Source organism: Podarcis melisellensis (genome assembly GCF_964234715.1).
Source record: "Podarcis melisellensis genome assembly, chromosome: 1".
Classification (NCBI taxonomy): domain Eukaryota; kingdom Metazoa; phylum Chordata; class Lepidosauria; order Squamata; family Lacertidae; genus Podarcis; species Podarcis melisellensis.
This window is the reverse complement of record NC_138528.1, coordinates 85014326-85296984: the sequence shown is the minus strand read 5'-3', so window position 1 is coordinate 85296984 and position 282659 is coordinate 85014326. Positions and strand designations below refer to the sequence as shown.

Genomic DNA, 282659 nt, shown 5'->3' with positions numbered 1-282659 from the left:
GGAGGAAACAGGGCTCTCTGGAATCAAAGATAACGCTCTTGTACAGATGGAATGGATACTTGTGGTTTAAGAAAATTAACACCCCCGAACCTCAATTATAGTTATTCAACAAAAAGGAATTCATTTCAATAGAGGTTATTGCCATGTGATCTTTAGGTTTGCATCAGTGAAGGCCTTGTGTAATATGAGAACAAAGAAAAGGGGTCAGTGACTGCCTAGGGCCTGTCAAATCCTATCAATGTTTGTGTTTATTTGAGCTATAAAAGTATATGTGCATTTACATACAGCCATATGCTGAAGCTTAGCGTAGCTGTACATAGTTGGTAGCCTGCCTGCAGCCAAAGAACTGTCTAAATTGTGAATTTTAAAAAATCATAAGAATACTTTAAAAATTATATTTATTATTTATACCCACTTTTCTGTAGCATGCATCCAAAGTAGCTTGCAAAAATTGAAGCAATCAGTAATACAAGACAATCTTTTGCACAATAAAAATGCAGCACTGAAGTCATTATATGAACAGCAAGCAGCTGTTACCATAACCCACTATCATCACTCCCATCAGTGTACATGGTGCTTTACAGAGAACCAAAAAAAGGCTGGTCTCTTCCCCAAGGAACTTGACATTCACTTTATGTCATGGTCCTCACTGCCCCTCTGCTAGGAATTCATTGTCTTCAGAAGAGTCTTCCTGGATCTTGTACAGCATCCTGCTTCCCAGAGGGCCAACCAGATGCCTCTCAGAAGCTCACGGAGAGGACATGAGGGGGTGGGTCCAGTGGTGTTCCTAAGTGACTGGTATTTTGAGGCATGCTGCCTGTGATACTAGATGTAGTATACAGCCATAATTACTAATAGTCATGGTTAGCCTTCCACAAATTTGTCTGATCTCCTTCTGAAGCCATATAAATTTATAGCCAATGTCACACTGAGTAGAAGTGAAATCTGCATTGTTTAACTGCACTGTATGAAGAAGTACTCAGTTTTGTCTGTTCTGAATCTCCCATCATTCAACTTTATTGGATAACTTTTCATTCTAGCTTTATGAGCGAAGGAGAAAAACTACTCTTCATCCACCTTCTCACCATGCATCATTTTTATAAACCTCTACAGTGTCCACCCCTTGCTCAACTTTTTCTGAACTAAGAATCCCAAAACTTTATAGCCTCCCCAGAGTTACACCTGCTTCTTAATCAGCCTTTTCTGAACCTTTTTGAGCTTTTTCACCACCGGAAGAAGTCTCCTATGCCTAAAAGTATAGGACTCCTTTTTGTTATACCTCCAGAATTTCCCAGACATATCCGGAATACTGCAGTCAGCAGCAGTGTCTGGGCGGAAATCAGCAAAATATCCGGGAAAATCCAGACATATGGCAGTATGGCAGCTCATGTTGGCAGTGCCATTTTTGTCAATTTCCATAAAAATACAGTTATACCTTGGATCGTGAAGTGAGTGTTCTGGTTTTCAAATGATTTTTTGGGAGCCAAATATCCGTTGGGGCTTCTGCAGCTTCTGATTGGCTGCAGGAGCTTCCTGCAGCCAATCAGAAGCCGCACTGTAGTTTTCAAATGTTTTGGAAGTCAAATGAACTTCTGGAACGGATACTGTTTAACTTCCAAGGTACAAATGACTATAGCTCAAAAACTGCAATTTTTACTGCAATTTTAAAGCTCAACAACTTTTCTGTCTGGATTTTCACTGCTTGAAATATGGCACCCCTATTTTAGGACCTAGAGTTGGTAATAATGTCTTTTGGCTTTCTGCCCCATAATCCACAGCCTTCAAAAGATCCCTTGCTAATCCACTTCTTCCCAGCCTATTGCACACAGCCTTTCAGTCCCACTGTCACTGGGAACTATGCAACCTTTGGGGCACATCTCACATTCTCCACTCAACCTCTTTTTCCTCCAGCTCATCAACCCACCATTTTCCTAGCCCAATATCTATTTCATCCTCCCTTCTTTAACCATCCTCTCAATCATTCCTAGAATTTTAAGGTTGTGCCTGGGCCTTTTAACACCTGTGAGACAAGCAGTAATTCAATAGGTAAATGTTTCCCCACTTATATCTGCATACAGGGATCTCTCTCTCTCTCTCTCTCTCTCTCTCTCTCTCTCTCTCTCTCTCTCTCCACAAACAGGAAAAACACAAGTACAAAGATAATGATTTAATTATGGGGACTGCTTGCTTTCAATTTGGCCTGGTGACTTAATGGAGAGTAGTGGCATGGCAGCGAAAGTTTGCTTTCAAACAAAGAAGCGACTGTTACTATTGAAGTGAGCACACATGAGTGCCAGGAATATGCGGTTTGTTCATGGATGACTAATGCAGTTGTGTGTCTCAAAGTGCGGCGAAATCTGGATAATTCCTCTACCACACAAACACCATAAAATCCCTCAGTTCTTCAGCTTGGAAATCACATGACTTAGTCTACCGACAAACGTTATCAGCCGGCCAGGGAGGAAAGCACCTCCTTGGTGAACTCTCTGTCTTTTCTGTGAACAGCTTTATGGGCAAAAAATAAATCAGGTAAAACTTTTCATTGTGCAGAGGTAAATGCCAACAGCTCCAAACGTCCACAAATCAAGCTGCTTGGAAAGTTACAGGAGCAGGATCCTGGAATCGTAGAATTGGAAGGGAACCTGAGGGGCATCTAGTCCAATCCCCTGCAATCCAATAATCTCAACGAATTGCACATGACAGATGGCCATCCAACCTCTGCTTAGAAAGAGGTTGAAGAAAAGTCCACTACCTTCTGAGAGACTGCATTCTACTCCATTGAACAGCTCTTACTGTCAGAAAGTTCTTCCTTTTGTTCAGTTGGAATCTCCTTTCTTGTAACTTGAAGCCATTGGTTTGGGTTCTAGCTTCTGGAGCAGAAGAAAAGCTTGTTCCATCTTCCATGTAACAAAATAATTCCTCTTTTGCAAACAAAGCACTATTCTATGTTGTCAGATTTACCTTCCAACCAAGCTTTCCGAGTGGTTTACAAAACCCATAGAATGCAAAATGCAAGCAATGATCACACGAAGATCAAAAGAATAGGATAACTTCAATCACCAAGGCCGGTTACGTTACTGAACATTCATGTTCTATTTTCATGTGCATTTCTATTTGTGTCATTGTGTTACCCTCACGCCTCTGTGGGAAAGAGGACCACAACAAGAGGGACCCCCTCTGCAAGACTGGTTTGCAAAAATGTGAAAGCCAAATGCAGGCAGCCTAAATTTTCCACCAGATGGCACAACTCCCATGTGAGGAGAAGTTGCAGCATTTGCGGCTTTTTAATTTAGAGAATAGACAAGTAAGAGGTGACATGATAAAAGTTAGCACAATTTGTGAGTCACGGGGGAAAGAGGTTAAAGATTTTTTTCCTCCCTCTCTCATAAAGCTATAACTCATGGACATGACGCTGAAAGTTGGAAGGTTCAGGACAGCTCAGTGGAGTAGGTGAAGTTAAATCTTTATTAGAAAAACAGAATTTGCACAGGAATGCTAGGACTAATGATAGATGAGCACACAACACTTTTTCTGTAGGTCTTGCCCCTATAAGGCAGTGGCAGAGACAAAAATCTCCCACAGCCTTCCCACAGCTGCCTAAATTCCCCTCCTTTCCAGGGATTTTCCCAATCTGAGCAATCTGAGACTACACCAGCATGCCTGCCTTTGCTCCTCCCACTTCATGCCTCTCCTGGTCCTGGGAAACTTGGGGGATGGGGAGCTTTATGCAGCAGGAGGGGGAGACACCCTGGCTTCTTCACCAGCCTGACTCATCTCTGCCTCTTGGCCTTCCTCCTCTCCTGCTTCCACTTCTGACTTTGTACTTCTCTCTGCCCCAGACTCTCCCGTCTCACTAAATCCTGTTGCCTCTTCAGCTTCCAATGCCTGCTCCTCCCAGTCTTCTCCCTCTTCTCCTTCATCGTCGTCCCACCACCACTCTGAGCCTTCTTCCCTTGGGGGTTCCCCAGCTGATGCCTTCCACTATTCCTGTGCATTCAGCCAGTTGATGACAGTTGCAAGGCATAGTTCAAACCTAGAGAAAAATGATGACAAAGCAAGTAGCGCAAAGGGATGGATGAAACCAACAGAGTCTTCCCACACACACACACTTCTTCAAAAGATCGTGCAGAATCTTGGAGTTGATTCATTGCACAGTGGGAAGTAAAGTAGCTAAATAAGGATGACAGAATAAGGATTTTGTTTCAGAATGCAGAAGCTGTTCACAGTTTCAACACTGGAGCATAGGCCACAGGGGGTGGGCAGGAGACCTCACTTCCTACACTAGTGTGGGAAAGCACTGTGACCTTGCTGATGTTGTAGAACTACAATTCCCATCAGCCCCCAGCCAGTGTGACTAAAGGGCAGGGGTGATGGTAGCTGACATTCAGTGACCTCTGGAAGGCCACAGGTTCTTTATCCCCATCTTAGACATTCTCTGTTTTATGACGTCTCTCAACCCCCTGCAACACAGAAATAGGCTGCTGTCCCACATAGGGATCAAACCTGAAACCTTGGCATTAGGAGCACCATGTTCTAACCAACTGAGCTAGGTTGTGCTGCCCTAAATCCACCTCTGCTCCTTTGGCTGGTAGTGCAAACAACAATAACCAGAGTTGAAAGTATGTGAGCTGGGCTAGAAGCAGACAGAAGCCAGAGAGTCATGCTTGATTTCTGCTAGAATCCAAGGCGCTGGCTACGAGAGAAGCAAGACCTTCTAGGGGTGTTAATGCTGTGAGCCCCCCATTGTGGGCTCAGATTTTATATATGTGTAAATAAACCATATATCATAAAGACACCACAGTCTCCGCTGTCCCTCATTTCAAGAAAACCAGACCCTGGAATCTTGCACCACTCAGAGGCTGGGGTGGCCTGCAACAATATGTATGTGTGACAAACTACCAAATGTATAATCTTCCAAATACACTAACTAAAAAAAAGGATCATTGGCGCATCTTTGGTTTTACAATGCTGGCCTCGGTTTCTTGCCATTGGAGTGCAGAGCAGGCAACAGAAGTTGATGCTTGGTTCTGTGTTGTGTGACTGAGTGGTTTCAGACATGCTAGCACAGCTCAGGAGGTGGGCTGGGTGGGCTGCTTTGTGTTAGCAGGAAATGCAGGTTTCCAGGGGGACTCTGCAAGTTACTAAATATTTATAGCAAGGTGTCCTTGAAACTATTCAATATACCACAACCAGGTCAGGTTATAAAGCTCACAGCTTTTGTTTGTATTGGACTGTGGGGTGTATGGAGGAGCAATTCAAATAGGGTTGTGTCAGGTGCTGCTGGTGCTTGCTCGTGAGTAACCAGGCAGGACTCCAACCTGTCTTTAACAGGTTTTATTGGTGCAAACTATTTACTATTGGGACGCGGGTGGCGCTGTGGATAAAACCTCAACGCCCAGAACTTGCTGATTATATGGTCGGCGGTTCGAATCCCCGTGGCGGGGTGAGCTCCCATCGTTTGGTCCCAGCTCCTGCCCACCTAGCAGTTCGAAAGCACCTCTAAGTGCAAGTAGATAAATAGGTACCGCTTTATAGCGGGAAGGTAAACGGCGTTTCCGTGTGCTGTGCTGGTGCTGGCTCGCCAGAGCAGCTTCGTCACACTGGCCAAGTGACCCGGAAGTGTCTGCGGACAGCGCTGGCTCCCGGCCTCTTAAGTGAGATGAGCATGCAACCCCAGAGTCGGACACGACTGGCCTGTACGGGGAGGGGTACCTTTACCTTTACCTTTATTTACAGTGCAGAACCATAAAGTTCATGTCCGTCTTAGTCACTTGCAGATTCTGGGAGTGGTCCCTTCCAGTTTCTCCCCCAACATAAGAACTTAGACACCCCAAATTTCGACCTCCCCTCCTTATGTTTCACCCCTCTGTGCAAGCTGGGTGACGGAAATGGCGTGTCTGCCTCCTGGCCAGCCGGGCTAGGTGAGGCACTTGAGCTCTCAGTAGCATCTTCAAGCCCTCCCCTTGCTTGACTATCCCCTTGCCCCTCTGCTCCACTGGAGGTGTGGCTTTTCCCACCGCTGGACAAGGAGCTGCTCCTCAGGGAGGCTCTCTGTATCCCCCTGCCTCCCTCTCTTGTCCCAATGGCAGTCCCCTGACAGGTTGTTAGAACTTCGATGGGAAACAAGAGAGCCAGCATAAACTGAGGATAAATGCTGCAATATAATAGTATATTTAGCTGAATAACTATGAAAGCTGCACTTGATGGAGCTCTTGATGATGTCATGCAGCTATTAGAATCCCAGTTGCAAAAGCGGTGTGTGTGTGTGTGTGTGTGGCAGAGAGAGAGAGAGAGAGAGAGAGAGAGAGGGAGAGAGAGAGAGAGAGAAAGAAAGAAAGAAAGAAAGAAAGAAAGAAAGAAAGAAAGAAAGAAAGAGGAGTGTGGGTGTTTGCATACTTTCAGATTTAATCAAGGGCAGCACAAACTGGCTCTAAAAATTAATGAACCTTCTTCAGGTTACTTAGTTTCTCAAATTTATCAGATTATCCACGATTATAGGATGCACTTGCTTTAGGATGACCACATTTTCAGCTGGTCCTTTTAAAAGCAGCCCGATACACAAACATGTAAGAAACCAAGCTTTTGCTGATACAAAGTGTTAAAATGTGGAACTCTGCCTGGAAAGAGTGGAGCAAAATGTAAGTGTGGATAAGCCCTAGACTCTGGCATTGTGTGCCAACCTTCCCTCCCCACATCCACTACATTTTTCAGAAAGGTTTCTTTGTGGTACTAAAACCAGAAGTGTATCTAACATAACTTCGTCCTTGGATAGGTGGCTAGGAGAAAGGGGCAGAGATTTGTAGTGCCATTATTACTTTTTACGGTCAGGGGAGGACTTCCTTCTTTTGCTTCCTTATGAAAATCCCGGACTGACTAAACTGAGTTCACTCTCAAGAATTGCCTTCCTCTGATCACTCTGTGTTCTTTAGACATGTGGACTGCTTTAATTTGGTGCTCATAATCTGTGGATACCCAGTTTTGCATCAGTTCTGAAGAAAGAAAGAAAGAAAGAAAGAAAGAAAGAAAGAAAGAAAGAAAGAAAGAAAGAAAGAAAGAAAGAAAGAAAGAAAGAAATTCTCGATGGGATCACAGGGACCAGGTAAGTTTCGTTCTACTTCTTCCCTCTGTTGTGATGATAACATTTTTTTTAAAGCATGGATCTTTTTTGACACTGCCTGTCCTCATCTGATTTACTCCCCCTTTTTTCAAATCCATGTGACTTTAACAAAAAGGACTTTAACAACAAGGACATATGAAAATATAAATATTCCTTACCATGGTAGCTTACATTGTTTGTCCATGAGATGGCTAAGTACTGTTGGTGCTGCAGTCCTGCAACTTTGTTTTTTTCTGTGCCTCCAACTGGCTGCTTAATGGAAAAGAAAAAGCACAACTTTCCTCATCACTGCATCTCCAGCCAAGGAAATATATGTATCTTTTAGTGTCTGCCTATCACAAGGGCTCTGCTAAAAACAACTGTGACAACTGTAAATGAATGCAATTACTGTTATATACAGTACAGTAAATAGCAGAGATTGCTATAACATTGTGTAAACATTCCAGGAACTTGACAGTGTGGGGAAATCTTGCCTTTTTCTACATGTTAACCACACTGCTTTGTGTCAGCAACCTAATCCTTCATGGCAGGCTTTCAGGTGGTTCGTCTGAAGTCTGTGACACCCTCTGTGGAGTTGTGATCCACATGTAGGGGCATGATTGATGTCTATGTTTATTCTGGATTATTTATGAATCCAGAACTGAAACTTCTGAGGGCAGAAGTTGAGTGCTAAGGCTGGCCAGTTGAAAAAGAGGACAGAGAACTTTTCCCCCATAATAGTTGTGTGGAAAAAGAGAATATCAGCATGCATAAAGCTAAAGGGACCCCTGACCATTAGGTCCAGTCGTGACCGACTCTGGGGTTGTGGCGCTCATCTTGCTTTATTGGCCGAGGGAGCCAGCATACAGCTTCCAGGTCATGTGGCCAGCATGACTAAGCCGCTTCTGGCGAACCAGAGCAGCGCACAGAAACGCCGTTTACCTTCCCGCCAGAGCGGTACCTATTTATCTACTTGCACTTTGAGGTGCTTTTGAACTGCTAGGTTGGCAGGAGCAGGGACCGAGTAACAGGAGCTCACCCCGTCGCGGGGATTCGAACCACTGACCTTCTGATCGGCAAGTCCTAGACTCTGCGGTTTAACCCACAGTGCCACCCGCGTCCCTATCAGCATGCATAGCTTAGGCTAAAGATGTAACATCAAGTCTATGTTGGTCTTTCATTCAAAGGATGCTGAATTGGCTCTGCCATATGCAAAGCCTGGGCAAACTATCTGGTTAGTACCGTAAGAGAGGGAAACGGGTTGGTAAATCATGCAAGAAACAGGATAGGCTGTGAAGGGATAAAATAGGAGAAAAGTATATACAGTGGTACCTCGGGTTACAGATGCTTCAGGTTGCAGGCGCTTCAAGTTACAGACTCCGCTAACCCAGAAATATTACCTCGGGTTAAGAACTTTGCTTCAGGATGAGAACAGAAATTGTGCAGCAGCGGCACAGCGGCAATGGGAGGCCCCATTAGCTAGAGTGGTACCTCAGGTTAAGAACAGTTTCAGGTTAAGAACAGACCTCCAGAACGAATTAAGTTCTTAACCCGAGGTACCACTGTAATGGTTTTTGGAGAGCTGTTACTGAACTTCAGCAAAGGTGCTACTGCACCACTGTCTGAATGAGAGCCTATAAAATGAAGTTGATACCACTCTAAAATGTATGGTTATATCAAGGGTGGTTTATAATTAAATAAATGCTGATGAATCACACAAAAGACAGGAAATTCCTCAGCAAGAAAGGGATGGGGGGGGGGAGAACAAATTTGCTTAAGACTTTCAGTTTGTAATTGGGGAACTCCCTGCCTTTGATATCAGGCTGGCACCTTCACAGTTCTCTCTCTGGCACATGCTAAAAATTTGCTTAGGCAAACCCTAGCCAGAGATGTAGAATGCTGATGTGTGTTTTAATCTGGTTTTTAGCTTATTGTGGATTTTAATTATTTTTGGAAGTTTTAAATAGTCGTTTCTAACTGGGTTTTTATTTTAATGATAATTTCCCTGTTTTATTCTTTTTGTAAACCTCTTTGAGGTTTGTTTGGGTTTTTTTACAATCAAGAAATAAAATAATTTTGTGAAATAAATAAAAATGAATAAGGTATTTGTATAAGTGCAAATTTAGAAATAATTACTATAGTTTAGTTAGTAATGGGGAAGACTGTGGCCCCTTCATTTTTCTGCACTTAACGCTTTTTTGTATCTGAATGCCATGTACCAAATATTCAGGGCCAGCCCTATCATTAGGCAGAGTGAGGCAGCTGCCTCAGTCAGCTGATTTGGGGCATCATGGAAGGACAGCAGATGGTTAGTCTTTTATTTTAATTGTAAAATTAAAGGGAAAGTTTGAAAAAGTTTAGTACCTCCTGCAGTTTTGAGTCTGCGTACATACCAGGGATGCCATCTTCTAGGGGACAAGACCTTTGGGGCCTCCCAATAATTTTGGGGAGGGGGTTGCCCCCACAATGTTCAAAAGGGACAGAGGAGGCCAAGCACAGAGCTGAATGCGGCATGGCTTCAGTGGCCAGTTCCTTCTCCTCCTTCTGCCATGGACAGGAAGCAGCCCCTGGGCGCTGAGGAGGAAGAGAAGGAGCTGCCAGTCATTGAAGCCACACTGCCTCTGTGTTCAGCTCTGCCTCCAGCTCCTCCGACATCCCAACATCATATGTGCAAAGCCACACACCATGTGACCTCAAAACACCACTACCCCATTCTCCCTTGGAAGCTGGCGCCTCTGATACACGCCATACATTCAAAACCCAGTCAAAGCACATGACTTCCCCAAAGAATCCTGGGAACTGTAGTTTGTTGAGGGTGCTGCGAAACGTAGCTCTGTGATGAGTAAGCTACAGTATCCAAGATTCTTAGGGGGAAGCAATGTGCTTTAAACGTATGCTGTGCATGCTGTCTTTGATGCTGAGAGGAATTTAGATTTCCAGGCATCATCATAGTCCATATACAGTGGTACCTCAGGTTACATACACTTCAGGTTACATACGCTTCAGGTTACAGACTCCGCTAACCCAGAAATAGTGCTTCAGGTTAAGAACTTTGTTTCAGGATGAGAACAGAAACCGGGCTCCGGCGGCACAGCGGCAGCAGGAGGCCCCATTAGCTAAAGTGATGCTTCAGGTTAAGAACAGTTTCAGTTTAAGAACGGACCTCCGGAATGAATTAAGTACTTAACCTGAGGTACCTCTGTATAAGTAAACGCATGCAGGGATTTGTTTGTTTTGCCTTGATACATAATCTACCAACACCTGCAAAAGCAAGATTCAAATTGCCTCATTTAACATTTGCCCATACATTTTATTTTTTTGTCCTGAAGAAATTAGCAGGGCCATAGCTCAATGGTAGAGCATCTGCTTTGCATGTAGAAGGTTGCAGATTCATAGGAATACAGACAGCTGCTTTATTTTGTCAGCAATTTTAAGAAGTTTCTTGGAATGGTGCAAGAATGACTGGAAATCTACTCATTTTAAAATAGGTTTTGTTTTTTTGTTCATTCATTTATTCATTAAATTTGGCAGTCTTGCCCAGGGTAACCCAAAGCACAGCCAACAAAGAGACAACAAATCTCACATGGATACATTAAAACCAAGAAGAAAGAGAACTACATTCAAAAGCACCTCACCCACTTCTAAAAGGCCACAGATAGTTAAAGGTCAAAGGCCTGGTTACAGAGGAAAGTTTTTGCCTGGTGCCTAAAAATATATAATGATGTCGCCAGATAAGCCTCCGTGGGAAGAGCATTCCACAAACAGGGAGCCATTGCAGAAAAGGCCACTCTTGTGGGCTGCCCTCCAGACCTCTTCTGGAGAAGGCACACGAAGATTGGCCTCCGATGATGAGTATAAGCCTAGATCCAGCACAGAGTAAGTGCAAGCCCTGTGTCAGGGTAGGGGCGTTTTTTTCCATCTTAGATCTGGCAGTAGGACCTGCTGGTATGTATCCCTAGCTGAATATGCAAATGAGATTTCGCCTCATGGAGCAGTGAAAAAGGGAGTGAGGACTCACTAGACTGGTTTCTCCAGATTGTTCAGCCTCATCAGAAAACAGAACTTTGGCTTATGTGCATTTGAGCGGCAAGCAGAGCATCTCATCTGGGCTGCGCAGGAACTCAGCTTGGAAAGCACATGCAGGACAGATAGACGGCATGGGTAAGATTGTGGCAGGATATTGACATTTGCCAAAGTATTTTCTAGCATAGAACAGACTTTAGAAACATCAGCATTGTTACAGCGTCACCTGCAAATCTATTGTATGCTCCTCTGAACCTGTGAGTTATGAATTATTTCCTGTTTCTGTTTAAAGCAATTCTGCGTGTCTCTCTTCTCAGCAGAACTGGCATCCGTAAACACAACTTCATAAAAGCAGTGGTCCCAGAATGACAGAGAGCTTCTGCCTCAAGTTTCTTTTACCACACAGCTCCAAGAGATAGGCTGTTGGGTGTATAATAGCTGTGACAGGCACTGCAGGCATTCATGCAGGTAGCAGCTCCTATAGAGTCGCTGTAGCATCACTTTTTCCTCCAAGAGCATGGTTGCACTTGTATGGGCCTGTCCCTTGAGAACATGGATGAGAAGACTGCAAGCCGAGTCACTGAGCCAAACGGGGCTGTGAGCTTGAGTCCCAATGGTGGCGACTCATTGGTACAGTATAGTGGTTTGGGTTGTAATCTGAACCTCAACATACCTGGGAGTAAGCCCCATTGAATTTGGGCTGGAATTGTACCCTTAGACAGAACCCCCTTGTTCAATTTTCACCTTTGTCAGATATCCTTAGGGCAAAAACCACTGTTATCTCAGGAGTAGGTAAGAGTTATAATATAATGATGGGACAGTGCTGCCTTGTGATGGAATTAAACAAAGAGGATATAGTCATGATGGCATTATATGAGTGAAAAAGGACCGTTCTTCTTCTTCTTCTTTTCTTCTTCTACCTCTTCTTTTCTTCTTCTTCTTCTTTTCTTCTTTGGCGATCACTCGTAGCTGAGTAAGATTGTCTTCCATAAACACGGTTTTAACCATGAGTCTGTAAGTGACTGTGGAGGCCAATTCTGGACCCACACGACCTTCCACAGTGGGAATATTGGTTCCCGGGTGGGAGTTGATCACAGTGTGGATTTGCCAGGTGTGCCTTCCTCTTAGCACATTTTTCCCTTGTGTTCCCTTGTGTTCGAGTGTCTTCAAAGTCCATGACACCTTTGGTAAAGGCTGTTCTCCAGCTGGAGCACTCGCAGGCCAGTGTTTCCCAGTTGTCGGTGTTTATACTACATTTTTTTAGATTTGCCTTGAGACAGTCTTTAAACCTCTTTTGTTGACCACCAGCATTACGCTTTCCATTTTTAAGTTCGGAATAGAGTAGTTGCTTTGGAAGACGATCATCAAATATCCACACAACATGACCAGTCCAATGAAGTTGATGTTGAAGAATCATTGCTTCAACACTAGTGATCTTTGCTTTATCCAGTACACTGATCATCACCTTGTCGTGGTGAGTGGGCTTGCACGTTCCTATGACCCTTGAGAAGGACCATAGCTCAGTAGTAGAGCATCTGCCTTGCGTGCAGAACATCCCAGGTTCAATCCCTGGCACCTCCAGGTAGGACTGGGAATATCTACTGTCTGGAGAGACACTGGCAGTCAGTGTGGACAATACTGAGTTAGATGGGTCAGAAGTCCAACTCAGCATATGGCAGCTTCCTATATTACCTCCAGGATCAGAATCGGCATGCATCTGAATGCCAGTCACTGGGAACAACAGCTGGAGAGGGATATTGTCCTCGCATCCTACTTGTGGGCTTCCCAGAGGAATGTGGTTGGATCCCGTGGGAAGCAGCTTACTGGATTGGATTGTTCTTTGAGTCTGATCCACCAGGGCTCTTCTAATGGTTACCTTGTTGCAAGTGGCTCCACCTCCCTTTCAAATCATTGGCTGTGGCTGCTGGCAGGGTCAGTGAAATTTGCAGTGTAATGATATTACATCATCAGGTAAGTGCTCTTAGATGTAACGGTGAGTGCGGAGAGGTTTCAGCAGCATCATGGACAATATAGGGCTCCCATCTCAGTCCCATCATTTGCAGTGTGAGAAGAATAATACTGGCCTTCCTTGCAAAGTTTTTTTGAGGACTACTCAAGGCACTTCAAATGTGTTGCAAGATGCGAAGTATTATTTTCACTGATTATCATAATAATGCTGTATCATTTCAGTCACTAAGTTTCCCTTCTTCTTTTAATGCCTGCTACAAGCTCCCTCTCTTTTCCTTGGGCTCTTCACAGACGGTGAAATCAGAAGGAAACCAAGATATGGCGCCACTAATTCACTGGTACCGAATAATCAGCAGGAGGCTGGAGATCAAACCTACTTGGATGAAAAGATTGCCATTCCAGATGTTGCAGGAGTAAGTGGGGTTGGAGAAGGAATTTGACTTTGTTTGTATTTTAATGAGAAATGTCCCAATTTTCATGCAAACCAAAACACAGCCACCCCTTTGAAATTCACACTTCTAATTTCTCCAGCCAACGTGTACAAACATGCATATATTAGGTGGAAGTATATGCAGAATGCATATATTAGTAAAAATAACACACACAAATGCATTCTATGGGGGAAATGGCTTGCAGAAATGTGTGTATAAGTCAAAATTGCATGCAAAATGTGTGTTTATTAGGTGAAATTCGCATTAAAGTGCTGGTGAATTTTCATGAAGATTTTAAAAAACAGCGCCTTCTCCCCCACTGGAAATTTCTGGGAAAATGTGGACAGCTGAATTTAAGACTGGAAAAATCAGGAGCTAAGGGAAGCTGAAATTGAGAGATTTATCCATCCTGACGAGTGGAGTAAATCATTGGTCAGATGGTTAACACATGGCTCGTTCTCTTGGGGTTGGACTGTTGGCCTGTTATGGGGAACTGATAGATGGATCCTTTTAATAAATATCAATGCCGTGTAAAATGGTCTAGTGCAGTGGTTTTCAACCAGTGTGCTGTGGCACCCTGGGGTGCCTTGAATGATGGTTAGGGGTGCAGCAGTCAACACTGACCTCTGTCCCTCTTTCCTTCCCTCCATTCCTCTAATGCCCTCTTGCATCTCTGCCTCCCAAAGGCTTGTGCAGCTGTTTATTGCAACAGCCTTGGTGCCTCTGGGGCTGGTCAGGGGACATTAGTTGCCAGGAGCTGAGGCAGCCTCAGAGTAAGCAAGCAAGCAAGCAAGCAGGCAGGCACGCAGGCAGGCAAGGGAGCCCAGCCAGCCAGTCCACCAGCCCTTGCTGTTGGGAATGGACACACAAGTCCCAGGCCCCTGTGGGGCAGTGTGAGAAGACACCCCTCTCTTTGGGGCTGGGGGGGACAGCTCAGAGACTGGGCTGCTGGCGGTGACTGCCCGGAGGACTCCCAAGAAGAGAAGAGAGGCTGAGGGAACACTCCAGAAGGGAGGGTGTTCTGCAGGCAAGTGGTGACATAACTGGGCTCCTGAGCCCCACAGGAGTGCCGCAGAAAAAATGTAGCTGGTCAAAGGAGCCATGGACTCAAAAGAGTTGAAAATCTCTGGTCTAGTGTGTTCATGTGGAGTGTGGGTGTCCCTGTGAGTTCATTGGCCTGTTCCATGCAGACAGCACCAGCAGAGTTTCAAGGGATCCTGTGAGCATCTCTATTGCTTTCCTGCCATTTTGTATTTTCTGTGATGTGGTTTCCTCCTTCTGGGCTGAGCACACATTGGAGACAGTGGACATTCAGCAGGCAAGGTATCTCCAGTCCCAGCATAATGTGGATATAGTATAGTGGAAGTTTGCTTTGCCCATCATCTGACGTCGGTACACTCTTCCACTCCAGTGCTGGAGCATGCATCTTCCATGATGATTTTTTTAAAAGCATGGTAAATGGCTATTCCCCTGCTGTAAGGCTACTCTCCTTCCATGGTGGGGGAAGAGGATAGAGGGCTACTGGAATTGAATGAATTGCTGAAGGAATAGAAAGAGGAGTCATTATCTGGGGTGAACAGTAGGACATTTCAGTTCCTTTCTCACACTGAGGAAGTAGTTTTGCAACAAGTTTTTAGTTCCAATGCAATCATGTGTTTTCTGTGACATACAAGGGTTAAGCAAGACAGAATTTCTGTGATGTTATCAGCCAGCTCCCCTAAGAGTGATTGTTCAGCAGGAAAATGTGTGGCATTGCAACCTTACAGCTCAGTTGTGCAATCATCACAGATGAACTATGGCAACCAATTCTGCATATGATTGCAGCCATTACCATGCAATCCTTTGCATCTTCACTCAAAATTAAGTCCCATTAAGTTTACTCCTCAGTGGGGTTTACTCCTCAGAAAGAGGCTACAAATTGCAGCCTCAAATCCCCAACGTTAATTCAGCCTCATTTAACAGGTTGTTTGAGAAGAACAGAGCTTCCATATTTACAAAAACTAAACAGGAATGCTGAGTACAGCTTGTTCCAAAATGTTACTTTCAGAAAGAATTGTGTGGATTTTATATATTTGCACGATAGAATTATTTTGAATATATTATTATTTGTTCATCTTACCTCCAGCTTTTGCTTTCTAACTTTCTTTATAAATGTCTAATTAATTTACTTATTTTTTTTAAAGCAAGCTCAGAGGTCAGGGCTCATGTTGGCTCAGAGCATGGTCCATGTGTGCCCCTTGTGCCCCCCTATCAGTGGCCCTGCCCTGCTCTGGCTGGTTGAAAGCAATGATGTCTATGGTACTTGCTCTCCTAAACTGTGTGAAAAATAGCAGCACTCAGAGCAGCTGCCCGTAAATAAAGACCTGATACAGAATGAAAAGCTAAGTGTGAATTAGTGTAGTAGAGATAAGATGACCTCCAATCTCTCTCTCTTCTCTCCTGTCCCTTTTCATTGACTCTCCTACACCTTTTCCTCCCCAGTATGGTTTCAGTTTTAGGAAGCTCTGGGCATTCACCGGGCCTGGCTTCCTCATGAGCATTGCCTTCCTGGACCCAGGAAACATTGAATCAGACCTGCAGTGTGGAGCTGTGGCTGGATTTCAGGTGAGCACAGGAGACAGCAGGCATTTGTTGTAGGGTGTGCCTGGACAATATAAGGCCCTTGGGCTTCACACACCCCTCTTCTTGTTTTCTTGGGGTTCTACTGGGGCAATTCTAAGTACTCAGTGTTTGCAGCCTTTTCCCACCCCATTTTAGGAACATCATCGCTCAGCCAAGAGTGGGGGTGGGATAGGACCTGCACTGCTGCAATCTGCAATGGTCCTCTTCTTGGTTCAGCAGGGGTTAGTAGAGTTGGCACTATTCCATCCACCCCATGCTGCATGGCCAACTAGCATCTGAGTATTATGCACCACTGAATTATAGGCCTGAGGCTAATCAAAAGCTTTGAGGTTGGGCTTATGCTCTTGCTGCATTGCTGCAGAAGCCCCCAAATGCCTAGTGACGCCATGTGCCCTTGCTCCCTGCACAGCTGCTCTGGGTTCTGCTCTGGTCCACAATCCTGGGCTTGCTCTGCCAAAGACTGGCCATCCGGCTCGGGGTCGTTACAGGCAAAGATTTGGGAGAGATATGCCATTTCTACTATCCCAAGGTGAGTATGAATGGAGAATCAGGCTGTGAACTGCATGATTAGGTACTAAACACTGGCTGCAACATCCCCCTTTCCTGTGAGTTGGTGGAAGGGACTCTGGTCTGCCATGCCACTGTGTTTAGAGGCATAACTAAATCTCCTCCATGTCTCTGATTACCTCAAAGTCAAGAATGAATGAATGAATGAATGAATGAATGAATGAATGAATGAAATATCTAGTATGAATTAGTCAGCTAGGAAAGGAGGGCTTTGTGAATTGAACCAAACAGCCCAGTCATTTCTCAATCTGAATGTGTAATCAGCTTTACCTCTATCTGAAGGCATACTCTGACTGAGGACTGTCTGACTTTAAAGATGCCCATTTCTCCACTGAAAAGGGTTGAACAAGTGGTACGATATCGAGCGGTGTACATGCCACATGTGAAGCTTCTGGAGTTGTGATCATTGTTAGAGGCATAGGGAGCTTCTGCTTAAACCTCGCCATAGAGCAGTTTTGGGGTACCAGCTCCTGTCCATGCTGTATCTGACAGACTCCCATTCTGTTTGGTGCAGGTTCCTCGTGTGCTGCTCTGGATCATGATAGAAATTGCCATCATTGGCTCTGACATGCAGGAAGTGATAGGCACAGCCATTGCCTTCAACCTTCTGTCAGCTGGACGGTACGTTCCCCATTCTTCTGCGGCCACGTGTGAGTGGGCAGGTCTCCAAATTGTTGCTGACCAGTTTTGCACCACAACCATATTGCGCTGGGTTAAGCAATTAGATTCCTCAGACAAGAAGATGCTGACAGATACTGAAATACACACAATAACAGCAGTTTTGACTTTTCTCTTATTCTTTTTACATCGGGTATAATCTTTCCCCAGTTAATAGTGAACAACCTTCCTCATAAACTGGTTGGGATAAGGTACCAATACTGCAGATGCCTGCTTCCTTTAACTGATTATTAGATGTCTCTCTGAGTCGCTAAAGGAAAATTATAGAAACAAGGGATCCTATAAAGCAAGGTTTCCCAACCTTGGGTCTCCAGCTGTTTTTGGACTACATTTCCCATCACCTCTGACCACTGGTCCTTCTAGCTAGGGGTGATGGGAGTTGTAGTCCAAAAACAGCTGGAGACCCATGTTTGGGAAACCCTGCTGTAAAGCTATACTGACCTTGAATAAGGGATAATCCTTGGGGGAAAGAAAATAACTCAGTGAAACAGCTCATGCTCTGCATGTGAAAAGTCCCAGGTTTGACCACTGGCATCACCAAGGCTTCTTTCAGAGAGCCAGTGGCAGTCAGTGCAGACAGCCTTTCCCAACATGTTACCCTACAGATGTTTTGGACTACAAATCCCATCAACCCCAGATGACGCGACTAAAGCTCAGGAATGATGGGAGATGTAGTTCAAAACACCAGGGAGAGCAGCAAGTCGAGGGCTTGTGTAGACAATACAGAGCTAGGTGGATCAACAATCTGGTTCCACAGCCTCCAATGATATCTTAAATGTAAGAATTTACTACAGGAAGCCTAGACGCTTTTCTCTGCTCTTGGGATACCTTGGTAAGGTTGCCATCTCTTTTCTTACAAAACAGAACCTTTTAACAGACATGCATCTATTAGATTTCTGCCCATTGTAGAACTACTAACAATCAGAGAACGCCCATCAGATAAGAAATGAATTGGTAACCCAGAGTCTGCCCCCCCCCAAAGCACAGGTCTCCTCTTCCCTTCAGACAGAGATATTGCGTGTGGCAGCAAGATGTTGAGTAGTCATTGTGTCCTAAAAAGCTAACCGTGTTTATGGGAAAGAGGGCTTAGTGTCCCCTCTCCCTCTATCAGGTTGGTAACTTCTGGTTTTCCTTTGCAGTATCCCTTTGTGGGGTGGAGTCCTGATCACCATTGTGGACACTTTCTTCTTCCTCTTCTTAGATAAATATGGTATGTATCCTGTACAGGGGGAAATAGTTGAATGTGTGACTCAGTCAGCTAGTGAAGTGTTTCAAAGGTTACGAGGGGATTTCTTGAGGAAATGTGCTTGTTACATGACAAAGAGCACTCAAGCTAAAAGTTAATGATTTCTGAAGCAGGTTTGAGTCCCAACACCTCCCCTAATAAGCTTGCTTTGGCCTCTTCTGTTCCTTCCCAGGTCTCAGAAAGCTGGAAGCCTTTTTTGGTCTCCTCATCACAATCATGGCACTGACATTTGGCTATGAGGTAAGCCCACACATCCCCCAGGCTCCACTGCAAACAATGCTTTCATCCACTCTCCTCCATTCTGGCCAGGCCCTGACCCTTTAGATCTGAGAAGAGCACTGCCAGGTCACCTCAGGGATCCATCTAACTCTCCCCAAACTGTTGCCCTCAAGATATTTTGAACTGCAGTTCCCATCAGTCCCAGCTACCAAGGCTATTTTGGCTGGGGCTGATGGGAGTTGTAGCCCAAAACATCTCAAGACTGATCTAATTGGTGGTTTTTAAAAACTGGATTCCTCCAAGAAGCTCATAAGAACAATATGAAGGCAGCAACACACCCTTACACTGCAGCCAATATTATTTGTCCACAGTATTTGGTATTCTGAGGTACTCTAGTGTTGTCTCTGAATGTGGAGGTTCCAATTACCTTTCATGGCTACACAAACATTTACATAGTTATGCTCTATGGATTTGTCTAGTGCTATTTTTCTAGAAAAAGAGTTACCAGAATGCAAATGAACACAATGGCGTCCACCTTAGAGTTCCAGCTGGAAAAAAGCCCTGGATTTGTTTAATAATTTTTAAAAAAATCAATCCAGGGTAATGTACACACCAACAATGAGTAGCGATGAATACCTAAGTTAATAGTACGCTCAAACTATAAGTGTTGGAAAAGATTTTTGTGTGTACTCTGATATCAAAGTAGCACACAAACAGTGGAGCTAAGTTAAAACTGAGCATGTTTGCCTGGACTTTGCTCCGCATTCAAAGGGGATTTTCCCAGGAACCTGTGCATGGCTCTGCCCCCTCCTGTTCCTTGAGTGACTCCCATTTTAAACATGCAAGAATTACAGGCTGGAGTGTAAAAGGAAACCTAACCCCATTGCAATTAGGGATGAGAGGGTGGGATTTTCACACTTCCCGAAATAATACACAATCTGAAATACAGTACACTGATCCCTGGAAATTCGCACCTCTCTGAATTTTGCGGTGCCATTCTGCAACAAAACAATTACTTATAACAATGGGTGAAAATGTGCATATATTAGTGAAAGTGAGCTACAAAAATATACTGGGTGAAATTGCTTGCAAAATTAAGTATATTGTGCAAAATTACAAATAAAAATTAGGAAAAGTGTACACTAAAACACTGATAAATCTTCATGATGAAAAAGAATAATTGCAAATTGGTGCAGAAATGTGGTGAAATAAACAAGGCTGGGAAACAGAGAAACCCCCAAAGTGAGAGATTTGCCCCACGCCTCATCAACCTTGCTGTTTTAGCTTTGCAGACTGCCTTCAGAGCGCGCGGCCTGACCCTTCCTTCCTTTTCCCTTCTGCAGTATGTGGTAGTGCATCCTGACCAGGGAAAGGTGATGAAGGGGATGTTTCTCCCCATTTGCAAGGGCTGTGGACACAACGAACTTCTACAGGCTGTGGGACTGGTTGGAGCCATCATCATGCCCCATAACATCTACTTGCACTCCTCCCTCGTGAAGGTCAGTCGTAGGAAACTCCTAGTCTTGGATAAGAAGGTTTCTTGGCTGTCTTCAGACCTGTCTTCCCATTCATTCATGGGGGAGGCATGTGCTCAGTCTCAACAAACATGTACTCCCAAACTCACAACAATGATTACAAATACAGAGGAAGGGAGACCTTGCAGGGAAGAATTGACAAATGAGAAGGGAAAGTGGCCAGTCCTTCCCTTGGTCACCCATTCTTCCCTTGAAGGGCCTTCTGGTGGTACCCTCACTGCAAGAAGTGAAGTTACAAGGAACCAGGCAGAGGGCCTTCTTGCCAGTGGACCCTCTCTGTGGAATGCCCTCCAAGCAGATGCCAAAGAGATAAAGAACTATATAAGTTTTAGAAGGCGTCTGAAAGCAGCTCTGTATTGGGAAGTTTTTGGTGTTTGATGTTTGATTATGTTTTTATATGTGTTGAAAGGTACACAGAGTAGCTGGGGTGACCCAGCCAGATGGGTGGGGTATAAATAACAATGTTGCTGTTGCAGTTGCCGCTGCTGTTAAGGCTGTCCCCTCATCTTATTTTACTTGGAATTTGGTGCTTTTCCTGGGGGGAAAGGCTAAATATTACTATCTGTAAAGGAACATTTGCAAGAAAGAATCAGTTGGTAACGTATGTGGAACTAAGTAAGAGAGTGGGGTAGCTGACAGAAAGTGTAACTCCACAGCACAGAGCAAAAGCACAGATTGAGAAGATCTGATTCAGTAAACAGCACATAGACACAGAGCATGAGGAAGTCCATTTGTTTCATAAAAGACATCATTATAAGTGATTGCAAACACTATTTCTGACATGGTGGCAGAGGTTTAGAAGTGGGTCCTGGCTGAAGCAGTGCAGCACAAACAAATAAAACAGCAAGGACATTTGCATCTTGGAGCAAGCAAGCCCTGCCCCACTGGCCAAAGCTACTAATCTATCCCAGCCATGGAAGCACAGGAGAGAAGAGTCTGAACTGTACCTACATCTCGCATTAGAAAGAAAGGGAGGGAAGGGAAAGAATTCTGCACCGACCTGCTGATCCTCCCCTGCAAATGCCCCTCCTATTAACTATGGAAGGGCCATTGTGGAAGAGCATCTTCCCAGATAAGGCTGGGGAGAGCTCCTGCCAGAAATCCTGTAGAGCTGATGCCAGTCCATGTGGACAGTACTAAGCTAGAGGGATCAATGGTCTGGCGAAGGCAGCTGGCTATGTTTCTAAGCATGAGATTGGAATCCTGTGTTTGCCTTGTAACATGTAGTACCTTAATTAGGTTTCGGTTTTTGGTTTTTTAAAAATAATAATTTAGGGATGGTTTATTCCATTTCTTCTGTGTTGGAATAAATACCGGACAATATTTTTAAGCGGAACAAGCAAACAGTTGTTTCGAAAGTACCTTGCCTCTGCTGAAGGGAGGTCTTGAATGTTGCCCAATGAGGGAATTTTGAGCCAGCCCATAATAATGGAAAGGGGAAAACAAATGTCATCTGAAGGGAGGGTTCTCCTTATTTCTCTTATTAAGGTGAGCTCACAGCCTGAGGTTATATGACCATCCATGCAGCCACAAGAACAGCCCCAACCACAATGTTTCCTGGCTCCAGTACCTTTGGGAATGGGGGAGGTAAGGAGTACTCATGTGATAGAGCTCTGAGACACTGTCTGCTTTCTCCACAGACCCGAGACATTGACCGCGCTGACAAAAAGGCAGTGAAGGAGGCCAACATGTACTTTCTGGTTGAGTCGACCATTGCTCTCTTCGTTTCCTTCCTCATAAACCTTTTCGTTATGTCTGTGTTTGGAGAGGCCTTCTTTCGTAAACAGAACCATGATGTGGTGAGTGACATAGCGTTGTGTTGCCCCCACGCCCTACTCACTTGAGAGTGGTTGGGACTTAAGGTCCCATAGTTCCTCCTCTATCACTTCAGAGTTCTTCTTTCACTACATTACCAATGAGTGGACGATGTGTAGTTGGAAAGGAAGAGTGATGTTTCCCTTTAGCCAGTCAGGGATTGGCCAACTTCTTCCTCTTTGCTCATTCCATCAAACTTCCAAGGGTGGAGCTGACTTTCTTAGCTGTGATACTACTATGGCGACAAATTAGGGCAGCAGTGGGGAACCTCTGAGCTGCAGACTGAACAAGGCTAGGCACAGGTCCCAATTTGGCCTGAGAGGCTATTCCACAAAAACCACAGCTGCCTAGTGTCAGGTGTGGGGCAGGTACAGACAAAGCTGCAGAGGAACAATTGGGAACTTAAGTGGAGTTTTTGATTGTTCCTTTGCACGTGGGGCTCCTTGTCAACGCTAGGAAACAACTGCACTAATCAGTTTCCCTTTGGAAACTTCTTAGGGCAACCAAAGGGGCTTGCTTTCTCCATTTGGAGGAAACAGACGAGGTCTGTAAATGGGTAGGAATGCCCCATTTGGACTGCCACTCTTCTCCTAATTGAGGCAGTGGCCTTGTGGCCCAGCTAGTCTCATTCGTAATTGCCTGTGAGTAACACAGTGCAAAATGAATACTGTCACTAAAAATGACGCGTGCCTTTATTTTAAGGGATATACACTTTGTATTACATGCAGCATTGTCCTAGTGTTTCCCTCTTGTGGACTTTTGATTTGGAAACTCCTGCTATGAACCAGCTGGGATTATTCTTCCAGAGTTAAGAGACCTCCCGGTTTGTGTCTCTGAGTTGTCATCTGCTCTGGGGCAGTGCATTCATTCAAGAAAGAGGGGAATAGCTTTGAATAAAGAGGGACAGGACCCAAGTGTTTAGCTGTTTAAGGCATATTTGGCTGCATACACACCATATATTTAAAGCACATTCCTCCTTCCTCCCAAAGAATCCTGGGAACTGTCATTTACCCCGCAGAGTTAAAATTCACAGTACACTTAACAAACTACACTTCCCATTATTGGTCTTTCAGGGGAGAGATGTGCTTTAAATTTATGGTGTATATGCAGCCATTCCTGGTGGCTGTGCTCTGAGTCTGAGGCATTCTTCCTTGTAGACTTGTCTCTATGGGCCATCAGCGCGTGGGAATATTTTGCCCTGACCTTCTAGTGCAAAGGATGTGACCTTTCTGAGGCCCCAATGGATGTCCTTTAAAAAATTATCTTCATTTTATTCTGCCCATGTATTCCAGCATGAAACCTGTGCCAATGCCAGCATTTTTGCCAATGGCAGCCTCTTCCCAAACTTTCCTGACAACAATGAAACTGTCTCCGTGGACATCTTCCAGGGGGTAAGTTTTTGGCGGAATGATGCCCATTTCCCCAGCTTGAAAGAAGTTGAAAGAAGATTAGCTTGCACATAAATACAGGAAAACAATGGTGTCTAGCTTTTAAGAGTATCAGTGCTTCACTTAGGGTAGTCACTTACCGCCATCCCAAAACAAGAAGGCAAACCAATGTGCATCAGATTTGCACATGCTATTTAATATATGGAGGTCCCAATGCAAAAATAATTACTACAGTTTAGATGGAAATATCATGCATATCACTGCAGTGGGGAAGACTGGCCAGGTAACCTGTGCCCAGCCTGCTGTCCGGCTGCTCAGTGTGGATTGGCTACTTCTAGGCCCCCTTTGCTGCTCTCCCATCTTAGGGTTTTTTACTGGACTTTAAACTGGACTTGGACTGGGCAGCCCTTCAGACAGAGAACACCTTCCCAAAACAAAATGAACTGTCTTCCAAATAAAGAACTGTACTCTGTAATGTAGGACACCTGGTCACCCTGGCTTAACTACCCGCGTCCCCATTTATCTGTGTCTTTTCCTGCCCAGGGACTCATCCTGGGATGCTACTTTGGCTCCATTGCTCTCTACATTTGGGCCATTGGGATCCTTGCCGCAGGCCAAAGTTCAACCATGACGGGGACATACGCCGGGCAGTTTGTGATGGAGGTAAGAAACTATGTGGGGCTGTCTTCTGTGGGGCTGGTTAATCCTGATTCTGATAGAACCTCGCAGGCAAGTTCAAAGGTGTGGTTCTGCTACGTGCTGCTCAAATGGAAAAAAACAGTTGTCGATATTATTGTGGCGTGTGCTGAAAAAGAAAAGCAATAGTTATTGTTAGTATTATTTGTGTTGTTATTAGGATGGTGATGTGATGCAATCCTACAGCCAACATTTGGCTCACTTGGAAGCAGGGCTCCAGGAAGCAGTGTGAGTGCTGCTTCCCTGGTTTGGGCGGGGTGGGGTGGCTTAAAGTCTCAGCTGATTGGCACTGAAAAGCACCTGAAGTCCTGATGGTCATCACCTGATGTCATAGTGGCACCAGTTGATTGACAGGTGGGCAACCATGCTCAACTGTCAAATTTGACATGTGGGGGCTGGAGTGAGGATCTCACTTGCTGGGCTTAGAGCCTGAGTATTCAGCTGCAGTACCACTGCTTAGTCCAAGAAAGTAACAAGCAATGATAAAGACAAGACTTCTCTGTGAACGTACAGAGTAACTTTTCCTCACCAGAACTGACCACATCCTGTCAGTACGGTTTGTCTGCATCTGTGTGCCTTGTCAAGGGAGCCGTTATAGTGCAGGATCAGGACCCTCTGCTTGAGCAGCAAAGCTTTGAGCCATAACTAATCTGTTTTTTGCTGTCCCACTATTCATGAAAGGCCAGAAACGCTATGTTTCCAAAAGGCTTTCTGTATGATGGTTAAGAAAATGTGCCTCTTTTGCAAGGCAGGGCAGGACCTTATTGCAAAACTGTAGTCTCTAAGTCAAGCCACAGCAGGCTGAAGGCATAGCTGCATTTTTATTGTGAAACAACCCACACTCATGTGGTAAATAGGTTGTGGGTCATGCACTCTACAGTTGTAGTGCTGACATCTAGCGGGAAGCTGTTCCACCTGCAAGTCTACCCATAGGAAGAGGCCTCCTGGATCCGATGGCTGAGGCTGTTTTGAGGCAGGTGGGTCCTAGAGCTAGCCAATTACAATTTCACATTCTAAACCACAAGCAGAAGTGCAGGAGTATTTTACTTTTTTCTTTGTGTACATACCTCCTCTCAGTGGGTCAGAACTTGAATCTGAAGCTCAGCACACATTCACAATGATCCAGTGAATGCCATTGGATGATTCTCCTTAATATTTAATACTAGTCTTCTAATTTTTGCCAAGATGCCATAATTTTTAAGTGAAAAAGTTATAGTGATACACAACCATAAAACAATTTATTTAAACAGAATGTTCCTTTAAAAAAAAATCAGCAGCATTGCAGCATGATGGTTAATGGCAGCGAGCAAAAGTGTTGTTTTTAAAAATCATTTTAAAAAGAGAACATTGTAGCAGAAGGGTGTTATGGTGCTATACATAAATTTCATTATATCATGGAAAAACATTTCATTCATAATTAAAATATTTATATATATATATAAAGGCAGGGTTGTAGAATGGTATGCACAGTGTCTGCTGAACTGTGGCAAGTTCACTTTCCTAATAGATTATGGCCTATTTTAAAATCCTGTCCTTTAAAAAAAATAAAAATATGCAAGAGTCATGCTAAAGGCACTTGTAGACACTGTACTACTCTCTCTCTCTCTCTCTCTCTCTCTCTCTCTCTCTCTCTCTCTCTCTCTCTCTCTAAGTGTCTTTCTGTGATTTGAGAAAAGATGGGAAAAGTACAGAGAAAATGCATGACAATGATTGGATCACAGTGTTGTGTGGATGAGTGGACAAAGCATGGCAATTCCACACTAAATGCCTGGACTGGAAGCACCCCTAAGGTCCAACCAGTCCAGACTTCTGCATCCGCAATAGCCAACCAGATGCCTCCAGGAAGCTCACCAAAATCAAGGCACGAAGCCAACGGTCTCTTTGTTCCCCAGGAAGTGGTATTTAGAGGCATGCTGCTTTTTTTACATGGAGGCTTGCCCATCGCATCCACCATCATCTTCATCTATCACGTGATAGTTAATTTCTTCTACGTAACTGCTCTGGTCCAGCACAAATGTGTGGTTGCACTATGGGCACCAGACAGAAGTGAGGGAATGCATTTTTCCCCTCAACTTAGAAGTTCAGAAAGATAGCAGTGGGGGCCACCACCTTAAAAAATATTAGCCCATGCTTTCAGAGTGCAGATGATTCAGTATACTAGTAACGTCAAGTTTTACCGTTACTGTTCAGGGGGTACGTTTGTTCAAAGGGAGGTCATCTTCCCCAGTAGAGAGGCATGTAGAGACTGGATCCGTTTCCCCCTTGTTATTTCCTCAGCTCTTCATCTTTTTCTGGTGACTTAAATTGGCCACCAGGTGGCAGCCTTTTTCAAGACCAATGTGTCAAGCAGAGGGGAGAGGATCTTTGATGAATAGCATGTGCTTCAATGGGTGATGGTGTGTTGACTTCTGTAAACCCAGGAGCTGCTTTTTTTCCTCCCTTCTCAGGGCTTCTTGAAGCTTCGCTGGTCTCGCTTTGCCCGGGTGGTCTTCACTCGCGCCTTCGCTATCCTTCCCACGGTCTTCGTTGCTGCTTTCAGGAGGATAGAAGATTTGACGAGCCTGAATGATGTTCTCAATGTGCTGCAGAGCATCCTGGTGAGATGTCCGAAACACACACACACTGCAGTGCTCTGTAAGCAGTGGGTTGCAGGAGACATGACCAGCTGTGGAGCCCCATGTCAATTGCCCATACCTCTCTTCCTTACTATGGCTGAAACTGCCATTAGGCAGTGAGGCAGGGGCCTCAGGAATCTGCCCTGTGAAACCCCCTCCATCTCTGTCATTCTGGAAATCTATTCTTTCATACTGGCCTGTTGAGTAGCTCCTGTGCATGTAGAAGTGTCACAGGGAAAGGCAAGATACCTTCAGGTTCCAAGGGCTGGGCTAGTCTTTACAGCATGGTATGGTGGTTAGAATGTGGGCCCAGGGGACTTCCGGAGGCGGCGCAAAACGGCAATGGCGGTCCTCTTTACTCAGTGAAGAGGGGCTCCGCGAAAAAGGGTCGTCCGCTACGGCGAAGCGGAGACCCATTCAGATAAACCGCAGGCAGAGCGAGCCTGTGGCCGTGGGACTCGGCGGGTGCCAGAAGCCCCCCCAGAAGCGAGGAAGGGACCTCGTAAGAGGCTCCGGATCGTGAACGGGGGAGCGGCGCTGTGAGTTCATCGCTCTTTTCGCGGAAGTGAAGCCGCGCTGCTGTTGCTGATGAGCGCCGACCTTTCTTCTTGAAAAACATCGAAATTGGCTGCAATCTACCCGTGAGTAAGGGGTATCAAAGAACTGATTAAGGATTAATTTAAATTTGTCTATTTCGGCTGAAAACGGGAGGCGAGTAACAGGAAGTCCGCCTTCCGGTCCTGCTAATCAGAGCAAAGCAAAAGAACCCGATGCGGGCTGAAGTGCTAAAAAGAGACTTTGAAAGAAGTAAGAAGGGGCATTAATAGACTGTGTGTTTCTAGAAATTGAAAAGAGTGAAGAAGTAAATTTTTTGGTTCATTGTGTTAGAGAATCCTCCTCCTACTGTGAAGAGATGTGGAATTGAAGGGGATAACCGAGTTATTGGACTGCCAGTGTTGTAAAGGAGTACTGTCAGGCTGCTGAAACTTTTTTCTTAACATAAACTGTTGCATTGATGGATACACTATCGCTTTAATACTGTCATTGAAACCTCTCCGTTACCTTGTGGCACTAATTTGAAACAGAACTTTCTGAAAGCCTCCTTTTTGAACTTGGGGACTTCAGTTGAAATAGGAGCTTTGATGGTGGAAAAGAAACTTTCTTTCCTATGAAAACCCCCCCTAGTGGATTTGCGGAGGCATTGAGGTCTGGGAACTGTATCTTATTGGGATTTTTTGTGGTTTAATTGTTTATACTCTGGGCTTGCCTTTCTCATGGATTGAAAGACTATTTGACCTTGAACAGCAGCTGGGGAATGAGTGGCCCAGCGAAAACAAGAGCAGCTAAAGCTAAGGAAGCTTTAGCTGAGGAAGCTAAAGAAAAGAAAAAAGATAAGAGAGCTGGGCAGCTTGTCCAAACAACCTTGATTCATCATCGTAGATCCTCGGTGCCAACTGTGCTGACGGCGCAGGAGGAAGAAGTTGAAACGCCTGCTACAGAAGAAATGGCAGCTGGAGGAACTGATCCAGTCTTGAAACAAATTTTGGAACAACTGGCACTTCTGAATAAGAAGGTGGACGATCAGTCATCTAAAATTGATAGAGCTACATCTACTATCAGCAAGTTAACAGATCAGGTTTCGCAGCACACTCAGGCTATTGAGAAACTGCAAGGAGCTACGGCGGAGAACTACAAACTAGCTGCGGAAGCCAATCAAAAAGCTGAGCAAGCGTGCAAGAAGGTGGAAGAGATCAAAGGGGAAGTAAGACCTTTGAAAAGACAGGTAGGAGAACAGCAAGCCTACCTGTCAATGGTGGAACTGAAAAGTAAGGAATGTAATCTTAGGCTGAGGGCTGTCCCAGAGTTGGAACAGGGCAACCTAGAGAAATTCTTGACGGAGTTGTTTTCTAAATTTTGGGGGGTTGAAGAAGATAAAGATTTCAGGATTGTGACGGCCTTCAGACTGGGAAGATCGGTTAAGAAAGATAAGTCCAGAGACTGTTTGGTTTGTTTGAGAACAAGAGAGGAAAGAGACAAGATATTAGGCCAACATTTTAAAAAATCCCTGGAAGTTGAAGGCAAAAGGGCAGAAATTTATAGAGACATTCCTAAATATTTGTTGGACCTTAGAGCCACATACACAGACTTGGCCAAATTGTTAAGATACAACGCAATCCCTTATAGGTGGGAATTTCCTCAAGGTCTGTCATTCACCTATAGAGGAAAGAAGGTAAGAATTAAAACACCAGAAGATCACCAGAAGTTCCTACACGACAACGAGGAGGACCTCCAAAAGAGAGCTGCAGATTCCTGGCCTCCACCACCGGGATTACCACCAGGATCCATACCATCTGGAGGCGGCCCGGCACCACAGCTTCCGGAAAAGGACGACAAATTAGATACCCAACTGTGATACCCAAGAAGTAGGCCGGGATGTCTCTACAGCTTCTTAGTTGGAATATAAATGGCGGGAATTCTCCAGAAAAACGCAGAAAAGTATTTCATATTTTGAAAAAAGAACAATTGGACATTATTTGCCTGCAAGAAACGCATGTGACAAGACTCCACAGAAAAGTGTTAATCAATAAAAGGCTAGGCCAAGAATTTATTTCATCGGATAAAGTTAAGAAAAGAGGAGTGGTGATTTATGCAAAGGAGAACTTGTCTCCAAAATTTGTATTTAAAGATGAACAGGGCAGAATTTTGGCAATTGAAATCCAGACACAAGGAGAAAAGTTTTTAATTCTAGGAATCTACGCCCCAAATGATGGAAAATCGGAATTTTTTAAGAAGCTGCACGAGATTATGCTGGACTATTTGGACTATAACAACATTATTATGTTGGGAGATATGAACGGTGTCGCCTCAGTGAATATGGATAAGTCACAAAGTGCTAATATAACGAAAGATGGCAGACTACCAAAAACCTTTTTTGAAATGACTGACAATTTGGATTTGATTGACATATGGAGGATCAAGAACCCTCTAGGGAAAGAAGGAACTTTTTTTTCTGAGGCCCATATGACATGGACGCGAATCGACCAAATATGGATAACTAGAGGGCTGGCACCTAAGACTAGAAAAGTGGAAATCTGCCCAAAAACCTGCTCCGACCACAACGCCTTGAGAATGGAATTGAGACTAAATACAACCGGATCGTTCAGATGGAGAATGAATGACGCTTTGTTAAGAGATCAGGAGATTGTTAAGAAGGCCCAAAAAGTTTTAAAGGACTATTTTGAAATAAACTTAAAGACAAATGTGGAAAAAAGAATAATCTGGGACGCAAGCAAAGCAGTTATAAGAGGGTTTCTAATACAACAGAACACGATTAAAAAAAGACTCTGGAATGAAAAGAAGGAGAAGATCTTGGAGAAAATAAGAGAAGGAGAGAGAAAACTGAGATCCAGGCCTAAATCAAAGGAAGTATTGAGAGAAGTGAAGTTTTTCCAGGCACAATATTCGAAACTGATAAATCAAGAGGTGGAATGGAAAATTAAACAAATGAAACAAAGATCCTTTGAATCTGCTAACAAATGTGGAAAATTGTTGGCTTGGCAGTTGAAAAAGAGACAAAAACTTAACACAGTTACAAATCTAGAGATTGAAGGGAGAATGGTTCAGAAACCCGACGAAATTAGAAAGTCCTTCCAGAGATATTTCAAAGAACTTTATTCTCAAAGGCCACAAAAAAGCTCAGAGGTGGACCAATTTGTTATAACTAATGGATTACAAAAAATACCCCAGGAAATGAGAGCAATCCTGAACTGTAATATTACAACTCAAGAAATTGAATGCGCCATTCAGAACCTTCAACTGGGCAAATCTCCGGGACCTGATGGGCTTACTTCCAAATATTATAAGGTACTGAAGGATTCATTGATACAACCATTGCTGGAAGTTTGCAACCAGATTATGGAGGGGAGGAAGGCACCGGAAACGTGGAAAGAAGCTTTCATCACGTTGATCCCAAAACTAGAATCTGAAAAAACTCAACTTAAAAACTACCGTCCTATCTCACTCCTAAATGTGGATTACAAAATTTTTGCAGACATTTTGGCAAGTAGGTTTAAGAAAGTCTTAAATGAAGTGATTCATAAGGACCAAGCAGCCTTTCTCCCTGGTAGGCACTTATTTGACAACACAAGAAACATCATTGACATTTTGGAGTTTTTACAGATTAATTCAAACACAAGAGCGGTGTTGATTTTTATTGATGCGGAGAAGGCCTTTGACAACATTTCTTGGCTGTTTATGAAGAAAAATTTGGAAAGGATGGGAGTAGGGCGGGGGTTTGAAAATGGAATAGAAGCAATTTATTCAGAACAAAAAGCTAAATTGATAGTAAACAACGTGGTGACAGAGGAGTTCAAAATTGAAAAAGGGACACGACAGGGGTGCCCTCTATCTCCTCTGTTGTTTATTTCAGTCCTGGAGGTGCTATTGAACATGATTAGAAATGACCGGTTGACACAGGGAATTGTGGTCGGAGAGAAACAATATAAACTGAAAGCTTTTGCAGATGACTTGGTATTAACATTACAGGAGCCAGCCTCTAGTACTAAAAGAGCGTTAGAATTAATTTCTGACTTTGGTCGGGTGGCGGGATTCAAGCTGAATAAACAAAAAACTAAAGTTTTAGCAAAAAACTTGACAACTACTGAAATAGAGGAGTTCAGAAAAGAAACAGAACTAAATGTGGTCAAAAAAGTAAAGTACCTAGGGGTCCATTTGACCTCCAAAAATTTGAATTTATTTAAGGACAACTATGAGAAATGTTGGTCAGAGATCAAAAGAGATCTGGAAATATGGTCAAGATTAAAACTTTCCTTGCTGGGCAGAATAGCTGCTATAAAGATGAATGTATTGCCGAAAATGCTATTTTTGTTTCAGGCCCTCCAGATCGTGGATAAGGTGGAATGTTTTGGAAAATGGCAGAGGGATTTATCTAAATTTGTCTGGCAGGGCAAAAAGCCCCGAATAAAGTTTAAAATACTAACAGATGCGAAAGAAAGAGGGGGGTTTGCCCTGCCGGACTTGAGGTTATATTATGAAGCTGCAGCCCTCTGCTGGTTGAAGGATTGGATTTTATTGGAGAACACCGATGTCCTTGACCTGGAGGGATTTGATAATGCTTTTGGGTGGCATGCATATTTGTGGTATGACAAGGTTAAAGTTCATAAATTGTTCAAAAACCATATTGTCAGAAGGGCAATTTTCATGGTCTGGTCAAAATATAAAGACTTATTGGAGAGTAAAACTCCGAGGTGGCTCTCACCGATGGAGGCCAAAGCACGTAAAAGACTCAATATGGAGGCCCACTGGCCTAAATATTGGGAAATAATTGAAAAAATTGGAGATAAATGGAGGTTACAGAGTATGGAAAAGTTAAAAAACAAGGTGCGAGATTGGTTGCATTATGCTCAAATCCAGGAAGTTTTTAAAGCAGACAAAAAAGTGGGTTTTCAGGAGGAAAAATCGAAACTAGAAACAGAGTTGCTTGAGCCAAAATCTAAGCTAATTTCGAGAATGTATAACTTGCTGCTTAAATGGAACACACAGGATGAGATTGTCAAATCCTCTATGATAAAGTGGGCACAGGACTTGGGGCATAACATTATGTTTGAAGACTGGGAAAGGTTATGGAACACCGGAATGAAATTCACGGCATGTACTGCCTTGAAGGAAAACATTATGAAAATGATATACCGGTGGTACATGACCCCAGTCAAGCTTGCAAAGATATATCACCTGTCCGATAATAAATGTTGGAAATGTAAGGAAGAGGATGGGACATTTTTACACCTCTGGTGGACCTGCCCGAAAGTGAAGGCCTTCTGGGAAATGATACATAATGAACTAAAAAAGGTGCTGAGATTCACCTTACCTAAGAAACCGGAGGCCTTCCTTCTGGGCATGGTAGACCAGAGGATGGTCAAGAAAGATAGAACTTTCTTTATGTACGCTACTACAGCAGCGAGGATTTTGTTGGCAAAGCACTGGAAGACACAAAATCTACCCACATTGGAAGAATGGCAGACGCAGCTGATGGACTATATGGAGTTGGCTGAAATGACTGGCAGAATTCGAGACTCGGGAGAAGAAGAAACGGAGGAAGTTTGGGAAAATTTTAAGGGCTATTTGAAAAAGCATTATAAGTTGTATGAATGTTAAAAAATGCTCCTTTCTAGGAAGGTATAGCTTCAGTATCGGCAAATTTCTGAATTGATAAATAAGACACTATAAGACAGAAGTGAAATAATGAAATATTTTTATTGTGTGGAAATTAAAAATTAATGTAATTGTACTGAAATGTTTACATCAGATAACACGATAAAATGGAAGATATATTGTTATGTATAAAATAAGTTAACAAATTGCTGAGGTTTTGGTTACACAGGGAATGCAGTGCTCGGGAGATGGGGGGAGTCCATTGGATCTATGGAAGTATGTATTTGAAAGTGGAAATTTGTTTATTAAAAACCTAATAAAATATTTATAAAAAAAAAAAAAAAGAATGTGGGCCCAGGACCTGGGAGGCCAGAGTTCGAATCCCCACTCAGCCATGAAACTCATTGGGTGATTTGGGGGGCTGTCACCGCCTCTCAGCCTCACAAGGTTGTTGTGGGGATTAAATGAGGAGGGGGAGAACCACGTACACCACCTTGGAGAAGAAGCTGGGATATTAATGGAATAAAATGAATATAGAACCAGCATGAGTTGGAAAGGAGTAGGAATGACCAAACAGGCAGCAAACATTTTTGTGGTCCTCGAGTGAAAATAAGTGGTGAAAAGATAAATGGCAAAGAAAGGAGAATAGACAACAGTATTCAATTTGAAAATATGCCTCCACACTCACCCGTTTCTCCTTCCGTTTCCAGCTACCTTTTGCTGTCATACCTGTTCTCACCTTCACCAGCATGCAGCCTCTCATGCAGGACTTCGTCAATGGGATGTAAGTTGCTCCACAGAGAAGCTTGTTTTGTGAGGAGTTATTTCCCTAAGGAAGGATGTATATGCTCCCATTGCCAATGTTTGATTTGGAACGTTCTTGGTACACGCAATGCACTCTACAATATCCATGCCTTGATTTTGCTGCATCTGCCACCCAGGGCACTTCCAGACTAATGTTAGTTGGGATTCAATGTCATACTGGCAAATGCAGGTCAGACAGTTATAATTGCCCGGAAGGTCTTGCACAACAAACCTGCTTCCCCCAAAAGATAGTTTTTGCAGTAAGGAAAGTGAGGAGCAAACGTACCGGGAAGTGGCATCAGGACCCTCCCAGGTGTCCTTTTCATTGTGCATAAATGATGATTTGTGCTCATGATGCTATCGGGGTGGTCACACAATCCGGCTTTCAATCTTATTTGTGCCTGCAAATGTTTTGGCACAGTCATACTGCTGCTGCTTCACTCAGTGCCTACTCTGTAACTTTCCAATGAACTCCCGTAACTTTTCATATGAGAAATGTGGTTTGTACATACATACATACTTACATACTATAAAAACCTACACAAGCAGAGGGAGGACTGCAACGCTACTCATATTCGTTTAGTTCGTTAAACAGGACCATCTGCCCCCCAGACAACGATTGGGGCAGATGTGGATGTAAAAATCTGTGGATTGACCACCAGGATTGTTCCATCTTTATAGTCATGATCTTGAATATTCTTCTTCTTTTTTAACTCCCTCTCCCTCTCTGGTCTTCTTAGCATTAGCAAGATCATTATGATCCTCATCACTGGACTGATCTGTGCAATCAACCTGTACTTTGTGGTGACAGCTATAATGGGCCTGAATCACCTGGCATACTACATCGTCATATCATTGGCGCTAGCTGCATACGTGGCCTTCGTCTGCTACCTGGTATGAAGATCATAGATAAAACGGGGCACCATCTGTAGGGCTGGGCTGGAGGCCCCTCCCCAATTACGGCTGATGATACAAGGACTAGTAGATCATTGATCTGATAAGGTTGCTCCTCATTCTTAGCTTTAAAGGGGAAGAAACTGAAAACAATTGAAGAAAAATCCCCAAAGAGGATATTCATCATTTCCCATATCCTAGCCCTAGGATTATATTGCAAGCTTGTTATGAGGAACACCTGCAGAACTAGGTCTGGGCTAGATCCTTATCTCCCCAATCCTACGCATGGGTGGGTGGGGCTGCCTGTCAATTGACATCATAGTGACACTGTGTGACCCATTTTTGCCTGTGCATGGTGCTTTGCAAGCCCTGACGATCCACTGAATAGCATAGAAAATGCTGTTTCCCTTCTCCCTGATAATAACCATCAACGGTGGAGCCACATGAGGGTTGGGAAGGTAAGTATAAAGCATAGCGCTGCCATAGCATCCGGTGCACAGACCATTAGCCCCTGGATAGTGAAGGGGCAGCCCTTGAAGTGAGTGTCTCCCGAAGGACAGTGAGGAACCACTGCTGGATGACTTAACAGAGTCATGAAAAAACATGGGGGGGGGTCTGTTTGAGGCAGATCAGGGAGAATGGTTGGGCTGTTATTGCAGGTAGGGGGAAAACCTGAAAGCTCTTTGGTATGGTTGTGAAGACCCAAAGTTTGATGCTAGATCCTCGTCTTGCTCTTTCTCCATTCTAGATTTGGACGTGTCTCATCTCGCATGGAGCTCGTTTCCTGGCCCGTGGGGCCCACACTCGATTCAGTTATGGGCTGCAGTGATAGGCCATCCCTCTCTCACACACGCCAGAGGCTGCTAAATCTTCCTCCTCCTTCCTGGACTGGAAGCAGCTGCCCCTCTGGATCTGCTGAAAGGCAGAGGCTCCAGGACACTGGTGTCCACCAGCAAGAGATGGACTTAAGCACTGGTAGCTGGCAATCCATGGTGGAGCACCTGCTTTGCGTGCATAAGTTTCCAGGGTTCATCTCTGGTATCCTGCAAGGAATATTCAGACTCTGTGAAAGAGCTGTGGTCAGTGCCCCCATGTAGGTGGGCCTGGACTTCACAGGCCATTGTCCAGATTCAGCACAAGATGGTTGTTTGTATTTTAGCTGGAATAAACTCTCTTGGGAAGACAGTCCAACGAATAAACTCTTCTGTTGGCTCCCTACGCTACCCCCTACTTCAAGCTACATATAGTGATGGGAGCAGGGAAGTGCTGTGGCGCTGACCTCCAACAGGGGCATCACTGCTGCTTACTGAGACAGTAAGCACCAGCTGCAAGGTGGTGGTGGCATCGGGCCCGGTTGGTATGCACACCCTGCCCCAACCTCACTGCCCCACTCCTGCATTGCCATAAGAACATGAGAAGAGCCCAGCGGGATCCGGCCAGTGGCCCATATGGTCCAGTATCCTGCTCTCTCCATGGCCAGCCAGATACCCAGGGAAAGCCCACACCTGAGTGCAACAGCATTCTCCCCCCCCCCCTGCAGTTTCCGGCAACGTCCATTCAGTAGTGTTCCTCCTCTGAAAGTGTCCCAGCAAGGACACTGCCAGGAAGTTGGGCCCTGCCCCTGCTTGCCGGCTGCTCCTGCACAGTGGCCTATTCGACGTTCTTTGAAGGAGCAGCTGATACAGCTGCAACCCTCCTTGCAGGGTTTTTTGAGGCCTCTTGCCCTTCATGGGCTGCCGCATTAAGTCTGCCATAGCAAGCAAAAGCAGTCTTTGTGGCACCTCTAACAAATGGTGTTTGTTAAAGGCGCCACAAGACTCTGCGTTATTTTTGCATCATGCAATGGCAGCAGGACACAGGTAGGTTGCCCGTGGTGTTACAGAAGAGAGGAAATGGGGAATTAGACACAAAAAGTTGTCATTTGGGGCAAAAGCTGAACGTTTCATGACCTGAAAAGCAGAATTACTAGGTTGAAAGGCTGGTGGAGCTCGTGTGCCTTTAATAATTGCACAGAAGAGGAAAATCTGGCAAAGTACAAGTTGTCATTGTCCTAGGATACAAAAAACTACACTTGCTGAAATTATCTGTACGGCTGTTAAAGGTCCCTTTGCACATTTGTGAGAGAGCAGAATGCCAGCACCTAAAGTTGTCACCATCTAGGATTGCCAGCTTTTATACTTGACTCTGCTCTTGTGCCTCTAACAGCAGCTTTATGTGCCGATATTAGTAGGTGGTAGATTTTATCTCCTACTGCAAATAACTTTCATCTGCTGATTTTGACTGACAGAGGCATAAGAGCCAATTAAATTTGGGGGAGGGGTCTAGGCGGATAGCTGTCCCTTTGATACCTGCTGAAGACAACTGCCGTTCACCAGAAAGTTAGTCTATAGCAGTCTTCCCCAAAGGCTGTGGTGGCTGGCGGCTGATGGGAGTTGTGGTCCAAAACATCTAGAGGGAACCAGGTTGGGGAAGGCTGATTTAACGAGCCTAAGCATATTCATGTTTCCCTGCACTTCTGGTTTTATCTCTGGGCTGCTGAACTGATTACATCTTGTCTTCAGTTCTGTTAACTGCCTCACTCTTTAACTGATGGGTGAAGTAATGGAAATAAATATGACCATTTCAGTGCAAGAAGGATTTTATAGCTACTTAGGGCGGGGGGGGGTGAGTTTCTTCTTAAACTGAAGAAGATAAATAAATAGTTGGTTGTTTGGAGGAAAAGACAATAAAATGCTTTGCTCATACCAAAAGAGATTGGATTGTGTATTCTGTGCTAATGGGTCTGCTGAAAACAATTGCATAAATGAAACATTCAGAGGGAGCACCCTTTAATTAAAGTCAAATTAAAGATTGGTTATAAATTCTACGGAAAGTTCCAGTATACTAAGTGCCTTGTAGTTACTTCCCTTCATCTTTACAACAGGTTAAGTAAGTACAGTGGTACCTTGGTTCTCAAATTTAATCCGTTCCGGAAGTCCGGTCCAAAACCAAAGCGTTCCAAAACCAAGGTGTGCTTTCCCTTAGAAAATAATGCAAAATGGATTAATCTGTTCCAGACTTTTAAAAACAACCCCTAAAACAGCAATTTAACATGAATTTTACTATCTAATGAGACCACTGATCCATAAAATAAAAGCAGTAAACAATGTACTGCAGTCACACAATCAATCAATCAGTAGCTGAACTGGGTTCCACACAGTCACAAAAACAAAACAAAAAAGCCGCAAAAAAAAACCCCAACACAAAATAAATAACAAAAACAGACAGACCTCAGTGTAACACTCAAAAAAGAAGTGTGGCACTCAAAACGGAGGAGTGGCACTTAAATCAGAAGCGTAACACTCAAAGCGGAGCAGGTTCGGCTTCTGAAAAAAGTTCACAAACCAGAACACTTCCAGTTTTGTTTGGGTTCCAAGTTGTTTCAGTACCAAGGCGTTTGAGAACCAAGGTACCACTGTACAGGCAGCCTACCTTAAGGAAATCAAAACTTAATTAACTGAGTAGAGAGTTGAACCTGATAAGGCTTGTCATGCCCAAATTCAGCATTCTGTTTACAAGGCTTGCATTGTCAATCAACAATAATGTGACCAGCACTTTACAGAGCAGTCCTAATCCCCATAGCCACTGCCTGGAGGAGGTTAGGGTAGGGCAGAAGTGGCCCCTCAGCTGGAGGAAACAGGCTCTACCTGTAACACTCCCATAAACAGCTTTGCAGGAATGAATTTACTGCCTATGCTTCTTTTCACCAGCTGTAGGGTCTGAAATGGGCTGGGTGGGACGGAGTTGGATTAGGATCCACTGTCTCCAGAGCTCCCCAGGTAGGCCCCAGGATTGGGCCCATCAACTGTACCTGAAAGTTGGCAGTGTAAATTATCCCCCACACTGGAAACAAGTTGGGAATGAGAACCAACCCCCCCCCCACACACATACCTCATGCCCATGCCAATGTGAGCCACCTCTGAAGTGGCAGGCTGTCCATCACGTCGTTCGCTCCCAAATTTGGATTGCTTTACCCACCGATACCTATACGTTGCATTTCAAGGGAATCGCCAACTAGCATCTTTGGAGGGAAAGTGAAGCTCTCCTCCCAGAGGTGCTCAGCCTACTCCTATTTACAGTAGGGGGGGGGGAATGTGCCTGTTAATTGCTTTCACAGGATTCCCTTCCTGTCTATTGGCCCTAAGACCACATACACACCCCCTATCTGGACACTTTCCTAGCCTTTTCTGGCAAGAACAATGCTCATTCTTAAGTGTCCTCCAGGCAAGCAACTTGTGAATCCCTCTTGGCCCTCACCATAGCTACTCCAGCTCAGGTCTAAGTGAATTAGCCGCCTCCAGAGATGATCCCGTCCCAATTAGTTTGTGTCTCAGAGTCTCTCTAAGGGCTAAACTTTCCACTCTGAGTACTAAACCTGCTGTCTACCCTCCTTAGCTGAACGGGCACCAAATTACAGTTGCTACTCCTCGCTCCCAGTGGTAAATGTAGTCGTATAAATAAACACAGTTAAGGGATACAGTAACTCCAGCCTCAGTCCACTCCTTGTGAAAGTCCCCAACACGTTTGAATGGATGGTCTTTTCCTGACAATCCTCTCCAGGCTGCAGTCATCCCTGCTGCTTGTGCACAGCAGCCGTGTAAAGTCAAGTATCACCAGCCCCACATTGCAGATGGTCATCAGGGAAATTGAGCTGAAGCTGGGAAAGTGACACAACTACCTGCCAGGAAATATCTTCTTTAAAGGATAAGTTTAGCCATTATTAATATTAATATTTGGGGTGGGAGTGGTTTCATATGGAAAATCATTTAAATATATGATTGGCACACTTATAGCCTAAAGTGATGCTAAAGTTCAGGGAAAGCTTTACCACTTGGTTCTATTGAATGTATAAAATGATTTTTCCAGGCGTAGGGAAAATGTGCAGATTGTTTCATGTGTTTGGACTGTTTCAAAAGTATTCAGACCCAACACAGTACAATTACGACAACTTAAACAGAACAGAGACAGGTGTCAATATAGATATTGTAAGAACTAAGAAGCAGCAAAAGCTGAATAAGGCAAGCAAAAAAGTCTAGAATTTGCTAAGAGGTCATGAGCAAGCTATTCAACGTTTTCATTAGTAGTGAAATAAGGTGGTGGATGAAATCAGCTGATTGCGAGAAGCAGAGAGGCATTGTTAGCGTTGGAAAGAATCAGGAAGTTGTGCAGGACAACCCAGCTGACCTCACAAACAATGGAAGTGATAGAAACAAAATGGAATCTAATCGCACAAAGTATCACTTGCAGGCTGTGTCCTGAGGTCCTGTAAACCACAGTTTTGCTGTCTGCTGGAGCTCCAAAGAGGGAAAGATAGCTAGCAATTGTGTTCAATCAAAAGGTGTCTTCATGAATAGTACTGGGTAGCAGACTGTGGCCGGAGTACAGTGGAACACTGTTCAGCAGCTACAGTTAACTGTGACAGAATTCTTAAAACTGTGTTTTATTATACTGTGTTAAATCAATGCCCTTCAATAACCAAAACATAAAAGAGGGTGTGTTGTATCCAGACTAAGTTAATTACACTTAACGCTTGTCCACATTTGAGCATTAATCCACTCCCCCTCCATATTCCAATTAGACCTAAGTAGTCCACAGCTGTGCATATTTGAATTCGTATATGAAGAGCAACTTGATATTTCCCATTCATACCAGTAGGAGTTCCCTTTGGTGTTTGTCTCTGCCTCCTAATTTGTTTATTCCATTATGCCAATCAAGAACTAGCAAGGGATACATGCAGGTAGCTGCATGCACATGTTGTTATTTTTGTTTAAATCTCATACAAGAAGTGTGCAAAAGCACATAGTCAGGCAATTGTAAACTAGCTTGTGCGGTTTTCTGGTTTTGTGCAAATCTGAGGAATCAAAAGAACAGGCAGGAATTCCTTCAGGAGTGCACTGAAAAGTTACAAGCACAGCCAGGAAAGAAATGAAAGCACGAAGGAAGTAGTGGGCATGGAAAGGGAAGCAGTAGAAACTGACCATTGATCCACCCACCCCAAACCACCAAATAGTCTGCAACCTGAGTGGAGCAGTTTGGAGCCTGATTTTCCCCCATTTAGATTTTAGATGATAAAGAATAACAACAACAAATAAGAATGCATTCTGAAGGGGGGAGGGGGCACCGATTTTTCTTTAAATACCAGCTTGGCTCCCATTTATCCTGCCAATTTCTGCTGTAGCTAGACCATCTGCTTTGCATGTAAAATGCGGCTCCCAGGATCTCTGGGTTGGGGTGGGAAAGTTTCCTGTTTGAAAATTATCATTATTATTAATACCCCGCCCGTCTGGGTGGGTTTCCGGACCCTGGAGAGCCACTGCCAGTCAGTGCAAGCAATATCAGCTACAAGGGTGATGGGCTGACTCAGTATAAAGCAGCGTTCCTACAATAGCCCGCTGAACCGTTTAGAAGAAAACTGCTCCTTAAGACGCGCGTGGGATGTGCTCGCTATAAGAGACAATCATGCAAGCGGTTTGGGAAAAGCAGCGCTAGAATTAAGCGTGGGCGCAATTAAAGCTGCAAAGTCCCTGGGGACATCCGCAACAGCCCAATTATGCCCCACCCAGGGGCGTGTTTCTCTGCCTTGGGTCACAACCGGAGCAGGAGCGGCCATGTGCAGCGTAACCCTGATATTCAGGGACCGGCTGCTGGAGGCCTTCTTTGATCATAGCCGAAGTGAGGAGCCCAGACTTTCCGGGTTAGCGCTGCGAACAGCCATAGAAGCTTATTGGATTGGATGGGTTGTAAACACAGGCTAGTCCCCGCTCGCCCACACATGGAATCCTTCCAAGTGCCTCTGGGTTTCGGGGAAACGGGGATCTCGAAAAGGAAAAATTAAAAACGTATCACCCTCTAGCGGGGCAGTGACAGCTAACCCGGCAAGCTAGCACTTCTGCGCTCCACAATCAGGAAAGGAACTTTTATCCGGTCTCTTACGGCGGGGAAAAAAAACCCTACGTGGAGACAAGCAGGATGGGATACTACCAAGTAAACTCCAGGCAAAATGAAGCGCGGGCCCCGCGAGGGACCTTGCTGTACCTGGACTCGCCGGTAGAGGGCGCCAGCAAGGCATAATAGGGAACTTTGATAAGATTGCGAGGTCTCTCTCCCTCCTCCCCCCACCCACTTTCCCTTTTTTCAAAAGACGTCATTCCTGTGGTTGTAAAAACCTTCCCTCCTGTTCCTGCTTTTTGCTAACGCCGGGACATCAAGGCTTCCAAAGGGCGCAAAGGGATTCTTGTTTTTCCACCCTCGATCACGTCGGGGCGAAATCTGCCTTTTTCTTTCGAGCGGGGAAACTTGAGCGAGACCCGCGCCTGGCGCCTTCCCAAGAGAAAAGGGAGCGGAGGCGCGCGGGACTGGCGCCAGCTGGGCGCGGAGGAAAGGCCTTTCGGGTTTCGTAGGGACCGTCTGGCTGAGAAACGCGCTCTTGGGCCCAGGGGCGTCCCACTTTCCCGGCCTGGGCCGTTGCTCCTCCCCACCCAAAAGAGCCGCTTCGCCCCTGGCCGGGGTTCGCTCTTGCCCGACGCTCCCTTGCCCGTTTCAAGTCTTCCCCTGCGCCCCCCTCCTGCTCCCTCCCCTTCCCGATCAACTTCCAAAGGCGCCCCGGATTTGCTCCTCGTACGCCGCCGGCTCTCTCGGGGAAGATAGTTTCCCGCGCTCCTAGCACCCAGCGACCCCCGCACCGCTGCCTTCCCCATCGCTCCGGAATCTTGCGAGGACGGGGCACCCAGCTTCCAGGCCCAAAAGCTTGTTTATGCGAAGAATTTCTTCCTTAAAAGGGCAATGGCTCTGTTGCGCTAGGGGCCAGTCGGCGGCGAGGTCGAACTCGGCAAAAGCGTCTCTGGTGTGTCCTCGCGTGGGCGCCACCGCAAAAAGGAGATAAGAAAAAAAAGAAAAACCCATAGTAGGGCCATACCTTTATTCAGACAAACACAATGTCACAAAATAGTGAGCAAGCTTCAGAGTCCTACAGAGCCCTTCATCAGGCTACAAGATGGCAAACGAAACGGAATTCTTTTGGCAGGAGGGAAATCTGGCTTGATGTTGAAGCTTGCCTTGGTCTTAGTCTTTAGATAAAGCGAGGCAAGAGGTGTCAAATTTAATAGACTGGTGCATGGGTGTAGCCAGGGGGGGAGCAGTAAATAATGCAAAACAGGTGCGCTGCCCTGAGCAGCATCCCTCTGGGTACCAGTAAACAACAGCAGGTGTGCACTCTTGCCCTTGTGCCACTGTGGCAAGCTGGATGCTGGACTAGATGTTTTTTTTGGCTTGTTCCAAGGGGTCTTCCTAACATGAAACAGCAGAGCCAATCTCTGAGCACTGGCTCTTATATGTGTGGGAGATCAGCAGCCAAACCAAACAAATACATATTCTTGCTAGTCAGCATGAGAAGGGGCCAAGTCCACAGAGCTGTATTGCTAATGGGCAGATACTCAGACCATAGAAGTACAATTAGTAGAGGGGGCTCTGTGTGATGTCATTTCTGCTGCTTTCCTGGAGAGGAAGGAGCCTACAGTGGTACCTCGGGTTAAGTACTTAATTCATTCCGGAGGTCCGTTCTTAACCTGAAACTGTTCTTAACCTGAAGCACCACTTTAGCTAATGGGGCCTCCTGCTGCTGCTGCACCGCCAGAGCACGATTTCTGTTCTCAGCCTGAAGCAAAGTTCTTAACCTGAAGCACTATTTCTGGGTTAGCGAAGTCTGTAACCTGAAGCGTATGTCACCTGAGGTACCACTGTATAGTGTTTCTTGTTCTCCTCTCTCTTACTTTGACCAGTGTGGGATGTAGACATGCCTTCACTTCCTCCAGCTTTAGGCACATACCTGAAGCTGGTTATACTGTAAATATAAGTATTTTGCTTCCATCGTTTTTACTGGTGCCATTGCTGTGAGTCAATGCATGAGAACAAAGTAAGTAAATCTTGTTTTCAAATTTACAAGTTGTTGCCTCATTCTCTGTTAAGTGAAGGAAGAAGGGGGATGCCAGCTTACTTCATAGCTGGCCTTGCTCAAAACAAGGTTTTGCAGCGTAATTCCTATGCTTTAAATTTTGCTGGATGGAATTGTGAAACAGTCCAACCTACACAACCTGGAGGGAAGGCTGGTTGCAAGACTGCTATGAAACCACCTAACTTCACCACAGCAGCAAAACAGTTCTCTCAACCCCAGAAATGAGCACACATGTGAGGACGCAGAAGGATCTCCTGGGTTGTATACACTGTGCAATACACAATTCTATCTACCCTCTATTATGTGTGTTGTGGGGTGCCTGGACCCCCTCTTCTAATTCCTGGGTGCCAGGTACTGGATTTTGCATGTTAAAAAACAAGCCAGGCTGGCTTCCCATGTTCAGGTAATTATGTTCTTAGGAAGGGGTTAGGCTGAATGTCTTGTCCTTCTTCTAATTCCTGGATTCTGCACCTCATTTCCCAAGGAAACACAGCCCCTAGGTGAGTGCTGGGGCCCTGGGATCTCACACTGCTCAGACATTGGGGTGACTAGTAACAATATCTAGATACCTGTTTCAGGTATCACGTGATGTAAGCACCTGTTATGAAAGCTCCTGCTATGACAAACCTCTCTGAGCTTTTAAGGGTCAGACTCAAGTAAAGTTTGTCCTGGACTGTACACTTCAGGTTCCTGTTGGTTGGTTTCAATCTTCCCTCCCCAGGGAGGATTTTGAGGCTCTGTCTCTGGTTCCAGGAATTCCAATTTGATAATCTGAAAACATTGCCTGGTAGAGGGTCTCACCCAAATATCAGGGCTCCCACAGACTAACATGACTATTCTTCTGGAGCCCATCTTTGCAGAGGATTACGGATCTCTATAGGGATAACCAGCTTTATGCCTCCCTGCCCCCGCCTTAGACACGCAGGGTCCTTCATGGGTCTCATATTATCTGAGCAGGAGTGAGAAAAGAGGGAAAGGCTGCATCACTTCACAACTGCATCCCTCTCTGGTGCATCTGGTCCAGAGTGACCCTGATCTATACGGGGCAAGGGGTTTGTGTTTTCAACTGGATCGATGGCTTCCATCCAGTGTCTCTTTCATTAAAACAACCCCCTCTCAAAAGGGAGGCGGCGGGTCTCTTTACAGAGGCGCAGAAGTGGCGGCGTCACAGCGACGAGGGCAAGGAAAGATCATTGGAGAAATCAGCGGTTTTTACTACGACGACTAATCCCGGTGGCGGGGCCCGCGAGCGTCGCCTTGCAGAACGGGAACGGACGAAACACCAGGATGAAAGCGGCTTTGTGGTCCGATCCGGGGCGATCTCAAACTCGGATCAAACGGATCCCTCCCACCGCCCCAGAACCGGAGGGGGACAAAATCCCTCCCCTCCCCTCGGATGGTGGCCAAGAGGGGTCGCTCCGGAGGCCGCCGCCGCCGGCTATCCCGGGCGGCCCTCAGCCATTGCCCTTTTAAGGGGTAGCTTGAAACCGCGCCTGGGCTCCATGTTTGTATCAGAAAATCGTGAAGAGGGAACTCCATGTTGTAACAAAGTTTCCTCCGCCGCTGCCTTTTTCTTTTCCCCCCTTTTTTGTTTTGTTTTTCCCCTTTCCCCATCTCCCCCCGCCCCTCCCCCACCCTTTTATTTTCCCCTTCCGTTTTCATTTCCTTTTCTTTTTTAAAAAAGCTCCCCGCCACCAAAAAAAAAACACCCCACCACCTCAACAACAATCTGTTAACTCCTGGAAAATTCCTCAAAGCGGCGGAGACACAATTGGAAGGAGGGAAGAGAGAGGAAGAGAGAGAGCGCCCTGCCCTTCTGGTCTAATGGACAGCGGGTCCATTATCACCCAGGTTAGCAAGGAAGAGGTGAACACGCCTCTGCAGGAGAAAGGTAAAGAGACCCGCGCGCACTGCCCTCCCCGAGGGGCAGAGGTCAAAGACGGGGCCGGGAGGGCATCTTCTCGGTGCCCACCTCCAGATCGCCAAGAAACGGGGCTTGGGGCCACTTGTTCCCATAACGCGCCACCTCTTCAGCTTGACAGATCGGTGACAAGGGAGCTTAGGATCGCCTTGCGCGCGTCAATAAGCGGGTGTAGCGGGGTGTTGAGGGAGCCTGCGCGCCCTTCTCGGACGCGCAAATCAATCCACGCCGGCTTCAGGTTCCGGTGGCAAGTGGCCAAGCCGCTTTTCTGGCGACGCGCGCTTCCTCCGGGTGCCCCCCCCCGTCTCCCCATTCTCTTGCGCGGATATATCGATCCACGATGCAACGCCCTGGTGCGTGGTCGGCCCAAGAGGCAGGAAACCTGTCCGATTTGTTGCGCCCAGTCCACCTCTGCGCCCTGGACACGGAGGCACCGAGGTAGCGAACGCGGCGCGTTGCACACGTGTATGTGTTGTCTGTGTGTATTGGCTCTCGAAATAACCGCCTTGCCCCGTGGGGTTGGAGAGTGCCCTGAAATGCTAGCTTGGCGCAGTAGCTCCTTCGAGCTTTTATTTCCTTAAGGGCTTTGTGGGGTGAGGAGAAAAACTGGGTGGGTTTTTTTGGCGGGGTCCTACTTCCCTTCCCGTCTATATTCTGGATCCTATAGCTTTCCTGCCCCCCACCCCGATTTCATCACTGTGTGTGGCATTATTGAGCGAAGAGGAAGCTGTGCTTCGGCAACAGGCTTCATTAGGGAGGCGTATAAGGAATCCTCTTATTGATTTTTACAAACCAAAGAAACCCCCACACCCCATATCCTGGATGCATCTCCCTCCATCTTTCCCTTTGCGTGTTATGGGGCAGTTGTTGTTGCTTTAGAGCATTTTAAAGCGAAAGTGCGAGGGTTTTTTTGTTGAGCTGTTTCTGCTATGGGAGATTGGGAGCAGGGGGAAGCCCCCTTTGAGCAGGTGTGGGGCGGGCTGCACCCAGACTTGTGCCAGGTATTAGTAAACACACGTCTGTAGGAGGAGTCTTGTTTGATGGCGCCAGAGATGTTAGATAGGGAGCTGTTCCCAATTCAACATTATTTCAGGACTGAGACTCAGGGTGGCTCTCTCTTAACGTCCTAGAGATCCAGAGATTTTGCCTGACTTACTAGCAAGAGCAGCATTTTCTTGCCCCTGGGTGTTAGCTTACACCTCCCTTTTTTCCATTCTAGGTGAGGCACACGTGGGCTCACTAGATAGGCGATTATGAAGGAGTTGCTCTGATAGGACTGAGGAAAGATGCCATTCCTAGCACCCTCTCTCGGTGCTGGGTGAGTTGTAAACATTGCTGGTGGAAGGTGGGGGGAGTGGACTAGCCCAAGATGGTGTGAGTGTGGTGTGGTGTTTTGCTAGCTGCTTTTAGCTTTTCTCCCACTGCTTCCTGGTGATCTTGGCTCTGTCGGAAAGGAAGCTGGCTGGCAAGGTTAAGAAATCCTGAGGCCTTTTCACTACGAAATTGGGGCATTTCTTGGGTCAGATGTGTCGGTGGCGGGTGAGAAAGGGGATGCTGCTCCCCCATGCTCATGTGCCCACTTGGACCCATCTGCTTTCGGCCATCTTTAAAAACACAACAACAACAACACCTTCTGGCTGAAGGCAGGTGGGGTGAGTTGGGCAGAGCCAATGCCATTTAGTAGAGAGTGCTGAGAGAGATGGGCCAGTGAGCTGACCTTGGTGCAAGACAATATTTGTTCTGAATTGGGGAGGCACAGGAATTTCTCTTGGGCTACTAAGATATTTGACAGCGGGTAGTGGTGGTGCAGAAAAGGGTCTGCAGCAAACTTTTGACCCAAACAATCACACATTATAGCCCCACCAGGGGGTCAGTAAACGTCCTGTTTATGCTGCCTGCCTGCAGCTCCCAAAATGAGGTGGCAGATGTCATCATGTACTTGGTAAAGGTAAAGGGACCCCTGACCATTAGGTACAGTCGTGACTGACTCGGGTTGCGGCGCTCATCTCGCTTTATTGGCCAAGGGAGCCGGCGTACAACTTCCGGGTCATGTGGCCAGCATGCCTAAGCTGCTTCTGGTGAACCAGAGCAGCGCACGGAAATGCCATTTACCTTCCCAACGGAGCGGTACCTATTTATCTACTTGCACCTTGACGTCCTTTCAAACTGCTAGGTTGGCAGGAGCAGGGACTGATGATAAACGGCTGGTGTTGTGTGTATGGTTTGATGGGTGAGAGGTTGGGCATGAGCAGGCCTGTGTGACAGGGTTCTGGAGTGCTATCAGCCTTCCTTTTCATTGGTGATATTTTGCAAACGCTCTGTCTGAAGCAAGAAGGTAGAGCCTAAAGCTGGCGGTTTAGGCACAACAGGGATGGAACAGAAAAATGCATCCTGGCAGACATGTATTTGTGGGACAGTTTATGGTAATTGCAGGTTGGGAGACTGCTGTGGTGCTCAGGTCTTATTTGCAAGCTTCCTATAGGTTTCTGGCTGGCCACTGGGAGAAGATGAGATGGGCTTTTGGCCTGATGCACCTAGGCTCTTCTTGTGTTAACTGTTCTGAGCAGGCAACCAAAATGAGGGCTTTATCTTGCCACTGTATGTGGCTGGCCAGTTGTGTTTAGCTTGTGCCACACTACAATCTGTGGGGTACTGAGTCCTAGCACTACAGCTGCCATATACTGAGTTAAACCACTGGTACATTTGGCTCAATGATGTGTTTACAGGGATGGTCAACATGGTCCCCTCTGAATATTGGTGGGTCCTTAAGCATTCATCAGCACCAGCCTGCATGGCCATTGGTCAGGGCTGATGGGAGTTGTAGTCCAAAAACATATGGAGGGCATCATGTTGGCTACCATAGCTCTACACTGTCTAGCAACAGTCCCAGAATTTCAGAAACAGATTTTCTCCAGCCTTTTTTTTTGAGAGGTCAAGGGTTGAATCTGAAATCTCTCTGATGCAAAACATGTCCTCTGCCCTTGAGCTATTTTTCTTCCCTAAAAGATTGCCCATGAACCTGATGTGGAACAAAACAAAGAGAGGGAAGAGGCTGTAGCTCAGTGGTAGAGCATCTGCTTTGCATAGAGAAGGTTCCAGGTTCAATCCCCAGCATCTCCACGTAGGGCTGGGAATCCCCACAAGGCTGGGAGAGCCACTGCCAGTCAGTGTAGGCAATGCTGAGCTAGATGGGTCAAAGGTCTAACTCAGTATAGGGCAATTTCCTAGATTCAATTCCTGGCATAGAATCAGAGAACCATAGAATTATAAGGTTGGGACACCGAGTTCTGAATCTCAGCTAAAGCATCCTTGACAAACGGCCACTCAGCCTCTGCTTAAAAGCCTCCAGTGAAGGGGAGTCCACCACTTTCTGAGGGAGTCCACTGCACTGTAAAACATTTCTTACTGTCAGAAAGTTCTTCCTGGTGTTTAGTTCAAATCTCCTTTCTTGAAACTTGAAGCCATTGGTTCAGGTTCTACCCTCCAGAGCAGGAGAAAACAAGTTTACTCCATCTTCCAAGTGGAAGACTTTTAGATATTTGAAGATGGCTGCCATATATCCTCTCGGTTTCTTCTTATCCAGCCTAAACATACCCAGCTCCCTCAACTGTTCCTTATAAGGCTTCTTTCCAGACTCTTGATCATCTTGGTCACCCTCCTCTGCACATGTTCCAGCTTGTCAATATATCCTTCCTAAACGTGGTGCCCAGAACTGGACACAGTATTCCAGGTGTGGTTTGATCAAGGCAGAATGGAGTGATACTATTACTTCCCTTGATCTGGATGCTATACATCCGTTGATCCAGCCTGGAATTGCATTAGCTTTCTTTGCTGCTGCATCACAATGTTGACTCCTGTTAAGCTTGTGGTCTACTAAGACCACATGTACTACTGGCAAGCCAAGTGTCCCCCATCTTATATTTCTGCAGCTGGTTTTTCCTGCCCAAGTGTAGAAGCTTACATTTGTTCTTACTCAAATTCATTTTTATTAGTTTTGGCCTAGTTCTCCAATCTGTTAAGATCATACTGAATCATGATTCTGTCTTTTGCAACATTAGCTAACCCCAGTTTGGTGTCGTCTGCAAATTTGATGAGCATCCCCTCAATTCCTTCATCCAAGTCATTGATAAAGATGTTGAACAACAACCGGTTCAGGACAAAACCCTGCAGCACCCCACTTGTCACTTTTTCCAGGATGATGAGGAACCATTAGTGAGCAGTATTTGGGTTTGGTCAGTCAACCAGCTACAAATCCACCTAACAGTTACCTCATCCAGCCCACATTTTACCAGCTTCTCCAGTTAAAAGAGCAGCGGGGAGCAGGTGGTTCCTGGGGCTCTGGAGAGCTGTTCCCAGTTAAAGTGTGCAGTACTGGTCCTGTATGAAGCAGTGACCTGCAGAGTCATGTCTAGACACAGGATCTTCAGTAAAGGGCTCAAAGGATGGTTCTGCTTCCAGTGCAGACACTGACAGTGGCAGATGGTATGTGTGTTAATTCACCTCCAGATAGCCCAAACGTTCTTTATTTAAAAGCTTTGCCCTATTTTAGAGGATTGGCTGTAAATCTAAATGTCACATGAACACAGAATATAGCAGACTTCTCTTATTTCCCACATACAGCCCCCTTGTTCTTGAATCTGGACCTGCCAATGCGATTCTGGTTTCCAAAAGTGCCACACAAAGTCTGTAGTAATGAGATCAGAGGAGACGCCCAAGAGGCCACACTCTCCATCCAAGCGGAGCTGGCTGTGTTTTGTGAGTGGAACAGTAGCTGACCAAAGAGACTCTTTTTGTAGGTTGCCCCTTAAGGAGCCTGTTCCAAAGGGTGTGTGCGTGTGTGTCCAGTGGCGGAGGTTCACGCTCTAGCACAGGGGCTGGAGAGCAGGCGGTGGCAGGGCTGGCGGGCGTCCTGGGGGCAGGGCACCCTGCACGGGCGGGGGGGGGGCAGCAGCGATGGCACCCCACCAGGATTGCGCTGCTGGGAGCAGTGCGCTCCCCCTGCACCCCTCTTCCTCCGCCAGTGTGTGTGTCTGTCTCTGTCTCTCTGTGTGTTTTAGAAAGTACGTTATGAATTTTAATGGGGAAGTGCCCATGTTTGTAACTCCCACTCAATTCCTGTTCTGTTTCCTCTTGCTTGACCAGAAAGTTGTTTAATGCCCAGTTCTGTCTCCCACCTTCTCTAAAAGGTGATTAATCATTCAATACAGCTCTTTTACCTGCTTCCATAAGTCATTCTCTTTCTGTGTCTCAGCCAACTTTCAAGCCTCTGGATGAGCTTCTGTAACCTTTCTTCCCACACCACACAAATCTAGCTCTCTGAGTAGCTCTGCCTATTATGCTGACTTACAAGTTGTGGCAGAATTCTGTGTTGTTGCACTGCAGGCTGAGCTGCAAGCCAGGAAGTTCCCAGTTTGAGTCTGGCCTCTGCCACAAAGTCACTAGAGGGCCCTTGGGAAAGGCCTCTCAGCCCCTCAGGGTCTGTCCCTACCTGCAACAGTGAATAGCATAATACTGAATTAACCTTGCAGGGGTGCTGAAAGGGTTACAACTGAGCAGAGCATGTGAAGTACGTTGAAAGCGCTATGTTAAATATTATTTTAATAAATTATCAGATGGGGTGGAGGAAGCTGCTCTTAACCTTCCACCACAATATGCTAGTTTATCACATGCCGTTTTAAATGTGAAAGGGCATTAAGCTACAAGCTCCTCCTCTACATTCTGAAGCAAGCGCCCCAGAGTCCCACCATGTCAGTCTGCAGCTTCATTCTACGCAAAGTGTGTAAGGATAATAATAACCTGTGAGCCTCCCTGAGACCTGCGAGTATAGGGTGGTACATAAATTCAACAACAACAACAACAGCCCTCCTGCTAAGTACTAATGTCCTAGGCAAGTTGATGTTGGAGCCCTTAACTTATTGAATTAACCTCCCTGTCTCAGCCCAACCTGCAGGAGATGATTAGTTGCACAGTGGCAGATTTCATTGAGAGTGTGCCATATTCCCAGCCCCAAAGTCCAATATGGGGGGGGGGGGGAATGTTGTTGGGAGATATGTGATAATGCAACGGTTGGCATACTATGTATGGGCATTTCCCAGCTTGGTACATGGCATGTTTGGTACTATGGCCCCATCAGTCCCAATCAGCATGTCCATTTTGAGCCCAAGGCTGATGGGGGTGGTATGTCAAAACATCTAAAGCAGGGATAGGCAACCTAAAGCCCATGGGCCCTTCTCAATCTGGCCCACGGACGGTCCGGGAATCAGTGTGTTTTTACATGAGTAGAATGTGTCCTTTTATTTAAAATGCATCTCTGGGTTATTTGTGGGGCATAGGAATTAGTTCATTATTATTTTTTTTCAAAATATAACTGGCCCAGCACATGGTCTGAGGGACAGTGGACCGGCCCCCTGCTGAAAAAGGTTGCTGACCCCTGATCTAGAGGGCATCAGGTTGAGGAGGGCTGGCTAAGACAAAGAGTTCAGCATTCTTCTAGGTCTGTTTAGGTCCGAGTTGAAGAACCTGAGGTCCAGCTCCGAGGTCCTTCTGGTGAAGTTACAGGGAATCAGGCAGAGGGCCTTCTCGGTAGTTCTGTGTACCCTGTGGCAAACCCTCCCATCAGATGTCAGAGATAAACAATTACATGACTTTTTGCAGATATCTGAAGGCAGCTCTGTTTCAGGAAGCTTTTAATGTTTGATATTTTGGTGTGTTCTTTGATATCCTGTTGGGCGTTGTCCAAAGTGGGTGGGGTACAATATTATTATTATTATTATTATTATTATTATTATTATTATTATCATCATCATCATCATTATCATTATCGTTACCTATGAACCTATGGATATTACCAGACTACAGCTCACACAGTCACTCACCATTGGTTGTGTTGGCCAAGGCTGAAGTCCTTCACAGTGTCAGAAAAGTACTGTACTTGGTTGGGCAAGGCTGCTGTATTTCTAAGCCCCAAGTATAACTTTCACTTTTGTTTACCAGAGCATTGAAGGTTTCTGTTTCCATTAAAACAAAGGAATGTGTTCTCTCTCTCTCTCTCTCTCTCTCTCTCTCTCTCTCTCTCTCTCTCTCTCTGTGTGTGTGTGTGTGTGTGTGTCTCCTTCAAAATATACCAAATAGCAGAAGCACAATTTTATGTGCTGTTTACTAAATAGTAGTAAGTGCTTCTCACATTCTCAAAGTAGTACATTTTGTATTTCATAATTCAGTTCATTAGTATGGCAAATATTTCCTTTCCCCCACAATATGCCACCCCCACCTGCCACCACTGTCATGCCTTCCAAATCTTCAGACGCTTTGTATCTCTGATTGGGATGGTCAGAGCTTTGTGCTGGACTTGGACTCGTGTCGGGTAACTCCTATCTCCTTGATCATGGTAATTTGGTCTCCTCCTCCTTTCTCAAGCCAACCAGGTCAAGTGATGGGCTGGGGGAAGGACGTGTGTCCTTGAAGGGACCTTTTCAAGGGTCATGCATGTTTATGTGAGGCAGAAAAACTGTCAAAAGACAGTTGCTTCTTTCTATCTTAAGCTGCCTTTGCCAACCTCATTCCGGGGCTGGCCGGGAGTGATGGGAATTGTAGTCCAAAACATCTGGAAGGAACTGGGCTGGCAAAGGATTAAATGATCTTCCAGACTTGTTTACATCCAGCCACTCTCTGATTATTGCATTCCAGGAAAAATGATATTTGCATCTCCTTCTATGGGGATTTTTATTAAGAATCTGGATCAGTACCTTTCAGGCACAGTAGAATAGTAGGGGCTATTGCCTAAGGCCAAGTAATTGAACTGGATAACACCCAAGATATAGTAATGAACAGTTAATAGATGCAAGGTCCATGTGGGTATCTGCAAAGGAACCAAATGGACAGTGCTCCATGCGATAAACCTTTTGTAAACCTCCACACAGATTGCGTGGGTTTAAAACTTAGAGGTCTGCCACACAAGGAGTTGCTTTTAGAAATTATTTTCATCCTTCATTTCTTTTCTTTTTTTAAAAAAAATATTCCACTTTTTCTCCAAGCTCAAGGTGACACACATGGCTTTCCTACTCCTCATTTCATCCTCACAACAAGCCTGTGACGTCAGATAGTATGAGAGCTAGGGATTGGCCCAAGGTCAATTAGAACCCTGGTCTCCCAGGTCCTAGTCCAGTATTCTAACCAGTACACCACACTGGGTCTCGGCTTATGTACAGCTTATGACATGCCACTCCAATCACATGAATTGCATCGTATATAAATGGAATCTTTGTTGCTTAGGGCAAATTTGCAGACCACCTGGGCACATGGTGGACTGTTGGGAGTGGCTCTGCTCATTGGCACACAGTGGTCAGCAGGCACCCTTTTTTGTTTGTGTGCCCAGCACTGTGAGATGAGAAATTGAATACGAGACTCATTCTCACATTTATAGCTCAGCATTGTCTACACTGACAGGCAGTTGGGTGTCCAGGATTTCAGATAATATTTTTTTAACATTTGAGGTGGCTAAAGGCAAACTGCTATTCCATCTGACTCATACTGAAGATGGGAATGATAATATTGACCTGCCTTACAGGACTGTTGTGAGAATTACTTAGAGGGTTTGTTTGAAACCCTTTGAAAACGTGAAGTATGCTATTAAAATATTTAGTACCACTATTATTAGACATAAGTAGAGCAGCAGGAATCTTGTGAGGCATCAACAAACTCCACATTCCTGTGAGTCTTTCAGCACTCTTTAATCTCATCCCTCAGTAATGCAGCCTTTTGGTTTCCCAAATGTCACAAATGCGTAGTATGACAAACTCAAGATTTTGTTCACCAGCAAGCCCAAGGACTTGACTGTCACCCAGAATACTGAGAGAGTGAGACTCTTTTATTTCCCCAATTGAATAAGTAGCAAAGGAGAGAGACCCTCTATACATCCATTAAACAACACTGGCACTCTCTTTCTTTCTTTCTTTCTTTCTTTCTTTCTTTCTTTCTTTCTTTCTTTCTTTCTTTCTTTCTCCTTCTCTCTGTCTCTCTCTCTCTCTCTCTCTCTCACACACACACACACACACACTGCTTCTCTACCCTGCTAAGAATTCTGACTGTGGAGCATGAATTCTCAGGGTTCCTTGACACAATGGTTGCTGCAGTGGAGTGGTCAGAGGCCTAGTAAGCTGGATCCATTTGCTTATTGATTGATTTATAAGATTTCTTACCCTGCCCTTCAGCATAAGGTGGTACAGTGCAACAATTGAACGTACAATTATAAAAAATAAATAAATTCAATGATAAAACACAGGTTGTTGAGTCAGAAACTGGGCTTGTCTGAAGTGTGAATGATAAAAATTTTGTTTTCTTTTGAGTGCACAGGCTTTTGTCTTCTAAGGAATCGTTATGGTCACCTGCTTTGCGTTCTGCTCTTAATGGAACATTGCTTTAGATTTGGATATTTCACTATGGGGACATAATTTGACATAGTTCGCTGTGGCGGTGCCACCTTTTCTTTTGATTTCTTCCCCCCCAGAAACAAATTTGTGACATCTGCTGAAAAGAGTGGCCATGAGCCAGATGTGGAACAACAAAAAGAAAACGAAGAGAGGAAAGGGGCTGTAGCTCAGGAGTGAAGCACCAGGCTTGCATTCAGAAGATCCCAGTTTCAATCAGTGTAGACAATGCTACTCTAGATGGACCAGTGATCTCACTCTGTATGAAGCAGCTTCCTATGCACCATTTTGTTATCATGCCTGGGGGAACTCAATGTATAGCATCCACACCATCCTCTTACAATAGCAATATTCTGGTTTGTATTGGGAAATCAGAAGTGATTTCTCTCTGGTGATTTTTTATTTTTATTTTTATTTTTGTAAGGATCAGATGTTACAGCAGATTCTGAGTTGGGATGTTGTTTCTCAACCAGGATGGCAGGCGGTGGGGAGGTGATGGAGCTGTGCTTTTCTTTTTGCGGGGTGTATGTGACTGTTTCACAAGTGTCTGGCTAGTGACTGACACATTGCCTTGCATTTATGCTTCAGCAGCTGCTCAGTATTCAGGCTTTGAAGCCCCAGCAAATATTCAGGTGGTGTTTTGTATTCATGTTACGTGTCCCAGGTCTCTCTTTTTCCTTTCTTTTTTAAAAAGGCTGTATAGGTGGTTAACTGAAACTGCTTTACTCGGCCTTCTGGTTTAAATACAGAAATGTGCTTTTAACAAAAATTCCCCAACAGCAGGGGCTAAAAAGGTTGTGCTGTTTCCTTCCGGTTGCCCTTGACAGTAAAAAGAACAACAACCGTGTTGTTGCGAAAATGAGGACCAAACAGGAAGAGGGATAGCCCTCCCCCTTGCTGCATATTTACAATGTATATCTGCCAACCAAAGAACATGGTGTACCTAATAAAATATGCCAAATGCAGGGATGGTGATTAAGTATACAAGACAAACAGTTCTCGAGATTGCAAATACGCTGGCATAGGAACAATGTGTCACCTCTGGATCAACATGTCCAATATTGCCATTCTGCCTTCTGACATCTCACTGCGTGTCCTGAAACACCATTTGCATAACCTGCAAACTGCAAGTGGGCATTAATGCATAAGTCACTAAAGTAGCCTGATGCTGTTCTTCCCCTACTGCTGATCTTTCTGCACTTCTGTACCCCCCCCCTGTTAAAGACACTTGCTGAAACTGAACCTAAAGCCAAACCTCATGTAGATGTGCCCCCACTGCTTTATGGGGTTTAGGTGGCAGGCCCCTACTCTACACACAGGTTTGCTGCTGTTCAGAAGTGCCAACTTGTGCCAAAGATTGAGGGGCCCAGATCACGCGCACGACACCATGCGCACAACGGGCTACCAGAGGGTGGAGCTGAATGCAGTAAGCCGGCAGCTCCTCCTCTCTCGCACTTGGCAGCCAGACCTTAGAGCTACGCTTGGCACCGCACTCGGCCTCCTCTGTCTCCTGACATTTGGGAACATTGGGAGTGTGTCTAGCCCCCCCTGAAAATTATTGGAGAGGCCAAAAGAGCTCAACCCCCTGGCGTTTGTGCCCCTGCTGCTTTTACATCCATTTTGGTCCTCACTGTGGTGGTAAACCAGCAACTGAACTGTGCTCCATTAGCCCGCACATGGGAGCTAACATAACTTGAAAGCAATTAATTAATTGTGCATGGAAAGCTAGCTTGTCTGAGAGAAGTGTAAGCTGGAACTCTTCACCTTGACATTTAGTTGTCTCTCTGGACATATATTTACACACACACACACACACACACACACACACACACACACACACACACGAAGAGAGGAACACCTACAGCCTGAAGTGGTACATCTCTGCACCCCAGCTGCGTCCCCTCAGTGAGAGCTCTGAGAAGCAGAGAAGCAATACCCTTTTCCTCCTTCACACATGGAAGATAATGTATATGAGCGCAACCAGCAAGAGATAAAATTGCAAGACGTGTGTTACTTCTGGCTAGTCCTTCCCTCCATTTTTTGTTTGCGTGCATCAACCTTACTCGCTAAAAGAGCTCCGCACACCATCTTACATGCAGCAACGTAGGGCCGACGGCAACTCTAGATATCTGAAGCCGTGTCTTGTGCAGGTTCTTGGTTCTCTGATCTTGCAGTATTTGAAAGGCTGTCCCCCTCTTTGCCTACACTTCACCCACTTTCACCCAGCTTCAACCTCTCCCTCGTGGCTGCTGACTAATCTTTGGAGAATACCTGTTTTTGTTCTTCACATGGTGTTGAGGCAGTCGTTCAAAGTAAAGGCAGAGGAGCCCACCTTGACACAGGGTTGCAGGAGCCTTCATTGCAGCTTTCATATAGCTGGCTAAATAGCTGGCTCAGATGCCAGTGCTGCCCTTGTCCACCCAGCTCAGATTTCTTCCCCACTGATGACCATAAGAAGAGCCCTCCTGGATCAGGCCAACAGCCCATCTAATCCAGCATCCTGTTCCCACAGTGGCCAACCAGATGCCTATGGAAAGCCCACAAGCAGGACATCTCTCCCTGCTTGTGTTTCCCAGCAACTGGAATTCGGAGGGCAATAACACTAAAAGTAGAACATAGCTATTGGGACTAGCAGCCCACAGTCCTCCACGATCTCAAGCCAAGGGGACCCTTTCCCATCACCTGCTGCTGCCTCTTTCCTTTTAAGGTGACAATAATTGAACCCAGGACCTACTACGCTCAAGGCAGGTGCCCTGCCAGTGAGCAATGGCTCTTCCTTTGCATCTTGGCATGTTTCCAGAATAGCAAGAGCTCTGTTGGTTGGGACTGGCAGAATTGGGGACCTGGAACAGCAGGGAGCTGAAAAGGCAGCGACTGCAGAGATGGGGATTGCAGGAGGACCTGCCAACTCTCCCCGCCCCCTTGCACCTCCTTGCCTGGCTGGCTTCCTTGGCCGCTCACTCCCAGCCCACAGCTTTGGTGTCTTAAGATCCAGGCCGTTCCAAGAGGAGAATCTCATTATCTGGGGCCCGGATTATGGAGCGGGAGCTGCTCACAAGCAAAGGGATTAGATGTGAAAGTGAATTTAATCCAGAACCTTGGCAATGGCATGTGATTAAAAACTCTCCTGGAGCAAGTGTGTGACAGGAGAGAGATTGGCAGGTGGCAGGAAAAGCAAGACCATATTTCCCATCTGCCTAGACCCAGAAGAGGATGTTTGTGTGAGAAGGAGGAAAAGAAGATGGGGTGGTTTGTGTGTTTTTTTGTTGTTGTTGTTGTTCTGATAGGCAAAAGGAAGGGGCCCCTGCAGCATACCCGTTCCATTGAAAATGCCAAAACCTTGGAAATAATAGCAAATATTTAAATCCTGGCAGGTCTTTTACCAGGTAGGATTTGAGCCTTTTTAGTTGGTTTGTTCCTTCACTGCCCATCCCACCCACAAACCCTCCTCCGTTACCTAGATTGTATCAACATCCCACCCGGCGGCCCCTCTGGTCCAGCATCCTGTTCTCACAGTGGCCAACCAGATGCCTGGGGGAAGAAGCCCTCAAGCAGAAACCGAGCGCAAGAGCCTCTCCCCTCTTCTGGTTTCCAGCATGCAGCATGCTTGGCTCTGGTTGTGGAGGCAGAGCATAGCCATCATGGCTAGTAGCCATCAAGAGCCTTCTCCACAAATTTGCCTAATCCTCTTTCAAATCCATCTAAGTTGGCAGCTATCGCTGTTTCCTGAGGAGTGAGTTCCATAGTTTAACTGTTCTCTCTGTGAAGCAGTGCTTTATTTTATGTGTCCTGAATCATCTTCACTGGATGTCTATGAGGTGTCAGATGACGAGAGAGTGCACAAAACTCTTCTCAGTCTGCTTTCTCCATACCGTACATACTTTTGTAGTTCTCTGTTGTCACCTTTTCTCTAACCCAAAAGTCTCCAAATGCTTCAACCTTTCCTCGTGCTCCATGCCCTCGATCATTTCAGCTGCCCTTTTTTGAACCTTTTCAAATTCTCTGCACTCCGTTTGGAGGTGACACAACCTGAACTGTATGCAGTATTCCAAGTGCGGTTGGATTTCTACCATGGCATTATGATATTGGCACTTTTGTTTTCCTTTCCTAGCGCTCCCTAGCATGAAATTCACCTTTTCCTCAGCTGCTTTCATCCATTGACCATTCTGGTTCAGGGCTGATGGGAGTTTTGGAGTCACATCTGGAGGGCTGCAAGCTCCCCATCTGTGTCAGAGCAGTTGGCCTGGCTATATTTGGCACCTTCCATCTTCCTCTCTAGTCGGCCAGATGCATGGACCTCTCTAGCTGACAGAACAGTGGCCTGCTTTTGGTGATGGGTTGATTTGGATGTCTTCCAAGGACCTGTGGCTGATTCTGCTTCCCATGGTTTATTCTTTTCTCTCTCAGAATGGCAAGTGTACGTTCTTGACCTTGTGCAGGAAGCCACAGCCAATACTGGTTCCATGGCAGATGTGTCCTTCTCATGCACACGGTTGAAAACACACCTGCTCTGTGCACGTGCAAAGTGTTTATTTGGTGTGCACCTTAAAACTACGACCCACAAAGGGGAGGGAAAGCAAATATCCCTTGGGCCAGGAAGCTCTTGTTGTTAGTGCCCCTGTTGAGATTTTAAGACACTTGCAGGAGTTTTTCCACTGTGTTTAGGGCACTTCTGCAAAGGACCAAAGGGATAAGATGGACAAAGTGCAGAGTATATTCAACAGTGGCCCAATCTGTACCATGTCTCACCTGCAAGATTGAGTCTTATGGGCACGGCTGTGGAAAAATACCTCTGAAGCTGCCAGGCCTGGGAGCGGGGAGAATAAAGACGAGGGTTTGACAAGACAGCACTACCATCTTATTTATACTTATCTCTGTTTCCCCTCCCTTCATCCCCCTCCCCTCCTTCTCATGCAGGTGCTCAGAACCCATCACCTTCCAAGAAGCCCAGGAACCGCAGCATCTTCCAGTCCCTCTTCTGCTGCCTTTGCCATGACAACTCGGAGCCTATCCCTGTCAACAACAACGCCCCACTCCTGGTGGAGGAAAATGGATCGGTGCCCAAGGTAGGCCCCAGCTGGCTGGCAGATCACTTGCTTGAAATGACCAAGGGAAGGGTTAAGTATCTAGTGGGGCAGGCCAGGGCTGGTTTCTTGGGTGAATTGACATTTTAGACTTTTCCTGGATCTACTATGGTGTGTGTGTGTGTGTGTGTGTGTGTGTGAGAATTAGTTTTCAGCACCAGAAGTGAACGGACCTCATAGCCCTTTCGCACAAAAGTTCGTTTCTGGTTAGCTTCCTTCGTTTTAGCAGCCTAATTTAGATGTTGCCATTTTGCTGTTCTCGCTGATAAACATTTGGGGAGTAAGAACCCTTGTCGATCCTCTGCAGATGACCCAAAGATCTACCATTCAATCCTGATCTGCCTTCTGCTCACCCCTCCCTTAGGGCAGCAAACTTGGTTGATTACAGGAGTTCCAAGATTTTACAAAAAGGAACATTGCCTCCCTTTCCCCTCCAACTCCCAGGCTCTGCTTCTCCCCATCCATTCATAGTCGTGATGCTTTTTTAAATTTCATTTTGGGCAAAATTCCCAAGCCTTTTGAATGGATGCAAATATTTTCAGTGTCAAAACCATTCAGGCCAGGCTGCAGCTAGGAGAGTGCTTAGAAATCTTAATGGGCTTGGTCATGTGGCATGATGAAGCCCCTGCACACCTCGCAAGAGACTTGGAGTGCACATTACAGATCATTTAATATGCATTAGTTACCCTTTTCCACACATTAACTGGCCTCTCGTCCTTGCAGCGAGGGCACTTGCATTCTACAGAGGCAAGGTTTCTACCTTGGTACCCCAGGCATCGGGGCAATAGACCTTTACATTTTCCTTTGCTGTAGGAGCTGAGGCCAGCTGAGCTCCTCTTGCCCATTTCCACCCCCCTGCTGGCCCTGTCACATGCCCTCTGCACTCTCTTGCTGAGCTCAGCAGGACCTCCAATGTGCCACATGACAGGTAAGGGAGAGGGGGGCAGGTGACAGGATGGGGGGAGAAGGAAATGGATGAGAGCCCCAGATGCAGCTGCCTTGAATTTTAAAAAAGGAGAAACAAGAATAGTAAGTGTGTGTGTGTGTGTGTGTGTGTAGGGCTAATGATTAAGAAATGCAGAGCTCTCCAGTTACACAAACACTGTGCAGACATTTTATAACTATGGAGTATGAAAACAGACAAATAACCGATGAGTTACCCCCCAAAGGAATAAACACAATTTACTGCATGTGAAACACGCAACCTTTGGTGGCTCTCTTAGGCAAATCCATGACTAGCTTTTGTCTGTTTTTAATCTTTGTAGTGCTCTGATGTTTTAAGGATTCTTAACTATTGGTGTAACACGGAGCTTTTGCATTTATAGAATCATGGTATTTGGAAGGGGTTCCAAGGTTCATCTAGTCCAACCCCCTGCAATGCAGGAATCACTGCTAAAGAATCCCTAACATATGGCCATCCAACCTCTGTTTAAAAACCTTTATTGAAAGAGAGTCCACCCCCTTGGTTAAGTACTATTTAAGCCCTCTTCTTGTTTGTCCTTTTGTTTGTCCAGGTTTGTTGCTGGGTTAGATTTCCTCTTTCCATGAAGCCAGGGGCCTAAACACATGGCAGGCTGCTTGGGTTAGGTTGCCAGCCAAGTTAGGAAGAGCACTGGTGGCTTTGTTAGCCCAGCGCTGCCGAGCTACCAGCTCCTTTCAAACTGGTAGTCAAAAGTCCAGTGGATTCTATACTACAGCATCTTGATCCTTGTCGCTAGTGCCCTCTGGTGCCCAGTTGTGTAATTGCAAACGTTTGTGCTTTGTTTCAGAGCAGATCCTACTCCCACTCCAATGTCACCCCAACACAGATCCTCCTCCTCCCCAAAGTAAAACTTGTGACTGCAAGTTCACAAGATGGGGGAATGGTTTGGATATTTTTTTTAAAAAGATGCTCCAGTCCCCAGTCTCTTTATCTTGGTGCTACCTTGGACTTCATCATTGCTTTCCAGGAGAACTGTGTCCAAGGTCTTTATACCAGCCACAGCATCTCTAAATACTGATTTGAAGACTTGGGAGTCAGCACAGGTTCTGAGCCCACCATCTCCACTGCCCTGCTAGCTGCCAGTTTCCCTTGCAGCATGACTCTGTGTCCTGCACTCCTCCTCACAATATTTTCTCCTGTGTGTGTATGTGCTTCTGCAGGCTACTGTCAAATACCTCCTGCCAGAAACCAAGCCTCAAGATTCCAGCAAAATCTGTGTGGTCATTGACCTGGATGAGACATTGGTACATAGTTCCTTTAAGGTTAGTCCTTTCTCAACTGTTTTGCACACAAACACCCCACTGCCTGCTCTAGCCCTTTGTTGACTCTCCATCCAGACAGCTTTATTTATTTATTTATAAATTTTAAGAGAATTTATAATCCACATCCCCACTATTTGGAAATCAAGGAGGTTCACATGATTATCCTCTCCTTAGTGCAGAATCCAAGACACCTTTTAACTCCTGCCTCCGTCCCTTTAATGACTAGCACCCCCCCCCTTTCTCTGCTTCCCAAGTTTAGGACTAAAATCCAGAGGTGTCACTCCCACCTTTCTCTTCCCTAATCCAATTCTCATCCTTCTGGTCCAGAGCTAGGTGAAGCACCTACAGAATGTGTAGCTCCATTTCTCAGCTTGCTCATCCTGAGTTGCACCGCATTTTAAGTGCATTTATACCTAGCTGCCTTTAGTTTCATGATATAACCAGGCTGCACAATTTGATATTTCCCAGGTAATGGAATCTGCCGTTCAGGTTTGCAAAATCTGGAGGGATTTTTTTTGGGGCCTTTACCCATTCTCCTACCATGACAACATTTTTAAAAATGTAATAGTTTCTCTTTGTTGTAAGCCACCTTTTGTTATTGGGTAGCATATAAATCCTTGGAAGTAAAGGCCTCTGGATTCCTTTCCTGGCAAACCCAAGAGCCCTGGTTGTGCTTTGCCCAGAAACAGCCCTGGCTACACCATATGGACCTTGTGCTTCCTTTCAGCTGCTGGTTAACCAGCTGCCACCAGCTCTTCTGGAGCAGTGGGTAAGGCAAGGGTGAGGAACCTGTCCCTCCAGATGCTGCCAGACTCCCACCACTGCTGACCATTAGCTCTGCTGGCCAGGAGAAGGCTCCATTTACCACTCTGTAAGAGAGGAGCCATCTTCAGTTCCTGCTGCCAAAGATGTGTGCTAGTGCCAGTTGCCCTGAGAGACGGGCAGGTGGAGAGGAAGTACGGTGTGAGGGAGCAAAATGGCTCACTTGCAGGAAGACCAACGTGTAGAGATGGCCTTGTTGCAGAAACCTAAGCTTATATGATGAGAGAGTATGGCTATAAGAATCAACCCTGGTAGTGGGGAAGATGTGAAGAGCGGAGGAACCCAGCAGAGGAGGTCTAACTTCCCAACTCTGTCCCTTCCCAGCCGGTGAACAATGCAGATTTCATCATCCCAGTGGAGATTGACGGGGTCATGCACCAGGTATGGATGCTGCCGGGAGAGCCTAATGGGTAAAAAGAGGGGTTCTGGTATTGGCAGTGCTATTCTCAAAAGGGGGTTGCTGCATTTCATAGCTGATGTTGAATCACCAAAGGTGACTATGGGGCAGTCGTTGGTATGCAGCGCTCAGGAAAAGGAAGGAAACCGCTTGGGGGTCAGTTGTGGTGGAGGATGGGGCTGAGCTTTTGCACCCCTTTCATTCATGTTTGCCATCCCTACTTAGAAAGGCAGTGGCCAGGTTCAAGTAATCCAGGATAGGCTGTGAATACTGCAGTCAGCCTGTTCTCGATTACTTGGCCTTGGAGGCAGCCAGCAGCACCAGCCAGGATGGATACAACAGCTCCGTACCATCAGCCTTTGAAGAGGAACTTATCCACTGAAGACACTTTTCAGGTGCTTTGAATGGTTCCTGGGTGATCTAGACCAGCCACACCATTTCATATCACACACTTTGTATCTCAGAGGGGACATCTGAGTGCTGCATGTTGAAATGTAGGAAGTAAAGGAACCTCTTGTTCTGATGTACCAAGTTGCCCATGCATGGGAGCCAGCCCCAGGATACTGGGTGGAATCAGGATACTGGATGAAAAGTCATAGATTATCTTGTCTTGGGATGTGTGAGATCCTAGAGTTGGATTCCAAAGGCTAACAAGGACCTCTAGAGCCAATCTTTCATGTAGGCCTGGATAAACTATCCTTCGCAGAAGTTTCTCCAACCTGTATTCCTTTCTGATGTCCACAAGTCATCTTGATAGTTCACATCAGTTGCCAACCTGTCCTCAAATACTAAGAACTAATATTAAATCTGTGTTGTATCCTCCTTTTCCAAATTCTTCCCACTGAAGCTTTGGAGACTGGCTGTTTTTTGTCGCACTTGCAGCCAGACATATGTGTTTTGGACTCAGGCGTCTGTACCTGAACAGCCGCATGCTGCGGTTGAGTCATCGCTTAGGGGACAGACCACCTGCCCCAGATTCAGTCCCCATCATCTCCAGTCTGCAAGGATAATGTGACAAACACCCCACTCCCCAAGCCACTGCCAGTCAGAGTACGGAGCACTGGGCCCAATGGACAAAAAGCCTGATCTGGTATAAGAGGCGCCTTCCTAAATCTCTGTGTGCTCCTTGGGCAACGTGTTCCACCAGCCAGTCTCTTCTTCCACTCTTGGGGGTGGGGGTTTCTGATGCTCAAATTAAACCTGCTGGAGAGAAGAACAACATGGTACCCGTGGTATTCACTAGCCAGGAAGACTGGGTGGGGACTCCCCATGCTTCAGCTAACTAGTGAGCGGATTTGTGCCCTGTGACCCCACCTCCACACTCTCCCTTCACCTCCCCAGGTGTATGTCCTGAAGCGACCGCATGTGGATGAATTTCTACGACGGATGGGTGAGCTCTTCGAGTGTGTGCTCTTCACCGCTAGTCTGGCAAAGGTGAGATTTTCCTCCTCCCACCTCCACACTGGAAAGGGTGATTGTTGACTTCAGACTCCTCCCCTGCTCCTACCACACCCATGTAGTGGGCTCCATTGGGGGAAATTGAGGCACTGGGAAGAAAAAGCAAGCTGCATTGGGCAGGCAAGCACTGATTTTTCTTCCGCAGTGGATTGTCGAACAGAAATACAGAGCCCTTCATCCCTACTGTAAACTGGAGTAGAGAGGGTTAGCCTCCCATCCAGGATTAGAGCTGGATTAAGTCGTCAGGAGAGGAGGACAACTTTTTAAAGTGAGTGCATTGCAATAAAGCATTTGGAGGAGCTTGAATGTAAAACATGAGCACTCCGAGGAAAGGGTTTGCAGCAATTCTTTTCCTCTAACCTAGCCCCTGTTCTTCTACCTGGGCAAGGGAAACTGGCCGAGAACCCAGGGAATACACACACTTACCTGCTGGGATGGGAGAAACGGAAATCTAATCATCAGAGGAAGGTGAAGCGGGCTTCTGTGGATGCAAGTGGAGCAGTTCCAATCTGTCCCATCCCTTGCAATAGGCACGCACACCTGAGTGTGGTCAAACTGACTCTCCTTCTCCTCCTAACCCCAGTATGCAGACCCCGTGGCTGACCTGCTGGATAAGTGGGGAGCCTTCCGTGCCCGCCTCTTCCGCGAGTCGTGCGTCTTCCACCGTGGAAACTACGTCAAGGACCTCAGCCGCCTGGGCCGCGACCTCACGCGGATCATCATAGTGGACAATTCGCCTGCTTCTTATGTCTTCCACCCAGATAATGCTGTAAGTGGCCAGGTAGCCATCAGCTTCCTGGCTTTTGCTGGCAATGCGGAGCGGAAGGAGGGGGTTGTGTAGGCAGAAACCTAAAACAAAAAAAGCTGTACAGGCTCACTTTCTCCACCCTGCTGCACAGAGCTGCATGCTAGAGCAAAGCTTAAAATATACAGGTGGAGAACAGAGCAAGGGGGGACCTCAGTGCGATGGTCACATGCCCATTCTTTGGGGTGACCTCTCACCCTTCGCTGCAGCGCTCTCCCTTTCCTCTTCACCAAGCTGCTTCCGTCCAGCTCTTTTGGACTATAACTCTCATTGGCTGCGGCCGATGGGAGTTGGATTACTAGGATCACCATATTTATTCAATTTATATCCCACCCTTCCTCCCACAGGAGCCCAGGGTAGCAAACACACCTGTAACAACCTCATTGAAAAGCATTTTAAAAATAGCTAAGAACAACCACACACTCTCAGCCAGCGGTTGCCGGAAGCAGCATATTTCAGACATCAAATGCCTGGGGTAAACAGGGATGTTTCAAAATTGCTCCAGAAAGAGCTGGAGGGGGCCAGGTTGGCAAAAGCAGCACTACAAAATTCCCCTTACACTTGGGCAAACACAGTTTATGCAGAGCTCCCTCAACAAAAGGCTGAGGGAGACTCTGTGTGTCTGGGCTGCTCTTGCACTAGGCTGGCATTCTTCCATTCCCACAATGCACCATGATGGGGAGAGTGGGGCTCTGCCTCCTGGTCTTGGCCCCACTGTTTGCACACTGGTGGCAGCTGGAGCACTGTTCTGGGCTCAAAGCACGCCTACCTACAACTCATTATCATTGTTATATGTATTACGTACTTGCCTCCTAACCGCTTCCCTTCTCCCACCGTGGCAGGTGCCTGTGGCTTCGTGGTTTGACAACATGGCTGACACGGAGCTCCTGGACCTGCTGCCATTCTTTGAGAGACTCAGCAAAGTGGACGACGTCTATACAGTGCTAAAGCAGCACCGGACTAGCAGCTAGTGACCGCAGGGGAGCTTTGGGCAGGGGAGAGGAGAGGAGGGGCGTTTGCCCGTCTCAGCTGCTTCCCTTTCATTGAGCAGGACAGCCTGCTCCTTCCCTCAGCCTAGCCCCTGGCAGCCTCAACGCACAGTGCAGAGCACAAGAAACCCTGCAGGGGGCGTCATCAGAGAGCGCTTGTTTCCGTGGTGCAGCAGGACCCCTCTCTCTCAGTGTCCGAGTGTGATCTTCATCTCCAGAGAGAGGAAGCCCCTTTCGACGCTGTGTTTTTAACGGTTTGCCCCCTTGAATAATGGGCTGAGGAGACTAGGACCTCAGCCCAGTTTTCCCTGCCCCTCTCGTACCAAGTGGGACCAAACCTTTGGTCCTTTCTCCTCTAATCAAGGGCGGAAACCAGAACCCTACCCCATTCCCCTGCCACCAGGTCGGGGGTGCTACACAAGAACCGGTCCCAGGTACCCACTGCATCTCGCCACTGTTTGCATCTTCTCCTCCTGTTTCTTTATTAGGTGTTGAGGCCTAGGTTTCTGGGCTTATAAGTGTCCCAGCTCTGTTTGTGGTGGTGGCGGCCACTGACTTGACTGGAGGCAGGGAGAGACCCCAGGTGGGAAGTATCTGAGAGAAGTTGGGATGGGGAGACGAAAGAGAACAGGCAGGACTCAGGATAAAGCGGGGGCTGGAAAGATGTGGGGAAATACAAAGTGGATTGAACATTTAGAGAGACTCTGTTGCATCTTGTCAAAGAGAGAGGGCATTTCTGCTTCAGAAAGACAGGCAAAGCTGGTGGGTTTCGGCTGAACGTTTGAGGGGTCCTAAACTGGATGCAGCTTATTTGCCATTGTTGAATAAGTTTTCTCCTTTGGGGTGCATACTGGATTGGAGTTGTTTCTCCCTCTCCTTGGTGGAGAAAATCCTGATTTGGAGAGGAAAATCCCAAGTTTTACTTAACTTTTTGGAACTGGTAGCAACCCAACAGAGGGGGAAAAGAGATACTTGAGGAGCGAGAGGGAAGAAATTGGTGTGTTTGGGGAGGAGAGAAGCTTTTCTCCGCTGAGACGCAAGATAAAACTAGCTCTGTCAGTTTTGTCAACAGGGCCCTGTGACAGGCGCCTTGAGAGGGGAGGGAGTGACCAATCCAGTGGTTATACCAGCCCCAGATCGCCTGCCTTAACCCCATCCTGCATTCTATCTGGAGAGAATGCCTGAAGCTGTGATTTCTTGGAGCAAGAGAAAGATGGTTCACAATATCAATCGCTAGTAGAGAAGGGGGTCTGAGATGAGAGATGGGTTTGTGAAGATGGCTGTGAGGAAAGTAAGCGCTACTGGTTGATCTGTGCTAGGGAGGAAGGCCGCCACCTTGAACAATCAGGTTTGACCCAGAATAAATTCTTCAAAGACTCTGAGGCTTAAGAGTGTGGGTTGGTGACGCTGACCTGCAGTACCCATGTATGACTCACTCCAGTTGTCCTCCTTGATGCTTTTCTATATTCTACGCCAGCCCTCAGCTTTTCTTCCTTCAGCCTCTGGCTTTTCCAAGGCCTATTCTTCAGCTCCTTCAACTCAGCCCTTCCTGTGACCATAAATCACATATGCATAGGCCATACAGGGAGAGGGGTCAGTCTCTTTCTCTGCCGCTGTGGGTTTATTTGTTTTCCTCTTATGCTGTAGTGCCTTCAAACCTTACAAGGCATTGAGGTGCACCTCTTGCCTTTGGGCTGTGGTTGGAATTCTCCTCCTGGACTTTTGAGGCATGTGGGGAAATTGTGCCTTTTGGAAGTGATGGACCTGTTGGGATCCTAAAGAGACAAGAGTGGGTGGACACACAATGCTGGGTTGTGGTGGCGGCTGGTGCCTCTGTTTCCAATGCTTTGCCGACAGTCCAGCCACTTCAAGTTCCCAAAGGTGGTTTTGGCCAAAATCAAGCTGGCCGTTCCTTCCCTTTGAACCATATTTCCCTCCACTTTGCCCAGCAGCTTTGAAAGCCTGTTTTTTCAAAAGGAAAGAGAATCTTTAAGTCAGAGTAGAATTGCCTTGGTCCTCTGTCAATCTGTTCTGCAAGATAGTGGATTTGCCTTGGTTTCTTTCCAGTGCCACTCTGAATTTGCCTTAAAATGTTTTTTGGATACAAGAAAACCTTGTGCCTTTTTTTTTTAAACTATTGTTCTTGGCTGTTTTGTTAAGAAAGGACATGATGCCAGGGCTCTTCAGAGCCTCAGCCCATTCAGGATGGAATGTTTCAGGAATGGGGCAGGATTTGGCTCTCAGTAGTGGCTCCTGCAGTAGCCCGCTGAGTCAGAGCAAAGCGCATTGCTGAACCTCACTGCCAGGGTGCAAGCAAGCAGTCCTTTGCAGCAAACTATGACCTTCTATTCAAATCTTACTAAATTGCTGTTGCAACATAGTGGAAGTACCTCATCACTGCCAGATTGGACATTATGGGGGATACTGGATGCCTAGAAACCTTTGAGCAGCAGGGAACCTCTGCCCTTCCAAATGCTGTTGGACTTCAATTCCCATCAGCCCTGGCCAATGGTCAAGGTAGATGGGAGTTGCAGTCCAACAACAATTGGAGGGCCGTTCCTGCTTCTAGCAGCTACTGCAGGTGTGGGGAGCCTTTGTCCCTCTAGATGCTGCTGAACTACAACCCCCAGCATCCCTGGCCATTGGCCATGCTTGCAGCACCTGCAAAGCCAAGGCTTCCCCACACCTGAGCTGCTGCTGGATTTATCCCTCTGGAATGTGCAATGTTTAGTATTGCCAAATTTAAAACCAAGCAATGAGAGCAGGCAGGAGGGAAATACCTTTTCAGAAAAAGTTTATTGTGTATAAAAGTTTTTTTTCAGTGGAACAGTAAAAAATAAGACACACATACTCCGTTGAAATCCCAAGCGTTCCCTAGAAAGAAAATGTTCTTAAACAAAAAAAATTATCCCTCCTTTTTCTTTCCCTTTTGTTGCTTGCATATTTGTAGTGTTTATGCCAGTAGGATGCAGGATACCCATTATCCATAGTCGCTCCTTGGGATGCCTGAGGAAGGTTGCAGGTTCTTACATGAAAAGCCCTGATTTGCACCTCCTAGGCTCACGGATGGATCGAAACAGCTCCCCACTGGCCTTCTTTGTGCAACACAGTTCTCTCAGCATTTTAAATGTATAAATAGGTATTTTGAGAGAAAATGCACATTTAAATATGTATTTAAATAGTGAACTTTCAAATGACTTTTTTATTTAAAAGCAAGGGTAAAATCATGCCAAAGTGGCACAAAATGAAATAGAGAAGATTCCTAGGCATAATATCTTTTAATCTAATCTGTACCAAAGTCAAGTCAAATTAACAACAAAGAGTTTGGTGGTACCTTAGGTGCTAACACTTTGCTGTTTTTACAGCAACAGTCTAAGATGCAAACCACTCTTGGGGCTGTGTGGGAATTGCGGCTGTAACTGAGTGCACCCTTTCTTGAGAGACATGTTCCATTTAATGCATTGGGGCTTGCCTCTGATTAAACTTCCATGGAGTTGCTCTACATGTCTCTTTGTTTTTGCCTCTGAGTTGAAGTTGCCACAAACACCTGCTCTACCCAGTGCTCTCCCATTGGAGTAGCTACATTTGGCCAAGTTTGTACCATCCGAATTGCATCAAATTCCACTGGCCTCTCCAGTCTCTTGCAGCGTGGTATGGCAGAAACTCTTCATCCTTCTGCACAGAACATTCAGCAATTGTTCTAGTCTGGCAGTGTTGAGGTGCTCGTTTGCTCGAGGCTGTGAGTCACTCATGATCTGCAATGCCCAACAGACAAAATGCTCCTAGTCTGAGCTTCATCCAGACAAGCCCTCTGTGTGGGGAGTTGCCCTGTGCACCCCCGCAGAAAAAACATATTTTTATTTTTTACAGAATGTGGAAAGAATAATTTTAACTGGGCACATTTTTAGATTATATAAATATGTATAATGTGTATATATTTTAGGAAAAATGGAAAATAAAAAACAATGAAGCGGGATGGGGGGGGAGGGAAACCATCTGAGGATTTTTATAGCTGTATTTTTAACAACGTTCCTGGTGATTGTTTTTGTGTGGTTGGTTGCCATTATTCTTGGTGTAAAAGGTGCGAGTGATCTTTGCCCATGAGTGGACACCTCTGTCAGAGAGCATGCTCCCCCTTCTCCAAACGCCTGCCGATTTCCCCTTCCTCATTTTTAACACATCAATAAGCTCAGCATTAATTAAGCTTAGTTCGCCAGTAGTTAGGATAAGACACTTATTCCACCTTTAATTTGTTTTTCCACCTGCATCAGATTATGGAAGATCCAAACCTGTTCACATCTCCCTTTCCCTGTTTCGCTACAGACACATTCTCTGTTTCTGTCCATCCACCTCTACCCCCTTCTCACTGGATGCTAGCTATTTACACCAAAAATGATACTTGCGGTGTAGTAGCTAGCAAGCCCATCCTTACAGGGGAATGGCTTTTGCTCAAGAGTGAAGCTATTCTCCTTTTCCCATTAAATTGCACCCCTCTCTCCTCTCATTTATTTTCTTCGCAGCAAAGGAGAGAGAGTAGAAGAGTACCAAGGAACCTGAAGCCCTCCAGGCATTTCTGAACTCCGACTCCCATCATTCCTGACCATCAGCAGTGCTGGCTGGGGCCAATGGGAGTTGGAGTCCAGCAAGAGAGAATCACAGGTTCCTCATGCCTGGGGCAGAGATTCAGTGACAGCGAGCAAGTTTAATGCAGTATTGGGGAAACTCCATGCTTTATTGGGAAAAGTAAAAGCTGATAACCTTTTCAGTGCCAACCTGGAAACTACAAAGAGCCACAAGTTTTCAACTAGCCATGTCACTATGACTCATTTTGCCCTCTTGAGTTTTGTGGGGTGACAGAGAAAGTTGTCCCATCAGATTCTCAGGCCACAAGCTTCTTATTGAAGCTATGCCTTACTGTCCTCTGGAAGGTCCTTAATGCAGGTTGGCAAGGGGTAGAATGTGGCCCTTCAGATGTTGCTAGACTACAACTCCCATCATCCCTGACTATTGGCTGAGGCTGATGGTAGTTGGAGTCCAACAGGTTTCCCCATCCCTGCCTCAATGCCTAGCTCCCCCCCCCCCCACGAGCAATTGCCTTTGGAGGAGGAGATGGAGATCCTCTCCACTCACACCTGTTCAGACTCATGCTGTGTATCTTCTGTTGACCACAAGCTGATCTTTTTTAACAAATGGAAGAGAGAGTGTAAGAAAATCACAATTCCAGATCAAAAGTGCCTTTTTGTGTGATTCAAACTGTAAAATAATCTTTAAAGAAAAAAAAAATTACAAACTCATGAGAACAGCCTCTTGGTTTTTTTTCTGTGTAACCTAAAGCATAAGCGGTTGTTTCTTTGCTGATCATGGGTGATAAGAAGAAATGCAATACAGGTAAGGGAATTTCATTTTATTAGTGCAATAGTCCTTAAAACAGGATTATGATTTAGGGTTGTTACGGTTACTGTCTAATTTATATGTCGCTTACTTGTCAAAAGGGCTTCTGAGCCGTTTGAAAGTATAAAGCCAGTTATGAAGGTTTGTTTCCTCACACTTGAACATTCGTTGGCTTGAACATTCCCTCCACATTTGAATACTGGAAGCCCTCTAAGAAACTGAGAACACACAGACAGGGTCTAAATTGGCTGTGGCAGGACTAGAAAGATCTTTGGGTCATATTTGGAAGATGTCTGAAATTCATCTTGAGTGCTCAGCAGCAAAAAATGGCAAATTATATGTTAGGAATTTTTAGAAAAGGGGTTGAAAATGAACAGGGCAGGATCGTCAGTATCTTTATATAAACCTGTGGTGTGACTGCATTTGCAATGTTGTGTAGAGTCACCCCATCTTTAAAAAATCTCTCACTATAACTGGAAAATATGCCCAAAAGAGCAACAAGAATGAAAAAGTTGCCGGACGCCTTTTTTGTGAGAAATCAAATAAAAATGAATAACATACTGATGGAGAACCTGTGGCCCTCCAAGTGTTGCCAGACCCCATTTCGCATCTGCGTAATTGGCCAACGGTCGGGAATGATGAGAACTGAAGCCACCAACATCTGGTGGTGGAGGCAGAGCTTCCTAACTTTGGAACTGAACAAACCAAATCCAAATTGACGTGTGTAGAAAGTTCTGGAGGTAACAACTTAAAACCATTGACAAAGCGAGTGACAAGTTATCTGATAATCTGAATCTGAAACTCACTACAGGCATTTTCTTGATATATTTAGAGGTGGAGAGGGACTGTAGATCAGTGGTGGAGCATATGCTTTCAATTTGAACTGGACTTTGGGGTGACCTTCAAAAGGACTCAACTGGCCAACAGAAGTAACCCAATTATGCAACAAAGAGGTAAGGGTGCTGGATGGGACTGGATTACAAAAGAAGAAAACAACCACTGACGTGGGCCAGGCCATTTTGCACACAGGGAAACACACATGCTCCTCCCAGAAAATGATAATAGTTTTACTCCATTACAGAAGAGGGTTCCCTGCTCCTTCTACATCTCCCATCTATGCGCACAGCCTCCAAATGTCCTAGTTGGTTTCTGTGTCTCAGAAAAATAGATGAGGAATATGTAAACCCCATACATTTTTGGACTCTCAACTCGCAGCTACCCCAACCAGCATGACCAATAGTCATGGGTGAAGGAAGCTGGAGCCTTAAGAACTTACCAGAAGAGCCCCGCTGGATCAGGCCAGTGGTCCATCTAGTCCAGCATCCTGTGGACTAGTCAGATGCCTGTAGGAAGCCTGCAAGCTACACCTGAGCGCAACAGCACTCTGCCCACCTGCCAGACTCAGCAACTAGGATTCAGAGGCATAATGCCACTGACAGTGGAGGCAGAACACAGCCACTGGGGAAGCAACATTTCCCTATCCCTGACTTTACAACTAATACCATTGCAAAAGGCGGCATGGTTCCACCTTGACTGTGTCTAAGTGGTTTGGGGGTGCTGATATGAAAGGTGTTGCAATATTTGTTGCAGAAAGTGTGTGGGCAAGAAAAGGCATGTCCATCAGTCCTACGTGTGTACCCAATGAGGCAGTTGCAGCAACAGGGAGCCCCCACCTCCACCCCCAACCTTCTGCTTATGTATCTCCGCCACCCAAAGCTGCGGGCAACCAGGCGAAGACTACACCTGCGTGTAACCTGTTTCTGCTCCTCCCTCTTCAATCCTCTTCTGGTCCTGGGAGACAGGGGAGCAGGAGAGGTGGGGGGAGGTGTGGAAACCCTTGACTCCACACCAGTCTGACTTACCGTATTTTTCGCCCTATAGGACGCACTTTTTCCCCTCCAAAACTGAAGGGGAAATGTGTGTGCGTCCTATGGGGCGAATGCAGGCTTTCGCTGAAGCCTGGAGAGCGAGAGGGGTCGGTGCGCACCGACCCCTCTCGCTCTCCAGGCTTCAGGAAGCTATCCACAAGCCTTGGGAGCCCGGCGCGACTTCCCGCCGGGCTCCCCAGGCTTGCGGATAGCAGCCTGTTCTGGGGGCCGGGGTCAGGGGAAGCTCGGGCTTCCCCCACCCCAGCCCCGCGCCTGGGGGGGGAAATAATTTTTTTTCTTTATTCCCCCCCCCAAAAAAAACTAGGTGTGCCCTATGAGCCGATGTGCCCTATAGGGCGAAAAATACGGTATCTCTTCCTCCTCCTGCCCCTGTTCTTCACTATTCAGTCCTGCAGCAGCTTCTGCTGCTTGACTCTCATCTCCTGGCTGTTACAGGCTCCCCCAGTTCACTGATCCCTGCTTCAAAGCCTGTCTCCAACCCCCCCTTCTCCCAATGCCCGCTCATCACTATCCAGCCACCAGCCCGAAAGACTGGGATAGAAATTTAACTAATATATAAAGTTAGTAAAAAAACAACAACAGGTAAAGGTAAAGGACCCCTGACAGACTACTCTGGGGTTGCGGTGCTCATCTTGCTTTACAGGCTGAGGGAGCCAGTGTTTTCTGCAGACAGTTTTTCCGGGTCATGTGGTCAGCACAATGGAACACCGAAACCAGAGCAGCGCACGGAAACGCCGTTTACCTTCCTGCCGGAGCAGTACCTATTTATCTACTTGCACTTTTTTGGCGTGCTTTCAAACTGCTAGGTTGGCAGGAGCTGGGACCGAGCAACAGGAGCTCACCCTGTCGCAGAGATTCGAACCACCAACCTTCTGATCAGCAAGCCCAAGAGGCTTAGTGATTTAGACCACAGCGCCACCCGTGTCAGCTTACTGCAAAGTTGTTGTTACTGCTTCTCTGTGAGAGAGTTTGTGCCCATTGCCCAGCACCAGGATAAGTAGGGTTGGCCTCTTTCGTCACAGGGCGAAGTGTCATTTCACATACAGTGGTACCTCGGGTTACATACGCTTCAGGTTACATACGCTTCAGGTTTCAGACTCCGCTAACCCAGAAATAATACCTCAGGTTAAGAACTTTGCTTCAGGATGAGAACAGAAATCGTGCAGCAGCGGTGCGGCAGGAGGCCCCATTAGCTAAAGTGGTGCTTCAGGTTAAGAACAGTTTCAGGTTAAGAACGGACCTCCGGAACAAATTAAGTATGTAACCAGAGGTACCACTATACATCTTAGTGGGGAGAATTTCACCTGTTGCACATTCCTTTCTCATGATGATGAGAGAAGTCATGCATGGTTTCCCTTGCTAAGTAACTCTCTAATTTACAGAAGCTGCCTGAGGGTCTGGACCCAACAATCCTACAAGCTTGAGTGTCCCTCTCTGCACCTGTTTGGGAGTCTGGGTGCAATGGTTTAATCCACCATGCCTCTGAAGAGTCCATGCTCAGAATACGGAACAGGAATCAACTTCAGCCACGTTCTGGACCAAGGCATTTTGCTGCCCCTGCCCCTAATCAAGGGCCATAGTACCCAAGGCCAGTACAGAAGTTACTTTTGCACCTAAAGTGAAAATAAAAAAATCTGTAGCCCTTTTATGACACCACAAACCAGCTGCCTAAAGCAGATGCCTCCCTCTGCCTAATGATAGGGCCGGTCAAGTGAAGAGGGATGGTTCAGCCCTGAAGTTTTGTCCCTGCACATTCAGTTCATCTTTTCTATTGTGCTTTGGATCTAACCCATTAGTTCCACCCAGAGGCTGCAGAAAGGCCAATTTTCTTCATCTTGTTTGTTTGTTCCTCAGTCTCTGTCTGGCTCTGTTCCTCCTAGTTAGGCTTGACTTGGCCTTTGTTTTCTCTGTTCTCTTCCCCCCACCCCCCCACCCCACTGCATGAGCTTCTGTCTTCCCCACACCGCCTTTTAAATAGCGTTTGCTGGAATTCAGCTCACTGGGGGCCACGAAGGGGGGTGTTAACTGGCTGTCTACTGGAGCAGGAATAATCCATGCCTAGGCTGCTGGCTTTGCCACCCTCCCTCACCCAGACCGTTCTGCTTCTCCCACACAGACTAGGGCATAGCAACAACAACCAGCAACAAACTACAGAACCGAATTAATAATTTGGGGGTATTAAAAACATTTGGCATCTGCTCCTGCATCAGGTAAGCTGTGAGGCTGTTGTCTTTGAGCTGGAATGTCACAAGGTGGGGCAGGTAGGATTGCCAACTTATCCGCTGGCCACTGTAGCTGTCTCTCTGGAAAACAGCTTAGGATCCAGATAGTCAGGGGTGATGTTTATCTCTTTGCTGTGAAAAGCTTCACCTTCTGATTTCTTCATATCAAGCTGTTGTTAACATCACAAGAGCAGGCCAGGCTGTTTTGTGTTTACTTGTGAGTTGGCAACCAATGGGTTGGTCAGATGGCAATCATTGGAAAACCAGAATTTTGGGCGAAACAATGATTTTCTGCCTTTTGAAGAGATGGCTATTGGCAGCAGCTCTCCAGGGTTTCAGACAGAGGACATTACCAGCCTTTTCTGGGAATGCTGGGAATTGAATCTGGAACTTTCTGCATACAAAGCAGAGGCTCTATCACTAAACTACAGCCCTTCCACCACACATTGCTAGAGGCTCTTTGCTCACTATGCAATATTAAATCATATTGACAGCCGACAACTCACCTTGTACTGACTTCTGAAAGTGGACATCTTAGTACATGGATAATAAGTTTTACTTTTTATTTTCAATGTATGCCTCACTTTTTCATCCTTGAGAGGTTTAAACTGGTGTTTACTATGCAAGAAAGAAAAGGAAAAGGAAAAGAAAGGAAGAAAGAAATGTATTCTGGTTGCGCTAATTACAGAATAGTGGCAACTCAGAAACATAATCAACACCATTACTTATCTGAATAGACAGTTATGGGATGGGATGGTGGAGAAGCAGTTCATTCAGACAGCATTTTGAAAAGCACCCAAATAGGAACTATGATTTAACAAGCAGGAAATAGGGGTCATTGGAGGACATGCATTTTTGTTGAGATGTTGCAGGTATTTAAAAGATTCTTATGTGGGAGACACGGGTTGAAAAGCTGAGTGAGGCTAAAGTGAAACCCATCATGACAGGAGTGGGTGACCGAACAGGGGTCCAGACTGCCAGGGGAAAGAGGAGACAGGCAGGCCTGACTGCAGAAACAACTCAAGTAGAAGCAGCTCCATTGTATGCCACATAGCAGCCAACTCCTAGGAGCCATGGGGGCTTTGACCCCTGCAATAAAATATTTCAGGGGTCTGGGCCCCCACAAAGGTGATAGGCATTGCCATTCAAATGGTGTGTGTGCTCCATGTCATGTGATCGCTTATGCAGGGCGGGGCTTACCTAGGCCCCCACAATATGTTATTCTAGTTGGCGCCCCCGGTATGCCATATCTTCAATGTAGCCACTGAAGCATCAGCAGGCTATTTGAGAGTTGTGCTCCAGCACTTTCTGCAATGGATTGAGGGAGGTGCAGCCTTCAAATTAATGGAAATGCAGCAAAGCATTTCACCCTGGGATTTCTCCATCACCCATTTTCTTAAATGGGGAGGCTTGACCCAACAGTCATTATCTGGAACACAAACCAAGGCAGGAATATATTCTAAAGGTCTAAGAAGCATGAGCAGAATGAGGAAACTAGAAAATGCATTCATTTACCTTAATGCAAAAGGATTAAACTAACACAGTAATGTTTAAATGGCAAAAAATATTCTCCCCACCATTCACAATTGATCATTGTAATGTAGTGTTATGCACTGTGAGTAACAAAGGCCAATTCATAGCTGTAGATGCAATTGCCAGGTTGTTGGCTGATAGGGTTGTCTTCAAGGATAGAGACTGCATCCCTATGGAACCAAGATACTATCTGATGTTTGATGATTCATACTCCTGAGCTATTGCATAATTGTTTTTTTTAAAAAAATACTGCTAGCAGGAGTTGTAGTAACAGTAATTGCTTAAGAAATATAGTTGGGTTAATTCGGGCCTTGAAGCAGAGGTGGGAAACCTGTGGCCCTTTGGATGGTCTTGCACTCCATTTCCCATTAGCTCCAGGCAGCAATTGAGACCTACGATATATGTTAATACTCTGTGTTTTATCAACACTCACCTAGAGAAGATGAAGGAAGGGAGCTGGTTAGCTGAGTTAGTCTGAGAGGGTGCCCTGAATAAATATCTAAACTGGCTAAACTGTCCAAGCAGCCAGAGGTACAACTGGAGAAGATTTGGTACAGAGATATATTGCCCCTAGCAGCCGGACTGAGTTGTGGGAATATTTGGCTGAGGTAGTGGCAGGGGGTAATGGCAGCAACCGTGCCTCTTGAGTCTTCAGAAACAGTCAACACTTTTAAGACCCCAATGTGAGTATCAGTAGTCCCTCGTGTACACACTGTCCCTTTAATCAGTGGGGTAGCGTGGGGCGTGCAGGGGGGGCCGGCCGCACCGGGCGCAACATCTGGGGGTTAGGGGGCACAAATCCATGGGTTAGGGGGCGCAAATCCACGGGTTAGGGGGCGCAAATTACTTGCCTTGCCCCGGGTGCTGACAACCCACGCTACGCCACTGCCTTTAATAAGCCAAAAATCTTAGTTCAAATTTTATCCTGTCTCTAGTGTGGGTGTCCTAAGATTACTACACATGCTCTAATTCCTTTATCCTTCCAAGGCACTGCAAAAGATGATAGTCCACAGGCCAGGGGCAGAGTCGACATCATAAATGGTTTCTCTTCTCCATACACTGTTTGTTTTCCCTCAAGCGATAAAAGTAATAAAAGTAGGAAATTGCTTGTTAATATTTGAATAAGCTGCTGAGGATCAGCTAGGTAATGGGGAACAGACTTTCTTCCCATCTGAAACCACTGGTATTCTCCTAAATAAGGCCACTCCAGCATCTTCCCCTCACCCACAAGTATCCTAGATCCTGGCCTTCCTGTCAGTTACCTTGTCAGTAACCAGATGTGGCAAACCTTCAGCCATCCAGATTTTGCTGAACTACAACTCCCATCAGCCCCAGCAAAGCAAGGCCAATGGCCAAGGATGATGGGAGTTGTACTTTAGCACCATCTAGAGGGCCAAAGGTTTCAGTCATAGGATTGCCATATCTTGAAGAGCAAAAAAATCAGACAGCCCATGCCCGAGCGCCTGCACCCAAGCCACCCCTGCCTCTCCAAAACAAAACAAAAAACAAAAATTCCGGACATTCCCTTTAAAATGTAAAAATTCCCCCAGATGGGCATGTTGGCCCCCCAAAAGAGGACACGTCCAGGATTTCCCAGAAGTATGGCAAGCCTATTCAGTCACCTGTCCCATAAGATTCTTCCTCTTTGCCCTGCATGGAATCGTGTTCTTACAAATGATGCCTAGATGATGTTTTCGTCTGCGTTAGGCTGATGCAATAGTTCAATGAGCTGGAGTGGTGCCAGGGGTAGAATGTGGGGCTGACCATGGAGTAAGATCTGGGTTGAAATCTGCAGTTGACAACAAGCTCAATGGAAACAAATAAGCAGCCAGTGAAGCACCTTCCAAATGGGTAGGATATGTTCCTTAGGACAGGAGCCAGTTAGCAACATGGCTGCTTTATTTAAACTAACTGAAGTTCCTTAAAATGTATTCAAAGGCATCCCCATATATAACACATTGTGGTAATCAAGGCTGCTGGTTACCAGAGTGTGCTTTTCTGAATGTGACTCTGCTGTCCGGTGGTGCTGGTGATTTATTTTCAGTGGCTGCTTTGAAGACTGGGACTTTGTGCTCTGGGAGAGGCTGTTTCCTCCTCCCACCCTCTACCTATTAGCACTGCAGATGCACGAATCTCATCTGCTCCTCTTTTTCCCATGCCCCTCCCACTCATAGCAGCTTGGGAGGTGGGGGAGGTGGGGAAATTTACACCGAGGAAAGAGTTACATGCCCTGTCCTGGAGCAACAGGATAACGGGCACCACACCCTTGTCCTTGATCTTCAGAACCACTCAGTGGGGTTGACAGTTAGCAAAACAGTAGCGATGGGAGAGCCTAATTGTAGATTTCCCTTTCAGGGCTGGTTTGGACCGGAGGGGGATGAAATTATTTTAAGTTACAATGCTGTTCTGAGCATTGCTTATGATAGTCCTGATTGTTTCCACCATCGATCACTTATCGCTTGGCATTTCCTTATAAGCAAATACAGAGTCTTGGGCTGGGGTGCTGTTTGGTTTTTTTGATGGTAGGTTTATTGTTATTGTTGCTCTTGGGTGTTGTTGGTTTTTTTGTATCTTTATTTTAGATCTTCAGATTTATTTATGACTACTTTTGTTATGGGATGTGGGTGGCGCTGTGGGTACAACCACAGAGCCTAGGGCTTGCCTATCAGAAGGTTGGTGGTTCGAATCCCCGTGACAGGGTGAGCTCCCGTTGCTTGGTCCCTTCTCCTGCCAACCTAGCTGTTTGAAAGCACGTCAAAGTGCAAGTAGATAAATAGGTACTGCTCCGGCGGGAAGGTAAACAGCATTTCCATGTGCTGCTCTGGTTTGCCAGAAGCGGCTTAGTCATGCTGGCCACATGACCCGGAAGCTGTACACCGGCTCCCTCAGCCAATAAAGTGAGATGAGCACCGCAACCCCAGAGTCGTCCACGACTGGACCTAATGGTCAGGGCTCCCTTTACCTTTTACTTTTGTTATGTTGTAGTTAACCTTTCTTTTCCATGTTGTAAGCTGCCTTGATTGTGGCTTGAACTGTGGATTGAAAATTGTTAAAACTCCTTCCCTTCTAGTACATTGTCAATTAGGGAGATAGGAATGAGCGGTTGACAGCAGGAGTTGTATTGGAGAGAGATTTATTTCTGCTAGCTCAACAGCAGAGATAAGATAAATGGAGCGTTTCCCCAGAGCCATAAAAAGATCACTGCCAGAGTAAGAGAAGGCCTTTGGCCCTTCAAGGGGTCACTGACAGCTGTTAATCGCATGGTTAGAGCGTAGAATGACTGAGGGAGACTTTCGGAGCTAGGTGTGGCTGCAAAGGAAGATATTGCTTCTGCCAGGAGTAGAAGGGCACTTCCAGATGGGCTGCTGTGTAATGTGTACAAAGCTGGGGAGCCCATTCCATGTTTTGTGTGTGTTCCAGTTCACCAGGGTCAGGAAGAGTTAGCCATGTCATACAATCTCCCACGCAAGGATGAATGTTCACCAAACAGGTGGTCTGGAAGTTCCCTAAGTTTTATAAGAGAACTCATCCACACAGAATATCCAATCACATGCCTTCTGATTGGAGATGAAACATGATTATGAAAATAAATTTAATTATGACTCTTCAGAATGTATATGAATTAAAAATGCATCTTAATGTGCAACATTAACTGGCTGAAGGACAATTTAATTTGAAAATTTAAGATGAGCATGCCATACCCTACAGGTTTTTTATGACTGTGTGCAAGGATCACCCTATGCTCCCCTGCAGAATGGACAGTTGGAGCTGACTGATGTTGAGGGTAAAAGATAGAATGTGTTTAGAAGAAGGGTGCAGTTCAAAAAGTCAACGGATTGCTAGCTCACTGCTAATAATACTTTCCCACTATTCCCCTACCCCCGTCCCCCACATCTAAAAGCCTGGTGCATTGATTGTGATATATTTCCACCTGCATCTTAATCTGTTGCCAAAACTTGCTGTCATTTTTAAGAATCAAAACTGCAAAGGTTTGCCCAGTTCTTTCTTCCAATGTTTCTATCTGTCATGGATGCTTTCGTTGAGATTCCTGCATTGTAGGAGGTTGGGCTAGGGTTGCTATATTTCAAAAAGTGAAAGTGAGCTTTTTAAATGAACTTCGCTGAAATGTACTAAACCGACATGGACTGCCATGCATCTGGACATTTCAGCAATTTCTGCTCAGGTGTGTGCACACATGGGGAGTGAGATGAGGCTCGTATGCCAATGCTCATATGTCAAAGGACCTTGGGCTCACTCTGCCATTCTTCCGTTCTTAGACACGATTGCCCTTATATGGCGAAGGCAGGTGGCGATGGCATTCCGTGCCGAGGGAAGGAGGGTCCAAAGGTCACCCCGCTGCTTGCTCTGTTCAGGCACAGTCCGTCTCCAAGGTGCTGTGTGCCCACCAAACAGACACCGCAGCAAAGGTAAGGAGGTGGTTCCGGGGAGATCCAGGGCCTGCTTTGGACTCCCATCTGTCCTTGCTCTAGCCCTCAGCTTCATGCCAGCATTGTCTTGCCCAAAGCAGCCTTCCCCAGGCTGTTGCCTTCTAGATCTTTGGGGGTAGCAGAATGTGCAGGTGAAAGTGGATGGCAGCTGTAGTCTAAAAGACGAGGAGAGTACCAGCTCGAAGAAGGCCGTCCTAGGAGAAGATAGCAAGCAGCCTCCTTTCCCCCCTCTGCTTAGTCTGGGTGGCTTTTCTTGTCAAATGATTTCAGGTTTCTGAGGGGTGAGAAGAGGTTCTGAACCTTTATAGTGAAGCTAGGGACTCCAATTTCAAGGTTTCTCCTGAGACAAAAATGATGCTTGTGCCTCCTGCTTGAACTGAACTCATTTTTCTATGGACTCCACACTGCGTGAAGTTAGAGGTGTGAAAACCGGGGGGGAAGTGGAAATATTTTAGGGGAAATTAGATTTGGTTCTTCACATTTCTGCAGCAATTTGTGCTTTAAAAAAATCCTCATGAAAATTATTCAGCATTTTTGTGCGAATTTCTCCTAAGAAACACATTTTTACATGCAGTTTTCACCAATGTGCACATTGTTTTTGCAACTAATTTCCCCTACAGTGATGTCTTCTTGTATCTTATTTCCACTAATATATTCATTTGTAGGCTCATTTCCCCCTAGCACACATGTTTGGGTAAACGTTGGAGAACAAAATTTGGGAAAGTGTGGATTTTGAAGGGTGGCGGTGTTTCCGTTCTCATATTATTTCAGAAAGTGTGGTTCTTATCAATTCAGTTTTAAATGCAAATTGAATTGATTTTCTCCCCTGTTCCTGGTAGAGAGGACCTCTCCTGGTTTTTAAAAGTGTTAATAGGAACCGGGGGCATTGTAGATCCAGAGCAAATTGCTGCAGAAATGTGAAGAACTGCATGAGAGTGCCCGGTTGTTGAGCAGCAAAATGGGAACATAAGACGTAGATCCTAGAAAGGCAGCAATGGCTGCCTCTGAGCTACTGGGCCCAATTCAAGGTTTTGTATTAGCTTGCAAAGCTTTAAATGGATCAAGGCCCAAGTACCCACAGGAGTGCCTCTATATCAGCAGATCTAGTCTTTAAGATAGGCAAGAGAAGCTCTCACTCATGCTCCTTGCTAGGATTAATCCCTGATATGCTTTCCCTTGCCTATCTTAAAGACACGTGGCAGAGCCTTCTTCGCTGTGGCACCCTGACTATGGCACTCCCTCCCCTTAGAGCTGTGGTTCTCCTCCTTGTTTAACATTTAAACATTAGTTAAAGATGCATCTGTTTACTTAAGCCTTAGCAGAATGAAGGCATGCTAATTGTGTCTGGCTGTTAACCAGAAGGTTGATGGTTCAAGCCCACCCAGGGACTGCTATGGATTCCTGCATTGCAGGGGGTTGGACTAGATGACCCTTGGGGTCCCTTCCAATTCTACAGTTCTATGATCCTAATGCTGCTTTTGTGATTGTGCTATGGTTTTTTTTAATGTTGAGGTACTTGTGTTAGTATTTCAATTATTTTGACTGGATTCTGTTGTTTTTAAACTTTTATTATATATCCCTCTCAGCTCCTTTTAATGGAACAGGGATAAAAAATGCAATCAATTAATTGATAAAAACACAAATCTGCCTTATACCTGATCAAACTATTGGCCCATCTAGTCCTGTATTTGCTGTGCCAGGATTGGAAACTTGTGGTCCTTCAGATGTTGCACCTCCCATCACCCTTGGTCATTGGCCATGCTGACTGGTGCTGATGGGAGCTGCAGCTCATCATCATCTACTGTAGAGAGCATAAGGATTCCTGGTCTTAGGCAAGTCTTTCTAAACTCTGCTGTTTGAGACTCACAGCAAATTGTTTTCCCAGGGCACCAATTTCCCTAAGTTTTCCATAGGTTAATTCATGTGCATAGATTCAAATTTAGAAACCATTACTACAATTTAAATTGAAATAAAGTACATCTCACCATATTGGAGAAGACTTTGATCAGGTGACCTGTGTGTCCCTGCTCAGTCTGTCGGTCGTCCAGGTGCTCACTTTGGATGGGCAACTTCAAGGTCCAATTCTGCTGTCCCTTCTGGAGATTATTTCTCTTTAAACTGAGCTTGGACCGGCCTGTCCCCAGATGATAACTCTTTACTGTGTAAAGTAGGACACGTGGCTCCATCCTACTCACTGTGGGGATGAAGGGGGCTGGGCTCATGCCCTCTCTCCCTCAACCGTTCTCTCACATACTCTTCGGCTCAGTTCCCACCATCTCCATGTCGCTCAGAGAGCTGCTTCTGGTCAGTGTTGACAATACTGAGCTAGATAGACCAAATATCTTACTCAGTAACTTCCAATGTTTCTGTTCCTACACCTACACACTTGCTCTCTCACTCTGTCTTATGGAAATAGGAAATAAACTTAAAGGAAATCAGCTGTGACATCCTTGGCAATGTTGAAAGCATGTGTGTACATACATAATTACTCATTCAGGAGACACAGGTTTAAGGCTGATTTCCCACCAGCTGTAAAAATCTTTACCTTTCATTTGAGTGAACCCAAACAATGTTTTTGGTAATAATAACATTGTAATAACAAGTCTTTTGGCAAGAGCTGAATTAGTTTGACTTAAGCAAAGCCCTTGGGCTTTTGACACAGACATCACAAGATCTCAGTTCATCTGCATGGTAGTTAAAATGTCTAGTTTCCTTTAAACTAGCTACCAACTGGTTAGTTCCGCTCTAAATTCTTGCAAGGAGAAATTAGATCTAGGAGTTATCGAGCAGCTCAGGTTGAGCAAAGTCCTAAAGCACAGCAGTGTGAACCATCTTAATACTTCCCCCTTTAGCAAACTTTTAGGAATGCGATCTGAATGAATGCAAGGAGTAACAGTCTGGCTTTCTTAACAACATTAATGTGGAGGTGGGGAGTAGCAATGTGAAGTTTGGGGTCCGAGCATAGACCATTCTTCTGCAATATTTAAACGTTGGTTGGTTGTAACCTGGCTACATTGCTAATGAACTTTCCCATTCCTAAGGGCAGATCCCCCCACAAAACATTGACCATCACCATGTCAGCAGAACTTAGTGCCAAAGTGACCAGGACTCTGAACAAAACCACACCCGGACTCCAGATATGGAGAATTGAGGTGAGTGTTTGTTTAAGTATGTGGTAGTATAAAGGTGAGAAAGAGACCAGCATTTGGAGGCATGTCTCTGTATGTGTTTCTTCTCTTCCCACGATTCCACCTTCTCCTGGGATCTCCTGCCTTTTAAAGGAGAAAGAGGAGAAGCTGAAACACAATTCACTCTAGATCAGGAGTGGGGGGGGGTGTCAGCCCTGGGGGGCCAAATGTAGCCCCCATGGCTTCTCTACCTGGCCTCAGAACTCTCCATGGGCCACACTACTCAGTGGTTCTGCTCTCCACCCTGAGTGTTTTTGCCTGGCTGGAATGTGTTCTTGAACTCGAATAATGCCGCTTCCTTGCCTGTGTGGAGGATACAAAGGGGTGTATGGGTATGTGGTTCTATATGGAGCCTTCAGTCCCTGTCGTGGTGGGGAGGAAAGGTGGTGTGTGTGTCTGTGTGAATGTGTAGAAACTAGCAAAGGAAAAAACAAATTTGTTGCTCCACTCAGTTTTTGTCTCTGGCCCTGCCCACAACTGGCAACAGCTCTGGCCCTCAGGCTGCAAAAGGTTTCCTAGCCCTGCTCTAGACTCCGAGCTCCGTGGTGCAGAATCCTTGTATTGAATCTCTTATTCTGAGGGCCAAACTAGATTGATATTAATTATATAAATGCAATTGATGTGCACGAAGTAGCAGCTATGGGAGAGGCTGGTCAGCATTAGGATCACATAAGGGGAAAGGGGGTTAATCCTTTCACTTACAGCCATGGTCCCAAACCCAAATACTCCCCAATCCAGAAGCTGCTGTAAGCACTGGAAAGCCTCCACCAGCTGAGCTGGGGCAAAAGAAGGTGTTACAGCTGGCCATCAATGGGGGAATTTCCTCCCAATGCAAATAGCAGCTTTGGATGATGGATTTTCATCAAGACCGCAACAGGGGAGGATAGGGTTAATCCCCCCCCCCTTCCCCTCCTGTTCTTTGATCCTGATAATTATTGTTTCTCTTCATCTGTGGTTCTACCCTGAGCTATGGCCTTTCCTCAGAAGACTGAGGTGATGGGATTTGGCAAAACTAAAAAAAATTAAGGTGATGGGACTTGGTAAAAAATAGGCTATTGAAGGAAGGAAGGCAGGACAAATGTTTTAAAATGAAGATAAAGGCAGGAAGAATGCTCTTTACACAACACAAGGGTGTGTGATGATCTTTAGTACTGTATATAATTCCAGCTAATTCCACCCCCCCTTCCCTTCCAGAATATGGAGATGGTGCCTATTCCACCGAAAACATATGGGAACTTCTATGAAGGAGATGCTTATATAATTCTCTCGGTAAGAGGAATTAAGAATGGTGGAGGCCTTTGTGTCACTATGCTTGATGGGACAAAACAGCTGGAGAAAAGGACGAGGCTCATCCCAAGAAAAAAGCAGGGACTTGCCTCATGTAAAGTATGGGAGGTGCACCATGGAGCATGATGAGGCCAAAGAAGGATACTTCAAGGGAAGGTTTTATGTGGCTAGGAGTAAATGTACTCCAGTCCTGTCAAACTTACGTATACAGTAGGCTACCACCCTAAAGGCCGCACTAAGTTGCTATTACTTAGATTTTAACAACAGCAGCAACAACATTAATATGTAATTTTTGAAGTCAGGAGCGGTTCCCAGAGATGGGCTGTCTTCAGCATTAGGACCGCATTATGTTCCTTCAGACCAGGGCTGGCCCTACCATTGGGCAAAGTGACCATCTCAGGCAGCAGATGCTGGGGAACGGCAGCAGCAACCCCCTCTGCCCCTCACTAACCATTCTCTTCTGTAAGAGGATAGCAATGATTCCTTTCCTGGCCTCCTCTAAACTACCAGTAGTCTGCTGCCTTAGGTGCGTTAGAGCAGTGTTTCCCAACCTTGTGCCTCCAGCTGTTTTTGGACTACAATTCCCATCATCCCTTGCCACTGGTCTTGCTAGTCAGGGATGATGGGAGTTGTAGTTCAAAAACAGCTGGAGGCACAAGGTTGGGAAACACTGCGTTAGAGGACATAGGAAGCCGCTTTATATTGAGTCAGGCCGATGGTCCATCTAGCTAAATATTGTTGATGTTGACTGGCAGTGGCTCTCCAGGGTTTCAAACAAGGGATCTTTCCCATCCCTGCTTGAAGATGGCAGGGATTGAACCTGTGACCTTTTGCAGGCAAAGCAGGTGCTTTATCCCTATGGCCATTCCCCTAACACTCTCCCATGACCAGCGTTAAAGTCATATTCAGTTGCCAGTCCAATTAGGACCTTTACCTAGAATGGGGAGGGGGTGCCTTAGGTACCAAAGGTCTTGAGCTGGCCTTGATTCACGCCACTTTGTGCATCCAAAGATGTTCAGCATCTGTTGCAATGGCTTTGCTTACCTCTCAAATATCACCTATTAGCATAAGCAAGGCAAGTTTGGAGTTTTAAAACAATTACCCACTTTATTGATTTAATAAACAGGACCAGTTATTACCCTAGTTGGAGAGTCAAGTGGTTTAAATACCTTTTGAGAGCTGATGTCGCTTGGTAGGTAAGAGAAGACATGGAGCTCTGAATGAAAACATCACCAGTTCAATTCTGCCATGATCTTATAATAAGGTGGGCTTAAGCGTCACTCCTTCTCAGCTCAGGGATAACAAGATAAAGTACACTTCATTCTCAAGTGATACATAAAATCCTAAGTATTTTTTATTTTGTTGCTGATCTATTTTAAAGCTTGCTTCATTTCGGAGCTGTTTTTATATTAGCTGCTTTAACACAGTCACTTAATTTCATGTTTTTTTAATTGCTGTTTTTGCATTTCTGTGTATTGGAAGCTGCCTTGAAAGCTGGCTTTGGTCAAAAGGTAGGGTCGTTATAAAGCAATAAATAATACAGTCTTTCACATCCTACCCTCCCATTCCCAACCCTTCTCTGTTCTCATGCTCTGCCTGTTTGTGAACACCTGTATCGTCGTACTGCACGTATTCTGGATAACTGGATAATGGCATACGGTTTGGATATGAGGATAAGGCATGGGTAGATGAATGAGCTGAGTAGGTAGATCAAAGCAGAACTCCTTGCAAGAACCCTGCTCTGTGTGATATATGTTATAGAAGGAGGATAAACATTGCAAGGTTTCTAAGAGAACAGAGCAGCTCCATCCTCAAAGATGTCTGCTTGCTTTCTGGCCTTGAAATGCCACAGTGTGACTTTTCTTAATGTTTTTGCTTTTGTTTTAGAATTAGCTACTTTCCCCATTGCTTTTACATTCAGCAAACTTCTGGGGCTAGGATAGTGATACTGATTTGCTCATGCATGATGAAACCCTTTTGTGTTTGAGAGTAGAGATCTGAGTCAATGTCCCTTACTAGTAGGTGGACTTGGAGAGCTGAGTGTGTGAATCAAAATGCCCATCATTGTGGCATTGACTGAGCACCGTGGAACAGAGAAGTCTCTGCAATTTTGGTGGGCCTGCTAACCAGCTTCAATTTTCCAACTAGACGCATAAGACTGGGAACAACTTCACCTATGACGTCCACTTCTGGCTGGGCAGTTCATCATCTCAGGATGAGCAGGGATCAGCTGCCATCTACACCACCCAGATGGATGACTACCTGGGAGGAGTAGCCGTACAGCATCGTGAGGTCCAGGGCTACGAAAGTGACGCCTTCCGGAGCTACTTCAAACAGGGGCTAATGTATGTAATGCTCCTTATTGCCTTCTGGTGGCTGATCCAGGCAATTACAGCTTCTTATTCCTTGAACCCCTTTACATTTTTATGTGTTGTGCCTGTGTTAAGAGAAACAGGCTAGGTAGTCTCAATTGGCAATAGTTCCTCCGGTACATGTCCACTTTGTGTTTAGAAACACACACCAGCCCTTCCCGTGTTTCCTATAGGTACTTGACAACTCTTGAAAAAAATTAAAAATCTGGATATCTGGGTGGGGACTAGTGGGATGGGGCCATATGGGGCGAGAGGACAGGTAGGGGAAAGGTAAAGGGACCCCTGACCATTAGGTCCAGTCGTGACCAACTCTTGGGTTACAGCGCTCATCTCACTTTATTGGCCGAGGGAGCCGGCGTACAGCTTCTGGGACATGTGGCCAGCATGACTAAGCTGCTTCTGGTGAACCAGAGCGGAAATGCCGTTTACCTTCCTGCCGGAGCGGTACCTAATTATCTACTTGCACTTTGCTGTGCTTTCGAACTGCTAGGTTGGCAGGAGCAGGGACCGAGCAACGGGAGCTCACCCTATTGCAGGGATTCGAACCGCCGACCTTCTGATCGGCAAGTCCTAGGCTCTGTGGTTTAACCCACAGCGCCACCCATGTCCCGAGAGGACACGACTTAGAGCCAGTTCAGTGATAGTACTGGGGAATGAAGCCCAGCAGATTTTGACGAATCCCTGCGGGCAGCCTAACACAAAGCAATCTGTGTGAGCAGCTGGAGGAAAAGGGGCAGCTGGGAGGAACTGGAGATAACTGGTCAAAAGCAAAAATAGACAGGGACAGAAACAGTGCTGTCCTTACTACAAAGTAGTTGTTTCAAAGTGGCAGATTCCAGAGAGGGTTCCATTGCACTACCTTTCTTCTCTTTCTGGCCAGGTTCAGAAGACATGACACTAACCATGGTTTAGCAATCCTGCCTGTTCTTCCTCTGTGGATTGTATGTGACTGTCTACTTGAAAGTGTGGGTGTGATTGCCTGCATGTGTGACCCCCATCTGCTGAGTAAATTTGCCTGCCTGCCTTCCTGAATATATGTGTGTCTCTGTGTCTCTTCCCCTCTGCCGGGCATGTGAGTGCATGTCCCTGCTTGCATGGTGGGTCTCTGTGTGTGTATGTGTGGTAAGTGTGCTTTGACCACACTTCTCACTGGCACATGTCACTGGAGGGGTGGACAACTTCAGACTTCAGCTGAAAGAGATTTGCCACTCCTTGTTTAGCATTAAAAAAGAACCACAGTGAGACTTGGCCTTGTATGTTGTCCTCTGCTCCTTGTATATAAGAAGTTAATGAAAGCTTCCTTTTTTGGTTTTGAATAAGCCATAGTTTCATGTTATTCTAAACTTGGAAAACTGTTGTTTATTCTAACTGCTAGGGAGCTCAAATGAGGATCTAACTGTAGTTTCTGATCTAGGTTTGTTTGAACTAACCACAGTGCAAATAAACCATCATGTCCCAACTGCAGACATAAACTGTGCTTTGTTCAAAACCAACAATTGAAGCTTTCAATCTTTTCCCCCTTGCATATGAAGGAGAGCCAGGGTGGGTGGGGGAGAGGAATGGGACCCTGAATATATGCGAGGCTCGTCATCTTATGTTTAAACTAGGACTACATATAATAAAATTAAAAAATGGGTTCCAAAGCAAAGGGCATCATTTTCACTTTTGCTTTGGGTACAAAAAATGTCTAAAGTTGACACCTTATAGGAGCGGTAGGAAACTTGGAAGCCTGTGGTCCAATTTTATGAGGTCCTTGGTCCTAGTTTCATGAGGGGTTAAATGTGTTTGGGGGGGTTGTCCCAACCCACATTTGGCTTCAGCTATGCCCACTGCTGATATGCAGCTCCCAACAGATTACACTTGGGGGAATGTAAAGCTCAGCAGAAGGTTGCCCTCCACCCCACTATATAGAACACAGGTCTGTCCATTTAAGGGCCTGAAATGTGTGTTGTAGCTAACATAATGTTCTTAACATCAGAGGCTCTGGAAAACCTAAAGCAGAGTGGCTGTGGAAGGCAGCAGGTCTTCCCCCACTACTTTCTGCCCCATGCTTCTATGAGGCATACTGGGTAGAGGTCAACCCTTTCTTCTATGGGAGGTCTGCATACACACTCTATATTTAAAGCACTTGGCTTCCCCCTAAGAATCCTGGGAGCTGTAATTTACCCTTCACAGAGCTGCAATGCCCAGCACCCATAACGATCTACACTTCCCAGGATTCCTTGGGGGATGTTGCGTGCTTTATATGTGCCTTAGATGCATGGTTGTGTATGCAGCTGAAGACTTAGCTGTTTGGGAATGTTGGTGCTCTCCTCCACAGTCCAGACCCTGACCCTGCCTCTCCTCTGCAGCTATAAGAAGGGTGGAGTGGCATCTGGCATGAAGCACGTGGAGACCAACACGTACAACGTACGACGCCTGCTGCACGTCAAGGGCAAGAAGAATGTGATGGCAGGAGAGGTGGGTCAAAGATGGGCTGGCAATGTTGGGAAAGGGCTGGCCAGGGCTGGTAGCTTAGCTCCTGGTAAAACTGTCAGATCTAGACACTGGGGTCTTTGAACACTTGTGGGTGATCATGAAGACAAGGTTCATCACAGTGTTGCAGCCCATGAAGGCGCACTCAGATCTTACAAAAAGATCTGCACTGCTTTTGACCTCTTGTTGGAGCAGTACAGTAGATGCACTTTTAATGATGTGTTTGTGGAGGTCATCAGTGGCTACTGAAGCCACAATGGCTATGTTTCTACTTCCACTGTCGGAGGTGGTGTGCTTCTGCATACCAGTTGCTGGCAGGGGCAGCCCATCGTGTTTCGACACCTGTATTACTGTAGGTGTTCTTTTAATAGAAAGGACAGTGGAAATGGAAATAACTTTTATATTTACAAACCAGCAAACTGCAAGCCAGCAAAATATCCATGAAATAAATATGTAATTTTGTATTTGTATTTAGCGGCCCTTTGTAATCTGAGGCCCTGTAGCTTACACAGCTTGTGCATAAATCTTGCACTGCTCCCAGATTTTCCATGGGCATCTGGTTGGCCATAATGAGAACTAGATGTGGTTTCTGGCCTGATCCAACAGGGATCATCTTGTCTGAGGTCCCCAGACTGATAGAATCCAGGTATCTTTCAGTAAACTCACATAGGCTTTCCCACCAGCTGTTTTCCCCCCTCTTCCAAAGGTGGAGCTGAGTTGGAACAGTTTCAACTTGGGCGATGTGTTTCTGCTAGACCTGGGGAAGCTCATCATCCAATGGAACGGTCCAGAGAGCAACCGCCTGGAGCGACTGAAGGTGCAAAGTCTGCCATGGGTGGTGGAAGTGGGGAAGCAGGGGAGACGGGAGTTGTGCAAGGAAGGAGGATTTTGGTGCCTGCCCTTTCTTGGGTGGGACATCTGACATTTGAAATCCAAATGTAACATTTCTATTATAAGAAAAGGAGGGTTGTTTTGCTGACCAAAAAAAATATGGATTGGGAGGAAATGGGAGAATCAGGATCAAGTGAAGCCACCAACTTATCACATAACAACCCAGCGGTGAGACATGCTAAAGACACTGAATAGCCTAATAGCCTTGGGATTACGGTATATTACATTGATGGATTCACTCTGTGATGATCAACTCATAGTTCCATGTAGTTCAGCAGCCATTCATAAATTAAATGTATTAAAATGGCCACTGGGCATCATTCTTTTTAGTATATCTCCCCTTCCTAGGAAGGGTGGTAGGAATAATTCATGACTACAAGGTGCTTCAAGGTGTTAAGTTCTGTGTCTGAGTTGGCTAAGACAAAAAGGGAAATAAATGAACTGGGTGATAGCTGAAGTGAGACTAGAATGCTGGACTAGAAAAGCCTTAGGCCTGATCCTGCATAGGGTTTCTTGTTCACACCCACCATGCTCTTATTTGTGGGTTTTCTCATTCTTCTAATGCCTTCCTCCTGCCACCCCCTGACCTTGGCCTGTGGTTGTGACCTGTTTCCTGCAGGGGATGACCCTAGCCAAGGACATTCGTGACCGGGAGCGTGGGGGTCGAGCACAGGTAGGTGTGGTGGATGGGGAGGACGAAGCTGCATCTCCTATTCTCATGAAGATCATGGAGTATGTACTGGGGGAGAAGAGGAACCTTCAGCCTGCCATCCCAGATGCCGTGGTGGACCAGAAGCTGAAATCTTCTCTCAAGCTCTACCAGTGAGTGACATTGGGTGTGTGGCAGTGGGGACTACGGTGAGGCAAAGAGGTTGTGTGGAAAGATGCACAGCTGCGGGAGAGAGGAGCAAACATCTCTTTGATGGATGCAGGAACAGGGGAATGTGGGAGAGAAAGCCTGTGATGGAAGTACACACGCTGATCAAGAAAGCAAATGTTCCATTTATTCTGTTCATGGGATCAATGCTGCTCCTGAGAGCACCTGTGTGACCTTCCTTAATGAGTACAATTCTGTTTGCCATGTTTGGGTTTTTTCTTGTGGATTCAAAGTGATTTGGAAAGAACTGCGACAGCAAAAGGCATCCAGAAGGGATGTATGAGGGAGGACAAGGGGAGATCAGGAATAGGGCAGGAGCCTGGAACAATGAAGGAAAGAAAATAAACTAGAGATAAATCTCAAAAGGGAAGGAGACCCTACAGTTGGGCACCTTGGCTTTTGGGCTGTTTTGGTCAACACTGCCCCCATTTTCAAATATTTCCTTGTAACCATGAAGGTAAGAAAATATCCTCCTAGTTTCCTGGCTCTTCCTCCCCTTTTTAAAATTAGTGTGTGAATGCGCCAAGGCAATTTGGGGTTCAGTGATGTCACTGCAGGTAAGATGCAGACGTTCTGCTTCAGATATCATAGGAGAAATACAGAAAAAAAGAAGCAGGAGTAATTTATCATTATTTTCCACCCCACTTTTATGTTAACTGAACTGGCTGTGAGGTTCTCTAGAAAACTGAATTCTGCAAGGTTTTATATATTGAATAGGCCCAGTCCTGATTTTTAGCTTTTAAGACCATTATAGTTTTGCATAATCTTCATCCCAGAGTGTAGACTAGCAACATCACTTTGGAGAGCTGGTCCCATGACTGCCCTCTTGTTCCTCTCCCAGAGTCTCTGAGATAGAAGGGAACCTTCTTATCCAAGAAGTTGCCATCCAGCCCCTCACCCAGGACCTTCTCAAGAATGAGGTAAGATTCATCCCTGGTGGATTAGTTGCACCATGACAAGCTTAAAGCGTAGGTTGGGGGTTGGAGAGAAGGGAAGACCAGAGAAGACATTATTCCAATGTCATCTAACACAGTTGTAGCCATTCTGCCTAGTGAGACTGTGGCCTTCCAGATGTTGCTGGACTACAATGCCCATCATCCCTGACCACTGACCATGGTGGCTGAGGTTGATGAGAGCTGGAGTCCATCAACATCTAGAGGATTACTGGCTACCCACCTATGCTGTAAGAGAGAGCCTGGTAATGGAAGAAGGCTATACTGGCCTAAACAGCTTCTTTGTAATGAAACAACTGGATCTTGTTTTGTCTCCTGTCAGGACTGCTTCATCTTGGACCAAGGTGGTGTGAAGATCTTTGTGTGGAAGGGTAGGAATTCAAGCAAGGAGGAGAAGCGGCAAGCGATGACACGGGCCCTGGTGAGTGAGAGGTTAAGGCAAAGCTGAGTCCATACAGTCTCATATCTGGGCAAGGACCTTTTGCAATGTTCTAGAACCTCTTGGAGATACTGGAATAAAGTGCCTCCACTCTCTCTTCTGCCATTTCAAGGGATCAAAGCCATTTTTGGCTCCATGATTCCAGATCTTGACTAATATGAATGCTACCAACTCTTTTCGATTCTCTGTCTGGATTTTGGACCAGGGCTTGGATATTACCTCCTGCCCACTTGCCTGTCTTCCTTTTAGCCTCATCCATTTCATAGGCTTAAGGAGGGTATCAGGGAAGCAAGTATATAAAACATTATAGTTTTGCATAATCTTCATCCCAGAGTGTAGACTAGCAACATCACTTTGGAGAGCTGGTCCAAAAAATAATAATTTAATCACAGTCCTTATAATGAAGCAAAGTGAAATCGTGGATAGCAAATTCTGTGAAGGAATTCTTCCACCAGTCCTCTGTTTAATGTTCCGTCAACAGAAAAAAATGACTGTACCAATGCAGACAAATGCCCCAATAAATTATATAAATTATGGTAAATTCTTGTTGGATATTATTCAACAGGACACCATTTGCAAAAAAAAACCAAGCAAACTCATGCTTTTTTTTTTACACCTTCCATTTTCCAGTTTGAAGAATATACAGTATTTAAAAATGCAGCAATTCTGTCTCGCATTGCATCTGCTACACTAGAAATCAGGGGTGCAAAAGACTGGAGCTCAAGCTAGTTTGTGTTCTACATTGTTTCCTTTTTAGCCTAAGTTAATGTAAGAGCATAAAGCCTGGATGAACCCAAAGCCATCTTTAGCCCTTCTAATTGTTGGAATTCTGGCCCGTCTCAGAGGTATGTGCCTATCTGATCAGGCACCGGCTGAATTCCTCAGACCTCCCTCCGGCGACTCCCGGCAGGAATAAACATACGCGAGGTCCGTTCCGGCGATTTTCCTCAGGCTGTGAGGAAAACACACCAACTGCTCCTCCTCCTTCTCCTCCCTGCATGCCCCCAGGGAGGGGAATCAGACACATACAGAAACGTATCTACATGTCTTTATTTGTGTCTTTAGCAGTCATACAGTAAAGATGTCTGCTCTCTTCAACAGACAGAGAGAAACTCCAAAAACACTCCACCCATGTACATCCTGTACAGGTCATGTGACAAACCTACTGAGCTAACATCCGGTGCTCAGTACAGAATGGACTGCCCCTTTGTTCCCATGGCAACAGTCACAAACTTCCTGTTTGGCTTTCCAGCCACAAGCAGCAGTCTTGGCTGCTATAGCCTTTGCTTGCTGCCGCATTGCTGCTTTAGAATAACATACTCCCCCTAAAGTATCAATGCGTGCTGCGAGCAAAGCGTCATCCAGAGAAGAAAACAAACAGTTGTTATACTTATAACATTCCCCTGTTGTTTCAGTTCCACCCTTGGAACTACCCGCCACTGGTTTTACCAATGTACCTCTCTGGTTGTGTGACTTCCAAGGAATGAGTGCTTCTGCATCACCTTGGTTAACAACTCTCTGTTGTGCCTTTGTCTCCGACTCAGACACAGCTTCAATCTGACCTTGGTCGTTTACAACAGCAACACATAAGTTAGCAAACTCTTGTGAATACCTCTTGGGTGGTACACCCTTCGTTGCTCTCTCAGACCTACGTAAGAGGTGCTGCTCTTCTCTGCTTTCTGGTTCAGCCTTTGGACTCTCTGGAGAACCAGTACTAAGCTTAATCAGTGGTTCATCCTCCTCTTCTGAGGGTCTAGTCATTACGTGAGATTTCCTCTCAATGACTGTGACAACTGAGCTGTCTGAGCTATCGCTGTCATCATCAGTACTACTGAACTCAATAAAATCAAGCTCATCATCATCATCATCAGAATCATCATCACCTGTGGGAAATGTTTGAACAATCACTCTCTCCTTTTCAGGAGCACGCTCTAGAAATTTTGTGAGAATCACCTTTCCAGATTCAGACAAAATTATCCTGTAGAGACCCTTTTCATAACCCACAAAAATGCCTCTGGCATTCTTTACCCCACCTGGAGCTTCTGTTCTCACATGAGACCCAAAAACCTTGAAATGGGCAACAGAAGGTTTTCTGTGGAACAGTTTCTCAAAAGGAGAACATCCCAACTCTTTTGAAAACTTTCTCAACCACGTGTAGCAATATGACATTAGTGACTCAGCCCAGTACTCATGTGGCAGATGTGAACTTAGCAATTGCGCTTCCATTCCCTTTTGCAATTCTTTGTTCACCCTAACACAAACACATTTGTTCCAAGCTTGTTCGGAACTAGCAGTTTTGTGTCTTATCCCTTTCTTCTTCAGGAACCTCTGGAACTCCTGTAAAAGAAAAATTGGCTTCTCATCTGTGCAAAGACAATCTATGTCAGCATCATGCATGTTTTTAACCTTGTCACAAAACTCTTTAAACCTTTCTAAGGCTTCTTTCGGCCTCTCCAAAAGATAAATCCAGACAAAACCTGTGAAAGAATCAACACATATTAGGTAATACTTTGCATTGCCTCTAGATGGTGCTAAAGGACCAATCACATCAGCATACACCCGCTGAAAAGCCTTGTCGACCCTCGAGGTCACCTGCTTGGTGTTCTTCTTGGCTACACCTGCAAAAGAGATCATGTTAGAATCACAAGAATTACATTTCATGTAATCACTTTGATCAAAAGTCAACAAATACAGTCCATCTTTCTCTTTGGCAGAAAGATACAACTCTCCATCTTTGTAGATCTCGCAGTTCTCAGCATCATAGGACAGTTTTAGTCCCTTCTTGGCAATCTGCGAAACACTGAGCAGATTGTACTTCAAACCTGGAACCAAATAAACATTGCTTATAGTCAAGTTCAGACTTTCAAGATACACAGTCCCAATTCCGGTCGCTTCCAGCTTTTGACCGTTGGCTAGTTGCACAGCGAAGCTTTGCTTCTCAAACGTAGAAAATAGTCCTCTGTGTCAACACATATGCTGCGTGCATCCGGTGTCTAGGATAAAGAAGTTTCCCACCTCTGGTGTGGCTTTTAGCGACATCAAAGCCTTTGCAGTCTTTGCCTTTGGCTTGGTGTGACTTTTGTCTGACGCCTCAGACTTTGTGGAGCTCGCCTTAGCTCCTCTGTTCTTACGTGGCTTCTTGCAGTACCGCTGAAGATGCCCAGTCTGGTCACAATTGTAGCATCGGACAACGTTTAAAGCTACAGCGTCTCCTCCAGTAGCTTCAGCAGTGGGGGCGTTAGAACTCCGTTCTTGGCTCCCCCTGTTCTTGACTTCCAGGGCGGCAAGTCTGTCATGTTCATTCAACACCACGGCAAAGACCCTCTCCGAAGTCAAATCCGCTGCTGGGAGAGACCCCAGCTGACTGGCAACTGTTTTGTAAGTCCGATTCAGGCTGTTGATCACCATGAAGCAAAACACTTCCTCCTGCAGACGGAAGTTACGTTCCACCATCTGTTGACGCAGAAATTTCATTTCCGTCAGGTGCGCTTGAACATCTCCATCAGGTGCAAGCCTTAGGTTGGTCAGCTTCTCAAAATACAGCAACGCTGAAGAACCTGCATCTCTCTGATGTGTCCTTCTCAGCGTGTCCCAAACATCTCTCGCGTGGCCTAAATCTTGTATGTGGATCAGCTCCGAATCTGACACGCACAGAATTATAGCAGTTCTGGCCTTTACATCCTGTGACTCCCAAGCACGCGTTGGTGCTGCTGGAATGGGATTTTCAATCACCCCAAACAGTCTCTGATTCCGCAGCAGGGCCTTCATCTTGATAGACCAAGATGCATAATTGTCACTGGTCAGAAGGTCTGGAGTAGGCAAACCTCCCTCCCTCTTGGCATCCATCTTGAGTCCTTGCATTGACTCTCAAACACAAGCCTCTAAAATCCAATAGCTGGCTTGTTTACACTCTGTGCCACCTGGCAGCTCTCAACGCTGGCTGCATTGGAAATTTCCAAGAGCTCTTCAGACTCTGAAGACAAAACATTCCATTTTAACTTTCACTTCTCCTCTCTGAGGCATGGCCTTCACTGAAGGGCGTCGCTTAGCAACAGTGCATTCCATCCCTTGGACAGGATTAACCACAGGAATGTTTGGAATGCGGTTTCTCTTTTGACTGGAGCTGTTTTTCCCAAACGTTTCTCCCCGTGAAGCAGAGAATAACTCAATCTGCATTCACACTTCTAAGCCCGAAAATCTCATACCTGGGCTCCGTTGCTTGGCTTTCAGATTCTTCTGGTCAGCTTCTGGCTGCAGAGAATCAGCCTTCTCACCTCAGGCTTCCATGGAGGCCACTTCTTGATGCAGAGGTCGATGAAAACAGCAACCGGCGTCTGCTACCATTGTTGGAATTCTGGCCCGTCTCAGAGGTATGTGCCTATCTGATCAGGCACCGGCTGAATTCCTCAGACCTCCCTCCGGCGACTCCCGGCAGGAATAAACATACGCGAGGTCCGTTCCGGCGATTTTCCTCAGGCTGTGAGGAAAACACACCAACTGCTCCTCCTCCTTCTCCTCCCTGCATGTCCCCAGGGAGGGGAATCAGACACATACAGAAACGTATCTACATGTCTTTATTTGTGTCTTTAGCAGTCATACAGTAAAGATGTCTGCTCTCTTCAACAGACAGAGAGAAACTCCAAAAACACTCCACCCATGTACATCCTGTACAGGTCATGTGACAAACCTACTGAGCTAACATCCGGTGCTCAGTACAGAATGGACTGCCCCTTTGTTCCCATGGCAACAGTCACAAACTTCCTGTTTGGCTTTCCAGCCACAAGCAGCAGTCTTGGCTGCTATAGCCTTTGCTTGCTGCCGCATTGCTGCTTTAGAATAACACTAATAGCCAAAGCAGGTGGTGAGGGCCAACAGGACTAATGAGAAACAAGAGGAAGCTACCATACAACAAAATAGAGCTTTAAAAACCAACAAAATGTAAGAGGCAACACTCCCCCCCACACACAAAAAAACCACATCCCGACCAATGAGGACCAAGCATGCTCAGTAACCACAGAATGCTGAATGTTAGTTGAAAAAGAAAACTGGTGGCAGAGGGATGGAATGGAGCGTTCTACTGGGGGCATTGCTGGCTGGCTGGCTGGCTGGCTGGCTGGCTGGCTGGCTGGCACCATGTACATGAGCACTGCTATTATAGTAGGCAAGGAATACACTTATCATTTTTTGTTGCAGGCCCCAGGTGTTAAAGAGATAACACTGGGCCTGTTGAGGGTGATAGTCTAGGATACTTCCAAATATGCTCTGTTTAATGAAGTCTCTGTGGAGTCCTTCCTCACCTTGTTGTGAAAGTTGCTCTGTTCTGGTCTTCTCTTTGTCACCTCAGGGTTACATGAAGGCAAAGAACTACCCACCCAGCACCAGCGTGGAGACTGAAAATGACGGTTCTGAATCTGCTGTCTTTAGGCAGCTCTTTCAGAAATGGACTCTCCCCCATCAAAGCACTGGCTTTGGCAAGACCAACACAGTTGGGAAAATAGGTAAGTGCTGAAGCCTGATCAACTTAGTGGAGCTGATGGTTTAGAGGCTGCTTCTGACAGGTATGGGCCCCACAAGAAGAGGTGGGAAAGAATGTTGTTTTGGCCTGTCTCTTTTGTGAAAAGGCAGATCAGTCTGTTCTGTGTCAGTTTCTGTGTTCATTCCTCAATTCATTCTCTCCTGTTTCTGTATCAATTTGCAAAGAAATTTGAAAACCCACAGTTTCAATTTGCAAAGAAAATTGAAAATCCACAGTTAAATATGTACATAAGTACAGTGGTACCTCGGGTTACAGACGCTTCAGGTTGCAGACGTTTCAGGTTACAAACTCTACTAACCAGGAAGTGGTTGCTCCAGGTTAAGAACTTTGCCCCAGGATAAGAATGGAAATCACACACCAGTGGCGCAGCGGCAGCAGGAGGCCCCATTAGCGAAAGCACGCCTCGGGTTAAGAACCGTTTCAGGTTAAGAATGGACCTCTGGAATGAATTAAGTTCTTAACCTGAGGTACCACTGTACATAGTTAATATGGGCCATATCTGCACAATACCTTAAAAACACTATTATACCACTGAGAGCCATGGCTTTTCACCGAGGATCCTGGGAACTGTAGTTCATTAAGGCTGCTTAGAGTTGTTTTTATTCGACCCCTCTTCCCCTCACAGAGGTGCAGTTCCCAGAGTCCTTTGGGAAGAGGAATTGGTTGTGAAACTGTTCTGGGAATTCTGGAGCTAAAGTTCTGCCAGACTCATTCTTGTTTACACACACACACACAAAAACCCCACTACGGAGGTCTAGTGCAGTGGTAACCAACATGGTGCCCTCTAGCTGTGGGATTCCAGTTCCTGCCATCCACAAGGTGCACAATGAATGGCCTGTAATGGTTAGGAATGATGGGAGAGCACCACACTGGGTAATTGTAGCCTTGAATGTGGGTTGAAGGAAGCATTTATTGTGAACCCCCTCCTTAATATTGGCAGCATCCTTGACACGAGCTGCTGAGGGTTTGTGTTGTCTATGAACAAACACACCTTTAGAATGAAACGTCGTTGTTGTTGCTGCTGCTGTTAAAATTTGCATACTGCCCTGCATCTGACAAACCCAGGGCAGTTCTCAGCAGAATCCCAAATGTTGGGTTTTATAAGCATGTGGGTTGCTATCCTCTGCTTTCTGGTGTGGAAACCATACATGGTGGTGCCTCCTTCCTGAAGGAGTAACACATGCAGTTTCCATCCATCCCATCAAAGTTTATTCTTTAGCTTGTAATTGCCCATCCTTGGGGCCACACGGTCCCTCAGATGCAGATGTGCTGGTTAAGACCAAACCTACCTACTTTCTTCCCTGGCTGCCCAACAGCCAAAGTAGAGCAAGTGAAGTTTGATGCCACCACTCTCCATGCCAAGCCGGAGATGGCTGCCTTGCACAAGATGGTGGATGACGGCTCTGGAGAAGTAGAGGTGAGGACAGTGCCATTTTTCTAGAAAAAGAGGTGCCAGAAATCACCACATGCTTGTTCTCTTGTTATGGCAATGGTGCCCACCTGAGAGGTGCCAGAACTGAGCTCAGGAGAGTTTTGGCCTGGGGGGGAAAAGCCCTGGGTAAGAACCAGGCCCACCCAAGTCCCCACCCCCTTTTGGCTTTGAGTTTAGTGGGATAACCTGTTGTGAGACACAAGAGCACAAGAGAGGTCTATCTCAAAGGCTTCCTCTTGGCCTCAGCTCTGCAAATATGCAAAATGAATTGCCATGCTAGCATTATGAAAGTAGAGCTGGAGTTAAAGGTGAGCAACTGCAATAAATCTGGCAGGACCAGCCCCAAACTAGCCACACCTTTTGAACCTGTGGCAACAAAAGGACTGAAAATCTCTTTGGTTACAGCTGTCCAAATTTGCCTTTCTGAAAGGAGGACAAGCTGCGAAATTATATCCAGTGCCAGTGACTTGGCTAGTTGGGGAACAGCAGCATGAATGCCACATAACATAAGGCCCTGGACACTTTTGAGAGGAAGGGTGGGATATAAATTCAATACGATTCAATTATAGCTTTGGTAGGGCTGTGGGGTATGCTTTGGTGCTCCTTAGGTTTGTAGGCTCGGGAAGGTCTTTGCCCTGGGCTCACCAAAGGCCCTGTAAGGACAACATCAGCAGGAATGTAAGGGAACTGAGGACCATCTTCTTCATCACTACTTCTTTCTCTGGGACTTCACAAGGCATCACACAGTAAAGTTGAAGCATATCACCATAGCCATAAGGACTTGAAAAGTGATGCTTTGGTGGTGTTTTAAATGAGAATCGAGTTCCTTAGAAGACTGAATTCTGTATCCAGTGCCACATTTCCTTCCACCATCACCCCAAATGTACACAGTTGAGAAATTCAGATATACACCACTACTCTAAGGGCTTGCTCACACTTCCATTTGCCCTCCTGTTTTCTCCCAGGAAATCTCAGAATCTGCAGTGTCCAGTTATGATGGACCTAACTGCTAACTGAGCTAACTTTGCCAAGCACTATATTCCTGGCTATACTGAGGAAACCTCCACCCACCAACCCCTGCCTACCCCTTGAATGTCTACTACTACCCTGTTGCTCATCTTCCACTTGCCTTGACAGGTCTGGCGAATTGAGAACTTGGAACTGGTACCAGTGGAGGGTCGCTGGCTCGGTCATTTCTACAGCGGCGACTGCTACCTTATCCTCTACAAGTATCTAGTCTCCAGTAAAATGCACTACATGATCTACATTTGGCAGGTGAGCAGGTGGAGGTGGGCAGGAGGGATTACGTCAAAGGAAGCAGAGTATAGGCCAAGGAGATGGAGAGAGAAGAAAGACCTTCCACATGTCACCAAGGAGCAGTAGAAACCATTTGCATGTTCAGAACAACAACAACAACAACAACAACAAGTACTAGAAATTTGCCTTTCCAAAGGAGTCTGAAGTTCTCAGGACCCTAAAGATGCCACTGGATTCTGTTGTAAGATGCTGTGTTCCATTGCTCACAACACAGTCATGAGTTTTGAAGTTCTTTCTCCATTGAATTGTAGCTGAGAGACAGTTGGAACTGTACCCCAGCCTTTTAAGTCAGCCTACTCTGTTGCTGCTTTCCAGGGTCGCCATGCCAGCCCCGATGAGATCACTGCCTCTGCTTACCAGGCTGTCATTCTGGACCAACAGTATAATGGTGAACCTGTGCAGGTGCGAGTGACCATGGGCAAGGAGCCTGCTCATCTTATGGCCATCTTCAAGGGACGAATGGTGGTATATTCGGTGAGCACAAGAGGGAGAGACTCGGTGGTTAAAATTGCCTCCCTTTCCATTTCCCAGCTGTACAATGGGGAGCAAAACAGATACGAGACAGGAAATCCAAAGAGAACTTTAGAGTATCTGGTGGTGGCTCTAATTTTGATCAGAACAATAGTTCTAAGGAGGATTTAGGTTTTGCATCCAAGTAGGTATTTTTTTTGGGGGGGTAACAGGCACAATACAGGTTCCCTTGTTTCCCCTCCCCCAGTGGAGATAATCATAGTTTTGGGGATTGGGGAGCAATTTAGACTAGGAAAATCACAGAGAAGTGAACACTTGCTCCACCAGCAGCACTTCTCCAATCAAAATCTGAGATGCCAGAGGGGCTTTAAATAATAATATTAAAAGCCCACTGGGAGATCAAAACACATCTTTCCCACTTCACATGTCTTTTGGTCTCAAAGCTTCCTAATCTGGAGTTATACCACTTCAAGGGAGTTTTATGACAGGCTGTATTCTTGTTGTCACTTTGTAAGCTGCTTGTGGTTGAGCACTCCACCACTTCCTCATCCCTTTTCCTTTGGTGGCGGTGCTTTGTATATTGAGCGGATGTGACCCTCCTGTCAGATTTCAGAAAGGGGAGGGGAAAATATCCCATTCGTTCCATGCCCTGAACAGGACAAGGAGCAGCCGGTTTAAGTTCCAGTGGCAGAAAAGGCTACTGTGGAATGGGAAGCTGTCAAGGCAAAGGGGAACCTAGAATGCGTCAGTCACAGAGTGACCTGACCTCATCTGTGTCAGGAAAGGGGCCTTTTGGGACCAGTTCCTATAGTTCTGCAGTGGAAGGTGAAATAATGGATGGGACAAAGCTTGTACAAAATAGTTTGTCTCTGGGGGAGGGTTGAGGCTTAATGAATAGATCTTGCTTTCAGGCAGTCCTATGACCTTTATTTGGGATGATATAACCAATGCACTGGGCTTTGGAGTGCAGTGATGCTCATGCTCTATAGAAGCATGGCTGAGAGGCTGTGGAATTCCTCAACACAGCACCCATTCAGAAAGTGTGCATGAATTTTGCATAATTTCTCTTGCTCTTGTAGTATCCAAGCCCTAGAAGCCTGGAGTGATGCCTGGACTCTCATAGATGTCTAAATTCTTTTTCCCCTTCCTCCTTACACCTAGGGTGGTACCTCCCGAGCTGGCAGCACAGCTCCAGTGCCCACCATCCGCCTTTTCCAGGTGCATGGGACCAACGAGTTCAACACCAAGGCCTTTGAGGTGCCTCCCCGGGCCTCCTCCCTCAATTCCAATGATGTCTTTATCCTCAAGACTCAGAGTTGCTGCTACCTCTGGTATGGGAAGGTAGGCATCCTTTCCGGGAGAAGTGCACGGCTGGTGGGTGATTTGGAGGCTGAGGGCACTAGCAAGTGTGATCCAGAACAAACATCCTCAGCTTTGGAAGAGGGAGTGGAATTTAGTTAATTGAAAGGCTGACCCAACCCCCACACCACAGTCTGGTTTTCCTTCCTGCAGGGCTGCAGTGGGGATGAGAGGGAGATGGCCAGGAGTGTGGCTGACCTGATCTCCAAGACTGAGAAAGCAGTGATCGCAGAAGGACAGGAGCCTGCGGAGTTCTGGATTGCGCTAGGCGGGAAGTCCCAGTACGCCAACAACAAAAGGTAACATCTGGCACCTGGGCAAGGGGCAGTGCTAGCTGCCTGCATTACACCACTGCAGGGGCAGTGCTAGCTGCCTGCATTACACCACTGCAGGGGCAGTGCTAGCTGCCTGCATTACATCATCAGAGCAGCAGATGTGTGCACACCATGGCTACCAGAATGCATGGCCTCCACTGACTACCTTACAGCTGATCACTTGGGCAAGGGGCCCTTTCCAGGCATGCTGGTTGCCGAATACTGTGAGGCAAGGAAGCCAACCAGCCCAGGCCACCAACAAGGCAGCATAGCTGCTACTGAGGCTTCCAGTCGGGGGGGGGGGGCTAGAACTGCACCAGTTTGGCACCGATTTGGGGTTCATAGTTAATATAAAGCATGAAGCCTGTGTTTGATGTATCAATTGCTCAGTTTATGGCGTGCTGCAAAATGCTGGGATTTTGCTGTAAAAGACGTGCAAACCTTTGGTACACGTTTGGAACAGGATTCCAAATTTGGGGGTTCATAGTTAAATTTTCTTAGTGTGGTTGCCATCTCTCCCAGCCTCCATTGCCTGAAATGGCTACTTCACACTGGCTAATGGCAGGGCCGGTCCTGCCTAGGCAATGCACTCTTACACGCCAATCCTTACTCTCCTAATGCCAAAGTCTGAATTGGATGGAAGAAGCCACAGCCTCCATCTCCACTCAAAATCGGAAGACTCTGGTGGCTTTTTAAGGCATGTGCGAGAAAACCTCAAGTGTCAGTTTCCCTCCCTACAAATCCACTTTCAGAGGGTGGTTATTTTAGAGGCAAGTGGCAATGAGTTTCAAGGGGAAATGAAACCCTTGCACACCCTTTCTGGCTGCTTCTCTACTCTAGATTGATCCAATCCAGCCTTTCTCAACCTGTGGGTTCCCAGATGATGTTGAACTACAACTCCCATCACCCCAAGGCCAGAGCTCAAGGATGATGGGGGTTGTAGTCCAACAACATCTGGGGACCCACAGGTTGAGAACGGCTGCATCTGATGTGGCCTGGTAGAAAAGCTGGATATATGGCTTTTTCTCCATGTGCTTGTGCTTGCAAATAGGGAGCTGACCTGCCACCTGACCTGTCTCTCTCCCTCTTTTTGTGCAGATTACAGGAGGAAACAATTGCCATCGCACCTCGGCTCTTTCAGTGCTCCAATAAGACGGGGCGCTTCCTTGCCATGGAGATCACAAATTTTACTCAAGATGACTTGGAAGAAGATGATGTGTTCCTACTGGATGCCTGGGACCAGGTGGGTCTGAGGTGGGGGGTAAAGAATGAATAGGGAGAGGAAGCATTTGCTGCTCAATGAAGCACATTGGCAATGAATGTCCCCACCCCCCGTAATAATGCTATTGAATTTTACTTTCATGGCTAATATTGCACACTGGAATTTCTTTACAGCTTTGTTCGCGCACACACACTTCTCATCTGATATAATTACTATGCTATATTAACACTCCATGCAGCTTATGACGAAACCTTGTCTTAACCAACTGGTTAGCCTTTAAAGTGCCACAATTTTGTTGTTTTTGGGGTAAGAAATGAATACCACTACCCCTCTAGAAACTGTTAGCTAAGGTTCCCTAAGGATTAGGGGGTTATGGTCTGCCACAGAAGCTTTAAGTCTACGGTTGAGAGATATACACAGGCAAACACAAACTCAAGGGCAGAATTCCCTGAACCTTTCTCCCTTTTGATCCAGCTACCGGCACATGAGCTGCATGTCCACTTCCATTCATAAGAGCTTTTTCTCCGGCCAGGTTTACTTCTGGATTGGCAAAGATGCAAATGAGGCTGAGAAGGAGGCAGCAGCTGTAACGGTGCAGGAGTACCTGCGAACTCACCCGGGTGGACGTGACCTTGACACTCCCATTGTGATTGTGAAGCAAGGCTTTGAGCCTCCGACATTCACTGGCTGGTTCCTAGCATGGGACCCCCTCAAAGGGACAGTAAGTGACCTAGTGGCCCTTATTCTTTCAGGTCTAACAAAAGGCAGCTGAGAAGACCACGTCGTGCAACAAAGGTTAATCCCATGTGAATTCAAACACACCTGTTTGAAATGTGTAGAAAACATTACTTTCCCTCTAATTGCTCTGCCTTGTTAGAACTCTCCTCTAACCTTCCAGATGTTGTTCGATTACAGCTGCCATCATCCTTGACCTTTGGCCAGGTGGACTGGAGACGATGGGAGCTGGAAGCACGTTAGCCACCCCACCTTCAGATTTTCATCAGAATTAGCTTTCATGAACTTTCAACATGCTGAAGTGTAGCTAGCTACATCCAGACTGTCTGTATCCACAAATGATGATGAGCACGTAGGTTACCAGGCTTAAGATTCAGCAGACTTCTCTCTAAGGAATCCTATTTTAACTCTCTAGCCTTCAGTCAAATCAAAATGTTCATGTGTGTGTGGGTAGTCTGGTAACTCCCAGGGTTTTTGTGGTCTATCTTCATGCAGGAGAAGAAATCCTATGAAGAGTTAAAAGCTGAACTCATAGATGAGGACAACCTTGGCCAGATCACTTCTGTAAGTATTACTGAAGAGTGGGATAGAAAGCAGGGAGGAGAACACGTGTTTGATCATATACAAGTGCAGGTGGCACAGTTGCCATTTAATTCATAGGAACAATAGGACCCAAGTTCATTTTATAGCAGTAACTGCTGTGTAGCTTTTCATGCCTGTACCATCTGATTGGGGGATGTAAGGCCTTCTTTTAGTTATTTCAGTATAAAAGGCTGCAATACTTACTCCAGAAAAACTTCCCTTTAGAGGGATAGTTAAGTATGGTAACAGCTGAGGAGCAACAGAGTTGCATTCCTCTTTAAGGATGAGGTTAACTGCTTGTAGAGGACATTGCCCACAGCATGCCCTCTCCACCTCCCTCACTGTTCCTCTGATGTTGTAGTGACTGACCTTCTTGCAGCACCTTAAAGACAAGAGCATTATGGCACAAGTGATTGTGTACTAGACTGTTTCTTCCGCAACAGACCAACATGTCCCTTCCAACTCTGCAATTCTTATTCCTCTGGATGGCGCTAGAATTTTTATTTTTAAATTCCTTTCTTACAAAGTGCACCAGAACCCACAATACTGCATTTTAGATCAATAAATTGATCTAAAACAGTTCAGTTTACAATGCCAATTTACCTTCCCTCAACTGAGTGCTATTTTTCTAGAAAAAGAGGTGTTGGAACTCACCATGAACACCTCCCTTGTTCTCCCATAATGGCAATGGCGCCCACCTGAGAGGTGCCGGAACTGAATTCTGCTGAGGCTGAAAAATAGCCTTGCCTCAACTCTAGATACAAGACACATTTGAGCTTTGGGGATTCCCCCTTCCAATTTCTCTTTCAGGAAATCCTTGATGCAAAAACAGTTTTCACTGCCAACACAACCTTGGGAAATATCTCAATGTCAACCTACCCTCTGGAGAAATTGATTAATGTGTCTGCAGAGGAACTACCCAGCGATGTAAACCCCAGCAGGAAGGAGGTGAGATCCCAGGGCTGCATTCACATTTCTCATGTTTATTTATTGCATTTATATCCCGCCTTTCCTCCAAAGAGCTCAAAGTGGTGGTGTATGCAGATCTTGGCACAGCTTAATCTCACATCACCAAATCCAGATACAGAATAGGCTAGCATATGCTAAATCAGGGCTACAAACATCATGGGTGTAGGAATAAAAGCTTGCTAATGTGCTGAAGCATTTGATATGCACAGTTCCTTTCCATAGCCATCCCCATCTGCCCCAATTAATATTAGGTTGTATTCAAGATAGTAGGCTGGGAGACCATCAGCACAAGGATTTGTGAGCGAGAGATGGAACATTCCCTCCCTCTTTTCCCCATGTGCTCCCCCCTAATCTGTTCTGGTGGTTCCCCCGATCCTCCAGAGCTGATTTGGAGATTGTGTGTGAGAAGGAGGAGGAAGAAAATTTGTGCCAATGCTAATTTGTGCACTGGTGTAAAAAGTTAGCTGAATACCTCCCACTGTTAATTCATTCTGAACCAGCATAAAGTGGCAACAACTTGAGGAAAATACAGAACAATCTCCAGTTTCCTTAGACTTCTTCTGAGCATGCCATCTTGTCTGAGTGTTATCAGGCTGTGCCCCCAAATACTCACAGGAAATCTGGACATAGTGTTTTCACTACATTGTGTTACCTTTATGATTGGACTTGTGCTCTCTCTCTCATCCTTGCCCTTTCCCCCCATCCCATAGGACTACATATCAGATGAAGATTTTCTTGCTGTCTTTGGAATGTCCCGACAAAACTTTGCTGCCCTTCCTCAATGGAAGCAACAGACTCTCAAGAAGGAAAAAGGACTTTTCTAAAAATGTAAACTTTCTGCTGTCATTGCCTCAAAGTGGATATTTTTACTTAAAATAAAAATAATTCCAAGTTTGTTTGGAGAGTCCCAGAATGAACAATCAAGCATTTTCTGCCACTGGATTATATGCAGCAACAAAGGGGATTTTATTCATTAACCCTACAGGTGGTCAAATTCTGAGTTACTAGAAACACAGGGCAGCCCAGGCAGGAAAAAGGAGCCTTTAAACTTGTGTCTGCCCACTTGAGTATCATCTTTCTCCACCTATGAAATGAGGTAGTGATTTATTCTAGTGAGTCACCAACACCAGGCTGTCTTGTAGCTGATCACGCCATTTCCCCCTTGATCTTCCCTTCTCTGAATTCCTGAATAAAATTTGGCACTTCCACATTGTTTTCCCCAATATGTCTGCAATGACATCACTAAGATCTACATTATGTATGCTCAGTGTTGACAAATTTCTGCAGTTTTGTTTTACCAACCCCAGTATTATACTATAGGGAGGAGTCCCCCTACCCCGCCCCTGTGAAACAGGAATTGATGCAACTACATTTCCACACAATTTTAAATTGTTTCTTTACATACACACCACTTTCCATGGTTTTTCTCTGAACGCAGAAGTGTAGAGTGAATTCCAATTCGCCTGCACACAGAAGTGTGGTTTGTGATCACATTTAGTGGGCTAGGGCTAATCATAGGCAATTCAAATAAATTTTGTAGAAAATTCATGACTGCAAATTCCCATTATTCAATAATCACACATGAAAATGCTGACAACAGGACTATCAACTGCAGTTACTTCCATTTATCAGGCTTTAAGCAATGAATAGAACAGCAAGCTGAAGTTTCCTTAATGAAAAGTATTCCACATGGCTTACCATACGCATTTTATAATGCAGATACATAGGTCTTCAAAATGAGGATCTGCCCCCACTTGAGAAGCAACTTACCACACCTTACCTTACAGGACAAAAGCAGAACTAGGATGGATTTTCCACAGGCAGTTGCTAATGTGTCTCAAGGAGCTAGACTTTGTTCAGAGAATGCTTTATACCTATTCCATACTGGCAGAAGTAGTGCTTCATTTCTCTGAAGGGAAATGCAAGAACAACTGCACATTTGGTGGCCTGGTGACTTTCTGAGAAAGTCAGCTTTCTAATGCACATTTCTTTCCTCTATGGATCAAAATGGCTTTTTGAAACGTATCTTCTCAAATAGATTTACGCTTAAAATGAAACTAAGCCAAGCACACAAGGGATTGTAGCAAAAGCCTTTATGCAAGCAGGACTTCTCCTTCCTCTCCTCTCCCCATATGCTCTCAAAATCTTCTCTGAGAGTCCTCCAACCCTCTGGAGTAGATTTTAAGGGTTCGCGGGGAGGGGGGGGCTAGAGGGGAGAGGAGGGGAAAACTCCATTACGCGAGCGGAAGCCTGCTGTACTAGCAAAACAGCTGCGTTGGATACAAACACCAAGGAATGGAAAACGTTTTGAAGAATCATAAAAATAGGCGGCCATAAATTTAGAGTATCAACTGCAACAACAATAAACAGCAGTGAAAACTGAGAACCATCCAACCCTCTCAAGCATATTCTGAGGGTGTGCAATGCACTGCAGAGGGAGGGAAAGAATGTAACTCTGTGCTAAACAAAGCTGTAAGACACCTGCATCTTTTTAAAAAAAGAAACGAGATTCAGCATTAATGAAGAGTGTTTAATTTCTCTGAAATCAATCTACACATCATTTAAAGAGGAAGAAAAGAAGGCAGAATTTAGTAAAGAATACATAGAAACAAGTCTGCTAAAACACAGAAAAGTGCTGCTCCACATTAAGTGTCAAGGGACACAAAGTGACTCCCAACATTAAAAAAAAATCCCCAAGACAACTGCCTCAAACACACATGACAAGAACTCTCGCCCCAACTCACTCACTCCCCCTAAGTTTTTAGAGAATAACTTATTAAAGAAGCAGGGGAGCAAAGAAGTAGGTTAACACTGGGAAGTAGCATAGGGGCAACAACCCACCCACTTCATGTTCATTCCGAGACGGTTCACTCCCCATGTTACACTGGTTCAAAAATTCTTATACAGAAAACCAATTCTTATACAGAAACTCAACTCCGCATCTTACCCCAAACTCCCATTACAGGGATCTGAAAAAGTCCATGGATTTCCAATGAAATACTATTTAATTATAATTAATCCAGCCTTTAATTAGTTGCAGGGCAAGCAGGTTTTGTTAACCCATCTAGCATCTGAAAGACCCTGCATGCCTGAAACAAGTAGTACACCTTATGCTGTTGACTCCCCCATGGTGGAAGGGTGCGGGGAGCCCAGGATAGAGAAATCACTGGAATCCTCTATCTTCAAGGTTATTCCAACAGACTCCATTTATAAAACACTGAGCATTCATCTTCCAGTAGTGAGGGCAAAACTGATGGACAGATTTAACTTTAAGTGAAACACTGGTGCCTAATGCCCTATATTTGCATGCTTAGGTTTTCAATTTCTAGCCCATGGCTAGAAAGAACAAGCTTTTTCTTATATAAGGAAAAATCTTCATTAAAAAATAGGTGCATGGTGATTTCTAAAGTTTTCTTTAGCAAACAACCTGAGCTATTTTATTAATCCAGCTATATACAGGATTTGTTGGGGAGGGGTGGAGGTTATGGAGAGCTTAGTTACTTAGTGCAAACACATATATGGCTATTTTTCTTTATCAAAAAGTAAATATAGCAGAAAAATACAGCAAAAATAGGGCAAATGTAGAAAAGTGAGGTTTAAAATATGCAGGCATGAACCAAACAATAAATTCTATTGGGTGAACTCATGTTTAGTTGCTTCCTTCTTTTGAAACCAAGAATAATCGTCTCAGAAAGTTACATATCACACTGCTCTAAAAACAAACCTTCCCTTTAGCAGGCAACAGGATTCTAAACAGCAGCAGTAAGCCACTGCTGTTTAGGTCCCCAAAGTTTCTGTATTTCTCAAGATTACCTATAGTACAAGATGCTATAAACCACATACTTAAAATTTGGTTCTAAATGTAATCCTGAATGGCCGAGAAAACTGTACAAACGTAAACTCTTGCACAGTTTCAGCACTTCATGTTAAAACAGTAGACAATAAAAACTGATTGAGCTTAGAATCTCCCTCGCACAACACATTCTACAGATTTTAATGGACTGCAAATGCCAACAAGGATGTAAATGTAAATTTACATATATAGAGGTACTAGATAGTACCTTCCTTGCCAGCACATTTCACCTTAGGGGGCAAAAAACTATTTAGAAAGTTGCCATAGCTTGACATAATCACTGGCTTACAGTCACTTCTGGCTAAGTTGCATTCTCAATACTAGATGAAGCAAAAACATATGATTGCTCTAATAATTCCACATTCCTGACAATTCGGATGACTCTGAACCTGAACCTGGATGCTCTATACTGTCTTATTATGACACCTACCTATAATATTTTGACTGTAAATATGGGAGTTAATTTATCTTGACCATGCTATCAATATGAACCTGTAGGTGTCATGACAACTATTTAATGCATTTATCTGGGAGTTTCGGGGGGGGGGGAGAGATGGACAGCACTACCTCAGAATCAGTAAGAGATGTACAGCCTTACTCCAGAACAGTATTTCATTTTGAGGCTCCTCTTTTGCACCTCAAGAAAAACCCCTTATTCCTTACTAAAAAGCGCATTCAAATAACTCTGACCGTCAACAGTGCAAAATCACAATGATAGAATAAATTTAAACACTATGCTTTTGGCAGTATGACTTGGGAGAACTTTTGTTTGGTTTGGCAGATTAGCCAATCAAATAATAAAGTTATCACCCTACTACTACCCTTGACACAGCAAATGTCATTCAGAGTTGCCTAACACAGCCTGTAATTCTATAAGCCCGGCAGGGAAATCCTTCCACAACAGGTAATACCTGTTGCCTACTAATGCCCATGGTTTGTGTCTTCTAGTCAAAGGATTATATTTCTTAGGAAGTTCTAATTGTAATTAAAAACAATTGTCAAGAAGGGGGGACGACAACCCTCTCAACACCTGTTAACCTTTTCAAAAGAAAAGTCTGAGTTAGGGGCAAACCAAGAGGCACCTCAATTATTAGCAATTTTATTGCCACAAAAGTAAAAGTGAAAAAACTGGAATAAATTTCCAGTATTAAAATGAGGAACAAATTAATTCTAGATAGTATTTTTCTTGTTTGTCCTTTCTGTCAAACAAGCTACAAAATGAATTTAGTGTTATCCAAATACTATTAAATAACCAAACCCTAACATCTACACCCTGAAATGTCTTGAAAACATCAAATAACCACTTTTGAGAGTTCTCTGATTTTTCCAACTGATTTAACTGCACTTACCACACAATTAGAATAAATCCAGGTACATTTTAATATTTCATCTGTTGGCATACAACTCTTGCTCAACAGAGTAAAGCTGGGATATCACACACACACACACACACACCCCTTTCAAACACGTGCAGTTTTTCAGGGCTGAAAGCCAACACAAACACAGGGAAAACAGAACTCTCGTTCGTGCTTCATTTACTGATTAGCACTAGCTGGGCACTGGTAAAAAAAGGCCTGCCAAAAGCCAGGACTTGCACTTCCAGTTAGCTGCCTCTCTCACTGCCAAACCGGGACAGTCTTCAGTGAAACACAGCTCATATATATCTAGATATATATACACAGACTAATACAGATTATACACACAAATGCTCACAGAGAAATAAAACCTTTCTGCAAATGGCAGTACTTAGAAAAGAACACAGTCAAAAAAGAATAAAAACTTTAAAAATTATATATATATATTTATATAGTATATATTTTAACTTTAAAAACAAGGACGAAAGTGAACTATGTGAAGATGTAATCCATGGGTTCCAAAGCACCGACAGTTTGTTTCCTGGATCTGTGTGATCCTGTATTAAAGACCATGGGTGTCCCAGTTTCAGCAATGCCAGGGTACTCCATTTAGCTGAGTCAGCCTTCAGCACTTTCCAATTCACGTTATGTACACAATATTTACCAGATTCGAGACTATTGCTTATTTTGCTCTCGTGTAGGGAAGGAATAGAAAACCACCCAATATGTAGCATCTTCTCAGTTTCCCCGTGAGAGGTAAATGGGCGAACTTGAAGTTGCTTCTCACACCATCCTTTCATGAGTTTTTGAAGGAGCCATTAAATCCTCTGGCCTGATTAACACCATGGCTGCTGGCACAATTATTTCTTGACTATTTAAAACAAAAGAATAAGAAGGAAACTCCAGGTAAAAGAAGCTTAGCTGCATGGTTGAAATTCAAAAGGAAGGCGTGAAGTGGTCCATTCCTCCTATTCCATGGGGTTGTCTCAACTACGCCCTGAGTTCTCGGGGGTTTGTGGCTCTTGCATGTCAGGCAAAAGTTCAGAAATCACTTGCGCTCAGTTAAAGTGACGTTCTTCAAATGGGCTGCCGAACTGGCTTCCCCACCTCCGTGCAAGGCAGCTGCATATTCTTTTCCGTTTCTAGCAACTCATCAAATATCTCCCTGGGAAACACAAAAGAGGTTCACATCAAAGAAGAAGGAAAGCTTCTAATGGGGAAGCAAAGCTGTAGAGCAGGGATAGGAAACCTTCTGGGCCTAGTGAGCCAGATGTTTATCTTCCTGTACCCCACGGATGAACTTTAATAGGTGGGTGGGGCCACTCACCTGTCAACCAGCTGACTTCATGATGACATTAGATGAGTGATAGGTGAGAGGTCCCATTTACTAGTCAAAGCTGGCCAGCCAGGGTTAGGTCTGCTTTTCCCACAAGAAACCTGCAAGCAAAGCAGCACCTAGCAGGACTGAACTCTCTGATCACCAGCTGCCGAGTGTAGGGTTCAACCATATTCTCAGCAGGGGACTACAGGGAATGTGCTGGTGAAGCAGTATCCAGTAGGATTGTACCCTGTTCCACCCAATCCATCAGCTGCCATCACACAGTGATATCAGTTGGCTAAGTGGGGATAGCCTCAAGGAAAAAACTGGGCCTCCTGGCAGGTCAAGATTGGCCTGTCGACTGGAGATTCCCCACCCCTGATGTAGAGGGTGAAAAAGACAGGCAAATCTGCTCAGGTTCCAGAGTTACAGCCTCGCTATTTTGCACCTTCCCAGTCAAAGGGCTATTAAACAGGTTCCAATAATTCTTATAAGCTATTCAGGACCATACTATAACTAGCAACTAGGAAAACAGGAATTAGAAACACGAGACCATTTTAGAGAATGCAAATGCAATAAAAAAGGATTGGACCATTTGGGGAGGACACATAAAGTACATTTACTTGTGCATATAAAAGAAGATGTAGCCACTCCTGTCTCTGTCACTCTGCACAGAGGCTTCTTGAGTTCTGGATACTTCCAAGTCATTGTATGTGAACCATACTTGCTTGCGAATGTCATACACATCACTAATATAGTGACCTTCAATATGATGGGGGAGAGAGAGAAAGAAAATATTAGAACACCATAGACTGTAGCTTCCAGAGTACATTAAGTATCAGAAGTATTTTCAAGCCAATTTGTTTATTAATTAATAAACTGAAAGACAATAACACACCCTAGTACAAACTGCATTTTGCTATTTTGAAAATGATTGATTTAAACTAGCAAGATGAATTCCACTTAAAATAGCTGGTTTCTCTTGGATAATTATTTCTATGGGCTTCAGTGAGCTTAACTCAATTGCTGAATTTAGGCAACAACCCTGTTGGTTCTGGGAAAACTGATTTTTTTCCCCCAAGCACACAAAATGAAATATTAACAATCTTCTTCTTTTTCCTTTGTGGTTTTGGTTGCTGAAAAAACAGAAGAGACACACTTTTCCTGTAGAGAGCAGAGCTATCAAGGAAGTGATGTTTGCCTTACCTGAGGAGGAAGTGTCTCCAATATGGCTGACAACACTAATGAGTCGATAGGAGTTGGGCAGCTCTCCTGTCTGAGGAAAAAGTCAATTATTAGTTTAAGTTTGCTCTTCTACCAGACTGAGAAAGGTAGGTAGATTATGGTTTAGCTACCATAAAATCTTTATTGCACCAAACACTGGAGCAAACCTTTTGAGATATTGCTAATTTGCTCAGGTCAAAGCTTACGGGTAACTCAGGAGCAGAGAACATACAGCCTTAACTTCCTCTCATTTTTAAGCTAGCTCTCATCATTGTTAAAACCCCAGAAACTGGAATGCCGTCAATGTGCCAATGCAGAGCTCCAAAAGGCTCAGTACGGAAACTCTGACCTTACTGGGTGTTACCTAGGTCACAGCCTACAATGCGCTAACAGGAAGATTTCCTAGAGGGCATGTGTAAACCAGCAGGGAGAGAGACAGCACAAAGAAACTATTCTGAAACATCAACAGAATACAACAGGCACAATAGCCAGAAAATTGTGAGGAAGAAGACTGTCTCAAACATCTCTACAATATTCAAGATGTATGAAGGAACAGTGGAAAAATAATTGTTTGCCTGCATTCTCTAAAAGGGAAGGCTAGTTACTGTCACACTTCACTATGTTAAAAATTGGGTTTTAGAAATGCTAGTTGAAGGGCTTGTAAAACCTTTTCCTTTGAGTATAAAAATAACCTTTTCAATTTATACAGCAAACAAACAAAACAAAACTTCAACATAATACTAAACAGGTGCTTGTATGATTACTTCACAATTAAGAAAGTTATCTTACCAATAATGTAATTACTGTGCTGCATGAAATACCAGCTTAATTAACCCAGGGATGCATAGCCTGTGGTCCTCCAGACATTGCTACACTACAGCTCCCTTAGTTTCTGACCACTGGTCATGCTGGCTAGAGCTGATAGGAACTGGAGTTCAACAATCTATACAAGGCCACAAGTCCCCCCACCCCTGCTTAGCCAACAAATCAAGATGTGCATTTCCCCCACTCCATCCTTCTCCCTAAAGGGAAATCACTATTTCTCCACCCTCATCTCCAAGAGGAAGAGTAACTCATCCAAATGATGAGGCAGGCATTTGAACCCAAGTCTCAAACACTACCCACTGAGAGAACTTTACAAACAGTCTCAAAGATAGCTAAGGATATCATACCAAACAACCTGAACCATCAAAACAGAAAAGCTCCCCGTAAGCATTTATATATGCTTTTACTCCACGTATAGTAATAAAATGGGAGCTAGTCCCAATAGCCCAGACCATCACCTCAGCATTTCTTTTCAATTCCTCAGCTTCTGCTTCTGAGTACTCCATGTCCAGAACATCCTCATTCCCAGAGTCCTCATCAGAGCCAAGGCTGTCCAGAAGAGAGCTGTTAAACTCTAAATACCATGAAAATGATACTGTGTAAGACCCTTGATCATAAGCATATCACAAAACTGACAATATACCAGCACACCATTTACCCAAAATATTTCCCTCTCCTTTGCTAAATAAAGCACTGTAATAATGGGCATCAAGTAAATATTCTATATACACACAGCAAATAGTTTCTGTATTTTCAATTTTATGCAAGGAAACATCCTTTTAAGGCTTCATTGAGGTACTGCTCTCAAATGTTGCTGCTCCAGTTAAAAGGTGGAATGCAACTAGTGTGTTAGCATCTTGCCTCTTCGCTCATGGCAAGAAATGATCAAAATATAGAAATTTAATAGTTGCTGGACTGAGCAAAATACATGCAACTTTTTCTAAGTAGCGGGAAATTTTAAGCTTTGAGGTTCTGTAACATTTCCGCTTTGGTTTTCACAGAACTATCACCACCACCACCATCATCGCAATAATAATACTCTGAAGCCAACTCTGCTTACTGCTAAATAAAAAAGTTCTGCTTTGAGTTAATTACTTGCATATGAAAGTTATGCCACTTGTCATAGCTTTTGCTGTAGATCACCTAAACCAGGATTAAACCCCATGTTGTTAAGTTTTACAGATTTGGAAATTTGACATTCACATTTTTACCACTGACTCGGTAAGACAGGTCAGGATTGGTGGATCACAGATCAGCCTACATACAAGGCACAGTACAGTTGGTCAGCAGAACAAACTGAAAGGGAGAAGGAACCACAGAAAACAAGCTATGATTGCCTATAGAGCATTCTGCTACGCCCACAAATCCTACCAGCATTGTATCTACCTCCCTCTAGCAGCAAAAGCCTTCAGTAGAAAACCAGTACTTTGCATCTCTTAACTATCTGTGCTTTCATGCAGCAATGATATGAGTCAATTCCTTTATGTCCTGTAAATGTCTACCAAACAAACACATTTCCCCCCATGTTGTATTCATTGGAAGGCAAAGAAAACTCACTTGGGGGAGAGCTTAAACCATTTACTTTTTACAAAGGCTTTTAAGCAGAGTTGCTGCCAAAAATTTGCAGAAAATGAAATTGGAATGTGAACTTAATGAGGATTCTCTGACAGAAAATTTCAAGGGAAGAAAAAAGAAAGAATAGTAAAACAATTCCACTGATCTGCATGTTGTGTTTCAGAGTTTACCAGCCGAATGTGCTTTTATATTGAACCTAAACTGGAAGGACTAGAGCACAAAGTAATACAAATGAGGCAAAGAACAAAATACCAGCTTCCTTTCAAGTACTGTGAGCAATTGTGGAATGATATGTAAACTCATCCCTATTTTCTCCTGTACATCTCACCTTGCAGACTTAATTCAGTGGCTCGTTTAAGGTCATCATCTTCTTTTTGTTCCCGCGCCTCCTGCTGGGGTAGAGAACCAAACTTAGTTCACTGAGACACTTCCTGTTCTTTTTATAGGTTCCCTGTTACTGCCACTGAGAACTATGCAACTCTAGTTTCTACAACAAACCTAATTCCCTGTGCAGGCACGTTTGAGACCAGCCAGAGCCCAAATGTTCCACAGGGCCAGCCTTAATTAAAAGGTTGTTCAAGTTGCTCAAGTTTGGTATGCAACACAGCATGTCCCCAAGTGCCACAACAAGCTCTCTACAGCTTTTCTTTTGAAAAGTCTTGAAATGAATGTGAACTGCTTGCAAAGCACAATAGTTCTGAACAAAATTTCCCGCAATGTAGCAAAACGTATGCTACTCTCTGCCTAAAGCTAAATGAGGACACAAGCCTTTAATGAAGAATGGAAAAATCTGCTGCATTTAAGAAGAATTCTAAGAGTATCAGTGCTTGCAGTGCTTGCAGCTTAACAAAAAACAGATTTCATTGGTAGGTGGCTCTGTATTCCTCTCACTTACTTCAATCAGGGCAGTTATAAGACAAACCCTTTTATTCTTAGAGTATTTCCCCTCATAATTCACAATAACTCCCAATGGCTATAATAATAATAGTTTATTATTTATACCCCGCCCATCTGGCTGTGCTTCCCCAGCCACTATGGACGGCTTCCAACAAAATATTAAAATACAGTAATGCATCAAACATTAAAAGCTTCCCTAAACACTACTATGCCTATTCAGCTCATCAGTTTGAAAGTATTCATGAAAGCTTTCAAATCCCACTTTACAAAAGCTCTTCAATCCCCCCCCCAAAAAAGATTAGTAATCAAAGGTCTCTTGTACCATGTTATGGAGCAGGCTAAAATAACCCCACTTATACGTCTTCTTAAAGGAGACACTAACTGTGCCCTGTGATTTCCTATCACCAGAGAAGGAATCTCTGGTTGGCTGTTTTGATTTCTAAGTGCTTGTGAAAGAGCACTGGCTCTTACTTGTTCTTGGAGGCTCTGAGCCAAAGCCTGCTGTAGCTCCTGTTCCTCTCTTTCTCGCTCCATGTCATACTGTTGCAGCCAATCAACCTCCCCTTGAGTGCCTTCCGGAGTTTTATTTTCCTTATTCTCATCAAAATCTTTAGTTATCTCAGGGAAGTTGGCAAAACCTATGGAAACAAAAATACCACGTTGATGCTTTAATTTTGTTTTTAGCAGCAGTTGCAAGGGGAACTTTTCTTGGTGGTCACCAGCTAAGTCCTTTTCATTCTACGCAAATCTCAGGAGCAGAGTGACATCTACTGGTACTTCAGGATGAATTCTATCAAGGGGGGAGTGTTTTCTGCAGTGAAGAACATTTTTCCACTTGATCAAACCTTTAAAGATGAGTAGTATCAAGTATTTTATTGAACACCTTTAAAAAAAAAATCACACTGAGGAAAGATTATTTGCACCTATGTGCCTGAAGTATGCAAGCTCACCCTAAACTATGCCTTTCTGGACTTCTGATTTAATTTGGTATTCCCATTTTTTATCTTTACATTAAGTTTCTAAGAATGAAGAGAAAAAGAAGGCAATTTTTGCATGATTCTCCACATGGGTTGTCTTTTTTGTGTCTTCTTTTCCCTTTCCAATTATAAGCCAACAGAGTTAAGTAACCTATGCTTATTTTTATAATAAAAGTGGAACAAAATGGGTAGCCATATTTTTACATGTGAAAAGATCAACATAGGACAGTATCCAAAATGGTTCTGTTAGTGCAAGGATTTGTGTTTGCATAAAAAAAACCTTCTACTTCCTCTCCCTGTGCCCTCCCCAAATCTGCTCCAGAGTGTTGGGAAAACCAACAGAATAGATTTATAGAGCTACAGGTAACTCTCATTATATTAGTAAATAATATTCTTTAAGTCAAGTAAGAAAAAGAACCAGACAAAGTTGTCCCCTATCTCTGTTGTTATTTATCTTGATGCTAGAAATATTGCTTCAGAATATAAGGAGAAATGAAAGGTATTGAAGTGGGATGTAGAGTTGAAGGAATGGGTTTCCCAAACCCCAAAACTGACTGTGCAGGCAGTTTTTAAACTGCACCAAAATCCCCATTTCTCCTTAGCTAAAATGCATAAACTTCAGCCGTTGAGCAAATGCAAAAAAAGAACACAGCTCTCTCCCTTATCAGTTTGACGGCAAGACTGGCCTTGACTCTACCAGTAGAACAGACGCAGACATATCTTATGTTCTGAACACAAATGATGCAGAGACCCAAGTCTGGGACTAACGCCAGAGCATGTTCTCGGAAGTAGTGACCTCTTGCTCCAAGATAGGAGTAGGAACAGGAATATCCTTTTATGGTCAGAAGTACAGGAAGGAAGATCCCTTTATGGTTGAGAGTACCAGAGCAGGAACATATGTGATGTCAACCTGTGTACGTACGCCGACGTGGTTGGGCTCCTAGGGGAGGAGTGAGAGGGTGCCTGGAGGATATATAAACTGCATGAAACCTGTCATTTCTTTGTACTTGCTGTGGACTCACCACGCAAGTGCCTTCTGCTATCCGGAGAGCAGAATAAACTCTTTCTTTGAAACAACCTCGGTGTCATTTTGACTTCCTTCCTCCTGTCCCGGAGCAACGCAGACCCAATCAGTGAACTCTAATAAGGCTACAGAGTCTATAAATTAAGGGCATTTGCTGATGATGTAGTGTTAACATTGAAACAACCACTGGAGAGCACTCCCAAACCACTAGAAGAAATTAAAATGTTTGGAGAAGTGGCAGGTTTTAAAATAAATTCAGACAAAACCAAAATGTTGGTCAAAAACATGGATGAGGAGTTTTTAAAAGTTTTAGAAGGGTTGTCTGCTTATTTTGGAGTTGTTTGCTGTAAAGAATGTATATTATGTGGATAAAATAATAAAGGATTTTATTTAAAGAATAGTGGAAAATGTTTATTGAATATATGGAAAATAATTTACACAGCTGAAAACACTGGCAGCATGAAGATAAATTCAACAAACAACATTTGATCAATGTAAAAGTGGAAAATTGATTTGAATTGTTATAGTAAAATATGCAGGAAAGTATTATATATAATATGAACCATGGAAGGAGAAGAAGGGAAGTCATTGGATATTTTAAAGTTTGTAAAATGATTTTGAAATGTAGAAAAATGATATATTATTTTTTAAAAAACTGTTTGAAATGTTACTTTTACCTGGCTCTGCAAGGGCTTTAGGCTTCTCCACATCCATAGGTTCCATATGATCTGGCAATTCCTGCAGCTCATCATCTCCAAAGCCAGTGTCTGGACTATTTGTGGGCTTGTCTTCATCATGGCTCACTGACAGTGATGTTTCCCTCTTACTGATTTCCAGGACTGCTGCTAGAAGTTCCTCCTCACTCATTCCATCAAAGCCAGCATTTGTTGGCTCTGAAGCCTTATCACTCTCTGTTTTGATTTTCTTTGAACCCTGCAGGTGATAGAGGCACAATGGTTTGGGTATGTATGACTACCACAGAGGCTGAGCTAACCACTCACAAAACTAGTGCGACATTTTCTTGAGGGCCAAAGCTGTCTCTGATCCCCAGATCTACAAGTGTCGGGTTTTCAGGACTGAAGAGGCACAGTTATGCCCTGAGAAGGGCTTCTCCGTTTGTTACAGTGATGCATTGCTGCATACACTGCCTCTTTTCAGTGCATGTCCACACCAACTTATGGCTATTAGGAACTACTCTAGTATTTACACCAGTCCATGAGCCACTTCAAATGTTTGAAAATCTCTAAACACAAAGCAGCTCAAGATGAAAAGAAGAATGTGTAAAAGAGCCAGAAGGTACCAGCAATGAGATGTCTGGCAATGTGAACCATGTTTTATGGACCTGCATTGCTCATTCCTCTCCAGGCTTTAGTGTCACTTGTCCCAACTGGGCTGGCACCGGCCATAGCTTTTCACAGTTGTGCACACCCACACAGAGACAGGCACATAAGACAGACAGAGCGAGAGTGCACTTGTCCCTATTCCTGTCTTCTCAATCATCAGCTTTGCATATGGGCAATAAAGCAGCTTTCCTCAACCTGATGTCCTCTAGTTGTTTGGTATTCCAACTTCTAGCTTCCCCAACTAGGCTATACTAGCTGAGGCCGATGGAAGTTGTGGCCCAAAGTATATGAAGAGCACTAGATTGGGGAAGACAGGTAACAGAGCATGTTTGCTTCTCCTGCCCCTAACCCTCTCCTTACTTTCTCTAGTTCTTCTCGTTGCTGTTCCCTGCTTTGGAAATCACATTGTTTTTGGCTGTTTGCAACGGGACGTTTCAGCGGTTCATCTTCACTGTCTGAATCCAGGGTGTTTAGATTAGGACATTTAAACTTGAACGAGTACTTTCTGAAAAGTAAACACAGAACCTTTATTCCTTACCTTTGAAAAAATCTGTCAGGGACAAATAACATCAGGTTAAAAAAGGAGGTTTCACATAACAGCTATACAGTTTTAATACACGAATTCAAATAAATCCACCAACCTACAGCAATTATACAGTTCAGTTAATATTGACCCTTAACAATAAGACACTGTATTAAAAATTTCTTAATCCACATCTAGAATGTTCTGCACAAGGTAAGGATTAGTATTCCTGCAGCTCTTGAGCCCCAAGATTACAAATTTCCGTCTGGTTCAATGGCATTTTCCAAGTAACTGATGGTGGTCACTCAACAACTTTAAAAAAAATGGTTTGGTAACCAGCTCAGCAATTTTGAACTGGTTCAGATATAATATACACAGGGCAAATCCACATCACACGTGTAAAGCACATGACCTTCCCCAAAGAATCCACTGTAATTCCTCTCACAGACAGAGCTAAAAGTCCAAGCACCCTTAACAAACTACAGTTCCCAGGATTGTTGGGGGAAGCCATGCACAGTAAACATGCTTTAAGTGTATGGTGTGGATCTGCTCATAGAATGCTTCATGCTAAAATTTACCCATACAAAATACATGACACATCCTTTTCAATTGTCATTATGAATATGAAATGAGCTGGGTCAGTCGGCTTGGAAAACTGTGCATTAAGAAACCAAGGTGCATTTGGGAGGGGTAAAGATGGGGCACACAGGAACATGGCTCATTCTCAGAGAGGTGAAACAATTTATCAGACTGGGATTGTTTCAGACAGGGTCTTAGCTTAAAACAGCTACAGCAGTAAAATATTACTTTTATCTACAATTTAACCAAGTGGAGCAAATATAGCTACCAAATGTCCAACATCCTTCAGCCTGCTCGCTAATCCCCACACTGAATTAATCTGATTATAAAAGCAAGGATGTACAATAAAAAAGTAAGGGGAATCAGGGTTGTTTTTGTATACTTATTCACTGCAGGTTCCACAGCCATGTAAACCTGTTACTTACCGACAGGGCGTGAAAATGCTGGCAGAACAGGAATTCACCATTTGGGATACTTTCAGTGGTCGAGAGCTAATTAAAACAAAAGCAGGTGCTTACTGTATGACATTTGAAAGCCTACTATGCATGACCAATTTGACGGTGACCTCAAACTCTAGTCTATATCTTTTAAAAAAATGTGACAAGAAACCTTTGCATTGGATTAACAATACAATGCTACAAAATATATGTTAAAATATCTTATCCCTTTACACTTTTTGCAATGGTTCTCAATACGGCACTGCTGAAGCCTGTTCCTGTCTAACTCATTTTTCCAACTTTATAGTTATCCTCATTCTTGAGCAATCCCCCACTAGCACCCTCAATTAACTTTATTCAAGTTCCTTGTTATGCCCTGGAAGTCATAGACCAGCGAGAACGACCTACAGAACAGGACAACTGAGTCAAACCTCTAAGATCAAGTTGGTTAAATCCAATATAAAAAGGAAATGATCACGACCTTTTCCTAAAGAAAAGTATCTATCATGAAGTATTTCAAATACGTTTGTAGGCTTGTCGGTAAAGGAGGAATAAAAGGCGTAGCTTACATTGCTGACTGTGCACTCCACCCCAGATTAAGTGGGGACCTTGTGCTTTCTGTACAGTGTGACTGCAGGGTTAAAAATCTTGGTATAACCACTTGCTGTCCAACTTTGTGATTGAGGGAATGCGCCACATTGAAGCTATACCGTTTCAGGTGAAGAATCAAGACCCTTCAAGACACAAAAACAGTTGGAAACTTCATTAATGTCGTTTTAACAAAGATACAAAGGAGTTGTTTATTCCTAGGCAGAATACTTCTCGCACAACACAGAGACCTGGTGCTCTTTCCCCAGCTCGCTATCAATACGTAATAAAACTGTGTGGGTGGGACAGGCCATGGGAATATATAGTTTTTCATCTAGCATCAAAGTATGCCACAATTTTTGTTAGAATGAGAATTCTGCAGCTGCAAGTCCCTTCTGTTAAACAGGGATGCTATAAAGCATCCTCAAAGCCATCTACTGAACTCCTATTTTCAGGGCTAACATTATTTTGTTCTACATTTACAGTCGAGCAAGGCAGCCACTTTTAAACCAATATTAAACTTTCACCCATCATTCATTTTGTTCATCTATATATCCTGAAAGTTACTAGTATTTTCATACAATTTTGTACCAAGGCCATATACCTACCTGGGAAACCGACTGAATTTGTGTGTAACAAGAGCAGATTTTCCATTGCATTTCTCGCAAGAATATTCTATCTCTTCTGCCTAAGAGACATAATACAAACAATGAATACAATACAATACAAGGATTGTAATCTATCAAACCTTATTTAAGGAACAGGTAACTTTCTATCTCAGAAGTGCAGAGACCCACTTTCTATTTCAGAATGCAATTAGCAAATAAATTGTATGGTTCACATCGATTATAGTGCTCTGCAGGAGGCTGATGTCTGTCTAGCGCAGAGACTACCCTGTGGACTCCAGCTTTATGGAAACTATAATCAGCCCAGATATATGACTAAACCCAACAGTATGGCAGCACTGAAAGAAGTGTTTTGTTCTATCAATCAGTACAAACCCATGCATCTTCATTCAGCAGTTGCTCTGCTTTGAAAGGGGTTTACTCCCAGGTAAATGTGCACATGACTGCAGCATAGGTTTCCTTATTGTGATTGGATACTGCTGAGGTCTGATCAGCATATGTGTTAGATATTGTTGGTTAGAATTTTGCTACTGGTCTCTAAATGGTTACATGAGTTGCCTTGAACGTTCCAACTAGCTATTCTGTGAACCACACTGAGAACCCTGGGTATAGGGAGGTATATAAATTCAATAAATAATTAGAATAATAGTGGGACAAATAAGCTTAGCGCTGGAAAGTTAGCTTTGCCATGTGTGGGGTCAAAGCTGAGCGGTGTAGAATAATAAAGTTATTTCTTCTCAATATGTGTTCTCTGCGCTATTGCCCAAAGTAAGTACTACAATATACTTGGAGAAGTGTCGCTTATCCAAGATTCAAACACAAAAACTGGACAGACGATTCTAATATTCCTAACTGAGGGCAACTTCTCCTGTACTTGGCCACCCAGTGTCAAAGGTAGATTTATATACCACTTTTCATTGACTCTCTCTCATTCCACTCCCCATCTCCGTGCATAATTCACAAAGGCCTAAATTACTTAGACTCAAAGTAACTTAAAAACCATCCAGTTCTTCGTGCTCTACCTGGATCACTGAGATCCTCTGATGGGGCACTTCTGGTGGCTTCCCATGCCCCTGTGATTCAGTTGGCCTTTACTAGGAACCAAGATTTTAATGTGGCAAGCCCTATGGATTTCCTTGCTTGTAAAGACTTGTCAGGAATCATCCCAGCCTACTTTTAGGTGTTTCCTGAAAACTGTGCTATTCAGACAGGCCTTCAAAATGCAAATTTCGTTCACCTTAGCAGTTTTAATGTTTTTACTGATCTTATTGCAACTTTGTATGTGGTATATACTATCATGTTGTACTTTTATGAAAATTGTGGCCTATAAATATTTAAATAAATCATAACATATGGAACAGATTATTGCTGCAGAAGCTTGGGCTTCTGTAATATTTTGAGTCTTGTTCAACTAATGCCAGCACCACACCTGACCAAACAGTGATTCCTACAAAGGACATAGGTCTTCACTTAGAGCTGATGGGGAACCCATGCAAATCTATGCATTCATCCTTAGCTTTGCATGAAGAAAAGAATGGATAGCAAGAAGTATTCAGACACTTCGATGGTGAGATGAGGGGGGAGGATCTGTTAATCAAAGATATGCTGAATGATATTAAAAAGCCTTGTATATTGCATACCCTAAAAAAGAGGTCCAAGGAATCTTGGATAGATCGAGACGGATGAAGTTTTTTTCTTCTTGGAAAGTCAATTGAAAGGTCATTAAACTGCTCCCGTTTGGTGACAGTTTCACCGCACCTGCATTGAAAAAAAAATGTCCTTGTGTATTTTAGTCTACCCACATATTCCCTATTCATTGTATTAGTAACTCATAAATATATCCAAATTTCTGAGTATATGAGTCATCTCAGATATCTTAAGAATAAGCATTACATAAAAGATGTAATATCAGTCTGTAAAAAACCATGTAGAATAAATAAATACATATTTTGGCATATATTTAGTGGAAGAGGTAAGAGAAATAGTCTCACTGAATTAACTACCAAAGATAGAAGAGGATATGTAATTGAAGCAATGAAACATGTAATTTATATTAATAGGAATTCTATATTGCTGTATTTTGTAGATACTTTATTTAATATTATAAAAACCAAAATAAACATTAAAAAATAGAATAGGATATCAAAAGGAGGTCCAAACTGCAACTTCTTTGACAACAATAGCACTTATTAAAATGAAGTAGTTGTTTCTAACATTAACATTACAAAAGAAGGGTGGGAGAAAAGTAGAAAAGTATTTATCATTTGGGGCAAAAGAGCTAGAATTACAAAGGGAATGCCTAGTAGTAATGGGTATTACACGACAGCAGCATAGATGGAATAGCTCTCTAGGCATGAGATCCAGCACCACCCCAATGGATGTGATGGAATTCCTCTTCCCACCCACCCTGACTTCTGGGGCAGATTTTGGGGGAGCAGAGGAAAAGGAAAGGAGGAGACAGAAGCGTAGAACAATGAAACAAGGGGGAAAAACTGTTAAAATACTTACATTTTACATATGATAGAATGTTGAACTTCAAATTCTAAGTTTGCAATTACTGGGCATGTGTACACTCTGGTGGCTGACAAGTCATCAGATATACGTCCTAGAGAGCTGTCTTCACCAGATATTGGCTCAGTCTTCCAAGTTTTGTTCAGCTTCTCCACATCCTCCTTCAGCTGATCCAAGCACTGACTTAAGAATTCATGAGCATCCTAAAAACATGTATACATTTCCTTAGAATAGTGACTTTCAAGACCCATTCACACATTTATTTAAATGTATCTTATATATAAACCAAATTTACCTCAATTTCTTAAAGAGGGTAAGGTCCCAAACAATACATTCATACCAGAATCCACATATTCAATTCAATTTGAATTACAAATATCCCAAATAACTAAGTTTTAAAACATAGTTTTAATAAAACCTAAAATTGTGGTTCGAGGACCCGACCCCCGCAATGTGAAATGAATACACCAGGACACGTGATATAAGGTTAATGGGCAAGGAAAGGCCACAACTTTATTGATTACAGCAGTGAAAATGTATTGGCTTAGGCATTGGATCTCTAAAACAAGTGGGTTTATTCACCAGTAGGTGGAGCCTGTTGATGCTAATCCAACTATAGGCTCTCCCCTGATGTCACCGAGGGTCGTGCCATGGCCTCCCGCCAAGCAGGCATCGGACAGAATACACGACCGCCAGATTCCTTTAACGGAATACCCAAAAATTGAAGGCATAGGCGATGGCCACACCTAGCCCTTCGACACACCACAACACATTATTCCAATGCCTAACCTACCCACCAATACCACAAAAGTTGTGACGATTGCTACGAGGTAGGCGAAAAAAACAAAAAGCCTAATGCCAAATGGAAAAACTCCTACCAGGCCCCCTGGACAACCAGGGCGACCAACCTAAGGTCCATAGCAAGGCCAATGACCTAAGCCCTAACTCAAAGGGAGTGGAGGGTGGGTGACTCGCGGCGAGACGCCGACGAAGAATGAGGCCGGGGAGAGGCTGGCGCCGCAGCAAAAGGCTGCTGAACACGCCCCCTCTGAGGTACCTGGTTGGATGCCTGCCAAGGGGCGTGGGTGCCAGCCAGGTGAGGTGGAGGCAGGGGGCTAACGCCCCCTGCTAGGGGCGGTGCTCGGGCTCCCGCCACAGACTCCCCTCTCTTGCAGGGAGGAGAGTCTTTCTCCTCCTTACTAGCTCTGCGTACTTGTGGTTTTCATTTCCCCCAATACGTAATCACAACTTTGCTTATTTAAGGTGAAAAACAACAAAACAGAAAAAAGATCTAACTTTAACCAAACAAAAGCAAATTAAGAGAGAGGCTAAAGGAAAAAAAGAATGCAAAAAATAATAATAAACTAAACATTTTACTAAACCGAAACACACATTATGTGTATACAGACACGGGACCAAATGCATCTCATGCTTAAAGGGTATTTTTCAGTGGGAAATTGTACAATTTTATGCAGCTCTTTTTGCATCAATATTTCCATAGTTGGTCACATCACTCCTTAAAATACTTCAGCTGCTAGAAAGCGAAATACTTACATTTTGCATGTAACCAGAGAATCTCTCTGCAGTAGCTGAAATTGCATTTTTCACCTTCTTAAGTAGGTCTTTCTTTACTTCAGGGCTACAAACATCTTTTTTAGCAAGTAGATGGGTAAAGCGCCTGGACAAATTAATGCAGTGACATTTAAATGTCAAAAAGCAAGTTAGGCATTGTTTAATGCTAAAAATATCTGCAAAATTAACATACCCTTAGAAATTTGTTCACACTCCTTCCCATTATACTGCATGTATTTTAAAATCAACTCACATAAAATATGTTATGCTTATTAGCAGGATCTTGTATGAGCAGTAAAAAACGACTGGCCCAATACCCTTTTTATAGGAATGTATTATTCAAACTTTGGTATGCCCCTCTCCACATAACCAGGAAACCTATGACTTACTGTTTTTCTAAGAATCCATTTATTGTGCTTGCAAAACTTTTTCAATACAATGCACACATCTATTCATTACCATAGCAAAGAAAGAGGAAAAAGCAGAGGCTCAATAAATGAGGAACTGCAGTAATAAAAGCAGCAACCTTAGAAAATATAGGACTTTATCAAAAATATATGCAAGAACAGTTACATATAGCACGCCAAATCTGAATGCTTCTTTTGAAGCTGTACTAGGAAAAAATGTTTACTTAACTCACAAAGCTGGTGCTTACCTGATAAGTGCATTGTTTGGAACTTTTTTCCATGGGATATTTTGTTTCAAAAGATCATTAGCAAATGATTGAATTGAAAATAGAGATTGTAAAATAGCATTCATGTAACAGGTATTCCCCAAGTTTGTAAACCTGTGAAGAAGCACAAGGTGACACAGTTGTTACATTGGAACATTTCCAACACAGATATTTTACACTGACTACAGAAGGTCAGCAAGCTTTTTCAGCAGGGGGCCGGTCCACTGTCCCTCAGACCTTGTGGGGGGCCAGACTATATTTTGGAGAAAAAATTATGAACAAATTCCTAAGCATTTTAAATAAAAGGACACATTCTACTCATGTAAAAACACACTGATTCCCGGACCATTCCCGGATTTAGAAGGCGATTGGGCCAGATCCGGCCCCTGGACCTTAGTTTGCCTACCTATGGACTACAGTGTGCACACACATGCATACACACACTGATTAGGAGTAGGAGTCTGTCTGCTTGGAGTATGCAATGAATAACAATCATAACACTACACAACAGAGTGTGGAAAGATTTCTAAACAAACATTTGTATGATGTTTATAGATAAGAGCCAATTAGATCCCAGATTCCATTTAGGCTTCTTAAGTAGTAGGCCTGTACTTGTAAGGTCTATAAGCGTGATCTTATAAACTGTCATCCAAACTACCCATAAGATGCTTGTGACAAATCCATCTGAAGATATTATTAATTTTCTTTAAACATAACAAAATTTTTTTTTCTTTTTTTACAAAAAGGCTCTTGAAACAAACCATGCAAGGAATGCAGAAGAGGGGGAACTAATAGATTTGTCACACACTGAGATTCCTTATTATCACAGATCTTTTCTAGAAACCTGATGGGCAATTCTCAATACAAGGAAGCATTACTTCACATGTTTAATTTGCAGACGAAGAGGTAAAAAAGGAAATAGAAGAGGAAAAGATTTAGGACGATGGAAATACATTCAAAAGCCTACTTGTAAAACAGGGAATGTTGTAAGAATGTAAGTACCATATTTTTCTGTATATAAAACGCCCCCATGTATAAGATTGGGGAGACTCAGATTTAAGAAAATGGGGGGAGATATATCTGTGTATATGACGCCCTCTAATTTTTGACATTATTTTAAAGGAAAAAAACCTAGTCTTAAACACAGAAAAATATGGTAACTCTGGTCTGCCCTTGCTCACAGTCTTAATAATCTACAAAGCTATTAAATTGTTAAATACTGAGTTTGCGTGAACATAAATGGCAGCCCCTGCTCAAAGGGACTCTAACTTAATGTTAAACACACAGCACAAGAAGAAGAATAGTTTTTAAAAATGAAGACATGGAGATATGGTGCTGGAAGGATATCTAGTTGTAGAAAAAGCTGACAAGTTGGATTTGTTTCTATGTAACCAATACCTAAACTGAGCACAGCGTGTGCCCACACACAGATACTGAAAATCTAAAAACTTACCCTTGCAGTTGCTGCTGTGGGTGAGTGGAAAGAGGGACTCGTGGCTTGTTCCATCCCATGTAATCCTGGTTAGGTCTCATTTTTTTAACAGAGAGAGGGGCTGGCTGAGAGAGAAACCCCAAGCTTCTTTTCGCAGAAGGAGTCTGATTCAACAGATTAGTCCTACAAGGCGAGATGGATAAATAGCCATCAAATCCATCTCAAGAATAACAATGCCAGCTACTGCCACCAGTGATAAAGCAGCAGTCATATTCCATGAGCACTGAGGGTGCTTTGAATGGGGATGCATCAAAAGGAAGTTATCACAAGGTGGTCAGCCTCCCAAAATGTTTGTTCATTCTTCCTCTTCCTCTCACACATGCAGGATGCTTTGCATCCACAGAAGGGCCATATGTGATTATGAATCACATTTATACAGCCTACAAAGACTCCTCTGAGTATTAATCACAGACCCCACTAAAGAGCAACACATTTCCAGCTCCCTGTTATAGATAAACCTGCTGGAAGTAGAAGTAAAAAGAATTCTAAATTCATTTTTCAACTTGCACGGTTTTTAAGTATGTATAACAAGTTCTCCTTAAAATTACTTTACACTTGAAGATCACACTTTTGGAATAAAGCACTGTGAAATAAAATTTATTATTATTATTATTATTATTATTATTACTACTACTACTACTACTACTACTATTATATATGTATCCTGCCCTTCATCCAAAGATCCCAGGGTGGTTCATAACAGAAGAATACAAAATACATAATGAAACAAAAACAAATACCCCCCCAATAAATAAATGCCATCTGTTCCCCAAACACTTAAAATATGTATACTTCCATCACTGCTCACAGTGCTAAACATACTCCAGCAGAAGATGAGCAGAAATAAAATTTGGCTAGCATGCTGAATACCCCACAGGCATGGGAGTTTGAAGCATAATACACAGTTGTGGCAGATACTAGATGAAGCAGGCTAGACCAGTCTTAGCAAAAATAATACCTGCTTTCTATCTTTTTAACCCATGGATGTGATTACTGGTCATACTGCATGATGCTGAAGGGAGTTGTAGTCATAGAATCAAAGAATTGTAGAGCTGGAAGGGAACCCAAGGTTCATCTAGTCCAATCCCCTACAATGCAGGAATCTCAACACGCTCCCCCCCCACATCCAATCTGAAACTATACTAGACCTTGCTTAGCTTTGCAAATGTACTAGCCGTTTTGTTGCTGCACCTTTGGCAGGCCACAGGTTACCACCCCTGCTCTAATCTCCTCCTAGCTACACCAACATGGAGTTTATAAATTATGGCCACCCATTCCAAGTTTTCCTTTGTGCACATTTCTGTAGACTATAATCAGTATTACTCTACCCAAGAAAGCTTAACTTAAAGGTTTTCCCTGACTGTAGTGGCTGATTACTACCTTTTGGACAAGGCATTAGATGGCAGCCATAAGCCATATGCACCATTAGGTACTTTAGTCTTGTACATACTAAACAACCAAGAGGTTTTCTGTCACTGTAGAAAAGGAGCTTCCCTGGCCGCACATAGTAGATGAGGAAGATGCAACAACCCAAGAGCCACAGGGTTTTTTGCTTGGGTACAAAGGTCTGCCAAAATGTCTTGCTGACTAGTATCAGGCTGATCTGCATGTGTGTATTTACCCATTTATACAGGACAGGGCATGCGCTCTTATATCACCTAGATGTATTCAATTAGCACAGCACCCAGCATTTTATGATTTGCTTACTCCTATGCAGAAAACGTTTGAAATGGTCTAAGAGTAACATAAGAAGCTGTTTTCATGAACGAACTAGACCATTTAATGAATGGAGCACTCCAATGACCAAGAATTTGAAAGAAAATAGCCAAGGAATGCTGTACTTACCTGTCCAAATTAGAACTCCCAGCTGAATAATCCTTTGAAGATGATCTGCTTCCATAAAATGAAGAGGATTGTAAAGGCAAAACTCCTTAAAAGGCAAAAGAAATCAATTTCTGTAAGAACTGTCTTAGAAAGTAAACTATACAACTGTCCAACAGTCAACATTTCAAAGGAGATGCAACAATTGAACTGTGATTAGTTTCTGCCAAAGGCTTCATCCCTGCTATAAAATACTGCAATGGATATATCTGCCAGGCAAAATACAGATATTTCACATCATATGAACCTTGGGAATCTTTTGCCCTTATCACGTCTCAAAGCTCTATGCCTTGGCTACAGCAGAAGAAGAAGAAGAAGAGTTTGGATTTGATATCCCGCCTTTCACTCCCCTTCAGGAGTCTCAAAGCGGCTAACATTCTCCTTTCCCTTCCTCCCCCACAACAAACACTCTGTGAGGTGAGTGGGGCTGAGAGACTTCACAGAAGTGTGACTGGCCCAAGGTCACCCAGCAGCTGCATGTGGAGGAGCGGAGACGCGAACCCGGTTCCCCAGATTAGAGACTACCGCTCTTAACCACTACACCACACTGGCTCTCAGCAATGAGATTTATAAACTACGTCATGGCTTCACTTAACCTCCAGAAAGCTTAGTTTTATGCAATATAAGTGGGTGTTTGTGTAACTATATTACACACAAAGTATTTTAAAACCCTCCAAGACAGGATATATGTGCTTTTATATTATATGTAGAGGCACAATGTTAGCTATTAGGGTTGCTTTGCTAATCTGGAAACTTCGGATTCAAAGCCAGAAGAAGAAAGAAGAATGCCTTTCCCCAACATAGTTTCCAGCAAACATCTACTGAGTGATGATATTATAATTGCTCCTGGAACAGTCAACTTTAGCATTACTTTTTACTGAAAAAACACAGTGCATTGTTTATCAAAATAAATTTAAAATGCTATCTCCTAAATTTCAATGTAAGTACAAAATGTCTAATTTAGTTACTATCTCCAGGTGGAATTAATTTATTGATCACCATGGTGGAATAATAAGGAAAATCAGTGGGAAGTCAGAAACAAATTGCAGACTCATTTCTGTAATATGCAATCGTAGCACTCTCTCCTCCTTCTAATCCCCCATTTAAACAATTATCAAGATAAAACTCTCATTTGGACTTCCTTACTTTCATCTTTGCATTTTAATGTTTTCTCAAGTGAGAACAAAGATAATTTCATTATACAGAGACTTTTAGAAGCTCAGTTGTCAAAATAAAAACAAAATGTGTTTAGTTTTAACTAGTTAGCCATTGTACAAGATGGTCAAAAACAGTATCATTTTTTTACCTGATGTCCTATTCTCCTCAGTCTGTTTCAAGCTCATCTGTTTTTCCCTGCTGCTATATAAGAATTTCCGTGCTGGATCAGTCATGGCTTTGTTATTGCTGCAGATAAACCCATATAACTTTAAATAAGTTATGTAAAACATTACAAGTTCCCTAAAATCTCAGGTACAGTGGAACCTCGGGTTACATACCGTCCACCTTACAAATGCTTCGGGTAACGAGCTCCACTAACCCGGAAGTAGATGCCCCTAGTTGTAAACTTTGCCCCGGAATACGAGTGGAAGTCGTGCGCCAGTGGCGCGGCACCAGTGGGAGGCCCCATTAGCGAAAGAGCGCCTCATGTTAAGAATGGTTTCGGCTTAATAACAGAGCTCCAGAACAAATTACCATATTTTTCGCTCCATAAGACACACTTTTTTCCTCCTAAAAAGTAAGGGGAAATGTCTTTGCGTCTAATGGAGCAAATGCGTGGCCCCTGGAGTCGAATTGCCCAGGGGCAAAAAGCAGATCGTGCTTTTTTTTTTTAAGAAAGTGGGATGGGGGTGTTGAAACAAAGCCGCTGAGCAGCCGATCGGCAAGGGATCGGGAGGGACATAAAGGACTGTAGAGATAAAGGAGGCTTCCTGGGAGCGGGGAGGTAAAAGCACATGGATCCTCACGATTTCTGCATTGAGTCACCACAAATTCACCATCAGATCACATAGCATGTCTATGAAACAGCCTGCACCAAAAAATCCACGCATCCACTGTTTCATGGGGCCGCAATGGCATAAAAACAGGGTTACAAAGCACGGATCCACATGGATCCTCAGCATTTTTGCACTGGGTCACCCCAAACTCACTGTCAAATCACATATCATGTCTGTGGCCACATTTTAGACTTACATTTTAATAGTAAAATTATAAAAGACCATTAGATTCAAATCACTCATTCAGTAATCACCATGAAGGGCAACTATGAAGAACATTTTTAACTGGCATACCAAACTAAAAACATACAACATTCCATATTTCTGAATCCTTACAATTTTCAAGTGCTTCATGTTTGCAAGGCATTATGAAATAAGAGTGAAGAGAGATTAAGGAGTTTTTTTTTCCTAATAGAATTAATGTGGGGGGAGGGGAATAAAAAGTAAGAACCATAACAACATACGTTGATGAATCATTCTCTTTTGGGTAATCTTCATTCATCTCAGAGGTAGGCGGTGTCCTTTTCCTTCTTTCACTGTTTTATTAAGGGGGAGAAATCCTTTAGTCAACAGGCAAACAATGTGAGCCCAACTCACATTCTCATGAAACCTCCATAAGCCTTATCATAAAATGTAAAAATGGTTAACTGCCTTCCAGCTAGTTTAGAGTTAAAGCTTTTAGTACATTTTCCAAAGAGTCTTAATAAAGACATGGAAAGCAGTTTACTAATACAATTTTCAAAGCTATTCATGTTTTAATGAATGTATATCAAAGGCTGCAGTGCATTAAAAGTTTATTTTCATACCGGTTTTCCAACAGCCCTGTTCTGTGAGGTGTTGAAGCAGCAGAAGGACTAGAAATGGTAACTCGGTAGCCAGGCGTTCCAGTTACTGAAGAATTCTTAATGGATGCCCTTCCTGGGTTGCCCAGCACCTTACGAAGTTGAGTTTCATCTTTATTTTCTACAATCCCTTTTTTTGAAGGAGTCTATGAGAATCATAAACACTGTAATCAGTACAGCATACTGTATTTCAAATCATGGACCCATTTCAGAGAGTCAGTGGCACATATGCTATCAGCAGGCCACCTGGCAACCCAGCAAACACTGCATATGGATTACATCTGTAGTAACTGGCGCTTTCATACAGAACTTATAAGCAGCTGCCATAATTTTACTGCGGTAGCCATATTTCAAGTTGCCATGATGACAGACTTCGCTGCAGTCACTGATTCACGCATAGGATCCCAAATGGACTGTGAACCTGCTAGATTACCTGTGTAGGCTAACTAGATGCCTGGCTGTATGTAACCACCTCACATCAGAAATCCTCTTTGGCCGGGTTGCATATTGTAAATGAAAAGCAAAAAGAATAGTAGAACAGTTTGAAGAACAAGATCTTAGGAGGTACCTCCTTACCGTCCAAATAAAGGTAAGATACAGGTGTGGTATTCAGATTTAGCCTCAATCAGCCTCTAACTACTCTTCCTTTATTTGGCAGACTAGACTACAAGTGCTACAGAGTCAGAAGCAATATACATTCTTTAAGAACAGTGGCCTGAAACGGAACCTTGAACTTATCGCGAGTGTTCCTTCTCCTTGGAGATGGGAGGTCATCCTGCAAGTGACTCCACCCATCAGTCTCCAGACGAAGGGCTACATTAAACTTCCTATCTCCACTCTTGGTGGCAGGGGGGCTGTCTCCTCCCAGTTCGAAGACAAAATTTAGAAACAATTGCCCCAAATGTGTCCCGTGTGACATTCTAAATTGATCTGAAACTTCGGGAAAAGGAAAGCATATGTGTCAGAGGCCACCAATGTGGCTGCTCCCCACACTGAGCAGGACAAGAGACCTTCTGGGATTGGAAGAAGTCGAAACTGGTAGCCAAGGCTGACAGACCCACCTACTGAAGGTGAACTTAGAAATGTCTTCCCTGAATACATGAATGAAATAATAAAGTCTTTTGTTCTTCCCTACAGACACCAAGAAGGTTCTGCCTAATCTCTCTTAGCTGCAACATTTTGGGGCAGAAGGACGGGAAGCAAAGTTACTGTATTCTGTATAAGATAGTTTTAACCTTTGAGATCAGTGAAATCATCAACCTGTGGGAATAAAGGGACTTTTTCCATATCTGGTGGGAATGCCCACAGGCTGTTTTATTCTGGAATGAAATTTATCAGGAGATATTAAAGATTATTATATACACAAATTCAAATTTTCCCCATTTATCACTACTAAATATGTGGACAGATAATATTTATTGTATACAGCAGATATAGAAATAGGAGCATAAGAAAAGAAGGAAACAGATTAAAATACCTGGTTTTCAATATATGGGAATTGCCTGTTAGAATCCTTCTGTGTGGTTCTACTGCCCAGAACACCAAAACTGCCAGACCCTTGGGATGATTTCACAGCTACAACAAAAATACACCATTTTATGATTTATAAATGTATATACAAGAAGTTTTACTAGCATTTTATTTTTTCACTAACAGTAGACTTTGTTTATAAAAGTTGATTTTAGCCTAAACAAGTAGTGAAGTCATTTCCCCACACTCCAAATCTATAATTAACACTAACCTGTATGAACTCCATTTTGAACAGCTTCCAGAAACTGCTTCATTTCCTCTGCATCCTTAGGTGATATTTTATCCACTGTCAGGAAACTAGTATCCTTTAATGATATAATCAAGGAACACAGTTTCCCTCTACTTGGTCGCACAGTCACATTTTTTATATTATGGTTTAGCTGTAAAACAGTAAGTATCATATGGATAGTTTAAAAGATACATATTTCCATACTAAGAAAGATGCATTTAAATATGCTTCACACTGACAAAGACTATGTATGTTCATATGCTATCCCACACCAGTAAACAATTCCTACTCAGTACACTTTTAAAAACAATTCCCTCAGCTCCTATCTTTGCAATTTTGCAACACTTATGTGTACACATTAAGGATAGTGAATATAACAAAAAACACTTGCTAAGGAAAAATTTAGTTTCCATTTATGAAGGACTTTTAAACCATAATAAATTTGTTTTAGTCTCTAGAATTTCTTCCCCCAAAAAACAATAACAATGCTTGTTATCTTTCCAGACTAGACTACATATAAACATTGTAAATAAAAGAAAAGAGATGAGCTGTGCACCAGCAGCCAGCTAGACATGAAGAGAAATCTTACGCAGGAGCTACTGTGGCCATTGGGGCTTACTCCCAGATTAGTGTGATAAGACTGTAGCCTTGGATACAAAATCCCCATGAATCTAAAATGCCACTATGACTCACAGCTAATTATGGGAAGAGTGTATACAGAGGAATAATCTAACAATGAATCTACATTAAGAATTTTCAATACTATAACCAGAAGAAAATGAAACAGACAACAAATAAACTTTTCTTTATTACCAGTGCCAGTAGTATCCTAATACCTAAAATGTTTTATCTCATTGAAAATCTTTTGTAAGCCAGTTTGAGGGCCTCTTGGAGTCACAAAAATAGGATTAAAATATTCTAAATAACTAAATAATGAAACATCTAGGTATTATTTTCTCCCAAGGTTTAGTTGTTGTTTTTTAAAATCATCCTTGCTCTACGAGTACAGTGGTACCTCAGGTTAAGTACTTAATTCGTTTCGGAGGTTCGTTCTTAACCTGAAACTGTTCTTAACCTGAAGCACTACTTTAGCTAATGGGGCCTCCTGTTGCCGCCGCTCCGCCAGAGCACGATTTCTGTTCTCATCCTGAAGCAAAGTTCTTAACCCGAGGTACTATTTCTGGGTTAGTGGAGTCTGTAACCTGAAGCGTATGTAACCTGAAGCGTATGTAACCCGAGGTACCACTGTACATTGAACAGTACACCTCAATAATTCACAGTGCAATACAGTAGGATCAGTGTTCTAGAAAGCAGAAAAAAGAATAAGTCTCTAAGGAAAGTTCAAGTGACAGCTAAATGGACTTTAAAAGGACAGTTGTTCAGAGGCATACAGCTCCTGTACAACTTCAAAACAAAAGGCCTTTGAGATTCTGAGGTACCTGAAATATCTTTGGCATTCCTCCAGCATTGTAGTGAACTGCCAGAGTCACTTTGCTATCCTTATCAACTATTTCGAATGTCCCTTCTTTCCATTTTGTAGTCCCAGTCTGTATGCTGCGCAAGCGAATAGTCCCACGTAATTTCAGTGGAGCCATGTTTTCATACAACTAGTCTATGAAAATAATGAAGTTTGCTTTTAAACACAAATCCTGTTTTAGAAAGAAAGGAACAAAGTTAGCAGCTTCTCAATAACCATCTTCAAAACTAAGCAACTGTTTTAAATCAAAGAGCTATATTATTTTTACAGATAGTTATCCCATCTTTCAGGGTATGTACTCAGTGTGCATGGACTCTTTTTGAAATATGAGTATTGGTCTCCCAAAGATTATTAAATCTGTTCCACATTACTTAAGTCTTTAAAAAAAAATCAAAGTAGGTAATTGAGAACAGGTATCACAAAAAAGACACAACAGAGTATGGAATTAAACTTGATAACACTTGTCAGTTTACTAGCACCACCCACATTTTAGCCACTGCTGAAGTTAATGCGACAGGCATACGGACCAACATGTTTCTAGGGAAACTTGGGAACTCTTCAAGTTTCCATGTACAGCTGGTCACACTGCTACCGTAATCACTGTGGCCAAGCTTTCCTTTGGTTGTATTTGCTGCATCAACTGCAGCTGAGCAAAGGCACTCTGTGCCATTGAAGATACCTCTACCTCCAGTGAGAGATTTGTATCCAGGGTACACCCAGTCAATGCATCGGCTCCTTCAAGGGCAGTATAAACCCCATCAAGAGGTAATTCCCCTACTTCCTGGAACCAACAAGCCACAGCATCTCATGTCTTAGCAGGATTCAACTTCAATTCAGTTTGCCCTCACCTAGCCCATTACAGGCAATGGGTCCAGAACTTGCAACCTCAACTGACTAATGTAAGTAAAGCTCAAAGTCATCCACATATTGGTGGCACTCAATTCCCTGAAGAACTCCATGGATTAACTTCCATGCGGATGAGTAACGTATTGCAATACCACCCCTCCAGTGTTCGAAACTCCCATTGTTCTAGGCGCATTTTGCAACAGGAAATTTCATTGGCGTGAGCAGTTTCTGAGCTCTGGGCACAGCACTGCGCCTAAGATTTCAGATTAAAACTGCAGAGTGGAAGGAAAGGAGGAACCTTTTCTGCCTCCCCACTTCCAGCTACTCTCTGAAGACTGGAGAAGAGACACGCTAATAATTAGTGGGTGGGCAGGGGAAGGACAAGACCATGTGAAAAATGAACATAATAGTTTAGCTGCAGTTCGTTCATTCTCAGCTTTGTTTTCTTGTTTTTAAAAAAGCTTGCCTGGCATTCTGTTGTTGCGCCCATAACCTAGGTTTAAGGTGCCATTTAGCTCCTGGCTTTCATATCTTAGTTTCTAACACTGCACCTCTCTAGTACTGTCCCATAAGTTGAAGTACAACCAGTGCAAAATCATATCCTCCACTAAACCAAAGCCACTGAGAAATCCAGCAGACTCAACAAGGTCACACTTCTCTGCCTCACTTCCAGAGGTAATCTATCAGGGTGACCAAAGCAATTTTAGTCCCAAACAAGGTCTGAAACCAGACTAAAAGTGATCTAGATAACCAGTCCCTTTCATGAGCATTTGCAGCTGAGCAGCCACCCCCCTCTCAGGCATCTTGCCCAGAAAGGTTTGTGACTGACAAGGAGTCCAGGGAGGGCTTTTACAGGGGTCATGCCATTGCATCCTTCAAGGCAGTGGGAAATTTCTCCTGATGCAGTGATGCATTCACCACTCCCTACTAGCTCTTGTTAGCCATACGCCATGGTGGTTAAAACCACTGCATACTCTCAAGCTGCAAAAACTGAGCTGATTCCTTGTTGCACAGATGTGACTGCCCTATAAATACTATTAATGTTTTAAAATTCAATGATGACAGTTCCCTAAAAGTTAGGGGTGTATCCCCAATTTCGGGGGGGGGGGACATCTTCCAGATGTTTAGTCATCCAAGTTGAAACCCAACTACATGAAGTTCAGTGAAAATATGTTAAGGGAACAGTAGACATGTGCCAAGTCCTGTCTTCTTGCTTGTCTGGTTCATTATTAGAATTTGAGTATATCAGCACGTACTATAAACAGTTGTTTCTTTAGCATTTTATTTTATTGCAAATTCTGCAAGTTACTTTGAGAGCCTTTTGGAACCATAAAACCTGATATGTGTATTTAACAAATAAAAATGAAAAATTAACTCTGCAATCCTTACTGAGGAGTAAGCATCACTGAATTCAGAGGGACTGGGACTGCTTCAGAGCAGGCATGTACAAAATTGCACAATAAGTGAGCACATACCGAAAATCCTTAACTGCACTAGAACTATCCACAAAAAGTGCCTACACTCCACAGCATTCAAAAAGACAATCAGGAGCCTTAATGTTCTAAATATAACAGCATTACAATCCAATATTTTAACAGGTACAAGAGACATTGAAGTTTTCAGCCCAGCCTATTTCCACAAAATAGGAACCACTTGTTCCATACAGATCATAATCTGCAACAACTGTTTAGGGCAAACAGTGTACTTGCAAGGGCAACAGTAAAGAATGTTGGGTGGATTTTCAACACATATATCACCTCAGCAAAGAGTTCAAGGCAAACAAAGAAACAGTGGTGAAAGACATGGTGGAGATCTCTAACCAAACTCTGTTGAAGTACATTTCCTAACCAAACTCTGTTGCATTTGTGAATGCTTTCACTGAAAAGCAAGCAGGAACCCAGTCACCTGAATACTGTACAGCACCTGGTACACTGGCTTGGAAAGTGGCTGCTGGACCTTTGCAAGTAAATTTCTGATCAGCGGGACAAAGCTAAAACCAGCCAAGTCTACATTTCAGAAGGGAGACGTGAACAATCCCAGGAGGAACAGAGCAAGAGCGGGAAAGCAACCGAAGAAGAGGACGGCGCTAGTTGCCGACGCTGCGTTGTTTTTAACCTTTGTCGTGTTTGCGAACAGCCCGGCAGGCAGAAATTCCCCACGAGGAGAAGCAGCAGCTTCTCTCGTCCTATCTCTACGTGCTGCCTGGGGCAAGGCTAGTAATCTGGCTAGCTGGCTACCCGACCGGCCGCTACGTCTTGGGGCCTGGGGTACGCCTGGGAGAGGCAGCTAAACCAGCGGGGGGAAGGCAACAGAGGGAGGAGGGCCGAGGGTCAGCTTTGGAGCAGCCGCACCGTAGGCGGAGAGCGGCCAGCCGGCTGGGCCTGAGGAAGCGAAAGGGCCAGACTAAGGTCAAGGGCACGGGGGGGGGAGAGAGAGACGCTGAGGCGCGGCGACCCCCCCCCCCACAGCGGCTACGGAGACCCCACCTCCGCCTCCACGGCCGACCGGCCGCCGCCCACGCACAGCCGCCCCCTACCCTTCCCTGCTCCGCGAGTACCAATGGGGCTCCCTCGTGCCCTCGCCCGCAGTCAGCCGCTCCGAGGAAGCCCCAAGACCCACCGCCACTGCCCGGGCGCACTCACCGGCGATGGCGGGCGGGCGGCGGCTTTCCCTTCCACCTCCCGCTTCCTCACAGACCAGTCCCGGCCTGGACGTTTTCTCCCTGCTGCCGCCGCTGCCGCTTCCTTCCTACTTCGGGGTTATTCTCCACTTTAGCTCCGGCGCCGGCCTGGCCTGGCTCGACCCACCGCGGCCCGGCCTCCTCTTAGCTTAGTGGAAAGGGCAGATGGCGGGAACCAGATCAGCCGCGCCACGGTCCGCCTGACGCAAGCACGCAGCACGCAAAAAGAAAAAAAACAACAATGCGCGACGGGAGGAAGGGGGAGGAAGAGGAGCGACGAGGGGGGAATCCCTACGTCATCACGGCGACGGCTGGCTGGCTTTCTCCGCCGTCGACAAGTCTTAGCGAAAGAAGCAACTTTTACTCGAGAAGTGACGACGACGCTCGTAACTTCTGCGCACGCGCAAACTCGTGCTTTTTTTTTTTAGTTCGCTTAAAGATAGCATGGCGCATGCGCCCGGCCAGTCTCCTTGGGCCTACCGCTGAGGCCCAGAGAGAGGTCAGAGGTCGCGGCGGTAGCAGCAGCAGCGGCGGCGGCAGAGCCAGGAGGAGGAGGAGGAAGAGGCGGCGACCTCTGCTTCGATCCATGATGGCGGCGGCTGAAGTAGAAGAGGCCTCCTGAGCTCTACTTCGCGCAGAAGTTCCGACCATGCACAGTTTGGCAACGGCCGCGGTAAGTCGCTTGCCGTATCCACGCAGGGCGACGAGGGCCTTAGCTGAGAAGCGTGAGAGGCACCCTCCCCCTTCTCTCTCCCTCTCTCTCTCCTCATTGGTCGGACAGATGTGGGGAGGGGGGCACAGAACGGAGCGGGGCTCTATTTTCCCGCCAAATTGCCCTCCTAAGGAACGGGCGTCTCCTAACGGCCTTTCCTCCTGCGCGAGGCGGCGGCCTTTGCTGTCCTCTAAGGGGAGGCAAAGGGAGCTTCTTCGCAGGCTTCTCCCTTCAGGTGCTCTTGCATGAGCCAGGCGTCGCTTGTGTGCGTTTTCCATATGCTAATCAATGCGGGTTCCTAATTGCCCATGGCTCAATGCTGCTGGATAAAAAGGTGGCTCGAGAGGCTGGATGCAGATGCATATAGACAGACACATATCCTGACAGGCGCACCCCGACCACTCTCATTCAAGCGCCTCTCAACAAGGCTTGCCGGGCTTCTCTCTTCTAGAGTTTCACGTCTGCAATAATGTGCCGCCACAAAACAGGGTTTACTTCTCTCATCTGTTGTCTGGGAAGTCGTTTTATAACCGCGCTTGCATGAAAGTAAGCCCCACACTGAGTTGAATTCGGTTTTTCTCTCGGTGTTTACAATCGCAGCCTTAAAATGCAAAAATTCCACGTGGGACATTCATTCATGTTTTAATTTAACAGTGGCGTGGCTCATGTGCGTTGCTTGTAATGAGACAAGTGGTGATGATAGCAGGAAGTAAAATAACTTGGTTAGTAGCTTACCTCTTGGGAATTATATTGACTGACATTCCTGCTGTTAGGAAAAAAGTTTTCTTACATGCAACCATGGCAGCCAGAATGATTATACCAAAAAATTGAAAGGGAGAAAAACTCCCTCAATAAGAGAATGGCAAATAAGATTTTGTGAATATATAGAATCAGCAAGACTTACAGCAGTAGTAAGAAGCCAATCAGACCAAAAACTAATAGAGGAGTGGACTTGCGTGAAGGAATACATCCAAAAACATTGCTCTGGTATTAATATATTGATATACAATGGGTGAAATTTAGAGTAAAAAATTAAGAAGAAATGGGTATAAGATGAGATAGTCAAAAATAATACTGATAACACCGAAAAGAAGAAAAGAAACAAGGGAAGCAACATATAGGTGGAAGTCAAGATTTATGTCTGTATGTTTAGTTTGTATGTTGTTTTTTTGTTGAGAGGTGTATGTAGCTATGTATAATAAGTTTGTTTAGTGTTCTGGTTTGTGTTTGTAAATATTGCAATTATCAATAAAAGTAACCCCATATTAGAAAACTAGGTACCCCTTTGTAGCATCTTCACAGAACTTGCCGTGCAACATTTCCTTTCTAGACACTAGTAGGGGAATGAATCCAGAATGATTCAGTTTGAGCACTTGCTTGTATGCTTTGAGTTTAATACTCTTAAGGCTGCTTGCTAAGTAGAGACATGTAAATAGCTTGATTTATTTTGCTAGGCTGACTTAGGTAGTTTGTCTCTTCTGGCTCAGTAGGTATTTATGGGTTTTGCCCAGTAAAAATCACCATTAGTAGTAGTAATAATAATACCAATTTAATTACCGTATTTTTTGTCCTATAGGGCGCACCGGCCCATAGGAAGCACCTAGTTTTTTTGGGGGGAAATAAAAAAAAAATTCCAGAACAGGCTGTCGCCCCAAGCCTTGCGCGCCCGGCGAGACCTCCCGCCAGGCGCGCGAGGCTTGCAGACATCTGCCCGAAGCACGGGGCGTGCTCCGCAGCGTGCCCCGTGCTTCGGGCTGCAGGCTGCTGCCTGCAAGCCTTGGGAGCCCGGCGGCACTCCCGCTGGGCTCCCAAGGCTTGCGGATAGCTTCCTGAAGGCTGGAGAGCGAGAGGGGTCGGTGCGCACCGACGCCTCTCGCTCTCCAGGCTTCAGCGAAAGCCTGCATTCGCCCCATAGGACGCACACATATTTCCCCTTCATTTTTGGAGGGGGAAAAGTGCATCCTATAGGGCGAAAAATATGGTAGTTGTACACCCTGCCCATCTGATTGGGCTGTCCCAGCCACTCTGGGCAGCTTTCAATATATATAGTAAACACTATATCAACTTTGGGTGAAACTGTACATAACGAAGAACATGGAATTGCTTCTAAAAACTGCAGTTTCATCCTAAAACCCTCCTTATCTTTTCTATATTTAACAGAAATTGAAATACGGTATAGAAATTAAATAAATAAAATTAATAAATTAATAAACATGTAATGAATTGTATCCAGCTACGTTCTACTCAGTAGACCCTCTGAAAATTATGAGCCTAAGTTAGCCATGTCCACTAACCTTAACGTGTCTGCCCTGAGTGTGACTACCTTTGGATAGAATAATATTGCAATACATATCTCTGATCATGTTATGTAGGAGGGTAGAGAGAACTTCACACAGGTTTGCTGATTTTTGTGGCAGCTCTGTCTCACCTAGTTCTGGTCTTTGACAGTTCACTCAGGTGAAACAGAATTTGTGCTAGCTCCACTAACAAGCAGTACTTCTGTCTGACATAATATTTAGGCATTTTCTTACTTGTATTATACTTACTGTAGTTTTAAGTGAATCTGCTACTTCAGATGGTGAACACTTGACTTTTTCAGGTCTTGACAGTCTTAATAGCAGACTTTAGTCTAATTAGTGCGTTTATTTTTATCAAGTTCATGCTGACGTTCTGGAACTGGATATTTAATGGATAGGGTAGGCACACCACTATAGCATCTGTCACTGGAAAAATGATTTTAAAGATCTTTCCATTTACCATGAAGGTAATTATGAAATGAGGCCTCTTGAAGGGCTATAAAAATAATTTCCTTTGCAAAGTACCTTCATATGCTTTAAGGCAAGTGAAATAGTAAGTGACTAGAAATGTCTAGCTTACAAAAGCAATACTGTAGCAATTATCTTGAAAAAGGTCGCTTATATTCAATTTTTTATTACTGTGGTTGCCTGAATTTCTGTAAGTAATGGAAAGTTAAGCTCGTCTCTTGTGCTGCTGCTCAGATAAAGCATATTTACAGGCTTTGATCTTCGTGTTGAACTGCCACAGTTGGATCATGGGGTGTTATCAGCCTTTCTTTCCTGCAACTTTCCACTCCTGTATTTGTCCCTGAATCTATTGTTCTGTGACTGGAGCCAACTGTTCAACATGGTGACACTATGAGCCATTTTAAACACAATTATTTCACTAATAGTTTTCTGGGTAAGAGATGTTGGGCCTTTAATAAAGTCCCAAAAGAAAGCAGAGTCCCATAATAGAAGGAATGTGTTAACAAAGCAGACATAAAGCACTGAGGATTCATTTGCTGTGGAGCAGCCCTAGAGTTTTGAACAAGGGATTTTTTGCACAGCTGATGAAAAAGTGTGCAGTGCTTTGGACTACTACTCCTCATTGGATGCAGTAGTGGAGGAATATTTCATTTATTAACTTTAATCATCACTTTGCACCCCCCTGAAGCAGGAGTGGGCAACCTTTTTTCTGTTAGGTATTGAGGGAGGGAGAAGTATCAGCAGCAATAGGCAGAGGCAGAGCCATACACAGAAGTGTTTTTGGATTACGGTAATTAATCTGGAGCAGACCGAGATAAAGAGTGGTGGCTATGAGAGAGGGACTATATCTCAAGATCTTGAGCATAGAAGGCTTTTATGCTCCACTTCTTTATGATAGTTGCTGAAGTTGAATTGGTATTGATTCTCTGCTTTGTTTTTGTTGTCATGGATTTGTAACCTTTTGTGCTGTATTAATGAGTTTTGTTGATGGTCATTTTTAAAGTGCTGTATTATTTTTGTTTGGTGCCCAAACGACTTTGTTTACTTATTTATTTTTATATTTAACAATGATGATTTTAATAACTCAGCTGCTACAGTATGGTAAAATGATTGCACAGCTGCAGTGAGTACACACAAGCCAATGGAACTATCATCCGGCAACTCCCCCCCCCCCCCCTGCTGTGACATATTCCTTCCCCTGTGCTGTTATTGTGCCTTGACTAGAAGCAAGTCCCACTAAAATATGTGGGACTTAATCTCAACTATGTTTACTTGGAAGTGTCTACTAATCACTCCTGGTCACCCTTGAAGTTTTGTACAAGGTTGTATTACTGTTTATATTGATTTGACTTGGGACCAAGGCCTTGACTTGAACCTTTTGTCTTCCTTTAAAGCCTGTGCCAACGGCACTGGCTCAGGTTGATCGAGAGAAGATTTATCAGTGGATCAATGAGCTTTCCAGCCCAGAGACTCGTGAGAATGCACTGTTGGAGCTGAGTAAAAAGCGAGAGTCTGTCCCTGATCTCGCACCAATGTTGTGGCACTCTTTTGGTACAATTGCAGCTCTCTTACAGGTGGGTAGCATATTTTAACTGAAATAGCTTGCTAGACTCTTGCAAGCAATCTGCTAGATGTCTTTCTGAAAGTCTTGAGATACTGAGGGTTTTGAAATTCTGCCTCTTGACCTAATAAAAGTTTGGTACAATAGAAGATGGCAATGAAGAACTTGAGCCACCCAAGTAAGGACATCTTATTGGGGCATATGTATTTTAGTTCCTGTCTAATATGTTACAGCTTTTGTAGCTAGTTGTTAGTGTGGGGGCAGAAATTCTATCAAACAGACATTAATCAATCACAAGTAATTAGTGGGAGGATTTTGACTCTGAATATTGGAATGCTTAAATGTGTGGAAGAATTTTCGCACAAATATTTCCTGTTTTCTTTCTTTCATAGGAAATTGTAAATATCTATCCATCTATAAATCCACCAACTTTGACAGCTCATCAGTCCAACAGAGTCTGCAATGCTCTGGCACTTCTGCAGTGTGTTGCATCGCATCCAGAAACAAGGTTAATATACTCGGGTGTATTGGATCTCTGGAAAAAATAACTTTTGGTTAGTGTGGTATATGTCCAGACTAGAGAAAATATGCTTCCGCCAAGCATCTTTATCTGCAGGGCTCTGTACGTCAACAGAACTATATTCTCAGTCACATCCACACCATACATTAGAAGCACATGGTATCTGTAACTTGCTGGTTTTTACACTGTTTTTAGAGTGCATTAGTGACTTGAGCCAACTGAGTGAATAAAACAGTCAAGCTGCCTGTCTTACTGGTCAGTTTGTCAGTAAAAAAAACTAGTTTTACAGGCATATTTCCTCATATTTCTTCTCTTTCTAAAGGTGAGGTCCTAATTCAGTTCTCTAGCCTTCACAAAGTAACTGTGTAAATAAATATCCAAAAGATACATTCTAAATGCTTTTTTCTTCCTTTGTCTAGGTCAGCCTTCCTTGCTGCTCACATCCCTCTCTTCTTGTATCCCTTCTTGCACACTGTCAGCAAGACTCGACCCTTCGAGTACCTACGACTCACAAGTCTTGGAGTAATTGGTAAGTGACTGTGATGCTGGGAATGGTAAGTCCTCATCAGTTTGTAGGTCAGAAAAGGGTTTCGATCTGATTTGAACTCTTCTGAGACTTAGCCATGCATTGTAAAAGAGGGAATTCTAACATTCCAGAGAAATAGAGAATCACGTAGCAGACTCTCATTTCTAGAAATAATTTCCATGTTGTTCCTGTTTACTGTTGTTAGCACCTGGGATTCTGGGAAGTACACCAGTCCTGGGCCCAATTCAAAGTTATGTATATTTGTGTTTTTATATTGTAAATCACCCTGTGATCCTCGGGTGAATGACAAATTTCCAGTCTCATTCTCCCAAATTACCTTAGGGAAAGATGGAAATAGCAGGGCTGGGAATTCTAGAACACTGAAGGGATCATTACTGATGTGCATCTTATCTATCCAATCAAATACTGTACACAACTTCTGTGTGCTCATAGATGTAATGGTTAGTACTTGCAACTGTGTATTGTAACCTCATTGACCACACCAGAAATTTTTCAGGAAGCTTTATTTGGTGCACCATGCAACAAGCTGCCTTTTTATTGGCATTGAGAAGCCACATAGCTAGCCAATGCAGAAGCTGCACGGGCTCCTAGCTAGCTGACAGGGCTAGCAGCTCTATAAAGATCATAGCAGCATCTCTTTGGGTGATTGAACTCAATGAGTTAAAAAAGTTGAATGTATTATGTTCACTGGTCTTCATGATTAATTTTGCTGGACAATCCAAAACTTGTAGTTGCCAACCTCGCCTCACACCCATCCTACCCTGGTAAACCACACACACAGTGCAAGGAGAGTATTCTGGCTTGAGTACCACTGCTTAAAAGCATCCTAGCACCATTGCAGAACAGTGCCCCCCATCTGTCTTTTGTGAGTGGAGAACCCGTAAGAAGAGCAGCCAGTTGGATACCACAGTTGTAAGATGCGCAGAGCATCTTGCAGCAGTAACATTCAGCCATGCCACTGTCCAACAATTTGCACCTTTCCTCTGAACCTTGGAGCTGGAGAGAAGGCAGAGATCACAGCACAACTGTCAGAGCAATCTCTACCCGCCGCTGCAGCTTCACAATGGAAAGCATGACTGGCTGCTTGTCATACTTGTCACAAGGTAGTGCTGTACTTGCCTTGGCAAGCATGACAGATGGAATTGCTGTTCTATAGGTAAGAGTGTAAAAGGCTTTAGATATTTCATTGGCTAAAGGAGGAATTTGTGATTGGTGGAGGAAAGGTTAAAAGGCTGCTGCTTCAATAAAATAATAATCCTTAGTATTTGCTCCTGGGTTCTTGGGAGCTCAACCACGTGCTTATCCAGTAATTTCCCACTTCTTCTCTAGACTGCACTGATTTTCTGTTAGCCCTGATTGTTTCCTATATGCATGTTTCTGTTAGGCCTTTGCAAAGTTATATGAAGCAGTTGGGTTTTTTGCTTATATTTCAAAGGGGCCCTGGTGAAGACAGATGAGCAAGAAGTAATCAACTTCTTACTGACAACGGAAATTATCCCTTTGTGCTTACGCATCATGGAGTCTGGCAGCGAACTTTCCAAAACGGTATTGCTTTTAGTGTAATGAAGTGGTTCTAGTTTCTTGACTGTTTTCTCTTTACTTTCCAATGCATCATGTTCCTGCATGCAGCAGACTTCTCCATCTGAGGTTAGCTGGCTGTTTCTGAGGAGTGATTGCAGATGTACCCACTTCAAATTGTCGTGACTGGCTGCCTCTTTCAAAACACTATTATGAGAGGAAAGCTGGATAGGACATTTATTCTCTTTTTGTGCAGTTTCTCACCCAAGGTGCTTTTGTACTCATTTCCTGCTGCAACTCTGCAGTACATTTTCCAGCAACTGTATGAAAAGGATCTATTATTGTGTAAGTGCCATCCCAGTATCAGTTATTTGAGAAGCCTGCAGGTGGTGCCTGTGTGCTTCTCAAGATCCTTAGCATCTTTTATGTCACACTCACGAGTCAGTTTATTCCTAGTCACACCTTTATGCATCTGTCACTCTTCATTAGGTTATTAATTTTAGCCAGCCACCAACCTGTCACCATTTGTCTGCAAAATGTAAGCAGGTTTATTCCTCTGGTCAACAGGATCAATAAAATTTTAGTTGCTAGCACCAAGATAGATAATTGCAGTACCTGCTTCTCCTCTTGTCAGTGCTATATAAGGTTTTTATTTGGTTTCATAGTGGGCAAAATCTCTTCTCATAGGTCTTCTCCCAACAAGCTCTTTGTCCTCCAGCTTCGCTGAGTTTTTAGTAATATGACATCCCACCCTAATCCTGCACAGTCTGCAATTCAAGCGTTTATTCAACCCTATTCTTTTCTGTCTTTCAGGTTGCTACTTTTATTCTACAAAAGATCTTATTGGATGATACGGGGTTGGCTTATATCTGTCAGACTTACGAACGATTTTCTCACGTTGCAATGATATTGGTATGTGGCTTTGATTGTAAAGGGCTTGGTAACTCAGCATTGCTCCTGCATTTAGGGAAGCTAAATGCTCTTTGGTGGAAAGTGTAGTGAATGTAGTTTGGATCTTTGTAGTAGTCACGTCTAATCATAACAACAGGGCCACCTCTTCATACTCCTAATCTCAAGGAAGAAATATGCCAGAGCATTACATAGCAACACAATTCATGGTGTTATGGCTGTGTGAAAGCACTCCCATTTTTGAGGAGATTGGTTTTCCAACACCTGAGGAGCAAGTCACTGCTAATGCTTGACAGTGTTTCGTGGGGCGAGACATATTAGAGACAGAATTAGCTTTCCAGACATTTGCCTTGCTTTTTAGGAGCTTATACTTTACAATCTAAATTAAACTAGGGTGGGGATGGGAGTAGCAAAAGGTAACAAGGGATAAAGGTGAACAAATGCTGTTACACATACTTAACCAGCAAATGTCCTTGTTCTAAATTCTCTGTTTTTAAACCAGGGTAAAATGGTCCTGCAGCTTTCCAAGGAGCCTTCTGCCAGGCTGCTGAAACATGTGGTCCGTTGTTACCTCCGCCTTTCTGATAATCCAAGGTAGACACCTTAGAAGTTTCTTGGGATCTCTTGATAGGGGTGGGGTGCAGGTTGGTGTTGTGCTGCAGAACCAGGGACAGTTGCACTTTGCAGTGCCAGGATGGGGATCCAGCTCCTTCTGTATCTCCAGAGCAAATCAAGCATAACCTGGCAATTCGTACAATAAATGCCAGGAGCTTAAAGTCCAAGTAGTTTCTTCTGACCGCCTCATCAAGATTCTGAAGACTGAAGCAAGATCATGTAAGATTATACTTATTTAAGCAAACTTATTTTAGCACCAAAGTCTTCTCACTGTTCAGGAACATGTATTGACAGTAATTATGAGAAAGTTTATAATCTTTTCCCCTTCAATCTCTAACTGCAAAAATGTCTGTGTTTATTAAGCCAGCCAGCAGTCATCATGTGCTTGACTGCTTTGGATGCCTAACATTAGGCAAGTCATTAAGCTTCCTTCATAAGTCACATTCTGACTCCATTGATTAGGATGGAGAAGATGCAGGATAGCGTATGGAGTTGAAATGACTATCCTGCGGCCTCCAAATGTCACTGGACTCCAACCTCCATCAGTGCCAGTTAGCATAGCCAGTGGTCAGGGATGCTGTGAGTTGTAGTCCAGCAAATGTCTGTGGTGCCACAGTTTAGCCACTCCTGGTATAAAGAATATGGTTGTACTCTGCAGGTATGTGTAGATGCTTCTGATACAGAAACTGTAGCCTTAATTATTCAAGAGGGGGGCTTGCTCCCCTCTTGTCCATGTGAGTTTATTTGTTGGCCCCCCTCTTTCTTGTCTCCTGATGTAGGGCACGGGAAGCCCTCAGGCAGTGCCTTCCTGACCAGCTGAAAGACACCACCTTTGCCCAGGTTCTGAAAGACGATACTACCACCAAGCGTTGGCTGGCACAGCTGGTCAAGAATCTGCAGGAAGGCCAAGTCACCGACCCCAGGGGCATCCCCCTTCCTCCGCAGTGACAGCCAAGGAGGTGGCAGAACCCAGGAGGAAACAGCTCAGGTTTACAGAGAGCCAGGAACCAATGACCTCTTCCAGATCCTGTCAGGCATGGTTGGGCAGCTCCTTGGACTGTCAGTAGCTACCTGGACTGCAGGCCCTTTCTATAGCAACGTCTCACCATGCCTCTGAGGATTATGACACCAGCAAACACAGTTGGGACAGAGAAGCCCTCTTTTAGGGTGTGGGCTTTGTTGCGATGATCAGTTGAGTACCAAGCTGGGCAGTGCTGCTACCAATGGTGTACCTACCTTTCTGGTTCAGTGCGGCAGGCTTGGGAAGTATTCCTCAGTTTCTTTGTTATTCAGTGTTTACATGTAAGTTCAATAAAGGTTGGTCTGATCATTTGACCCTCTTAGGCGTACCTTTTGAGCTGAATCTAGCTCTAAGCAGAGGAGGCCTGTTTCCCTTTTCCGAACTGGGAATTGCGCCTTCATAAGAGGAGCCCCACTGATCCTTTTAAAAAAAGTTCAGCCTTTGGGGCTGAAGCCCAATCTCGGGGGGATTGGGAGAGGGATGATAACATAGTATATCCACAGGTTCTTAAAGGATTGTTCCTGGTATGTCAGAAGGCAGAGACTTCCTGGACTCCATTCCTTTGGCCACATATTAGAACAGTCCCTGCCTCTGTGACTGTATTTGAACCAGTGTCAAATGTTCTATGGATGATCCTCCACCACTTAGTCAGTAAGATCCAGAATGCCACCAAAACATTCCTTCAGCTTTCAAACTGTGCCAGAGGAGAAAGTTGTTGCATGGATGCCTTGGCCGGCAAGCCATGTGGCCTTCCACTTTGTAGCAGCCCATGCCTCTGCTTAGGGTAGGGTTAACTCTAAGTGTGAACAAATAGACAGGGACCAAGAGCTATTTCAGACAGTCTGTAAAGGCTGCAGGTATTTCAGCCTTTCTGGCTAGTGCTGGAAAGCATAATGGCTGCAAAACGCAAGGGCTCTCATGCTCTTTATCTTATCCTTCCCCTGCTACCAGGCTAAGTGCATCCAATTTATCACCTTGAACCTGCTCCTGTTTGTTGGCGTCTGCGATGGATGAGGAGCTATTAAGCAGTCAGCAGAGACATCTTCTCCCCTGCCCTCTAAATGAGAGAAGCAAACAAAAAGAAGGGGAGGGAGGGGGAAATCATCCAAGCTGTTTGTCAGTTGCACAACAAGGCTGGGAGCAGGTGGCTTCTGGTCCCTTGCCAGATCCCTTGGCCTCAGCACCTGCTGCTGTTTTGGGTAGGAACCTATCTTCCATTTCCTCTCTTTTCTTTGCTGATGGCTGGCCATGCCATGCCAAGGGTGTCTTAACTTTTCCCTCTCCGTGGACTGCTTTTGCTCTTACAGCGGCTCCGTTTTATAACAGCCTTGTTTTATCCATCCCTGCCTTGAGTGGACTTTACCAACTGCTTTCTGTTTTGTAACTTGAATAAAAAATAAGCCAAATGAATCTGGATCCTCTTTGACTTAAAATAATGGCTTGGAAGAATGGCAGGGAGGGTTGTATACATTACCAAAATTGTCCTCTCAAAGCCTTTTATCACTGGGCAATATAGCATTTCCCTCCGGTTGAAAGAGCTGTGCTTTTTGCCCAGAGAGCCCTCAGCTGTTGAGTTGGAGTGAGTGTCACTATGCTGGGTAGCAATTCACAACGTGTGTGTGTGTGTGTGTGTGGCACATATAGCCTATATTATTAAACCAAGGTGGAGTCACATGCTTCTGCTTAGCAACTCTGCTTTATTTTGAGAACCATGGTTCAAGAGCATAGTGTCATTTTTTAAACAACATATATATACCATTTGAGTGCAATAAAACCCCTAAGCGTTTTTCAAGAAATATTAAAATTATCAATAAATTAAAAACCATTGAAAACATTTTAAAATGAACAGTAAAAGAGATCAAAACAGCTACATGTCTGGATAGGTTTGCCTTAAAAAATGTTTTAAGCAGGTGACAAAAAGAGTACAATAAAATATTCTTCACTGCATCACAGACATAAAGGGAGTATGGCATACTTTTAGCAAGATCTTTAAATAATTTGAATGTTCTGGTTTGCAGAAGATGGACCAGTGTGATCTGAGAAAGAGTTAAAAGTGAATAGCTGGGAAGGTATGAAGTGCCATTGTTAAAGTTGAGCAGATATTGGCAAGATATATAGATTAGGAAGGGTGTAAGAGAAACAACAAGTGTACTCTTAAATACATCTCTTACAATGTGGCCTTTTTGGTATGTTAATTTATGACTAGGCAATTCAAAGAAGATTGGTGATCTATAGAAAAATGTTACCTGAATCTTCAATATGCTAAAATAAATAGGATTCAGCATAATAAAAAAATAATTTTATGATTATTGCATTTATATCCCACCTTTCCTCCAAGAAGCTTGAGGGTAGCATACATTTCCCTCCCCCATCTCCATTATATCCTCGCAACAACCCTGCAAGGTAGGTTAGGCTGAGAGACTGATTGGCCCAGGTCAGCCAGTAAGCATCATGGCTGGGTGGGAATTTGAACCCTGGTCTCCTGGGTCCTAATCTGGTTCTAACACTGTATCACCACATTATGCCCTTGCCTTGCAGAATTATGGAATACAATACCCATGGGCTTGTAGATTGTATCCTGGCCAGCGAGCTGCATTTGTTCCAATCAGAATGGCATTTCATGGATCATCTGTTCTGTTCTGGGTTCTGTCTTGCCACTGAATTGCTTCTGCACGCCCCTGGCCAAGACCTAGGAAACTTGTCCTCTTTGTTACCAAGAATAGCAATGAAATGTTCAGTTAATACATCAGCAGTGGGTGCTGCCGAAAGCTTAATCCTTCTCATAGCGTAAGGCACTACGAGAGTTGGGATTCCAGTGCTTAAGGGGACAGCAGGCTGGAATGAAATACGTTTCCAAAGTGATGGTACAGTCACATCCCACTCTAGCCACTGGCAAAATGTCCATTGATGTTAAGGTTCTGGATTGTCACCTTAACCGTATGACATAAACTGGGTGCATACATGTGTTCACAGCATGTGCTCTGTTTATCACAGCTGACTGCAAAGATTTCTCATAACATTTGCTAATTAATTTTCAATGGATTGTATCCAACGCTGCCCATGTACAAGCCAAACAGCCTTCTGCTCACACAATGTTGGCTTCGGCCCAGTATTTACTTTGTTCTTTTCTAATAGATACATGGGTAATCTGTTGCGGCGACCACTGTGTATTTGTTTCTTAATGCATTAATAGCACATGAATGTAGAAAGCTTTTAATGACCTTTATTTTGCTTTTCCTTTCACTCCCAAAAATAGTACTACAATTTTATGAATGCATTTTTCAAGTGACACTACATCCTGAACTGAGCAAAGGTATTGCAAGTCTTAAAATTTGCCCACTAGCATCCAAAAGCAAGTACAGTGGTACCTCGGGTTACATACGCTTCAGGTTACATACGCTTCAGGTTACAGACTCCGCTAACCCAGAAATAGTGCTTCAGGTTAAGAAGTTTGCTTCAGGATGAGAACAGAAATCATGCTCTGGCGGTGCGGCGGCGGCAGCAGGAGGCCCCATTAGATAAAGTGGTGCTTCAGGTTAAGAACAGTTTCAGGTTAAGAATGGACCTCAGGAACAAATTAAGTACTTAACCCGAGGTACCACTGTATGGAACTTTGGGGGAAAGGCCACATCTTGGTGATAAGGTCATATATTACATATACGGTACATATACAAAACTGCCTAGTTACAGTGCCTTCCTAGTTGCCTTCTTGAATAGGTCATGCTTCCAAAGCTACAGTGGATGTGACCAGTGCTTAATTTCTAAAATATGCTCAAAGCACATCTCATCTCTTAGCTGTAATCCACCTTTTCTAATATGGGACTAATCTTCATGCTCGGAGGCAGTCCAATTATTTCTCTTTACAAAACCCTTAGGTAGAAAACTGATTCTAGAGGTGAATCCTGACTCCGATTAAGCTCTGTGTCAGAGATTAGGGAAAGAGAAGATCCTAAGTGTGGAAGTAACCAGGTTGGCTGTGTTACCTTCCCCTTCTGTTCCCTGGCACTAAGCTGTCCCCCTCTTGAGTTACAGACTCGCCTTTTATAATTAATGGATGGTATTTGATCAAGTAGCTTTCCAATTGGTCTAAAAGCAGCTGCCATGGGCAGTAGAGGGTGTTCCCATGCCCCTTGAGAGTTGCATATCTGTAGTGAGCTTTGTCATGAGGCTCATGAAACTCCCTGGAAAGCTCCTTGTGAGTTTCTGTTCCCAGCTAGCTTTTCAAAGTACAACAAGTAACAAAGCAGTCATCAGGACACTCAGATTTCAGACCAGAGCAGTGTGGTGTGTATAATGTCTCAAGCTATTCAGAATCATTGTACCTGTCTGTCACCTATCTCTTGAACTGCAACTGAACAATAAAAAAGACACTGGTGTTTGATTTGAGGCAGTTGTTTCATACTCACAAAAATGGACCCTTAATTCTTGGCTGCTGCAAAAAAATGCCTTCTAAAGCCCTAAGATTGCCCTGACTCACAGCACAAGGCTATCTCCTTATCAAAGGCAGACACGCAGACTTCAGATGGCATAGATAAAACTGGGACACCTTTATACAGAGGGTTGTGTTGCAGAGAAAGACAATAGGCATTTCCCCATGTTCCCAATACCAGATTACTATATATACAGTACTTGGATTGTCATCTTCCAACATGCATATTAAAACTACATGCATGAGCTCTGCAGCAAACAAATATCTTGGAGAATGAGGATTCACACACACTCTTAATGGGCTTGTACAGTCTTGAGCAATAAATCTTACATCCCATGCTGACAAATCTTTAAATCAAAGCCACAATTCAAATGCTGAGAGAGGCATCTTTGCTCATAGTTCTAAATAATAATCTGAGTAGCAACGGTGGAGAGGAGAGGTGGGGAAGCCCCATTGTACTAGCAATGGCCCAGTAAGGTTACTCTGCGTGGATCAGATCCTTCTGTGTGGTACAATCATTTATACATTGCAAAGCACACACACACACACATTAAAATTAGTACTAATAAACTGAGTATTAATATTTAGTTTTCTAAAAATTATACTGCTTAAAATAATAAAACTCTTAAGAGGTTTTCACAAAAACAATAAGAATAAGCATGTTTCCACTAACTAATATTTAAGAATTATATTAAATGGTACAATACTCAGTTATCAGATTGCAAGAGATCTTTTAGATCTCACATACCTGAGGCATGTGCTTTCCATAAATGTTTTTATAGTGAGACGTTACAACTTTATAACAAGTAATAGACCACTTAAAGCAAACTTACCACAAAGGTGTCACTACTGTCACAAGCTGAATAAAGGTGATTATGGATATGAGGGCTGAGCGTATGATTATTAGCTCAGAGGTCTCTCAGAGACATTTGAGCTGCATCATTATATCTGACACATTATATCTGAAAATGCATCCTGTGGCTGTAGAAGTTGGATACAATCCTCCAGAGAGCAGCTGTTAGGTGAGGCTCACTTTAAAAGAGAAATGCAGTAGGGGGGAAAGTCACTTTCAATTTTTGAAGGAAAAAAGTGACCAATTAATACAATGCAATGCAATAAATATATCACAAGATGGGGTTGCCTTTCCTCTCTTTTCCCTGAGCAGCAACGCCTCCCAATCTCCCATCATCTTTGCCTCTTTGCCATACTTGCCAAGACTGATGGCATTGTAGTTCAGCAACAGCTGGGGGGCCCAAGGCTTCCCACACCTGGTATACTGGGGAAAGGAAGCATAACAATGTTTGCCTCTCAATCTTTGGAAACATCTTCAGGTGGTGCAAAATCCTATTCCTCCAGTTTAGGATACCACCGCCAAACAGCTCAGAACCCTCCAGCTATTCAGTAAAGCAAGTTTCTCTTTATTGCTGTTTTCTACATAGCAAGGAACCTGTGTGGTTTGCCTAAGGATGTAGACAAATTTACAAAACAGCTGGGTTTTTTCTGTTTACAGATAATAGAAAAACTCCTTTGGTTACCTTCTATATGAGGCAGGCAGAAGGTAGAGTGGTAGATGGTTGGGTTATTTGCCGTAGGTCACCAATATTTTGGGGGTGGAATGCAATATAGCACTAAGCCAACATTTCATCAGCCTAAGGATTTATGCTTTGGGGGGGGGGACAATTATCCTTCTCTCCTCCCTCCCCCTACACTCCCCAACAGTTGACTCCAATTCCCATCTGCCCCTGCCAGCATGGTCAGTGGTCAAGAAGTCTGCTTGATGCTACAGAGAGAGTCTGAAGCTGCAGCAATGGAAGAAACAGGACCCTCTTGAGATGTAAATACTCTGCACTCCCTCCATCTGTGCTCAGATTGTATAAATAAACCATATATCATAAAGACACCAAGTCTCTCCTGTGCCTCGTTTCGAAAGGAAACACAGACCCTGGGTAAATGCCTGGACCCCTGGAATCTAACACCACTGAGAGGCTGGGGTGGCATATAACAATACTGAAATTCAACATGTCAACAGGGATACTCAAGGTTCTGTTATTCGTGAAGGAAAGCACTGGAGGTGAGCATTAATCTTCACGTTGGAGGCCTTTGGTGTAGGCTTCCTCAAGGAACATTCCCAATAATTTGACGGTTTAGAAATCTTCAGTATGAAAGACTGGTGGCCTATTGGTCATTTAATGCATTTACAAATATCTATGCATCTTAATATAGGCAACTCTAAAATGACATCGCTCAGGGCAGAACTAAATTGCTTAGTCCCTGTATTCTTAATTGCCCTCTGGATTTGCTAATTCACTGCCCCTCGGTAATTCTAAAGTGGTGGCAGAGCTAACGAAAATAGGGTAATATGGGCAGGAATGCTTCACAAGATGAAAAAGATGTTGAAATATACATTTGTTAAGAAACCAGAAGCATTTTTACTCGGCATTGTAGGTGATGAGATTAACAGACAGGATTGTAAATTGTTTTTTTATGAAATGACGCCAGCAAGAATATTACTGGCACAAAAATGGAAGCAAGAAGAATTGCCGATGAAAGAAGAATGGAGGATGAAATTGATGGACTATGCAGAACTTGATAAATTAACTGGAAGGATTAGAAACCTGCGGGATCAGAGATTCTTAGAAGAAGAGTAAATATATGAACTATTTGGAAAGTAATTGCACTGAACAGATTACACTAGTAGGACTGCAAGAAGTTTTGTAAGGAGGATTATTCGAAATATTGCAAGGAAGACTATGAGGAGAATTATTAGTTAATGACAATTAAGAGTAATGGTGAAATTAAGAAATGCAGAATAAGGGATAAAGAACAAAAAATCATCAGAGGTGTTGATGGAAGTCTAAAATATTGTATAAGATGAAAAGATATGTTATATGACTGTTGGAAATGATATGTTAAAAAAAACCAATAAAGAGTGTGTGTGTGTGTGTGTGTGTGTGTGTAAATATATATATATATATATATATATATATATATATATATATTTGCTTTCGTAGATTTTCACGGGTACAGGAATGCAGGTTTTGGTGTCCTCGGGTGTCTTCCCGTGTAAAAGTTGGGGTGTCTAGGCGACGTTTCGACGAGGTCTCACTCGTCATCTTCAGGCTGGTGCTTTCGGCTTCTTGCCTCTGTTCCAGTAACAAGAAGCCGAAAGCACCAGCCTGAAGATGACGAGTGAGACCTCGTCGAAACGTCGCCTAGACACCCCAACTTTTACACGGGAAGACACCCGAGGACACCAAAACCTGCATATATATATATATATATATATATATATATATATATATATATATATGAATGCTTCACAAGAACTAAGAACTCCACCAGATGACTTGCTTGTTCAGCCTCCATCCTGATTCACTTGCATAAAGCTTGCATGGAGGTTAGATGACATTTGGTCTTTACTGAGTATTTGTTCTGATTTGTTTGCTGGGAGTCTATATAACAATAAGCATCCATCCTAATTTGCTTGCCGCATGTTTATACGTCTTCCAGCTAGTCATTCATTCATCCCACCCTTTTCAATGCCTTTCCCTGGTCACGTTCCTAACCTCAGGAGAAAGTCAGTGTTAAGTCGCGCTGGAGCGGCACAACACATTAACCCGCTTTAACTATGTGCACTTAAATTTCCCAGATGCATGTAAAACAGTGGCACTCTGGAGGTGCACCAAACTGGACTGAACACCTGCCTGATTAGATGCATCCATATGTATAGATATTTATACATAGGTGTGGATATTTATGCATAGTTATATGTATTCATCCAAATGCTGTAACTGTCAGAGCGGCTATTTTTGTCTCCTCCAACTCTGAGCAAAGGCTGATCAGCTTTGCCAGGTGGCGGGGTGACAAGTAAGCCTCTAGCTCTGTGCCTTTAAGTGAAGAGGCAAAGCACTGGGCAGGGCTGAACTGCTGTGAGATCATTTTTCCTTTTCCTTCGTGCAAGCTCAGCTGCTGCGTCAGTAGCAGTCCTGTGTGCCAACAGCATGAGGTGGTAAGGCAGAGTAGTTGGGGAACCCGGAGCAGGATCTGCCTCCGCCGCCGCCACCGCCATGCCACTCCAAGACCTGGAGACACTTTGAAACAGGGCCCTTGTTCCAACCCAGGGATCTTCTGTCTACTGGTAAGAGAGCTGTGTTGCAAGGACTTGGTGCAACTAGGGGAAATTGAGACATTTTGCTGCAGTGCTCACTGGAAACAGAGAGGCAGCGAGGGAAGGAGGAACAAGCACTCAAAGACAAGCCACGAGTGTGTGCTATATTTTTAAAATGAGAAACAACATTACTCTGGTGTGCACAGAAATGATACCATCTACCATGGACAGCTTCAAGCCTAATTCAGGATGCACAGGATTTTGTTGTGGTTACTTGGTGGCAAGGAAAAAGCACTCTGTGTGGGTTCAGAGGTATGGCTGTTTTCTCCCATTCCCTGGCTGAGGCACAGATAGTTCAGAAAATGGGTTCTGATAAATGAAAGCATTGAGTGGCGTGAGTTATTGATCAGATGTGAGCTCAGAAGCATGCATGCAGATAGCTGTCACTCTTGATATGAGCTCTAAAGCTCGCATGGAGATGAGAAATGTGTGCATGTTTACTCGGAGCATGTGTGGGTGATGCTCAGTGTTTGATGTGAGGCAGGATGTCGTGCATCTGTGCTCAAATGTAGTAGTTAGAATTAACTTTCTTTCTTTCTTGGATTCTTGACTGTTGAAGGCAAAACTGAACAGAACAAAGCCAAAGCTATTTTGCATCAGGCAGGGGTGGGTTGTTTATTATAAGAAACATCTGGGTACCAGGACATGAACATCTGGGTGAAGCACTGAAGCAAGCCACAAGGGGACAGAGCAAATTAAATTAATTGCTGATTACGGCACTTGACAGCCGCAAGGCACATATGGTAGCAAAGCCTTTGAGAAGGCATTTGCCGCCTCAACTCTGCTTTTGTTCCGATGTGCATTTTTGATTCTGGGGGTTCATGCATGCATTTGTATGGCGTTTCACTAATTCAGAAATGAGCCTGAGTCCCCATCCCTGGAAAGCTGCCTTGGAAAGGGCAAATGTTTCAGGGGGGAGGTTAAATCCCTGAGAGTTTTATAAAGGAAAGCTGGCATTTTTTAAATGCTGCAGTTTGTTCTGCTGGCTGCTGCTTAAGGGTCAGTAAATCTTCCTCCTGGCTTTTGTCATATCTGTGAATAATAAATAAAAGCAGGACGGAATTAGGATGGGGAAATATAATGAGTCTGAGGGATGGGAGCTGTGAGAAATGAAATGAGAATGGCTAGATTTTCCTCAAGAAGAAAAATGTGAGGGGATAAGAAGAAGGAGCCTGAAAAAGCTTTAAAAAGAGGCAAGAAAATACTTTGGGAAAGAGGGGTGGGGTGTGGAGACCAATGAGGCCAAGGGTACTTTTGCTTTCTTTTAATGTACAATCTTTCAGATTTACAGTCTTTCAGATTTCAAGATGACTTTTTCTATGCTTACTCAGAAGTAAGCCTCATTGATTTAAGTAGGATTTACTTCCTAGTAAGTTTGCATCCTAGCAGCAACTCTGAGAGATAGGGTCATTGCCCCCCCCCCCATTTTAAGGACACAGGACTAAGATTGTGTAATGACATGCCAATGAGTTGTCAAGAGGTGGGATCTGAACCCTGATCCAAAAGCAGATTATTATTTTTTTGCATCTGTTTAGAAACAGAGATTTATGGTCAGAGTGACTGCTGAGCAGCAGAATAAGGTTGTAAGAAACACCAAAACACCCCTGAGCACTTTTCCATTTCTTTCTGTCTCTGGTACTAAAAGTTCTTGTTTTGGGTGTACCGGAGTTCACTATGGATCAGGCACAGCTATAGCTGTTAAGGCAAAGGAACAATTTCATCGGGGGTGGAGTTTGGGAATCTAAAGGGTTCATAATTACAATTTAATCTGTTTTTATTTTGTTTGTTATTAGTATGAAAATTGGGAAACTCGTGGAAGGGAATCTTGGTCGACCTTAGAAAAAACATTTTAAGAATAAGAATTGATGGATAAGTATTGATGTTTAAGTTTGGATAAGGTAGAATTGGACTTTAAAATGAATTAAATTAAATGAAAATAAGGTTAGCAAAAATAAATTGAGGAAAGGGATGAAGGAGAAAAAGTAAAATAATAATATGTTAAGATAAATTACTAAGTTAAAGTTGAGAAATAAGTAATAAGGATTTGCTGAGCTAATAATTTGAATTGGAATACAAGAAGGGGAGGTGTGAGGAGGTCTGAGAAACAAGTCAAAAGAAATTAAGTAATTGAAATTTTATGTGTTTTTAAACTGTTTTTAAGTTTTGTATTTTTGTATGTTTGTTATTTTTTGTTTATTTTTATTTTGTTCTATTGTGGAAAAAGCTAATAAATATTCATTTTTTAAAAAAAGGAACAATTTCATCACTACTTGGAGATCTTGCAAAACTGGACATGAGGTTATTGCTGTTCTATTAGGCAAGCCCCTAGATCCCCTCTTGCAAAGAGCTTCCAGGTGACACGTATTCATCTATCCCGCAAGCTGTTCTTCATTTATACTCCTATTGGCATACACATAACACTGAAATGTTGGTTGTTGCTTTTAAATGACAATATTACTATGCATTCACCCAATGTCCATCTTTGCTTCCTGCTAGTGTCACTTGAAACCAACTAAAACATCACAAAAAACAACAGCAACAATCTTGCTGTACCTGAAAAGCTAGTCAGTTTATTGTGACTTAAGCAAATGTGTTGTATCTAGTCCACAAGTGCTTCTGTCAGAATAAATGCATTAGTCTTTCAGATGCTACAAGGCTGTTGCTTTTGCTGCATCAAACTATTAATCCTCAGATGGATCCCTTGAAAATATACAATCCTGACAGACTCTGCCTTTGGAAGCTGTTAACAAAATAATTAGCAGGCCTTGGGGTTCATCACAAGTCTTCATCAGATAGGACGTTAAGCAAAACAGCAAAAAGGCAGAAGATAGGAAATGTTGGGGCTGGCGCTACCATTAGGTAGAGTGAGGCTGCCATTTCAGATGCCAAAAGCTGGTGTGCAGTGAGGTGCTGGAGGACTGGTTTATCTATGCACCCTTTAGGCAAGCCCGATGCCCTTAGATGCCGTGAAGGACCAGTGCTGACATGAGATTCAACTCCCAGTCTGGTCAGCTTCTGTAAATGGAATGGAAGAGGCTGCCATCTCACTCTTTGCCTCAGGCAGTGGAATGTCTTGACCCAGCCCTGGGAGAAGCTGTTCTCTCTCCATAAAAAGATCAAGAAGCACAGCCTGCTTTTTTGCATTATACTGAGGCAGTAGTACGTGCTGTTGATATGCCTGTGTGTCTAGGCACCCTGGGCCTCCTGCTTTCACAATCCATGCAGCCCAGCATGTGAAATCAAATGATGAGTCCCCCTTCCTTTCTTGTGTATGCAAAGGGGAGGAGGTGTGTTGCTCGCTCCTGCGGGATTCAGACAGGAGATTGCATTACTGTGCCAGACCTCAGAGGAATTAAATATAAGCCCTGGAGTTCAATCCAGGATAAGTTGCTTTCAGCTTCTGGGAAAGCCTGAAGCAAGGCACATTTGAGACAAGGCAAACTTGGTGTCCCAAAGTGAATCCTGCAAGGCAGCTCAATTTGTTTTGGGACTCTGTATTTAATAATTTTGTTGTCTCTTTCATCACAAAAAATAGATAATTCCTTCCTTCCTTCCTTCCTTCCTTCCTTCCTTCCTTCCTTCCTTCCTTCCTTCCGTCCTTCCTTCCTTCCTTCCCACCCCTCTCTTGCCTGGCATGTACAGATAATTCTACTATTTCACTGCAGTACACCTTACTGCCCTCTCAAACCACTCTGGGGAAATGTCAAAATGGCTTGCCACATTTTGACGTGGCTCACCACATTTGACATCTAAAAGTGCCCTTCAGCTATGAGGTCCAGAGTTATTGTGCAATTTCAGCACAGCAAAGGGTCACTGGATTCTGTTTCTAACAGTCAATCCTTCTTACCAGGGAACTCTGGGAATTGTTGCTCTGTGAGTGGAATAAATGTCTCCTAACTGCTCTCAGCATCCTTAATAAACTACAGCTCCCAAGGTTCTTAATAAACTACAGCTCCCAAGGTTCTTAAGGTCCTTAATAAACTACAGCTCCCAAGGTTTAAAGTGGTATCATAGTACTTCATATGTATGGTGTGACTGTGACCTAGGTGAAGCTTGGATAAGGTCCAGCGTGGGTTTCCTTATGTTTTAAACAAGAGAATGATAACCTGTTGAAGATGATGAACCTTATAGTCCAGTAGTAGGGAATCTCTAGTCTATGGTTCTAAGTTGGCCCAGCACAAGTCCCAATTTGGTCCACAAGGCTGTTTTCCCCAAACCACAACCACCTGCTCCATACTTGATGTCGTGTGTGATGTTGTCATAAGGATGTGGCTACAAAGGAACAGTTGGGGAGTTTAAAGTGAGCTCCTAATTCTTCCTTTGCAAGTGTGGCTCGTAGACCGGCTGGGATCAGTGTCACAAACAAAATCAGTATACTCCAACAACATCCTCGGGGCCACAGGTTACTCATTCCTGTTCTAGATACTTGCACATTTATTACACCCCCATGCTATTTTTCTAGAAAAACAGGTACCAGAACTCACCATTAACATGTCCCTTGTACTCTTATAACAGCAATGGAGCCCACCTGAGAGGTGCCAGCAAGTTCCGGCTGAAAAAAAGCACTGATTACAGCTACTTATATGACCATATCAGCCTAACAATTCCCTACACTCCATTCATTATGTATTGCTGCAGACTCTATGCTAGCTGTTAAATCTTGTATTTGTTTATTCCACAATAGCTGCTATTTTTGTCCTGCAATAAATTCTGAAGCAGAGCATGTTAGTATACTGATCACCCCCTTAGGAATGTTTAATAGTTTGCTCTTACAATGGTTGCGTTGATTACACTGTAATCGCTGCAAAATGGCCACTATAATAATACTTAGACACATTCAGAAACATTTTTGAGCTTTGGTTATTGGGGGAGAGAGGAAATGGAAGCATTTTCCTTGTTTATGCCCATGTACATGCACGAGAACTGGTGTGGGGAACCTTTGGCCCTCCAATTGTTTCTGAAATACATTTCCCACCATCCCTGGCCATTAGCCATGCTTGCTAGGGCAGATGGGAGTCCTAGATCAGCAACAATTGGAGAGCCAAAGGCCCCCCCCAACCTTCACTAGAGATGGGCTCCCCTGCTTCCCATTTGATTTGCAGAGAACAGGGAGAGGGAGGCAAGATCACTCTAGTGCCTATGGGTACAAACTAACAACATCTGAAAAGTATCTCCAACATCTCCCCAAATGTAAAGTTAGACAAAATAGTCACACTGTTGTACCAGGAACCAGTGGCATAGCATGGGGGGTACAGGGGGGGCCAGCCGCACCGGGCACAACATCTGGGGGTTAGGGTTAGGGGGCGCAAATCCACGGGTTAGTGCAAATTACTTGCCTTGCCCTGGGTGCTGACAACCCATACTACGCCACTGCCAGGAACAGGTACCAGATAACAGGGAGCATCCATGGCAAGCTGACCCAACCCAAGGCATTTTGCTGCCTGAGGCAAGAACAAGGTACAGTGGTACCTCAGGTTACATACGCTTCAGGTTACAGACTCTGCTAACCCAGAAATAGTACCTCGGGTTAAGAACTTTGCTTCAGGATGAGAACAGAAATTGCGTGGCGGCGGCAGCAGGAGGCCCCATTAGCTAAAGTGGTACCTCAGGTTAAGAATAGTTTCAGGTTAAGAACAGACATCCAGAATGAATAAAGTTCTTAACCCGAGGCACCACTGTAGCACCTCCTGTTTCATGTACAGAAGCTGATGGGGCACCACACTAGGAAGCCTCCTTAGTGTCTTTCACTGAATCAGACCATTGTTTCATCTAACTCAGTATTGTCTACACTGACAAAAATGTACACGTGCCAGATCCCTGACCAGGGTAAAAAACTGAAACCTTACTTACATAAAGCTGTCTTGTTCAGAAATCACACTATGTTGGCCTCAGGGCAAAAGCTGGGATTCACCATCTTTTCAGCGTTAATCTCTTTGGACTTCTTCCATCTTCACAAAGGTTTTCATCCCCCATTAGCTATTTTGGATCCTTTTCACAGCACTATGCCCTAAGGCCCGCTACTGTGTGTGTGTCAGCTTCTGTCTTACAGCAAAGCAGCCCATTCCTGATAGCAAGTGTCAGTGTGCAAGAGAACATACTTGGGGGAAACCCACATGCAAATGGCACATAAGCCATTTAGGCAACATAACCACATGCTTAGTAACATGAATGATGCATCAATAAACTGCACAAGGGAGGTGATTACCGGTAGATTGAGAAGAGCTAGAGAGAGAGCTCAGGATTTTGAAAAGGGACTGAACGGTGCAAAACTAAGAGCATCAGAACTTCCAAGAACCAGACTTGGACATGTAATTGGTGAGCTTGCTGCTAATGCATGAAAAAGCTGAGTCAACTGTCTAGTCCGATTCCTTCCGTCTTGCCTAGGCAAGACGGACTGCTTTGCCTGGATCGCCTTCGTGATGTGGAATGCCGTTAGGCTGATGAGATGCAAAAGGAGCGCAGGGCTTCTGTACCTTCACGCGTTGCATTTTAGAAGGAATTTTTGGCAAGTGCAGTCCTCCTTGCTCATGCAGCACTGTGAAATGATAGTAAAATCCATTTATCCAAACAACTGTTAAAGGCACGGGAGCCCTATTACTCCAGTAAACACAGTAGCAGTGGGTCTGGTGGTGGATCTTAATAACCATACATTTTTATATATGGCTGATATTCAGAGAGAGTTTATTCATTCATTTCATAAAATATATACACTGATTGATTGTAAAAACAAACAAACCTCAAAGCAGTTTACAAAGCAAATAAAACATTAAAATTATCAATGCAAAGCATGAAACTATTTAAAACAAAGTAAAAATAAAAACCAGTAATAATCTGAAAACAGATGAAAGCACACAGCAACATTCTACAGATCTGCTGTGGAGCGAGAGTGCCGTTATGCTTAAATCCCAAATGTCTTACAGGATTGTGGTGTGAGAGAGTTGCAAATGTATCCACTTAAAAAACAACATGATAATGAAATGTAGCTTAAATGAATGTGCTTTTCATGGATTTAACACATTCATTTCACAATTAAACGAATACAAGTGTAAGCCTGAGAAACATTTGGTGGTGGAAGGAAGCACTCACTCACTTGCTGGATCAGATTTTTTGTTTTTAAGAGGGACAACAGATCCCTTTGATTTTTAAAAAGCCCATAGGATTTTCCTGAATATTCTTCCATCTGTAGCAACCTTGTTCCTTTACAAATGGTGTGGTGCGTGATGATAAGATGCAGGGTTTAAGCAACTAAAACATTTGTCCTTAGAAGCCTCTTAACAGTTGTTGTAATGACATTTACAGTAATGGCAAAGTCCATTGGTGATTGCAAGGTTAAATCCCCCCAGACCAGATGAATGTAAAGAACATACGGTTATCAAATGGCTACTAGCCAAGAAGCTCAGCATATACATAGTCTTGCCAGGAGCATTACGGTTTTGGAATCCTCTCATGGCTATTATTCTGAGTACTGCAGATGAAATGTTTATCAGCTCTGGGCTGTAATAGAATTCCATTTTCATCAATCACTTCCAGATCACAGGCAACTGAGGTCCAGATCCTAGGAATATCCATTACTGATGAGAGTGTGAAATAAACTGTGGTATAAACCAGGATTGTTACTGCATGTCCTCGTCCATACATGTCTGTGATTACATGTGCACAGCCGGAACACATGTTTGGGTTTTTAGCTAGTTTGAGTCACAGCATGCCATGGGACAACTTATACAAGGGTGAGTTAGCAATAAACCTGATGTTGGATTTGAAGAATATGTGGTTTATTATAAAGAGAGGAGGATATTGACGTAAATAGCATGGAGCAACCTGAATCTAGACACTGACAGCTTAGAGGAGAAAACTCTTAAAGGTTTGATCATCTAAGGAAGAACATTTATTGGGACAGAGGGAGGGGGGGGGAGGAAGGTATTCTGAGCTTTTGCTGAATCAAAGTTTGCTTGCCATGGGTAGCAGGGTGCAAAGGCATTTTCCGATGCATAATTCGGGTGGAGGTTTCTATCCTTGAACACTGATGACTATGCATATACCTGTAGACATCCCAGTATTCCAGGTACAGAGCTAGGCTTAACTTATTTCATTGACTCCAACAAGATTTGGTCCGGGCTAACCTTTGCTGCACAGGAGCCATTATTTCCAAATAAGGTAACTTGTATTCAACCCAATAGGTTTTTCAAGCAAGGCTATTTCTTCTGGAGGAAAGCAACACCACAGTGTGACAATTTCCAGAGGTCACAATCGAAGAATGAATATAGCAAAAGTGGGGCTCCTTCGCACTTTTATGCAGAGTGCTGAATCCTGGAACCCACCTTAGACACAGACTTGTGCAGTGGCTTTGGAGGAAATACTTATTCCTCAAGATCTTCTGCACAATCATTTTTATGCAGTATAAGATATGTGCTTCCCAAATCTAGCACACAATCTACATATCTGCCCTAAAGGTAGTGCTTGTGTTGTGGTGTTACATTGTTTTTCTGAGCATCTGAAGTGTGCTGCTTTGTGCCTGAGAAAATGCAGTGCATTTATTATTACAGCTATACCTCTTCTCCAAGGAGCTCAGTGCGGTGTGTACCTGGTTATCCCTCTCAAACTCTGATAGCATGTCTGATGCTATTGCTGCGTGGAATGTTGCTATGTGAGTGTGATGGACATCCCTGTGCCATTCTCTGTGATGTCATTTGCAACAGAACTCTCTCCCTTCCATCTGGACCTGTAACCCTTTGTGTGCCTGTTCTTAAGTTTTATTTTATTTGCTTTCCAAAAGAGAGAGAGAGGGTGAACAATCTACTGTATGAGTCTTCTGCATGAGGCTACATCTAGCCAGATTGGTAAGAAAAGCTGAATAGTGGCACAGGTATCCTGGTTCCTTAAAAGTATCATCCTGTCTGTTACGTGTTACCAATGGAAGCCTTTAGAACAGTGATATGCTCTGCAGATGTTGATGCTGTTAGGTGTGGTGCTTTCTAGGTGTTGGGGACTACAGTTTCCATAAGCCTCAGCCAGTCTGGCCGAAGGATAGAGATAGTGGGAGTTGTGGTTTGATAACACCTGGAGGGGTATCACATTGGCTACCCTGGCTTAGCACATGGTGGGAAACCTTTTCCCTATCAAAGAGAAGTGATTTTGAAAAAGGAGTGTGTGTAAATGGGTTCTACATATCAGATTTTAAACATTATTTCCTTCCTTCAAAGAGCTAAGAGGCAGTATACATTGCTCTCTCTCCCCTCACCCCAAACCACATTTATTCTCACAACAACCTTGTGAGCTTAGGCTAGGCTGAGAGACAGATTAGACCGAGGTCACCCGGTAAGCTTTATGGCTGAGCACTGATTTCGACTCACGTTTCTGCCACATAAATCTCAGACTGTAACCACTATACCCCACTAGTTCTCATGGATAGGCTATTTTATAGATAGATAGATAGATGATAGATAGATAGATAGATAGATAGATAGATAGATAGATAGATGATAGACAGATAGATAGATAGATAGATAGATAGATAGATAGATAGATAGCACTGGTCCCAGTCAATAGGTGGGATGCTCTTTCAGATAATACCTCTTATTATCATTATTATCAGGTTCAAATTACTGGGGGAGGAGAGAACCAATAAATTTAAAATACTGTGGCACCCTTTTGTACATGAAAAATGCTATGTAAATTATTAAGAGTAATGATTACAAAGCACCTTGGACAAGGCATGGGAAAATAACAAGAGAAACTAACATTAATTTAACCTACTTTTGCTGGCCAGTGTGCTCCTAGGGTGCTACTTGCAATTCCTGACGTGGTCTATAATTTGTTGCTTGAGCTGTTTCAAGGTCAGCGTCAGCTCACAGCTGTCACATTGCACAAAGATCGCATGTTCAGGGGCTTTCTTCAAGGTTCATATCCTTTTCTGTCCTTTCTCTCTGGATAGCCATCTCCTTGGGGAAGACAGATTGGCTTTGCAATGGGAAAGAATGAGTTTATGCATGGAGATGATGATTTCTCATGGCAAAGCATTGCACTTGCCTTTCACCGTCATGCAGGGGAAAGGACTGCATGTTCTACAGACTTTTACCTCTTCCCAGAAGTCAGCTGCTTCGTTCCATTAAACACACACCCATAATTTTGATACCCCAGTGCACCTTGTTTGCCTAAGAGCCCATTTTTGAGAGGATACAAAAAAACCCTCCGAGGTACATTAGGAGGAGAAAGGTTCAGCATTTAAAGAGGGGTCACCACCAAGGGTCAAATTTATTTCCAGAGACGCAGTCCCCTGCCCACTTCTCATCCTTTCCTGAAATGCCAATAATAAGCAAAAGTGGCATCAAGCTGGGATAAAGTATGAACATGGACTTCAAAACGAAATTCTGCCAGGAAACTGCTGAATTACAATTTATCAGGCAATTAATTCAAGCCATGTGCGGCTTGAATCCAGATTGTAGGCTTGATTTTGTTTTGACATCACACTACATGGGTTCATTAGCTTATCAATGACAAAACATTAGTCTTACTACCAGTACTGCCTTGTTAATTGGACACTGTAACTATCTTGCTTTCAGGTAAACATTACTGCCTGTTCTTTTTGCATTTCACTTCTGTCTGAACTCACTCCTGTACATCTCTTCGTCCCAGAGTACGCTTGCTAATTCGGGATGATGATGATTTATTGAATTTATATACCGCCCTATACCTAGAGGTCTCAGGGCAGTTCCAGAGGTCTCAGGGTGGTCTTACGTCTCAGGATTACCCTTCAGGCTTCTGACAAAAGCAGACTCTGGTGCACAAAAGCTAGTAAAAGCCTTGAAGGATCCAAAAGGAGTCAAAAGCCTTGAAGGCGCCAAAAAACACTTTGCTGTTTGTGCTCTACCAAACTAACACAGCTAGTCTTTTTGATGCTGCAGTTCCTTGATTACCTTAATGAAAGATACTGCAGGAAGCCTGTTCCTCAGTCTAATTTAATGAAGTGGTACATTATTGGAATGATTGGACATGCACTTTGCCAAATTATATAGGAAAAGCAAATAACCAGAGCTTTCTGCCATGATTGAGATCCTTTCCAATTGCTCTCTGTTGTCTATTCAGCAGCTGAAGAATTTTATTTTCTTTCCATCCCCAACTCCAGGGTAAAGCATTTGGTTTTCCCAGATCACTGTTTTGATGGAAAATTTGCTTTCGTGTATTCCTTGGATCATCTCCTTCCCTACATCCCAGGCAACTGTTAAGATTGCTCAAATGTGTGCCCTCTCTAGACACTATCCTTTGTTTGAAGTACCTTTCAGCCTCTCAAATGAACTCTTTACATATGCATAACTGGTGTTTTTTTCCACTCCAGGCTGTTGTAGTGCTTGATGGCGGAAAGCACTTACTTCAATGGCCCTCCATGGTTGGTGACTACTTCCAGCTACAGGGATTTGGGTTATGTTTTGCTCTGTAGGGCCTGGAGAAAAAAATCAGCTTTGTATTTAGCAAGAGAAAAAGGATTTTGCCACTGGCTGTTATGGAGTAATTTTGGGCAGATGCTGTTGCTTTGGTGGACTGGTGCTGTTTTGGGAATTAGTATTCCTTGCATGTTTGCCAATTGTCCTGCTGTACTTTTAAATTAGCATTTTGGGTTTTTTGTGCCTCCAGTTATTCACTCCTCACAAGGAAACAGACCCCATGAAAGACTGTCCTGGAACATTCTGTCGCTTTGGGGACTGAGAAGTGCATTTTTTGAGACAGAGATAGAGACAGAGACAGAGGAAAGAAAGAAAGAAAGAAAGAAAGAAAGAAAGAAAGAAAGAAAGAAAGAAAGAAAGAAAGAAAGAAGAGTTATGGCATGAGCTTTCATGGATGCATGTGATGGAAGTAAACTGTGGTCCACAAGAGCTTATGCCATTATAGATGTGTTAGTTTTAAAGCTGCCGCAAGACTCTTATTTTGCTGCCCTCATACTAGCATAGCCACCTGTTTGAAATTTGCAAAAAAGAAAGCCTTTGTAAAAAGAATAGCCTTCTCCTTCTCTACATTGCTTTGGAGTTTGAAGGGGGTTAAATAGGTAAATGTGCTGCCCATTTTTAAAACGACAGATGTTAAAAGCAGGCTATTCATCTAGTGGCCAGTGGCAAGTAAAAATCTCTATCTGATAGGGTTGGGAAGGTTTTCTGCATTGAAAGAGAGCTGGTTTTGTTTCCCAGCTGAGATCCAGACAGAAGTTGCCCAGTGAAACAAATTCCACCCCCCAAAAAAGCTAATTGCTGTGGTTGGGGGCTATTTTAATTCAAATTGTAGCTGTGGAGGAAAAGGTTAAACCTTCTCTCTTTGTGTGCTGCAGTCCTAATAAAAACTTGGTGGGTGGAGGGGAAGTTCCTGCTTGTGGGCTTCCAATATAGGCATCTGGTTGGTCACTGCTGGTGCTTTGGCCTGTCACTCTCTCTCCCTCTCCCAGTATTTTGAAACCAGGCACTTTTTGTATTAATGGGTTAGCAAAGTAAAGAAACCTTTGATCACTGATCCAGTTAGAACAAGTCTTAGTGGACAAACCTAAGAAATCATTATCCCAGATTTTTTTGTATTACATTGAGCATTAAGACGGATCAACCAGGATGTACCATGAAATTTAATGGAAATTTTCTAAAAGATACATCATTGCAAGTATGAAAACATATGTGGAACCACACAGATAAGTACGCAGCGGCTCCATGTCTGAGAGAAAACTGCGTCAAAATGAGGGTGCTTATTCTGATATTTTCCTGAAGTGCTATGAAGAGAGAATATATATTTTTATCACTGCTAATGGTAATGCTAAGAGGTTGTGGAAATAAATCCTAGCAGCAGCAACAAATACCCCTCCTTTTGTTTACCAGATATAATTTCTTGACCTTTAGATATTTTTGTGACTTCTATCAAAGGACTGATAAGGCGATTAAGGATAAAAAGGCACTTCTGTATGATTGTGGGACTAGAATTGCTTATGCAAAACATCAGAAAATAAATCAGATACTGTGCTAGGTCAAATTACAGGATATGGCAATTCTGAAACCAATTGACCCTCTTGTGTTCTAGGTGATTGTTGTGCCAACCCACGGGAAGAAGAACCATGACTTCAGTTCTCTACAGCGTCCGTGAGTATTCTCCTGAGTCTCCAGGGAACCTCTAGATTGCTACCTCCAGGTTTTGGGTGGCCTTCGGCAAGATGCCATCTGCAGATCTTCCCCCAGTGACAGCCCTTGCAGCCATCAGTGGTGCTTGCTCACTTGCTCATCCTCTCCCTGTGGGAATGCTAAGGAAGGTAGGAGAGAATATATTGTTTTGATATTATCCCTCCTCACTCACGCTAGTGAGTAAACAGCAGAGCAACATACCTTGATGATTCGTTAGAATTCTTTAATTAAGCAATCCAGTCTGGCTTGTTCAGTCTGGATTGTTCCTGGTAAGTTTCCCCTTTATTTCCCTTTTAAAATAATAATAACACAACAGAGTCTTCATTAAAAGTAAGAATAAAGTTTTACTCACATTCAGTTCACAGCAGTAATCTGAAGGCAGGCTTTGTCCTGTGGTTACAGTGAAAAGAAGTCTGAGCTACATCTTAGACTTTCTGCTTGTGGGCTCCATCCTATGTGGGTTGAGCCATGTGCTGGCTAAGAGCCAGCAAGAGTAAGAGCGTAAGAGTGAGATGGTTGCATGACCAGCCCTTTGATCTGCTCAGCTAGGGTCACTCACGCCCATCTACCTGGTCACACACAGGGGGAGGAAGCTCCAGAGCAGGTATGACAGGAAGTCCTCCCTGTCTGGAGCCACATCCCTCATTGTGTCCATTCTAGACAAAAGGAAAATGTTGTACTTGACTGCTCTAGTAATAATACATCCCACACACCCTCTAGGTCCAAGGGAGAAATATAGGGGACCTGGCAGGTTGTGACTACTGCTGCTGGAAGCAAAAAGGAGATCTGAATGTAGAATCAATATGTTTGCCCTACAGCAGCATTTCCCAAGCTGGTGCCTTCTAGATCTTGTTGGACTCCACCTCCAATGGACAGGGATGATGGGAATTGTAGTCTAACAACAACCAAAGGGAACCAGGTTGGGGTAGGCTGCTTAGAAGGAGGTTATGGAATGGCTGTTTCCTTCAGAGCATAATGTTTCCTCCAGAAGCTGGGTCTTTCTATCTTGAATTCCATCTCTATAGGGTCAGTTTCTGTTCCTTATCTGTACACTTAAACACAAACAAATATTCCTTGTGTTCCCCATCCTGGGTGGGCAGTGGCTCTCACTCACTCTCTGATGTGAAATGCAGTCCCCTCAATCTCCTGCTCAGGCCTTCAGCTGGATGAGAACCTGGAGCAGATGCAACAGGGGACAATGATGCGCAAGGTGAAGTCCAAGAACTGGAAGAAACCCCGGTTCTTCATGCTGCAGGATGACTGCATGACCGTCTGGTACAAATCCAAGATGTCTGGCAAAGCCAAGTCTGCCTGTGAGTTCCACTCCCTGCTCTGAATGGTGGTTAGCCAGGCTGGTTTCCATGTCACCTTGTCTTTGAGTTTGCACTTTCAGGCAAGCATATAGCACAATGTGGGGATCATTTCTTAAGGGTTGGAGCATGTCCAGATTGCAGAAGACCCCACATGAAACTGTTTAATGACAGTCTGGCAACACCAGTCATTGGAAGAGATCAGAATGCAAAAATCACACAATTCCAAGCCAAAAGACTACTTAGCTTGATTTTTAAAAAGTGCTGGGTTGCAGCAGACTTCCACCAGGGAACAGGAGTACCGCTAGGTATTTAAGAGATTCAGGGAACAGGCCCATAACATAAATGCTAATTTAGATGCAAATTTAGATTGAATTTCAGACTGGGGTGTAAAAGCTCTGATTCTTGATGTCATGGGGTGCCAACAGGATGTTCTGGGAACAATACAATTGGATCTGACCCTCAGGCCCACCTTCAATCTCTTGGCGAGAACTGCTTGTCCTGATCCACCAGCCAAAAGAAAAGCTTGTGGGAGTGGTTGGTTGCAGGGATAGCAAAGAAGGATGTCAAAAAATGCCAGAGTAATCAATTCTAGTGCTTTATTAAAAGAAGGTGTAGACTTACAGCAAATCAGCCTGCCAGGTCTCCCAGCCTTTACAGTTGCAGGATGGACACTGCAGCAAGGCGATGGCTTGTCCGCACCCAAGCAAACATGTAGACATCCTTTATGTAGAAAACAAAATACATCAGTTTACCCAGAAGCTCCCATCACACCTGGCCAGTGAGGCCATGGGTGGCAGCTATCCAAGGCTTCTCCCCTCTCAGGGGCTAGAGCCCAGCGTCCCAAGGTTCACAGATAAGCATAGCATCAACGCAAGCCACTTAGTATACATCAGAGCAAGTGGATGTAAACACACATGAGCTCATTCTTGCAACAACTACCAATTAGTTTAGGGTTATCTCAACTACCAAGATGGTGTTTGCATGCCTTCCAGAACATTTTACCTTTGGTTCAACATACTGCTGCTTATGTACTTATTAAAACTGCAAGTCATGTCTGACATCTAATATGACTTCTCTTTCTTTCGTGTGTGTGTGTGTGCGCGTGCGCGCGCGTGCACACACACACACACACAAAAGTACACACACTTCTTCTCCATCCAGCTGTTGCCAATACTTACTTGCAAATCCCTGTCATCATCTGATATCCAGCAACAGATCATCACAATGTGTACTACAAAGGGAAATGTTTGTGTGCACCTGCATATGTGCATGTTATGTTCTGAATGTCTTGCAAGGGGCATTTTAGATGTGCCTATCTAAAAATTAAAAGAGCACTGGGCATGGTGTACTGAGCCTGACTTTCATATATGGTGACACTTGAAGCGGGACTGATCCTGTCACAAAGATAAGTGAGGTGATGACCTCAGGCAGCAGGTATTGAACATCAAATTGCCAGCTAATTTAATTTAAGTTTTTATGCATGTGGTGCAATTTAGATTTGCCACCTTGGTCACTAAAATATGTTTGGCTGGAAGAGAATATACTTTATTTGGATTCATCTTGAGTGCTGGAAGTTGTGCATCTTCCCTCTGTCTATTGCATAATCTGTTCTAGTACTGGATGTTTTCATTCTGTCATCCACAGAGATGTTTAATTTTCTCTTGGAGATTCTGTGAATGCTCACCCTGCTGCTGGAACTTCTCCAGGCTAATGGTCCACTGGGTGAAACTATCTTGCCCACAACTGCCTTTGAGATGTCTTCCGCCATCAGTTTATGCTGGATGTACATTATGTCCCAACATTAATTGATCCAATAAAATGCTTTTTCCATCTCTTCCCCTGTGATCTGCGGAGGTCAAAACTCTGTGACAGCACAGTAGCTCAGGACAGGATAGGAAGGGCTTGTAGTTCAGAAAAATCTGCCTTTGACACAGAAAATCCTAGGGTCAATCCCCAGCATCTCTAAACTGGACTGGGAAAGACTCCGTCTGAAATCCTGGCGAGCCAATATAGGCAATACAGGCCTAAATGGATCAATGATCTGACTCAGTATAAGGCAGATTTCTATGCTCTTACGGGGTTGTTCAACTAAGGTAAAGGTAAAGATAAAGGACCCCTGGATGGTTAAGCCCATTACCGCATCTCATCAGTGCTAGGATTTCCACTTGTGCATCAGGACACACCCCATTGCTCCCCCAATGTGGGTCCTGCACCCCACAAAATAAGTTCCAGAGGGTTGGGGGAAACCCCTAGAACGTATTTAGGGAGCATGCACAGGGGGAGAAGAAGTGGAGAGGGTTCCACTGCACAAGCTGAAATCCTTGTGCTGATGGCATCTTCATGTAGTGCTGCTTTGGATAGAACCTCTAGTAAAGAGTTGGGTGAATAGACAGACAGATTAAAGAAGCTGAATATGTGAATAGATAAATGCTAGGTAATTATGCCGATGCTGTTTCGTGTGGGGCCCAACCTAAGAAGCAACGGTCTAAATTTGTACCTTAAGCTCTAATCTTTGCATGAAGGCTGATGTTTCTTGGCTGTTATCCCTCTCTCCCAAGTCTCAGTGAGTGATGTGGAGACTGTGCGTGAGGGACACCAGTCAGAGGTCCTGCAAAGTCTAGCGGAGGAGTTCCCAGCCGATTGCTGCTTCACGGTCGTCTTCCATGGACGCCGTAACAATCTAGACCTAATTGCCAGCTCAGCGGAGGAAGCTCAGTGCTGGATCCAAGGCCTGCGGCGCCTTGTGGAGATTGTCACTAACATGGACCAGAAGGAGAAGATGGATCAATATCCTTATGTTGAATTATTGACTGTCCATTTCCATGCCTGTAAAAGCTAACCTCAAGCGCTCAACTTTGTATTTGTTCTCCTATGCTGGAGATACGACCCATGATTCATACTTGAAGTCATGCAAAACTGCAAATAACAGATTCTGAATAGAATGTATGGGGGGGGAAGGTGGTGCAAGTTGTAGTATTTTATTGATTTCTGCTGTGAACTACTTTGTGATTTTAAATGGAGAATAATACATAAATGAATTGGCCAATAAATAGGTAACATTTTGAATGAAGGGCTTAGTCTTATGAAAATTAAACAAGATACAACTGTTAATAGTTGCCAAATTCTAGGGATTAGGCTGATGAGGAGTCCACACACACGTTTCTTGAAGCATCTTGGCTGAGCAACACTAGAGTGTTCTTTTGCGCTATGGCTAGTTTTGAAGACTTAGCTTTGCTCGGCCACTATGAGACTGTTTTCCTTGACCCATGTCTTGGGCTGCACATGGATCTGTGACTGGTTCATGAAAGCTGATAAGGACAAGGATGGACGTATGAATTTCAAGGAGGTGCAGCATTTGCTCAGGATGATGAACGTGGCTATGAATGAAGACCATGCCTTCCGGCTCTTCCAAGTAAATTTGGGTGCTTTGGTGGGGAAGATACGGTACTGGGTTGCATAGGGAAATCCCTGAGCTTGCTCTTCAAAAGACTACAGCACCTCATTTCCACCCATGATACACTCTAGTGCACATATATTCACTTCTGTTTTTCTTTGCTTACACACTGTGCCCCCCACCTGGCTATTCTGTTGTCCAGTGTCATTATATCTCTCCGTCAAAGCATCATCCACCTGGCTGTGGCTCCTTGCCCATCTCTGTGTGTTGTCTGTTGTCTAGTCAAATTCAGTGATATAGTACAGAAATCACTGCAGGTCACCTGCAGAGACATCTTATGGCATCCTCAAGTATCTCTATCATGTTGATCCCAGTGGGGGCTGACAATAGACACTGGCAAGAGCAGTGGTGGATCATCCCAGATCCAGAAGCTGCCCCCCATCCTACCCACACTCTTCATTTAATCCCTGACCCTTTATTACTCCTGCCTCCATCTAGTCATTTTATGGTAGTTTAAAGCTCCTTGGGCAAGGACCACATGGCTATGATGTACTGTGCATCAGCTAGGGCACATTTAGTGCTGTAGCAGCAGCAGCAGCAGCAGCAGCGGTGTATCTCAAGAATCCTCATGAGTAAACCTCTGATCCTGTATGCTCTGTGTAGCCAATGTGGTATCCTCCAGATGTTCAGACTACAAACTCCCATCACCATCCTTCAACCACTGGCCAAGCTGACAGGTTGGAGTTGTAGTCCAAGCCATCTAGACGGCCTCATACTGGCTGGCTCTGCCTCACCCCATTGCTTTTACTGCAATGTTCTCCTTTCTGCACAAAGGACCCCCTTGGTCAGAGACCCTTCCATTCCTTGCAGATGGCCGACAAATCAGAGACAGGTACACTGGAGGGGGAGGAGTTTGTGCTCTTCTACAAAGCACTGACTCAGCGGGACGAGGTGCTCGAGTTGTTCCAGGAGTACTCCGAGGATGGCAAAAAGCTGACACTGTTGGAGTTTGTGGACTTCTTGCAACAGGATCAGATGGAGGGGGCTGGCATTGATGAGCTCGCCATGGAGATGATTGACAGATATGAGCCGTCTGAGACAGGTTGGCGGGGTGGGGGTGGAGGAGGGGGGAGAGCTGGCGGGCCCACAACCTGGACAAGTGCCAGCACAGGTTGGCCCTCGAATAGTGCCAAATCCTCTCTCAGAATAGGAGCTCCCAGGCATTGAGGGGGAGAGGGTATCTGTGTGTCTCTCTTGTCCCACTAGATCTCCACAAAGCACTTATCACCACCTGAATCAGTTTCATGACACCTATTGCCATAGAAACTGATGCTTTCCCCCAGCACTCCAAAGGCTCCCCTTTCACGGGCTTTGTCCAGTTCAGTGTCTTTTGTTTTTTTCAGAGGCTAATTCCTCCTCAGTATTGTTCTCCAACTGGCTCTCTCTTCCCACAGCCAAGGCTCGCCACATTCTGAGCATTGATGGGTTCCTCATGTATCTCTGCTCACCCGATGGCTCCATTTTCAACCCTGAGCACAGGACGGTCTTTCAGGATATGTCTCAGCCCCTCTGCCATTACTTTATCTCCTCCTCCCACAACACATACCTGATGGAGGACCAGCTGAGAGGACAAAGCAGCGTGGAGGGATATATCAGGTGATCGCAATCGAAAGGCAGTTGACTCACTTCCATAACAAAGCCACTCACAAGATACCTTTCACAATTATGACTTCTGTAAGATGTGCTCTTTACACAAAGCTTGGTGACCAAACCACTTGATATAGAGCAAACTCAAATAGATGTTAAGCAAACTCAAATACATGAAAAGCCTACCAGAAATCTGCATCTCAAGGCCTAGGCCCCAGATCTCCTCAGCTTTTTATAAAACATTGACTGGAATTGCTTCACACACTGGTGGACCTCATGCATAGATCTGTCAATTTCTCCCAATTCCTCTTTTTAAAGTTCAGTTCCATATCATATTTCCACATCAGTTTGCATTTGTTTGTTTTTTAAGTGTCTTCATGAAAATCTATCAGCATTTTAGTGATGATTTCTTCCAATATACATTTTGTATACAATTTTGCCTAATCTAACTTTTTGCAAAGCAACTTTCCTTACTATAATGCATCTTGGTGTGCTATTTTCATGAACATATGCGTTTTTATGCTTACTTTACATTTTTGTACACATTACATGGTTGGAGAACTGCACTGCAAAATTCAGAGATATGTGAATTTCAAAGAAGTACTATGTTTCAGTTTGTGTATTGTTTTGAAAAGTGTGAATTATGGGCTCACAAAAAGGCACCCACATTTTCATGTTATCCACAATATTAGAGTGAAGACGGATGTAATGTGTACAGAGTGGAGGGGCTGAGCTGGAAATGCTACTTATTATTTCCTCTGAAAAATGGTTCCACAAGTTTCAAGTAGAATATAGTGCTGACTGGCTTCTGCACCCATTGCTGTAATGTTGCCAAGACCCTTCAATCCCTGGAGCAGTTTTGTGTTTCAGAAGTCCCCATTTTGAAATAATAAGGTGATTAATAAAAGGATAAAATGCATGAAAATTCATGCAGCACTTAAAAAAACAAACACTACCCCAGCTGAACCCTGGTGAGAAGGGAAAACTAGTAGGTGACCCAGCATTTGATATTCTTTGATTTGCTGGTGTGTGCACCTGTCATTTCAGTGATGAAGGTGGAAGGAAGCTGGGATCTCACCCTGTATCTCAGGGACCCACTCAAACCTCTCCTTTTATATTACCTCAGTCTTCACCCCCTCCAGTTTAATATTCAAGCACTGAGCTTGAATGCCCCCAAAGTGGGGAAATGCCTGGTGCAACCATTGCTGGTTTCAGGCAATCACAGGCAAAGTATGACCTGAGAGCCTTTTTGCCTCAAAGGATTTGGCATTGTAAAAAGTGATTCCCCCACCCCCATGTTTCAAGCTAGCAGCAAAGGGTGCTGCTCACAAACCGAGAGGCTAGGAAGGGCTCGTGAATTGCCTCCTTTTCCTCTGCAGGGCTCTGAAGCGGGGCTGCCGGTGCCTAGAGGTAGACTGTTGGGACGGACCTAATGGGGAGCCCATTGTCTACCACGGCCATACCTTCACCTCTAAGATCCCCTTCCGGGAAGTTGTGACAACCCTCGATAAATATGCCTTCCGGGTAGGTTGGACTTTTCTGCCACAAGGGATGGGGTCAGTAGGGTGGAATTGTGAAGGCTGCTGATTGGTTATCCAGCCAAATTCAAGGTGTTGCTTTTGATTAAATTCTTCCATCCTCCAGACGGAACATCAAAGTTGTGAGAGCCTAATTTTAGTTCCAGTTGTCCCCAAACCCCTCCCTTTTTTAGATTTAAATAGGGCACACCATCTTTCCTTCTTGTTGTTTCCAATGGCTGTGGTTCCACATCTCAGCAGTGGCTTCATTTCCCTCTATCCTACTTGTCTGGTCTCTAGGAATCCTGAGTTTAAGGTGGCTCGTTATCCCTCAAACAGCTCCATTCCCCTCTTTATGTCACCAGACTCAACCTTCAACCTTCCACACTTTAGGGCTATTACTGCCTCTAACTTCTTATGTCTCCCTTCTCCCAGGCTTCTAAATACCCCATCATCCTGTCTCTTGAGAACCACTGCAGCATAGAGCAGCAGGACATCATGGCCCAACAGCTGAAGGGGATTCTGGGAGAGCAGCTTCTCACCACCACCATAGATGGACGTGTCCCAGTGCAGTTGCCTTCACCAGAGGTGGGGACATGGTGTTGTCAATTGTCTTTCCTTAACCTGGGCTTACAGAGCTTGATTGCAATCCTAGGACTGTTATGTTAACACTCAGGTGACCCAAATTCTTTTACGTATTAGTCTGAAGTATTAAAATGGTGGCCATAGGAAGGGGAGGAGCCAGAGGTGAGGGGTGAAGGTTAAGGCAGATGAAGGGACTGGAGGGGGTTCCAAAGTAGCTATTGTGGGAATTAAAGCATTTTTTGTCAGAACCACTAAGGGGAACTTCAAGAACAATATTAGAGGCAGAAAGGAGCAGTTGCACTGGAGGAGCAGAGGTACTGGAGGGAGAAGTATTGGGGACACTTTGTTAAAATCATGGTGAAAGATTGAGTAAAAGGACATCGGGGGACCTTTAATTGAGCAGGATGTTTGCTGTGAGCATATTTAAGAGGCTGTCATACTTGTGGAGCAAGGCAGAGTTTTACAGGACAGCCTGGCTGAGCTGGTGTTGCTAGAGGCCCTTCCCCATTGCCTGAACTCAAAGCACCACCATGTCTGCCCTGATATGACCCACCCTGTGTCCTCATGCAGGAACTGAAGGGCAAGATCATCCTGAAAGGGAAGAAGATTGGACACCTGGAGGATTATTTGAATGGGCATCTGGATGAGCCGCCTGAGCGGGAAGAGGAGGAGGAGGAGGAAGAGGGACCAGAGGCAGAGGAAGAAGTCCTGCGCAATGAAGACAAGAAGAAAGAGAAGGTCTTTATGAGCATTCATTATAATGTCTTTGTGGGGAGATTATGCAACAATTTACCAGCCAAGTGTTGATACATCTTCCCATTAATCGTTTGCTCATCCCTCAATTTCAATGCATTTCCCCATCATTTCCCCAACTGCTAAAAGTCTGGGGTTTGTTTGCTTTAAAAAATTGTTGCACTAGTGTGGTAGAGCAATATGCACTTGAACCTCACCTGCCAGATACCGACAGGTGGGAGGTACCTGCCCTCAAAAGCAGGAGTGACTGATGACAATACACACATATAGGTTAGTTTTTGATAGAACGTGAGCTACATTGATTCTACTGGGAAACCCGGAAACCCTGATGTGGAGAGAAAGCAAACTTTCTTACACTGCACTACAGCCTTTGAATCATTTGGAGTTGGTGGCTCTTTCTCAGGAGCAAAAGGGGGCTCTTCTCCTATTGCAGGAATATGTGAAGCTGCCTTTGTATGTGAGTCAAACCACTGGTCGGTTGGGTTCTCTGACTAGCAGCTCTCTCCAAGCTCCCAGGCAGGGTTTTAAATTAGTCTTTTTAAAAATTGGAAATGCCAGGGATGCAAAGCCCATAGGCTCCCTGCTGAGGTATGACTCCTCCTAACAAAAGACAGGTAAAGTTCCCGGGGCCAAAACTCTACCTGCCCCTCACCAGTTAAAGGCAAAAGGAGCCTTCCCCCCACAAAGCCTGATATTTTGATTCTATTTTTAGCAGGTGTGGGACTCAATCTTACTCCCGTGTCTGCAGTACACATGGTCATCATTTACAAGTTGGTCTCACGTTCTTTGCAGAAGGCCAAACAGTCCCTCTCCCAGGAGCTTTCTGACTGCATTGTCTACTGCAAGAGCGTGCCCTTTCACAGCTTCCAGCACTCCCGCAGCCACTACAAGTCTTATGAGATGTCCTCCTTTGCTGAATCCAAGGCCCGCAAGCTCATCCGAGAGGCTGGTGAGAAACTGGGGATGGAGGCAGCCAGCAGGCAAGACATTAGGAATGTGCATTGACGGGCCCCTGACTCCTCTGACTCCTCCCCAACATACACTAAGATGTTAATGATTTGCCCCATATTGCCAAGCAGTCAGAAAGTCAGAGGCAGCCCTCCCTGATTCAGTTTCCTTTGGGTCAGAGAACATACCAGCACAGCATAGTGGAAGCAAACAACCTCTTGTAAGCAGGCAGCAAAGCACTCTAATTCTGCATCAAATTCCCAGAAAGCAGTTTGTGAAGACCTACACACGCATTAGGGTGGGGTACGCACCCTAATTCCAACTAACCAGCTAGAAATTCCACATTCTCTGTCTACATTTTAGGTAAACTGGATGCAAACTGTTTCTCTGACACACACACCCCACTTAGTTGCAGAGGATCACATTCTCCAAGCACTAATAACTGGAGAGGGGGTTCCCCAAATACCAGATTTCTAAACTTTTGGTGTGCTAACTACCTCCTGCAGGAAATGACTTCATCCGCCATAATGCCTGGCAGCTGACACGCATCTTCCCCAGCGGTCTGCGGACGGACTCCTCCAATTACAACCCCCAGGCGATGTGGAATGTGGGGTGCCAGCTGGGTATGCCAGCCCCAGAAGGATTGAAGGGGTGGGTGGGTGAGGAAGTCACCCTTGTGTGTGTTTTTTCAGAGCTGCAGCTCCCAGAGTGGTCTAACCATCAGACCCTCTTCCCCAGGAACTTTGGGGATTGTGAGGGGAATAGATTCTCCTAGCATCTCTTGGCACCTTGAACAGACTGCAGGATTGTGTGTGTGGGAAGCCAGGACTACTGCTTTAAGTGCAGATGGGCCTTTAGATGGCTTTTGAAAGGGAGATTAGACAAACTGCTGGGGGATAAGGCTATTGATGGCTATGAGTCATAATGTCTGACTGCTACCTGAGAATCAGCAGCAGCTTTCCTCTGACTAGCAGTCACTGGGGAATGAGAGGGAGACACAGAGAGAAAGAGAGCTCACACTTGCACATCTGATTGACCATTGTGGGAAACAGGAGGCTGACTAAACAGGCTTTTGGTTTGAGCCAGCAGGGCTCTATTTATTCACTTATTCCCACAAATGCTGCCTCCCCTTCATTTGCCTAGTCTCAGAATCCTGCTTTCTGGGAGGGGGACAAGTTGTCATATGCCAGGGAGTATTTTTGGCAAGATGGCAATCTAGGGAAGGGTTAACCACTCCTACTACACTGATCCTTTCCTGGAAATTCCCTCCTGCATTTGTGTCTCAGCGAACTTTGCTGAAGTAGCAAGCTGTTCCAACCTTGGATATTGTAAGTAAACCTGATCCCAGCATCTGAAGGCACATAAGGTTACAACACTGCAGGTCTGGGGGTGACTGTCTAGGAGCCATATGTATGCCATCCTGGCTTCTATGATGGCAGAAAGGCAAGATGTAAAATAAATATGCAGTGTGCTTCAGAGTGTTCAAAGTGGTGCTTTATATAAATAGTTGTTATTTGTTCTGCTATTGCCAAGCCTTAGCGGTCAAAACTGGGCTTTACAGCATGGCTGTTCTTATATGGGGAAAGGGTTTTTCCCCCAACTCTTCTGAATGTTGGTTTCCTCAGCTTTCTTCAAGCTTGCAAATGCAGATTTGAATGGCAGGAACTGAGGGAAGATAGAGATCCAGAAATGGGATAAGCAGCAGCCAGTGAAAGTGGGTGTGGGGAGGGAAACACTAAGACAATGATATGCAGTGGCGTGGCGTGGGGGGTGCAGGGGGGGCCGGCCGCACTGGGCGCAACATCTGGGGGTTAGGGTTAGGGGGCACAAATCGACGGGTTAGGGGGCGCAAATCCACGGGTTAGGGGGCACAAATTACTTGCCTTGCCCCGGGTGCTGACAACCCACGCTACGCCACTGATGATATGTCATGTGTTTTATCCCCATTATTAGGGAGATGTGGGTTGATGGCCCTCTCTCCACAATGTGCAGTTTGGGCTTTAATTTGTATTTCTAAGATGCCTTGCATGGAAGAAGCTAGAAGACTGCTCTCTCATTTGCCTCCAATTGCTGCTGGTCTGAAAGATTCCTGTCTCCTCCTCCTCCTCCTCTCAGTGGCCTTGAATTTTCAAACGGCTGGTACAGAGATGGACTTGTGCGATGGGCTTTTCAGTAAAAATGGCCGCTGTGGCTACGTGTTAAAGCCGAGCTTCATGAAAGACCCAGAGACAGCCTTCAGTCCTGAGAACCCCCAAAGCAGGGAGAATGGTAGCCCCCTGAACATAGCCATTAAGGTACTGTGTGAGTTTGTTGCCCATACCTTAACCTAACAGGGCTTTTGGGATTTTAGAGAATAACTTATTGGAATAAGAAGCTTCCAGATGTCCATGAGAGAATGTGGCCCCCATCTTGGAAAATTTCTGTCCGACCTAGAGAGAGGCTTTATCTACCCTGCTATCTTTTAATAGCTACTCAGTGCTACCATCCTACTGCAGATGTGGGGGATATTTGACTCTCACGTTGCTGAACTAACATGGCCACTGGCCATGCTTCTTGGGGCTGATGAGAGTTGTAGGTCAGCCATATCTGGAGGGCCAAAGTTTCCCCATACCTGGTTGAGTCAAAAATCAACTTCTGTTGGGAAAGCTGAGTTTGGGATAAAGTGGTACCTCAGTTTTCGAACGTCTCCTTGACGAACGTTTTGGTTTTCAAACGCCGTAAACCCAGAAGTAAATGCTTCGGTTTTTGAGCACTTTTTGGAAGTCGAACATGCCACACAGCTTCCGTTTTGAGTTTTCCCAATTGAGTTTTCCATTTTGAGGCTTCCGTTTTGAGTTTTTGGTTTTTGAACATTTCGGAACTTGAACAGTCTTCTGGAGCAGATTACATTCAAAAACCGAGGTACCACTGTATCAAGCAGGCAGAGTGTTGTTGCAAGTCCTTTGTGTCTTTGGGCTTATATGCCATAGTGACCAACTTCCTTTGTCACTGTTTTGAGCTGCGTGAGTTGCAGGGTGCAGCTGCTGACACATTGCTGTTTGCACATGTGGACTTGACTGCCTTTCTATGCTCACCATAATCTTCTCTTCCAGATCATTAGTGGGCAGCAACTCCCCAAGATGCCCAACAGCAAAGAAGGCTCCATCATCGATCCACTAGTGCGAGTGGAGATTCATGGGATCCCTGCTGATTGTGCCAAGCAGGAAACCAAATATATTGATGATAACGGTGAGGCAATTCTCTTGGTCATTGTAAAGAACTGCTGATATGGGGTTTTACGTGGACCTCATGCATGTGTCAACATGAATACCCCTCATTCTTAATTACTTAAGGATGAATGAATGAATATCCTGGTGTTATCTGTGCCAAGGGAACTCAGATTCTACATTTTAAAAAACCAAACTCTTCCATAGGAATGAATGTCCTTAAAATGCTAGGCATATCAGACATGATTTTAAATTGTGATATTTTTGTTTTTGTTTTTGGTAAGACCTGGGGTGGTGAAGTACAAGGAAGCAGCAGAGGTGGAAACAGATAACAGGGGAAGGATTTATTAGGGGGACTTGGAATCCCAAAGCAGCAAATAACTCATGTGTAGGGCATATGAGCCACCTTTGGAAGCCTTGGGTTTCCATGTCTGTGGCCTACCACACTGGGCACAATCCAGCAAATGTTAGTTGTATGACTAAGCCTCTTTGAAAACAGTGGATTTGTATGTGCTGATGTTCTTATGTATTGTATTTATTATTTTAGCCAATATGAAATGTCTTACCTAAAGAGCAGCCCATAAATACATTAAAATAAAACAAATAAAATGAGTTGCAGCCGATTTGTCCCATTGACGTAAGTGAAGCTTCACCTCATGACTAACATGTGTCCATTCTCCATTACATTTTCATATTTTCCTCTGCACCCTGGCAGGCTAGAAATTTGCATAGTCATTTTGAAAAGGAAGTTGAACTTTGCAAAAAGGTAAATTCTCCACCAAGGTCCCACAATAGTATATGCATAACTTCTTCCTTCTTCTTTGGCAACCACTCGTAGCTGAGTAAGATTGTCTTCCATAAACATAGTTTTAACAATGAGTCCGTAAGTGACTGTGGAGACCAATTCTGGATCCACATGTCCTTCCACAGTGGGGACATTGGTTTCCCACTTAAAGGCATCTTCTCTCTTTTTTCCTGGGACATTGAAAACGCTAAAAGCCCAGTTGGACCATTCAGAGTGGTAGAAAAGTGATGCAAAGAGGGCAGGTGTTTTTGAGGTTAGACAATAAACTGACCAGAGCAGTTTAGGAATCTCAGAAGCAGCAATGCAGAGGGAAGATGTGTGAGATTTTATGGAGGTGAAGGTGGAGAGGGGCTGGGACACACATACAGATCACGTGATGTGGCAACGCCCTCTTTTCGCTTTAATATCCCTGGATAGGTTTTAACCCACAATGGAATGAGGCCTTTCAGTTCCAGGTTTGGGTACCAGAGCTGGCACTTCTGCGCTTTGTGGTGGAGGATTATGACAAGGCATCTCGGAATGACTTTGTGGGACAGTATACTCTACCTCTTACTAGTGTCAAAGCAGGTGAGCATCTCCCTCTTAGCCCTGTGAGGTATGAATATCTTGTACCAGTTTGCTACCAAGATCAGGAGACGAATGCATCCCTGGCAGGTCAGTCAAGGTTAGCCAGAGACAGTTATTTGTGTAGGAAGGCAGACTAAGTTATCCCCTTCAACAGAGACTGTAACAACTCAGTAAATCAGCACATGGATATTATGACCACAGCACGACACAAAAGTACATAGGATGAGATCCAGACTCCGGGCTCATCCACACCTCCGTTTGCCCTGCCACTTTCCCCTGGAGAAACCTGTGGTTTACTGCTAAATGGAACCAAACAGCAATCAGGTTTTTGTTGAATTGCCATTTGTCCCAATTCAGCAGTAAAGAGCAGGTTTTCCAGGGGAAAGCAGTGGGGCAAAGGAATAGCTGCTTGGACCCATTTTCCAGGCACAAGACAAGTGGAGGAGCCCTTAATGACTACCAGGGCCCTTCTCAGAAGTAAATCCCACTGAGTTCAGTGAGGCTTACCCAGGTAAGTGGAATTAGGAGTGCATTGTAAGTCTGGATTCAATCAATCAGTTTGATTGAGATGCAGTTAAAGCTGCTGCCCTTTTAAACCTATACAGCTGCTCCCTGAATTCTTTTTTTTTTTACTTTTAATCCTAAAGCAGGCCTGACGTTTATCACAACCCACAAATTAACTCTCCCCCATGAGAAGTACAACTCACTTTGCAGGATGGCGGGAAGGGGGACAACTATGTATGATTCCATCCTCAGAATCAATGGATTCGCTTTCTTAGTATTTGGATTACTTATTACCATACTTGTAACTGCTCCTAGATCACACTGCAGAGTTTTGCATTCCCATCCTGTGTACATACATTTATTTTTATTTTTTGTAGGGGGAGGGAGGAAGCTCATGTTGCCTCCATCTAGTGGAGAAGAGAAATACTGTGCCCTGTATTGGTGCTAGAATACTGCATCTGCTGCAGGGCAAGCAGAATATATAAAACTTCAAATCTACTCAAAGAATGAGAGAAACCCAGAATTTGTAACCATTCAGAGGAAATTCGAGAGACAGCCAGGAAAAGCTGACTCTAGAGACAAATGTGCTCTCTGCCCATGGGTGTAGCCAGGAACCTCAATCAACTAAGTACTTTCAATGCTTTTCAATATTTTTTTGTGGATTGGGGGGCAGTGGCTGCCCCCCCGACCCCCCCTTTGCTACGCCCATATCCCTGCCTGTATCATTATCTAGAGCTCAGCAGGAGAGCACAGGCTATGCATGCAGATGAGCGCTGGTTTGTGTGTTTTTTTAGGATCCCACCAGGGCTCTGCTGGTTATAGTAGGCAGAGTTGGGCTGGATGGACCAGTAGTTTAACTCAGGGATAGCAAGCATGGGACTCTACAGGTGTTGTTGAAGTACAGTTCCCACAATCCCTGGCCATTGGCCATGCTGGCTGGGGCTAATGGCAGCTGGAGCCCAAGAACATGGTTGGTTACCCTTGGCCTAACTCAACACAAGGCAGCTTCAAACACTGTGCGTGGCTCTTTATTTTTTTGTCTCCCATGCAGGATACCGCCACATCCACCTTCTTTCCAAGGATGGGACGGGGATCCCACCAGCCTCCCTATTTGTCCATATCCGAATCAGGGAGTTGTCAACAGAGAGTGACTAAAGCAACTGTGTCTCCAAATACAGCTCTTCCCTCTCTGCCCCATTTAGGTTGGAGAATGTGGGGGGAGGGGAGGGGACAAGAGTTGTCTTAAGAATGGATGCCATACCCCACTCCATCTGCCTGCCTCTCTTGTTCCTACACAGCACTGGACTGAAAAGTTACTTTGCACTACTATATATATATATTATTATTATTTTTTCAAAACAAAAACCCAACCCAACAGTTTTGTATCATTTTGCTGCTATTTTTTTAAAGAAAGAATTTAAACTATTGTGATTTGCACAGTTCCCAAACCCTCCAACTATATCTGTCCAGTTGTATGGTTCAGTTTTAAAATCTACCTCCGTTGTGCAAAAAGGGTAGGATAGGCTACTGCAGCCGCGAATGGGACCTACCCCAAAGCAGACTTAACGATATTCAAAAGGAAGAGTGAATTTCTTTCAATAACGTCAGCCAACCATCAAGTCTTTCCAAAGGGCTTTGTTTTTCCACCTGTCTTCAAGGGCAACTCTCCTGATCTGGGCCCAGAAGTAGGTCCAGTCTGCTAGCCACCTTTAAAGTAGCATCAGAAGGTGGCTGATCAAGCTTTTCCTGGATGCTCCTGACAAGATTTGGCAATAACCGAGAGAAGCGAGAAAGGATTCCGGTGTTGACTCTTGTGGCAGCATCTCTTTCTAACTGAGCAAAAGAGACAGGAAGAAGCTAAGCTGTTGGACCACCTGCTCTTTTTCCTTGCAGACTGAATGAGAAAGGGGAAGCCCTGCTCTATTTATTCCCCTTGCCCAATCTGAATGGTACTGAGATACTGCAAGATTTTCCCTTCCTCATCTCCTAGCTGTAGCCCTCCCGTTACCACCACCCAGTTAGCAGCTAATAGGGTGCTTGTATATATGGATGTTGCATCGCTTAGCAAACATTTGACAACATGCATCTGGGAAACTGACATCGCACATGGAAAGCCTTCCACAGAGCCGCTGACAATACTTTCCAATGGAGGCAGTTTGCACAGCTAGGTAGAAGCCATCAAATGATGTACAGTGTGTGCCTATGATTATCAGCCCTCAGGGAAAGAGTAGAAAGGACTTATCCCACTGATTCCTTGAAGACTGCCATAAAGATAGAAGGAATGCCAACAACTCCTTTTCTCAGCTCAATAACCATTGGCTTCCTGTCAAGTATGTGTTGGCCAAGGAGCTCTGACAGTCTAATTCTGCCTTTATATAGAAAGATGTTGGCTAGACTCAAATCATCCTCTAAATCAACTCCAAGTAGGAAGTGATAAGATTCTTATAGACGAGCTTGTCTTTTTCTGCATCAGCACTAACAATATTCATACAACTGACTCCTCAGTAAGAATTCTTCCACAGCAGGAATGCCTTGGTATTCTCAAATCCTCCATAAACATAACACCTTTTTTCTGATGCAATTAAGATGCTAGCTCCACAAAAATGTGATGAGAACAATGGTCACCAACACAGAACCCACAGGTGACAGTGCATCAACTAGTTCCTATGGTGCTCAAAAAAAGGTCTCAGCAAACATCTCAAAAATCCATAATGTGCAAGAGACTGTTTGAGCTTCTTGTTCAACCCTATTTCATTAGATACCAGGATTGTACATGCTTTTGGTGTCCTCCTCCCCCTAATGATTGGGGGGGGGCTGGGCTATCTGTACCATTTGTGGTCCTCCTTGTCTGTTCTCTTAGTCATGTGGTAGTCATTTTCTGTTATGCCACATTCCTACAGCAGCCATTTTGTGACTGGTACCCGCAACACTTCCTCAAAAAATGTACCCAGTGGCACAATTCTTATTACTGTTATTATTAATTAGTTTCGTATCCCGCCCTTCATCCAAAAATCCCAGGGCAGTTCACAATAGAAAAATACAAAATGAGAATACAAACTGCATAATAAAACGTAAACAAAAGCAAACCATTAATTCCCCTCCCACAAATACATTTAAAAGGCTACAGAATGTTAATCACTTGAATGCCTGGTTGAAGAGAAATGTTTTCACCTGGCACCTAGGTTCCAGGTGGCCTTCCCTGGGGAGAGCATTTCACAAACAGGGAGCCACCACAGAAAACGCCTGTTCTTATGTTGACACCCCATTGACCTCTTGTGGAGGCACACAAAGGAAGGCCTCAGATTATGATCACATTGTTTGGGTAGGTTCATGTGGGGAGGGGCAGTTCTTGAGGTATTGCAGTCTTCAGCTGTTTAGGGCTTTATAGGTCAAAACCAGCACTTAGAATTGGGCCTGGAAACTAATTGGCAGCCAGTGCAGTCAAGCCAGGATTGATGTAATATGCTCAACCTGTTTCGGCCCAGTGGGCAACCTGGCTGCCAAATTCTGCACCAGCTAAAGTTTCCGAACCATCTTCAGAGGCAGCCCTACATATAATGCGTTGCAATAAACTAACCTATAGGTTATCAGAGCATAGATGACAGAAGTTAGGCTATCCCTGCCCAGATAGGGGCACAGGGGTAGGGCCATCAGCCAAAGCTGATGGAAGGCATTCTGGGTTGCTCAGGCCACCTGAGCCTCAAGCGACAGCAAAGGACCCTGAAGTACCCCCAAGCTATGTATCTGCTCCTTCAGAGGGAGTGTAACCCCATCAAGAACCTCCCATCCATCCGGTCTAGGGAATCACCCACTAACAGTGCTTCAGTCTTAGGTGGATTAAGCTTCAGTTTGTTTGCTCTCATCCAGTCCATTACCAAGGCAAAACAACAAGGTTGCTTGCCCCTATAACCATGGCTCAGCTCCTTACCATTTAGTCTGGTCTCGCAGTAGGTATACTCCAGTGCTTTTGTGCTCTAGCAATTTCAGTTGTTAAATTATCCAGTCACACAAAATAGTGCATGTACAACTTCCACATAGCAGCCAAAGGCTTCTGCCTCTGAGAGGCAACCCTTTTGTGTGGAATGATTTTTGCTGGGAAGCAGAAATAGCAGATAGAACTACAGAGGCCTGCTGGCTGAAAAATCAAAAGACAGGATAACTCACCGCAACTCTAAGGTAGCCAAGAGAAGAGGAATTTGATACTATAAAAGCTGCCTCCATCTTAAGTCTAAATGGGCTAGAGCAGTGAGGCAGCCAATGTGGTGGCTGCTGAACTACAACTCCCATTATCCTTTACCATTAGCCAGGTTGACCAGGGAAGATGGGAGTTGTAGTCCCTCATCATTTGAAGTACACCCTGTCTGCACCCCACTGGAGGCCAGTTGGACTTTGCCAGGGATAGTCAGCATGATGCCCTCAATGCTGGACTCCCAACTCCTAGCATACCTAGTCACTGAATATGCTATCTGATGATGATGATGGAAGATGTTGTTCAACTATATCTGGAAAGTGCCATGTTGGCTGCCCTTGGGCTAGAGTCTCACAGAACAGAAACCTAATTCATGTGGAAACAGCACTTTGGCTGTGATGGATGTGACACAGTTACCTGCAAGCTAGCTTGCCTGTTTACAGCATGCCTATGCATCCAGTCAGCTTGTCTTGTTCCCTAGCCACAACCCTCCTACTTGTACATCTTTGTTTAACTCAGGTATGTTTACAGATGCAATATATGTCTAAAAATATCTATAGCAATGCATGGAATGTCATTTACTTCCCAAATACTGCCTCCTTTGTAAAGGGCTGAGACCCTACATATGCAAATTGGTTTTATCAAAATAATAAAAAGACAAGTTAAAAATGGTCTGAAATTCCCTGTTGCAAAATGTGCCTAGAATGCTGGGAGTTTCAAACACTGCAAAGTGGGGAGCTGAGGAGACATACAATTCTGCCATGGGGTAATTTATGCACATTTTCATGGCTTCGTTTCATTGCACAATTTAGATTTTGGCTAATTGAAGGTTGGGAATAAAGATTAAAACATAGGGGAAATGAAGAGCTATAGAAAAGAAGCAAAAAAGTCCTATGTTGTCCAGCATCCCATTTCCCATGAGCATATAGGAACAAAAAAGCAATGTTTAAGACTACCACAGCAGTAGAAATCAACCTTAAATTTGCAATTCTTAAGAAATGGCAGTACCTACTCAATTTTCTGTTAGAAGACACCCATTCCATGACATAATCAAAGCTGCAAAGCCTTTCGTAAATGTTGTGGGCTACAGAAAAAGAGGAAACAAAAACCCCTGAAGTTTACCATAAAAAGAGGAATACTGAGCTTAGCTGAGTTTCCAAAGAAGAGGACATCTTTCATTCACAGCAACCCTATGCATATACAGGGACAAGAGGGAGCCTCTCTTTTTGTGCATCACACACTCACACTCAAAACACAGCTCTTGGAGTAGCAGCTCAAACTAGGAGGCAAAGGATGACTCCAGGTTCTGGTGCCAGTTCTGTTGCCCAGAATGAATATTTCTGGTCTCAAACACATCATTTATGGGGAAATAAAGGATGGGCGAGTGTCTGATCTGTGCATATCGCAGTGGACACTAGAGTTAGTAAACACACATGAAATTTAAAAACTGGACAAGTATGCCATGACCTTATTGCTCAAAATTTTTACAACTCTCAGTGTTATGCAGCATCAGCACCTAACTTGCCTTTCAGTAAAAGCGAACGCACACGTCATGAACAATCCTCATAGGAAACACTGAAGGGGTGGAAAGTACGTGAACCTGAAAGGCAAGGCTTAGTGTAGTAAAGCTGCCCAGAAAGGCTTGCGGCACAGTACTACGATGTCAAAAATCAATTAAGTGCAGCTATAAACTCACTTTGTCACAAGGGTTTCCAAGACAGCAACCTGCTAAGTGCTCCTGGCCCGTCATAAAGAGGCTTTATCAAATGCTCTCATCATTTGCAAGCTGGAACAAACTGATTACTTCCAAGTAAGATTGACATGTGTCCCTGCACTTCCTAGAGGAAATGAAGAAAATGCCAAGCCTCTCCCACTAAAGCCACCGGCAATAAGTATGTACAAGACCTTCCATGCTAATTTTGAAATTCCTGCAAGCAGAAAGCAGCTCTTGCAAATTAGCACTGTCTGATTAAAATGAACATCATTCCACAGTAACACAAATGTCTGGGGTAAAAAATGGTAAAGGTAAAGGACTCCTGGATGGTTAAGTCCAGGTGGATAGGAAAGGAGTAACTTCATTTTTAAATGCATCAGGCAGAAGGCTGGTAGCACAAAAATGTACTTTGTGCATCACAAAGCTCTGTCCTGAGGTCCTTGGATGCAACTTTCAGCAGGGAAGACCATTTCCCAATAGTGCAGACTTATTAGAAAACATGGGACCTTATGAGTAACTATTCTCATACCAAGACCCTTCTTCAGAAGCCAGGCTCCATCCTCCCTCCCAACTTCTATAAAGTATTGATTCTCCCAGCACTCACCCTTCACCTTGACTGCCCTATTGGGCAAAGCAAAGAATTCAACACCATGAAAATTGCAAAGAAAGCTGGAGATCCCTTTTATACAGTCACATATTTTACATCCCATGTACAGATATGACTATAAAACATACACAATGGCGTACGCCTGACCTAGAGAGGCCAGTGTTTGCCCTAGCGGGCTTGAAACAGCTTGGATGGGCACATCTTGTGCTTCCAGGCTGAGGGCTTCCACCCACTTCCAGTTCATGGAAACCACAGCAAAGTGTCGTCTCAATGTGCAAAGTCCATTTCCCCCCAGTTTTGACTTAGCCATGCGGTGACACCTGGGCCTCAATCACCTCTGGGTGCTTGGAGGGGGGAATCTCCAGCTGAGCATCATGTAGGTGGACAGGAAGTGTACTAGGGTCCTTGCCCACCCCTTTGCTGAGATCCCCCTCCGTCCCGCCCTGCTCAGGGTGGTGCCTCTGCAGATGCTTGATCACTTGGAACTTCTGCTTGGCTTTGTAGCTGCAGTAGCGGCAGAAGAAAGGGTGCTCGTTGGTGTGCGTCAGATAGTGATGCCGCAAGCCGGCTGCCCACCGGAAACCCCGGTAGCAGACGTTGCAGACGTATGGCTTTTCCTCGCTGTGCTTCTTCAGGTGCGTCTTGAGGAGGAAGCGAGTCTTAAAGGCCTTCCCGCACTGCTCGCAGATGAAAGAGCGGGCCTCGCGGTGGCGCGTCTCCTTGTGGATGCGCAGGGCATCGGCACGGTTGGTGCAGTACTCGCACTCGTCACACCGATATGGCTTGATCCCTGTGTAGAAAGCACAGAGCAACACACTGGAAGCAGGTGGGAGATGCCAGACCATCAAAACCAAGCCACAGCCCATGTGTCTTCCACCTCAACACTGCTCAACATTGCCGCTCATCCATGTTCTGCAGGAAGGTGCATGCCCTGGCAAAAGGAGTGTCCCCAAATCTCCACCCAGTACTGCAGCCTCATATGTTGGCCTTGAACTATGGCTACAAAAATACCCCAAATTCTAATGAAAACTCTTTCAGCAACCCAAATGCTACCAGGCAGAAATGCTCTCAAATGGAAATAAGCGGTTGTTAGCATGTAAGGCATGCCTGCGGTGAGATACATATTTCAAAAATTGATGCGTACCAACACTTCCAAAAGCTACAGTCAGTTCTTTACTCTGATATCCCCACCCAAAACAGATGCACTGGTGGACCAGCACCATCTCACATGGGACAATATTCTGTCTAGTTCTTCACAGAACAGACTGTTGCCACATTTCTTCAAGAATCTACAGATCACCATGCCTACTCTCATAAGTCCAATTGTGATGAAAGAAATCTCTATCAAATCTGGACCATGCCAACTGTTTGCCTCTGCATACAGCTTTTGGAAGGCTACAAGAGGTTCTGCTCTTCACATCATGTGAACAAAACACATGGCCCTGCAAGGCTTTATCCCCCCAAGAGGAACAGAGGCTGCCCTTTCTAGCTCCTGAGTTCCCAGACCTCCATATTCCAGTGAAGCACTTGCCTGTATGCTTTGTCATGTGGTACTTCAGTTGATTCACCCACTTGCACTTGTAGCCGCATTCTGGGCAAAGGTACTTCCTCTCCTCCTTGTGTATGCGCATGTGATACTGGGCAGAGAGAGGGAGACAAACCGGGGGGGGGGGTCACACATGTGGGATACCAACCTCACAAGTGGTTTAATCCAGTTACTTGACTGGAACATTATTATGAACCCAGGAAACAAGGAAGACTAAACAGTGAAGCAAATGTATCAACAGGTACCCTGGGCTCCTTTGGGAGGAAGGGCAGGAGATAAACTGAATAAAGAAAAAAATAATTCACCCAGTGGATCAGTGGTCCTAGCAGGCAACCTGGATGATAGTCCTCTTGCATGAGGACAGAGAGGGAATACTACGGAGAGTAAGGCACTGAAAAGTCACAGTAACAAAGGCCAGACTTAACACATCGCATCTGAGGCACTCCTTAGTTTTGTTTATGTTTTTGTTTTTCATTTCCACCTTTTAAAATGCATGCAGGAGAGGGGCAAGACTAACTGAAGCATAAGACAGAGTTGTACGATTTCAAGAGAGGAGGAAGGGATCAGAATCACAGACTGGAAGCCGCCAGTCTAGCTGGGCTGAAAAAAAACCCCAGATCGCAACAGATGTTTCATATGGTCTGTCACTGAAAGGTCATCGTATTAGACAATTACTGGGTAGGTTTTGCCTCCACTGGTGGCAATTAAACCTTATAACAGGAAGTTAAAACCAGAACAAATGAAGCTAAAGTTAAGTCCCTCCGAAAGGGAAAACAGATAGGTACATATTGGGCAGGGAGTGGACAAATCAGGCAAGGCAATCATTATTAACCATCATCCCGAGGATGGACGGCTCTCACCTTGAGGCGCGAAGGATCAGCGCAGGCGTACTGGCACAGGTGGCACTTGTAAGGCTTCTCCCCGGTGTGGATGCGGATGTGCCACGTGATCTTCTGCTTGTTCTTGGTGGCGTACTCGCAGTCGGAGCACTTGTAGATGCGGGTGCCACCGTGGCCCTTCACGTGGTGGTCCAGGACCAGCTGGTGGCAGCAGCCGAAGTCGCAGAAGGAGCACCTGAGCGGCCTCTCGCTGGCCGCGGGGGGCTCATGGGCCTCCAAGTAGTGGCTCACCAGCTGCTGCCGCTCCTTGGCCGCGTAGCTGCAGATGTCGCAGCGGTGGCTGAAGTGCAGCTTCTTGTGCTCCTCCAGTTCCTCGCGGGTGGCCAGCGTGGCCTTGCAGGTGGTGCACTCCAGGTGCGGGTGCTGCTTCTGGACATGGCACTTGAGGGTGGCCTCGCTGTGGCAGACGAAGGCGCAGCGAGGGCAGGCGTAGGAGACCTTCTCCTCGTGCTGGCGCAGGGCATGCTGCTTGAGGGCCGTCTCCGAGCTGAAGCGGGCCTGGCAGTGGGCGCAGGCAAAGTTCAGCTCCCCCTGGTGGCAGCTGTTGACGTGGCGGGTGATGTCGTTCTGGATGTAGCCGCTGTAGTCGCAGAGCGGGCAGAAGTGGGTGGGCTTCTTCTCGTGGACCCGCAGGCGGTGGATGCGCAGCTTGGAGTTGGTGCCGAAAGTCTGGCCGCAGGTGGGGCAGGCGATGCGGCCCACGCCCGTGTGCAAGGACTGGTGCGCATCCAGCCGGTAGCGCCGGGTGGTGCTGAACTCGCAGTAAGGGCACTTGTGGGGCTTCTCGCCCTCGTGCTTGATGCGCACGTGCTGGCGCAGGCAGCGAACCTGTTTGCAGGTGAAGTCGCACTGGCGGCAGGCCAGCTGCGGCCGGCTGCTGTAGTACTTGCGGTGGAGTTTGCGGTGCAGTCGGAGAGCTGCCGCAGCCTTGGAGGTGAAGGGGCACAGCGTGCAGCGGAACTCGCCCAGCTTCAGGCAGCCCCGCTTCTTGTGGGTCTTCAGGGCACGCTCCTGGTGGCACGTGAAGGGGCAGGAGGGGCAGGAGAAGTGCCGCTTCTTGTGTGTGGCCACAGGGCGGGGAGAGCTTGCTCCCGCTGGCTCATTGGCCCGACCCATCTCCTTACAGATGATTTGTCCATTTGCTTGCTGATCTCCGCCCTCTGAGTCTGCTGTGCGCTTGGTCCTTTCTAGCAGCTGGGTGGAATGAGCTTCAACGTGCCCCTCCAACTGGTGGATCTTAACGGCCCTCTTGGAATGGAACGGCTTAGAGCACAACGGGCAGCAGAACTGCTCTGAGCCACGGCAGCCGTCCTCTACGTGAGAGCGGATGGTGGACACCCGCGAACAGGCAAAAGAACAGGCTTTGCAGTGGAACTTGCTCTGCTCCACATAGTATTTCTCCAAGGGATAGCTAGCTGTGTCAGCGGTAGCTCCTGGCAACTGTTCTTCTACCATGGTTTCAGGGACATCCTGAGATGGCTTCTCTTGCAAGCTGATGGCCAAGGGCTGTTTGTTGGGAAGGACAGCGGCTGTAGACTCAGCATTCACAGGCCTCGGTTCTGCATCCCAGGAAGGCTTTTGAAGCTTGCTCACCTCCTCATCCGGGGCTCCTGTCCCATTCTTCTTAGCCTCCGCTATTTCTAGGCTCTTGCCATTGGGCTGTACTGCAGCAGGCTGGTCTAAGCAGGCTGCTTTCCCGACAGTCTTCTTCACGAGGGCCGGACATTTCTTAAGGAGGTGAGTATTCAGGCCTCTCTGCTGCTTGAAAATGGCCCCACACTCCTGGCACACCAAGGGGCATTTCCTGCCCTGACAGCCAGCTTTGCAGTGCACCAGCATTGATTTCTCCTTCCTGGTGATGTAAGAGCATTTTTCGCACTTGAAGACGCGGCTCTCGGACTGAACCACCAACATCTGCACCCTGCCTTCCAGGACCAGGGTTTCCGCTTGCTCCTTGTCCTGCCTCCTTAGAGCTTTCAGCACAGATTCTGAATCGGAGCCTTCTTCAGAGGGAGGAAGCATATCTTCTGGGGCAAGGAGAGTCTCGTGGCCAGTAACAGGTTGAAGAGAATCTTGCTTTGACCCATTTGGCAAAGCTTCCTGTATACTGGGTTCTTTGCACCCCAATCCCTGCTCAGGGCTGGGTGGTGCCTGCTGAAGTTCAGAGTCCCGCCCATCACCCTTTCTGTCCCCCAGATCCTGCTGAGCATCTTTTTTGTTCTCTTCAACAGTCCTTGACCCAGCACCTTTCTCCAGCTCCATCTCTCTATCCTCATGGACCTCTGCCTCCTCCTCAAAGTCAGGGATGTCGTCAAGAGCAGATTCGCTGTCCTCCAGGAGGAGGGAGTCCTTGGAACCTAATGCTTCATAGGCCGATTCCACCTCCTTACAATTCTGGGCCACCCCACTGTCTGGCATTGCTGCGGGCATCTCCTCAACCAGCTGCTCTGGATCAGAGCTGCACAGGGTCTCCAGATGCAGTGTGCAAGTCGGAAGGGGCTTCCCAATACTGCCCGATTCCCCTGAGCCCTTCGGAAAGGCTTTGGTTGAGAGTTCCTCTGAAGGGGCTGCATCTGTCTTACTATGGTCTTGCTCTCCCACCACTTCCTCTCTCCCGGTCTCAGCATTGCCTTCACTCCCAAAGAGAGACATGATGAAAGTCTCCTGGGGGCCATCCTCCTCCTGGACCTCTGAAATAAGGGCCTTGGTTTTGTCATGCCTCCTGGGGAGGGAGGGGCTGGGCTCAGCATGGAGGGTCATGGCCAGGTTGTAACTGAGCAGCACCTCCGTCGAGGTGACCTCCAGCTCCTTGCTGGCATAGTTCTCCTGCCAGCCCTTGTCACCAGGCACATAGCCGTGGACCTTGCGCTTGTGGAAGAAAAGGCTGGTATTGCTGAAGGTGCGGTAAGGGCACAGGGCACAACGGAACTCCCTCTGCTTGGTGTGCTTGCAGTTCTCGTGGTTGAGCAGGGCTTGCTTGTATTTGGTCTGGTAGCTGCAGTACTGACACTGGAAGACGGGAGACTGGTAGTTCTGGGAGTGTTTCGCCTGCATGTGCTTCTGCAGCTCATACTTGCGCTTGCAAGCAAAGCCACACACCTCGCAGATCAAGGACTTGCCCTGGTGGCGCAGCTTGTGGCTGCTCAGCTGGTCGGCCCGGTGGCAGCGGTAGGAACACTGGTTACACTGATACCTGGTTGCACACAAAACAAGAGTGGGTCAAGACCGTGGAAGGAGAAAAGTCTCAGCTCTGCATACGGATTACTTCCTGATACAGGAAACAAGCCAGGGGAAGGGGAAGGGGGTCTCTCAGTACCTCAGATCTCCTGTGTGCTTCCGCATGTGAACATTCAGGTAGTGCTTCCACTTTGTCACATAGCCACACTCGGTGCACATGTAGTTTTTGTCATCAGAGTGGGTCAGCATATGCTTGGAAAGGTAGCTCACGTCTCGGCAAGTGAAGTCGCACAGCTGGCATTTGTGAGGTTTCTCTCCTAAAGTCACAGAGCAAACTGGAAGCTGTAGATTGACAGTCCTGCCTGCAGTGCCCCTCTGCCCGGCCCCACAAAAAACCCCAAAATAAATGGTAGCACTTCCTTCCCACAGCATATTGCTTTACTGTCACTGCATATGGATGCCGCCCAGGTTTTAACCATGTGTGGCACTGCCCTCAAGTAAGCGTTAACAAGCAACAAGCATGCCTTCCCACAGTGCAAGTGTAGAGGTGAGTGGCAATGATCCCATTGGCTAAGCAGCAATCCCTGCCTCTTTCTCACTCCAAAGCGGGGAGAAAAACTAGGGCTGCTTGGCCGCTGCATCACCATGGCACTGCAAGTGCCTTCGCCACGCAGGGCCACAAACTGGAAAGTCCTTCTCCGCGTTTCTGCCCTTTGCTTGCCAGACCTTCCTGATCTGGAGGGGCTTGCTGGGAGGTTGGGGTGGGGAGGTAAATGCAACAGTGCTCTAAGCGCCTTCGCCTAGCTGCATCCAAGGCTGCTAGCTGGGAAAAGGAAAGGCTGGTGGGAAATTGCAACTAAAATAGGGAATGGGCTGCCAAAAATTGCAAACTCCAACAAAAGTCTAGTCAGGGAATCTAACTTTCTACTGAAGACTGTTGAACTCTATAACCAGAACTGAAATTCTGTTATCAGACTAAAGTTCGGAAATCTGGCAAATATGCCTAAATTTTACTAAAGAATCTCAATCCCTTTCCAGTACAGAATCTAGGTCTTTCAACACGAGGTGTGGGGCAGAACCTGGCCCCAGAAGGCCAGGATTTTGTACAGGAAGAATAAGTCTAACCTAAGCTGACATGTTCCAGAGCTTCCCTAGGAGTCCCCATGCAGGGAAGCAAACTTGCCTGTGTGGAGCAGCATGTGGCGGATGAGGACCCTCTTGTGTGCCGTGGCGAAGTTGCACTCGGTGCACTTGTGGATCTTCTCGCTGGCGTGCATCTTGCCCACGTGGTCGTGGAATTCCACAGAGTTGAATGTGGCAAAGGGGCAGAAGCTGCACTGGAGCTGCTCGCTCCCCGGGTGGCCTTGCTTCTTATGCTTGCGGAAGACGTGCTTGTTGGAGCAGATGAAGTCGCACTGCTGGCAGTGGAAGGCGTAGTGCGTCTTGCGATGCGCTTCCATGACCTCCGCGGTGGGGAAGAGCAGGGAGCAGGCATAGTACTTGCACTCCACCGCTTTGATGTAGTGCGCCTCCCTGACATGCCGCAGGAAGTCCTTGCGGTCCTCGGTGCAGTAGCTGCAGTCGGCCTGGAAGCAGCTCAGCTGCTTGGGCTCTGCCTTGTGGGTCTTCAGGTGCTCCTTGAGGGCATGGCTAAGCTTGAACGTCTCCTTGCACACAGGACAGGAGTAGACGTCCGAGTAGAAGTTGGAGATGTCCTCATGCATGCTGGCCATGTGCCTGTTGAGGGCATTCTTCTCTACAGAGCTGTAGTGGCACAGCGGGCAGCGATGGGCCTTCTCCCCGTTCTCACGCATCATGTGGATCTTCAGCTTGCTCTTGCTGGTGAAGAACTTCTGGCAGTTTGGGCACTGCAGCCTGGGGTCAGGGAAGTGGAGGTGAAGGTGTTCCACCAGGTGAGTCCGCTTCTTGAAGCAACGCTTGCACTCCGGACACATGTGGGTCTTGAACAAGTATTTGGAGTCCTCAACCGCACCTTCTGCAATGAGAGAAGCATGCCTTAAGTGCAGAGTTATGAATAAAAGGGCCCTTGGTCATGCTCCAGAAGTCTATTTTGCCTGCCTCTCATCTCTAGCAATAACAGTTGCTCCGAACTGCAATCTCTCTACCCTACAATAAAAAATTATTGCAATGGCCTATAACAATAGAGGGTTCTTTTTACAGATATAAAATTTATCTAAAAACCCCACCCTATGCTTAAGAGCTTCTAGTAGCTCAGGAGATTTAGGGATAATTGGGAATCAGTTAGCACCCACTGGAGAACAGCCATTGCATTCAATGCTCCGCCCCATTCCAAAGAAAAGAAAGCACCACAAATAGATTTCCAAGCAGAAGTGGGAAGTAATGTGTGAAGTAGTTTGCCTCTGAACTCAGGAAAGAAAACAACCAGTTCAGGCAGGGAGACCCTCTTCAAATATAGGGCATGCTGTAATATGCCAGTGCATTTGCTGTTTGGCAAAGCTTTTCTAAGAAATGCCAGAAACTGTACTGCTCGCAAATTAATGCAAGTCTCTACCTTTGATCAGCTGAGCCTTTGTTCTTTTAGAAGATGCTTTCTTCTCAAAGCTCTCCTTCTCCACCACCACCTCCTCCTCCTCCTCCTCCTGAAATTCATCCCCTGTGTCTTCCTTGGGTCCTGAGTCCTCAGGAGGCACATGACTGCTACCAACATGTGCCCCCAGGCCAGGCTCCATTTCAGTCACATCCCAACCACTCTGAACTTCCAAGCAATTCTCAGCCTTGCTTAGTGGTTCTTCCCTTCCTTGGAAAGAAAATGAAATATAAACCAGGGACTCCATTTTTTTATAGAGAAAAGGCTTGAGATGAGCAAATGATAACATGCAAATAAATGCATATTGAGAACCAGGCAAAGGGAAGTAGAACAGGAACTAGAAAAGAGGGTTAAAATTAAGACACATAAAAAGTGGAAATAAGACTTTCATGGTTTGACAGACAGGAGGATTAAACTTTGGGCATTTTCAAAGGGAGAGCTGCTCTCAGCTACTGCATTCCCCCAACTTTCCCACCATTTCAAATCCCTTTCCCTGCCATGGTTCACCATTCAGAATCTACCACCATCTTTTCATGCTATAATTTTCCACATCCACAAACAATATCATTCCACAAAGCCGGCTGACTAATGGAGCTTCACCCCTTTACCTCTGCCTATGGCGTTGTCTCTGAGTGAAGTGGAAGCTGTCACAAAAGTGAGTTAAGAGACCCCTAGGATCCAGTGGGGTTTTTAAGAAGTAGGTGGCTGGCATCGCTCCCAAGCATTCCCCCTTCTGCCCACCCTAGCCTCTTCCTCAGCCCCAAGTACCTGTTGTTAGAAGCAGATGATGGGTGAGCCGCTTCCCCACTATGGCAGTGAAGCTGTGCTCAGTGCTCTCAGCGACTGCTCCCGTCTCCAGCGCTGCCTCCACATCCTGCTGTGTGGCCTCCTGCAGATGGCTGTGTCGGTGCTGCCCAAACTGCTTGGTGTTGCCGCTGATGAAGTCACAGTGCCTACAGTGAAACGGGAAGTGGCTTCTGCGGTGAAGGTCCATGTCCTCTCGGCTTCGGAATAAGAGCGAGCAGCCACGGTAGGTGCAGGTGACTGGGCACACCTGGTGGACGTGCCGCAGGTGCCCCCGGAGTTGCTTGCGATCCTCCGAGCTGAAATGACAGCCTTCTTCAAAGCACACTTGGGGACCCGTAGGTTTTTGGTGGTCCCTGAAATGCTCCTTCAGCTCAGTGGGCAAGGCAAACTCCACCTGACAAACAGGGCACAAGAGGGGATCGGTACAGAATTCAGGGTCCTGCCTGCTTCTATCCAGCAAGCCCTGCGCTTGTGCCTCATAGACTGTCGACTGCTCTCCAGAGACAGCCAGGCTCTGGCTTGTAAGGCCCAGTGGTAGCTCTTGGAGCTGAGGGATGCTTGCAAGTTGTCCTCTGGGAAGCTCAATGCACTGATGCTGGGAAAGCAGGCCAGGGTCAGAGAAGCTCTGCCCACACCGTTCGCAGAAATAGAGCTCCACAACTTTAACCAAGACCTCTGTAAGGAGATATTTTAAAAAAAGCTGAAAATAAGGTAGAAAAAAATCTTCCTCATGCCTCAGTTCAAATCTCGTCCAAGGCAAAAATTACTAAAAACTGTGTCAGCTTACAGACAAGGATTCTCCAAAGCTCTGTCACAGCCATCAGCATATAGGTGGAGAGTCACCTATAAGAACTGTTATCAGAACACAGGATTCAATTCAAATGGGTTGGGGGGGGACTCTCCATGCTTCAGGTGTTTAGAACCACACCCAAACATTTTCACAGGAAAAGATCACCAGTTTGATTTGAAGGAGGGCAATGGTAGGACCACTGCTTAATTTTCAAAGTGTCCCTTACTATCCTGTCTCAGTGTGTACCACCTATATGAATCTTGCCTCTCAAATTCCTTTGCAAGATCACTGATGCCAATCACTCCCTTGTAAGCTTCCAACTCCTTAACACCTAACCCCCTTCCCACATGCCACCACCTAAACATCCCTGTAAGTGGTGTCTTCTCCTTCATTAAACATCCTACCCTACTTTGCTGTAAATATGGTACCCTGCAAATCCTATGCTCTTGATGTCCTCCAAGGCACTCTCCCATCTCCCATATCCTATACCCCTCATGCTCCTCAGCACTGCTAAAAGAGATGGAGGCAGAGGATGATGTTGAGGCACACGGTATCAGCCCCTTTGCCCTAATAAAGACATTAGCTTATTAGTCCTAAAGATAGTTCAGTCATTTGTACTGAGTATGGCAGAGGCACCGCAGGCAAAACTGTAGACCTCAAAGAACATAGTAAGGCCTCTGGTCCTTATATTCCACGGCATTAGTCCAATATTTATCACCATGACATTGAAAGGTAGCTCCCATAAGCAGCCTTATGAAGGTGCAGCAAACAGATCCACAGTAAGCTTCATGCCTATTGCAAGCTCAGCAATATCCCATCAGATACAGTTAAAATAAATCCCTGCCTCCTCCTATTAGGCAAATACACCTTGCACCTTTTCCATCTCAGCTGCTCACAGTACCTCAAGCAAATCTAGCCACAGTCATAGCTTATCTTGGTGACTTGCTGGACAATTGATAATAACAAGGACCCTGGAACCCCGATCAGAACACAATCTCCATTCTCTCCAATTCCTAGAGCAGATAACAGAATGTGGCAGATATTCCTTCTCCCAGATAACAGATGTACAAACTTTACCCTCATTTTTCTTGCATTTATTCGCTGCTGACTACTTAAAATGTATCAAAGCAACTTACAATTACAGAAAACAGCATCAGGTGCAGAAAAGCCAGACTACTCTTTCACAGGTCTCTTGGCCTTTTGTACCAGACCTAAGATCCTAAGGCTTCTTTCTGATGCTCCTTTAGAATACAAATGCTACATGACAGAAACCACTCACACTAAAAGATGACAGTGACAAAGTGGTTCATTCTTACATGGTTACGAAGACCCATCAGGGCACAACATACCTGTAGTGCTGCCAGGATTGCTGAGGGACATGCTGCTAGTCACGGCTTCTACAAATATTTCAACACCAGCAGTTTCTGTTCCTACCACAGAAGCCTCTGTTAAAAGCAAGCTTTGTCCCACCACTAAGTTCTCACTGGAGATGCTATGGTTGTTCTCATTTCCTGCATCTGTTGAGCCGGGTAGCAAGAGCTCCTGGCATAGTGCGTTCATCTTGTCTCCTCCCACAGGTTCCGTTGTAACTGCTCCCGTGCTCATTGTCATTCACTCCTCAGTGTAGCCTTGCACCATGACATAAAGTGGGGTACAGCTCCTGTTAAAAACATAGCAAGAAAATGGTACCATTGCTTTCCTGAAGAGAAGCAACCATGGATTAAGTTTTTCAAAATAAATGAGTATGGAGTGGTTTTGTAATGCCCAATATTAACTGTTAGCTTTGTTAGTATTAGGCAGCTATTGGAGTTGGCAACTATGTCTGCTTAAGCAGAAAGCTCAACAGGACAGTATTTGGTTCAGGATGGGAAAATTCAGGACATTCACAGATTTACTTTCCTGGAGAAGAGAAGCACAGAGGAAAGATGAAAGTTTATGCAGCTATGTCAGTGGTTTTTACAATCAAGTCTGGAATAGACTAAAACCAACTGTATGGAGGCTTAAGGCAAACTGCTGAAGAATTTAGAGCTGAAAACACTTTGATAGTCTTTATCACTGCATCTAGGCTGTCAAAACCTAATGGGGCTTGCTCTACCATTAGATAAGATAGCAATTTATTGGGTTATTTGCAGCCTACCCTCACAGCCTGAAGAGGTTTTGCCAGTCTACTTCCACTGGCCAGCACAGTCCACTGTCTTCTATTAGCTCAGTTCAAAGCATCTCCATTACTGCAAAACATATTACATCCCAGAACCAATATGCAGAATGTTCTGCTTTAGCAACACAGCAGAGCCCAACACTACAATCCTGCAGACTTCTTCCTGTACTAGATTATATATATAATACCAAGCTGTTCTTTTTCACTCTAGCTGGTAAAGGTATGTTAATTCTTCCTGTGTAAAGCCCAGTAATTTAATCAATAGGAACACTCTCTCCAGATTTCTTTCTTCAAATCTTGGAGTCTAAACACCTTGGTAATAGTTTCACATACAGCTGAACTCCACTGCATTCATTCCAGATAAACGTAGCTCAGAGATAGGCAGTTGTAACTAGATGAAAAGCTAATTTCCAGGATTAGACTCACACTGGGACATACATTTTGGGGGTTTGAATTTGCTTCCTGTAAGAACAGCACACAGAACTGCCTACTGGCACACAGTAAAACTCACAAATATGTTACCTAATCATTTTGGCATGCATCTGCAGATAATCATGCCCAAGACTGTTTAGAGGAAAGATTCCAGACCAAATTAACATAAGTAACAGCGTGCTAGATATGCAAGTGCCATGTATGCTTGATGATATAGTTATTTCTATGATTAACAAAACTTCCAGAAAAAATGAAGGGCACTGCCCATTTAGAATTAAAAGTCCTGTCAGCTTCTGCCAAACTTTCGCCCACTGTTGTTCCCCTGTAAACGGTATTTAGAAACATGATATCCCTGAACCTAGAAGCAGAATATAGCCATCACACCTAGAAGCCACTAATAGCCTTATTGCCTGTGAATTTGTCTAGCTCCCTTTTTAAAGTAACACGAGCTACTGGCTACCACTACATATTGTGGCAGTGAGTTTCATACCTTAATTACACACTGTATAAAGAAGTCCTTCCTTCTATATATCCTGAATCTCCTATCCTTCAGTTCCGTTAGATGACCCCAGCCTCCAATATTATTAGGAGAGAAGGAGAAAAACATGGTTCTGTTTGCCTTCTCTACACCATGCATCGTTTTATACACATCTTACCATATCCCCTCTCCTGCATGTTTTTGGATAGCAGCTGGCAAGTGATCCCAACTAGCTGGGGTAAAGCAGCCCTGCAGGAATCTAGCCACCTGACTGGGTGGTGAAGCAGGCTTTAAAACAATGAGGCTGAACTTACACACCCGGTTTCCTCTCCTCCTCCTGGTGGGCTTCTTCTGCAGCCGTTCAGGCTCCCAGTGCCAGGCGTGGGCCATCTTTACTGCTCTCTGAAGTGCAAGGGAAGAGAAAGAGAGAGAAAAATACGGATATTTTAAGGGAAAGGATGAACGAGGATGCCTGAGGCAGAATGGCCAGTAACCAACTCCAGGGCTCAGCTTAGCCCTGTGGGGGGCCCTTCCTTTTCAGGCCATGACCCGCCTGCCCCAACCCCATTACAAAGCACACATACAACAGCATTAGGGGGCCAATGAGTTTCTGGGAGCACCTTTTGCCTTCCTTGCGCCCCTGTGAGACATAGCTGTCAACGTTTTTCTTTTTTTAAGGGAAATTCCCTTATTCCGAATAGGATTCCTCGCAAGAAAAGGGAAAAGTTGACAGCTATGCCGTGAGAGTCTTGGAGGGCCCACCCAAGTCAACTCACCACCGGGCACCTCCTTCCCTTTCCCTCTTTGGTTTGCTTGTCCACCGCCTTCCTAGGCCAACGAGGAGCCCCACAGCCCCATCCCACTTAAAACAAAACAAAAGCTCTTCCTTTCACTTCTCCCCCCCCCCCCCAGGAAGAACGAGACTCATCCCCCCTCCCCGCTTTGTGCCGCCCAGAGCCCGCTCCCACCCCGCAACTCTATGGTAACTGCTGACTGATGTTCCAGGACCAAAGGCGGCACCATAAAGGGAAGCTTTCCAGGGGTTAATCTTCACCTCGCAAGTCCAGAACCCAGGCAGGCAGGCAAATGGTTGGGTTGGCGTGACCGCGAAGGAAAAAATATAGACACGTAACGCTCCCTCAGGGACCATAGAGTGCCGGAAAACGCGTCCGCTCTGCTGTCACATATAAGCACAGGAAATGCCGACTTCGGTCCAACTTCCGCCTTCTGAAGCTGGGGGTTAAGGTAGAGATAGAAAAAAGTGAGAATTGCACACTACCCTTATTGTAACTTCTGATTTAGGATCGAATTCTTGTCCCTACTGCAAGATAGAGGATTCACCCCGAATATGCCAAAACGACTGTCATTATGCATTTGTAGGGAATCATCATCAAAAGATATTTATGCTAATATACATTTATAAGTTTATACATTTACAGCAGTGTTTCCCAACCTTGGGCCTCCAGATGTTTTTGGCCTACAACTCCCATCATCCCTAGCTAGCAAGACCAGTGGTCAGGGATGATGGGAATTGTAGTTCAAAAACAGCTGGAGGCACAAGGTTGGGAAACACTGATTTACAGTATAAGTTTACTGTAACTCTTTTCATATCTCTATATCTAGGGGGACGATAGAGTAGAGAAAATAATTGTTTCCGGTCAAAGAACCATAGAGAAAAGCAAGGCAAGAGAGGCGCTACCCGGAGGTGAGGTCTTTAATGCGTGGAGAGCGTGTTCCACTCTGCGGGTGTTGTTCCTTTATGCCGGGCGTGTGGAAGGGGGCACGAAGGAAAGGACCTTCTTGATGCTATGGGGGCGATTAAGTGCTGCAAGAGAAAAGGGCGGCGGGTTCAGACGATTCTCCTTTCGAGACAGGAAATTGAGCCTGAGACCCTGCATCATTTCAGCCGGGAGTCAGTTCCATTGGACTCAATGGGACTTAACCACATAGAGAGGTTTCCTCCTCAGCATCGCACCCCTTTTAAAAGTGTGGAGAAAAGTATTATAAATTTTCCTATCTCTAGTCGTGGTAGGCAGATGTTTCCAGAGCAGCAACCAACATTTGGGCTGTGGCTGACTTTCCAAAAAACACACACACAAGTAATGAAATTTTTCAGAGAGCATCAGTTCAGTTTCTACTTTCCACCAATGCTATTGGAAATAAACAGCAAGCTCCACAGAGCAGACAAAATGCTAACTCAGAAGAAATTCAAAGTGAATATGAGCTGCAAAACATGATTGATTTACTATTCGGCCCCCATGTATTTGGCGGAGTAACTAGTTGCCGAGTTATGTTTCTCTAGCTTTCTGGGCCACACAACAAGCTACTTTTGAGTGACCTTTCAAAATTTGATTGTGGTGGCATGGGGAGGGGGTCTGCCCAAGAAATCAAAAACTTCATTGGGCATGCCTAAGCATTTGAGCTAGAAAAGGGCAGTCCAAATTGAGCAACTTCCCTATGATAAAGAGCTACAATGGTGGGGGTGGGGACGTTAGTTCAGGAAAAAAACAGGTAAAGGGGAACATGTTATATAAAATTATGCATGATGTGGAGAAAGCAGATAGAATTCCTGGTTAAGAAGACTCCTTCCCCATTCAGTTCAATTCAAAGTATAAAGTGTTTATTGTGTTTAAGATAAGCATAAACACCCTAGCTACATAAACTTTTAAGAGATGCTGGTACATCATGAACTATTCTACTATACAGTCAAATCTTGGTTCCCAAACACCTCCGTTACCATATGCTTTGGCTTCCAAATGCTGAAAACCTGAAAGTAAATGTTCCGGTTTTCGAATGTTTTTTGGAACCCAAACGTCTGACACAGCTTCCACTTGAGTGCAAGAAGCTCTTGCAACCAATCGGTAGCCACACCTCGGTTATCAAACATTTCGGAAGTTGAACGGTCTTCCAGAATGGATTATGTTTGACAACCAAGGTTTGACTAATTAGAAGTAAAACTTTACCATACTAGCTCCGTCTCCGCCACTTCCCACACTGTGGAATGAAAACATACACCGTCATGTAACATAAAACAATCCCATGATTGCAAGCACGGAGCAAGAATCCTAACAAGCTCAGCAGGCTATAGGGAACCACACAGCATGTAACCTTCAGCTTCTCTGCTGGCACCTTGCACCGAGCAAAACCTCTTCTCAGTGAATACCTCATGCTCCTGCCGATGCTGCTGCAGCCTTGGCTTTATACCCATCTCTGCACACATTAGAGAAAGAGAAGATGGATGAGTGACGCTCCAGGCATTTAGCCTTCGACTATTTTAAGCCACCCAGTGAAGCCGGTGTACTAACTTAACAGCATGGGGAATGGGCTGCTGAAGACACGGCCCAAGCACAGAGTGCAATTTCACCAATTTTTCCAGATTACACCGACAAATGCAAGCTAGGGAATATCCAGTTTTCTTTACACAAGCCAAAATGGTGGCAGCCTTGCTTTGCAATCTTTCAAACTACTATAGAGAGGGAAGCTGAATTTGTGAGTATGTATGCATAATTACTTGTATTCTGGTTTTCCAGTGGGGAGGGATCTGCCAGGGTATTTATTTTGCTAAAATAAGGTAGCATGGAAGAGGCTAAAGCAGGTGTGGTGAGACTTTGGCTCTCCAGATGTTGCTGAACTACAACTCCCATCAGCCCCGGCAAGCATAGCCAATGGCCAGGGAAGGAGTTGTAGTTCAGCAACATCTGGAGGGTCAAAGTTCCTCACACCCAGGTTAAAGAGAATTTGTCAATAAAGCTCGTCTTCTGGAAGAAGCATTTAGGTGACCAATATACTTGCCACCCATATCTTCATAATTAATTTGTTGTTTTTTTCTCTTCCTCTCCATGTGTTGTTGTGGTGTGTAGAAGAAATGCAGCTAGGAATAGCTCTTTAGCACTGGAGTTATTTCCCCACCCACAACAATGCCCTTTTCTGACTTTGTCTCGGCCCTGAAGGACAATCCATACTTCGGAGCAGGCTTTGGCCTGGTGGGTGTAGGTACAGCCTTGGCCCTGGCCCGTAAAGGGGCACAGCTTGGCTTGGTGGCTTTCAGGCGGCATTGTATGATCACCCTAGAGGTGCCAAGCAAGGACAAGAGTTATCACTGGCTGCTGAGCTGGATCTCTCACCATGCAAAGCACACCCAGCACCTGAGCGTGGAGACCTCATACCTGCAGCATGAGAGTGGCCGTATCAGTACCAAGTTTGACTTTATCCCCAGCCCTGGGAACCATTTCATTTGGTAAGTGAGGCCATGGAAGGTCTTTGGGATGGGCAGAAGTATTGCAAGGCTAATAAGGAAGTGGTGGTCATGAATATTGCACGCTTGCTCATCCAGTTGTCTCCCCACCACCAGTTCCTGTTCACATGTTCCCTGTTCTGCTTCCAGGTATAAAAGGAAGTGGATCCGCATTGAACGAAACCGGGAGAAACAAATGATTGACCTGCATACGGGCACCCCCTGGGAATCTGTCACCTTCACAGCAATCGGTAGCAACCGAGAAGTTTTCTTCAACATCCTGCAGGAAGGTACAATAGCTCTCCTTGTTTGGAGTGGTGCCTGCTGGCAAGGGTGGGTAATACATTTAATGATGATGTTGGCACTAGGGATGAATAGATCAGTCTATTTCTGGGCCCAGGTTTATTTTACATGTGTTCTTTAGTAAGTCCATTCCATCCTGTTTCTGCATTAATCTGCAATTTAAAAAAAATATATGCAAAAAATCATGTTCAAATACATACCTAAATATATTTTTATGAAGTAGCTATGATTGTAGCTCATTGTATGGATTTCTAAATGTATTTTATTCCAAATTATGCATTTTGCATGCCTTTGGGCATTTTTTGAACTGAAAACTGTATTTCAAAATTTAGAGAAGGCCAAAGTCTGATGGCTAGTTATGTTCTGTTCTGCACCTGATTCCAGGAGGTACAAATTATATCACTCTGCATCAGAGTTCACAGAACTCCAGTTCCTTAAGTACCCCTACTTAGAGCTGGGGCTATCCTCCAAATTGACACATTCTCTTTGGTGATGCTTCCTTGCTTCTTTGTTATATTTAGCAGACAGGCGATTTCCCTCTACCTCTTTCCCATCTGTATCCAGATGTGCAGTTAGAAGAGTTTGGATTTGATATCCCGCTTTATCACTACCCGAAGGAGTCTCAAAGCGGCTAACATTCTCCTTTCCCTTCCTCCCCCACAACAAACACTCTGTGAGGTGAGTGGGGCTGAGAGTCTTCAAAGAAGTATGACTGGCCCAAGGTCACCCAGCAGCTGCATGTGGAGGAGCGGAGACGCGAACCCGGTTCCCCAGATTACGAGACTCTTAACCACTACACCACACTGGCTCTCTAACCAGTTTCCTTTCCTCAGCTTTGTTCCTTTCTCTGCAGCCAAAGAATTGGCTCTGAGGCAGCAAGAAGGAAAGACGGTGATGTACACAGCCATGGGGGCTGAATGGCGGCCATTTGGTTTCCCACGACGTCGGCGTCCGCTCACCTCTGTAGTGCTTGAGAAAGGAGTGTCCGAGAGAATTGTGCAGGATGTGAAAGAGTTCACTGGTAACCCCAAGTGGTACATTGATCGAGGTGAGTTTACTTTTCAGGGAGTGACATTCAGATACCCTCACAACCTGAGCTTTTCCTTTATGAGCTAAATTAAGGCAGGTGGGATGCCACTTATGGAGCCAGCGTATCCCATTATTTAGCCCAGATTATCATTCACAATGCCCTCTGCTATTGCGCACAAAGGCATCTCTGCTGCCTTCTGCATCCCTGTCATTTCCAAACTGTTTGCGCCTTCTTCCTGCTTTGGACTCCCAACTGTGATGATGCCTCTCTCTTCTTATGAGTGCAGCGGGAAGCCTCTTCTTACCTCATTGCAGTCTCTACAACAGCCCCTGCATAGTCCCAATCCTTGAGAATTAGGAACTATCCCTTACTTTCTACGAGAGAGACTGTCCTGGCTAGTCTCTGCACAGCCAAGTACTGATAAACCAAACGTTCACTAAGTTTCTGGCATTTGCCACAATATTTTGTATCAACTGTTTGCCAAGTTGGTTAAAGTAGTGCTTTTGTTCAGGGTGCCCTAAACCTTTAGGATGGCAGGAAATTGGGTACTCTGTCAGAGCCCTGTGCAATATATTTCTTTATCAGCAGCTGGAATTGGCCACTATGGAGTGAGCTCAAGGAATCATCGATCAGCTCATTCTTATTCTCGGGTGTGATGATGGTAGCTCAGATTTCATAAGTAGTTGGAATAGGCTGAGTTTTCTGCCTTTTGACTAGCCTCTTTGTCTGTAGGAATCCCCTATCGGAGAGGATACCTGCTGTACGGGCCCCCAGGTTGTGGAAAGAGCAGTTTCATGTGAGTACCATGTCCTCAGCTTTCCTCCCCCCCCCCAAATCCCTTTTCTCAAAGTTGTTGACCATGGATACAGTCTCTAAGGGTACCTCCCTGGGCACCTTGTGTAGCTCCTGGTCAGGAATCACTCCCTACAGCTTACACCTTTGCACAAGGTGTTGTCATAGTTTTCTTCAGTGGAAACATTGTCCTTTGTCTATCACAGCACAGCCCTTGCTGGAGAACTTCAGTACAGCATCTGTCTCCTGAGCCTGAGCGATCGCAGCCTCTCTGACGATCGTCTTAACCACCTCCTGAGCGTAGCTCCTCAACAGAGCATCATCCTCCTGGAGGACGTGGACGCTGCTTTCGTCAGCCGGGATCTTGCTGCCGAAAGTGAGTGACAGGCAGATGGCGCCTCCCCACTCTTTTGTTCCAGGCTGCCCTTTTCTGCTGCCTCTGACTGAGCTGGGACCAAGCGTTCATCACCCCTGTGTTGTAACTCTGTGGAGGCATCCTGATTAAGTGCTGCACCGCAGCAACTTTCCCAAGCTAATTGTTCATTCAGAGTGGGGGGAATGAGAGCTGAATAGTAGCTCCTTCCTCCAAGCTGCACTTTGCAATGGGATTCGGGTTGGTGACCTGGTGGCTGACAAAGAGGGGTCAATGACTCAGGACACCAATGTCTTTTGGAAAATGTCTTCCCTTACGAACCTACCCAGACCCTTCGATTTTTTATCCTCCTACTAATGCCCACTCTGAGGGAGGTCTGGAGTGTGGTGACAAGGAAGAGGGTGTTCCAGTCAGGGCTCCCCACTTGTGGAATGCTCTTCACAGTGGGGTCCTCCTGGGGCCATCATTAAAATTCTTTTGGCACCAGGTAAAAACTTAACTCAGGTATTTGACAGATGGTGATGATTTGCTGGATGATATGCTTTGTTGCCAAGTTTTCCCCCCTGCTGCTTTACTGTGTCTGTTCTCTGGATTTTTGTACAGTTTCTTTTTAATTGCAACGTATTGCTCTCTTCTTATTGAGTTTTTTTTTTGCTTTATGTCTTTAAAATTTTGTGAGTTACTTCGATACTTTTTACGTAGCAAGCTACCAATAGATTGAATAAATATAATGATAAATAATTATCTGCAGGCTTTAATGTGACACCTATTCCAAATCAGTTATCCATATACAAAGAGAGACTTGAAACAAGACAGGCGCTTGGGGACAGGTTTACATCTTTTGCATTGTGGAAGAGATTCGCCAGCAGAGATCCTAGAGGCACTTCTTTTTGCCAGCCTTCTTTTGACATAGGCTCCTGACTGTTTATCGTCCTGCTTTCTATCGACTTGCATTTTGCCACCAGGTGGCATGATTTTCTCTGACCCCTTCATGTATCTATTTGGACAGCAGTGTGTCAGGAACATTTCGCAAACCACTGCACATCAGGCAGGCAGCATAAAACTAGTACTACTGTAACATAAGACCACAACAGTGGGATTGTTGCCCTTCCCCTGGAAGGCTATAAACCTAGACAGAATTTGGGCAGCCCTTGGTCACAACTGTACCTATAGTGTCTCCCTCTGAGCTGTCTCTGTGCCTCTGTGTTTCCCTCCAGACCCCAGCGCATACCAAGGCATGGGACGCCTGACTTTCAGTGGCCTTCTCAACGCATTGGATGGTGTGGCTTCCTCCGAAGCAAGGATCGTATTCATGACCACCAATTATGTGGACAGGTCAGAAGCATTGCACAGAAAATGGGGGCAGATAGAGAGGTTGTTAGCTGCAGAAGATAACCTTTTGCTTGGGAATGATCATTTAATGGCACCCAAGGAAGGTAGTGGCTGAGAGGCTGGAGTCTACAGTGGTTTAGGATTCTACATTTCTCTAGCAGCTAAATCAAAACTGTTGTAACAGAAGTAGGAAGGGGAAAGGGGGAGGGGAAGGAGACGATGTAGCAACAACTGACAGTCCCATAGAGAAATTCCTTCATCACCTTCCCCTCACAACATGAAGTACTACACTGGTGACGCATTGAAACCACCAGCCGGCATGTGGTGAGGACACTAACACCATGATAACCTCACCCAACCCATTCTACTCAACCCTCTCACATTCGGTGCCAAAGCATGCCACGAGGAGAAGCTAGGTATCCCCTGAGGCAGATTTTTGAATCCCTCGGTAGCCCAAACGCAGACAGAAGCAGGACTGTTGTTTTGCCAGGGAAACAGCTACACACACACACACACACACACACACACACACACAAAGGACCAGTATTCCAGCAAATCAGCCTACTTCACCTCTCAGTGGCTGGGAGGAAGGCTGCAAATGGAGTCCCTTTGGTGGTAGACCACTTCAATCCAAAGGGTTCACTTCCCTTGGTGGGACCAAGGATTCCTCAAGTAACACAGTGCCTAAGATGTCTCCATTGGTGTTTTTGAGGTGAAGACAAGCTAGGGGTGGAGGAGAGTTTTGTTTTGTCTGCATTTTCAAGCAAGCTAGCCAAATTTGTACCTCCCAAACGAATTCACAATTATCCTTAAGCTTCCCCACTCCTCCAAATTTTGCAATACAGTCCTTGGTTCCCAAAATGCATTAAGATTTTTATTTATTTTTTAGTAGGAAATGCATTTAGAGATGCATACCCTGATAAATACTATTTAAATATGCATTTATAATAAAATGCATTTTTAAATACGAATTTTTGTATGGATTTTTTAAATTAAAAAAATACAGATCTTAAAGTGGAAAAGCAACAGAGCAGACTTAACACCTGTAACACTTTGGACATGGACCCCAAATAAACTGATCCGTCCATCCCTAGCTCACACAAGGCAACTCCATGAGCTTCCTTATAACTCAGTCAAGAAGGAGATTGCAGTGAGTAACAGAGGAGAGCAGTTTGTGTCTCACCCCTTGGAAGTGCTGTCTTTATGAGGCAAAATCTGCCTTTCTGGGGACCAGCTGGTAACTATTTTAAGTATAAAAAGGAGGAAGGCAGCAGGAATGAAGACACACTTCCTGTTCCAGAAGATGATACTATAGGAGAAGACGGAAGAGAATCTTATCTTGGGGCTCTTGTAGTCTCCAAGACCTGTGACACATCCTCTCCCACAAGCATAGGACTCTGCCAGCCATGTAAGCCTGGTGCTGAAGGAGTCGTGTGCAGGGTAGAAGAGCAAATGCTCAGCAGACAGGGTCAGCCAGTTAAAACTGGCTGGGTAAGGCTTTGGGTAACGCTGGGGTCATGCTTGCTAGGGAGTGGTCTGGGGTATATATACATATGGGCTTCTGCCTCCTTTGGTCATGCTGGTTTGCAGCATTTAACACAGAAGCTGAAGATCTGGTTCTGTCCTTGTTTACTGTTCCTGGTTCCATGCAGGCTCCTCTGAGATTGTAGGAGGGGATGGGTAACTTGGCAGGTATGGAGAAAGAGGAGCATGATGGGTGAGTGCAGCAAGACGTGGGTGTAGTTAAATTACAAGGCACTGTTACTCTATATTCTTTTAGAGAGTAGCTCAAAAAAATAAAGGGGAGAGCAGATTCCCCTAGCCCTGTATCTTCTTGGGGTTGGAGAGAGAACAAGGAGATGATACCCCAAGTGAGAGGAGCATAGAGAACCATATTTCCCACCTGAGCATTTGCTGAGCCTCATTTTTCTTCTCCTCTTTCCCTGCAGGCTCGATCCAGCCCTAGTTCGCCCTGGCCGGGTGGACCTGAAGCAGTACGTGGGGTACTGCTCAGAGTGGCAGCTCGGGCGCATGTTCCAGAGGTTCTACCCAGACCAGCCAGCAGCTGCGGCCGAGGAGTTTGCCAAACAGGCCGTGTCTGCCTCTGATCGGATCAGTGCCGCGCAAGTCCAAGGCCACTTCATGCTACACAAGGCGGATCCGGACGCAGCCCTTAAGAACGTGCAAGCTCTTATATCCTGACGTTGAACAAACCCCGAGACCGCTTTGCATATGGCTTCCCCAGGAAAAGGGTTGTTTGCATGCATGGATTTGTTTAGGTGGGACGAGATAATCATGAGGGTGATGCCATCCACATGTCCACCTCAGTGAGGCCACCATTTTGTAAAGAAAATAAAGAGCAACCCAACATAACTCCTACAATGCAACTCTTGAAAATGAATAAATGTGAAGCTCAGGTGTTGTGGAACTTATGTCCTCCAGATGGCAAATGTTAACACCTGAGGAGAGGCCCAAAAGGTGTCATAACTAGCCGGAGGGGACAGACACACACAAACACAACACACGCAAGGTGATTTCAGGGTGTATGTCTGCTGTTTATGAACTCCTAGTTACTCAGTGGCACGATCTATAGCAGATTCCACACCAAAGCCCTAATCCTGTTACTGCCAGAATCATTTGGTGCGAGGGAAAGGCAGTGGAGGTTCAATGGTGAGAGCAGCCAACCCTGTGACATGTTCTCTTCACACAGGTAGACACTTGACTGCACTGTGAAGAAAAGGGCTTGTTTAATTATACCCTTTAAAGATAGAATCTATCTGCTGGCCTTACAATCAAGACTTTTACCATTTAAAATATGTATTTGCCAATAGGTAAATGTTGTGCGTGCCTGGCCTTGTTTCTCTTTCAGGCAATGGCAAAGTCTCGTGAGCTGAAGTGGTTTTTATCGACCATCGCAAAAGTATCTGGCTCTTTCACACTGAGCACGCTCCTCTTTTGGAACAGGGGTACGCGTCGGAATATCACATCATAACTGACCAGGTAGCCATCATTGTACATGTATAGCTTGTGGTCATTGGGGTTGTAGCTTATGCTTTGCGGTGTGCCTGTGAGCTTTTCCAGGATGATGTCCATAGAGCCTTCTATGGCTGTGTTAGTGTCATATTTGTAAAAGATCTTCTCGTTGTGTTCAGTCACCCGCATCAAGGCATACATCACCCCCACAGATCATGAAGGTGCTGGTTGCCTTAGGCTTGTACAGTGAGGTTTGCCATGACTTGACTATTGTCAGAGTATTGGGATCCAGCTGCCCAATCATTATTTTCCCCTTGTTTTTTTCCATGGAGTAAATGAGCCACAGTCCATTCTCATCCCCGGAGAAATCAAAAGTCTTGCCAATTGATTCCTGCCAATTGATTCCGCCTTGCGGTGGACCTTACTGGTTGCCACATCCAGCCTGCACAGGTTCCTGGAGTTGTAGCAGTTGTAATAGAAGCTGCCGTTGTACAAAATAGTTCCGCTTCCCTGCCCACAGTTAGTGTAGTTCCAGGTGAACCCAACAAATTGAGAAAGGCTTTTCTCTATTTGGTTTTTGTAGAGCAGCAGGTCGGAATAGGAGTTGTAGATGCGGTAGGTTTCCAACAAACGCTCGTCTGTGTTGAGAGGGACAACCCAGTATGCGTCAGGATTCTTGTTTCCAACAGCAAAGTCCTTTCCCCGAGCTCCGAATTTGTAGCTTAAACCTCGCCAGTTGAGTTTCACTATAAGTGGCTTTCTAACGTTTATCAACACCTTGTTGTCGCAGTTACCTGCCAGGGAATAGAAAGGGAATTACTTTTGTTTGTGGCTCCTCTTGACAAGTTTTTCTCCGCCTTCAAACTGCTCTGAGGTTGTTTGTGTGTTTTTTTAACAATCAAGAGGTGCATAAATTTTACAAGATAAGTAACTAAATCATCTTTGTTTTCTGTGACCATGTTAGGCATTCTGCTTGTTTCAAAAGCTCTGCCAAGTTTTATCCCACTGCATTTAGAAAACGGGTCAGGCCCCCAACCCAGACTCCTCTGCCCTGCTGTGTTTTCTCTGCATAATGCTTCCCAATTCCTCCTCTGTACTGTCATTGATCAGCTGTTCATTACATGTTTGCCTTCCAAAATTCTCACTAAAGCAAGTGGTCATCATCCCTTTTGGGATCATTTGCAAACCTGAGAACTGCTGTGAGCACTAAGCACAAGCACATGCTACATTCTATTAGTAAGTGCAACAGAATGCTTCTTTCAAGTCTAATGTCAAATGGCGGGGGGACTCTGTGGCACCAGAAGGGCTCTGCAGGCCTTTTTATAATATAAAGAACTATTAAGTGGGAGGTAATCCAGTAATTATTAGGAAATTCCTTTTACCCTGACCTCTACTGGTACAGGCTGAGAACTGATCTAGTGAAAGAGCTCAAAGCTAAAAAGACGGCAAAATTTTCCTGGGTCAGGTGGTGCCTCAAATAGCTCGCTGAGGATGTGCTAGTTGTGAGAAGAAGCTGGGTTAAGTTTGTGGGGTGACCAGACTGAAGCAAGCCTTCTCAATGGTGGCTCCCTGTTTGTAGAGTGCTTTCCCTAGGGAGGCATGCCTGGTTGCGTTATCTGCTTTTAGGTCCCAGGCAAAAACATTTTTTTTATTCTCCTAGGCTTTTGGCCCTTCATTTGGGAGAGTACTTAACTATGTTTGGGGTGTCTTCTTCCACTCACATTTTTAGTGGGGCAGATTGACTTGGATCTGCTCTTTTATATACAATGAGCATTTTATGCCGTGATGTTATTCTTTTTCTTAGATTTGTTTTTAATGGTGGTTTTTACAGCGCAAGCTGCTTTCCGTCACTTTTATGAAAAAAGCAACAAATATTAATTCTGGTGACGGTGATAATGGTGATGATAATGATGGTGATGATAATGTAGCTTATAGACAAACCAATGTAAGGAGAGGTTCCAGCCCACAATCACACGGTAGGACTCACCAAACTCTGGAGTCCCGTTTCCAGAGGGAGAGACGCCAGAATTGGGATTTGTAACAGAGTCTTCGCAATCGGCCAGTTGTTTCTTGAGAGTGGCTATTTCCCTATGTGTCAACAACACATTGTTCTCGTCAAACTTTTCTAGTTCCCACACAATACTGGAGACATTGGAGACCTGAAACATATTAGCACATGTTTAATTGAACAGCCCCAAGCAATTTTCTACTGCAGCGTCTCCCTGTGTGTTGTGGTAGTAGATCCTGCATTGCAGGAAGTTGGACTAAATGACTTTTGCGGTCCCTTCCAACTCTATAATTCTATGACCCAGAGACATTGACTGATTGTTCTTAATAGCTGAATCTTCTCCAAGGCTTCTGAATGGCTGGGAAAAATTAGTAGGACTACCAGTCCCCAATTCCCTGATGAAAATGATGCTTGGCTCCATCTTACATGCCTCGGAGCAGAGGTTTTTGCCTTTGCTCACAACATTCTTAATTACAGTAGGTCCATGAGCCATGGAATGTTGAAAGTGTCTGTTTTTTAAAAAAAAATAACGAGGAGAGGTAAGGAAGGAATAACCTCTTTATGCTAGTGGTAAGCATTAAAATAGGCAAAATTCTCATCCCATGTTTTCCTGCTCCCTGAAGCAGCTCTCTAGCCATGGAGGACTCAGCATTGCACAGAAATATTTTTAAAGTTTCCTTGAAGAGCCCCAAACAGTCCCCCAAATGCCCTTTCTAAAGCAGGTTTGAATCCTCTCAAACAGGAGCACCACCTTTGGTGTATTCAGTACAATGTGCAAGCACAATTCAAACTGCTGTGCTCCCAAACATTTTGTACCTACCTGTTCGGTTAAACATGTAATGCCCACACCAGTTGCACTTAGAGCATTAGTCAGATCCCGAGCCCATCGCTTCGTATGATTAATTTTTTCTAGGAGGTCTTGATAAGTTTCTTCATCCTTGATACCTTCCATCTCAACCAGACGCACTGTTGCGGTTAATTTCTCCAAGGTACCATTAAATGATGCCAAGTCTGTCTGGAGTTTCATAGCCTAGAGAAATTTGCAGGACACACACTTAGCAGGATACTGAAAACATCTTTCCACAAATCATGAACAACCATTTCATTACAATTGTTGCTTCCATGCTTGTCCTTTTCTCTGGAACAACCATTATTTTATCACTCAGTTTTGAAGGTGTATCCAGACAATGAGTAGACTTCAACTTTGCACTTTCACAAACATTGGGCTGTGGAGACGGGAGAACTCGGAGCACTTCTGTGACTGACAAATTTAGTTTATAGTGGGTGGTGGTGGACTATTTTACCAGGGCTATCCAATAACAGTGCTTTGGAGGAAGGGTTAACATGCCTTGAAAGATCTGTGAGCCACATTCTGTCACACACACGCCCCCGCCCCCCGCCAGTACCATTCCCCTGTGTAGTGTTGCCAGCTGCTGGAAACAGTAATCCGTAAACAGACCCCTGTGTTGCAATATAGACAAGCTGAACAACATAACACAGGATGATGGCCAATAACAATGGCACTAAACACTATTTATAGACTAATACAAATGATCAGAAATTACAACCAAAGTCTCTAAATCTTCTTCACCAGTCGCGGTAGAATAATTCAAAAGTTTGATATATACATAATCTGTCATCAAATATCTCCAGAACAGAGTTTCCGGATAACCAATCTGTTTCATTCAATGCTTCATCAGCCAATCTTGATCAATTCTTCATCAGCCGGACTTGTAATAATTCATATGAGAAGGAGGCAGTTCAATTTCTTAGCAAGCCAATCTTACATGTAAGCAAATATAAACGCTGTAGAAAATATGCTCTGGATCAGTGCTCATATGATACTGTAGTCACTGATTGTGTTGTGTTATATTGTTCAGCTGCTGGAAACAGTCAGAACTAGACAGCATTAGTGATTCAAGGCAGGGAATAAATATTTGGCATGCTGTCTATGTGCCGAAGTGTGCCCCCTTACCTTGCTCACTTCTTCTTCATAAATAGTACTCAGGTTCTTATAAGCGTTTTCCAGGATAATCATCAGATGTGAAGGAAAAGTAGTGTCGGGGAGCTCTATGCTGCAGATACATTTATAGTTTTCGTCATCACTTGCTATTGGTCCATCGTGGAAGATGATCTGATCTGCAGCAACCTGGGATGATGGATGCAGAAAGGCAAATGGGATGCTTCATCGCTTGATTTAGCCCTTTCTCATAACCTGATAGTCAGCTAAGGTCAGGATAGCTTCCTGAGAACAGCAACCTCCCCACCACATCCTTTAGCCAGCAAATGCTCCCCATTCAGCACTAGACTGAGCCTTCTACATCGTGTTTTTTGGGCAAAGTCTCTTCCAACAGATTGTACTGAGTCTAGGTAGTTACCATTTGAAAGAATAAAGCTTCTACAATGGTACCTCGGGTTACATACGCTTCAGGTTGCAAACACTTCAGGTTACAGACTCCGCTAACCCAGAAATAGTGCTTCAGGTTAAGAACTTTGCTTCAGGATGAGAACAGAATCGTGCTCCGGCGGCGCGGCAGCAGCGGGAGGCCCCGTTAGCTAAAGTGGTGTTTCAGGTTAAGAACAGTTTCAGGTTAAGTATGGACCTCCGGAATGAATTAAATACTTAACCTGAGGTACCACTGTAGTTTGTTTGGCCTATGAGCTGATTGCTCTCCTACAGCCTCAATCCACTCCTTTCAATTTACGCTTGCTGGTGCTAAACCATGATCCCTTCACACTCTACTCTCCTGCCCTTCCCTTCCCACTGGAGTATATCCACTACACTTTTATATTCAAAGCACATTCTTTCCGTCAAAGAATTCTAGATACTGCAGTTTTTTAAGGGTTGCTGGGAATCGTAACTCTGCAAGGAGTAAAGGACAGTGCCCAGAAGCAGAATATGCTTTAAAGGTATATACTGTATGCAGCTTAAGTAACTCACTTTAGTACTAAGTTCTGGTTGCGTCTCATGTGATTCCTGAACAAAAACATTGTTTCACAATATTGAATGAAATGCAAGAATCTCCAGACCCATGTCATGCCTCTTTATACCACTGTATAAATTATTTCCAAGTAGGAATTATTGCATTTCAAACCCTGCTTGATGTGTCAAAGCCAAAGGGAAATAATCATTTGTTTTCTCGTACGTCTTGGGTTTTTGGGGTGCTTCCAGATGGGTGTTTATTGTGGGATCGTAGAATTGTAGACTCGGAAGGGATTCCAAAGCTCATTTATTCCACCCCTGCTATGCAGGAATCACAGGTACCGGTAAGTGTTCCTCATTTCATGCACAGAATAATTTTCACAGCATCCCCAGTACATCAGCATCAGAATCCCATCAGGATTTAATATAAAATATCACTAAGATGGTTCCCCCACTTTTATTAGCAGGGGGTGCCTGGCACTGCCTGGGAATTTTTAGGAACCTGTTGTTGTTGTCATTTTTAAACAGATAGTGTAATTTGTGAGTTTAGACATGTCACACCAAAAATTGGGTGAAGTCATGCCAAAGTCATGTTTTGGTCTGCCATCATGATTCAAGATGGTCACCAGGAAGCCTTTGTAGAGTGGGGGGAGCCAGGCATACCTGCCCCGGGCCTCAGAGGGCTAAGCCAGCTGGGGGACGGGGCAGGGGTTTGCTGGACTGTCATGCCAATAATACCCCATTCCTCCCAGTCAACAGGGGACTTCTGCCATGGGTCTCAAGACAAGCTCTGCACAGGCTTGGCATCCAGCATCCAAACATTGCCAAAGATTGCTGCCCCCATCTTGGGAACCCTTGTGCAATGTTTCGTTATGATCTCGACAGATGACTGAGCCTGTGCCAAAAATGGGCAAAGTAACACCAAAATAATGTCTTGGTTCACTATTTTCATTCAAAATGGTGCCCATCATCCAAACATCAATGTACACACTCACTCTTCCCACCTTGGAAATACTTGTGTCGAGTTTAGGCAGTGGAAGACAGGAGTCCCTGGCGTGCTCTGGTCCATGGGGTCACGAAGAGTCAGACACGACTAAACAACAACAAATAACCACATATATATGTGTGCACGCGCAGTAAGCTACGTATGTCATAACAGCACTGCCAGATCTCTAACGATTCCCAAGTCTGTTTGATCTGAGTTAATGGTTACAATGAGGTTCTCCATGCAGGCTGGGTTAGGACGTACTGTTAGTGCCATTGAGTGTTCTCCTTGAGGCGGGTGGTTCCACTTCTATTTATAGCAACACGCAGGTGTGAAACAGCACTTGCTCTTCTTGCCAATGTTACAACAGCAAAACATGGAAGGGGGGAATTGTTCTTTCATACATTGGGGGGTGGGGTGGAGAGAGAAGATACTTGAGGTATTAGTTTTAACCCAGGGTGGGACAGTAACTCTAATATATCGCAGACAAATAGGCGAAAGCATGGGAAAGGCTAGGAAGGTTCAGGAAGAAACAGATCCTGCACTTCAGAGATTTTATAAAAGAAATTGCTGGATGTGGACAAGATGGAAGAAAATGGGGTGGGTTTATGAAATGAGGGCTAAAGTCCTTAAAGGATCGAGAGCAGTTGGTAAAAAGGAAGGCAGAACAATCAGGAGGCAGCAAAACAATAGGGGAAAGTGTCAAGCAGAGGATGTGATCAACAGCACAGATCCAGATGCCTTGAGACCTACTCAAGGAGGCACAGCCATTCACCAAGGGTGTCAGAATGAAAGAAAAAGCAGCAGCTGTTTCCTCCATGAGTACGCTGTGTATGCCCTATAATCAAACACTTGTTAATAGTGATGAATATTTTTTAAGGATCTCAAGAGTCCTAGAGAGCAAATGGGGCAAACAGTATTTTGTTCACCTTCAGTCCTACAACATGGTACCCTCACTCCATTGCTCCTCTTGTCCCTTTATTTCCCAGTCTCATCCCTTCCTACTTGTCTGATGTTTGGCTCCTGTTCCAGTTTTGAGCATGTTCATCTCTCTTCTACCATACCTCCCACATGGCACCGTCCCATTACATATTTCGAAGGGATTCAGTTGCATATCAGAAAAATAGTAAAGGTAAAGAGACCCCTGACCATTTGATCCAGTCGTGACCGACTCTGGGGTTGCGGTGCTCATCTCGCTTTATTGGCCGAGGGAGCCAGCGTATAGCTTCCAGGTCATGACTAAGCTGCTTCTGGCAAACCAGAGCGGTGCAAGGAAACACCGTTTACCTTCCCACCAGAGCAGTACCTATTTATCTACTTGCACTTTGACGTGCTTTCAACTGCTAGGTTGGCAGGAGCAGGGACCGAGCAATGGGAGCTCACCCTGTCGCGGGGATTCGAACCGCCGACCTTCTGATTGGCAAGTCCTAGGCTCTGTGGTTTAACCCACAGCGCCACCCGCGTCCCACAATCAGAAAAATAAGTCTATACAATTCAAGTGGAATAAGTGCTTTGCTGTAACAAAATCCACTTTTAAAAACCAGACTCTTTGCAATTGGGGAACTGCATGAAAAAGTGTAGTATAAAAGACAGAAAAATATATAGATGGAAATATATATAACCTCCACACATCAGGATGAGTGTTCATCATTGTATAACCTCCCTTCAGATCAAGATGGCTGCTCAATAGGACAGAGTCAGACATTGTATATCTGCATATGTTTGGTTCAAGCAAATCAGGAAGACTGCTTAGTTTAACAGGTAATCTGAAATAATCCATCCAAACTCAAATGAACAGTTTGTGTACTCTAATAAAGTAGCCTGTCATCCAGCTCTTACCTTCTCTTTCTTTTTTTACCTAATGCACACTACAGGAGCTATATGCACTTTGCTCACCAATTAGCAAAGTGTCAGCAATTAGCTATATGCACTTTGCTCACCAATTAGCAAAGTGCCTTTAGGTCAGTTTTTATGACCCAAGTTCCTAAGATGTATAGCTTTTAGGTATTCCTGGACCTGGACCTATGTCTGTATTATAACCCTGTCCAGAAAAGCCAATCAGGATCTAGATATTGTGTTACCCATGTTTTGTATTCTATGTAGGCTCCATTCATTATTGTTCAGAAGTTTCAAGTGGTGCAAAATGAAGCAGCCTTTCTCCTTAGAAGAATAGTTTACAAAAAAAGAAAAGAAAAAGAAAATGTGAATCCAACAGAAAGATGTCCAAATTAGAACCCGATTGTTTTTCATTTATAATCAAAAAGTACTTCATTTTAGCTAAGAAGTCTTAAACTACTTGGGTCATAGGTTAGAAACCATCTAAAAAGAGGCAGGGAGGTAATATTGTTGAATGGTCTCATCACATGCAGCACAGCAGCAGCTATGTTCTTTATCCATGAAAAAGTCATAGATTGGTTTACTCAAATTGCTTTTAATACTCCTGTTTTGCATCACATCACCACAAATTACACCTCACCACAGTGCAGGGAGGTAAATCAATCTCACATCAATCCTTTTAATAGGCAGAACTGCTCAAACTGGTATATGTGCATGCATGCAAATGAGTAATGACATCCTTTAGCCTCTAGCATGAACTGGTTTAAAATCAGTCACATTTCTATTGTAAGGTCATTTTGGCCACTGTGCTCTGTAAAGTTGTCACACATCTACAATGTTACTGTGGCTAAGCAGAAAAGGAAAATTATGAAGTCTGGCAAAGCTTCACTTGGGGAGGGGTGGGGGACATTTTGCAGTCATATAAGGAATCTAAGCAGCTTGGGAACTTTCACACACCCTAGGGTAAAATTTGTTGTGGGGGGAGGAAGGCCATAAATATGTGAAAAAATAGAAATACAAGTGGAGGAAAGTCTGCTCAAAATGTTTGCATAGTGGCCACATGTACTCCATATTGCTACAGACTCCTCCTCTGAGCAGAAATACCCATAAAGACAAGGCTGCATTTTGCTGAGGGAGATGACAGGGACTGTGTAGCCTAAAAATAGGTAGGTACATTGGTATTACCCTCCCAAATGGAGAGTAGAGCTGTTCTTGAATGGTGTGTGGGTGAATGAACATACACACAGCCATAAGGTTAGGAGGAGAAAGACAGTTGAGCACGAGAGATTTCTCACCCCAACAAAACCAAATTTGGCTAGAATCAAAGATGATAAGATCTAAAACATAAGTCACGTGAACTCTGGACAGGATTGCAGTTAGTAAACCATTGCAGGATATTACATTTGTGAAAATAGGCAAAGACAACAGCCTTGGTGTACCTGGAGCTGAAACCTTTGATGCCAATACTAGCTCCAAATCCAACTACCGGGTGAGTGAGGAGTTGGACTTCTTATAATTTAAAGGCCCTTTAGAATAGGCATGTTTGATGTTTGCACTTCAAGGTCAATCACTACTGAACATTAGCCAATTACAATGAGGCAGTGGGAGACCCCAACATTCAGTCTGGCCACATTTGGGGGGCTTAAAGCACCCTCTGTGGTCAACAGCCGCCAATTCAATGTTGATTAAAGTCCACTCTTTTCACATGTACCAATACCATCAATAAGGCATGTCTAAAAATAGTGACACTATTAATGGCAAGTCCTCTCCATAGTTCTGGACAGTAAACAAGGAGACCTGTACTCCCTTATGGTCCTTCTATTTTTAGCACCTATTTTAGAACAGGGTTACTTAATAGTTATTTTTCAAGCTTGGCTTTTAGTTCAGTGATTCAGCCTCAAACAGTCCTCTACACAGCGCTGATTCAGTGTAAGATCCTACAGTTTACCCATGGGCAATAGCATTTGGCTACCATTTATTATTCAGTTATTTACTACAGTCCACAGACAGTAATTCTGATCTCTGAGGACAATATACCCCTACTCTGCAAGACATAAACTGCCCATGGCTGAGAGGAGAATTTCAAGACAGATCTGCTTTTCCTTACAATCCAGGCCAATGGTTGACAGCACAACAAAATCACCAGTGTTCACCCCTAGAAAAAGCCCCTCAAGCCTCAACTCCTGCCTGCTAGGAGCCATCCTCAGTCTCTTGGCTCTGCAGCTCTCTCCTTGAGTTCAATGTGGTGCGTCCTCGGCCTCTTGGCACTTTAATATAAGATCCATGTTCTCTGCCCTTGGTCTTTTCCCACTGCCTACAATCCTGCATCCCACGGCGACCCTGCCACTTGGCCGACCCCCTGAGCTCATTATGGCTAACCTCCAAGTTTACTTCCTCACTGTCATGGGCTTGACTTTTCTGCTCCTGCGTCCATTTCCCCACAACATTTTTCTCCTCTCTCAAATACATTCCCTCTTTGGTTGGTGAGATTCCTCTGGTGCACAGCTCTTTTTTCTCCACCAGTGAAGACACTTGGTCTCTGCTGCAAGATTTTGAGAAGTCTTGATTGTACCTCCCACAGCTTCGCTGTCCCCTCTCCTTTCTCCAGTTGGGTCTTCTACTGAAGGTTCTGGATTTCCCCTCAACAGTGAGAAGACAATGAGTTTCTGCTGGTGTCTCCAGTGACTTGTAGCGCAGCTGCCAGCCAGGGCCTTGTATAGATGGTTTCTCCTCTCGAGTCCTCTCTCTCTTGCTATGGAAATGCAAAGGGACAGGCGGTCTCTCTGGTTTTTCAGGTTCATTCCTCACTGGAACAGCAGCCTCTGCAGTTCCTTGGGTATGTTCTGAGCCTACGGATGGCCTCAGTTCCTTGTCAGTATCCAGAACATTTTCTGAGATGGCTACTTGTTCATGTTCAGTGGTATCTGGGGGCTAAAAATGATAGAAACCAAAATGAAGGGCAGAAAATGCATAAACCCAGCAGGCTTGATTCTCAGTCTGAGTGGCAAAGATCCCACAGGAATTAATATATTGATGTCACCCCATCTGTCTTCCCCAGCCTTTGCTGCTTAAATCTTTCCCTATAGTAACTTGCAAACTTGCCAGCAACAAGTGTCATCAGCACTTTAAAAGAATTGCCTAGGATGCAAATATTAAAGCTCTCTCTTTTGCTACAAGACAGGATGTCTCAGCAAGTAAAGTTTGCTACCTCCATTGTTTCATTCTTTCCCTATGACAGTTATCCTCTTTGTACTCCTGCTCCCTGCACTAACCTTTTGTAGGCTGATGAAGTAGCGATTTCTTTCTGCTTCAGGGTCAATGATGCCTCCTTTCTCCTGCTGCTTCTGATAGATCAGGCGCAGTTGTTCTCTGTGCTGCAGTGTCTGTGTGTCAGGTTGGTACACCTCCTGAGGAAAGAGAGGCATGTAATTAAATGGTTGACCCAAGCAGAGCCTTCTGGGTCTCTCAACCCTCCAGATCTGATGGGCAAAGGGGCTGCCGGGGGGCAGGCAGAGACAAAGACTGGGAAAAAAATGCAGCCTCCCACCTCCTTACACAGGCAAGAACATCTCATTAGTAAAATTCCACTCACAGCATGCTCCTCCCAGAGGATTCTTAGTTAGAACCTAAGCTGGTATTTCTAAACACAACTAAATGTACTACCTATTGTGTAACGGGGAAGCAAAGACACGGGTTGAATATATCTGTTGTTTCACTCTGTTAATACTTTTTGCCTAAATGAAGAAGGGTGTGAAACTAGCCTGCTATACAAACAATAAAATTCCTATGTGGCCCCTGGAAGGTTGAATAGAAAGGAAGACAGCTCCCTGGCTGAAAATAATTTCCTCTCCCTGGTGTAGAAGTAAAAATTGACAAGAATGTTAGCCACCTGCAAGAGTACAGAGCACCAGGTATATGACTGTTTGGAAATAACACTTAACAGAGCTCATTTGGAGAAATGCGGTTGCCCAACAGGTCCAATAAGTGAGAGAGATTAGTGAAGTAAGAGGGTGCCTGCCTGGTGCATCTTTTAAAGAGCAGCAAGTCCATGTGAAAGGTCTGTTTTGAAAGTTTCCTTACCATTGGCTGCTGTGGAGGTGGTGCCGCTTGCAATGTTGCAAGATCATAAACCAGAGGCTCCCTGCACACAGGGCACTGCACTTCAAATTCCTGTACACAAGGTAATAACAACAAAATTCAGCCTTGGTTAGACCTAGTCATGGGATATACAGCTACTGTTCTCATACTCCGCCAGTGTGTCTTAAGAGAGTAGTATTTTCCTGATAAACTGCTACTCGTCCTGGGGAGCTCTAGCACTGAACAACAGTGTTATCGGCAGAAGAGTGCTGGGCAGTTTGACTACAAGGGTCATGGGGCAGCCTGGATTCTGAGCTCATCATCCAAGCCTCCTGGGAACATAGTTAATTTCATTCTATAAACATCCATCAGTAAAGCGTTCTCTTTTATAAGATGCTACTGGGCCTTCCTAACGCAATCACAACTTGCATCAAAGCTAGTGCAAAAATTATCTCAGAGTGAAGATTCACCACTAGCAACCCTGCCCTCAGAACTGTTCTATTGTTTGGGAGTGGAGGAAGATAACTTTTGTTTCTTGGCAAAGCTTTTTTGTGTATGTTGAAGTCCAATCACAATCTTTTCCACCAGGAAACACAGCAACACAGGTGTTCAAGGAGATATACTGTGAGTATTCTTTTTGGTCACTTGTATTGCAGCTGTGAAGATTGCCTTTATCTACAGAACTCCAGTTCTTTAGTATTTGAAGCAAAGGAAGATATGTTGACCATCTCCTCTAGTCTTTAACTAGATTCCCAGACTTTACACATCACTTAACATTTTGTTCTCTGTAGAAAAAATAACTTGCAAATGCAAAAGTATGCACAACACTGAACCATGGAAAACCATTTCAACATTTATCTGGGAAAATCTTGTCCACAGCTCTCAACACAATAACTAATAACCAAAATGAACTAGAAATGCTGATCCAGATTCAGAAGCCATTCCTGGAGGAAAAAGTTGGTGAAGTTCTAGAAGCAGCTGTGGGGTGCATGCAAGGAGCTATTACCTCTTTGGGCAGAGGTGCCAAAGGCTGTACTCTTTCTTTCCTCTCTGCACGGATCTCTTCCTCCATATGCTCTGTATAACTAGCAAGGCAACGTGAGTGAAAGTAGTGGTAGCATTGTGTCTTAGTGAAAGCTTCGTTTTCCTGCACAGGGGAAGGAACAGATTCCTATTAATACAAATCAGCTACACTGTGCGTTTTCAGCATACATTGAAATAATAATTCCCATTCAATGCAATTTCAATTCAATTCATATGTACTGAATTTTTTGCTCTATAAGACTTACTTTTTCCCTCCTAAAAAGTAAGGGGAAATGTGTGTGCGTCTTATGGAGCGAATGCAGGCTGCACAGCTATTCCAGAAGCCAGAACAGCAAGGGGGATTGCTGCTTTCACTGTGCAGCAATCCCTCTTGCTGTTCTGGCTTCTGAGATTCAGATTTTTTTTTTCTTGTTTCCCTCCTCCAAAAACTAGGTGCGTCTTGTGGTCTAGTGCGTCTTATAGAGCGAAAAATACGGTAATATATGTGGCTGCTGGCTCAGATTCAAACAATCACATTAACAGGGCCTTTTTGCACCCCATTCCCACTGTTACTCCCCTTCCCACTATGGGGACACATGCACACACTTTTGCAGAACTGAATGCAACACAGCACTAAGGAAGGGATCTAGAGACATCCCAACAAGTTCCCATTCCCTCTTCCTTCCTTTTTGAGTGAGCCCCAGCTTCACCTCATTCATCTACCTCCTTATATTAGTGCTTTTATTTCCTATGGCTCCCCACAAATGAAAACAAGATGCCAATCCAGCATGCCCGTACCTGGAAGCCATACAGGCAAATCACACACTGCCCATGAGGGATGTTGTTGTCTGTAAGGATTTCCTTTCCCTTCTGTGAAGACAGAGAGGGTCAATTTGTCATTTCACACAATAAAGGCGCAACAGCCCAAGCCACAGGTCCAACAGCCCTTTCTGTTCTCTTACCTCTATTAGCTCATATAACATAGCTGTACCCAGCTGGGCCTCAGCAGTAAATTGTAGTGTCTGGGAAATCCTAAAATGGAGGCAAAAAGGGGGGCAGGGTAAGGAGAAAGACTAGAATAGATGTCCAGGGAAATAAGATGACAAGAACTGGAGTGGCTAAATCAGCCACTTGCAATAGCAATCTCAACACCAACACAGGATGGGCTCCAGCCTCTCACCCAGTATCTCATCTGACACAGTAGGTACTTCAGTACAAATTAGAAGGAAGTGGTACCAGACTAAAATTGAAAAAGCAGCTTGAAGCCCTTCTAGGGGAAGGGAAAGCAGGGGAGGGAAAGCAGGTTCTAGTAAGCCACGTGTAAAGAGCCACAGAAGCTGGGACTTTGTTTTGGATGAAGATGCTGCCTTTCTGATACAGTAATGTACCAAGATGCATTGACTCTCATCTCTTAATTTTGTTCACCTATCAATAACATTTAAGGGAAAGATCTCCTTTAACATGTATTCCCCCAATGCCAATTTTACACACAAACACCATAATTAATTTATATGTACCCAAACATGTTGATTACATGATTAGAACTTCCAGTCTTGTTTGTAACCTCATTCCCCATGCTCCCAATGTTAGTAACATAGCAACAGCCTTCATAGCACAGCTCTAAATTAAGAGAACAGCTGCATAATATATATTCCACATAAGATCATTGGGCAGCTGGAACACAATATAAAGAAGCTCCCACCTCCCCACACTTTCCATTAAAAGTGTGACAGACTGAAACAAAGAAAACCTTACTTCTTGCACTGAACTGGAAAGAGTTTGCATAATACACTTACTTTTGGATTTGCTCATCTGACAGCCCTCGAGGATTCTGGATGGCTATCTTTGGCACTTCATTTGGATACTAATAAGAAACAAAGCCAAGTCAAAATGAGCAGTACAGCCATGCTAAAGTGCTACATAGCAAAATAGCCACTCAGGACATACAAGGCTTTACCTGAAGAGGCACGGATAGCACCAAGGTTAAGCAGACATACTGAGACTCCTGGTCCTCTGCAGTTGCTGGATGAAGGGTGATAGATATTTCCCACGGCACAGACCTAGGGTTGAAGAGAGGCTCAAGTGAGAGTCTGGTGTCAAATGAAAGGAAGATGGAACAGGAGAGATAATGCAGGTGGGTTGTTATTCCTTCCTTTCTCAGGCTGAAAGGAGATTGAAGCAGGCATAATGCAGACCTTTCATTCTTCCCACCCCATATTCTTACAAAGATAACTATTTCAGAATGGTAGTATCAAATACAAGGAGGGGAATAAAGAAGTGACTAATATTTTGGGAAATTAACAAACATGAATCAGGGGTTGCAATTCATTCCGAGTTTGTGCAGGACACTGTAGTCTAATCCAAAAACAGGGTACAGTCTTCTAAACCAGGAATCAGGTTCCACAATGACATATGCAAGATCACAGGAGTGATCAATACCATAAAACAAAGAACCAGCAAAGGATCTGACAATGTTGCAATTACCTTCCATTTCCTTTAGACACATGTAGCTCATCCAAGTAGATGGACTCTAAGACTTCCACTTCTGAAGGCAGAGCCCTGAGTAAGGAAAAAATATATTAATATGATACATAAGGCTAATTTCCTCAAGTTTCTCCAGTCCATCATGTATGATGTTATGTGTGGGGCAGATAGAAATCAGGATTGAACTCCTATGCATTAGCTGATGCTCAGCTTTTAAAAATTTTAAAAATGCCACTAAAACACTTAAGAGGACAGGCACTTGTGAAGGGGCACAAAGTCTAAACTAGCAGACCTTTGCTGCTGCCAGTGATAATGAAAACCACAAAAACATTTCTCTCTGGCTACTTCTCAGAATTTTACCTTACACACAATTCCCACAACAGTGGGTAGTTTACCATGCGTGAGAAAGGCTGTCACTTTCTTTCTGTTTTGATTCTGTGGCTGAAAAAACGACACAGCTCCATACTGCAAAGGGCAGAAACACAGCTGTAATACTAACCGAGAGTGAGATTGTTGCATGGAGTATTTTTTCATAATATCCACAAGGAACCAGTGGCATAACAGCAGCTGACTGAGAAGAGATCTCAGTTGGCATATGCTTCTAGCCAGGTAACTGTGCGGTAAAGAGAAGGCATTTATTTCTCTATCTACAGTTTTTCATAAGGAGTTTGTAAAAAAAAAAACCTGCTAGAAGACCAAAGGGCGAGGAGGAACAGGATTGGCCCAGGGAGTGGATTTTGCACTTGGCTTGGAGATAAGATTCATATCGCTGCTTGTTCGGCTACTGGGCGCTGCCTTTCTCTCTTAGCCCCCTACCCTCAGAAATAGCGGGGGGTTGTGACGAGACCCAGGAAGATGACGAACCACATCGTACATGTCGAACATTACATAAGAACAAGACGAACGAAGAAACAAAAAAATTCCTTCGTGAAGAGATGGAAAGGGGGGAGGTTTCCCTAGGCATTTGCTCATCTGCCTTCCGCTGAGAGAGAAAGGAGGACACACAAGGCCGAACTGCTCCCTTACCAATCCGCAGCCAACTCCTCCTGCTCCTCGCTGTCGCCGGTCGCCGCCATCTTGACAGGCCCGGAAACTCAACCGCTTTGGAATGCTTGCCGGGTTCTCTTCCGGCGCAGGGGGTTGCTAGGCAACAGCCGGGAGACGCCGTTGCGCGGGGCCTGCGCTGATAACCAGCCTCCGTCCGCCCCGCCCCGCCCTACTCTCGAGCCGCCGGGTTCCAACGGCCCCCGCCGGGGCTCAGCGCTGCAAAGGCTTTGTCAGACGGGGCGGGTGGGACGTGGGTGCTTCTGTCCTTCCTCTGGATTGACCTGGAAGGAGGAGGCTGAGGCGAAGGAGCCGGTGTCGGGCTGCAGCGCACAGCCCGACCTTGTGTGCATTTCTCTGCCCCATTTCACTTTTGCGGAGCTTACTCCTAAGTAAGTGGGCGTAGGATCGTCGCCTTAGGAGGCTCCTCAAGACGCCGTGGCCGGGTGAGGACTTTATACAGTATAGCAAAAGGGATTCGGAGAGTTGTGCAGGCAAGAAGATGGCTAAAAAGACTGTGTGTGTTGATGGACTCCTGATGGGGCACTTTGGACCGGGGTGCCTTAACTTTTTTCTTGGGAAGCATTAAAAACATGACTTGCATTGGCTTCTTTTTCGGTGAAGGTGCTTGCTCAAATTAATTTTGTTATGAGACTGTCCCTGAAATATTTGGATGGTCATGGATGGCTCTGTTATATCCTAATGTCCTGGAACTTGCATGCTTTATTGGTGGCTAAGCGAATGGTTTTACAGCATTGCAAGGACTTGATATCTCCTCCAATAGCTCCTTGGTTGGAGAGCTGTCTTGTCATGCATCTCATGCATTTTGCCTGGAGATGCAAAAAGCGCAACTATTCTGAGATCTGGGACCCCTCTTTGGAGCTGTTTGCCTGATATGCATGTCATATTGGCTTTGCCAGAGTCTATTTCCCTTTCCCCAACCTTTTCTGACTGCTTCGCTCCCTTTTTTCTTTTTGATTCTTGGTTTTGACCACACATGCATGATTTGTATGCTTATTTTGTGAACAGCCTTGGGATCTTCAGATGAAGGGAGGTATACAAATATAATAAATAATAATAATAACTTTGCAAAATGGTATTGTGAATTGACATGCTTTGCCATTGTGCTTACATTTTTCATTTACTGTTCGTGTTTAGCTTAATCTCTTGTCTCTGCCCTTTCAGATTAATACCCACCCCTCCCCACATTCCCATCATGGAGAAGTATCATGTCTTGGAGATGATTGGCGAAGGCTCTTTTGGAAGAGTGTACAAGGGGCGTCGCAAATACAGTGCACAGGTAAGAGCACAAGGGAACAGGGCAGAGTGCACAAGGGAACGGGGATGGACCTCATCAACAGGCAAAAGAGTTAATTTAGGGAGATTTGTTTCCAAAGATTGCTATATAAGAAGTCTGCTCCTGAGCCTGCAGTGGTCATTGTTTCTCAATGAGTTTTTCAGGGACAGAAAGAGGGGAAAGTAGTGTATGACACATTTCCAGCCTTTTAAAATAATAATTTTTTGGCAGGTGGTGGCCTTGAAGTTTATCCCTAAAGTGGGTCGCTCACAGAAAGAGCTGAAGAATTTGCAGCGAGAGATTGAGATCATGAGGGGGCTTCATCATCCCAACATTGTCCAGATGCTTGACAGTTTTGAGACTGATAAAGAGGTAAGGGACTTGCTGGGGGTCCTTTTTAAGTGTGGGAGGTGAAGAAGAAAATGGTGTCTTCCTGGCTCTGTGGAAAGTCCCCCAAGAAGCAGAAAGGCCTGAAAACGGCTACATTTTGTTTGATGAAGTTTAGGTTATATGGTGTTCTCCAGATGTTCCAATGAGTACCTAGGAGGAGTGAACTAAAATTTAGCCATTTTGGTAACAGCTATCTAAATTACACATCTTGTCTGTAGAAGTGTGGATTGCCACATCAAGCCTATTGGTTCATGAGGCTGCATTAGGTAATTAGCCTGCCAAGACCTATCAGCAGAATGACATTATCCAAAGAATGTCCCAACACACTTAGAGTTTGGAGCTCTCCATAGGGACCTTCATCAAATTAAAATGTGTTGATAGCTGCTGCACACTCTTCTTTTGATGGTGGTTTCCTGTTGGCTTCAAACAGTACAGAGAGCTTAGTCATACTGTCATTCCCTACACACGTGTCCCACCTTTGAAAATGTTCTCATTGGCATTCTGGTCTTCTTTATCTCCTTTAGGTTGTAGTAGTGACAGATTATGCTGAAGGGGAGCTTTTTCAGATCCTTGAGGATGATGGGAACTTGCCTGAGGAGCAGGTAACTATGACCAAAAGAGTAAGTGGGGATTCAGTGTGATGAATGACTCCAGGAATGGGAGAGTAGCTGGAGTCTGGGTAGGTGTCAGTCTATGCTAGGCCATAAACCCTCCAGCTGTGTACTTTGACATGAACCTGTTACATCTCCTGGAATAGTGACTGAGGTGCTTACAAGACAGTCCCAATCTTTAAAAAGATGATCTGAGAAACTAGAGACCCATCCCTCTGAATTTGATACCAAGGATGATATTAGAACAGATTAAATCAAGGAAAGGTTTAAGGAAGTTGGTACTGTATGTTTTTTTGTTTATTAATTTTTTTAACCAGTTTATATATTGCTCAAACTGGAATATCAAAAGTGGTGTATGGTACAATATAAAAACACAATAAACCATAAAACATTACAAACTCAGTATAAAATTCACCATGATTAGTAATAAGAAGATAGGAAGCTGCCTTGAGTCAAACCACTAGCTCAGTTATGTCTGCTTTGACTGGCAGTGACTCTCCAGTGTTTTAGACAAGGGACATTGCCAGCCCTATCTAGAGATGCTGAGGATTGAACCTGGGACCTTCTGTATGCAAAGCTCTACCACTGAGTTACAGCCCATCTGGAGTCACACTTCAAGTGATGCCTGAGTGAACAGATGTGTTTTGAACTAGCGTTGAATCGGGAGAAGAGAAGTCTAGCAGCAGATGGACATGATTGCAGTCTTCAAATACCTGAAGGGTACATAGAAGAGTGGAAATGCTTGCTCTCTGCTGCCCGCAAGGATAAGAATAGATCTAATTGTCTTAGGATAATACAAGTAGATTTCTGTGTGTTGGGGAAGGACTTGTGATTCACAATTGAGGGGCATTGGCAAAGATAACAAAAAGGAATGGAAGTTTTGTGCTGGAGATGTGGAGCATCCCTACAGGATTAAATGGGCTTTGCAAAGTATCAGGGTTGTCATTTTCTTTCAGGTGCAAGATATTGCCTCTCAGTTGGTCTCGGCGCTCTATTATCTGCACTCCCACCGAATCTTGCACCGTGACATGAAACCCCAAAACATCCTACTTGGGAAAGGAGGAGTGATCAAGCTCTGTGACTTTGGGTAGGTACGTTAAGAACTGATCTCCCCAACCAATCTCTGGTCTCATTACTGAAAGGTCTCAGTTGTCTTCTTTCTTTCCTGGGAAGGTTTGCCCGTGCAATGAGTATTCACACCATGGTGCTGACATCTATAAAAGGCACTCCACTGTATATGGCGCCTGAGCTAGTGGAAGAGAAACCCTACGACCACACAGCTGACCTCTGGTCAGTGGGATGCATTCTGTATGAGCTGTGTGTGGGGACACCACCCTTCTACACCAACAGCATCTTCCAGTTGGTGAGCTTGATCATCAAGGACCCCATCAAGTGGCCAAAAAACATGAGCCCCAACTTCAAGGTAACTATACTTAAATGCCTTCCCCACTCCATCCAATGATCTCAGGGCAGGTTTAGATGCCTTGCTTCTTTAGTCTCATTTTATCCACACACAAGAGCCCTGTAAAGGTAGATTGCCCTCCTAAGGGCCATAAGAGATATATTTTGCTCTAGAAGCTTATACTTTTGGGTTTCCCATGACTCAAATTCAGCTATCTGTATCTCTGGCATTACACTGTATGTATCTGTGGTTTGAGTTTGTTCTCTCCTTGGAAGCTTGAACGCCTTAGATTTTGTTCACTCATGTCACTTGGCCTCTTTCACACTGTTGGTGTGTATCCCTGAAAGGTAGAAATACAGATTTTAAGTGCATTCTCCAATCCTTATCCTACCCCACTGCCTGTGGGGATTAGACTGGGATAAGAGTGTACTTGCTAAGGCAGGGATGCCCCCCCAATGATTTTGACTGCATCAGCCACAGCCAGCTTGGCCAGTGGTTAGGGTAATGTTGTCTACAATGTCTGAAGGACACCACATTGCTACACTGTACCAAAGAATGTAGTTCTGTGTGCAAACATGTTTAGGTGGTATTGGGGCCACCAGGTTTCTTTCTTAAGGCAGAATATGCAGCCATGTTTGCAAGACTTTTTTTTAGTAATCTTCAGAGCTAGAAACTTAAAAATGAAAAAAATGGGAACATTCTGGAAAATGTGCTTTTTGTATGCATGGATTGAATAGACTCTTCCCACAGCGACCAAGGAATTTCATTGACTCCAAGGTTTTCCTTGTAAAATTAGCAGCTGGGGTTATAGACTATAAGTAGTGTGAGGACGTGCAAGTGACCATCTCTCATTACTGTGTAGAGCTTCTTGCAAGGCCTGTTGATGAAAGACCCTCGGCAGCGCCTGTCCTGGCCAGAGCTACTCTATCACCCCTTCATTGCAGGGCGGGTCACTGGTGAGTACCAGCTGCCATGCTTACTTGCAATTCCCCCCCCCCATCTGGCTCCTGCATCTGCCTTTCCTTACAGAGCCCAATTCAAGCAAGCCCAGTCACCGACATGGACCTTCTCTTTTGCAGTGATTGATGACACAGCGGATCAAGGCATTACCAACCCTTTCACCAGCAAACTACCTCCTGAACTGCAGGCCCTGAAAGAGCAGCAGACACACTCGCTGGCCCCTCACAGTGGCCAGTCAAAGATCTTGAGGAAAGCACGGCAGAAGATGGCCCAGGAGGCTCAGAGAAAGGTGAGAGGCAGGTAGTACCATTGCTGGCAAGGCGACTTATGGTATGGTGGGGTGCAGTCCATTAGAATCATCCTGTGTTGCTTGACTTCTTACAGGAGATGGGGAAATCCAGGGTTTTGTTTAAGGAAGAAGCCCCCAAGGGGGTCCAGAGCCACACACGCAAAGCCTGCCTTGCTCAGACAGATCCCAGAGAAGTGAATCGGTCAGCTCCTGGCACTGGAGAACAGAGGCACCCTAGCCTTGGAGAAAAGGGAATGGAGTGGGAGCAAAAGGAATCTTCCCCCACACCTCGGTGAGAAGAAGGAGTTGAAATGCGTTTATTTTGTTGAGAATGTGGTATATGATGCACGTGCAAGGGAAGTGTGGATCTAAAGCTGGCAGTACCAGACACCACACAGAATCAGAGTAAGGTCCAGATCTTTTACTGCTGTAGAAGTCATAGGCTCAGCAAAACAGCTCTGGACAAAGTTATACATAGAAACGTAAGTTCCAGCTTGCAGGACTTTCAGATAGAGATACTGTTGCTCTAAGTAATACCAAATGACCAAGACAACACTGGAAACAACTAAATTAGCTGACACATATATGTCCCAGATTCTGCCAACCTAGAAGTTCAAAAGCATACCATTGTGAGTAGATAAATAGGTATCACTGCGGTAGGAAGGTAAATGGCATTTCTGTTCTCTCTGGCACTCTTCACGGTGTCCCGTTGCACCAGAAGTGATTTATTCATGCTGGCCACATGACCTGGAAAGCTGTCTGTGGACAAACACCAGCTCCCTCGGCCTGAAAGCGAGATGAGTGCTGCACTTCATAGTCACCTTTGACTGGACTTAACTGTCCAGGGGTCCTTTACAAGAGAAAACCAAAGCTGGGGTGAGAACATTTCATTGTTGTGTAGCCCGCCTTCAGCCTCTCATCCCTCTTCTTCATGGACAGAGAGAATCGGATCACACAGGATTACGAGCGGGAATTCCCAGAGCTGAGGCCAGAAAGTGGCAGAGCAGAAGCACGAGGCAGACGCAGCATTGACACTGTGGATCTGGAGACTGAGGTGAGTGCATGGCCAGGTACCACAGTCATTTGCATAGTTGCAAGGAAGTACTTTCTTGGCTTTCTGATGGTGGTGGTCCTTACTGACTCACTCTTGCCTCTTAGGAGTTGGATAGCGATGAGGAGTGGCAGCACTTGATAGATGCCACAGATCCTTCCCATGTGCAGCTGAGTGCCCCACTGAGCCTTCTGGGAGACCCTGCTTTTGTGCAGCGCATCCATGCCCGACTCAAGGATTCTGGTCGGCAGGTGAGTTGTACGGAAGGGCTAAACACGAACACACACACACACACAGGTTATGTTTGCTGTATGCTGGGTATGTCCTTCAGAAGCTAAGCGAGATTTCCTACAGAGAGAAGAGGAAAGAAACTGGTGGAAACACTCTTTCCTTGTTGAATTCCTTTGGTAGTTTTGGCCTTTCAGCTAGTACATGATGAGCCACATACATAGAGACTAGGGACAGCTTGGAAAGATGGAGACGCTTAAGAATTGACAGGGCATAAGGTAAAGGTACCCCTGCCCATACGGACCAGTCGTGTCCGACTCTAGGGTTGCACGCTCAGCTCGCTCAAGAGGCCGGGAGCCAGCACTGTCTGGAGACACTTCCGGGTCACGTGGCCAGCGTGACGAAGCTGCTCTGGCGAGCCAGCACCAGCGCAGCACACGGAAACGCCGTTTACCTTCCCGCTATAAAGCGGTACCTATTTATCTACTTGCACTTAGGGGTGCTTTTGAACTGCTAGGTGGGCAGGAGCTGGGACCGAACGACAGGAGCTCACCCCACCGTGGGGATTCAAACCGCCGAACTTGCGATCAGCAAGTCCTAGGCACTGAGGTTTTACCCACAGAGCCACCCGCGTCCATGACAGGGTATAGAGGTCTTATAAAAATGTGTGGATCCTAGAAAGGAAGCTGGGCATGTCATTAACTCTTTAGTAGAGCAACATCCCATGGATTAATTTTGGGATGGCAAGAGTGTGCTGTGATGCTGTTGAAGACAGAGTGACTGTGGAATCAGTAGTTTGTATGGTGTTTCTAGAGCACTTTAGGCATTGGTGTGGGGAAGGTCTCTGTTTCTGCCATGACTCTTGCCCTGTATGGGGAAGAGTTGTATGTCCTATGTACATTTACCCCTTTTCCTTATACAGGTGCTGGAGGGAATGCTGGAGGGAGCTTCCCATCTTCGCCCTGCCCTCCATGTTATTGGCAACTTGTTAGGTACCCGCTGTGACACGGAGCTGTTGTACAACTTCTGCAGTGACACAGGATTATCCCACTTCCTTGTGGAGCTAGCGGGAAGTATCCTGGAGAGTATCAACATCAAGCAGGTAGAGAAGAGGCATTCGCCAAAACAGGGGGTAGCCAACGTGGTGCCCTCCAGATGCTTTGGACTACAACTCCCTCCCTCCCAGCATGGTCAATGGTCAGGGATGATGACCACATTAACTGGAGGACACCATGTTGGGTACTTGCATTTTGAAGAGTTAAAGCATCTAGGTGTATAGCAGGCTGTTATTTAGTATTTGGATATAGTATTTGGATATATAGTATTTGGATTTTTTTTTAAAAAGAAGGTTCATTATGTAAAAGTATTTAACTTGCACAAGGTTAAAAGCACTGTTAGAGTGTTCTGCAGAATCTGGGATATTTTGACAAGAATCATAAGCAGCTCGGAAGAAGAGGAGGTATGAATGGCGGACAAGGGACTAGGGACCGAGGGCTTGGCTGAGTAACTTTATCACCTGATTGCTTGAAACCTCCAGGGTGTCTGACCTTACCACAGCTGATACCAGCATGTTTAACATATATGTGGATACCTCTGGGAACTAAAAACATTTATTGGTGAGATTATTTAAAAGCCTCATTCTTTGATCCCAAATTTTGTGCCGCATGGAGTTTACACTGTAATGGAAAACAGTCTTTCCTCTACAGATTCTGTGCATCTGTACAAAGGTTAAATTTGGCATAGAATTCAGCCCACTTTACTCAGAACTCTGTTAGTTTCCTCCTCCTCCCATTCTTCTTACCTTGGCAGATGATTCCGGTAGTTCTTGATTACTGGTTCTTTCTATGGGGCACCCAACCAGTTGGAATCCAGCCCAAGAACACATACCTCTCTCTCTATCCCACAGCAGCCCTGGTACATCACCCTACTGATAGACTTAATCACTGTCCTGTCAGCCTACTTTGCCAGTGATTTCAACCGACAGCAGAGTGGAAAGAAGCAAAGGTAAGACACTTTCATGGCAGATGAAATATGAAGGTGAATTATGCTATGTTGTCGGCAGTATGGGAGTAGGCAAAATTAAAGCACAGTGTGCATGAATACAGTAAATACCAAAAAGAAGCAGTTTCATTCCACACTCTGATGCCTTGTGCCAGTATTTAGTCTGAGAACTGGAAATGGCATATAATGTCCCTAGTTACCTGCCATCATACAGGTTCTGAGCATTACACAATTATACAGTACTCGCCAAAGAAAGAGGGAATCTGAGTGCCTGTGTTGATCTCACTGCCATGTTTCAAGACTAAGCTTCTATGTCAAACCTATAAACACAGATACTTCTCTAGTTTGCAGGCATTCCACATTTCTGCCAGTCGCTTCCTTGCCCTGTTACCTGCACTGCTGGTTCAGCCCACAGACCAAGAGAGCAGGCTGCGAGAACAAAGCCTGATGGTAAGGGTCCCTTTGAAGCCTCCTATCTCCTGGTCTACTCATCTCCATCTTGTCTCAGTCTCTCTCCCTCTCCCTTCAGCATCCTTTTAATGTTCAATGCTCAATTTAATTTCATTAAATTTAATTTAAGGGAAACTATATTAAATTTAATTCAGTTTTCTTCTCAATTTAATGTTCACTTCTCCCTGCCTACCCCTGGAGCCTGTGTGTTTTGAGGCTTGGGACAGAAATGGGCTCCAACCCAGAGTTTGACTTTTTCAAAGATGAGGAGCAGCTATTGTTCCTACATCCCAAAATATATAACATATTTGTAGTACATTCATTTCTGTGCCCTCTTTTGTCTTTGGCTACATACAGCATAGCATATGGCTTCTGGAAGGTTGCCTAGAAGGGAATGCGGGCCTCAGGTTGAAAAAGTCTCCCCACTCTTGCTCTAGGTTCCCCACAACTCCCAGACCTATACTATCCTCACTGCAACAGCATCCCTTATCTCTTCTCCTTACAGTGCTTCACCCACTTGTGTGAGAGCATGGATTGTGCCTGCCCATCCATCTCCATTCCCTTTTACACCAGCTTGCTTGAGGAGCATCACCGCCTTCTGGATGTGCTCTGCCGCGGCGCTAGCTGTAAGCAGCCAGCTCAGGAAGGTAACAAAAGCTGTGGAGAATGTGCCCATCTGACTGCATTTTGGGATAATGCAAAATGGCTCCTGATTCCAGACTAAACATCTGAAAGAACTTTCCGACAGTAGGAGCTGTTCAACAGTGGAGTGATCTCTCTTGGGAGGTTGTGGACTCTCCTTCCTTTGAAGTTTTTAAGCAGAGGTTGGATGGTCATCTGTCATGGATGCTTTAGTTGATATTCCTGTATTGCAGGGGGTTGGACTAGATGAACCTTGGGGTCCCTTCCAACTCTACAATTCTATGAGAACAGGCCTTTTCAGTGGTGGCTGCCTAATTATGGAATGCTCTGCCCAGAGAGGCAAGCCTAGTGTCATCTCTATTTTTATGCACCAGGCAAAAATGTTTCTTTACTTAATTTGATGGTTTAAAGGTAGGATGGATGTAGTAGACCTCCCTTTTATATGGAGGATGCATTTTTAGGTTTTTATTCTGTTTTAGTTTTAATATTTGTATTATTCTTGTAAGTTGCCTTGGGTCCACTTTGAGCAAAAAAGTAACAAATAAAAGTAGACAATAATAGATAATATTACTGTAAGTGGCATTTCTGTTCCACTTCCAGTTGGTGTATTTAACCTTACTTGGTGTATTCTGTTTGCTCTCCAACAGTGTTCCCCAAAGAAGCAAAGGCAGTGCAAGAGTGGAGTGAACACTTGGCAGTTGCCTCTACTGGAGCTCTGGCTGCATCCTGCGGCATCCCAGGAGGGCACAGCACATGTCATAAGGCCAAAAAGCAGGTGGGAGTTTTATTGGCATTTATGTTTCTGAGAGGTTGGCTATATTGCTCCCTCAAGTGGTGGAAACTGATAATGGTGTTAGCACTGAAGGCAAGGGATTTCCATTGCAGATCTCTCAGCAAGTAGCCCAGAAGCTCATTGAGAAAGATAATGACCTGCTGCCAAGTCTTCTCTCAGGAATTGAGTGCTCTGCCTCTTCTCTCAATGGGATGAAGGTAACGCGTCTCCCCATGTTCCTTTTGCTTCTCTGGGAGTTGGGGAATTGGTGCCCAGGGCATCTTATCCTTGGAGGCAACATGCCTTAATGCATTCCCTTTTCCCTCCTCACTTGGGAAGAAAGTGATGATGCCTCGGTGGTCTGATCTTGCTTTGCATTTCCATCACCCAGGTCCTGTATGCCTGTTGCCATGTCAGTCTGACTCTGTGCCATCGCTTAGCAACTCCAGAAAGACTGAGTTCCCTGATTTGTGCCCTGCAAGGCAAGGTATTTTTTTATTCTGAAACTGCAAAGAGAACTGCCTCATCATGAGCACATGCAAAGTCTCAGCCCTAAGAAGGTGGGGTAGGGGAGAAAGGAAGCTGCCTCTTACCAGGTCAAACTATTTTTCCATCTGATATTGTCCACTCTGACTGAAAGTGCCTTTCCCTGATCTCGATCAGGGGGTCTTTCTCGTCAACCTACTCCCTGATCCTTTTTTAACCAGAGATGCTGGGGTTTGAGAGTTAATGAGCAAGGAACTGGAAACTGTATCAGGGAAAGGATGGTGTGGAAACAGGAGAGGCGTTCCAACATGATTGGCATGGGCAGGGGAGGGACACTGAGATAAGCATGGTTTTAGAGCAAAACATTGTGAGAGGAACATTGGGTAGCTTCTCTTAGGAGTGGATATGGGATGGAAAGGTGATGGTTTGTGGGACCAGTGTTTCAGGACTGAGCCGTGTCTCTTTGAAAGGTCCCACTGACTGAAGTGGCACAAGTACAGGCAGCTGAAGCCTCACTGAGACTCTTCTCCCTCCTGCTCCTCCAGCTACAGATCCTCCCACCTCAGTAAGTGTTATTGCTTTGGCACCTTTCATATTTTTGCCTTGACTGCTTGGGAACAAGGGAAAAGGCTCGCAGAGACTTAACTTGAGTGGTATAGATTGGCAAGAAGTGGATTGGCAAGAAGTAAGGAGAGTCAGTGCTAAAATGGGGAGGCACTGGACAAAAAGGGGAAACTGCAGTTCTCCGGAAATGTCCAACACAACCCTGGTTTTGAGGGATATGCCCTATCGCAAAACGTGCCAGTCCAAGAGATGTTTTGCAGGAAGATGTGCAATGGTGCTTCACTGTGCTCTGTAAGCAGATACATCCCTCCCACTTCACTCTTTTAATGTTTGCTGTAGCTGCCCTAAACTCAGGAGCAGCTTGCCCAGAGTGGGACCCAGTAGCAATAGCCTCCCAGCTATTTACACAGAGTATACATAAGGAGAGAGCTGGCACCTGTGTTAAGGACTAGACTTCTGGTGACTGTAAGCCGTGCCGAACTGATGGTTTCTTAGTCTGAAGCAGAAACTACCCAATAGTGAGCAACAATGCTGCCAAGAAGTTTTTTTGATGTTTAGAAAATGAAATTACTGGTTTTTAGGATTCCACTGAAGCCGCTACATAACATAACCACATTTTTTGAGCCACAGTGCAGCCCCAGCCTTAGTTTTTGGCTGCCGTTCCTTTTCCAGGCACACACTTAAGTGTCTGGTGAGTATTGCTAGCTTTGAAGATGAGGGCCTTGGCATTCATTGCTTCATCCTTCTAATGCTGCTATTTCTTTGATTGTGGTTTAGGTCTGAAATAGTGCTGAAGGAAGCCTTGGCTCTTTTCAACCATGCAACAGCTACCTCTGTTCTAGTGAGTAATCTCTACTCCAGGGTAGAGTTTAGAACTGTCTATATAGATTCTTTTACCCCATATGTGTAATCTGATTGGCAGTAGCCCCAGCTGTAGGTTTGTACTCACGAGAAACTCTTCCACTCTGCACCCGATGGAGAGTGATGGATTCTCACTAAGGTCAAGGAAAGAACCAAACACTTATCTTCCCCCCCACACAGTTGGAGGTATTGTAGACAGAGCTTCACAAGCTGTGAAAAACACATGTCCCACAAGTGTGTACAGTGGTGCCTCGCAAGCCGAAAAGAATCCGTTCCGCGAGTCTCTTCGTCTTGCGGTTTTTTCGTCTTGCGAAGCGCCTTAGCGGATTAACGCTATTAGCGGTTTAGCGGGCTTAGCGGATCAGCTGATAAGCGGCTTAGCAGCTTGGGAAAAAGCGGGGGGGAGGAAAAAAACCCCGCAGGAACTCGCAAGACATTTTCGTCTTGCAAAGCAAGCCCATAGGAAATTCGTTTTGCGAAGCACCTCCAAAACGGAAAACCCTTTCATCTAGCGGGTTTTCCGTCTTGTGAGGCATTCATCTTGCGGGGCACCACTGTACTAGATACTTCTGGACTGCAAAGAAATGGCATGGTCTGCCTGTTACCCTGTCATATCAGAGGTATCGGAGTTGGACTTCTGTAGACTATGAAGGAGAAAGCAGCATTCCCATTCCTGCAGGGAGTCTAATAACTAGATTTGCATCTAGTGCAAGTAAAGAAGGCATTCTGGCCATTCTTGCACACAGAGGGGTCTCTCTCTCTTATGCAGAGTGCTGCAGGATTGCTGCTGACATACTTCATTCAAAATGGCGCTGCTGTGATGCTCAGGCAAGAGGAAGCCATGGCCATTATAGCTACTGTATTCACAGAACCTGCGGAGGTAAGAAACCAGCTCCAGGCAGACAGGGGCAAATCAGGACACATAGGCCACTGGCTGTGTCATGCTTGTCATGCCATATAGTGGCTGACTTTGAGGTCACTGTCTCGGGTCTAGTCCTTTCTCTTGGTGTCTTTCAGCTATGCCTGCCACCTCCCATGGGAGCTGGCTTCTATGATGGGCTCCTGCTCTTGATGCTGCAGCTATTAAGCCAGGTATGACTTCATGCCCCACCAAGCAGCTCCCTTGCATTCTTTAGAGCAGCACTGGCCAGCCTGGTGACCTCCAGATGTTGCTAGATTGTAATTTCCATCAGCCCCAGCCAGCATGTGGTCCAACAAACAGTTATGGTCTAACATCTGGGGGCACCTGGTTGGTAAAGGCTGCTCAAGAGGATGTACACAAATGATCCAGGAGGTATTAGGGAAAGTATTTGCTGTTAGGTGAAGCAGAATGGGGTAGGGTAAGCAATGGCCTGCTTTATTCCGCCAAGGCCGTGTGTAGCCCCTCAGCTCTTGGCAGTAGGGAACTGGCTCTCATCCAGGTGCTGTCCTGTCTGTTCATGGACTTCCTTGGAAGTTGGAAGGGCCACTTTGGGTCAAAGGACGGAGCAGCCCTCCCCAACCTGGCATCCTCAATGTTTTGGGCCACAATTGTCATCACCCCAACCATTTTCTAATCTACACTTAACTGGGACTGATGGGAGGTGGAGTTCCAAACATCTGGAGGGCACCAGGTTGGGTAACACTGAGATAGAGAAAGACAGTACCGTCTAGAACTGGACCTAAACAACCCAATTTGCTAACATAGTTATACAGATATGATAATTTCCAAGCATATTTCCTGGCTAGGTGGCTCAGTTCTTTCTACAGAATTTGAAAGTTAAAAAAAATACAGTTGAGGACATTGCACTATTCTTATCTACAATTTGCTATGTATGTACCATTTGGATCCCTTCCAATCGGGATTCAGGCCTCACCATGGGACTGAAACTGCCTTGGTCGCGCTGGTTGATGATCTCCGGCGGGCTAGGGACAAAGGTGAGAGCTGTTTCCTAGTTCTGCTGGATCTCTCAGCGGCCTTTGACACCATCGACCATAACATCCTTCTGGACCGTCTAGAGGGGCTGGGAGCTGGGGGCACTGTCATACAGTGGTTCCGCTCCTTCCTCCTGGGCCGTGTCCAGAAAGTGGTGGGGGGGGGTGAGTGTTCAGACCACTGGGCTCTCACTTGTGGGGTGCCTCAGGGTTCTGTCCTCTCCCCCATGCTTTTTAATATCTATATGAAGCCGCTGGGAGAGATCATCAGGGGGTTTGGACTGGGTGTTCATCAGTATGCAGATGACACCCAGCTCTACCTCTCCTTTAAATCAGAACCAGTGAAGGCGGTGAAGGTCCTGTGTGAGTGCCTGGAGGCGGTGGGAGGTTGGATGGCGGCTAACAGATTGAGGTTGAATCCTGACAAGACAGAAGTACTGTTTTTGGGGGACAGGAGGCGGGCAGGTGTGGAGGATTCCCTGGTCCTGAATGGGGTAACTGTGCCCCTGAAGGACCAGGTGCGCAGCCTGGGAGTCATTTTGGACTCACAGCTGTCCATGGAGGCGCAGGTTAACTCTGTGTCCAGGGCAGCTGTCTACCAGCTCCACCTGGTACGCAGGCTAAGACCCTACCTCCCCGCGGACTGTCTCGCCAGAGTGGTGCATGCTCTAGTTATCTCACGCTTGGACTACTGCAACGCGCTCTACGTGGGGCTACCTTTGAAGGTGACCCGGAAACTGCAATTAATCCAGAATGCGGCAGCTAGACTGGTGACTGGGAGTGGCCGCCGGGACCACATAACACCGGTTCTGAGAGATCTGCACTGGCTCCCAGTACGTTTCCGAGCACGATTCAAAGTGTTGGTGCTGACCTTTAAAGCCCTAAACGGCCTCGGTCCTGTATACCTGAAGGAGCGTCTCCACCCCCATCGTTCAGCCCGGACACTGAGATCCAGCGCCGAGGGCCTTCTGGCGGTTCCCTCATTGCGAGAAGTGAGGCTACAGGGAACCAGACAGAGGGCCTTCTCGGTAGTGGCGCCCGCCCTGTGGAACGCCCTCCCATCAGATGTCAAAGAGATAAAGAATTACCTGACATTCAGAAAACATCTTAAGGCAGCCCTGTTCAGGGAAGTTTTTAATATGTAATGCTGTACTGTTTTTAACACTGATTGGGAGCCGCCCAGAGTGGCTGGGGAAACTCAGCCAGATGGGCGGGGTATAAATAATAAATAATAATAATAATAATAATAATAATTATTATTATTATTATTATTATTATTATTATTATTATTATTATTATTATTTATATTTGTGCGTGTGAAGAAACTCCAGCCAAACTCTCACCTATAGCCACCTGTATATTACCACATTGTTTTTCCCCTCTTATGGACTAGAAGTTTGCTTCCGCCCAATTAAAATATATTATGATAGCTAAAATGTAATAAAAGCAGAGTCTTAGGATTCTGCAGGATTGACCCTGTTCCATCTTTGAAAATATATGTTGCATTTGTTGGTGATGAAGACCTTAAATTCCCTAGCAAAATGGGGAGGACAGTTAAGTCACTGCCCTTTCTGGGCATATCAGCTGAGTTATGTGCAACAATTCCTCTTAGTGGACGCCCAGCTTCCTGCTTTTTAGATACAGGTGGGAAGAGAGGTCCAATCAGAAAGGGTTTAGGTCTGTCAGGCTACAGAGGGAGCATCCATGGAATTAAGGTGTCTCCGATGAGCCAAATCCCTGAGGTGCAATGCAGGATAGGGTGTTTAGGCTCCCATCTCACTGCTCTGGGGCTTGTTTCTCTTCCATCAGGGAGATGCAGCAGTAGTGCGGGAGTTTGCTACCTCCGAACTCTGGGGCATCGTGTGGCATCGCTTTGCCATGGTGCTCCACTTGACTTCTCAGGAGCCAGTGATGGAAGGAGACACCCCGAGAGCTGGCCAGCAGGCACCAGAGCCATACTGGAACCTCATCTCACCACAAGGTACAAAGTGGCTTTCCTTTAGTAAGAACCACCCCAAATTGCCTCTTGGGCATCTCCTCTTGCTATTTACGTGTCAGAAGACAGAGCTGAGGAGGATCGTCTTGGTGAGGCTGTATATAAGGATGCTCACAGTCTTTCCATGGTGCCAGGCCTGGTTCTGGCAGTCACCTCTCCGATTGGGAAAGGCAAGGGGACATTGAATAGGTGGCTAAGGGGTACTCACTCGTACTTTCCCTGCTGTAGGAACCTTGCTCTTCCTCAGCTTAGCCCTCTTCATCTTCACACGAGAGCCTCACCAGTGCCTTCTCCAGCTGGGCCAGCCCAATGGGGTCATGATGGCAACTCTGAGCAAGCTGCTTGAGCCTGACTTCCTGACTTACTTGGCACAAACGTGAGTGATAAATCCGGGGCTGAACTATAGAAGGAAGTAAACTAAATGCTGCTAGAGTGGGACAAGGGCAGGGGGCTGCTGCATAGAAACATACTTGTCATTTACCCAAACACAGCACAGCAATAGTCTCCCCCAACCCTGATTTTGGTTTAGCTCCTCCCCTTCTTACCAACTTCCATTTTCAGCAAGAAAGCTGCCCCAAGACGCAGAAGTGGATGATATGCAACCTTCTGTGTCCCTATGTTCAATCTCAGGAATGTTCCAGATACATGTAGCTGAACCTGGCTTTCTAACAACCTTTGCTTTTATATTAAAGATGAAGTTTTTAGGATTATACTTGTCCGTAAAGGTTTTTATTGAGCAGGCCATTGGATTAGATTAGATTAGATTAGATTAGAAAGAGGCACTAGTTGTGCTCTGCATATCTCCCAAACTCTCCTCAGCTTCAGCTTCTTATTACAGCATCCCTATGTAAACCTTATTCCTTGCCCTTTTCCAAACTTCGCCAATGAATTTGATTCCTAATTCCAAAAATTACAGTCAAAATAAGGTGTGCACATTAAGCCTATTTCTGCTTTGGTATAACACAAAAAAGTTAAAGGACCCCTGACAGTTAAGTTCAGTCGCGAACGACTCTGGGGTTGTGGCACTCATCTCACTTTAGTGGCTGAGGGAGCCAACAGTTTTTCTGGGTCATGTGGCCAGCATGACTAAGCCGCTTCTGGCAAAACCAGAGCAGCGCATAGAAACGCTGTTTACCTTCCCGCCGGAGTGGTACCTATGTATCTACTTGCACTTTGATGTACTTTCGAACTGCTAGGTTGGCAGGAGCTGGGACCGAGCAATGGGAGCTCACCTCATTGCGGGGATTCGAACTACCGGCCTTCTGATCAGCAAGCCCTAGGCTCAGTGGTTTAGACCACAGCACCACCCGTGTCCCGCTTGGTGTAACATAGCTATAAAAGAGCATATTTGCTTCTTTTATAAAAAACAGTGATTTGGCTCAGAGCAGTTAACTTTTTGTTCAAGACATCCCTTAAAACCAGCATGTAATGGCTGAAGGCCAGGGCAGGGCAGATGGAATATAGAATGTTGCCTTATACCAAGTTAGACTATTAGTCTACCTCATTTTCATTTATTGTCTACACTTGACAGATAAGAGGCTCTCCAGGGTTTCAGACCGGAGTCTGGAGCTTACTATTGCAGCCCAAATATACTTACAGCTGGAAGTTAACACCTCACTTTGACGACTTTCTTCCCTCTTCCAGGCAGATGCAAGAGGATGGTGACCCAGAGCTGGTATCAGCTGTTGTGCTCCAAATTTGCCAGCTGTTGTGTTTCCCCTTTGCTCTGGACATGGACCCTGAAACTTTAGAGCTTATTACAACAGGTCTAAGGGACTCTGAAATCCCTGCACGTTTACTCCAGGTAAACCTTTTCTCATGTTGGTCGTCTAAGCACTAGATGCAGACTCTGCCTTAGCCAGACCAGTTGCCCTGCTCCACACAAAGCAATGCCTTTCAACCTGATTCATGGTGGTTGTGCTTATGTGGATGCACTCAAAAAACTGCTTTTCATAAAACAAGGCACCAAATGCCTTTTTTGAAGGGGGTTGTAGGCTGGGGAAGGGATGGAAATGCCAGTCTCATAAAGACATAAAGGAATTTTTACCCTTTATGGGAAACATTTTTAAAATGATAAAGGTTCAGAGTTATGTCCAACAAAGTTGTCCAGTTTGTAGAAAGGCTACAAATAGATTTTGTGGCTAGGGTGAGGAAAGTAAGTTCCATAGCATAAGCAGAAGTCTTTGCACAAACACAACTTTGTTGTTGCCAACTTCATACTGGTATGCACACTTTGAGACACTATTCTGCTTTTGCTTTCTTTGTAGGCCTGCATTCACCACCTTCCCTTCTCAGAGACAGAGTTGCCATTGAGTCTCCTGTGCCACTTGGTGCTGAGCGACGAGGGAGTCATTGAGCAGGTGGTGGGGGTGGCTGCCTCAAAGCATGCTGTTGCCTTCTTGTCTGCCATTTTGCTATCAGACCAAGTAGCCCTTACTGCAGACTTGCTCTCTCTGCTCACCCACATAGCCCGGGCCAGTCCAGCTCACTTGCCTTTCCTACAGAGACTCCTATGTGGTTCAGACTCTGCTTCCCAACCACTGAGCCACTTGCTGTGCCACCAAGAATGCCCGGTTCGTGCCAAAACTTGCAGCCTTTTGGGGAACTTGCTGCGCCACAGACAGGGGTTTCCTCAGGTTCTGCAGGACCAGATTGGGCTGCTGGAACATCTGCTGGAATGCCTTTCGGATGAGGACGAACATGTGCGACGCTCAGCCAGCTTTGCTGTTGGCAATGCAGCCTACCAGGCTGGCCCTCTTACTCCAGCCCTCAGCAAAGCAGTCCCTTGGGTTGTTCAGCTCCTGAGTGATCCGCAAGCCAAGACCCGCTGTAATGCAGCTTCAGCACTGGGCAACTTGGGCCGCCAGTCGGTGGAACTGGAAGATTTGCTGATCCAGAGCAGGGTACCAGGTCGTCTATTGGATGTGGCCTGCCATGATTCGCAACCAGCTGTGCAAGAGGCAGCACTCATTGCTCTTCGATCTATGGGCCAGCAGCCCAGGATCCACCAGGTATTAGTTCAGCAACTGTGGAGGGAAAAGTCTTGGCGAGCTGAGGGCAGGCCCTAAAAAAACCAGCAGTCAGATTTATTGTGCTTCAGTTAATTCCTGACAATGCATAACGGAAGCCTTATTGCAAGGTTATCTGCCGTGGTTGTTGAGGATAATGAAGCTTTGCTTGCTGGTCAAGAATTGAGGTTTGTACATTGGGGCAAAAAAGGAAAATGACATTGGTAGGTTCTTGTTGGCAGGGGGGCTTGAGAGTTCATTGCTGCTATTAGCTGCCATATTCTCTTGACCCTTCCTTTCTATGAGAGAAGCACTTTACAAACAGTCATTGTGTGATAGCTGACTTGCTTTGTCATCTTAATTAGCAGTTATCAATATAATTCAACCTGTTCCATTCTTTCAAAAACAGTTGCACATAAGTGAGCTCCAAACTATCACACCTCTGGATTCTCAAGGAATACATGTTTTTTGCATGATAACTTTGTTGGTTCCAAGTGTCCCTGAGCTTATATTAGATCATCCAACAGTAGATCTCATTCTTCCTTTACCTAGTTACAATCATCACTTTTTATGTGTAAGGGTGGTATCCAATGCACTTGCTCTGTTAGTGCAAGGATTGGCATTTGTGCAATGGAACTGTCCTTGATTCTTGTGCACCTCACACCTTCCCCAAATTTGCTTTGGATGGCTGTGGAAGCCCCTTAACAGATTTAGAGGGTTTGCAGGGAGGAAGGGGAGTTACTTTGCACAGCCAAAAGGCCTTGCACTGATAGTACACTGAATACAACCCTAAGTTGCTAGTCCCCTTTCTATGAAAACATGACTGTGTTCCCCAAGAACCATAGAATTGTAAAGTCGAAAGGGTTCCTGAGGGTCATCTAGCCCAACTCCCTACAATGCAGGAATCTCAACTAGATCATATGTGACAAGTGGCCATCCAACCTCCGTTTAACAACTTCCAAGGAAGGAGAGTCCAACACCTCTCATGGGAGTCTGTTCGTTCCACTATTGAACAGCTCTGTCAGAATGACATCTTTCTCAGTACCAGACGTTGAAGATACACTGGAGTTATGAGGCTCTCTATAGAATCCTATTGCTGTGTTATTCACATTGAGGGAGTTACCATAATTACTCAAAAGGGGTAATGTTTTCAGTCCCATCCCCAACATAACATATTCCTCAATCAGCTGTGCATTACTTGCAGTAGATGGAAATCCCAGCACAGTGTCCTGATAATGCGGAAGTGATGTTGGATGCAGGATTAAAAACACAGGCCCTCTCTAAGTAATTGTGCTAATGCCCTACATAGCTTAGCACAATAGGCTATGCCAGGGCACAACATATATCTGTCCTAATCTCCTTTCCAGGTGCTGGTGTCACTCGGAGCAAGTGAAAAGTTGGAAGCACTTTCATGTAACAAACCTCAGACTAGTGCCTACAGCAGCCCACGGCCCTCATCATCAAGGCATTGTAAGAAATTGATCCACCTTCTGCAGCCTGCACACAGTGCCTGAGAATTCAAGAGGGTTCCAATGTGCTCTTCCTTCCAAACACCAGGTTTTGAGAACCATGGAGCTGAAATATCATTGCAGCTACTGTCTTGGAGTGGCCTTCGATATGCCAAAATGTCAAGAGCGTGCTAGCCTTTCTAGCTGAAGTTGGAAGTAGTTGGAAGTAGAACTCTGTTTTACATCATCTGAACAGAGGTGCCACAGTCTGCTGTTCAGAGCCATTCACCATTTTCTTGCTATGAACCATCCACGGAAAAAGCCAAGCTGCTGTGTTCTCCTACCTAAACAAGACGTGTAGCTCATGTGTAGCAAAAACCTTAGCTCAGTGCACTCTACATTAAGTGCCTTGGGATACTGGTCTTTCATGAAGTTGTTTTTTTCTTTTTTTCTGAGAATTTCTTCCTTTCCCCTTGAAGAAGAAGAGTGGACAGCCACAATTCACCAAGCATCGCTACTTAAAAGCAGAAAAGAGAACAGTGGCATCGCTGGCCAGAATAAAGTAGTACCTCTTTTGCTTTGACTTTTGCAGGTTAAGTTGTGGGTCAGAAGGCAGGAAGCATTTTCAGTTTTTGATAGGAGTTATAGTATCCCCCCTGGAGCCTCTGATCAACTGTAATGGATTGCATGCATTATTTGTTTCAGTATTTCTTTGACTAGGACCCTGACCCAGTTGGTCTCTTTTTTATATATTTAATAGTGTGCTTTTGTAATAAAACCTGGTTTGTTTTCTCTCATGTTCCTCCATATGGATGTAGCCTAGAGGCAATTGGTGGAAGAGAGTTGAATCCCACCCAGAGGTCTTAAAAAATAAGTTGTGGGTGCAGAATGGCATCCATTCATGCAACAGAACTCCCTCTTCCCCTAAAATTTGTGCTAGAGGATTGGGGACCTCATTTCATGCATACCTACACCACTAAGTGCTACACTGAATTACACCCTATGCCAAAAACACACTTAGATGCAGAAAATATATGAACATTTTGCCACATAATCTACCTAACTTGAAACATTTGTTACAAAATTGAACATGAAAAATTATCTTCCATATTTGTGTTGGGAATTAGTGGGGGAATGTACAAATGAAAAAAGTAAGGTTGCAATTCTAAACACATTCAGCTGTAAACAAGCTATGCTGAACATTGTAGGGCTTACTTCTGCATAAATGTGGATATGTGAGCCATAATCTTACACTCAAATAAAAGCAGGCTTTTGTGAGAGCTACTGTATCACGCAGTGTGTCTGAGATAAGAAAACTCAGGCTCGGGCCCGAAATGCAATCCACCAAGCCTCACTATCCAATCCTTAGGACTCTTCTTAGCAGCCCTGCTTGAGTGTTTTTGCCTGGCTGAAATGTGTCCCTAGCATTGTGATAATGCCATTTGCTTGCCTGGATGTAGGATAGAAAGAACCTACAGTTCAAAGTTAAAATTTACAATCACCAGCACTAGCATGTGGTCCTTGGAAGCCTGCCTGAATGGAATGCAGTCCATGGGCTGAAAACCATATATGCTGAAGAACCCAATGCACCTGTAGTAAACTAATTTTGCAAGCTTAGCACCATTTGTTTGGAAAGTCTATCTTTGCTGTGCATAGGGGCTGAACTCCGGGAACACTAGGTGTAGAGCCCATAGAATCAAAAGCAGCTAAACTGGATTAATCATCTTGGTTTGAGAATCTAGCAGAAAAGGAAGCTGAACTGACAACGGTTTCCACATTGCATGGAAGAACTTAGGTTAGATGAGTTAGGAGAGTTATAGCTGTATCTCTATTCCTTTAATTTACTCAGCTATCCAACCTCAAATGACACCTGCTGTTAATAGGCTTTACAGACTTCTCAGTTACCTTAGGGTAGCTGTTAAATGAGAGGCAATAAAGGGGAACAGCAGCATTAAGAAACCACCTCAAGCTGTCGTGTCCATTAGCATGAAGAGCAAAGTTCTATTCTTCACTCCAAATGCACTAGTTTTCAACAACAAACCAAACTGTATGGTACAGCATGCAATTGTGTGTATTCCCTCCCATCCAAGTACTAACCAGGCCTGACCCTGCTTAGCTTCCGAGATCAGACGAGATCGGGCGTGTTCAGGGTAGTATGGCCGTAGACGCAATTGTGTGTATTCCCACCTGGATCCTGACATAGTACAAGGCACATGCTTACTACAACTTTGGGTGGTTGTGAGAACTGGAACTGAGAAGATACTAAAGGATATGATGGCTCGTGTAGCATTACTGCCATCTTGCCTTCAGTTCAAGGTTGTGCCAGCTGCTCACCTACAGCAGTTACTGAACACTGGACATAACTTCCCGAATTTGAGCCAACAATGGCGTGCAAAGCATGTGCAATGGAATACTGAATACTATCAGGAAAGACCATAACTAGGGTAATAACCATCTGGACATAGGCTTAAAATGGCTGCCAGATCCCAGTGCATCAGGGATACCTGGGAAATTGAGAAAGGCGGGGTTTCTGGGTGACTGGATAAGATGAAGAGTTAGAACTTTTAACCCAAAATTCACATCTTTGAACCTTTTTTATTAAAAAGACTACAGTTTGTTTTAAATATTTAGCCATAGAATAAACACCGCTACACAGTTCAAAGCCCTCTGCCTTTCCTGGGTGACATCAGCAGCCTCCCAGCCCTTCCTCAGAAGGCCCCTATCATGGAGCATTATGGCGCTGTTGCCACCAAAGGAGAGGAAGACAGCTTAGAGCTTCAGAGAAAAACACAAACATATAACATGCCTCCTGCACCAGAATGGGAAAGCTAGGGCTTCTGGCTGGTGGTAGGGGTAGCAAAATTTGTGGTCAGGACACAACACAAAGGCGAGCAAGCTCCACACTCAGTGCTACGTGGCTGCCCATTTCCAAAGTGCAGACATTAGGAGGAAGCTGTATTAACAGGCATCCTCCCCTCAACATTTGACTGGGGCTGGGCTGGGCTGGGGCAGGCAACACAGGTCAGAAAGGAAACCAACTCTGGAGAACAAGATCATTTTGCATTTCAAGAAAATCATTGCCCCATGACTGAAGGAACCTGAGACAGGCAGCCATCCTTAATACAAAGAGTGGGCCAGTGACTGACTCAGCAAGTGATGAAACTTGAAGGGTGCAAAAGGCAAGAACTGGGGTCTTGCAAATGTGCTTGGAATTGATTGGTGGCCCCTCTTGCTGAGAGGCAGCACCTTCACCTTGGTCATAAACTCTCAGAAGTGCAGTTTAAAATGCTGAGGCCTGCAGGGCAAGCTATCACAGCTTCAGGGCCTGCATCTGCAAAGCTGCAGTCACTTGTGAGAATGTGAAAGCATCAGGAATCGCCTGGAAGTGCCCAGCTTGGAAATTTTCAACAGCAAGAAAATGGCCAATTCATGACACTCCCCAACCCACCCAGCTTCTCCAGCAATCATTGGAAAAGAGGCAAAAAATGAGATCCATTACTGGGAGCAAGCAGTATCCACTCAGCCAAGAACGCTATTCCTGAAGACAGACTGATGCCTCTTAACAAAGATACACACCCAATAGGGGGCATCTCTGTTTCCATTTAATTAAAAACCCACTTTATCATTGCAACTTAAAATCAATATTTGAAAGACTCAGCCATCAGATCCTAGAATTAATATTCTGCAAACCTGTGCAAGCAGCAATAGGTATCAGGGGCAGTAACCACCTTTGGAAAAAAAAACCCAAACAATCCTCCACTCCTATTTAGTCCCTCCTTTCTCCTGAGAACATAAATGGGCACACTACTCCAATTAGCAAAAGACTATAAAGAGTGAAACCCCTGAGGTTTCAAAAGTGATTTGAGAGTGGGAGTAGAGTGGAGATAAGCCTAGAGAGCTTGGAGTTGGAGAATGTTCTTCCCAACGTCCCACACGCATCATTCCTTTTCAAGCTGCTCTGCTCTTTTCCCTAAGGCAAGGCTGAGGGCAGCAGAAGATTGTGCTCTGGCCAGGGTGCATCATAGGGCAGAGCTGGCTCAGCCAGGCCTTAGAGAAAGGTGACAAGAAGTAGATATAAGGGGATTTTGCTTTTAAAGTGCAGCAGTGGAAGAGGAAGCTTTCAAGTCACTGCAAATTGCTTTGTGTTTTCCCAAGTCGATTAAAGAGCCTGCAGGCAGCCTGGCCTTGGAGTTGAGAATCTACAGGACCAGACTACCCACTTCCTGGAGCCCAAATCAGGTGTCATATTCACAGAACTGAATAAAGGAAATTGGGTTGTAGGGTGAAAGTAAGGGAAAGGGCTAGTGCTCAGAAGTGCAAAAGCAGCTGCTATTCTTGTACAAGGTGGGCAGCAAAGCTCAATTGTGCCCCCTCATCTTGTCCTGACAGCAAATATACTCCACACAATGTCTCCTTTGAAGCCCTACTTCCCCTCCACCCCCAAATTTCTAACTCAAGGGGAAAAACCCACCTCAACCCGTTTTCTCCATACCACCAATCCCTTCTCACCTCTTCCCAACTAAACAAACCAATGTTTTCATAAAAATATTTACAATGTAGACCCTCTGGCACCCCCCTCCATCCAATAAAACAGCTTTCCCTCCTACTGGGGGGGCATGAACAGTGGGTGTGAGCAGCGGGGATATCTAGCTGAGGATGCGGCGTGCAAAAAAACAAAACGAATAGACAAAGACAGACAAATTGCAGCAGCAGACCAAAAAGATTGCATCACCACTAGGAAGCGTGGGCAAGACGCAACACCCTGCTGGGAAGGCCAACACTAGGAAGAGGACTCACTATTCCAGACATAACACTGTGAATGTGGATGTTTTGCCGTCCCCAGTCAGCACAGACCAAACTCTGCTGTGTGTTCACTTGTCCTTCCCTTGCAGCTGCAGAAATACAGGGGAGCAGTGGGACCTAGGAGCTGGGCAAGGATTCTTCTTCAGGAGGGAGAGCTGGTGTCGCTTGAGCCTCTGTCTCTCCAGAAAGGCCAAGCTCTGCATCCATCTGCTCCAGCTCCCTCTGATCAAGCAGCTCAAAATCATCAGCTTCCTCCTCCTCCTCCTCCCCAGGCAGAGAGGCCGCCCCCACCTCCGCACTCTCAGACAGCTGGGCCTGGAAGCTCAGTCTCTCCTCGGGCTCAGTGGGCAGGAACTCAGAGAGAGAAGGCCCCTCGTTGTCCTCAGAGGAGCGGAGCAGGGCTGACAGGGTGTTCTGCACTACTGTACTGATAGCGGTGGTGACAATCTCTTGGCTCAGTGAATCGATGTGCAGCCCCAGGCCTTGGGCAGTGACAGGTTGGGGCTCCAGGGCTCCTCCTGCCACTGCCTGCCCGTTCCCGTTGAAGTGCGTATTTACAAAGTGCAGGGGTGAGGCCAGGCACAGGATGGATGTGTCTGAACTCATGGCTGCTGCCGCCACGCCGTCTTTCTCAGCCGAGTCCAGTTGGTGGGCAGTGTGGGCAGGCACTGCAAAGTTGTCACTGGGTGGTCCCAAGTCTCTGGAATGAAACTCTTCCACAGAAGGAAACTCTGCCAAGTCCTTGGAGAAGGACTCTTCTGGCTCACTGGGAAGGCTCTGCTGGTCCAGATCTGAAAAGCATATTGGGAGTATGAACATGGCCTCCTCAAATACCCCAGAATTCCCTGTTCTCAATCATCAATTGCCATTCCAAGCTCAGCTGCCAGTCTGTTTTCTGAATACACTTACTGTACTTGCCTTTGTGTGCCTCCTTATCATCTTATCCTGACCTTGCACAGAAATGTTCTTTCCTATTCTCTCATTAACAGGTCAGTTGCTGCTGTTCTATAGCTGTACTCCCTGATTAAAAGTCACCAACCCCACTATGATCTTGCTACTGCTTTTCTTTCTTGTTCAATCATCTCACCAGAACAAATCTGAGTTGGTAAATGTATGCAGTATCATGCACGTTAATGCTGATGTATGAAAGCTGTGTATCGTAGTGGCTATGAAGAGTGTACAAATCAGGAATTCCTTGGTTTGAATCTCACTTTTGCCATGTACTCATTAGGTGCTTTAGATATACCACCACTATCTCATTCTCACTCCTGCCCCCTGCACTACAATATGGGGGCAATAAAAACATAAGAACAGGCTTGCTGAATCAGACCTAAGCCCCATCTAGTCCTGCATCCTGTTCTCATATGAGAAATCCACAAGCAGGACATGAGCGAAACAGCACTCTTCCCACTTGGAACTCCCAGCAACTGGAATTCAGACACACTAGTGGATGGTGAACAAAGCCATTGTGGCCAGCAGCCATTGATAGCTTTATCATCCAGAAATTTGTCTTTGAAATCCATCCACATTGGTGGCCATTACTACGTCTTGCTGGAACTAATTCCATAGTTTAAACTACGGTATGTGCTATGTGAACCTCCTCTTGTCTGTTCTGAGTCTTCTAACATGAAGCTTCATTACATGTCCTCAGATTTTTGTATTATGAGAAACACCTCTCTTTCTCTACACCATGCATAATCTTACATTGCTTACATTTAATTGCATTTCCCATTTTAATGTCTACTTCTCCTTTTGAAGCCCATCACAATTCCTTTCTGTTTTAACCGACACCACTGCATTGGGAAAACCCTTCATTAATTTCTACTCTCTGCTGTTTCTTAACCAGTCCTGATCTATAACAGCATGTCCTTTTATTTCACAGCTGCTAAACTTAATCAGGTGTCTTGGGCAAGGGACTCCATAGTCAATGGCTTTTTGAAAGTTTAAGTACACTATGTCAATTGGATCACTTCTTTCTCTCTATGTGCTTGCTAACATTCTAAAACACAGGACTTACCCTTGCAGAAGCCACACTGATTCTGACTCAGCAAAGCTTGTCCTTCTATATGCTTGGTATTCCAATCTTTAATTGTGCTTGCCACCAGTTTTCCCAGAAGAGACATTAAACTAACCACCCTGAAATTTCCTGGATTCCCCTGGATGGTTTGCCCCAAACAAGATGATCCTCAGCTTCAAGTGGCTTTCTCCCAGCAAACAGCTGAACAGCTGCTCTGCCACCTTTTAAGCATATACAGTCTGGTTCCATCCCAGCTGCAATGGAGCCTGCCCCTTCTGTACAGGCCTGGCTTGTCCCAGAACATTTCTCAGTGCTTAACAAATCCAAACCTCTCCACCAACTCACCCATACATTGAACTACTCAACCCTGCCTGTCTAGCTGCCTTGTGCATGGAAAAGGTAGCATTTAAAATAAATCTACCGCGAAGGTCCTGGCTCTCAACCTCCAACTTAGCTACATAAATTGTGTTTCCAGAGTTACATGACATTTCCCCACGTCATTGGTGCCAACATGCACCATGGCAACAACCCTGACCTATCATACAAGGCAGCTAGGATAACATGATAACAAAGCTGATGTGCTTCAAAGCACTCTAAGGCACTATACAAACAAACACAATCATACTTAGCATTGCAGGCTGGGGCTCCCTGAAGTTACTCCACCAGGTTCTTCCTCATTGGTAAAGCCTCGGGAAAAGCTCTGCATGCTACTGCAGTGGAATTGGCTGCAACTGCTACTTCTAAGTGTGTAAATGAGCTATTATGGAACAAGATCCAATACTTTGGATTTTCACATACACAGAGATTTAGCAGTAATGATACCACATTACCACTAGCTACTACAACATCTATATAGTACAAGTGTGCTAGTTTCTGCATTAAAATACCGTCCTTTCTGGTTTGCAATTTACACTGTTGTGTGTGGTGTGGGGGGTAGGAGGCTTGCAAATGAATAAAAGTTATGTTCAGGGGAAAGGAAGCTCAGGTTTGGAGGCCAGATGCAGCCTTCTAAGCCTCTCCATCTGGCCCTCAGGATTTGGTAAGGCTACACTTCCTACTTCACCACACCCTTCTCTGCCAAAGCCACACCTCTCACCAGCCCTGGTTTGTACCCTTCCTTTGAGTGTTTTTGCCTGGCTGGGATGCATCACTGAATTCTGATACTGCCTCTTGCTGGCCTGGATGGAGAAGAGAAATGGGTGTGCAAGTGTGCTTAGAAAGTAGCCTACTATACAGAGGCAAAATTTCCATTTTCTGCTCAGTCCGCCAATCACTGGCAGAGAGGAAATGCTGCCCTTGGTCTAAAAAGGTTGACCACTCCTTATGTAAGGCAAGCCAGGGTGACAAGGAAATGGAATACTTGAAGAAGTGGGTCTTTTTGGCTTACAGCCTCAAGGACTGCAATCCTCTGTGAAATATGTTGCCTTGGTAATGTCAGCTGTTCATCTTAGGTGGGGGAGAAGAGTGTAGGGGGATCAAAGCTCAGGCAAGGAGAGCCTAGAGTGGACAGCTAATCCCTGAAGACTTCACAATGCTGCAGAAGAACTTGGGGCTGTTTGTGTGTGGCACCAGTAACCATAGTAAGGGAGCTACTCGCATTCTCCCAATGGCCTACAAGTTACAGAACAGTCTGGGATGTCTATCATCAATCAAGAAATAATAAAGACACTGGACTCTGCACTGTAACATGTAAAAATATAGTAAACAAGTACATCCGTGTTTCCTGGTGAAGACAGCTGTATTCAGGGGCCACTCAAAGTCTGGAAATCAGGAATCAGATTTGATTTTGGTCCTTTTCAGCCCAAAGTTCATCATTCTCATGAATTCAACTACAACTACCCTTCATATCCTAGTTTTCATCTCTGAACACTCTAGAAGGGAACACACAACTTGTACTCTACCACACAGTGGCCCCAAATAATATGCAGCATTTGGGTTTGGGGAGTAAGAAAATGGCACCTTCAGACACGTCAGTCAGCTGTGGTGTGGTAGCTCTGGAGACGGTGAAGCCTCCACTCTCCAGGATAGAGGCTTCCTCATCAGAGAGCTCAGAGTCTGTAATTGACAATGCCAGAGCTGTCTTCTTCACATCCACCTGCAAAAAGGAAGAGCGTGAGGACATTTTTTGTTCTTGTGGCTAAAAATCTCCACCTTACAGTGGAGCCACTAGGTCCCACCTGTTAGCCTAGAATCTCTGCCATCAGAGTCTGAGCCAATATTAACTTGGATTTCAAAGAGGGATGCACTAAAAATATTAATCTTTTACTGAATGGAAACAATGCATGGATTATCAAAAAGATGGCTGTTCCAATTACAAAAATTAGTTGTAAGATTAACTGTAGAGGAATCAGTGACTTGGGATTCTGCCATCTTATTTTCCGGATTTAAAATTGGACATGCTGTTGTGTCTTAAACATTTAACCCACTTGACCCACTCTGACCAAACAGGAATTTGAACCCAGATCCAACATACCAGGTTGGTTATATATCTAATTAGTGTTGGCAATAATGAGGAAGAGCTATCCTCCAAGTCTAACTCTTCCACCTAAACCCTGAGAGATAGAGTGATTTTGGCTCTGAAAAGAAAGGTTGGAGAGTCAGAAGTTGGAGGGAGAATTTGGAGAGAGATGCCCCCAACAATGCCAACCTGACCACTCCTCTCTGTCCCCCTGAATCTGAAGTATCATGCCAAGTTTCCAGGACAGGCATCAAGGGTCAGGATGGATCTGCTAAGGGGCCACACTTCAGGAGTGGGACCACTGACGAGCCACCACTGGACCTTCTCTGCCTCTTCATCATTGCAATCTCCTTGTTCACCTGCCTTTTGCAGTGGTCAAGACCACTGGGAAAGTGAGGAGGGGCAACAGATGCCAATACCTGCTTGTTCACTGGCTCTTTGCCCAGCAAGCACAAAGGTGGTAACAATGACAAAAAAGAGCAGTTGGTGATAATAGTGTTGAGAAGATAAGGCAAGGCCCAAAGGGGTGAGGGTGGGGGACGAAGGCCCTCCAAAACCTGCAAGTTCCTAAGTCAGCTTGAATACAGTAGCCTTTATGAAGGGAACAAGTACAAGATCTCAGACCTTCCAACCCTGCAGGCAAACTCACATCACTTGAAAGAAATGAATTATTAGGAATGAAGCTCAACACCAACATGCATCCCTTCCCATGCTCTTACCACTGGAGAATACCCAGATAGCTCCGCCTCACTCTCACTTTCAGTCTCTGCCATCGGCTCATTGCCAGCTTCGGGCTCACTCTTTCCTTGACGCTCTGTTAGAAAACATATATAAAATGCTTAATGGGACATCAGTCAAACTAGTCCTATAAGAAGAGGACCAGGGGAATATTTTATCAGAAGCTTCATACAGACCGTGCTTCCTCACAGTACGGGGGTACCTCGGGTTAAGAACTTAATTCATTCTGGAGGTCTGTTCTTAATCTGAAACTGTTCTTAACCCACGATACCACTTTAGCTAATGGGGCCTCCTGCTGCTGCCGCGCCACCACCGCACAATTTCTGTTCTCATCCTGAAGCAAAGTTCTTAACCCAAGGTACTATTTCTGGGTTAGCGGAGTCTGTAACCTGAAGGGTCTGTAACCCAAGGTATCACTGTACCGGACACTAATGCAAATTAAAATCCAGCCATCTCCAGTGATTTTGGACCTCACCCCACTGGACTGAATGCTCCTAGCTAGACAGCCGAGTTTCTAATTTTTACTTGCTGGGACTTACATCCTGCATCCTATCATCAAAAGCTATGCATTTCAGGTACTGTGGAGCTGTTGTCTTACTTTTCTTTTCGTGTTTGAGATGCAAGGTATCCACCTTCATGCTGTAGTCCAGTTTCATCAGAATGGGCTCCAAGCGTGTGTACATCCTCTGGATAAGTTCATGGTACACCACCAGCGGCCACAGCAAGATACTGAGCACTGGAGACAGTCCAGAAAGTGTTAGAAGCATATATTCTCAGAGACAAAGAAGCAGCCAATTTTCCAAAGATTACTCAGTGTCCAGCCCTCCACCAGCTGCACCTCATTAAATTCAATCTGTGTCCCTGTTCCCCACAAGGTGTCGGAACTATTATGTGCTCTTAATTTCTTTTAAATGAGCTGGATAAAGAAAATTCCTGGGCATATGCTTAGTTAAGTCACATGTCTAGTTTTAAGGGATAAAACAGTCCAGTTATACTCACAGACAATGTAGGAAATCATGATTCCAGGAACATAGTGTCCTACTATCGCTAAGATCAAGCATCCTGAGCAGACTCTGGCACAAAACTGGAAGTACAAGGCAAAAGAAGATAGAGAAGAAAGGTTTAGCACAGAATAAGCCACCTTTGCAATGGCTCAAGAGACGCCTCCAATCCCAGAGAACCTTGTTTTAATTAATAACTGCTTGTATTCACCACACAGCCATTTTGCATGCTTTGTGCATCTGCCATGCCAGAACGATAGGCTACTCTTTTTCTCCTGGGTGCTGCTGCCAAGTAGTGTTATAACAGAGCCGGGTGGGGATCCAGAAGTACCTGCAACAGCAAGCTGCATGTCTGAAAGTAACTGACAAATGGGCAAATAGCTGACTACAAGAGGAAAAAGCCTGACTTTTTCTATGCCAATCCCAACCCTCTGAAAAGAGTATGTGTTTGATTCACTATTAAGGCTGTCAATGGAAATGGAAGAAATTTGCCACTGGCAAAAGGTGACTGGAACAGATTTCAGGACTTCCCTCATCCTGAGATAAAATAAGGCCCATACATTACTTCCCTCTCTACCTGCCTTCCCTTTAACTGATCTTGACTATATAATATAAGGTAATGCTTTCTCCTCCAAGGACAGGCCATTAATTAATCAATAGAGAGAGCTGCTTGCCATCTATGCTCATAAATCCCAGACACTACAGCATTAAAATCTGAATTCTGCTCAGGGCCAGAACTGCTCATTTACTGCTTATATGGAGCAACTGCTGCAAGCAACAATCTCACATTTCAATGCAGGAATGAGGCCATCACATAGAAATGCCCCTCTGCAATGAAAGACAAATGTCAAGAACAGAGTTGCAACACAAATATATCACATTATGCATTTTGGATTACTAAACAGAACTGGGTGACAGCGGAGGAAAAAGAAACAAGGAAGTGACATCTACAAAGCAACATCAACACGTATGTGCAGGCTAAGGGTATGTCTGCCCTCAGCTGTTTTTCTCAGGATAGTTTCTGGAACACACTGTAACCTTGTCTGTACTGGCATACTTGATTAAAACCCTACTCCCATTTTTTGTTTCCACATATATTGTGAAGAATACTTGATTCCCTTATCAAGTATCAAGAGCCAGTGTGGTGTAGTGGTTAAGAGGGGTAGTCTCGTAATCTGGAGAACCGGGTTCGAGTCTCCGCTCCTCCACATGCAGCTGCTGGGTGACCTTGGGCCAGTCACACTTCTTTGAAGTCTCTCAGCCCCACTCACCTCACAGAGTGTTTGTTGTGGGGGAGGAAGGGAAAGGAGAATGTTAGCCGCTTTGAGACTCCTTAAAGGGAGTGAAAGGCGGGATATCAAATCAAACTCTTCTTCTTCTTCTTCTCCCTTAAAATTGCTGTTTGGAATACAACGTTTATACCACATGCTGTTGTGTATGCACATCCTTTCTTAAACTGAAGCAATATCCATGTAGAAAAATAATCCAGTGTGAAGCAGCCCTAAGTGCTAGGAGCAACTGTGAATATGTATTTGTATTTGAATAAATGTATTTGAATATGTATGTATGTATGTATGTATGTATGTATGTATGTGTTAACAAGCCACGGCCCAAAGGCACCATGGGGGAAAGTAGCCATGTTCTAGGATTTTTTCTGAGAGGGCCTGATGACTCCCAGCTTACCTTAGCAGGGTTTTGCCTCTTGTATTGCAGCAGCTCCTGAAGGTACAATCTGAAGGTAATCCAGCTCTCTGCCAGGAAACGACAGAGCTCTGGGACACTTAACAGGTGAGGCTGCGCTCTTGCCATCTCACTGTCACTACAGGGATGGAAACAATGTATCAGTACTGTAGACCTTCCAAGTACGCTTGCCACAAGCAACAGAGAATCACTTCCTGCAGGCAGTATTAACAGAAAGCTATCAAAGTTGTTGTGGAACAAAGCTATGGCCAAATGTTGACCTCTTTCAATTGTTCCATATGTGCAAGTAATTCAGCTTGCCTCTCCCCCTCATTGGTTCCTCCAACTCCCCCAGAGCCAATTTGTGGGGTGGGGGAAAAAGAGGAGGGAAAGCCACAAGCAGAGTTCTTGAGCAGGGCTTTCACCAATGGGGCTGGTTAGGTGAAGCCCGCCCAAAAGGGGCATGATTCAACTAACTAGTCCTGCTAACAGGGACTTGCACAAGAATCTCTGCCTGTGGAATAGGACTCCCTCCCCACAGGGAAATCAGCACAGGGAAGATTAGGAGACCCTCCCAGACCAGGGCTGGGGGAGATGGGGGATTGTTCTGTCTGAGAAACTGAAAAGCTTGTGCTGATGAAATGACTGCCACAGCACAACTGTTAATTCCTTCCTACATTCCTTTCTTGGAACCCCATGCCTCCTAAGCCTCAGGTGGCATTTTCAGGACAGACATCCATCCAGTAGGTGACGACTACAATTGAGCGCCTCCTCTTGGGCTTGAAATGCCATTAAATCCTGAGAAGAAGGCATCCATCCGTCCGACACTTCCAATTTCTAGAAACCGAAACCAGAACCAAACCTGACCCCATTAAGGAAGGGAAATGAGTAAGGAGCCCTACAACCCATTTGGGGAAGCACTTTTCAGGTCATGACACAGGTCAAAATACTGAGTAAAAGAAAGCAGGCAAGGCAGAAGGGTGGCAAGAACCATCTCCGCTATGAAGACAATACAGAGCAAACCTACCTGTCTCCTCTAGGTTCCTCCAATGGCTGCACTGTAGGAGAAAGAAGAAAAATATAATTCAGCTAAGCAGTAAGTGAAGTGTGACAGTTTAAATGCTAGAGGTTACTTCCTTCAGCAGCCTGGCCTTCAGCACTTAGAGCATGATAGCTCACTTGTTTAGAGCAGGGCGCTGATAACACAAACCTGCAACCTTGGTATTATCAGCACCATGCTCTAACCACAGAGCTATCATGTTCTATGTAGCTGTGCACACACAACTACAGAAGATCTGCATTGTTTGATGTCCCAAGACATATGCCAACTGACAAAATTGCAACAGGGGAAGGGGGAGTTCTGAAACAGATCACAGTCCACCTCTGCTGAGGAACTTTCTCTCTCATAGCTCTGGCCAACAGGTTTGAATAGTAACATATTTTGCCAGTAAGCAATCGCCAAAGTCTGAGCAAACTCAAAAAACAGGTGGGGAGGGTGCTCTGGGCAGGGTTGTTGGTACCAAATTTGATATGTGAGAATCTCAGGTAGCTTTTTGTATTATTTCCACTAGTGTTTCTCTTATTCTTGTGTTTAAATATACACTTTGGAAAGAGACAGGGATCACATAAAGTTCCAGGGTGCAAAAGTATCTGTGTCCTCATTCCAATGTCACCTCAAATCACACTTCTATACATGCATTTGGCTTTCCCTCTGCTGTACACCCCACACTCATCAAAGAGGCCAGCACTTTGAACAAACTTCCTGAACTAATTCAGATGTAATCAAAACTGAGAAGGTATATGCTACATCAGGCTTCCTCAACCTCGGCCCTCCAGATGTTTTTGGCCTACAGCTCCCTTGATCCCTAGCTAGCAGGACCAGTGGTCAGGGATTATGGGAATTGTAGTCTCAAAACATCTGGAGGGCTGAGATTGAGGAAGCCTGTGCTACATAAACCACACATTTACTCGAATAACTGAGTGTGGGCACAGGATTGGAATTTTCTTGTTGTAGAAGTTGGATTGCCTTGTTCACACATGCCTTGGTACACAGTATGAAGAAACCTTGGCTTTGGTTTCTTGAAAGCAGATTTGTTGGGTGTTTATCTTGGAGTGGATGTGTTGAATAATTTTCTACATATAGCTGACAGATGAAGAATCAGAAGTTCTCATTTTCTCACACACACACCCTTTTCTTCTCCTTTTTTCTTCATCTTGTTTTCTCTTTTTCTTTCTGTTTTGTGTTTTTATTTAGGATAGTTTTTTAGTCTTGATAAAAAGATACCTGACATCAATCTTTGTATTTTCTTCCAAATTTCAATAAAATATATTATGTGAGGAAAAAAAGAAACCCTGGCTTTACAAAGCCACCCAGGGAGCTCCTTAAAATGTGACCTTTGTTTGAGCCTAGTTGTAGAGATGTGTGAATAAGCTCTTTTGCATTAGAGATTTGAAGCTAGAATTCAAAGCTCATCAGATATGACTATCTAGTGTAGCTGACGTGCTATGCTATTATTTATAATGTGCAGTCAGCTGCACACAGTCTGTACAAGCTACAGCGCTTGGGGCTAACTCAGGCCTTTCCCCTGGGCCACATACACAGAGCTGACAGGCTGGTGAATAGAGCAGTGGAGCGGCGGAAAGCAATCTTGTTAAGTCTGTGACCCAGATTCCAGGCAATCAGCCCTAACATAGGGAGCCAATCACCATCTTCCTCGGGCAGCAGAGATTCTGGTGGGTACTCAGGCATTGCAGCAGCCACTGCCCACATGAAAAATCTTGGGCCCATTTCAGGAGTGTGAAAAGCTACTATTGTTAACACAGAAGCCTGGCTGTAATGTTTGTTTACGGCAGCTCCAAATACATGGGCTACTGTGCTTGCCTGTTATTTCAGTACTGTTGCTTGCCAGAGTGCTGAATCCAGGCATCATGTACTGGGGCAGCAGGAATGCAACTGTTTATACCACACCGTTTTGTACCTCCTAATGCACCAACAAGGAAGCTAATGCAGCCTTTGACTTTGTTAGCTCTGGCAGGGGCATTGTGCTGCTCACTTAACAATTGCTTCACCTTGTGTAGCAGTCTTATGGGCCTGAAAGATCACACAGAAATCTCAGTCCACTGCAACAGCAAGTTATTAACCTTGAATCCACAGTGAATTTCTCAGTACAGTCTCTCTATGAATTTGGCTGTATTCTGCATATGAAAAATGTTCATCATGTTCAGAACTGCTCTTCTTGGTCCTTTAAACAGGGAGGAAGCTGCATTCCTATTTAATGATACAGCTCCAATACAATTCATAAGGATCACAACAGATTCCACCTGGGATCTAATCAGGATGACTGTGTCAGTTATGAGGATCAACATTAGATGCGTCTTGGATAGGTGGCTTGTCAGTTGATCTTACATAAACCAAGTTGGATAGTAGTTCTGCTCACCAGGTCGTTTAACAAAAGTAGGAAAATAACCCTCAGCTCACCATGGCTGGCCTACTATTTTGTCTTATGTAACCCCACAGCAACTCTACTCTTTGCCAGCAGTTATCTGGAACAAAACAGCCTTAACTTAACTCAAGTAATATTTAACATAAAAATAAAATGATGCTGATCCTGCTATTCTACAGGAAATTCCTCCAGCACAGGAAGATTAAAGCAGAAATCCGTTGCTAAGAGTGATATTACTGGTGCTTTGCATCATTCTGTGACATGGGAAACCTTCCAAAAATCACAAAGTGAAACTGACATAGTACACCTTACTGCACAAGAGGAGTGTGTGATCCAATTTTCTAGGCTGCAATGTTTTTACAAGTCCTGCTTGAACAGGGCACCTAGGTCTCTGTTTTTCTACACCACTCCCTGCCAGTATTTTGTTTAGGGTTTGATGTCTGGGCACAGCAGGGTTGATTAAGTCAATTCAATATTAAATCCAGACAATAGACTCCCTCTAACATCTTGTGATCAGCTTCTTTCTTGGAGGATTGAAGACATTGTGAAACATCATACATACTGATTAATGAAAACCAGACTCTGCAAGTTGTTGCTCATATGTGTCCTAAAAAGTGTTGATTAGAGATTACACCATGTGGAAAGACACAGCCTCTACCATAAGGGTGGCTAACCCTACATTAGTGGGGACCTAATCCCGCCCCCAAGCAAATTTTTATGGCTTACAAAAACTACACCAATTTGGCAGTGGCAAGAAGAAGAAATCAAAGTAGATACAGCGCTGAGATGAAGATGGGGATACAATTTGCCCCCCCCCAAGGAATCATTCAATGAGTGGAGAGATTTAAACCACTGCCCCCTTTGGTAATCTGCCCTTCCTATTGAGAAGGGAAGCTGTTTCTCTGTGTGCAAAAGAGAGAGTGGGGTGACTCACTTCTGGTTACACTCACTGCTCTCATGGGGCCCCTGGAAGGTTGCTCAAGAACAAATACAGACCTTGGGCCAACAAAAGGCTATGCACTGGTGCTCCACATGCTGAGCTCATCAGGGGTATCTTTCTTGAGGACAGTGAAGAAAAGACATTAGACATTGTAGGCCAACACCACATAGTTGCCTGGTTCACACTCAGGCACTCATGATACCACCTATTTAATCCAAAATTTGTTAAGACTTGCAGGCAGTTACATCCACACTCCTTAAGATCTAACTGTACAAAACAAATTGCTACATTTAATCTTTCAGCCAAACAGCATTTCTCACATGACTGCCCTCAATAAACAGAAAGGTGCTCTAATGTGCATTCTCAACATGAGCAGAAGCAAAGAGATGGGGGAAAAAACGCCAGCAAATATTAACCAAGTGCCTTTAGTCCAAAGAACTCCAATTACTTGCTACTTTTTATTCAGTGTAGTACAGCAAAAAGGGGGGAACTGTTAGTTCAAGGCTTGATCAGCAGGAAATCATAGCAGGACAGGAAGCAATGAACTGAACTTGCAAGAGTGCAAGAATCAACCAAGATTATCTCTGATCCAGAACTACACCACTTCCTTTACTTGTACAACCTTCACTACTTCACTTACCTGAGAAATCCAACAGGAATTGAGGCTTCCATCTCTCCAACAGGAGAACACCAATAAAGCCCATGCTGAGGAGGAATAGAGGACGCAACGAAGTGGAGGAAAACAGCCTGGAAAGTTACAGGGACAAAGACATAAGTTAAAAGAGGCCATCTCACACTCACTCATTTCACAGAAATTGCTGAAAAAGTACCTGCACATTTTACTCCATAACTTCCTTTCTAGGAGGGCTACAGACTTACTTACTTACTTACTTACTTACTTACTTACTTATGAAAGCTCAGTATATGAGGCATCAGTTAAAGCCTTTGCAGGTGCCTTGGCACTCGTCAGTGGCCCTTGATCTAGGCCGGGCACAGGCAAACTCGGCCCTCCAGATGTTTTGGGACTACAACTCCCATCATCCCTAGCTAACAGGACCAGTGGTCAGGAATGATGGGGATTCTAGTCTCAAAACATCTGGAGGGCCAAGTTTGCCTATGTCTGATCTAGGCCATATTGTGCCAAATGCTAGTACATTTCAAAGTTTTCAAGGTCCAAGTCCAACACTATAGACCAGTGTCGTATACAGTGGTACCTCGGGTTAAGAACTTAATTCGTTCTGGAGGTCTGTTCTTAACCTGAAACTGTTTTTAACCTGAAGCACCACTGTAGCTAATGGTGCTTCCTGCTGCTGCTGCTGCATCGCCGCTGCACGATTTCTGTTCTCATCCTGAAGCAAAGTTCTTAACCCAAGGTAATATTTCTGGATTAGCAGAGTCTGTAACCTGTAGCGTATGTAACCTGAAGTGTATGTAACCCGAGGTACCACTGTAATAAATTTCAGGAGGAAAGTCATTACTGAAAGCAATTTCCACTTGGATGACATAGAAAATAGTTCAGAAAGAGGAAACATCAGTAAACATCATGTGCACATTAGCACATGTCTGCAGAAGCTATTTTCCAAAATGACTGTCTGTCACTCTGCTGCAGCACCTATCTCATGAAGAATGACATCCATAAAATTTATGTCAGATTATAAATTTTTAGGTAGTCCAATGATAGCCAATTTTAGAAATTATATTATTCTAATATAACAAATAATTAATAGCCAACAAATGTAGAAAAGAATAAGGAACTGGGTTTGTGCAACCCAAACTTGCTTTGGACCACCACAATGGTTATACCCAAATTGGTCTAGCAACACAGTGCTTGGACACAAGAAACTGTGTGGTGTGAAACTATGCCAACAACAACCAAAATGTGTAAAAAAATAATATGGAACTTAGGAACCACCAAACCATATACTCACACATCCAGCAATAGAGTTGTACATATTTTGACAATTATTGGTGTAGACCCATGCAATTGATAGCACCTTGCTACTCCAAAAAGCATTGGGCCTGACGTGATTCTATGCTGTCCGATAGAGGGTACCATCCTGCAGATGTGGGTGTATGATTTGTGATATACCAAAGTTTATTGCATCCCTTCCCCAGTTCTTTATTCTTTTCTATGCGTGTTTGGCTATCATTGGCAATGGCTTAGACCAACACATTTGACAGTGTCCTGTGTTTAAAAAACTTGCATTGGATATGAGTCTATGAGTCTGTCATCTCTAGATAACATTCTCCTGCATGTGTGGAACTATGATTTGGGGTGGGACACTGGTGAAGGGACGCGGGTGGCGCTGTGGGTAAAACCTCAGCACCTAGGACTTGCTGATCGCATGGTCGGCGGTTCGAATCCCCGTGGTGGGGTGAGCTCCCGTCGTTCGGTCCCAGCTCCTGCCCACCTAGCAGTTCGAAAGCACAATTAAGTGCAAGTAGATAAATAGGTATCGCTTTCTAGTGGGAAGGTAAACAGCGTTCCGTGTGCTGCTCTGGTGCCGGTTCGCCGGAGCAGCTTCGTCACGCTGGCCACGTGACCCGGAAGTGTCTGCGGACAGCGCTGGCTCCCAGCCTCTAGAATGAGATGAGCACACAACCCTAGAGTCTGTCAAGACTGGCCCGTACGGGCAGGGGTACCTTTACCTTTACCTTTAAACCACAATTTGAGGTGGAAACACCAAGTTCCTAATTTTTTTTACACATTTTGCCTATTATTGACATAAACACACTGAATGAAAGTGTTGGGCAAGAAATGAATTAATGCACTCTGACAAAATATACTCTTCTGTTCACCCAAAGCTTATTGTGGGAATGGGATGCACTCAAATATTCTACCTATTTGATAGCTATTCTACCTATTTGATTCTACCTATTTGATAGCTCAAATAGGTAGAAAATAAAAAGGAAAAATGGGTTCCTTTCTATTTTCTACCTATTTGAGCTATCACTGGCAGAAGTTCACATCCTTGAAAGTCTTGTATACAGCTTCCAACTGAAATCTATTATAGGCACTGGATTTCTATGCATCGGACCATGAGTGTACAGTTTAGAAACCTGTACTCTGTGTAATTAAAGGTTTAAAAATTACAGGCATCCAGTCAACTAGAAAAATGATGTTGGTGGAACCTAGTAATTTGAAATATATTAGCCCGAGCATGGCGGGTACCTAAAAAATATGCTGCTGGCTTCTTTTATGTTATGTTGTCTTCTCTTTCTAGCCCTGTATGTATTACTGCTTGAGAATTTTTCTTCTTTTAATGAGAAATTATTTTCTGGCAGGATCTTTCTCCCTTCTCTCAAATTGTTATTAAGTATTATAACAAAAAACATTTCTAGTTTAAATTAACATCTCCACAAACTGCAGTCTCTGGAAGTGTACTACCAACCCCTGCTTGATTCCAGCCTGTGAATCTGCTCTGCTGACAGTCAGCTCATTGTCTGCAAGAGTAAACAGGATGTTTCCCCCCCCCCCCCAGCTGTATGCTGGATTCCACCACACGGGCTTGTTCAATGTTGCTGTGTGCGCAGAGGCAGGATAGGCAGAAAACAAGGAATGTGCTAGCACTACAGTTCTCATCCACCACAGGCTTAACAAGAGCACAGCTTGTAGGGCTTACTCCCGCCTGGCACATTGCCAGGGGTTACTACTAAGCTACCGGGCCCAAGCTGGGGATAGTATGAACCATGTGGGTTGTACACAGTGAGTGCACAAATTCTAAGTAGAAACACTCCTGGGCGAGTCTCCAATTATCTGCAGCTGCTAGTAGCAGTCCATGTTTATCACAAGCCAAGTCCTGGAGGCGCACTTGGCACCACCCGTGCGTCAGGGAGAGGTCTGTTTATACTTTGAGAGTGAAGAGGGAAGTCTACATGACGCTAAACCCAACCAATGTTAAGTCCCACATCCTAAGCTTGTGACTGCAATCCTTGTTAGATCAAGTGTAGAAGACACCACAAAATATGCCTCAAAGCGAAGCCTTCTTGGGTCCACCAGGGACTTAATCAATCCATGACTGCACTGTGGCCAGGGGCAACAGAATTTCATCCATACAAGACCAGCAGTAGTCTCAGACAGACAAATTTCAAGGAGGGAACCCCACTACTGACTCATGCATGCAGCTTGTTCTATACTCTTCTCTATAGCTCATAGGCAGAGTACATGTGTGGCATGTAGAAAGTCCAATGTTAAGTCCCTGCTATCGTCAGTTAAGAGTCTCAGGGACTAGGGCTGGGAAAGTTTTTGACTTGCGACTCTAGAGTTTCTCTGCCAGTGAAAGTAGTAGACCATTGACCTGCTGAGCCCAGTACTGACTCCCTGTAAAGTAGATTCTTATTGCTGAAATAAGCAAGTAATCCCGGGGGAAGGGTGTTGAACTTACTTTTTTACCTCCAGACATCTGGGATGAATTTTAACAATTAGATAAGCAAAAGTTTACTACAGGAGGGTGCAATCATTTTTTCACTAGACGTCTGGACCCAACATCCTTCCACTCCCAACGATAATTATAACTTGAGGCACCATTCTGGATTTGTTTATAAAGGATATTGAAAACTGCTCCAAAATGTAATGTTAGTGCCAAGTAGGAGCAAATGAAAGTTTCCCATGCTTTCCTATCTTTTAAATCACTCATGTCATCTCACAATTTTTGCAGATCTACACGAAGAAGCAAAGATTTTATGAGTTTCTTTGACTAAGCTTTCAGGGTCCATTATTTTAAAGTCATCTGCCTCCCTTCATAGTGCACAGAAAATTGGTCCCAGGAAAGAATATTTAGAATTGCCACTTTTCTCATACTAATGAAGAACCACAAAAGAAGGATTTACATTGCTTTTATGATTTGTTGTTGTTTCCAAACAGAAGCTTCTAGATTGCTAGAGAGTGATACCAAAATTGAGCAAAAGTATGGTGTCCAGAGATCTGCTGGTTTTAAAGGTATCTAGCAGTTCTTTTTTAACTTTCAGAAGATAAGGCCAAGAATCCAAAAGTCAGATGACATTTAAAGGCCCATCTGAATTACTTTGGGGCTGCAGTAGTGATCCAGACAGTCATACAATCTTAATGCACATCCCACCCACCATCAATTAGCAATTCATCTCAGTGTTCCTTCACATTGCTCTTACTTCTGGGAGAAGTGCTGCTCTTTTCAGAATGACTCCAACTTGTGGGGAATGTCCCTGCACACCTGTGCCTCCTTTAAAATAGGATAATCCTTGGCCATGGAGAGAATTCACAACCAAATATCCTCCATTCTCAAATGCTTTATTGCTCTTATCAACTTTGATCTTTTACACATGCACTGTGTAGTTTTACCTGTTGCAAGGCCTTTCCATCACCACTGCATAACTACATTTTACCAGATCTCTCCCTTGCAACTACCACTCAACTTCACAGCCCTAGATTCCCTTCCACAACTGCAAATTTCTTACCTATTCCACTTTCCTCCATTCCTCATACTAGCCTCCCCAGTACCTTTTCCCACAATTCCCTAACCTCAAGAAACCTATTTCCAAATGTCCCAACCAAAATCTTTGCACAAATTGTATGTGTGTTTTGATTGATTTGGGGAGACCTTGGTCCAAGCTCCAGCTTACTGACTTGGGCAACTGATTATTACTAAGCACAGCCAACCCTACAGGGTTGCTATGAGAATAGCCAGAGAAACCATATATATGAAAACCTGAGATCTTTAGAGAAGGTTTAACATAAGTTAAACATAATCACATGGGGCTATCAACTTATTCCAGAATAATGCATGGCAGACACTCAGAATGAAACAGAACGGCTATTCCTGAGCAATCCTACCCTTGACCCACATCAGAAAATGCTACCCTAAAGCTGCCCACCTCACATCAGACTGGCAACTCCTTTCCCTTAGAAAGCTTCCCTGCAAACAACTGGAAGATTATGAGTAGCACAAGGTTATTCACGCTTACTCAGAGGTAAGTCCAACGGATTTCAATAGGGGTCTACTCCCAAGTAAGCACGCGTAGGAAAAGAGCTCTATGTGGTATTCAATTTGCAGCAGGATAGGTGACCCTAAGCCCGGGGCTCTCTTGCAGCCTGGCCTACTTCCTCTCGCCGAGAGAACCGGCCGCCCAGCTGAAACCACGTCAGAAGCATCCACGACCCCATCTACCTGCCGGCTCTACTTTCAACCCCCTTCGCGCGGTTCCTAACCGCCGCCGCTGCCACGCACGCGAGCAACACCCCCTCCCCACGCACGCGAGCAACACCCCCTCCCCGCGCGCGCGCGCGCTACCTCCTGGGGCCCCATCCTGCGCCCCCCTACCCCCCCGGAGTGGCCTCCGCCTCCTCTCACCACAGAGCAGCTCCAAGCGCGGCGGCCCCGGCCAGGCTCTGCGGCGGCCTCTCCCAGACCAGCAGCCGCTGCACGGCGGCCACCGTCGCCTCCCAGCCCCTCAGGCGCCGCCTCAGGTGGACGGCCAGAGCCAAGACCTCCTGCTCCTCCTCCTCTTCCTCCTCGCCTCCGGCCGCGCAGCCACCGGGCACTGGCACCGGCTCCCCTGCCTCTGCCGCCGGGACATCCAAGGTGCCGCCGCCGCCGCCGCTCGCCATCTCTTCAGCCACCGATCAGGAAGGGGGCGGGGGAGGAGCGAGGAGTCCTCCTGACAGCCGCGGCCGGAAGTAGCCGCAGCAGCCATACAGACGCCGAGGCAGAGCGACTCAGCGATCACGTGCATCGGCCTCGGAACGTGAAGTGGGATGTTTTCATGCGACACGCATGCGCAAACCGCTCAGTCCCTCCTATTCAAGAATAGAGATAGGAAAAGTTGAGAGCAGCTACTATTCGGCTTCCTGCAGAAATAGAAATCCCAGGGTTTCTTTTGAGGCTGTTTCAACCTTCCGCTTCCAGGGCGAAAAGGAAAAGGCCGTCTATTGGAAAACCATGGAGAAATTATAGCTACGAGTGGGCTGCGGAGTATGCCCGCCGCTCCCTTCTAAAAAGAAAATAAAAACCAACAAAGAAGGGACGGGTCGTATTCTTTTTTAACTCAGGTTATTTCGTTTGGGAAAAAATGTCTGTGTGTGTGTTTAAAGAAGGGTTTAAAACGTTTTAAGAATTGCTCTGCCAATAGTAACACAATCCATTGTCCTTATATTGCAGGTGGGGACTATGGCAGTGACAGTGGCTTCTGACAGCTTGCAGCGTAGAGGTGGAGCTAAGACGAAACATTTCTCACTAAAAATAAAATACATGCCTCACAATACTGCAGCATTCCAGAACCTATATTAGCACAACATATTAATTAGGGCAACAAAAATGTGACAAAATGGCATGCAAGCTTTTGAGTTCTCCAGAAGTCTTCATCAGGCAAAATGGTAAACAGCAAGGTGGATGGGAGAAAATGTAGACTGGTAGCAAAGCCACAAGGTATCTTGCAAAAGGCTTAAGATGGAATGATGCACTCATGGCTTTACCTAACTCCCCCCTCCTTTCCCCTGCTTTGTTTACCATCTAGTCTGATGAGCAATTTCTGGAGAACTAAAAAGCTTAGGTGTTAAATTACTCATTTTTATTTTCTTTTTTTAATAACTTTTTACTGCGTTTTATAAACAAGAATGTATACCAAGTTTTC

At 44.8% G+C, this 282659-nt stretch overlaps 11 protein-coding genes and 1 pseudogene across 24 annotated transcripts; 7 read left to right on the top strand and 5 right to left on the bottom strand.

Moving 5' to 3' along the window:
- Positions 1–6823: 6823 nt before the first annotated feature.
- SLC11A1 (solute carrier family 11 member 1) lies at positions 6824–35953 on the top strand. Of its 4 annotated transcripts, none has more exons than XM_081882595.1 (16): positions 6824–7034; positions 7075–7099; positions 13379–13500; positions 16000–16122; positions 16550–16669; positions 17222–17328; positions 18525–18595; positions 18804–18871; positions 20194–20349; positions 22026–22184; positions 23493–23591; positions 24132–24251; positions 26732–26881; positions 33781–33854; positions 34615–34768; positions 35517–35953. In XM_081882595.1, exons 2-16 carry the CDS (start codon positions 7081–7083, stop codon positions 35595–35597), a joined length of 1623 nt encoding a protein of 540 aa, XP_081738721.1. In that variant the 5' UTR covers positions 6824–7034; positions 7075–7080; the 3' UTR covers positions 35598–35953. The 4 variants fall into 4 exon arrangements, with proteins under 4 accessions (XP_081738721.1, XP_081738720.1, XP_081738719.1 ...); XM_081882594.1 differs by having other exon boundaries at positions 6824–7042; XM_081882593.1 differs by having other exon boundaries at positions 6826–7099.
- A 9335-nt stretch (positions 35954–45288) lies between these two features.
- On the top strand, positions 45289–72196 carry CTDSP1 (CTD small phosphatase 1). The gene is made up of 7 exons (XM_081920958.1): positions 45289–45648; positions 60021–60169; positions 62330–62431; positions 63578–63634; positions 64992–65084; positions 65692–65877; positions 66756–72196. Exons 1-7 carry the CDS (start codon positions 45582–45584, stop codon positions 66882–66884), a joined length of 783 nt encoding a protein of 260 aa, XP_081777084.1. The 5' UTR covers positions 45289–45581; the 3' UTR covers positions 66885–72196.
- A 4069-nt stretch (positions 72197–76265) lies between these two features.
- Positions 76266–109698, top strand: VIL1 (villin 1). 3 transcript variants are annotated; one of them, XM_081920297.1, is made up of 21 exons: positions 76266–76392; positions 82215–82364; positions 85432–85537; positions 86768–86842; positions 89009–89205; positions 91584–91692; positions 92414–92524; positions 93218–93420; positions 94317–94395; positions 94751–94849; positions 100212–100365; positions 101720–101820; positions 102973–103110; positions 103468–103626; positions 104785–104964; positions 105136–105281; positions 106395–106539; positions 107051–107239; positions 107749–107817; positions 108646–108783; positions 109515–109698. In XM_081920297.1, the coding sequence occupies exons 2-21, from the start codon at positions 82231–82233 to the stop codon at positions 109626–109628; spliced, it is 2646 nt and encodes an 881-aa protein (XP_081776423.1). In that variant the 5' UTR covers positions 76266–76392; positions 82215–82230; the 3' UTR covers positions 109629–109698. The 3 variants fall into 3 exon arrangements, with proteins under 3 accessions (XP_081776423.1, XP_081776422.1, XP_081776424.1); XM_081920296.1 differs by lacking the exon at positions 76266–76392 and having other exon boundaries at positions 82141–82364; XM_081920298.1 differs by lacking the exon at positions 76266–76392 and having other exon boundaries at positions 82267–82364; positions 85427–85537.
- Positions 109699–111313: 1615 nt separating this feature from the next.
- Positions 111314–143984, bottom strand: USP37 (ubiquitin specific peptidase 37). Of its 3 annotated transcripts, none has more exons than XM_081920260.1 (24): positions 143638–143984; positions 140112–140321; positions 138655–138823; positions 138391–138488; positions 136878–137059; positions 136536–136607; positions 135384–135481; positions 134042–134126; positions 132158–132319; positions 130687–130818; positions 130014–130137; positions 128457–128662; positions 127589–127706; positions 125931–126010; positions 125304–125468; positions 124723–124788; positions 123556–123700; positions 122530–122785; positions 120323–120489; positions 119283–119346; positions 117838–117953; positions 116537–116606; positions 115954–116092; positions 111314–115177 (listed from the first exon to the last, which is right to left on the bottom strand). In XM_081920260.1, exons 2-24 carry the CDS (start codon positions 140265–140267, stop codon positions 115090–115092), a joined length of 2958 nt encoding a protein of 985 aa, XP_081776386.1. In that variant the 5' UTR covers positions 140268–140321; positions 143638–143984; the 3' UTR covers positions 111314–115089. The 3 variants fall into 3 exon arrangements, with proteins under 3 accessions (XP_081776386.1, XP_081776388.1, XP_081776387.1); XM_081920262.1 differs by having other exon boundaries at positions 119283–119343; XM_081920261.1 differs by having other exon boundaries at positions 140112–140284.
- Positions 143985–144177: 193 nt separating this feature from the next.
- On the top strand, positions 144178–155253 carry CNOT9 (CCR4-NOT transcription complex subunit 9). Of its 3 annotated transcripts, none has more exons than XM_081920820.1 (8): positions 144178–144348; positions 148547–148726; positions 149106–149221; positions 149653–149762; positions 151216–151325; positions 152112–152210; positions 152710–152801; positions 153602–155253. In XM_081920820.1, the coding sequence occupies exons 1-8, from the start codon at positions 144325–144327 to the stop codon at positions 153768–153770; spliced, it is 900 nt and encodes a 299-aa protein (XP_081776946.1). In that variant the 5' UTR covers positions 144178–144324; the 3' UTR covers positions 153771–155253. The 3 variants fall into 3 exon arrangements, with proteins under 3 accessions (XP_081776946.1, XP_081776945.1, XP_081776947.1); XM_081920819.1 differs by having other exon boundaries at positions 153596–155253; XM_081920821.1 differs by lacking the exon at positions 144178–144348 and adding an exon at positions 144665–144933 and having other exon boundaries at positions 153596–155253.
- Positions 155254–162227: 6974 nt separating this feature from the next.
- PLCD4 (phospholipase C delta 4) lies at positions 162228–195679 on the top strand. Its single transcript, XM_081920327.1, has 16 exons — positions 162228–162410; positions 175485–175543; positions 176737–176895; positions 179454–179684; positions 180180–180307; positions 181160–181391; positions 181744–181945; positions 183316–183460; positions 183889–184041; positions 184609–184776; positions 185584–185740; positions 186246–186362; positions 187855–188033; positions 188832–188967; positions 190168–190317; positions 191873–195679. Exons 2-16 carry the CDS (start codon positions 175519–175521, stop codon positions 191974–191976), a joined length of 2286 nt encoding a protein of 761 aa, XP_081776453.1. The 5' UTR covers positions 162228–162410; positions 175485–175518; the 3' UTR covers positions 191977–195679.
- A 1702-nt stretch (positions 195680–197381) lies between these two features.
- Positions 197382–211436, bottom strand: ZNF142 (zinc finger protein 142). Its single transcript, XM_081920980.1, has 10 exons — positions 211242–211436; positions 210506–210589; positions 208469–208779; positions 206291–207004; positions 205487–205732; positions 204137–204949; positions 203093–203270; positions 199738–202969; positions 198863–198968; positions 197382–198121 (listed from the first exon to the last, which is right to left on the bottom strand). The coding sequence occupies exons 3-10, from the start codon at positions 208728–208730 to the stop codon at positions 197634–197636; spliced, it is 6039 nt and encodes a 2012-aa protein (XP_081777106.1). The 5' UTR covers positions 208731–208779; positions 210506–210589; positions 211242–211436; the 3' UTR covers positions 197382–197633.
- A 368-nt stretch (positions 211437–211804) lies between these two features.
- Positions 211805–220633, top strand: BCS1L (BCS1 homolog, ubiquinol-cytochrome c reductase complex chaperone). 2 transcript variants are annotated; one of them, XM_081920577.1, is made up of 8 exons: positions 211805–211892; positions 214048–214424; positions 214572–214711; positions 215578–215772; positions 216487–216550; positions 216753–216922; positions 218137–218254; positions 220201–220633. In XM_081920577.1, exons 2-8 carry the CDS (start codon positions 214105–214107, stop codon positions 220451–220453), a joined length of 1260 nt encoding a protein of 419 aa, XP_081776703.1. In that variant the 5' UTR covers positions 211805–211892; positions 214048–214104; the 3' UTR covers positions 220454–220633. The 2 variants fall into 2 exon arrangements, with proteins under 2 accessions (XP_081776703.1, XP_081776702.1); XM_081920576.1 differs by lacking the exon at positions 211805–211892 and having other exon boundaries at positions 213695–214424.
- Positions 220634–220813: 180 nt separating this feature from the next.
- LOC309375108 (olfactomedin-4-like) lies at positions 220814–226477 on the bottom strand (annotated as a pseudogene). The gene is made up of 4 exons (XR_014173357.1): positions 226379–226477; positions 225208–225381; positions 223212–223383; positions 220814–222018 (listed from the first exon to the last, which is right to left on the bottom strand). The product of XR_014173357.1 is annotated as an olfactomedin-4-like (transcript).
- A 3074-nt stretch (positions 226478–229551) lies between these two features.
- On the bottom strand, positions 229552–237696 carry RNF25 (ring finger protein 25). Of its 2 annotated transcripts, none has more exons than XM_081920494.1 (10): positions 237587–237696; positions 236561–236635; positions 236034–236136; positions 235873–235940; positions 235039–235108; positions 234875–234946; positions 234060–234200; positions 233057–233146; positions 232249–232383; positions 229552–231907 (listed from the first exon to the last, which is right to left on the bottom strand). In XM_081920494.1, exons 1-10 carry the CDS (start codon positions 237634–237636, stop codon positions 231167–231169), a joined length of 1545 nt encoding a protein of 514 aa, XP_081776620.1. In that variant the 5' UTR covers positions 237637–237696; the 3' UTR covers positions 229552–231166. The 2 variants fall into 2 exon arrangements, with proteins under 2 accessions (XP_081776620.1, XP_081776621.1); XM_081920495.1 differs by lacking the exon at positions 237587–237696 and adding an exon at positions 237060–237187.
- Positions 237697–237792: 96 nt separating this feature from the next.
- Positions 237793–258768, top strand: STK36 (serine/threonine kinase 36). 2 transcript variants are annotated; one of them, XM_081920185.1, is made up of 27 exons: positions 237793–237996; positions 238790–238904; positions 239133–239273; positions 239816–239893; positions 240859–240989; positions 241076–241325; positions 242167–242260; positions 242384–242553; positions 242649–242845; positions 243493–243607; positions 243712–243855; positions 244755–244934; positions 245739–245836; positions 246178–246283; positions 246789–246930; positions 247573–247700; positions 247811–247915; positions 248089–248184; positions 248654–248748; positions 249525–249588; positions 250378–250488; positions 250626–250700; positions 253332–253503; positions 253747–253894; positions 255163–255322; positions 255786–256529; positions 257894–258768. In XM_081920185.1, exons 2-27 carry the CDS (start codon positions 238821–238823, stop codon positions 258038–258040), a joined length of 3975 nt encoding a protein of 1324 aa, XP_081776311.1. In that variant the 5' UTR covers positions 237793–237996; positions 238790–238820; the 3' UTR covers positions 258041–258768. The 2 variants fall into 2 exon arrangements, with proteins under 2 accessions (XP_081776311.1, XP_081776310.1); XM_081920184.1 differs by having other exon boundaries at positions 237793–238050.
- Positions 258769–260549: 1781 nt separating this feature from the next.
- RETREG2 (reticulophagy regulator family member 2) lies at positions 260550–281778 on the bottom strand. Its single transcript, XM_081920426.1, has 9 exons — positions 281381–281778; positions 275695–275801; positions 271699–271729; positions 270675–270810; positions 268990–269074; positions 268589–268726; positions 267972–268066; positions 266754–266889; positions 260550–263568 (listed from the first exon to the last, which is right to left on the bottom strand). The coding sequence occupies exons 1-9, from the start codon at positions 281635–281637 to the stop codon at positions 262895–262897; spliced, it is 1659 nt and encodes a 552-aa protein (XP_081776552.1). The 5' UTR covers positions 281638–281778; the 3' UTR covers positions 260550–262894.
- Between the last annotated feature and the right edge of the window lie 881 nt (positions 281779–282659).

Excerpts from the sequence above, each read along its gene's own strand:
- RNF25 (XM_081920494.1), bottom strand. The coding sequence starts at position 237,636 with ATGGCGGCGACCGGCGACAGCGAGGAGCAGGAGGAGTTGGCTGCGGAT. Across the intron at positions 236,137-236,560 it reads GTGTCTAAAGGAAATGGAAG|GTCTGTGCCGTGGGAAATAT; the intron begins GTAATTGCAACA and ends CTTCAACCCTAG. Across the intron at positions 235,109-235,872 it reads TCAGATGAGCAAATCCAAAA|GATTTCCCAGACACTACAAT; the intron begins GTAAGTGTATTA and ends CCTCCATTTTAG.
- USP37 (XM_081920260.1), bottom strand. The coding sequence starts at position 140,267 with ATGGCTCCACTGAAATTACGTGGGACTATTCGCTTGCGCAGCATACAG. Across the intron at positions 120,490-122,529 it reads TAAAGCCCTTGCAGAGCCAG|GTTTTGCCAACTTCCCTGAG; the intron begins GTAAAAGTAACA and ends TTGTTTCCATAG. Across the intron at positions 119,347-120,322 it reads CTCAGAGCCTCCAAGAACAA|CAGGAGGCGCGGGAACAAAA; the intron begins GTAAGAGCCAGT and ends TCTCTACCCCAG.
- CTDSP1 (XM_081920958.1), top strand. The coding sequence starts at position 45,582 with ATGGACAGCGGGTCCATTATCACCCAGGTTAGCAAGGAAGAGGTGAAC. Across the intron at positions 62,432-63,577 it reads TGGTACATAGTTCCTTTAAG|CCGGTGAACAATGCAGATTT; the intron begins GTTAGTCCTTTC and ends GTCCCTTCCCAG. Across the intron at positions 65,878-66,755 it reads TCTTCCACCCAGATAATGCT|GTGCCTGTGGCTTCGTGGTT; the intron begins GTAAGTGGCCAG and ends CCACCGTGGCAG.
- RETREG2 (XM_081920426.1), bottom strand. The coding sequence starts at position 281,637 with ATGGCGAGCGGCGGCGGCGGCGGCACCTTGGATGTCCCGGCGGCAGAG. Across the intron at positions 275,802-281,380 it reads GCGCTTGGAGCTGCTCTGTG|GCTGTTTTCCTCCACTTCGT; the intron begins GTGAGAGGAGGC and ends GTAACTTTCCAG. Across the intron at positions 270,811-271,698 it reads GAGGAACCTAGAGGAGACAG|TGACAGTGAGATGGCAAGAG; the intron begins GTAGGTTTGCTC and ends CCATCCCTGTAG.
- BCS1L (XM_081920577.1), top strand. The coding sequence starts at position 214,105 with ATGCCCTTTTCTGACTTTGTCTCGGCCCTGAAGGACAATCCATACTTC. Across the intron at positions 214,712-215,577 it reads CTTCAACATCCTGCAGGAAG|CCAAAGAATTGGCTCTGAGG; the intron begins GTACAATAGCTC and ends CTTTCTCTGCAG. Across the intron at positions 216,923-218,136 it reads CCGGGATCTTGCTGCCGAAA|ACCCCAGCGCATACCAAGGC; the intron begins GTGAGTGACAGG and ends GTTTCCCTCCAG.
- STK36 (XM_081920185.1), top strand. The coding sequence starts at position 238,821 with ATGGAGAAGTATCATGTCTTGGAGATGATTGGCGAAGGCTCTTTTGGA. Across the intron at positions 239,894-240,858 it reads GGAACTTGCCTGAGGAGCAG|GTGCAAGATATTGCCTCTCA; the intron begins GTAACTATGACC and ends ATTTTCTTTCAG. Across the intron at positions 245,837-246,177 it reads CAGAGTGGAAAGAAGCAAAG|TTTGCAGGCATTCCACATTT; the intron begins GTAAGACACTTT and ends ATACTTCTCTAG.
- CNOT9 (XM_081920819.1), top strand. The coding sequence starts at position 144,325 with ATGCACAGTTTGGCAACGGCCGCG. Across the intron at positions 144,349-148,546 it reads ACAGTTTGGCAACGGCCGCG|CCTGTGCCAACGGCACTGGC; the intron begins GTAAGTCGCTTG and ends CTTCCTTTAAAG. Across the intron at positions 151,326-152,111 it reads GCAGCGAACTTTCCAAAACG|GTTGCTACTTTTATTCTACA; the intron begins GTATTGCTTTTA and ends TCTGTCTTTCAG.
- ZNF142 (XM_081920980.1), bottom strand. The coding sequence starts at position 208,730 with ATGACAATGAGCACGGGAGCAGTTACAACGGAACCTGTGGGAGGAGAC. Across the intron at positions 205,733-206,290 it reads TCATCTGCTTCTAACAACAG|GAAGGGAAGAACCACTAAGC; the intron begins GTACTTGGGGCT and ends TTTCTTTCCAAG. Across the intron at positions 202,970-203,092 it reads AAGCACACAGGAGATCTGAG|GTATCAGTGTAACCAGTGTT; the intron begins GTACTGAGAGAC and ends GTGTGCAACCAG.
- PLCD4 (XM_081920327.1), top strand. The coding sequence starts at position 175,519 with ATGACTTCAGTTCTCTACAGCGTCC. Across the intron at positions 176,896-179,453 it reads TGGCAAAGCCAAGTCTGCCT|TCTCAGTGAGTGATGTGGAG; the intron begins GTGAGTTCCACT and ends CTCTCTCCCAAG. Across the intron at positions 184,042-184,608 it reads TGCAGTTGCCTTCACCAGAG|GAACTGAAGGGCAAGATCAT; the intron begins GTGGGGACATGG and ends GTCCTCATGCAG.
- VIL1 (XM_081920296.1), top strand. The coding sequence starts at position 82,156 with ATGCCAATGCTCATATGTCAAAGGACCTTGGGCTCACTCTGCCATTCT. Across the intron at positions 101,821-102,972 it reads ACGGCTCTGGAGAAGTAGAG|GTCTGGCGAATTGAGAACTT; the intron begins GTGAGGACAGTG and ends TTGCCTTGACAG. Across the intron at positions 103,627-104,784 it reads GACGAATGGTGGTATATTCG|GGTGGTACCTCCCGAGCTGG; the intron begins GTGAGCACAAGA and ends CCTTACACCTAG.
- SLC11A1 (XM_081882595.1), top strand. Across the intron at positions 20,350-22,025 it reads TGCACTCCTCCCTCGTGAAG|ACCCGAGACATTGACCGCGC; the intron begins GTCAGTCGTAGG and ends CTTTCTCCACAG. Across the intron at positions 26,882-33,780 it reads ATGTGCTGCAGAGCATCCTG|CTACCTTTTGCTGTCATACC; the intron begins GTGAGATGTCCG and ends TTCCGTTTCCAG.